General features: G+C 32.1%; 7 protein-coding genes and 2 long non-coding RNA genes across 16 annotated transcripts; 3 read left to right on the forward strand and 6 right to left on the reverse strand.

Annotated features, from left to right (window-relative positions):
* Positions 1 to 285: 285 nt before the first annotated feature.
* Positions 286 to 11,643, reverse strand: LOC139485538 (zinc finger CCHC domain-containing protein 10-like). The gene is made up of 5 exons (XM_071270086.1): positions 11,476 to 11,643; positions 7,903 to 8,064; positions 7,399 to 7,455; positions 3,435 to 3,494; positions 286 to 2,653 (listed from the first exon to the last, which is right to left on the reverse strand). Exons 1-5 carry the CDS (start codon positions 11,514 to 11,516, stop codon positions 2,503 to 2,505), a joined length of 471 nt encoding a protein of 156 aa, XP_071126187.1. The 5' UTR covers positions 11,517 to 11,643; the 3' UTR covers positions 286 to 2,502.
* A 7,228-nt stretch (positions 11,644 to 18,871) lies between these two features.
* Positions 18,872 to 27,632, forward strand: LOC139485539 (heat shock 70 kDa protein 12A-like). 2 transcript variants are annotated; one of them, XM_071270087.1, is made up of 7 exons: positions 18,872 to 18,981; positions 19,317 to 19,568; positions 19,975 to 20,009; positions 21,662 to 21,978; positions 23,604 to 23,822; positions 24,766 to 24,901; positions 26,352 to 27,632. In XM_071270087.1, the coding sequence occupies exons 3-7, from the start codon at positions 19,991 to 19,993 to the stop codon at positions 27,455 to 27,457; spliced, it is 1,797 nt and encodes a 598-aa protein (XP_071126188.1). In that variant the 5' UTR covers positions 18,872 to 18,981; positions 19,317 to 19,568; positions 19,975 to 19,990; the 3' UTR covers positions 27,458 to 27,632. The 2 variants fall into 2 exon arrangements, with proteins under 2 accessions (XP_071126188.1, XP_071126189.1); XM_071270088.1 differs by having other exon boundaries at positions 18,930 to 18,981; positions 19,453 to 19,568.
* Positions 27,633 to 33,830: 6,198 nt separating this feature from the next.
* LOC139485541 (uncharacterized) lies at positions 33,831 to 36,679 on the reverse strand. Its single transcript, XM_071270089.1, has 4 exons — positions 36,580 to 36,679; positions 35,802 to 35,880; positions 35,201 to 35,269; positions 33,831 to 34,297 (listed from the first exon to the last, which is right to left on the reverse strand). The coding sequence occupies exons 2-4, from the start codon at positions 35,848 to 35,850 to the stop codon at positions 33,924 to 33,926; spliced, it is 492 nt and encodes a 163-aa protein (XP_071126190.1). The 5' UTR covers positions 35,851 to 35,880; positions 36,580 to 36,679; the 3' UTR covers positions 33,831 to 33,923.
* A 7,079-nt stretch (positions 36,680 to 43,758) lies between these two features.
* LOC139485542 (heat shock 70 kDa protein 12A-like) lies at positions 43,759 to 50,097 on the forward strand. Its single transcript, XM_071270090.1, has 5 exons — positions 43,759 to 43,893; positions 45,298 to 46,639; positions 47,479 to 47,697; positions 48,233 to 48,368; positions 48,936 to 50,097. Exons 2-5 carry the CDS (start codon positions 45,470 to 45,472, stop codon positions 50,015 to 50,017), a joined length of 2,607 nt encoding a protein of 868 aa, XP_071126191.1. The 5' UTR covers positions 43,759 to 43,893; positions 45,298 to 45,469; the 3' UTR covers positions 50,018 to 50,097.
* An 8,047-nt stretch (positions 50,098 to 58,144) lies between these two features.
* On the reverse strand, positions 58,145 to 105,007 carry LOC139485543 (inverted formin-2-like). 2 transcript variants are annotated; one of them, XM_071270091.1, is made up of 17 exons: positions 104,866 to 105,007; positions 102,417 to 102,804; positions 101,850 to 101,965; positions 99,467 to 99,626; positions 79,216 to 79,289; positions 74,872 to 74,973; positions 74,320 to 74,402; positions 72,748 to 73,211; positions 71,986 to 72,104; positions 69,590 to 69,760; positions 69,104 to 69,361; positions 67,324 to 67,502; positions 66,870 to 66,990; positions 64,389 to 64,553; positions 62,148 to 62,256; positions 60,411 to 60,671; positions 58,145 to 59,414 (listed from the first exon to the last, which is right to left on the reverse strand). In XM_071270091.1, the coding sequence occupies exons 2-17, from the start codon at positions 102,784 to 102,786 to the stop codon at positions 58,285 to 58,287; spliced, it is 3,882 nt and encodes a 1,293-aa protein (XP_071126192.1). In that variant the 5' UTR covers positions 102,787 to 102,804; positions 104,866 to 105,007; the 3' UTR covers positions 58,145 to 58,284. The 2 variants fall into 2 exon arrangements, with proteins under 2 accessions (XP_071126192.1, XP_071126193.1); XM_071270092.1 differs by having other exon boundaries at positions 58,145 to 59,411; positions 104,866 to 104,988.
* A 2,974-nt stretch (positions 105,008 to 107,981) lies between these two features.
* Positions 107,982 to 152,148, forward strand: LOC139485544 (tripartite motif-containing protein 2-like). 6 transcript variants are annotated; one of them, XM_071270094.1, is made up of 3 exons: positions 107,982 to 108,146; positions 144,346 to 146,550; positions 149,501 to 152,148. In XM_071270094.1, the coding sequence occupies exons 1-3, from the start codon at positions 108,090 to 108,092 to the stop codon at positions 149,651 to 149,653; spliced, it is 2,415 nt and encodes an 804-aa protein (XP_071126195.1). In that variant the 5' UTR covers positions 107,982 to 108,089; the 3' UTR covers positions 149,654 to 152,148. The 6 variants fall into 6 exon arrangements, with proteins under 6 accessions (XP_071126195.1, XP_071126197.1, XP_071126199.1 ...); XM_071270096.1 differs by lacking the exon at positions 107,982 to 108,146 and adding an exon at positions 110,296 to 110,448; XM_071270098.1 differs by lacking the exon at positions 107,982 to 108,146 and adding an exon at positions 116,964 to 117,211.
* A 7,019-nt stretch (positions 152,149 to 159,167) lies between these two features.
* LOC139485545 (inverted formin-2-like) lies at positions 159,168 to 185,752 on the reverse strand. The gene is made up of 15 exons (XM_071270100.1): positions 184,996 to 185,752; positions 183,806 to 184,837; positions 179,815 to 179,930; positions 179,192 to 179,351; positions 174,273 to 174,454; positions 173,663 to 173,742; positions 172,538 to 173,121; positions 171,932 to 172,095; positions 170,827 to 170,991; positions 165,153 to 165,410; positions 163,099 to 163,280; positions 161,504 to 161,627; positions 160,794 to 160,958; positions 160,073 to 160,154; positions 159,168 to 159,742 (listed from the first exon to the last, which is right to left on the reverse strand). The coding sequence occupies exons 2-15, from the start codon at positions 184,257 to 184,259 to the stop codon at positions 159,582 to 159,584; spliced, it is 2,877 nt and encodes a 958-aa protein (XP_071126201.1). The 5' UTR covers positions 184,260 to 184,837; positions 184,996 to 185,752; the 3' UTR covers positions 159,168 to 159,581.
* A 35,597-nt stretch (positions 185,753 to 221,349) lies between these two features.
* LOC139487002 (uncharacterized) lies at positions 221,350 to 222,665 on the reverse strand. The gene is made up of 3 exons (XR_011655711.1): positions 222,592 to 222,665; positions 222,124 to 222,180; positions 221,350 to 221,445 (listed from the first exon to the last, which is right to left on the reverse strand). It is a non-coding gene; the product is annotated as an uncharacterized lncRNA (long non-coding RNA).
* A 46,015-nt stretch (positions 222,666 to 268,680) lies between these two features.
* On the reverse strand, positions 268,681 to 276,597 carry LOC139485547 (uncharacterized). Its single transcript, XR_011655340.1, has 3 exons — positions 276,359 to 276,597; positions 274,754 to 274,861; positions 268,681 to 268,839 (listed from the first exon to the last, which is right to left on the reverse strand). It is a non-coding gene; the product is annotated as an uncharacterized lncRNA (long non-coding RNA).
* Positions 276,598 to 288,358: the final 11,761 nt, after the last annotated feature.

Raw genomic sequence — 288,358 nt, forward strand, 5'->3', positions numbered from 1 at the left:
TGTGTTTGAGTTTTTGATTTAGCCATTCCATTACTTTTCTGTTTTAGTTTTTATAGACAGTTGTTATCCAATTGTTAGGTGTGTTTGAGTTTTTGATTTTGCCATTCCATTACTTTTCTGTTTTGGTTTTTATAGACAGTTGTTATCCATTTGTTAGGTGTGTTTGAGTTTTTGATTTTGCCATTCCATTACTTTTCTGTTTTGGTTTTTCCTAGGAGTTCTGTATTTTTGTTGTTTAATTTTTTTGTGTATATGATCATATAAAATAAAATTCTTAACTAAATACATATTAAAAACTCTTTAATAGCCTATTATCACAATTTATGAACTCTGTTGTTTACAATTGATTACCAGTAACAAACTTATTCTATTAATGCTCATGTTTTTCAAATTAAAACTTATCTATCTGAGCAGTTAAAGTTTATGGTATGTATTATCCTAATCATATCATATAAAATTCTGTATAATAAAAAGTAAAATATTACACATTAATCTCCCGAAGCCAAGGAAAATGAATGTTTTATTCTACTGCTTAAGCTCTGTATAATATATGAACTTCAAATATTAGTTTGCATACCAGCATTTTTTCTTATCCGCTTGTTTTTATTACTAAACACGACATACATATTGATAAACAGTATGGATAAACATTAATTATTTAATTATAGTCTTTTTACTTTAACGTCTGAAATAAATTTGAACATGATAATGATATTTGCTAAAGCTACTTACAAAATAAGAAGTTCAAGGTTTTATGTAAATAAACCGTGCGTAGCGTCGCATAATTAAGTCATGACAGTTCAGAGGGAAATATAATACTCAGAGGTGAATATGAAGTTTTGTTCCACGTCACGTGTGAAAGTTACAACCAATCAAATGTTGATTTCACTAACAAAATCAACATGGAGTGGAATAAAATAAAATATTCAAGTATTAAATCAAATCACTAAGTAAACATGATTTTGGTTGTTATCCACAGAGAATAAGAAAAAAATGTTGTTATATCTTGACGTGTTATTATGTTTCAACTGTACAGAAGTTGCTTAAACATAGAAATTATTAACTCAAATATAAAACAATTGTATTAAAAACCTGTTTTCATTTCATATCTTTTGTTTATTATGTTAAAAGTACATCTTCAAGACCAATCAATTCTCTAAATTTAGAAATTATTGTTATGTTTTTTGCTAATTCCTTAAATGTGACAATTACAGCTCCAACAATAAATCTGGCATTCAGAACTTCAGTAATGATTTTCATTCATAAAACTTTTGCAATCACATGAATAAGTTTTAGCATTTTTACCAAAGGTTAAGGATTTGCGATAATAAATATACACAATAATTTCTAAATTTAAAACACGGAAAAAATCATACAGAAAAAATGATTAAAACAATTTCAAGTGAAATAATCCAACTAAAAACATGTTTTTTTTTCACTTTGTATTTAAACAAAGCTTCAATATATCCGTGAAAAGAACAAACTAAGAAACTAATTAGTGATCAATTGATCATCAAAACAAAACAAACTGAGGAATAAGATGAATGTAAAAAAAAGAACCTTAATCCCAATTTGTTGTTTTTGTTAAAGAGCTTTCAGTTTTGGTCATACCTTAAAAATTTGACCGTTTCTGGACACTTATATTTATTAAATTCCCACAAATCATTGTCATGATTTAACTACTGGTAGTTTGACATGTTTAAATGGTTACACAAATGAAATCAATTGTTTCAGAATTCTGGTTTCTATTCAGAATTAATACATGGGCATTCTATGACAAATCTATGTTAAATGCTAAAACAATGCCAAATTATCTACTAGATGATGCAGTAACTGCTTTAAAAAAAGTTTTCTTGTCAAATTTGTTTTCTTTTTCTAAAACTTAAATCTCAACTGACTACGAAAAAAAATTGTAATGAGATGGAAGACAAAATACAACAAAATATATAGCTGCCTTGATGAAAGGAAATTGGTTTGCCAGATCTTTTCTATGTATTTCAAACAAAGATAAGAATAAAACATTGACCAACAATCTTCAGAGCTAAAAAAAATAGGAAAGGAAAATGAAGTTTGCATTAGAAAGGTGCATTAATGAATAGCCAAAATCATATAATGTGAAGTTTTCATTAGAAAGGTGCATTAATGAATAGCCAAAATCATATAATGTGAAGTTTTCATTAGAAAGGTGCATTAATGAATAGTCAAAATCATATAATGTGAAGTTTTCAATAGAAAGGTGCATTAATGAATAGCCAAAATCATATAATGTGAAGTTTTCATTAGAAAGGTGCATTAATGAATAGCCAAAATCATATAATGTGAAGTTTTTTTCAGTAGTTTCTGTAGAAAAATAAAGATTACTCTAAAATTTTGTATAGAAACCATAAGGTACATGTATGTAAACCTGAATATTTTTATACAAAAGCTGTCTCAATTCTAGGCATCCAAATTTGCATACTAAGAGCTAGAATGTTATTTATTTATCTTTTGTTTATCATAAATTCAGCTTGATTTTCTCCTCTTCTTCTTTTTGCTGTGTTTCTTGACACTTTCATCACTACTAGAATCTGATGAAGACGATGAAGATGACGATGATGATGAACTGTCTGAATCACTGTCTGAGGATGAGGAAGAACTAGTATCACTGTCTGAACTGTAAAATACAAGTGAAATAGAAATAAATAAATGGGGAAAGTGTCAGATGCTGCCCTGCCATTTTTTAGGCATAACATAATGATAGTAAAAGTAATACTACCCAAAATGGTACTTGATCTGAGTGTTGTTATAATAAGTTAATATAAAGCATTGTGTATCTGATTCATAACATTTGGTTCAGGAAAACTTTAGTTAGAGAATGAAAACAAAATTTCACATTTTTCCATTTGTAAAGGGGGTAATTTTAGAAAGATAAAAGTGTTGTCACCAAAATCCATACTTGATCTGTGTATTGTGGTAATACATGTAAGCAGAATTCAGAACGTACAGACAGACAAGGGTCAAATTCCACAATGTATACATGTTATGAAATAATTGTTAAGTATAAATGTATATTACATTTAATTTGTGTATATATGTGCTGTTCCCAAAAAGTATAATCTTTCAGTATTTAAGGTGGTACCTAACACTTTCACTAAAATTAATTTGGCTCGTTTAATTTTATTTAAATTTTGACAAAGTATTTACTTTGACCCTTTAACAAAAATATAAAAATTTCAAAAATTTTGAACCAACCGTTTTGTCAGAAAAAATACACTGGTTATATAGCAGTTTGACAAACACCAATTTTGATCATTAAGAAGCTTAATATTCCCAATACAACACAACGTAATTAAAACGTTTAGCTGACTTTACAGAGTTATCTCCCTGTAGTGTTAGGTACCACCTTAAATCAATCTAATGCAAAATTTCCTTCTTTTATCCACAAATCAAATTACCTTGAGCTTGATGAGGATGATGAAGAAGATGACGAAGACTCAGAACTTGTACTACTTGACCTGAAATTAATAAGTAAATATAAATATAGACATGAAAACTAGTGTCATAGATATAAGAAGATGTTGTATGAGTCCCAATGAGACAACTCTCCATCCAAGTCATGATTTGTAGAAGTAAACCATTATAGGTCAAAGTATTGTCTTTAACATGAGGCCTTTGCTCACACAGAACAGTAAGCTATAATGCCACTTGTCTTGTATCTAAAATTGGAAATGGTACAGCTTGAAAATATTTATTTCTGTTTTTACCAATCCCAAAATTAAGTTTTACTTCATTTTTTTCATTTTTAAACCTTGTTAACAGCCCTACAAAAAATGAAGACCACAACTGAAAACAGGTCACCTATTATATTATTATAGTTGCATCCCTCACTCACCCATCAAAGGAGTAGGGGCATTAAGGCCTGGTTTTGGCCCAAGAAAATAAAATGTTTGATAACTTTTTCAAATTGGAACATAATCTTTAGAAATGCATAGGGTCAAGAAATATAAATGAAAAACATTAAGATTCTTATGTGATGACGTCAGAATTACGTCATAATATATACTGTTTTCACAAAAACGATGAAAATTCAGAATTTATGCAGTTTTCTATCTTTATTTCTGTTGTGGAAACATCGTGCGCAGCCAAGAAACAACAAAATAATTTAACTGAAGCTTTATCATTACTATTGACAAAATCTCACCAAATATAAAGTTGTTTCTTGGGTGCGCACATACTTTTCCAATCGAAAATATACTTAACAATTTGATGAAAAACAAGGAAAATCACAAAATTTTACAAAATATGCAAATTAAGGCATGATTTGTTGCCATGGTAACTTGTTTAATGTCCAAAATTATTTTGTTTTTCTGAATACCTTCTACCTGAGATACTTTTCAGTAATTTTAAAATATGTATGATAACTTTTAAATTTGCAGTAATTTTTGGGCCAAATAAGGGCCTTATTGCCCCTACTCCTTTGAGTTGCTGGTTTTATTTTCAACACAGCTTTAAGATTCCTAAATTTTTATTGTATGTCAAACTGCCATAGATTTACCAAAAAAGTTCATCCTTTCTCCATTTCGAACAATTGAAAAGGATGAATGTTGTAATAATTCAATTTTGGATGTAACACGTCATTGATTGGCTAAAAGTGTTTTGTCTATCCCCTCATATATAATTTTGTTATGTGATTGTGATGTCATCAAAAATTTTTCATGATTAGACTCCTTAAAAAAAGAATTTAGAATAAAATTAAAAACCAATTGTTCAGAGAATAATTGAAAGTCTTTCCACATCAAAGAAATTTTGATAAAAAGATAGTTTCTTCATACTAATGCGATAACTAATGGTTTAATTATATTTTGAGTGGTGTAAGGAGGATAATATGCTACTTCCAGTGAAATGAATGTCACTTCCAGTCTCATATGAAAGCTTCTTTCACACTGAATCCAAAAATATATAGTTTCTTTATACTTTTGTATGTAGAACGGGAGATAATTGGCCACTTCCGGTTTGTTGGAAGTCATTTTCAGTCTTTAGTAATCAGTTTATGTATTTATATGACAAAATATATGGATTATGAGTAATTTTATATGAAAAAATTGCAAAAAAGGCTACTTCCGGTTTTCCCAAGGTCACTTCTTGTATTCAATTTTCAAGGTCATTTGTCACTTAACCTTTTGTACAAGGTCAAATGCCTTTATAATGAACTTAGTTGAAGTTATAATCAAATAACCTCTTATGAAAACATTTCAGGGGCACCAACTCCTATAAGATGCCATTAAATTGTATCAGACTGAATGTAGCATATGTTCATAACAATAAAGCAGACATTTAACACTTGTTCTATTATATCAATCTTTCAAAGTGTCAGAGAAAATGCAAAAACAAGCAAAAGTAAAAATTGAGAACTTGACCTTGACCTTTGACCTTGACCTCATTTTCTTAGTTATGACCTAGGGGACTGAAAAAAAAATATTCCAGGGTTATACGGTTAACTGTTTATGAGATAAAAAAACAGACCGACAAATTTATTTTGTAAAGGTAGATAACTCCTATAAAAGTTCATCGAATCACTTCGATCCAAATTCATCAAAAATTTCTGAGAATGTAACAAACAATTTCTTAAAAAATTTTTGTCAATATCTTTTTTTGTTACGAAGGAGATGCACTCACTTGATAAACAGTGAATAGAGAGATAACTCTTACAAAGAAAATGGTTCGGCTTAGCAGGGTGAAATTTAAAAGCGCATAAACTATATGATACAATACTAGAAATATCTAAGGCCACACCAATTAAATTTCTTGTTCTACGGATTTTTGGACTCCAAAATTTGGGGCGAGCGAGCGATTTGAAAATTTTAATAAAAAAATATTTAATTTGCAAATTTTTGAGGCGAAGCTTGAAAAGTAAAGGCGAGCGATTATAATATTTTTTTGTAAACATAAAATAGTAGATTTTGACAATATTAAAGCTTGATTTATCACTTGTACTTTGACATTTCTTTAATTTCTGAAGTATTTTTTCCCTGTTCACCAAGAAATAATTAAATCTGGGTTATGTATGTGTGACTGACAATAAGACAATTCTCCTTCCAAGTCATAATCAGTTTGGGGACAACCCCTTAATGTTATAAATATCCCTTTTACATGTTTTATGAGGGATCAATATCAGTTATAATATATTTGTTTGTACAAAAGGCTCATATTTTCTCAAAGAACTATATATCTATCTGGTATTAAATGGTCAAAACATGTCCAAGAATTTTGTAATATTCCTGGACTTTAACCATGTTAACACATTTACTTTAACAGTTTAATATTATTCAAAATAAGTGGACCCCTCTTTTAGAAAAAGTTGTTTAAAATATGATGTAACTCTCCTCTTTTTGAGTACAAAATTCTAAGTTTTTTTTATAGAGGAACTATACAAATCCTTGGTATTTCTATTTTCTTTTCTACATCAGTAAAATGACCCCTTGTCTGAGGGAGGATTGTTCTCAACCTGACAGGTCAAAGTACGGCCTTTTACACAGGGCTTTGATACAGACCGAACAGCAGGCTATAAAGGACCCCAAAATTATTAGCGTACACAATTCGAAGAGGAAAACCAACGATCTAATTTATATATCATGTATATCCAAACGGGAAAATACCAATGAACAACATCAACAAACGATAACTGCTGAACGACAGGCCCCTGAATCAATCAGGACAGGTGCATTAACATGCAGCGGCTATGGATAGTTTTGTTTCGCCAGCATACAATATAATTGCAGTTGAAGGCAAATCCTTCAGAAGTTCTTTGTACTTTATTCTAAAAACGAACATTTTTTAATAGGGAATATAAGTAAGGGGGAAAGTAACCAATTTTTTGTTCTTTTTATAATATTTACAAAAAAAAACGGTGCGGGAAATGGACATGATTACATTTCCAGATGCGGGAAGCGGGAATATAAAAAAAATAAAAAAATTCTGTTTTGAAAAAAATAGGTGCGGGCGGGTCCGTCGAACAAGGAATCAAATTGGTGTGGCCTAAGCGACAGATTGCGAAACAAAAAATTCAGAAGTTGGCAGAAAAAAAAAAAAATAATAACAACAATAATCAGAAGAAATACAATTAGTCTTTCCACAGAAAAGTGAAAAGACTTATAGGGAATGCCTAATATTTTTTTTCTGTCTATTCAAAAATATAGTTAACACTTTTAAATATAAACCTGCTAGGAAAGTTTTTCAGTTTTCACATCATTTTTTATGTTATTTCTTCATAGACAGAATTTTTTTATAGTTATTTCTTAAATTTTAAATATGCCATAAAGTTATAGTGAAGATAAGTAAAGATTCATTAGATGAATGGTCATTGCCAAACAGTCTCTTATTCATATATAAATCATTCAATGTACATGTACATACATGTACCTTTTCTTTTTCTTTTTTCTTTGTTTCTTTTCTGGATTTTGTTTCATCAATTCTTTCCTACAATTATCAAAAGGGATCAAGATATCAAATGAGGTTAATAATTGCTTAAGGAAACAATAAAAGTGTACTTGTAGTTCAAATATTTCAAGCGATTTCAAATTATAAACAATAAATTAAATGATTTGAAAATTTTCAACAAAAACATGATTACTTTTCTCACCCAGTCATTTCAGTCTGAGATGAATATGTATTTCTACAATTCTACATACCGGTATATATCATGAAATTATAATTACAATCTTTCAATATAACAATAAATTTATGCATACTGATATTTATTCCTAATTATATACATTGTATAAACAGAGAAACAGTTCAATTGTTGTTTTTTTTTTAATGAAAAACAAATAAAAACTGGCATGAGGCTCAAATTTGCAATATCAAAATTAATAGCTGACAGTATTTTACAGGTACGTATATGTATATACAAGTACTGATACTTACAATTTCATCTCTTTTTCCAATTCTTCATCTTTTTTCATTTTTTTAATCATTTCTTTTGTTCTGGATGGACGGTGTACATACTTTCTTTTCCCAGTACATTCAAATGTAAAATGGCCCTTCTCTAAACATTTTTGACATTTATATTCATCTGCACTGGGTTGGCTGTAAATGTAAATAAAGTATAAAAGAATAAATCTGCTTAAACATTGTTTAAAGAAAGACACTGAAAAACAATTACAAAAAAAAAATAAAAAAAAAATAAACACATTGATAATTATAAATTATATTTTGATTATATTTTGTTATTTCCAAATTTTCTTGAAATTTAAAACTTGGATAGAAAAAAATCTATAAACTGTTAAATATTCAAATATCTGTCTTTTATTATTATTAAAGATTGGATTTATAACTTGATTAGGTGTGCAAGGTCAGCTCTTCAGAATTCCAGCTAGGGAAAGGCGATTACATTAGTATGAGTGTTGACAACATACTAAAACACAGAATTGAATGTTGGTATACCATGTATACTAAACATTGTTTTTTTTTTGGTTATTATTTTTCAAATATATTTCTTTTTTCTAATAATTTAATTATATATACATGTATGTAGACTTATTGAAAACTAAAGTTTACAATGTACCAGGGCTGCCAAAATGCATTAGACTCACGCATGTTCATGCTTTTTTGGTGCCATTTTCCATTGATCTATTGTTTTTTCTCTTTGATTTTTTCAATTTTGGCCAAATCTCACACATTTGCTTCATGGAATGTTGGCAGAACTGATGTACATTTAATAGGCACTTGTCTAAATCTAAAGAAAATACCCATATTAAATTGTCCCTGTACTTCATACAGAAACAGTGGCTGATCCAAAAGACGGGGGAGCAGCCATTTTAAAAGGCAGTGGCTATTTGACCGGCACCGGCTAAATAGCAAATTTGCTATTTGACCGGCACCGGCAAAATAGCAAATTTGCTATTTAGCCGGCACTGAATAAAACTTCATTGATGTAATAAGTAGAAAATAAAAAAGCTTAATAATAATTTAAAATCATTTTATCACAATATCAAGCATTAAAAATACAGTACAATAAAAAATAATAATATTGAAGATGTGTAAAATCTATGGTTTAAATATCCTGCCATGCTATAAAAATAGTGTTATGTAAAACTACACCGTACATCTTAAAAAAGACAATATTAAAAGTTGTTTGCTACGAATTTCAAAAGGACACATGATTTAACATTTGCAATTGTTACAAAACCAATTCTTTGCCTTTGGAAGTTGTTTTAATCTAGCACAAGATAAATGTTGCCACTCCAAACAGGAACTTCACATTACACTGGCTTCCTTTGAATCTGCATCATGTGTGCATATGTTGCATATGTAGGTAGGGTTCTTTTTCTTCTCTTTATAAACGCTCTTAATAGCTTCTCATGCATCTTTTCGACAATAATTAAATCAATGTTTACAACAACCTGTTTGCCAATTACCGATTTGATTCTATTAAGACACACTTTTTAAGACTTTTGTTTGTTTGTTTCTCTGTCCTATATTTTCTCCTATTTATCTGTTTATTTATTGTAACCCTGTCGTGTAATGTTGTCATATTAATGTTATAATTAACCACGTAATTAACACTGTCATTAAAGCGGGAGGTTTGGCATGCCACAAAACCAGGTTCAACCCACCATTTTTTCATAAAATGCCCTGATTTCTTTGGAACTTTTCTTATGAAATGGCACACAATTGCTTTTTCGGGTACTCTTTTTTTGAAGACCGATGACAGTTTGGGTCAAACCTTTTGGCCTTCCACGTTTCTTCATATTTGGTGGAAGTAATATATGCGAAACACACGATCCACAAAGTTCAACTGGAATCCAATAGGTGTTCTTCTTGTTGAGCAGTATCTCGTTCTTCTTCTTGCGAAACTAGTTTTCGTGATTTTTCGAATATATGAACATTATCAATGAACATTATCAGTATCATTTTCCTTATTGTCTGTTACATTTATATCATCATCATGTAACAGAATTTGTGTCTCCCTGTGTTTTGTGCTTTGAGAAATTTTTCTCACTCTTTTTGGTGTACATACATGTATGATAGAGCACACTGATGACTGGCAGTGGCGGATCCAGAAATTTTCATAATTAAGTGGGGCCCACTGACTGACCTAAGAGGGGGCCCGCTCCAGTCACGCTTCAATGATTCCCTATATAAGCAACACATTTTTTTCCCAAAAAGGGGGGGAGGCCTGCCCCCCCCCCCCCTAAATCTGCCTCTGACTGGTATCATCAAATAATCTATGTGATGTCCTGACTGTGTTAATCTTCCAACGATCTGACACTGCTTCAACAAACAAATTTTCGTGATTAACTTCTCTTAGTTTGAGTATATGCCTACACGGGAGAAGCACACTTTGATGAAAGATACAAGAGTAACTTTTTGAATTGACCCTCATTTGGCCTTGGCTTGTTGTAGCTGTCCATATAATCTCTCTTTCTGCTCCAGTTTTACTTCAGACCTGAGTGAAAACTGTTTCAGGATATATGCCCAAGCATATGGTGTCACCAACTCTTGATATCTATATTCAGGTGAATCATTCCGGAGAATGCTGAAACAGTCCTCTTTTGAAATATACCACTTGTCTTGAGGTCTCGTTCTGTTCGCAAAGAATTTAAGGCGATCAGAAAGTGTTCAGCAAAATCTGGTAATGTGGAGTAGTGATGTGTAGTACAGATTTTTTATAAATATTTTTAAGTAAAAAATATATTTAGTAATGTTACATACAAATGTGTTTTCATGCTTTTAATTAATATTATAAAGTTATAAATTATTTATTTATGAACATCTTCAATAATTTTTTTTATTGTACTATATTTTTAATGCTTGATATTATGATAAAATGATTTTAAATTATTATTAATCTTTTTTATTCTCTATTAATCACATCAATGAACAGTTTTATTCAGTGCCGGCTAAATAGCAAATTTGCTATTTTGCCGGTGCCGGTCAAATAGCAAATTTGCTATTTAGCCGGTGCCGGTCAAATAGCCACTGCTATTTTAAAAATGAAGGAAATTAAAGGAGGGTCCCCAACCAAGAATAAAGGGGGGATTTCAACCATAGTTCTACAAATATAAATCCAAATGCATTTACATGTAGGGTTTAAAAAAACAGAGTTACAACCACTGTACCACCTGGATCGGCCACTTGGGGGACCTGGAGTTGGAATCCTACTTTTTTTTATGATCAATGGTTCAAAATGGGACAAATGGTTTTAACTCCTTTTTAAAAATGGCTGGATCTGCCCTTGAGATATACAAATTTTGGCAACTAGTTTAGAACAAGGATTTGTAAATATTTTACATACCTTGTTCAGGACAGAAGTAACAACAATTATTTCGTGTTGACTGTTGTAACTTTCATAAGGTAATCATTTAGTTGTAAGCAGTACCCTGACCGTAACATACATTTATGTTTGTATATATGATTTTTCAGTAAATTTTGTTGTGTAAAAACAACCATTTTTGTCCATTTGTTATTATTATTAAACTCAATAGTTTTAAATACCTTTTACGAAATGACGGTGGTCGAAACGTGAAAGAAGTCATTCTGTTACTGCAGTATGAAATTGTTATCTAGCCTTGTAACTCAAACACTTTTACTCTCAGTATCTGGTTAAAAAAAGAAAAAATACGTTTCCCCAACTACTACGGGGAGATAACTCAAAATATAAAGGAAATTTTGAGTCGGACGCGGATAACAGAATTACGGAATTACAAAGTTTCCGCTCACTGCGGAAAGGAACTCATGCGACGAAAGGGAGGATAACATATGGTTTCAAATAATTGTATGTGATTTGATTTTTAAAAATCTGTTGGCCCGAGAACACAGCTATTTCGTAGGGTATTTCTTTTAGACATCTAAACATGCTAAATGGAAATTAAAAAAAAATCCCACCTTCGCTCTCTTAATAATACTTTTACAGTTTTCGTTATAGATTTGTCTTTTTTTTTTAAATAAACAGAACCACATATAAATTACTCCATATTAATATGATACATAAAACGATACCAATAGTCACCAGAATTTCGCTACTCTCAAATAAATATAGATTATGAATATAGTATTATCGTCTTTGGAAAAAAAAAGTTTACGAGAGGCGAACAATACTTATAGATTATCGTTGGTCATCTCAACGAGATTGATTTTCTCGCTTGAGCTGGTACAGCGAAAGTGAGAAAAGCAATCGAGTTGAGATGACCAATGATAATCTGTTTATCGCTATTTTACCTATGAGTACGTTGTCAATTTCATGTCAATTTCGTTAGCAACGCCACGTGGCCTCCTTAGTTTCTAGCGATAATTTTTCCATCTCAAGCGAGAAGCATGATATGAAAATTATCACAAAAAAAGATCAAAAGAAAAATGCACAAAATAGCGATAATAAAGGGATATTTAACCTCACAAGTTGAAAACAGAACCGTCCCTCAGTTTAGATTTCTATGTTGTGCTTGTGTTCTATAGTTTTTCTGTTGGTCTTTTTCTTTATATAGCCATGGCGAAGTCTGTTTATTTCTGATCTATGAGTTTGAATGTCCCTTGTATCTTTCGTCAGTTTTTTACAATTCCATTGCAAAGTCGAAAAACGATCAAAAACAAATAAGACCCCGTTTACAATGACAAAAAGATCTATCTTTACTAAGATCCTTGGTCCAGTGTAAACGGGTAAGATCGATCCTCAATCGAACTTAAGGTAGCACAATACAAGGATTTTTCATCCACAATCAGACATCTTTAAACTGATATAATTCCACTCATCTTTCTTTAAATTTTCTAAATGAGGTACCAAAAGAAAGAACAAGGATTAATCTTTCAAATTGTGATAATTTCATTATGACATAATTATTACATAATTAATTGTTATGTAATTAGTTGCCATTCTGTGATGTTCAAACTTGAATGAAATTAGCTTCTTTGTTCTTCATAGCATCGGGCTAAAAAAAAATATAGATTCTTGCACAACACAGTTTGACCTCCAAAACTGTGTCTGAGATTTTTCCTCTTGTATTTCATTCTCTCATAAATCTTCAATGAAGCTTGCAACATCAATTCATTAGAGACCGCTAAATTCAATTGGGTATAAAATTTGTTCTATTGATGTTTTTGGAAATCTGAGACACAGTTTTGGAGGTCAAGCTGTGTTGTACAAGAATCTATAAAATATTTTGGATGCTATTATGACCGGACTATTTGGACAGTGCAAAGAAATTAGTTTTTAAACAACATTTTAGTATTTCAATTGTTAAATGTATATTTAGGTTTTGTATTTATTTTATTAATCTATACTTTGTCGTAAATTCAGGCATAAGTGTTTTACACGGATGATGTGTCATAATCTTGGACAAAGATCTTAAATGCATTTACTCTATTTATTTCATTATTTATTCTCTATGACAGTTTAGACTATAATTCACAAATACGTGTCGGACATTAATTACTCTTTTAATCTATTGTTATTTCTAATTTGCCATCTGTTAATCTGTTTAATCCTTTAATTGCTTGTGCTTATATATATTGTTATTGTTTGTATGTGACATTACATTTAGTTTGGAGTTTGTTGTTCGGTCTTGCCGGACTGCTGAAATAAAAGTTTTAGGAGCGGAATATTCCTTCTTGATTTACATTTAGTCGAATAGCTATTTTACCCGGCTATATCTGGTGTTAGGACGTACGGGCAACGCATCTTTCGGATACCTTGTTCTACCTGTGAAGCTGATCCCCCAGCAAACAGAAAAATGGATACGCAGAGAAACAGAAATTTCGGCCGAGACTGGAGATACCAGATGCCTGATCATGGAACTACCTGTCAGACAAGAAATTTTCAACATATGGACAACTGCCTATGTAAGTTTTGTGGAAAGACTGTAAACAATCAATTTCATTTTAGACAATGTATAGCAAAAACGTCATTTTGCTATAAGTGCAGAAGTTTTGGACATTACGCCAGAATGTGTAGTTTTAACAGACAACCGGACGTGAAAGTTGTCAAAGTTAAATCTAAATCAAAGTTACGCCGCGACGCAGAAAGGATGAGAATTTTCAAAGAAAATAAAGCTATGTCAATTTTTCCATGTGCCGAACTGAATACAATAGAACTCCTGGATTTCTTCCCAACTTTAGACTATAACAAGGAATATATAGACAACGTTAGACTCAGGTACGACCGAGTGCATTCAGAGAGAGTCAAATTTGAAATCAAAAGTGTTCATTACGAAAAGAAATTCAAAGAGCTGAAACAAGAGCATAACAGTGTAATTCGCAATTTAGAAAAATTTCAAAAACAAGGTGCAGATGATAAAAAAGAAATAGAAAAATTACAGGAACGCAATACGGATCTTAAAGCAGTTCATTCTCGGATATACGATCAAAGATGTAAAGCCATCGACCAGCAATATCAATTACAGCGCGACAAAGAACGTATGTTGAATCGCATTACAACACTAGAAGACGAACTGGACAATATTCGGGAAAATACAAGACAAGATAACCATTCAAATCAAAACTATCGATACAGAGGACGTCACAATCACAGAAGAAACTTTCGGAACAATTTCAGATGAATATGATATTAAGACCCGGGTCGTGTCTTCAGGGGCCGCGGGAATATATGACCGGACTATTTGGACAGTGCAAAGAAATTAGTTTTTAAACAACATTTTAGTATTTCAATTGTTAAATGTATATTTAGGTTTTGTATTTATTTTATTAATCTATACTTTGTCGTAAATTCAGGCATAAGTGTTTTACACGGATGATGTGTCATAATCTTGGACAAAGATCTTAAATGCATTTACTCTATTTATTTCATTATTTATTCTCTGTGACAGTTTAGACTATAATTCACAAATACGTGTCGGACATTAATTACTCTTTTAATCTATTGTTATTTCTAATTTGTCATCTGTTATTCTGTTTAATCCTTTAATTGCTTGTGCTCATATATATTGTTATTGTTTGTATGTGACATTACATTTAGTTTGGAGTTTGTTGTTCGGTCTTGCCGGACTGCTGAAATAAAAGTTTTAGGAGCGGAATATTCCTTCTTGATTTACATTTAGTCGAATAGCCATTTTACCCGGCTATACTATGAAGAACAAAGACGCTAAATTCTTTCAAGCGTGGACATCACAATTTAGCGACTAATTACATAATAATTAATTATGTAATAATTATGTCATAATGAAATTATCACAATTTGAAAGATTAATCTTTCTTCTTTCTTTTGGTACCTCATTTATAAAATATAGAGAAAGATGAAATGAATTGCATCAGTTTAAAGTTGTCTGATTGGGAGTGAAAAAATCTTTGTATTGTGCTACCTTAAAAAGGAATTTTTATTTGAATCGGTCTTTTTTTTGGTAGATCGATCGGGATCGATCTTTTTTCCAGGTGAATGTGATATTTAGATATAATTACATTAGATGTATGTTTCATTATAATACGTTATAATACGTTATTATGATTGGCTAAGTGCACATCACATGTTATTCCTTGAGCAATTGCATTACACTATAAAACTTATCATTCATGATAACACGTGGTCCCACAATAAAGTGCACAGGTAAATTAAATCAAAAATTGATAAAATTCGTGTTTTCATAATCCTAACTAAAAAATGTAATTATAAGTATTGAATGCGTTTTTTGTAACTTCATAGGGTTGTAAAAGCGTTGACCGTGCGCACATTTTTAGAATGAAGCGCTTCCTTGTTCATACAAAATGTACTTCGGTCAACGCTTTTACACCCCAATGAAGTTACAAAAAAAAGCATTCAATTCTTAAATAAAATTATCATAATGATTTTAATTCAATAATCTGACAGTGATTTACAGATACGATATTTTCAAAACTCGCAGGATGCGTTCCGGGGGACACGTAGAAATACCGCGCGTCCGTCCGTGTGACTGATCTTATTAACGCGCTCACGTGTACAATAATTATTCTTGCCAGATCTAAAAAAAAACTAAACTTTTAGTTTATATCAGATATATGTGGGACATTTTCGAAAATCTGTGCCGATCAAATATTTTTAAAAAGATGTATTCCCGTCTGAAATATTATTTACATGGACAATTATATTGAAAGTTCTCTTATGGAAGATTTTCGTCAAATTTGTATCAAAGATTTTCAAGCAAGGTCTTTAATAAGTTTCAAAATCAGTGCTGTACGTTTTTATAAAAGAGTTACCTTGGAGATATTGATTGTATTTGAAAATGCGTTGTATTTGCTTAATCATTCATTTTTCTTACGGCGAAAAATAATTTAAACCTAAACATTTAACACAGAATGATTCTTGTATTACAGCGTAGAGAAAAAAAAATTTAGTTGAGAAAAAAAACCAGATAACATTTTGTCATGCCTATGCTGTTTCCAGTGACATGTTTTTGATTTCATTAATATTACACTAGGTCTAGTTTAGTGCAATAACATGTTATAAACCAAAATTACGGCAGAACAACATCATCACTTCATTGAAGGGAGTAGTTATTTTACAGCAGCACAAAAATGAAGAAATGTCTCTATCCTTTTCAAAAATGAAAATAATAAGTAAACTCATATATTTCCTCATATAGATAGGCTTAAAATCAACAGTATGTATCGTCGGTACTTTGTCGCAAACGAATTAAAAAAAATGCAAAAGCGCGCGATTTTTCAGTTGACGTCGGCCGACGCAAAATAGTCCAATTTTCCGCGTAGGACTACTCAGCGCCACCGAATAACAATTGGCCAAAAAGCCACATCCGGTTGTCCTACTGGTCACGTCTATCCTGTTACTATGGTCACAGTAACATAACAGGATAGACAAAAGTAGATAGAAACGTCTTAAAAAAAGTTGTAATAACATAAAGTTGAACACATAATAAAATGTTTCGTTTTATTAAAAGGTTTTACTTTATAACTTGATCTCAGCTTCACTGATGAGTCTTGTGTAGACGAAACGCGCATCTGGCGTATTAAATTATAATCATGGTACCTTTGATAACTATTTACACCACTGAGTCGATGGCATAATGTCACTGCTGCTGGATGTTTCGTCCCCGAGGGTATCACCAGCTCATAGGAATACATAACCTTAAACGTATTTGGCACAACTTTTTGTAATTTAGGGTCCTCAATGCTCTTTAACGTTGTACTTATTTGACTTTATAACTATTTTGATCTGAGCATCACTGATGAGTCTTGTGTAGACGAAACGCGCGTCTGGCGTATTAAATTATAATCCTGGTATACCTTTGATAACTATTTACGTCTTGATCTTCGCAATTTAACATTCGTCGATGCAGTTTGCTATCGGTAAAATGATAAACAAAAAGGTTACAGGATATAACTAGAATGGAGATTTGGAAAGTTGTTCGAAAATCGGAGAGTTGGCATCATTTATCATTCACGTACGTTCCTGTTACCAATAATATAAAAGACAAAATTGAAGAAAGGGCATTACGTGATGTGGGTTTTATTAGAAAGAGACAACAAGTGTTGAACAATATGAATTGCCATCTTAGACTCGCATTTCTAATTGTTATTTCTATAACCATTGAAAACAAATTTTTATTGACATTTTTTAGTACAGTATGGAAAATTAACAAATAATCATTTCACAGAATGAATGTATATAGAAGTTTCTACTCTTGGAGACCATCTAATTGACTACGAAAAAAACAAGCATATTATTTTATCTAAACCTCTTCTAAATTACCCGAAATTTCTTTTGAGCATGGTAACAGGAGAGTCAAAATATTGAAAAATATCAACAAATGTTTCAATATACCGGTATTCGTGTATGACATTATCAATATTGGATCTTTTTATACGTTCAGTTGTAAGTACACTCAGTTGGTTTTGAATTGCCGCAGACGAGTACTTTTTGAATTCGTGAATTTAAATCCATCAGGCAGTTTCAAAATTTGACAATTTCAAATGACCAATGAAATGCTGCACAGACGATTCATATCAAGTATACTATATTAATTGGTATTCGGAAAGTTAAGTTTATAAACTGATGGTTGATAATATTTGATTTTGTTAGTTTTTATGGACCTCCTACTTTTGATTTTATCACGAAGTTTGGTATTTTTATACTTTTTTACTTATATGATCATATATATGAGTCAAGCCATAACAGATGAAAAAAGAGAGGTAGACGATCCAGTCTAAATAATAAAGGTTTATAAATTTAGAAAAAGTTCTATGTTCTCTGGCCTTTTTTAGTCTTGTATTATTTTTACTTTTAGTAAAATATTATTTTTATATTTTTAATGATAAAAAAATCAACCAAAACTATGACAAAATGCAATTATTGTATTTTTTGTTTCAGCATTTTACATATATTTCCCTGTTTTCTAATAATTCCTTTGTTCTCTACTTTGTTATGTTTTTCACTGGGACGCCAAGAAATGTTATGTTTACAAACTTCACTTCCTTCATCTGTCTGCATTCTTTTGTTTTCCCGTTTGCAGATAAAATTAAACAACGTTTTGAAAACCCGGTTGTTTTAAAGCAGATGACAAAATACGTTGAACCGGTACCATATAGTGACTATAATTTTATATAATATCAAAATCAGTGCCTGAAAAAAACAATCATAATAAGTCTTTGAAATTAATACTAGAAAAATTGTCGGCCGAGTATTCATCTTTTGATGCACAATAGCAAATTACCAGGCAGTATCATTACTATTTTTTTATCTCCAAAAAAATGTAACTTTATTCTTAGCTAGACTTTGAATTTAGTTATTACATATAGGTAATACTATTTCAAAACGCAATAAAGAAACAAACTTCAATTCAATCCAATATATTAGCATACTATCATACCCAAATCATATTGGCTATAAAGTTGTAATTTAATAGATACGATTATTTTATTTAAATATACGTCTTTGGTTTTGTCAATGTGCCGTGATAAAATGGTTTAAATGTATATTATTGATCACTTTATACTGCTTGGTGACGTGTCCTCTTAAAAGATGTGTATATTATCTACTTACCTATTTACTTCCTCTTTTCTTACATTGTAAGTATATTTTTTAGTCCAATTCCGTTTATTTATCTGTCCTCAAATTTAGATAACAGCAGTTGTAATTAATTTTAGGTATGTTATATTTTACTTTTTGTCTGTACAAATCCTGCAAAAAATGGCCAATTAGTTTAAAAGTTATTTGAAAATCTGATATATATTATCGATATCAAGTAATTTTTACCTCAATTTCAATATATGAATCTTTGAATGGATGTTCCTCCATTTAATAAATTCACAAGATTTGAGCCACTTAGTTCTGCAGATTTGTCGGAAAGTTTACAGCCAGGCATTAATAGAATGATTATTTACATAAAATGATTTACAGCAAGCATGAGACACCTATCCAACAGAGACAGAATGACAAAGATGTTAGTATGTATTGGTTGCTGGAAGAAACACTTGTCTATCGATTGGAATATGTAATTCTGATGATTTGTTATTACACAGGAACATAAATTATTATAGGTGTGGCATTGACAAAACACGATACAAAGACAGCAACTTTAAAAACTGAAGGGAATGTGTCAAGGTGATACTTCATTGAATTAGGCTTTCAAAAAGAAAGACTGAACTTTACAGTGGTGAGTTATTGTGAGTTAGGCAGTTTAGATGAATTTGGCTTTTAATAATGTTTTTATTTTGTATATAGCTCTACAAAAGTTTCTGATCTCATACATGCTTGGCTTTCTAATATTTGGCTTTGAGTGTTCATAGACGCATGACAATTATGAAGTGTTGTTTTCATTGTTTTGCAATTGTTTTCATGGTTGCAGTTATTGTACAGATTGATGCATATGAGTAGTAATGTTAGTTCACTTTTCTATATAGTTAGGCTGTTATATGGATCTTATGAATCTGCAACTCTTTTCACAAATCTGTGTAACTTTTAAACTATTATTGATAATATAAAGAGTCTCTAGTGTATGTTTTGCCTGTTGTAATCTTAAATTTTTTTTCCAATTGAACGTTTTTCTCTCTCTATTTCAGGGAGTAGAAGAGGAAAATGTCAAAATCCTTAAAAAGTAATTACAATGACAATGACATTTAAATGATTAAGTTAAAAGTGAAAACAAAACAAGCTGTTTAATGTGAAACACACTGTTCAAACACTCAACAGATAAGTTATGATTTTCATGCAATTTATTATAGTGTTAATACTGTAAACCAACTTATTTTCAAGGATATTTTTTTCGCATTATGCCCTATACACTAGTAACACTGTTCGTTGAGATTTGATATCACGATTTTAAAATTTTAAAGATATCAGTGTTTTATACATTCGTTACAATTTATTTTTGCGTAATATTTTTACTCACGAAAGTCGCGAAAACAAATCGCTCCTGAAGTTAGTTGGTTTACAGGAATTTTCATTAATACTTTACAAAATATATAAAAGAAGTTACATCAAAAAAGCTATTTGACAATCGAGCACAACCACCAGCAATCGACACAATGGTCGACTCCTCCGAGACCACTCATTTGGTTAATTTAGACTATATGTCATTAATGTAAAACACACATACAAAACAGGCACATTTAATCTACGAAAAAGGGTGACCGTTACACTTAAATAAGTAAATAAAATACGACATGTTAGTTTGGAAAGCAACGTCAAAATGGCCTTGCACCAACATGAAGCTATCCACAGCTGTTTGTCAAATACTACAATTCAGGAAAAAAACCAAAAAAACCAAACGGAAACAACACCCTTAACAGATTTCAAAGCAAGGTTTGGCTAACCACAAAACCAGGTTAAACCCACCATTTTTTTTCTTAAAATGTCTTGTACCTAGTCAGGATAGTTGCCATTGTTAGATTATAGTTCGTTTCTGTGTGTGTTGCATTGTAGTGCTGTATTTCTGTTGTGTCGTGGTTCTCCTCTTATATTTGATGTGTTTCCCTCAGTTTTAGTTTGTAACCCGGATTTGTTTTCTTCTAAATCGATTGATGAATTTAGAACAGTGGTATACTACTGTTGCCTATATTCATGAAGTCTCATCCTATAATCCATTTTAAAATGGCAGTATTTAAACCCTAGAAAGAAAAAGAACAATGTAACCTAAGCTGACTTGTTTGTAGATCACGCATGTAGGTAAATTCAAGCTCGAGCACAGATGTTTTTGGGGTTGAGCATTGAGGATGAGAGTTAATTCATCAAAACATTTCGGGTGCACCGACATTTATAAAGTTTCAACTTCATAAATCATAACACCAATACAGTAAAATGCCTTCAGTCCAATATTTCTCAAGGCAGTTGTACCCTTAGTTTAAGTTCAATTTAACAATTCCCCAACTGAATGGCAACACTTTGGAGAAGGATATTTCTCTCGAATTTTATCTCGTTACAGGTCCATTAAAGATAGATTTACGAATATTGAATATTTATAAACTACTGTAATCGTTGCCTTTTATAACATATTTTTAATGTGTATGTCTACAGCTTTACCTATCCTGCTTCCCGGTACTACGTTCCAGGTAATAGCTTTTAGCATACTCTCTCACGAGATATATTGGTATATGTGTAACATACTTAATATTGCGATAGGGAACCAGTCTAAGCTTTACCTAACTCGTATATTTTCATAATCATTTTGCTATTTAGAAATTTTAAACATAAACAGACTGACTATGATGATGATATGCTAATCAGGATAATTAATGTTCTATTGTACAGCACCAGGAAGTAAATCTATAGAAAAAAATGATTTTAAGTTAGTTGCAGCCATCGATTTTGGAACAACATTTTCAGGGTATGCTTTTTCATCAAAAGATGACTACAAGAGCAATCCCCTTCTTGTATATGCTATGGTGTGGCCAAATGAAGTTTACCAGTCATCGAAAACATCGACCACTATTTTGTTAGATGCAGACAAAAAGTTTCACTCTTTTGGATTCGAAGCTGAGACGGATTATGCTAATTTAGCACAGGATGACAAACACCGTGACTGGTATTACTTTCGTAGATTTAAAATGGTCCTCTTCGAGAATATGGTAAGAGCAATCGAGTCTTTATTCCACAAACATTTATTAGGAAATAACTTTTTATCTGATTATGAATGTATTTTTTCTAAAAAAAAACAACAAATAAAACTCTTAGAAAGTGACTTAGCTATAAATTATGCAATTTCATACATCGAACGAATGAACATGATTGAATTTGCACCTTTCCTTATTGTTGAAAAATCTGAAATAAGAGTATAATTATAATAAACCAACAGATTTGTTATTTACTTACAAAAAGTATAAATCATGTTTTAAGCATTTACTTTTCTACATAAATATTTCTAAAAATTAAAAAAGTGAAGCCGACCTAATCAAATTTTGAATACAACACTTTCTTAAAAGTTCCTATGTAAAATAAAAAAAATTAAGGATGTACTTAGGTGAGGTTTTGGAATTTGTGTTAGATGTTCGGAATCCTTGTTTTTTACCATATGATACAAGATAAAATATTTTGCCCCATAGCACCCATTTATCTTTTTATATAAGACTTAATAGCTCATGAAAGGTCATTTGCCAAAATTTAAGCAAATTCTTGATTTATTTTCTTTTGATTTGAGACCCAAATAATATCAATGCAAATATAAGGTAAAAGTCCGAGTCAGCCTTTTCCCGCCACATTTCAAAAATCAAATATCTCGAAAAGGAGCTCCATGACCTATCAATATTTTTTAGCTTATTTTGTTTCTTAACTAATGCTCCTCCGATTAAAAATATCAATTTTAAATTCTTGATTGTTTTTTAATTCCACCTAAGGACATCCTTAAAGCGAAAAGGTAGGAAGTCTTTTTCGAGTAGTTTAAATAAGATATTATGATAATTAAAGTATACAGTATACTTTATTCTTCTTGAAGTTTTAAATAATACTCGGTACAAGCTGCGTTTGGACTGCAAAAAGGGATTCGCGACGTAGACGTAGACGTTTGATTCGCTTTCCTATAGACGCAAAAGTGCGGCTATGTATCAGTTGATGCATCAGTAATTTTCCGTTTGATTTTACTATTCTTGAATTTTATTTTATAACTTATTTTACTTAGAGTTCACGAGGCATAGTCATTTTATTACTTGCGAAATGAAGTGGAACTATAATGAAGTAAATGACTGAATATTCTCTCAATGGAAGATCGTTGCAAACTATGCGTTTGTCAAACGATTTCGATTATCTGCAGAATGACTTTGTATTTTAAATTTAATGACATGTCATTAATGTTTACTGAGTTTTAGAATTTTCCTTTGAGTTCGGAATTTTTTATTTTTTTTAACTTTTGACTTATTTAAAATAAAATAAAGAAAACAGTGGTTTGCCGATGTTCGAATATCACAAATCGATTAAGAAGATAAATCAAGGTTACAAACACACACTCCAAAAGAGCGAGAACGAATCGATACGGGTCTTCTGTTGTTCACACATCATCGTCATTGGAATCCACAATTCTCAATTACGACAGAAATCTAATCGGTTAAATTGCAGGTTATACAAATATTCTGGTATATACAGATCTAAAACTTCGAAAATTATGACAGGTGTTACTAGTATTTGGACTGGACAACACCGTACTTTATATCATTTTTGATATATTTTCTACAAATACTAGCAAATTGTTACTCTATTATAGAATATAGATATGGATATGATGTTAAAAGATGAAACTGGCAAAGAAATGCTAGCATTAGACGTGTTTTCTGCTGCTATTAGTTATCTAAAAACCAATTTGTTAGACATGTGTAAAAGGCAACACTATTTATACAATGGAGATCAAATACGATGGATTCTTACTGTTCCAGCATTATGGAATGATCGAGCTAAACTGTTTATGAGACAGGCAGCTAACCAGGTTAGATTCTGTTTTTCCGAAAAATTTCGGTAATGACTAAATAAACTGTCCATTCCTAGCTTAAGATATTTCAGTTTTACACGAGAAACTCTACAATAAAAATTACGCCTAAAGGGATGACTTTTTGTTCCCTATTGTATATTTTACATTTTTGAAAGGCGATGTTCCTTTGTCAATTTCTTATGGTGTTTATGTACCACAACTTTTTCTCTATGCTCGTGTTAGTTGAGAAATTTTATATTTCAATTACTGTAGTCTTTGTATAACTAATAATCATGTCAGGGATTTTGTTACCCAAAATTCTTAAAATCTTTGCTGAATTTTTCCATAGTTAAAAATATTTGGTCCGAAAATTTATAAACGATATATTACAATAAAATTAAACAGATTAGGATGTGTGTCTTCAAACCAGTAAAGCCGGCGACATTCTGTCTATGCCTGTTTTAAGTAATGAGCCTATTATTGAGTTGTGGTTATCAGTTGCTATATTCCCCATTTGTTTTCTTTCATAACGTTGTTAATAAATCAGGCCATTAGTTTCTCATTAGAAATGTTTGACATTCGTCCTATGCGGTATGGGTTTTGCTTATGATTGAAGGCCTACTGTGACCTTTAGAGTTAGTTTCTGTGTCATTTTGTTTCTTGTGGAGGGTTGTATTATAAGTAACTAACCCACATCTTCTGATTGTTATACAAACAATAAACTACGCATGAACATTTTATTTTCGACTTCGAAAGGTCATGGTCATTTTCATAAATAGATCATGATAATTTACTTAAAACATATGATTCATAAGATGTAAACTGACTGAAAGTAATTATCAGAAGTCATCTCTAGTCTTAGTTTGAGTGAAGATGTTTGGTTTTAACAGGGTAACCTCTATGGTCAACCTTTAAAGAAGTATATACCTTATAAATAAAGCCATCGATTTACATTTTACAGGCAGGAATATCACAAGGTCAACTAGTAGTTGCACTGGAACCTGAGGCGGCATCTCTTTACTGTATTGAATGGATGAAAAGAGAAACCTCATTTGACTTAGAAAAGGGAGAAAAGGTACTTGTTCTTGATGCTGGAGGTAAGTTAACTTGTATAAATAATAAATTGTTAACACATAGTAAATAGTTATCAAAGGTAACAGGATTATAATTTAGTACGCCAGACGCGCGTTTCGTCTACACAAGACTCATCAGTGACGCTCATATCAAAATATTTATAAAGCCAAACAATTACAAAGTTGAAGAGCATTGAGGATCCAAAATTCCAAAAAGTTGTGCCAAATACGGCTAAGGAAATCTATGCCTGGAATAAGTAAAGTCTCGCCTATTTATTTTTTTATAAATGTAAATGTTGAATTTGAAATAGCATTTTTGTTACATGTAAGTTATGCAAATATTCAAAGGCAATGACCATATGATTGAAGGTACAGGACTAAACAATCTCAAAAGGCATGAGATGTGCCATTATAATACAACTACATACCAAGTTCCATTTACTTTTCATGAATCGTTCCCTTTTAACAAACCTGAACACAAACGTTAACGTGTAAAAAATGTCAAAGTTTCTAAGTCAATGAACAGCAACGATTGGGTGGGGTTATTTAATCTCATAGGAAATTAAATTTACAAATGCCCAAAACGTTGCATACCAAATATCATTGACTTACCATTAATAGTTACCAACTGACATAACCACAAACTAATACATGTAAAGAAAGCAAAAGTGTCAATAGACCATTAGTGAAGGGAAATAGCTAAATATTCTGCGTTTAAATGAGATGTGCCAATGTTTATACAACTTCTAACCAATTATCATTGACCAACCACTAGCGATTCCCCTTAAAATGACATAATCACATGAAAACTAAGTAATGTTTTTGGTGTCATAACATATGACCATAAGATATATGCCAATCCTTAAACAACTGTATACAAAATAGCATTGACCTGCCACTAGTGGTTCATTTATACACCAAAGCTTATCACAAATTAATACATTGTAAACACCGCAGTCGGCGTACTTTGACCAGAATACTTTTATCTCGTTTTTTGACTAGTAAGTTGAAAACAAACTGACAACGCAATGGCAAAAGTAAGTACAAATAGACACGCAACAGTATACAAAACACACTATGGAACACTTGAGACTGAGCAACACAAACCCAATCAAAACAAAAAACAGTGCAAAAAAAAAATCATCAAAAAAAAAAGAAGAAAATCTGACCTAGCATCGACTTGAGCGGAATTTTTTGCAAAAATATTTTGGATAGACTTAATAAGATGAGTACGTTTGATTGATGTTATTCTTACTTTGAAAATCTGACTTACAATTTTCTTGAAGGGTTAGGATCGGGCCTGAAAACAAGGTAAAGTTAAATGATAAGTCATTGTCTACAAAAACAGGATACCTTCATCTTACCTTCTATGAGTTTTAATATAATCGTGAAAAAGACATAAGACAATTAATAATATTGTTTTTAAATGTATCAATTCAAAGAATCTATTTCAACCAAGTTTGACACTTTTCAGGAGGTACTGTTGATATTGCTATTCATCAAATCAAAGAAAATGGTCGGATACAAGAACTTCACAGAGCTAACGGAGGTGACTGGGGTGGTACTAAGGTAGACCAAGAATTTAAACAACTCCTCATTGATATTGTTGGAAATCAAGTTTATGAAGAACTCAAGTCAAAACATCATAATGATTACATGGATTTGTTTAGAGTTTTTGAAGTAGCTAAACGCAAGGATTTTTCTGTTGCAGCCACTGGAAAAGTTCCAATTCGTCTTCCAAGTATAGTTAATGAGCTTTGTAAGCAAATAAATAAGAAAGATATAAATGAAATAGTTTCTACAAACAATACATTTATAAACCACATACAACTTAGTCGGGATAAACTGTTAATTGACATTTCTATATTTAAAAAACTGTTTGAAAAGACCATAAATGAAATAAAAAGACACTTACAAGAATTATACCAGAAGAAGGATATCAATGATATCAGAACAATATTCATGGTCGGAGGTTTCTCATATTGTCATCTGTTATACGACTGTATTCAAAAGGAGTTTCCATCTGTGCGCGTTAAAGTTCCAATGGAGCCAGCTATAGCAGTAATCAAGGGTTCGGTTATATACGGACACAAACCAGAAATATTTTCATCAAGAATAAGTGTGTACACCTACGGTATAGAGACTACCGAACCATTTGACAGAAAAGAACATCCTGCGAGCAAGAAAATGACAGAAGCCATCGACGGAAAATATCATTGTGATAAGATCTTTTGTATTCATGTAAAAGAAGGTGAAACTATCACTCTAGGAAGCTCTGTACGTAAAACATATAAAACGATTGACCCAAATCAAATGGGCATGGATTTTAAAGTATATGCCACAAAGAAAAAAAGTCCAAAGTTTACAGATGAGCCTGGATGCTTCTACGTTGGAAAGCTGAAAGTAGATCTTTCTGGAATTGCACCAGGAAAGAATAAAACAAGAGAGATTGAAGTTGAACTAATTTATGGCGGTACCGAATTAGACGCAGTTGCAAGAGACACAAAAGCTGGGAGGGAATTTAGAGGACATTTTGTTCTTGGATCAAGAACACGAAAGGTTTCTCATAAAAAGGAATGAAAAAACTGTAGGTGTATTTCATTATTTAGCTGACGGTCAAATAGCTTAAAAAGCTTTTAATCTTGCCAACATACTTCAATTATATTTATATTTAAATCAAATACTATTATCAAGAAGTTAATACCATTTAATACAATGACAATATTTGGCTATTGGTAATAAACTTAGGTATTTATAGTACTTTTTCTCTAATGCAGTAAAATGCAGAGACGCAATGTGCAAACTGTAATCAGTTTGTAATTGGTAATTCAAGAATTGAAATATTTAAACAATGCAAAGTACAAATATCTCAGTTTCAGAAACTTACTGCGTTTGATATCTCACATCTGTGTCATTTTATACTCATGCTGAGTAAGCCATTAGTAATATAAGTGGCAGTAGAACACAAAACAACACCTTTATATTTCACTTTCTAAATAATATAATAATTTTCTGTGTTATTGGCATAACTGTTAACATTCCAAGTTCGCTGATAAACATTTTTTTTCAGATATCAAAACTATCATTAGATTCGGCCTTTATCTTTTTTTTTAGTTCCCTTTGTTTCTGCTCTTTCTAATGGGTTTCTGTTTTTTTCTCTCTGTGCAGTTTATTTGCTGTATTGGTATGTTCTCCACATCACTGTTATCTATAACACGTTGTTTATTTGACACGTATACAAATCTCATCAAGGATTGTGTACGACGGACGCGTGTTTTGTCTGCATAAGAACCAAAAGTGACGCTCAAATTAAAACAGTTCAAAGTTTAAATAAAATACAAAGAAAAAGAGTAATAAAACCTGAAAATTCCAAAAAAACTCCAGTAAAACAGGACTTAGTCAATCCATTCTTGGGGTAGAAAAACATGTTTATTAACAGTAAATTTACAGGAAACAACTAACGTATCAATTATTTTACATGTCAACACAACATCATGACTATTGGATTGGTGATGCCCTTGGTGACGAAACGTTATCAAAAACTATCTTGATCAGCCCAATGTCTGACATAGAAGTTGCTGTGCTCAAATTTCCTGTATTGTCTTAATCGACAAATAAATACACAAAAGAATTTGACCATCATTGCAGAAACGTTATGTAAACTATTATGAGCTAATGCATGTCTATGATGTGAGATGAAAAATTGTCTTACAATTTTTGAAGCCATTTCTTTCAAGATAAATTAATTACAACTAAGTATTTGATTTTAAGCCGCCATGGCTGAACATAGAATATATGGGTAAAATGTAGATTTTGGCTTATAACTCGAAACCAAAGCATTTAGAACAAATCTGACATTGGTAAAATTGTTTATCATGTCAAAATCTATCTGCCCTGAAATTTTCAGATGAATAGGAAGACTGGTTGTTGGGTTGGCGCCTCGAATTGGTGATTTTAAGGAAATTTAGCCGTTTTTGGTTATTACCTTGAATATTATTATAGACAGAGATAAACTTAAAACAGCAATAATATTCAGCAAAGTAAGATCTACAAATAATATAAAAAGGAAAATGTGGTATGATTGCCAATGAGACAACTGTCCACAAGAGACCAAAATGACACAGACATTAACAACAATAGGTCACAGTACGGCCTTCAACAATGAGCAAACAAGTCAACATGAGCAAAATGGTCAATTGACCATTTAAGGATTTATTGCCCTTTATAGTCAATTTCAAATTTTTTCATAAATTTTGTAAATTTTGGTTAATTTTTACAAAATGTTTTTCTCTCTAACTACTGGGCAAAGTGCATTATAGATCGATATATTGTTAACAGCAAGAGTGTTCAGTAAAGTAATATCTACAAACACATCACCATCACCAAAACACAATTTTGTTATGAATCCATCTGTGTCTTTTGTTTAATATGCACATAGACCAAGGTGAGTTACACAGGCTCTTTAGAGCCTATAGTTTCATTAATGTATGGTATTGTTTTTCAACAAATAATATTGTATTGAAAAAAAGCTTAAAATGTACTAGATGATTTAAGATATCAAGAATATCACACATGAGATTTTTTTAAATATAAAAATTAAAATCACAAAAATTCTGAGCACCAATGAAAATTCAAAACGGAAAGGCTTTTTGACATTTAATATTCCATTATATCTCTTCAACTTTGCAACTTCGACACTGTGAGTAAATTAAATACCGGGAAATTTTACCGTACCTTTTTGTCTAGTGTAATACCATAAAAACTTTTAAATCTATAAACTTAGTTCAAGTGGACAAATACAAAAGTTATATAGGTTAAACAATATAGGTTGAAACTTATACCATTCAACATGTACACAAAACAGTTATTAAAACAAACATGTAAGTGTATCCTAACAAACCATAATTATACACAAATCACAACCCTAAGCTAAAAATATCTCATAAAGTCCATAATTATAAATTTAGTGTATATTGAAATTTGAACTGTTACAAATATTATTTATAGAGATAATTTAAATAATATTGTGCTTTTATATTTACAAAATATGTAATTCTCTCAATGAACTATTGTGTATTAAGCTCAATGTAATAAAATATTGTTCGCTATGCCCGTGTCTGTTGTGACCTTTTTGATTTTAACGAACGTAATCTATGTGTTATACTTGTAAATTATTACGCCAGGGATTTCGTTACCAGAAATTACTTAAATAAAATTGAGAATGGAAATGGGGAATGTGTCAAAGAGACAACAACCCGACCATAGAAAAAACAACAGCAGAAGGTCACTAACAGGTCTTCAATGTAGCGAGACATTCCCGCACCCGGAGGCGTCCTTTAGCTGGCCCCTAAACAAATATATACTAGTTCAGTGATAATGAACGCCATACTTATTTCCGAATTGTACACAAGAAACTAAAATTAAATAAATACAAGACTATCAAAGGCCAGAGGCTCCTGACTTGGGACAGGCGCAAAAATGTGGCGGGGTTAAACATGTTTATGAGATCTCAACCCTCACCCTATACCTCTAGCCAATGTAGAAAAGTAAATGCATAACAAAACGCACATTTAAAATTCAATTCAAGAGAAGTCCGAGTCTGATGTCAGAAGATGTAACCAAAGAAAATAAACAAAATGACAATAATACATAAATAACAACAGACTACTAGCAGTTAACTGACATGCCAGCTCCAGACTTCAATTAAACTGATTGAAAGATTATGATTTCATCATATGAATATCAGGCACAATCCTTCCCGTTAGTAAAGCCTTTACTAAATTTTTCCATAGATATAAAGATTTGGTTTTAAAGTTTGGTTGTACCTTAGAAAACTTATGTCAAACGGGATAGCACATTTTCCATTTTACGTAAATCATGTTAACAGTACCCGGAAATTTAAAACCATCCTTGTAAACTTGTCGATCCCTTAAATAAACTTATTCTAAAAGGTTACACATTCAACACTGTAATAAGATCATTGAATATTGTTTTTATTGGTATAAAGAACAATTTTGTTATCAGTAAATTAATAGCAAACTAAATATTACTATTATGTTATATACATATACACATTCATGGATCTACAATCTGTCGATACCTGTATCTAGGCATTGCACAAGGTCATGTTTTTCTCCGACTGTTTGTTACGCCTTTACTAAATCCATTGGATGTTGGATGTGTACGGATTGATAATGAAGTCTTGGATGCATGATTTTTTTAGTTGTTAGTGGCTTTGAACTAGCTGTCAGTTAACTGCAAGTACTCTCAGATCTGTACCCAGTGTCGTTTGGTTGTTGGGTCGACAAGTAACCGGTCACGTCCACTTGTATTTTTGTCCAGCTGATGAGTTCATCCTTTTTCAACTGATTTTTATTATACTTTCTTATGTTGTACTGTTATAACCCTATCCCAGCTTTCGTGAGGGTTAGTATCCCGCTCACAAGTTTAATAACCCGCCATATTCTGTATGTATGTGCCTGTCTCAAGTCAGGAGCCTGTCATTCAGTGATTGTCGTTTGTTTATGTTTTACATATTTGTTTTTTGGTAATTTGTTGTACATAAATAAGGTCTTTAATTTGCTCGTTTAAATTGCTTTACTTTGTCATCTCGGAGCCTTTTATAGATGACTATGCGGTATGGGTTTTGCTCATTGTTGAAGACGGTATAGTGACATATAGTTTCTTTGATTTTTGGTCTCTGATGGAGAGTTGTCACATGGAAATGTGCAATATTGTTTTCAATAAAAACAATTTTTACTATAACGTCAGATTCGATATTCGGAAGAAAGACAACTCTTTTCTTCGAGAAACGAATGAGAAAAACAAAAGAAAATTACTCATAACTTTTCTTGTAAGGTCGGTGACATATGCTGTTTTTGTTTTCACATGTCACGTTTCTTCCTGAAATTTTAATAAAGAAATCACTAGTAGATATTTATAAATGCTGGAAACATTTTTCATTCTTATATTTTATTTTTGGCGGGAATAAAATTAAATCATGTTCTAAGATCAAAATATTAAGAGTCATAAACTCTTGAATCTGTATTTAATAGGCACAAATATTCTGTTTAACATGAAACAATAATTACTCTGTATGCTTGTAGGTTTAATATAATGGGAAAAACAAGTCAATATCATGTAAATATTCGGGAAAACTGAATTTGCTATAGTAACAAAACTAAGTAGGTGACCCCGCATTCTTTCCATCATGCTTTGTTACTAAAATTATCGTATTGCACAATATTTTGTGGTATAATCTGTTTCAGTAATATTTTTTAAGCAATCTGAAAAGTCAATCCCTAGATTCGAATGATCTTTATGTCATCATCAGACATGGTCGCCTTTTTAGCTCACCTGACCCGAAGGGCCAAGTGATATTTTCTCGTCACTTGGTGTCCGTCGTCCGTCGTCGTCCGTCGTTAGCTTTTACAAAAATCTTCTTCTCTGAAACTACTGGGCCAAATTAAACCAAACTTGGCCACAATCATCATTTGGGTATAAAGTTCAAAAATGTGTGGCGTGACCCGGCCAACCAAACAAGATGGCCGCCATGGCTAAAAATAGAACATAGGGGTAAAATGTAGATTTTGACTTATAACTCTGAAATCAAAGCCATTAGAGCAAATCTGACATGGGTTAGAATTGTTTATCAGGTAAAGATATATCTGCCTTGAAATTTTCAGAAGAATCGGACAATCGGTTGTTGGATTGATGTCCCTGAATTGGCAATTTTAAGGAAATTATACCGTTTGTTTGGCTATTATCTTCAATATTATTTTAGATAGAGGTAAACTGTAAACGGCAATAATGTTCAGCAAATTAAGATCTACGAATAAGTTTAAATGACTTAAATGGTCAGTTGACCCCTTAAGGTGTAATGACCCTTCATAGTCATTTTTTACCAATTTTTCGTAATTTTTTCTTATCTTTTACAAATATCTTCTCCTCTAAAACTACTGGTCCAAATTTAACCATACTTGGCCATTATCATCATTAAGGTATCTAGTTTAAATAAAAAATGTGTGCGGTGACCCTGCCAACCAACAAAGATTGCCGCCATAGCTAAAAATAGAACATAGGGGCGAAATGTAGATTTCGGCTTATAACTCTGAAACCAAAGCATTAAGAGTAATTCAGACTGGCGTTAAATTGTTTTGCAAGTCAAGATCTATCTGCCCTGAAATTTTCAGATGAATCCAACAACTGCAGGTTTTGGTTACTATCTTGAATATTATTATAAATAGAGATAAACTGTAAACAGCAAAAATTTTTAGCAAAGGAAGATCCACAAATAAGTCAACAAGATCAAAAAGGTCAGTTGACCTCTTTAGGAGTTATTGCCCTTTTTTAATAATTTTGTAAAGTTTGTAAATTTTTGTAAATTTTTGTAAATTTTGTAAATTTTTGTAAATTTTGTAAATTTTTGTTAATTTTAACAAAATATTTTTCTCTGTAACTAACGGGCCAAGTTCATTATAAATTGAGATAATTTTAAGAAGCAAGAATGATCAGTAAAGTAAGATCTACAAACACATCACCATCACCAAAACACAATTTTGTCATGAATCCGTCTGTGTCCTTTGTTTAATATGCAAATAGACCAAGTTGAGCGACACAGGCTCTTAAGAGCCTTTAGTTACTTGTCATGATAATAGGATATTCAGAAGAAAGGTAGGAAAAATTGACATTACCAAATTTTGACCAAGAAAGCAGTGAGAGAAAACGAACTACACGTTGATTAATTGAAAATAATCAACATGCCAGGATAAAGATCAATCGTGTAAGAATTAGAAAAATGTATTTATCGCAAAGTTGAAGTTATGATATAATACATAACAATTAACTAATAATACCTTCATGGAATACAGTTTTTTGTTTTTGGTATATAGTCTAAACTACACTATGAATGTGTTTGTTAGCTTACTACTCAATAAAACACTGTAACACTATAAAAATTGTAAACTTTATTTAATAGCATTCGCTGCTTAATTTTAATGGGCCCATTGTATGTTTTAGGCTGATATAATGAATTATCATCTTATATTTAGGCTATCCTACATGCGCTGAAAGTGTTATAAACATCAAACAGGTCCGATCCGCTTTTCATTTGTACAGAAATCTGGTCGTTCTCTGCCAAAGCAACGTTGATAGTTTGCGATGCCATGTTAAAAGTTTTATCAGTGAATAGCCACACCAAAATATCTGTTCCCTTCATTAGAGTAAGATGAGCGGGTGCATATCCAGACATCATGGTAACAGATATTGAGTAAGTACCAGCTTCATTAGCTGGAACAGTAAAAACACCCGCCTCCTTCTCATATGCAAGAGATGTGGGATCGGTAATGTTCTTGCTGTATTTCACTGTATTTCCTACACCCACTGTTGTGATACCTGGTTGTAAAGACACCGACAATCCAGCTGAAATAAAGATTAAAAAAAAAAAGATTTTAAAACAATCATTTGACATTGAATAATGTATAAAAAGGACATCTATGAGAGGGCGGAAGAGCAGATTTTTCTTCGAAATAAGCTTGTCAACCGAGGCGAGTCAAGATTGAAAACGTTTTCGACGGGTGAAAATTTGCTATATCATCCGTTACAATAATAAGAAATGTAAAAAAAGTAACGAGATGTATGTTATTTATGTAAACAGTCTATGAATAACCTCATAGCCAGAGATAGATTTAAAACAACTATTGAATTAACTCTCGTCAGGCAATTTTCATTATATAGAATTTGAGCGTGTTACATATTTTAAACATCTTACATAATCAAATTTGTGTGTGTTATATTTTTAGATATTTTACATTATTATTTTCTAATCGTGAAAATAAACCAAAAAAAGAGTATGATATTGACAATGAAGTGACATGATAGTTTACTTCTAGTGATTGCTGTGTGATGTAATGAATGACATCTGAATTGTTTTGTAACATTTCACGTATTTATAACTAAGTTTGTGTGTAAATGTTTCTCTGTAGCAAATGCCAATCAGAAAATAGGTGCACTAGCATTTGTGGATCATTTACGGTGGTAACCAACACCTTGACTAAAATAAATTTGGCTCGTTTAATTTTCATAAAATTTTGACAAAATATTAACACTGATCCTTTGAAAAAGAACCAAAACAATTGAACCAATCGCTTTCTCAGAAAAAAATGGTTGGATACATAGCCTGATAACAAACGCTAGTTTTGATAATTGAGAATCTTAATATTTCCTTAACAATACAACGTGATTAAAACGTTTAGCTGATTTTACAGAGTTGTCTCCCTGTAGTATTAGGTACCACATTAAATTATGTACGAGTTGTAAACAAACCATTAACTTCCTCATTCTCTTCTTCTGCGGCGGAAGAGGAGAGACCTTGGCCTTGAATACTTCCCAATCCTAGAAAAAGTACTATCAGTATTTAGTATGGCTTATTTAATAATTAGTAATAAACAAAAATAAGTATTATTTCAAAGTCTTTTTAAATCTTCATAGATTATATAATAGTGTTTCTCAATCAGTTGAATTTCTATATATATCACTTGATCACATTTTCATTTTACTATAAATAAAATATAAATTTGAATGATGTACATGATATATAATAACTTATCAAATATTGTATTCCATATGCATAACTAATGGGTCATAATGTTGGATTTTTAGTATTTGTAATCGGATTTTTAGATATTTATATGACAAACTATAACTTTTTCATTGTTCACAGGTTCATCGGACACCGCAATATATTTTGTGATGCCAAAATTAATTTTTGCCGTATTTGGCACAACTTTTTGGAATTTTGGATCCTCTATGGTCTTCAACATTGTATTTTTTGGCTTTATAACTATTTTGATATGAGCGTCACTGATGAGTCTTATGTAAATTTTGGTAATTTAAAATTGTAAAAATTGTAAAAATTGTCCAGTACTTGCAAGATACATCCACACAAACAAGACCCATGTTAGAATAGGTGTCATTATAATTGCTTTGGAAGTTGATCAGCGTATCTGCCAGAAAGAAAATGACTCAAATAATATGTGTATGACTCTAATATAAATAAATGTCATAAGGAAAATCAATGTACACGCATATTATTTAACATGCATTAATCTTATTCAGTAAAAAAATATAATTAAAATATCGAACTCAAAAAACTCCCGATTATATCAAACAAAGGAACAAACCTAAACGACATTTCAACTATTCGACTTTAGGCGATCCAAATGAAGTTAAATCAAGAACAGTTAATGAAGCATGGCGTTTTTCTTTGTTACAATAAAATCATTTAGAACACTATCACGAAATACAAATATCGGTATTAAGAAAACAATTCACATTACTTGGGGCCATGAGGTTTTTTTTAATAATATTTGATTACACATTTCCAATTCTAACATATCTTATGACTGCTTCTATGATCACTATTGCGGTCTGTTGACAGAAGATGTTGTTCATTCATATTGCTGTCTTATTTCGATACAAATATGTACAGCGTAAATGCATAAGAGTTTTCTACGGTTTAGTAGGTTTAATATACTTGCATTCCAAACCAATTTTAATGTTAAAAAAGGAAAGAGCAAAAAAGTGAAAAAAATTAGCTATTTGCAGCAAGACACAAAATTTCGACTGCTTTGAATCGAGTTATCATATTATCCTTATAATTTCAACTTAAATGAAGGAAATACCTTGCAAAAACAAACACTTACCTTTCTCAATAATGTATGAAAAGCGCTGTGTGCTCTAAAACTCTGAATTGAACTTTTTGCCAATCAAATGAGTGTGGATTTATGTTGAAGGGGACACCAGCTTATATACCCTAAATCATTGTCATGCATATTCATTTTTCACACACATCAAACGAATAAAAATAAAAAACAGGCTGCAAATGTATGCATTTTAAAAAAGGTTAATGCATAGGAAGCAATTTAAGATTTTTATCTGTAAAATTTCTTTACTTCTAAAACAAGTGAAAAGCATTTGTTTACATCAAAGAAATAATCATGATTCAACGAATTCGAAAATGCATAAATGATCATTAAAATGTAGAAACTTAAAGTCTATGCCGGATATTCAAGTATAGAAAGGAAAAAAAAAATTGTTGATATCTCAATTTGCACTCTATGGTAATGTTTTCTCATTTGAATTGGCCATATTCTAAGACAAATATCATATTGAGTGTTATACCTGGTTTTTCAACTATTTCTTCTTTTGAAAAAGACATCATCAAATAACCTCGATCAGTGGAATCTTTTTCAAAGGGTAATGATACAAATCCTGGTATCTATGATGAGTTTATATACATCCACTGAGATGCCACAGCTGGTGGAGTGTTTACTCTCCGATAGTATCGCCAGTTCAGTAGTCAGTACTTTTGTGATGACATGATTTCATTGATATGGTTATAATTATAATTTACTGTTTGCAAAACTTTGAATTTTTACAATACTAAGGCTTATCTTTCCAAGGAATAGATAACCTTAGCTGTATTTTGTAAAACTTTTAATGAATTTGTGGTCCTCAATGCTCTTCAACTTTGTACTAAATTTTGCTTTCTTAACTATGTTTGATTCGAGCGTCACCGATGGGTTTGTTGTAGACGAAACGCGCGTCAAGCGTAAATACAAACTTATAATCCTGTAGCCCTTTTCAGAAAAAAAAATCTTACGTGTAAAGTGTATCGTTAGTCTAAAATATCCCTTAACAATTCAACTAAATATTTTTATCGTAAGATTAATTTTACAATTAAGATTTTTTGTGAAAAGGGCTACTGGTATCTATGATGAGTTAATTTAAAATCATTTATCAATAATGGCTGATTCATACGATACAAAATACACTTTGTCTATCCGAAGCGTCCACCAGCAGTGGCATCGACCCAGTGGTATAAATAGTTATCAAAGGTACCAGGATTATAATTTAGTACGCCAGACGCGCGTTTCGTCTACACAAGACTCATTAGTGACGCTCATATCTCGCTTTAACTTTTGATAGGTCATGGAGCTCTTTTTTGATATATTTGATTTTTAAGATATGGCGGGAAAATGTTGACTCAGACTTTAACCTTATATTTGCATTAATATAATTTTGGTTCCAAATAAAAAGAATAGAAATCAAGAATCTGCTTCAATTTTTGGGAATGAATTGTTATGAGCTACTTCGTCTTATATAAAAAGATAATGGGACTTCTGACACAAATTCCAAAACCTCAACTACCCAGAAAATATTGGTACGTTGGCACAACGTTGGCCACACGTATCTTCATGCATTGGCATAACGTATCTACATGCATTGGCCCGAGGTATCTACATGCATTGGCCCGAAGTATCTACATGCATTAGCCCAACGTTCTTTTTAAAACCTTGGCCAAATGTATAAGTACAATGTGGCCCTATGTTGGCCCAACGTAAAAGCTAAACGTTGGCACAGTGTTGTAATGTTTTAAACAATACAATCACCCAACGTTGGCCCAATGATGAAATATTACTTGCCGATGTTGAACAAAAGTTGGGCCAACGTAGTAATACAAACTGTTAACAAACATTGACACTCTGTTGGTTCAATATGTAAACTTTTGGATACAAGAGGGGCGAAATATACCAGAGGGAAAGTCTAACTCATAGATAGAAAATAAACTGACAACGACATGGCTAAAAATAAAAAAAAACAAACAGACAGACAAATAACAGTTCAGAAGACACAACATAGGAAACCAAAGATTAAGCAACACGAACCCCACAAACAACTGGGGGTGATCTCAGGTGCTCCGGAAGGGTAAGCAGATCCCACTCCAAATGTGGCATCCGTCGTGTTGTTTTCAGGCAAAAACTACAATAATTCCTGGTTCTTACATCAGTTAAAATAGCGAAAGTATTACCTTACTATTTACAAATGGGATAAATGAATTATTATGAATAGACTTTATAATTTTCATTTTAGATCTTATTTAGCAACGTATAGATACAAAACCGATCTTTTTTTAATTTTGCTGGTTGTTTAGCTACTAAGAAATTATATTTAATCATACCTTTATATTTACATATTTTTGGAAATACATGTAACATGGATATGTTGATTGACTTAATTCATTTAAATATAGGTAAAATTCAGAAGTACAATTTCTGGAGAGAGACTGATTTGTTGTTGGTTACTGAAACCTTCATTGGCAAATATTTTATGCATGTTCAGGATGCTGGAGAGAAAGTGGCAAAATACAAAATGTTCGGGTAGCATATAAAACATAACATGATATAGTGGATCTGTAAAACCAAATAATTACAACATTTGAAAAAAGTACCAGGATTATAAAATATACAGTTTGAGTTGCAATATCCAGGCTCTGTATAAATGCATTGAAAAATCATTTCATACAGCTATTTTTATTTATTCTGTATTCCAACAAGGTTTTTATTCAAAAGAGTGTTCCTTTTGTTTCTGGCTCCGTCTTATGTTAAATCCTTTATCCATTTTAGCATATCTTCATTAAAGTTATTTCACTGCCTCTGTAATAAAGTGATGAATCAACGAGTACTCAATGTACTTATACATGTATTTAGAATAATTCAATCCTCCTAAAAATAAACAAAAAGACAAAAACATACATTGTTTCCGTGTCCTGGTACATTACAATAGTTAGACAAAAGGCATATTGCATGCTTTACCATAATGTTTTTAAGAAAATAAAGAAAATTAGTTGAAAAGAATAAGTCATATAAAAAAACACTAGCATAACCGGTAGTATTAAACATTTTATGCATATATATCTGTGAAATTCGAATCCGATGTAGTATGAAGGATGCCTATTATGTTAACTTTTTCTTAAAGTTATTGACTCTGGACTATCAAATGGTATAGCTATGTATTATTCCTTTTGCACTCTGATTTATTTTGTCTATTGTAGTACTCAAAAACCTGAACTATAAATTTATATTAAAATGTAAATTTGTATATTAAAAAGAAAAGCTACTTTTAGTAATTTAGAAAATAAACTTTATAGTCTTTTTCTTTTATAAATATCGTTATGTGTGGTATAGTATTTTTTTACACCCCCTCCTATTTTTTTATATTTCAAACCTCAGCTTTTTGTGACTGATGAATGTTTTGCCGTCGACAAAAAACTAAATTCGGTCGAGTCGGTATAATTATTTATAAATTGCGACATTCTTACAATGCATTTAATAAGATTAAGAATTAAATACACTATTTGATATATCTAAACACTGTTACACATGTGCAAGTGTGTATATGATCAGCGTTCACAAATATATAGTATATGCTTGCATTCGATTTAGAAATAATAAAACTAACACATAGACAATAGTAGTGTGTTGACTGTACATATCAACGATATAAGGATAAGGCTTAGAAACGGGGAAATGCGAGGCTCTGTGAGCTAATTCAGGGCGTAACTAGCCTCTTTTAATAGTGAGGCAAAATATATTCGCCGAGCGTAGCGAGGAAATTCTGGCAAGGGGTCTGGGGGCCCCAGAAGCTTTGATAAAAATAACGAAAAATCGTGCATTCTGAGCGTTTCACGGACTCTTTCTTACATTGAAACGCACCTAATATTTAGCTTTATTTCAACAATATTCTGGTCTCAAAGCAAAAACATAGATTCATTTTAATTTAAGATTTTTAGGTTTTAGGGACAACATAAAAAGACCGATATTTAGGATAAGGCAAAAATCGTAATTCTCAATATCATTTATACCGGATCTGTCTGTCTGTAAAATTGTATTGTGCTTAGACTTTGGTGGTTTTGTTTTACTAGATTTAAAGATAGTGACAGTGCAGTATATATACTTTAAGTACTAGTACTGCTTAAGTCGACACTAGGGACCATATTGACCTTGTTTTACGGTATTAATGATTCTTTCATTGTTAAAGACCCTCCAGTAACTATCAAGATGAAGAACAAGAATAAAAACCTTGACCATCGATCATTTGTATTGTTTCTATGCATTGACTTTGTGTGCGAATTATTAGGTCCCATGCACGTTTACTCCATATTCCTTTATTTTCTGTTAAAGGGTCTGAACACGACTTAATGCAAGTTTAACCCTACAATGTAAAAGGTCATATGGCAATACATTGTTTTTGTTTTGTCAAATGATTTGATACCGGGAAATTGGTGGTCTTACTTTAATTTAAGCCATGTCAGCTACTAGAATCTAGTTCAATTCTCCATGCAGAAACGACAATTGTTTGCTGTGTCCAGTAGCAACGTTCATTCTTAAAATATTTTCTCGCACAATGTCTGGACATCGGTGGACATGCAACATTGCAAACCACACGTTTACACATGAAAATCAACACTCAGATTCTAGTCATAAAGTAGCACAATAAATGAACAAAAGACAAACCCAGGACACAGAAGTACAAACAATAGATCATCAACTCTGAAAACTAAAAGTAAAATTATAAATTTCCCCGTTTCTGGCCGAATCATTATATCGTTGATATGTCAATTCAACACACTGTTATTAGCTTTATACTGCTATTCAGCTAAAAAAAAAAACAACAACATTTTCAATCGTTGTATATTGTGTCATTGTTATTTATTTGATTTTAATATCGGGAAAAATCCCCCTTCAAAAAGACCTCACATTAGGCGAAGAAATATTCAACACGATGAAATGTACATAAACTGTTGTAACTAATCGACGATGAATGATTCCGTTTGATTATGAATTAAAATATCAACAATAAGCATAAAACATTATGATAGGTTGTAAACAAAAAATATTAACAATTAAAATAAGTTTTACCAACAATTGTAAAAGAGATAAGTTTGAGTCGTTCCGCGCTTAGTTGTATACATTGGAAACACGGACAGGTTGGAGCGGTCGTCATGAATATTTAGATATAGTTACGGACTACTATTTAAATATTCATGAGGAATATCGCAGTATAAATTCATTTAATTTTCTTTTTAGTAGTAATCATTATACAACATTTCCGAAACATTACGTACCAAGGTACATTTTAAGATTCTTTTCCATTAACTTCAGTAATGGTAATAAAGGAAACCGATATAGATTTCATAAATAGATTATTAAGATATTGGTAATTTACAATTCGTTTGATGATACTAATGTTCAATAGACAATTTGTTTAGTGTTACTAATGTTCAGAGACAAATAATGCATGGCTATATAGGATTGAAATGATTTAAACAAAATCTAGAAAATATTTTGCCTGGAAATTATAAACATCAAGACCAAACTTATAAAATGATAGAAATTTTATGTTTTAATTTTGATCAACATCCCTCAATTTAAAAAACAATGTAGTTGTCATTCATAATCGCATATACATATGTATATATCAGAATTTTTAAAGTTACAACTTACATGGTACTTTCTTTCTCTTTGAACCTCACATATGGTATGTTTTTTCATTTTCTATTTTCTTCGTTCCACTACTTTCTTACATATACAAAACAGGAAAAAACCACAAAAGTGACCATCCCATTAAATTCAGATTTCCTATAAACTTTATTACCATAGCAACTACTTTGAAATTTGTCTATTATATGGTCAATCTGATCAGAATGTGCTTGATTGATAAACATACTGGCTGTATCAAATATCAATCCGTATGTAATTGCTAAATTATTATATTTCACAAAGTTAAATGAAAATGATGATTGCAATAAATTTAAACTTTTAACCAGGCAATCTATGTTTACGATACACAATTTTAGTACAGCAATGATATTCTAGTATAAATTTTACTTGGCTTATATTAATAGTATAATGTTGGATCAACGTTGGCCCAGCATTGGCCCAACATAGAGTTGTAAATGTAATTTCAGTTAATGAACACTTTCGGTACAACATTAAATTTTCATAAAGCATGCAACAATCAGAATTATCCGCCTCCAAAGTGAAACAAAGCGTAAAATATTTCATAACAATTTTTAGTAACAAAATTTTATATCGGCCCTATGTTGCTACCAATATAACGCCAACGTTGACCCAATCATTTATAGCCAACATAAGATAATAGTATGGATTAACAACAACAGGCCAACGTTGGGTCAATGTTCTGCAGTCAACATCAACGTGCGACCAAAGGACCGACAATTTGCCAACGTTGGGCCAATGTCAACGTGCGACCTACGGACCGATAATTTGCCAACGTTGGGCCAATGTTGTACAGCCAACATCAACGGTCGACCAACGGATCGACGATTTGCCATCGTTGGGCCAATATCAACGTGCGATCAACGGACCGTCAATTTGCCAACGTTTGGCCAATGTTGTACAGCCAACATCAACGGTCGACCAACGGATCGACGATTTGCCATCGTTGGGCCAATATCAACGTGCGATCAACGGACCGTCAATTTGCCAACGTTGGGCCAATGTTGTACAGCCAACATCAACGGTCGACCAACGGATCGACAATTTGCCAACGTTCGCCCACTGTTAGTCTGTTGACCGGGTAAGTACATCCCTATAGGTCTTACAATTATTGAATTATTAAATGCAAAACTACAAAAACCGTCAGAACGTCATGTCATTACTATTTTTAGATTTAAGATTTTTCAGGGATCCGATGAAAGCCTTTATTGCACCTTCTATTTTGCAACATTGTTTAGATATACCTTTCAACATTCATGTTTATTGGCGAATAACAATTTGCTTTTTCATGTTTATACTTGTATGTGAAATTGCTGAAAATAATTAGAAAATATATAACTAAGACTTTTTGGCATTCAATATTCTTTTAGATATCTTCCAAGCTTCGTTACTGTAAGTAAATTGAATACAGGGAAATTTGACCATACCCCTATTGTCTAGTGTAACACCATAAATAATTTTAAAACAATAAACTAAGTACAAGTGAACAAACACAAAAGTCACGTCTAATTTAACAATACCGGTCGAAACGAATACCAGTCAACATGTACACAAAACAGTTTTAATCAAAATATATAAGTGTATTGTAACACAATCGACAATTATATTTATCATTTAAATTTAGGAGTAACAGTTGAAAGATCGGATCTTCTAGAGGTATTAATATTTACGGATAAATAAAGCCATAATAGGTTTGATAATATAAGATAATTCATATCAGATTTGTTATTAGTAATTTAAAAGATAAATTAAATATATACGAGATCAGAATAATCATAAGTGTTAATTTAGTTCTTTTATAAAACATCACCATTTATTTGGAGGTATAAACTTATAAGGAGATAGAATGGTCAGCCACATTATGTTTATATTCTAATAAGTATTGAGTGGTGCAATGTTCCCTGAGGTGTGAACGATTTATTCAGTCATGTCATCCATTTGTTCCTATATATATTAGACATGATAGTTTTTTACAAAAAAAAATCATGTACCTTTGTATATCAATTTAGAATTTAGAATTAAAAGTATTACAAACCATAAAAATTGAAACTAATACCAGTCAACACGTACATTAACAGATATAGACAAAACATTTAAGTGTATTCTTACACATTCGACAATACTACTATTCCTTTTAAATTTTTTAATTAAAAGTAACAATTAATAGGAAGACCGGGTTCATTGGTGGTATTTACATTTACGTATAAACACAATCATTATAGATTTGATCATTTATAATTAATCTACATCAAAATTTATAATTATAATAAAATAATAAACCATCACCATCTAACTAGGGGAATAGAACTTGAAATGAGGCGACAGAAACAGCAGCTATATTATTGTTCTAGCCATAGCAGTGTTGTGTGGTATTCGGAATGATCAAGTGTAAACGATTTATTCGGTCATGACGTTAAGATTGTCCAATGTATTTGACATGATGCGCTTTTTTTCTAAAAGTATTCAGATATATCAATTAAAATTTTAATCGTATTTAATGTAAAGAAGGATCATATACCGAGTGGTACACGTTTGTTTGACACTTATTTTCTATGCTCTAATTAAGAGAAAACGTTTACATAATAGTGTAGTTCATTTCGTTAAAACAACATAATAGAAAAATTAAACAAATTAATGGTTTGAAAATCTGAACTCCAGAAATTTGCCGCTATTATCATTGAAGGCGAACTCCCTTATGTTTGTATAAAAATACAAAAACATTCTAAATAATCTGAAATAATACAATGTAAATTGGACTGGAATTGTCTTTCTTGTAATTCATTTGTACAGTTGAATTTCTATGTTATGCGAAATATATTTGTTCGTGTCAATTATTCACTGGCAAAGCACAGGCAGTTTCAAGATGAATTGAAAGGTTACAAATTGACACTCAAATATGATATATAGAGACAGCTTCTAATGCAGACGTTTTAGAAATAAACATTAAAATCCAACCGACAGCAACAAATTCGTATGAAGGTATACGTAAATTCGATAGTATCAAAGCAGGTATTTCAAAACAAATAAAAGAAATAAAATATAAAATGCTTTTTATTCCAGAATTCAAAGAAATCTAACCTGCGTCTATTTCTTCGATAGCAGAAACGCCTTTGTTACATCAGATTGAAAAGAAAGTTTAATGTGGGAAATCTTTCTTTGTTCGGTGTTGTGGAACTGGAACACTCTTACTGACAGAATCCTTAACAACAAAATATACAAACCCTAACTTAAAATGCAAACTATGCTACCAAGACGGACAGAAGCGATATATGGCAGTCAATTAGCAGATCAAAAGAAGAAATCAGTGAGGATAAGTGACGATACAACGGTTCGTAAATTAAATTACAGAACTATTCAAAGATCCCTTTTGCGTTCAAAAACAACGTATGCAAAACGTAAACACGAAGGCAACCTTTTTAATTCGCCCGAAATACAAAACAATAAGAAATGTTTACTTCCAAACACAGTAGATAATAAAAATAGTAAATCACTTGACTTTAAATCGTTCGTAGATGAAAAGATTAAAAATAGAACTAAAAACGAAACAATAGGGACAGACAACAGGAAGGATGTCTTATTAAAATCAAAAACGAAAGAGGCAAACAACGAACAGCAGTCCAAACCCGTGGAACATAAAGATAACAAAGAAAAGGTCGACTTCAAAAAGATTGGTGCAGAATACATTCAGTCTGCAATGAAGAAAAAAGAAGATTTTGAATTGAGTAAACGGTCGTTAATACCATCAAAGGCAGATGTAAGATGCATTGATGAGAAATTAAGTCCACTTAAATCCGAAACTGACTCTGAAACTATAAACCCAGTTACGTTACCAACCAAATTATTACATCGATCTTCCCTTCCCAAGAGAGAAATTAAGAAAGACAACGTTACTGTATCAAATAAATTAGAATTAACCGTTAGTAAAAATAGTATGAAACAAGATTCTGAAGGCAACAAAAGTACAATAAAAATGTCTGAAAACACTAAACAAAAGGATAAACCGGAAGCACAACGGAAACCGACAAATCTTCCGGATAATCAAAGAAAAACTTTAAAGGAAATGAAAGAAGAGAAAATAGTAGAGGACGTGACAAATACGGAAACCAATAGTTTTCTTATGGTTGCTGCTATAGATTTCGGTACTTCTTACTCGGGTTATGCGTTTTCTTCATTTAAAGAACACAAAAGGAATCCGATGTTGATAACCGCAAAATTATGGTCTAGTTCTCAGTTCAAAGCGGTGAAAACGTCCACTTCGATTCTATTTGATGATAAGAGACGATTTCACTCATTTGGATTTGAAGCTGAAGAAAAATATCTGCGACTTTTAGAGGACGAAGATAGTAATGTGGACGAATGGTTTTATTTCAGTCGATTTAAGATGATACTGTATCAAAACATGGTAAGAAAAGTTATCGATAATCTCAGTTTTTAAATACAATCTGTTCACATGTCACGTGATTCATTGGCTGTTAAGTTTTTACAGTTATTACAGCCTTTAATGCTAACACAGTTAGGATCCTAAAGAGGACGATGGAACAAAATGATAAATGAAAGAAAACCAAGTCTTATAAAGACAAGAGGGCAAAAAGACAAATATTATTTAATGTCTGTAAAATAATGCATTGAATGTTAAAGACCGAAATACAAACCAGGGATTATCTCAACTGTCTGGAAGGATCGGCACATTCTGCTCCACATTTGGCATCAGTCGTGTTGCTCATGTACATCTCGGTGAACTTTTTAACAATACATATCTAATTTAGAGATTCAAAATCACTGTAAAAACGTAAAAATTAAGATATCACAATATTGCACACAAAACGGGTTTAAAAATTGTCTGTATTCATGAAGGAAGGTGGTTGCAATAAGACGCATGATTTCGATTAAAGTTTTTCTAATTACTTTCACCCAGTAAACCCGAGATTTAATGTATGAAACAAAATAAATAATTAGACCTCTTTAAGATTTAATTTCGGTGTTAAGAGTTTGGTACTTTTAGAACGAGTTGCTTTCGACTTAAAAAGTCTCATCCAATTGACGGTTGACTAAAAATTATACACTCCAATATGGCATAGGTTCTATTGGTGAAGATGAAAATTAAGCTTCTTTCTAAAAGTTGTATGTGTTTTCCACAGCTACCTATCAGCTTTTGAAATAAATGAAGTTTTGTTTTATTCCTTCTTTTTATTACTCATATGACAATTAGACATGTTCATGAATTGTCTTGTATGTTTTCAGAACATAAATACCAATACCAAATTGAAAGACAATCAAGGGAAACGAATGTCAGCATTGAAAGTTTTCTCTGCTGCGATTGGTTACATGAAGGCAGATTTACTTGCAATGTGTTATGCGAAAGATTCTTCCATTGGCCAGGAACAAATCCGTTGGGTACTCACCGTTCCAGCTCTATGGAATGATAATGCTAAAACTTTCATGAGAGAAGCTGCTAATAGAGTATGTTTTTTGCATTTGTTTATCTAAATTTATACTTTGATTTGTTTTACTGAACCGTTGGATAGTTAAAGGAGAAGTCTATTAGCAGTTTTAAATTATATTCTGTTTTTTCAATGATTAGAAATATATTCGCAAGTAAAAAGAAGTTATAAAATCATCCATCCCTGATAAAATATCTCAACTTTGGTTTTTAATTTTTTTTACATTTAAGTACATTCCGATCCAGAATGAATTAATTTGAACTAGATAAGCAACGCAAAGTTCTTTTTTTTTTCTAGAAAATGGTTTTTGTATTAGGTTCTGTCATTTCATTTTTAATATGCATGCTAATTCTTAAATAATTTTACAACCATCTGTAGGAAGTTGTAATTCGATTGCATGTTCACAATGACAAAACAAGAGAAGGTAGAGATTCAATCAAAACCTGGTACCACACATTGCGGATTAAAAATTATAATGCTAAAGATTTCGAAAAAGTCATTGAAAAATAAGTATAAAAATGAATAAACGTTTTATAAGTCGTTTGTTTTCAAAGGCTGGTATACCAAACAACAGTCTGGTAATGGCTTTGGAACCGGAAGCTGCCTCACTATACTGTATAGAATGGATGAAGAGAAGTGATGCCACTGAACTTGAGCGAGGAGAAAAATTCATCGTCCTAGATGCTGGCGGTAAATGTGTTTACTACTAGTATATGTTCAAATAAGAGACAATATTTTATGAGATGTTTTGTTTTAGTAGCTTACCATTTTAAACGAATACACATACGCGCTGAGAAGTATGATTCCAAATGAGACAACTATCTACCATAGACGAAAAATTAACAAAGGTTGGTCACCGTACGGTCTTTAACAATGACCAAAGCTACAGCAGTTCAATAACACAATAAAACACTGGCATCTTTATTATAAAATACAACCTTAATAGAAAAATATTGACATCCAAATGTGAGGCTCCGAATCGACTAGAACCAAAATTTCAATTTAACAGCAACAAAAAAAGACCTTACATTGTAAACGCATATGTTAATGCCTTACAGAAAATCCACTGGAAACCTCATAATGAGCAAATATTCTATAACCTTAATTTCACTAGAGGAAATAATGTGACTTATCATTATTTCATGACATGTTTATCTTTTTGCATCTGATGGGAGTACACAAATATAGAATTTTAATTGCAAGCTGTTCTCATGTGGAAAAAAAACACATATAAATGACATTTCTTGTTGCTTTTAGGTGGAACGGTTGACATTGCAGTTCATCAGATCCAGGAAAATGGAAGAATAAAAGAATTGAACAAGGCGAGCGGCGGAGACTGGGGTGGAATCAAGGTCGATCAAGAGTTCGATAAACTTTTAAAGGATATTGTCGGCAGAGATCTTTTGAGTGAGATTAAAAAACAGTATATGTCAGATTATATGGATATATTTCATTCATTCGAACGAGCTAAGAGGAGAGACTTTTCTATAGTCGGTCATGGTAAGGTTCAGCTTACTTTTCCGAATATCATTAATCGATTATGCTTGAAAACTAGAGAAAAAGATGTGAACGAGCTGATATCCGAAAACTTAAAGTTCAAAAATAATATTCGATTAATTAAAGACAAACTAGAAATAGATCTTGCATTATTCAAATCACTCTTTGCTGGTGCTATTTACGACATTGTAAATCATCTATCAATTCTTTTTCGGCAGAGTCAAGTAACAGATTTGACAACCATGTTCATGGTTGGGGGATATTCCGAATGTTATCTATTGCAGGAAGCAATTCGATTTAAGTTTAGTTCGCTTAGAGTTTTAATACCACCAAATTCGGTGTTATCCGTACTAAAAGGGGCAGTTCTATATGGGCATTCGCCGCGAACGTTTCAGTCCAGGATAAGTACTTTTACTTATGGTATAGAAACAACAGAACCATTTAGGAAAGGATATCCTGTTGACAAAAAGATATTTATAAATGGGAAATCCCACTGTGATAAGATATTCTGCATCCATGTTAAAGATGGTGAACACGTAAATCTTGGGAAATCAGTGAGCAAAGCATATAAAACCATTGACCCAGATCAGACACATATGGAGTTTATTGTGTATGCTTCCATTAAAAGAACACCAAAGTTCACGGACGAAGACGGGTGTTTTCAACTAGGATCTTTGACCGTTGATGTCAGTAAAATGTCATGTAATAAATATGGGGAAAAGCAGATACGACTTGAACTAATCTATGGAGGAACTGAGTTGGAAGCGATAGCTACGGACACAACAACAGGAAAAACATCCAGAGAACATTTTACTTTAGCACGAGCAGGTCATCGTTGTTAAAAAATCTTTTTTTTTTAAACATGCCTTTTGATAATTTCATTGATTTTTTCTTAATTGATATAAAAATTTCTTCCAAAATACCCAAAGAGTTTCCTATGAAAATGTAATTCGCTTGATCATTAAAAGACAAAATCAAAAGTGGTTATTTAATGTCATTTTAATTCGTGTATTTTTTCAATAACATGTTTGAACTATTTTTGTCTGTATTAAAAATATCAAATGTACAAATGAATTGTTCAACTAAAATTACTCTAGTAAAAAAACCCGAAAGAAACATCAGAAACTAAGATGTATACATAACCGGAAAACTTTAAGAAGTAATCGATGAGCTCTTTTATATCAGAAAAACAAACTGGCGGGTAAATTTTTTTTTCAGCACCAAAGAAAGTACACAAATAAACTGTTAACAAGAGATAATAAAATTGACGGTACTAATTTTCTTGTACAAGATGTGCATTTCGACAATTCATGTCTCTTCAGTGATGCTCGTGGCCAAAATATTTGAAATCCAAAGCTTATATAAAAGATGAAGAGCTATAATCCAAAACGTCCAAAAAGTATAGCCAAATCCGTGAAAGGAATCAGAGCTTTGCATGAGGGAGGTTCATTCCTTAATTTATAATAATTTCTAATATTTTGTAACAGGAAATTTTAATAACACAAAAAATCCGTATTTTCATGCCAGTACCGAAGTACTGGCTACTGGGCTGGTGATACCCTCGGGGACTAATAGTCCACCAGCAGAGGCATCGACCCAGTGGTAGTAATAAAATTGACGGTACTAATTTTCTTGCACCAGATGCGCATTTCGACAATTCATGTCTCTTCAGAGATAAGTCAACCTCATTTTGAGATTTTTATAATGCAAGTGTTGAAGTTAAAATAGTTATGATGCAAATATTCAAAGTCAGTGAACTGCATACCAAATATCATATGCATTGACTTAGCACTAGTGGTTCCCCATAAACTGACCTTATCACAAAGTAATACATTGTTGACGCCGCCGCCGACGGGAACATCATACATATGTCTCGCTTTTTGAATCGGTCAGAGCGTAACAAACCTACATTTAAAACTGAAAAATAACGTTTTGTCTTGGACATGCCTCAAAATAATATATATGTATACACCAAAAAATCAGGTACATAACAAAAGTGTACATACTGAAATGGTTAACTTGTCTTATTGAATAAGATTGATAATGGAAATGGGGAACGTGTCAAAGAGACAACAACCCGGCCATACAGCAAACTACAGCCGAAGGCCACCAATGGGTCTCCAATGTAGCGAGAAACTCCCGCACCCGGAGGCGTCCTTCAGCTGTCCACTAAAACAAATATGTATACTAGTTCATTGATAATGGACGTCATACTAAACTCCGAATAATACACAAGAAACTAAAACTTAAAATCATACAAGACTTACAAAGGCTAGAGGCTCCTGACTTGGGACAGGCGTAAAATTGCGGCGGGGTTAAACATGTTTTTGAGATCTCAACCCTCAGTTGAAGTTTACTTGATATCAACTTAAAAATTTGATAACATTGTTTTGTCACAAGTATAAAACGGATATTAGTGAAGTCTTTTTACAGTGTTAGACAAACATGTTTACCTCACATGCATTCTCTATTTATAACGGAATCAAAACAACTGACCTTATTGTGAAACATAACGTCCACCAAGAAACCATGAAAATGAAGTCAGTCATGCAAACCATGTCTGTCGGCTGAATACATAATGCAATTATTGCATATTACACCAAATGCATATAGGCTTGTGTGCATTTTTAAAAACTGATTTTACTTATGGGTGTCTTCATCCTATGGTTATGATTGCCCCTAGGTTTCGTTTTGTATGTTTTAACAATATTTTAGATCAATATCAAATATCAGCACATCATTTTTAATGTTTTTGCACATCTTATAATGAATTTAGATTTTTGTTTAATGTACAGTTGGAAATAATACATGCATATTATTACAAGAATGTGCTTCAGTAGTATGAAAATGAACGATGTTTATACTTGACATTATAGTTCACAAGGTAACAGTTTGTGGGAATATGTTATCCAACTGAAAACAAAATATTTTGATTCCAAGACATGGTTTTCGCTCTTACTCCTGAATGTGTACAAATCCCGTTCTATGAACAGCTGTTGAGATCTTAGCCTTTGACAACATCACTACCAGTTGTTTTCACATTGTGGGGCATTAACAGACCAAGTATTGTTGATACAAAGAATTCACCATTTATCAAGCTTAATACAATTATTTTACTTTTGTTATTTCTCTTGAATTGGGATTTTTAGTCAAATATACACCTACCAATAGAGGTTCTTATTAATCTTCCCTTGTATAGTGTTCTCCCCAGGGCCTTTTAGCATCATGGTAATGTAATACTTTCTGAATTGGTTTTCTAATAAATTATGTTATAGATGTGATGCTATAATTTTTTAAGGGAGATTTTATATTGATATGTCTACTTATAATTTCAATCGCAATCAAATTAACATCCCAAATTATCGTTATTAAAATTTTGTAATATGGGCATATCACAAGGTTGTGTTGTTTTACATCGATCAAGCTGTTTCCCTATGAACTATATTTAATTACACCAACTTAATAAGAAAGTTTAAGATTGATTGATTAATTGGTGTTGGCTTTATGCCTCATTAGCGCACTTCTGTTGTAACTTCTTACTTTGATACACATTGCTTTTTTAACTGGGATATAACTTAAATTTAAATTTAAACCATTAAGCTTACCATGGTTAAACTGAACAACTTTTGTCTTGATGCTGGCATAGCTGGTTGACCTTTTTTTTTTTATATAAAAGAGGGGCGGAAGATACCATAGGGACATTCAAATTCATAGATTGAAAACAAACTGACAATGCCACGGCTAAAAAAGACAAACAGACAAATAATAGTACACAAGGCACAACATAGAAAACTAAAGACTTAAGCAACACGAACCCCACCAAAAACAAGGAGTGATCACATCTTAGAGGTTAAGTACTAAAGGTTGGGCATAAAAAGAGTTAAGTCATCTAAGCAACACAAATTTCTTTATTTATTATGTATCATGATTCTATAGCAATGAGATGAAAGTAGAATTTTAATTAAAAATATGAATATTAGAAACATGACTAAATTGAAATCAGTCTTCACACTTTTTCTTCTAAATTATGTTTGAAACAATAATCAAATCAATATTTAAGCCAGTAAACTTGTACAAAAAGTTATAAAGAAATAACTTAGTATTACAGAGAGATCCATGTTCTCTCTACTTTACCAGTAAGCTTTGGAAAATTGTATTCAAAACAATTTCACATTTTACATTTGCATATAATTTAAAGATGTTTTCTTTTTGCAAGTCAAACTGAGCGATTGATAGTTTATACTTATAAAGAATTCATTCTTAAAATAACAATTATTAAATCAGCCTTTCAAAATTAATGTTTTTTGTCTAGAAATTTTTCAACCCTTAATTTTTTAACATACATGTATGTACTGAAGTATATATCTTATTTATTTTCACATAGCTTTAAAATTTGAGCACATGAATTATTTCAAAGATCCTTATAACTTAAGAATAAATAAGTTCATTCCAAATCCGAATATGAAAAAATAAAAAAAATATCTAAAAGCATAAAGGCAAGAAAAGGCAAAGCTTATTGCAGATAAAATCCATTCCTTATCCCGTCAATGAAAGCTCTATTTTGATTGGAAGAAACATCTAATCAACCCCCAATCAAAATTTATCTGGTCAGTATGACCTTTAAGTATAAATTTTAGTAATATTCATAATAAACATATGTGACATAATTTGACAAATCTCAGCTTTTCAATAATATAAACATGTGATATGATTTGACAAATTACAGCTTTTCAATAATTGATTTAAAAAAAAATCATTTTAGAAAAAGAATCATTTAAGTCAATGAAGATTGATAAAGTATTGATTTCTGTGTGTAATGGATAAAAATATGATATGACAGGAATAGCATTTAATTCATTTAAAGATCACAACCAAAACTTTCAAAAGTTCATTATAAAACTTGTGAAACTTATAAGTAATTCATTTCATTGCTTGTGTTATCAAAATTTTACGATTTATTTAATCTATTGTATAGTATCACAAGTACATGAAGTATGAAATATGTTTAATAAAACACATATATTGTTATACACATAATTTATTAACTTCAAAAATGTTTTAACAAGATAAAGGGTTGCTTTTACAATACAACTACTAGATTGTCTTATCATAAAATGCAAAAAATACATATGCACTATTGTATCATTATAGGAAAATAACATTCTTTTTTATTGGATTTCAAAGCAGGAAAAAACAAGGCTCACTGTCAGAGTACAAAAACATTATATATAAACCTACAATGTATCAGGTTTCTTAATTCTGCAATTTAAAATTTATGCTTAAAAGAATATTTTTTTTTACATGTTTAACCTCCCACACCATTGAATTTGTATTGTAATGAAATCCACATTGTTTCCAATGTGGACTGAGAAAAGCACCTCAAAGTAAGCTGTAACAAAGTGTTTTAAATGCAATAGTGTGCTTTCAGACAGTAGAAGGATACCAGAAATTACATACATTTACTATACATATATTGCTTTGGTTTATCTCTACACCTGTATTGGTATGTTTAAATTTTTAATTGCAGGATACATGCAAGTATCCTGCCTTTTGCCACAATGAAAAGTGGGTAGGTGAGATTAAAAAAATGATTTATGTCTTTTCAACAAAATCTTCAAAAATCACGTTTTCTCAAGAGTCCAACAAGAGTTTACATTTACACACCTGATAATTATGTGCAATGGAATCTTTGAAATTTCCAATGAAATAATTTTTTTGGTTCCCATTTTGGACAATTTAACCAAAAATTTGACTCATCAATCAGTTGAAAAAGGATTTAATTTCAAATACATAAAAACACCATTCTTTCAATGTATTTGGAGGCAATGAAAAGTATTAGTGTCTTTGGTCAAAAGTAGGATCAGAAGGGAGGTAGGTAACAGATACATATTTTTGCAAGTCTAGCTTGCATCTAGTGCATATTTCAAAACAAACATTGTAAAAACATGAACACAGCTGGAAGTATCTCAACTCAAATATTGTAAATTCAGAAATTATTGCAAAAAAATTAGACAGAGTTATATTTGCGATCATCTAAAATCGTATTTTGGAATTTGTATATGAATTAAACCAGATTTTACTCAATATTGCAAAAATTAAAATAGCATTTCAGTCTAAAATGACAAAATCACAATAATAAATGCATGCAATAGTTTCTGAATTTACAGTACTGTGGATCCAATTATTTTTATGGATACCCGTTTTTCAAAGATAGAAGAAAAATTGTATCTTTTTTGTGATTTGTTATTTCATGGATTTGCATTTTTTTTAAGACTGGATAAAGTTCTATTAAAAATTGGTCATATCTCTTATAATTAAAATTTTATTTCACCTTCACTTAAAATTGGTTACAAATGAAACAAAAATGAATCCACAGTATTCTTATTAGAGTTAACTTATAAATACAGGCTATATTTTTCAAAATCTTTTTTTTAACATTCTTGATGATAAAAAATAATCACCTCATGTTAGAACATCTGATAAACAGGAATAAACTTATAAATATATAATACTGTATTACACTTAATTGTTATGTCTAATAACTGAATAATAATACATCATACTCTTTACAGAATTCACAAATTAATTCACAATTCATTTTGTTTGCAATATACAACTGCAATATACTACATCTTATAAAGTTTTATTTTAACAAAACAACATAAAAGATTTCTGAAAGACATTCATTAGTCTTGTCATTTCAAAGCTCTGTTTATTTAATATTACTTAAAAAAAAATGACTATAGACAATATATGGCAATTAATTTGATCTAGGAACACTACCAACAAATATGGTCTACATATGTAGTAAAAATCCTATTTAAATCTTTTAATAAACTTCATTAGGTTTGTTCCTCATTTTAACTGGTGTAGAAACCATGAGCCAATCTAATAATAACTTCAAGCAATGATTAAGATTTGTATATCACTAAGACCAGACCAAATTTGAAATTTTAAAATGCATTTTAGAACAAATGGAAAGCAACATTCACTGAGGAAAATTATGACGATAAAGATAGCAATACACACAATTTCTATCAATAAATGAATGAAGTTTATGCCCTTGAAGTCATAGTCATGGCAGGGGTCAAGGCGGGAGAGGTCCACTAGAAGGTAAATGATTAAATTAAAAAATTATTTATAAAATGATTCGTAGGCACATGCATGCTCAGTTTTGCTGACTGACCAACTGTATTTTTTTCCTTCAACAAGTTTAAACACACACACATTTTTTGGTGTGACCTTAGCTTTAAATTTGGTATTTATACTGTCAATGAAAGGGTAGATTATAACTGTACAAAGGGTATAATATTTGCTAAACAATCCAATGGACAATGAACAATGAAAGTAAAAAATATTGGAAATAACTCAGTCTATTTAACCTGATGAGCTTAAACATGCATTTAAAAAAAAAACATAACTAAATTTCTATCACAGCCTACAAAAAATCTATTGCACACAAATCGCAACCCTAAGCAAAATCCCATAGTTATACACAAATCACAACCCTATGCAAAAAATATGATCAATAAGTCCATAATTATACACAAATCACAACCCTATGCAAAAATATGATCATAAAGTCCATAAATATAAATAAGTGTATAATGAAATATAAACTGTTACAAATATTGTTTAGAGACATTGTTCTTTTATATTTACAAAATATGTAATCCTCACAATAAACTGTTTAGTATATTAAACTCAATGTAATTCAATATAAATAACTCTATATAATTTTTTAAATACACTCAAAAAAAAAAAAAAAGGCACAAAGGTTATACTAAAAAGTAATATACCAAGAAAACTTTAAATATGAACAACACATTTTTTGATGTTTTTCCCATTCTGTGTAATCAAGATGTTTATCTTTATAATTTAATAACATGATATACACGTATCAAATTTTGTATAACAATTCTTTTAGATGCAATGTCAACACAACAGTTTCATCTAATAAATATTCACTTGATTGTACGTACAATTTTGCTTCAATGTTTCAGGTATAACATTTGGTTGTAACTGTTACAAAAATTTATTATATACAAATAATGCTACCTAAGCTCAACTTTTGATTCTGCTCAATAGACTTAAAAAATTGCACTAATTAAAAAATGTTTAAACAGGAAAATCACAGCCTATAAACACAACCGCAAAGTTTCACTACCTAAATAAAATTGTCTTCGACATTATATGACTAATCTATCCTTTACAAGGACTTACCATAACCTAAATCTTTCCCTAAAGCAAAGCACAGACCCAAATAGAAATAAATGCCATCTACAGCCAGGCCCCTAGCCAGGAATTACCAAAGGGAGGTTATTTGGACTCACGAACTCAAATTTAACAGTCACAATTTGAACGGAATGTTGACTTAAACAGTGCTTATTTGTTTTCGAAGCGGGTTCGTCCTACCCCCCGAAACCCCCTTTGGCTACGGGTATGACAGCAGCAGACATTCACTTGAACATAGCATGATATATAGATCTAGGCATTACAGAAGGTTCCTCACCAGGTGCATGTACATAGAAAATTGAGCTTTGTTATAAATGAAATAAGCATCAAATTTGCATAAATCTAACACTATCAAAATCCATTCAAATGGCTTTTTTTGTGACCCACTCCCTTCCTTTATTAATTTTATGTTTAATCAAAACAATTAGTCATAAGGCAATAGAAGCAACAAAGTCTTAACATGCATGATAGAATCCACAGAATTAGTCAAAAGGACAAATATTTAAAAGTAAACATTAATTTAAAGCAGACTCATTGGACAAATATTCAAAAGTGATCATTAATTTCAAGCAAACTCATTGGATAAATTTTAATATTCACAGAGGTTTTACATCTATGACATATATGAATCACAAGTGTGCTTTAAGTAACATATAATCATGAGTAATTTTAACATGTGCCCTATGAAACAAAGCAAAATTGATAATAACAATTGTAACAGATGATTACTTTAGACATATTACAGACAATAAACTATGTACAAATTTAAAGCACCAATTTAGCCAATACTTATTACAAGCATTTACAGCAATATCTTGAAGTAAATGTAATATAAAGCACTTGTTTCAAATCGTGAATACAAATATTCATTTCTCTACACTTCAGTATGCCTGACATCCTCTTTGCTTAGTTTTCTTAGCATCCTCAAATCTTCTTTGCTCAACTTTCCTGTCTGCCAAACCTCTTCCCTGCTTGAATTAAGATGCTGACGTAAATCCTCTTTACTGAGTTTAGCTGTCAGTCGTAAATCTTCTCTACTAAGTTTGGCAGCCAATCGTAGATCTTCCTTACTAAGTTTTTCTATACGTAAATTTTCCTTGCTTTGTTTTGCCGATTTTCCTTTCTCCCCTTTCAGCTTCTTGAATTCCCTATTACTTTTCCGTTCCTGACTCCTATACAGCTGCATTCGATCAGACTGTAAAATATTTTCTTTGTTTTCTTTAGTGAGACTCTTTCTGCGCATAAAACGTCCAAACATTTGAGATTTTGTTTTTTCGTCCTTTGCTGGGTCAGTGTTTTTTGGTTTCAGGACAGCTCTGGATATCTTACTGAAGAAATTTGTGACCGACAATCTCTTCTCTGGTCGTTTAGGTTTATCTGACCACGTCTCTCGTACATTTTCCGTGAAAGGGAGTTTAACGATTGGTCCTTCCTGTAAGGATAAGTGTTTCTCATCTTGTCTCTGGTTTTCTACATAAAGCTTGATATCATCTCTGTCAACAAACTTTCCATGATTTTCCAAATTAAGAGTAGACAGAGCACACATACTTTCTGGTTCAGCAAGGGGTGCAATCTGTTCCTCCATGATAAAATCATGGTTTTTCATCTCCTCATATTTCATCCATTTCTCTGTGACAAGGATTGAATCTGTGAGATCGCTACGACTACGATTATGAGATTGTTTATGTTTACTTGTCTGACGTTTTAACTGTTCAAGTCTTATTTTACTTACGACTTCATTAGCTTCAGTAAATTCTTTATCTGACACATTCAGTTTTGATGTATTAGTCTCATTCAACATGGCCACAGCAGCACTCTTGAATGGTGGTGCCCCATCAGAAATATTTGCCACTTCCAGATGGCATGGTCTTTGTGCATGTGCCATTTCTTGCTTTAACTGCTGCAATTTGTTTGTCATATCTCTGTCTGTCTTAGTATATGGTTCATTTATCAACACAGCCTCTTCTTTCTCCAGTCTTGGTTCATCTAGAAGAATCTCAGCTGCTGGAATAAAATATTATACACTGTAGATGGTATTATTTGTGGATAAGTTAAGTTTCAGGGGTATTAGTATATTTTTTTTGTGGATTGAGGGAAAATGGCATTTTAGTAGTTATTTGATTTCTTGGTTTTGAAAAAAGTTGTATAAAAGTCTCATGAGAACCTTTGAACAATAAATAAGGGGTTCAGCATGAATTGTATGAAGTAAATTACTTTCCTTTTGAAATTTCTAATTGTTCAAGATATTTCTTCCAAAGATCAATTAGTTTAATTTTGTTTTGATCCAAATAATCTAGAGTGCATGTATAGTACTTTGTGGACTCTTGTTATTCTTTTGTTTTTCTTAGATTTATGATGTTTGATTGCCCATTTGGTATCTGCTGCCCATTTTTGCATTTCATCATTAATGTACCAATTGAAAATCATATATGTTCTATATGTTTGCATTTCATATAATTGAAGGACTTTAATGTTTTTAGAATGTTGGAAGTTACGTATCTCATCATTTTAACCATCTTTATAGCCCCTGAACACACGTTTACTTTCGTTACATCACATTCAAGGCCGATTGAACATGACACTGGAAGTGCTTTCTTTAGGTTTCAGGAGAAATTTTGAACTGTGTGTTAGCAAATTTTTTTGAAATAGTCTCTGTGTTGACATTAAAAAGACACTCAATTTCATTTGTATGTGGCTGCACACAAATGAGGTCTTTGAGGGACTAGAGATTAAATGAAAATTTTCAAACCTTATTTAACAAAACACTTAAGTTATATTTTGGTAGTGTTTTAGAGGGTACTGTTTATTTTTTCCATTAGTATAATTTTGAGTCAAAGCAACATTTTCAATTCTTGAGGTGACTAAGAATTGAAGTTTAAAGATTGTTCATTGAAGCATTATCCTATACAAATAAGTTTTTGTAAAGTTTGGTATAAAATAACATGATAAATACTCTTCCTATCTTCATTGATCTTGAAAATATAACATGAATGACCATACCTGAACTGGATCTCGGTCGGATGCCTACTAACTCTGTAGGCGATAAGATGTCTTCCTCTGAGTTGTAGGTACCAACATGCTGTCTCAATACATATGGACTTTCTACAAAACTGATGTTACTAAACTCAAAGGGGTCCAGCTCTATTGTATCAGGGGTATGGACTTCGGATTTGATAACAGGACGGAAGTTTCCACGATGTAAATCATCTAATATTTTTTCCAAAACTTTATTTCTATCTTCTAATATGGAAGAACTTGCTCCTGAAAAAAAAAGGATATTGATTTAACAGATTCAACTCATGTAATGTAACCTCATTTGTACAGACATCATTTATTTTTTTGTTTCATAACCTTAATATGCATCTTACACAAAGCCATTCATGTGGTGAATGTAAGTTAACATGTCGAATTTTTATGTAAATTAACATGTCAAATGTTTATGTAAGTTATAAAATCGAGAATGGACATGGGGAATGTGTCAAAGAGACAACAACCCGACCATAGAGCAGACAACAGTTGAACTCCACCAATGGGTCTTCAATGCAGCAAGAAACTCACACACCCAGAGTCAGGAGTTTCTTGCTGCATTATATTTTCAACATGACAAGGATTGAATCTGTGAGATCGCTACGACTACGATTATGAGATTGTTTATGTTTATGCAAGTTTAAAACATGTCAAATTTTTACGTAAGTTTTTTGTATAAATTTCATTGATAATACAAACAATGGTGTATATGCTGACACAACATCAATCCTAAACCATTCAAACTTTTTTACCTGCTTAGATCTGAATATCTTAAGCTACCCATGCCTTAGGCAAATGGAAGATCAAACTCAAAAGATTACTTTTGTTTCTGTGTAAATGGTAAGACTAAAAGTGGTAATACATACGTGTAGATGATAAAAACTGAGTGCACACAAAATCATTCAAGAAAACTATTATTAATAATGCCTGATGCACCTCAAATTCTGTGCATCCATCATCAAAATCTGTCAAACTGGTTCAAACTCAGAAAAGAAAGTAATTCTTAGTGAACTATATATCCTCTACATTAAAATTGAGAATGGAAATGGGGAATGTGTCAAAGAGACAACAACCCGACCAAAGAGTAGACAACAGCCAAACTACATTAGTATCTATTTGAAATCTTGACTCAAGAAAAAGAAGAAGCCATCTTTGTCAGTTATTGGTTCGAAGTCACAATTCTTCAAAGTGATTCACATATAAACTTTGCACTAACATCTGTTCTCTTATGCTTCAGCTTCTTTCTAGGGGACCAAAATTCCTGTTATCAGTGTTTTATTCTATATGTTCTGTTTAATAATGTAAGCCAACTATATCGTGAATATAACATGTATAAATAGAGGTGATATTCAAAATTTGGGTCTTTATGAATTTGTTTTTGAATTGGCAATGTGTTGTTTAAAAACAAGAATGTGTCCACAGATGCCCTACTAGCACTATCGTTTTCTATGTTCAGTGGACTGTGAAATTGGGGTTAAAAATCTAAGTTGGCATTACAAGATCATATCATAGGGAACAGGTGTACTAAGATTCAAGTTGATTGGACTTCAACTTCATCAAAACTACAATGACCAAAAACTTCAACCTGAAGCGGGAGAGATGGACGAACTGACGTACAGACCAGAAAACATAACGCCCCTCTACTATAGTAGGTGGGACATAAAAATACTTGAAATGTTATGACAGTAGCTTTGAGCATTTTTGTCTTACCTGCATCTTTTCCAAATTCTAATGCCATTAATCTGTTTTTGAAGGTACATTTAAGTTGTTCATTCTTCTTCCTTGCTAAGTGTGACTGCTTCTGAAAGCTTGCATTGTCCTAAACATAGACAAATGAATAATGACTGATTTATAATTGGAAAGAAGGAATTTTGATGCATTAATACATTATCATGATTATCTTACTTACGACCAACCTTAAGACAGACCAGCGATATGTTCCCCATCAACTGTAGACAGGGCATAAATATTCCTTCACACCTTGAAGGTGATCTCATGGATAAATATATGTATAAACATTAGTATACACCTCAAGCACAGGGGGAACTTTTTATGGACTTGTGATTTATGACTTTTTCTGCACATTTTCATGACCTTATAATATTAAATCAGTTTGACATGACAATAATAACAAAAGAAAGCTATATTTTATATACCCATCCATAATATGCACAACTAGAGGCTCTAAAGAGCCTGTGTCGCTCACCTTGGTCTATGTGAATATTAAACAATGGAAACAGATGGATTCATGACAAAATTGTGTTTTGGTGATGGTGATGTGTTTGTAGATCTTACTATACTAAACATTCTTGCTGCTTACTATTATCTCTATCTATAATAATATTCAAGATAATAACCAAAAACAGCAAAATTTCCTTAAAATTATCAATTCAGGGGCAGCAACCCAACAACGGGTTGTTCGATTCATCTGAAAATTTCAGGGCAGATAGATCTTGACCTGATAATCAATTTTATCCCTGTCAGATTTGCTCTTAATGCTTTGGTTTTTGAGTTATAAGCCAAAAACCCCATTTTACCCCTATGTTCTATTTTTAGCCATGGCGGCCATTTTGGTTGGTTGGCCGGTTCACGCCACACATTTTTTAAACTAGATACCCCAATGATGATTGTGGCCAAGTTTGGATTAATTTGTCCCAGTAGTTTCAGAGGAGAAGATTTTTGTGAAAGATAACTAAGATTTACGAAAAATGGTTAAAAATGGACTAAAAAGGGCAATAACTCCTAAAGGGGTCAACTGACCATTTCGGTCACGTTGACTTATTTGTAGATCTTACTTTGCTGAACATTATTGCTGTTTACAGTTTATCTCTATCTATAATAATATTCAAGATAATAACCAAAAACAGCAAAATTTCCTTAAAATTATCAATTCAGGGGCAGCAACCCAACAACGGGTTGTCCGATTCATCTGAAAATTTCAGGGCAGATAGATCTTGACCTGATAAACAATTTTACCTGATGTCAGATTTGCTCTAAATGCTTTGGTTTTTGAGTTATAAGCCAAAAACTGCATTTTACCCCTATGTTCTATTTTTAGCCATGGCGGCCATCTTGGTTGGTTGGCCGGGTCACGCCACACATTTTTTAAACTAGATACCCCAATGATGATTGTAGCCAAGTTTGGATTAATTTGTCCCAGTAGTTTCAGAGGAGAAGATTTTTGTGAAAGATAACTAAGATTTACGAAAAATGGTTAAAAATGGACTAAAAAGGGCAATAACTCCTAAAGGGGTCAACTGACCATTTCGGTCACGTTGACTTATTTGTAAATCTTACTTTGCTGAACATTATTGCTGTTTACAGTTTATCTCTATCTATAATAATATTCAAGATAATAACCAAAAACAGCAAAATTTCCTTAAAATTATCAATTCAGGGGCAGCAACCCAACAACGGGTTGTCCGATTCATCTGAAAATTTCAGGGCAGATAGATCTTGACCTGATAAACAATTTTACCCCATTCAGATTTGCTCTAAATGCTTTGGTTTCAGAGATATGAGCCAAAATCTACATTTTACCCCTATGTTCTATTTTTAGCCGTGGCGGCCATCTTGGTTGGTTGGCGGGGTCACGCCACACATTTTTAAAACTAGATACCCCAATGATGATTTTGGTCAAGTTTGGTTGAATTTGGCCCAGTAGTTTCAGAGGAGAAGATTTTTGTAAAAGTTAACGACGACGGACGACGGACGCAAAGTGATGGGAATAGCTCACTTGGCCCTTCGGGCCAGGTGAGCTAAAAAACACAATACATAACAAAACTATAATAATTTCCTAGAACTGTACTCTATTATATGATCTTTTTCAATCAACTTATATTTGGTCATTTACCATATAATTTTCCATATCATAATTTTGCAATTAATCATTTTATAATTCTATAAATATCAATGAGTCCTTGGTCCTTGTTAATTTTAATGAATACCTACCATTTGACATTTTCTGATTTGTTTACAGAATTTCTGTAAGACTTTGAAAGTGTTTTCAAGGTCAAAGTTTGTAAAATCTTCACAGAAATAAGCGGCAACTTTTTCTGATAGGCTCCTTAACTGTAGTGTTGTAGCTTGTATGATGATCAGTTCTGCTCTCACAGTCTAAAGGGAAAAATCAATCATGAAATGGTAATTGGTTTAAAGATTGCTGTCGTGAAACATTACATTTATTACTAGGAAAAGATGAGTTTAAATATCGCTGACTCTATCGCTGACTCAGACAGCAACTCCCATCTACTTCATATGAACTTTAGTGGATAGTTGTCTCATTGTCAACCATACCACATCTCCATTTTTTCTTAAAGGTCAACATCCAATTGAAATGATTTCTTCAAACATCTTCTCTGAATCATATAAAAGCTTTTGCCAAAGTTTCATAAAACTCGATGAAGATTTGATAAAGTTATTAATGTATTACAAACTTTAATCCCAGACTTTATACTTTTTAACAGTAAATAACTAACTGAGTCCATTTATCAGTGAAAAACAGAAAGATGAAAAACAAGCATACCTGCCAACTTTTGAAAGTGCCATGGTTTTAGTGCGCGACAACAATTTCAAAGGTTATAATTCTTTGCGACGTATTTTGCGCATGCTGTTTTATGGTCTAGAAAAAGTGTCATATTTGTAAGATGAGCTTTCAAGCCTTTTTATTAAGTTTATTTGCATGATTCTAGTTATTATATCAGTAGAAAAGATAAACATGTAGCTATAAGCCCAGGATTTATTTTCATGTGTAAGGATATATATCATGATTGTTGACTTTTCCAATTTAAAATTATGCACAAAGAAGGACCTTTATCAGGTTGGGAACAACACCTAGGGTAACCCCTCAATGTAAGGACATTAAAACCCACTTTTTAAGTACAAATAAGCACATATTCATACTATTTGAAGAAATCTTTTCCCAAAGAACTATACATCTTATGATCTATCTGGTATTATATGGTCAACACATGTACAAGAATTTTGAAGTGTTCTTGGACTTTAATTTCTTTATTTTTCATTATAATTGGACCCCTCATTTAGAAAAGTTGTACCCAAATATAAATTATAATGAATTTTTCCATTTTTAAGTTAAAAAGTCTAAATTTTTCAATTTTTTTTTTTTACAATAGTTAAATGACCTCTTGTCTTAGGGACAGTCACACATTTAAGGGAAACCCCTCATGTGGGGGTTGTTCCAAACCTGTTTGTTTGGTCCTTGTGAAAAATAAAAGAATAGTACATTGTACTTTAAATGATTTGTGGTAATTTAATTGAATACATAAATAACAGATGTTACATCAAGTGTAATGTCAATAAATTAGTGAATAAACTACTATTGATTATCTTTATGGTAGTACTGCATCATTGAATTTTGTAAATAAGCCATGCTTTAGTTCTTAATCTGTGTAAGAACCTCATTGAAGGTGAAAAAAATCACCTGCCATGTTCACGGTTTTACAATTTTTCTGTTTCTCTGACACAGAGGAATACAACACAAGTTCAAAATCTAGCATGTTAGAATAATCTTGAGAGAAAATGTTTTTGATTGGCTTATTAATTTGATCACGAGAAACACAGAATTTGATTTGCTGAACACGATTGTCTTCCCTTGGACACAGTTCAAAATTGGGAACAAATCGTGTAGATTTTCACAAAATCTTGTTTTAGATGTTTTTTCAGGATCACGATTGTGCAATCGTGACAAAGGGTCAAAATTGTGTAGTACACACCTAAATCGTGAAAGGTATGAACAAGTGAAATTGCAAGCTACTGCTCAAGGATCATATCCACTCCAAAATATTTCGGCAAACAGGAAGTTGTTGAGTGATGAATCTAAAAACACATCACACAGTATAGCTGACTTATATACATGATATAAACCGTGAAACAAACTTCTGGAAATCCTTGTACTGTAGTTCCTGAGAAAAATGTGACAAAAATTTTCAACTTGGGTACTCATGTGAAAAATGATGAAAGTGTTTGGTAAACAGGAAGTTGTCAAGTGATGAATCTGAAAACACATCACAGGGTACAGCTGACTTATATTAACTCTTAAACTAAATTTCAGCTATCTTTATAGTGCAGTTCCTGAGAAAGATGCGATGAAACATATTCCTGGGACGGATGGACTGACTGACAGAGGTCAAATAGTATACCCCCACTTTTTTTAAGTGAGTGTATATAATAATTATTTTCCAAATTTTGCTCAACAGGATTCTGTCCAAAATTTCATAAAATCCATGAAGGTTTTACAAAGTTATCATGGTAATTAATGTGTATCAAACTTTCACCCATGACTGTATTCAATGTTAATTTTAAAGTACACAAAAGTAAAAAAGTAAAATGATTTCCTTGAAAAATTTCAGACATAAAGGGCATAAAGGAAAACGAAATAGCCAAGTGCTCAACTTTTAGCATTACAAATATTACCTCTATAAATGTGTTGAACTTGTCCTTCAGTTTATGATCAGCCAATTGAAGATGTTGTATAAATCTACACATCTGTTTACTGAAACTATTTATATCTCTCCTTAAATCATTCAGTGATGTGCTGAAAAAAAACCAACCAACAAAATATTTAGTTTAAAACTATGATAAGAAGTAATCGTAAGACATAGAACACTAAATCATCAAGTGTTTGTGAGCACTGACGGATAAGGATTACATACATGTTAAAGTCAGAACAAAGAAAAAGATATTATATTGTATTAAGCATTGGAAGGCAATACAATGAATAGGAATCCATAGTTGTATTTCATTTGAAAATAAAATCTTTCGATTGATGATACTATACTTTCAAAAGTTGTTTATTGCCATTATATTGTTCTACAGTTCAACAGATTTTTCAAACTCATCTTGGATGTGTAAGTATATATTATCATACCTAGCAACCTTATCCAACGACTGGAAGTCTTGGAGAAACTTTAATAATGTGTTGTCAAGATCCTGTGCCATCTTGATCATGTAGTGGAGAAATGAATGGTTAGCTGTCAATGATTTCACCTCTACCATTCTGTCAAGGCTAGATAACTTAAATCCCGCTGCTTCTCCCTGTACATAGTCCTACAATATAGATTAAAATTGTGAGATTACTCACAAAAGAAACCCCTCATTACAATACAATAGTATTTATCATGTTTATTGAAATTAGAAAGTTTTCATCAATATCAACCTAGCCTTCGATTCTTAAATGTTACATGAACAACAACAACAACAACAACAATACTTTATTTTAAGAGGGTTACACAGTTAGCTATATTACTAATCTTCACTGAGGCCCTCATCATGAGAAATCAAACAAAATGCAAACATATACATTAGTATAAAAAGTAAAGTACTGTATGATAATAATGTTCAATACAACTTATACAGAAAAATGAAAGATGGGTGACAAGGGTGATAATTATATACACTACCTTCCCCAACACACACCTTAATAAAAAAAATGTGTGTTATATGACTTATTATCCACATAACTGGATTATCTAAAGATTATATTGTCAACAATAAAAGCACTTTAAGATTATTTTATTGCAAGTTATTCTGAACTATATCTATTTATATACACATGGAAAAAAGTATTGCAACGCCTTGATTTTTTAAAATTTGAAAAATCAGCCTCTTTTTTTTTATGGAATATAATAAAATATGTGTATAATATTATTGAAACATAGTTCACGATAACATTGGCATTGAAACGAACAAAAAATGTTTAAAAAAAAAATGATTTATATAACCACAATTTCAATAACAAAATGAAGTGTTTTTTGTACAAAAAAACGCATTTGACAAGTTTCACTGTAGTCGAACTTTACAATGTCAGACATTTCAAAATTAATCTTCAAAGCCGGGCTACGATCAGGCCAAGGAAGATGAACCAAATTCCATTTGAACATTGGATCTTCCTCCACGATGCTAATTTCCAACTTTGGCGAGCTCTGCACTACATTGGATACGGAAAACTGTAAGTCTGCTCGTTAGCAAAGGTCTCCGAAATGGTATTATCGCACTGTAACCAGTAGCGATGAGTTGATCTCGAACAGTTCTTGTTAAAAGGCTCTTGTATGGCCACCACTCTCATTTTAGGATTGTCTTGTATGCAATGGGTTTCCTTCTGACCAACCTTCATTATGCTTGATTTTCTCTAGCAAATGGAATAGGGGGTCTTCATTATCTCAGAAGGTCTTTTACAGCGTTTATTGCCTGATTTTTATTCTCAAAACGACTTCAGTGGCATGGTGATGACCAACAATGCGTGCAGTTGTTACAGCGACAGCCCTGCTTCTCTTATGCTGATAATCTGCCATCTTGCTGCAGTTAAGAGTTGTCAAGGACCCATTATAAGGTGTCAATCACATAATTTTAAAAACTTGGTTATTTAAAGTGCTGAAAACAATGAGGATCAAAACATCTTTTTTGCTGTTTACGGGTACAGTAGCTGCATGTGCAGATAAAAACTTATCGAGTCGATATTTATTGATTAAACTCAGGTGATACTTAAATAATGTTTAACTAGTTCTATTTTACTAAATTATATCACAAAAAAATAATGAGTGTTTTTTTTAATTCAATTTCAATTTGGTGTTGCAATACTTTTTTCCAGGTGTATATATTAAATTTACTTTATAACAACGTAAGTGTGTGAATTTTAAGGACAATCTTACATGATTCAGAAAGTTCCCAGCATTCAACAGGAAGTGGAAGAATTCCTTGAGATGTGTATTCTCAAGTATAAGTTTACTGACATCCACCATCATATTAAGTGATCCCTTCAGTCTATTCATACTTTTGTTGTATTCTGCCATCATTAAATGACCTTCAATCAGAATCTCAAAGTCAGGGATATCTGCTAACATGAGAATGAACTGTTCTGCCATTCCCAACTCCAGACGACGTCCTTCATAACTCAATAACATACCTATCTGTAAAAGGTAATAAAATTTGCAATTATCAGAGAATTTGCAAATTACAGACTTTTAAATTCATTTAGTTATGTCATTGTTATAAAACAGGAACATATTATATAAACATTATCTAAACAAATATCGAAGTGAAAGTTACTTGCCCAAATAGGAAATGATGTAAAATTGACTACAGATTTTTTAATTTCAACTAATTTGAAGATATCTGATATATTAAAAGCTTTTTACCTCCTCTCTCTCAGGTAATACTTTAACCAGGTACTGTAGCGTAGGTAACGATATGTCACAGCTATCCTCATTCTCTAGCTCTAACCCTTGTATCAACTCCTCTGGTCCTATCTCCATACGACTCAGGAACAAATTGATATTTCTTCTACTTTTTGAGTTCAATAGAACTATCTGAAAATTACATATACATGATATACAGCTGTTTTTAATAAATTAATCACATATTTACATTAACAAATTTTTTTAATGTCTAACACTTGTATAATTTTGGTTTCTGGTCTTACTTGCAGTTTTCCATGAAATTTAAAGATTTTGTAAAATATCAATGCAGAATTACCTGAAAACATTGCATATCAGATTTCTAATATATACATAGCACTTGCACTGTATAGTACTGTATAGTTTCATGGTCTAACCATAATTGTACTTGTACTGCAGTTTTCTGTTTAACCATAATTGTATATGTACTGTATATATTTCTGTTTTAACTATACTAGTTAATATTGATTCACTTATAGGGTCTTTGCATCGGAACTAAACACATTTATTAAACAAGAGTGCACACGCTGAAATGTCTCGCCTTCTTTACTAATATTATGCTGATAGTCGTAAGTATAAAGCTTTATTAAAAACTGTCACATAAACTTATTAACCAAGATAACTAAACAAAGACCAATGAACCATGAAAATGAGGTCAAGGTCAGATGAACCATGCCAGACAGACATGTACAGCTAACAATGCTTCCATACAACAAATATAGTTGACCTATTTCTTATAGTTTAAGAAAAATAGACCAAAACACAAAAAACTTAACACTGAGCAATGAACTGTGAAAATGAGGTTGAGGTCAAATAAAACCTGCGTGACTGACATAAAGATCATAAAATATTTCCATTCACCAAATATAGTTGACCTATGACATATAGTATTAGATAGAAAGATCAAAACTCAAAAACTTAACTTTGACCACTCAACCATGAAAATGAGGTCAAGGTCAGATGACATCTGCCCGCTAGACATGTACATCTTACAATCATTCCATACAACAAATATTGTAGATCTATTGTGTAAAGTATGAAAAAAAGAGACCAATACACAAAAACTTAACTATAACCACTGAACCATGAAAATAAGGTCAAGGTCAGATGACACCTGCCAGTTGGACATGGACACCTTACAGTCCTTCCATACACCGAATATACTAGTCCTATTGCTTATAGTATCTGAGATATGGACTTGACCACCAAAACTTAACCTTGTTCACTGATCCATAAAATGAGGTCGAGGTCAAGTGAAAACTGTCTGACAGGCATGAGGACCTTGCAAGGTACGCACATACCAAATATAATTACCCTATTACTTATAATAAGAGAGAATTCAACATTACAAAAAATCTGAACTTTTTGTTCAAGTGGTCAATGAACCATGAAAATGAGGTCAAGGACATGTGACATGTGACTGACGGAAACTTCGTAACATGAGGCATCTATATACAAAGTATGGAGCATCCAGGTCTTCCACCTTCTAAAATATAAAGCTTTTAAAAAGTTAGCTAACGCCGCCGCCGCCGTAGCCCCCCCCCCCCCCCCCCCCCCCCCCCGCCGGATCACTATCCCTATGTCAAGCTTTCTGCAACAAAAGTTGCAGGCTCGACAAAAACCAGTTGTTGGCATGACACAGGTTATGTTCTTCTCATATATGTTATGATGGTATGATACTAAACCCCTAACAGGAAGGATTGTGCCCGATATTTATATGATGAAATCATAATCTTTCAATCAGTTTAATTGAAGTCTGGAGCTGGCATGTCAGTTAACTGCTAGTAGTCTGTTGTTATTTATGCATTATTATCATTTTGTTTATTTTCTTTGGTTACATCTTCTGACATCAGACTCGGACTTCTCTTGAATTGAATTTTAAATGTGCGTATTGTTATGCATTTACTTTTCTACATTGGCTAGAGGTATAGGGGGAGGGTTGAGATCTCATAAACATGTTTAAACCCCCGCCGCATTTTTGCGCCTGTCCCAAGTCAGGAGCCTCTGGCCTTTGTTAGTCTTGTATTTTTTTAATTTTAGTTTCTTGTGTACAATTCGGAAATTAGTATGGCGTTCATTATCACTGAACTAGTATATATTTGTTTAGGGGCCAGCTGAAGGACGCCTCCGGGTGCAGGAATGTCTCACTATATTGAAGACCTGTTAGTGACCTTCTGCTGTTGTTTTTTCTATGGTCGGGTTGTTGTCTCTTTGACACATTCCCCATTTCCATTCTCAATTTTAGTTCTTGTTTTCAGCTTTAGAATACCTCAACTGAGAAATTGTCTGAATGCAATTAACAAACACAATTTTTTGGGAATAAATACATTTTACATGTCTTAAAACATTTTTCTTACTTCACTTTGTTCCTGTACTATATTCTCTGAGGATTGAAACAATCTCTCTAATTGGTTGTAATCTGGTAATATTCTTCTAGAAACAGCAGATGATAACCAAATACACTCTCCAAATCTATCTAAAATAAGAAAAATACAAATTTTATGATTTTTGTCTATACAAAACTTTGTTTTTCTTTGTTGACATATTTGTTTGTTTTTATAGTGATTAAAACTGTAACACAATGTGATTTTGAAATTTTGTAATTCCACATCCTGTAAATGAATTATCACCAGAAAGGAATGTTCATAATAATAATTATTTGAATAGTTCTTTTCTGTAAAGCAATAGCTATAGAGTTTGCACACTTTATGTGTTACCATTTATAATAATAAACCATGGTTGTTGCATATATTTTTTATACAATGAGTCTAGCTCAAATTTTACTTTTGGACACAGGTTTTTATTCATTATTGAAAGTGTTCTTAAAACTTTTAAAACAGAAGACTATTATGAATATTAACAGTTTTGAAGCTGACTTTTTGTTATGTTAATAAAAGATCTAATACCTTCTTATTATTATTCTAACAACTCCTTAGCACATGTGATCTGTTGTATTGTACAGTATTTTTTAAGATTCCTATACAATACCATTTTCAATTAGTATTATTACAGAGGGAATAAAGCATTTTCACACACTGTGACACAGGATAATAGCTAATTCAAGTGATTTTCATGAAAAGTTTAATTATCTTCCTGGTGAAATAATTAGTTGTACCTACCCACAGACTCATCTGGAAGTTTAACCCATTGACAACTTTTCATCTTTTTCTTTGGTTTTGGTACATTTCTCTTCTGTATTCTGTACCTCCTTTGGAGAGCTGACTTATTTGTGGGTGTGTCTGCACTTATGTCCTTGACATCAAGAAAGAGATTATCATATTGTGATTGGTCCATATATTCCATCATTTCTGCTACTTTTGTTAATTCATTAGAAATAGTATCCTTGTTATGTGTTAGTTCCACCCCAGTATCATTATCCGTGAGACATATAGATTTAGATTTCTGAGTAGATAAGGCTGTCCGTGCCTGGAAGTTTTTAATGTATTGAATACTTTTGTGTAGAGATTCAGGCAGTGTATCTAGAACAGTGTCTGGTGCATCACATGTATTGGTGCTGACATGAACATCACAGGAGTGGACAGTCTGATGGACAAGGTTATCAATAGTCTTCCATATTTTGGACCTTTAAAAAAATAATAATTGTATACAGAAATAAACATGTTTCTGGGCTACAAATTAAGGCATATGTAAATAAAATAAAGCACAGAACAGCATAAATGATATAGATTTTATTAAAGGATTTCACTATTTTTTCAACGTATCATAAAAATTTCAGTATCAAAAACAAAGCAAGTTTTTTTTTTTAGTAAAAGATTTTTTCTTCAATAATAACAAGAAAATTCTGCTTCAAATAAAGGGATGATCCCAACATCAGTCCAGCTAATTCTGTAAGTATTAAGCAGACTGCATTACAGAAGTTGAAATGATTTCCTAGATAGAGGGTTGCTGCTCACAAGGAAGCTATTAAACCAAAAGTTCCAAATGGTGAAGTTGAAATCATCCCTTCGTAAATTTTATGGATGCCATCACCATGATCACGAGTTGGTTGACCGTTATGGAATATCTGTTTTACAGACAGATGATATCTGATATGTTTCTTATGTCGTGACTACAATCATGTTCCCTTTTTCCTGGATAAGACTATTAAATTGTTTGTAATAATATGAGCAACATGACGGGTGCCACATGTGAAGGATTTGCTTACTCTTCTGGAACACCTGAGATCACCCTCAGTATTTGGTGGGGTTCGTACTTTAGTTTTCTATGTTGTGTTTTTTTGGTACTATTACTTGTATGTTTGTCTTTTTTTTTGGTCATGGCATTGGCAGTTTATTTGTGATCTATGAGTTTGACTGTTCCTCTGGTATCCTTTACCCCTCTTTTACAGATACTAAACTATAATGTATATATGCCAAATTATTTATTGTGTTAAGACCTTTGAAGCCAACTTTGCAATGGTTTATTTTCAGCAGTTTTCTTCCTTCATTGATGTGTTCATATACATTTGGCATACTCAAATTATTTTTCAACTCATCAAACAAACTTTAATATTAAAATTGATTGCAATTAGTTAAAATGGAGTTTACACACAATGTATGTTAAAATACACAAAATGATTAGGCAATAACTCTACATGATAATGAGTGAAAACTTCTTGATAAACAACACAACATGGAATATGCTTCCAGTTTATTAACATTGTTTAAGTTATTTGAATCTAATATACGTACGCATTCTTGCTGTAAACTGTTTCTATTGACAACAGATCTTGTAAAATGTTCACAAATGATACCATCTTAGATGTTCCAAATATCTGTAAATATAAGTTGTCTCATATCAAGTTATGAAAAGGACTCTCATTAGTGTAACAGCTGACCAATAAAAATGTATATAAAAAACATTTTAAGGACATGTCATTTAAAACTTTTGAAGATTCAGGCATGTTCTTAATTATTCAAAATAAATATAAATCCTAAATTATATCAACAAATTAAAAAAAATAATAACTTCCTAAAATGGACAGTGCTGTCTTAAAATTCTGAAATCTTGTGTCTATTAATTCATGTTCAGCCATGTCTGTACAGCATTGACTGTATCTATGCTTGGTTCCTGAATATATTACTTTATGTAGACTTTACAGCATTGAGCAGATCTTCAAAAGTTTTGGAGGATGTTATGTGGTAATCAAGTTTCATTGTACAATCATTGACAATATCAACCAAATCTTTATGAATTAATACCTTTTAGTCTATCATGTCTATATTTATAGTTTCCTGACATACCTTACTCTGAATATCATCTATCAGATCTTCAGGACTGTTAAAGTCTATATTAGTTTCCTGATTGAGAATTTCTTCATCTTCATGTTTCTTGTCATGGAATACCTGCAATACATTTCTAAAATTGCTTATACAGTGTTCCAGCTAGGATTTCAAAAGGGCAGGGTGCCAGTCCTAAAAAGGGCATTTAACGTGTGATATGATAATATGAAAAGGGCATGTTTTTAATAAAGATATTACCCTGCTACTAAGACCCTCTTTAACTTTTCCCATAACTCAAAATACCTAAACATATATATTCTTAATCAAGAAGTATGTAGACATATTTTAGAATGTGTAAAATGGTTTACTCAATGCTAGGAAAAAATCAGATTGAGTTATCTCTCTTTATTCGGTGTGCTCCTTCTTTGGAGGATTATACACGTAGAAGATGTAAATATGATCAACAATATGGCGGACCTTTTTGTTGTTTTCGTATAAAAAATGAGGGCAGTCAATGACAAATACGTCTAAATTTGCTATTTATTTCACGGAACAAGTAAAACAATGTCTGCCACGAGTTGTTTGTGGTTTTCAACTTTCTGTCATTACGTTTTCTCCATGAAACTACGGTAAACAATGCAAATTGTGACCAAGTTGTCGTATGCACATTACTTGCCGACTGACTGATTCTATTTGAATGAATTTATGTTGATGATCATTAATGAACCATCCGATAAACGGATTACCTATAACAACTGATTAAGACACCAGCTGTAACCATTGATTAGCTTGGGTTCGTAAACAGTCATAATCTTTTCGCCAGGTAAAATTTAGTAATTAGCGGATCATATCAATACAAACAAAATAATATACAATCTATCTTCAAAAAAGGCTGGAAACTGTAAAAAGGCCACAGGGCGGCACTCGGGAAAGTGCCGGCGCCGCGCCCTCTGAAAACGGCCTAGCTGGAACTCTGTTATAAGAGTGGTTTAACTACAAAAATATAACCTTTTCACAAATTATTATTTTATGAGAGGTCTTTCATCATGTTCATATATTCTTCAGAATTGCAACCTGATTGTAAGATTTTGTAGGTAAACATAAATTTAAACTATGCTTACATAGTGGTTTGTTGCTGTTTAACATATTTGTTTTTCGTTCATAATTTAAAAAATAAATTAGGCCATCAGGTTTTCTTGTTTGAATTGTTTTACATGTCATTACAGGGCCTTTTATAGCTGAATATGCCATATGGGCTTTGTTCATTGTTAAAGGCTATAGTATGAGTTGTTATTTTCTGTTGGTAGGTCAGAATTCTATTTTTTTTTTGGACATTGTAAACGAAATTCGGAAAATTATCATGGTTTTTCCAAGTCTGGGTCCGTAATTAGTTTCAACAAGAGTGCACACGCTGAAATGTCTCGCCTTCTATACTAATCATTGATATTATGTTGAAAGTCCTAAGTATAAAGCTAAGCTTTATTACAACTGTCACATAAACTTAACATTAACCAAGATAACTAAACAAAGACCAATGAACCTTGAAAAAGAGGTCCAGGTCAGATGAACCATGCCAGGCAGACAGGTACAGCTAACAATGCTTCTATACAACATATATAGTTGACACATTACTTACAGTTTAAGAAAAATAGACCAAAACACAAAAACTTAACACTCTGCAATGAACAGTGAAAATGAGGTCACGGTTAAATAAAACCTGCTCGACTGACATAAAGATCATAAAATATTTCCATACACCAAATATAGTTGACCTATGGCATATAGCATTAGATAAAAAGACCAAAACTCAAAAACTTAACTTTGACCACTGAACCATGAAAATGAGGTCAAGGTCACATGACATCTGCCCGCTAGACTTGTACACTTAACAATCATTCCATACAACAAATATAGTAGACCTATTGCATGTGGTATGAGAAAAACAGACCAAAACACAAAAACTTAACTATAACCACTGAACCATGAAAATGAGGTCAAGGTCAGATGACACCTGCCAGTTGGACATGTACACCTTACAGTCCTTCCATACACCGAATATACTAGTCCTATTGCTTATAGTATCTGAGATATGGACTTGACCACCAAAACTTAACCTTGTTCACTGATCCATGAAATGAGGTCGAGGTCAAGTGAAAACTGTCTGACAGACATGAGGACCTTGCAAGGTACGCACATATCAAATATAGTTATCCTATTACTTATAATAAGAGAGAATTCAACATTACAAAAATTTTGAACTTTTTTTTCAAGTGGTCACTGAACCATGAAAATGAGGTCAAGGACATTGGACATGTGACTGACGGAAACTTCGTAACATGAAGCATCTATAAACAAAGTATGAAGCATCCAGGTCTTCCACCTTCTAAAATATAAAGCTTTTAAGAAGTGAGCTAACGCCGCCGCCGGATCACTATCCCTATGTCGAGCTTTCTGCAACAAAAGTTGCAGGCTCGACAAAAACCAGAAGTTGGCCATTTGCAATGTTTTTGAAGCACCTGCTGTGCAAATTTCTTGGATTTTAACCTATTTGGAATACCTTTTGACATTAATAAAATGTTTTACTTGCTTTCTGTGCCAGTAGAAGCAAGTTACATAAATGAGTATGTCGATGCTATCTTAGGCTTAAATTAAAATATTGTTTGTTTGTAGTTTACCGATCGACCCTTGAAAATCCTCCCGACTGTGAAAATTTTATTGCTTTAAATTTGAAGAAATTTTTTTTAATACTTCTATTGACGCGATCCGGAACTGTGGGTCCTTTCCGGAAATGATTTAAAATCTGGGTCAATTACGCATTTCAAGTTCGGTTTCAATTTTAAGACAAATAACAAACATAAAAGTTTATTAGTAAACTGTTTATACAGATTCAGGCACATGTAATGATGTATGATGATATCATTGACGATGATGCAGCGGATATTCATAACTGACACGATAACCATTCGGTCTCAAACAAATCGGGTACAGAATCTGTGGAGCCTGACTTTATGGAACCAATTTCAGTGGTTAAATAATTCGACAGCAGCTTGAAGTATGGCATATTTTCTACAAATCGTTGTGAAGACGACAAAGATGAAACCACTCCTCCGTGACTTTTAAATCTTCATGGATATCTGTAAACACGCCTATACGGAGGAAGGGCTCATTTGAAATGTAATGGATATAGATCATGGCAAATCAATAAGAAGCAACCCTAACTACACAAAGATGTAGAGAAAATGAATGGTTAGCTTGAAAAATAAATATACTCTCTCTATATTAAATCTATCTTCCATTGCAATGAGTATGCTCCTTTAGGATAAGGGGGCTGCCCCACTCATCGCAATTATTCTCTTTCTTACAATATTAAATATACCCAAATTGTGTGGCCTGTGTGAATTCAATTAAAACATGTCCTTAGGAGCTAAGCTGCCAATTTTTTTTATGCATTAAAAACATTTCAGTACAGACCATTTACTTTTAATGGGGTGCTATGGGTTTCACTCCAAAACTTTAGATTTCTTTGGTTTTCATTAAAGCCTGGCAAAAATATAACCTTATCACATATAATTAAATATTGTTAGAAATATGAAAACTGTCGAATGTCTTAATACTTTTTTTCCAAGTTGCCTTTTTTTCAATTGAGGAAGATTCAATGGTTATTTTTTTTTTTTTTTATTAAAAATACACTCTTTAATACATTGTCTTATAAATCTTTTTAATATCTACATTTTTCTGATGAAAATACTCTACTCATGAAAACATTCTATTCAAGAAGCATACATGTCTGAATATATTTCTTTAAAACAGTTCTAGTCAGAATGGCATTCCTTGTTTATAAGTGTTCCAGTATTTAATAATTATACCATATTTTATGTCATAAATTGGATAATGACACTATGTTAAAGTTTCAGTTTTGGTTAAATTTTTTTTTATCTGAAAATGCCTGTTCATTTGATGTTGGTTTTCAGCATGTCCAGTGTTTGTTGTTTTACAATGGTTTTTTTTCACAAGAAACTTGGTTTAGTGTAACTGCTTGTTTAAACTGTATTTTGGCTGATAAAATAAAATATTTTTCCTACCTACCGACCCTTCAGTCTGAAGGTACAGTCGGAAAACTGCAAACAAACATATTTTTAAGGTTGGCCTTATGGCCCTGAATCTGTCACAAAAATAGAAAATTCATAATAGCATTAAACTAATTGCTTTAAAAACCAATGGTAGAAAGATCCAATTTAGAAATAAGTTTCATATTATAAAGAGGTTTAAAATCGTTTTCCTTTGACCATGTGTGTCCTTAGTCAAAATTAATTTGTTTTTTGTTTACATAGCCATATAGCTGTCAGCATAACTGTGCTGTCTTACCTCAAGCTGTAAATGTAGATCATCATCTGCTTCTTCCTTCCTCAGGAAAGTAAGAATGTCCAATAGATGTAAACCTAAACAAATAAAATGTGTACAAGTAATTATCATTTTTGGTTTAGATTGACTGTCAACATAGGGGTATCAACAAAAGAATGTAAATGCACAACCAGTTTGACCATGAGAAGGTGTTCATAGTCATATGTTAAAACATAAAAGTGTTTCACGAGAATACAGTTGCTTTATTTATTTTTTTAAATTTGTTGTTTTTTGTTTTCATTTGCCCATGTATCAGTCAGGGGTACTACTTGTACAAGTTATTTTTAATTACTTGAAGAAGTAATATTAATATACTTATATAAGTAAATTTGTAGGATACTTATTCAAGTGAATTTTATTTACTTATATAGGTAAAATCAAAGAGCTGAAAGCTCTGAAGAAAAATGACGCCACTGTCTCTAATATTGGGATAGTTTTTATGCAAGTCTTGATTTTCACATACCGTAATTAGTTTAACAATGCAACATGTCTCGTAAGCATATAATTGATATTCGTATATGAGTGTGTGTGAAGTGAAGGTGCCAACTGGCTGGGTTTTTTTTTAAGACAAATGAATAGGTCAAGACTACCTGAATTGTACAAATAAATACTGTAGAAAGGCTTCTATATTTCTCACTGGTACATAGGCTGAATCCGGGTCCGTTCGTGCCCATTCACGTTTGCGCCAACTCATGTTCGCCCCCTTTCACTTTCACACCCTACATGTTCGCAACTAATCTTAATTGGTTTTGTGTTTAATAACTCTGTAAGCAAGTGTTTTCTTATAAGTATAATTGTTGTCATTGTCTCAAAATAAAGTGAGACAGCATTTTTTTTTTGTGTTGAATAAATCTTAATCATGTTTTGGATAGCGTATTGTTAAAGATAATAATAATCCTTTCTAAATAAAGTGGTATTTTGTCAACGTTTTATTTAGCGTTGAATAACTCTTAATCATGTTTTGGTTATTGTATTGCTATACTTTGTTTCATTGACCTCTTTCATAATGAAGTGAGATTCTGACTAATTTTTTTTCTGTGTGTTGAATTAATTTTATCATGTTTTGGTTATAATAGTGGATTGCTATATTTTGGTTCCTATATTTTATTGTTTCGTTGTTTCAGATCAAAGGGCTTTAAAACAATTATCTTTTGTGTTTTTCCTTTAAAATCTTCAATGTTTTACTCATACCAAGCTATAAATACATTCAGTATTTACACCAAAGCAATTTAAAACAACAATCATGATTTTCCAATTATTCAACTTGAATTTGAAATAAAATTGGGCGCGAATGAGTAGAGTGCGAACGGACCTTGGGTGTGAACTTGTGAGGTGCGAAAGTGTATTGGGCGCAAACAGACCTGATACCACATAGTCTGAACCCCCTTCTCCCACAAAATATGAAGTAAATTAAAAACAAATTGTTCAGAGAACAATTGAAGTCTTTCCACTAGAAAAGATCTATTTTTATATTGAAATATGAAAAATCAGTTTAAAATGTTAGTTCCAATGGCTTTATGACGTCCTATTAACCTATGACCTTGACCTCAATTTCAAGGTCACAAACCATGGACCTTGAATCAAAATATCCTAGGTCTTTAATATGTTTGGTTAATGAGTACTACCACTTGACGCGTAATTTTAAATGTAAGATGGACAAAAACTCCCTTTTATTGTATGCGCAGCCTTTCAACCAAAATATACAAGTAAGGACATGTCGCAACTAATAATTTATGAAAAATTATTTGTCAAAATGTCATACAGTATTTGAAAAGAAGTGAAAATAAGCCAAAATCAAAATTTATAATATGACCTTGACCTTTGACATTGACCTCATTTTCATTTTTAGTACCAATGACCTCATGAAGACCCTAGGTCTCTATCAGTTATGGTTTATCAGTTGAAAATGCATATCGCTTGAATCAAATGAAAAAGGGGGAATAACTCTCATATGGAGTCCCCATAGAGCTAGGGTTCAAACGAATATTCTTATCCTAAATATGTAACAAGCAATTTGGTAAAATAAAATCTTTTACGGTTACGAAGGAGAGGTGGCCACAAGAAAAACAGTGTTTGGGGAGATAACTCTTACAACGTAATGTATTTTGTTATAATTAAATTTGATATATATGTTTCATTATAATACTTTATTCTGATTGGCTAACTGCACATCACATGTTATTCCTCAAGCAATTGCATCACTCAATAAAACTTTTCATTCATGATAACACGTGGTCCCACAATAAAGTGCACAGATGAATTGAATAAAAAAGTTATAAAATTCGTATTTTCATGATCCTAGCTAAAAAAAGTAATTATAAGTATTGAATGTTTCTTTTTGTAACCTCATAGGGTTGCAAAAGCGTTGACCGTGTGCACATTTCTAGAATGAAGCGCTTACGCTTACGCGCTTCATACAAAAAGTACTTCGGTCAACGCTTTTACACCTCAATGAATTTACAAAAAAAAAGCATTCAATACTTAAATGCAGTTGTAAATTTTTAAAGCAAAAAGAGTTAATACTAACTTTCACTTTTTTGGATGTTCATGTACATTTTGTATGTATTTATTTTTCTCAACTACATGAATTTTTTGGTGTATTTTTAATGATATATATGAGTAGTCCAAATAATTATTACGTCTGGCAAGGCTTTTTAAATTTTATTCTGGGACACCTTCCTATGACCACAAGGCTATGTTAATTTTTTTCTGGGACGCCTTCTTACGAACGTCTTAGGAAGGCGTCCCAGAAAAAAATAAAATAGCCTTGTCAGACGTCATTATTATTTGGACTAATACATGAGATATTGGATATTTTTATGCATTATTTAACCAGTTGAGTCTTTTACAGGATTGTTTGTTTAATGCTGTTTAAACATTACTGAAAAAAACACCTTAAATTTGCTAATTATTTGGCATGAAAGTTTGATTTATTGAAAGGGACTCATAGTTTTCCATTTAATTTTAATAATTGTCTAATGGTTAAAACAATAGCTTCGTTGTTTACTTTTATACACAACAACATATTCACTTTGGTTTCGTTGTTTACCTAATATTCACTATGTACTTGGTAACAGTTATTAATTAATTGAATAGAAAATATTATAATAAATATTATTGGAAGCCGAATTGACGTCAAATAGGTGCCGATTTGACTAGATGCCAATTTAACCAGGTGCCGACTTGACTTGTACGTTTCAATTCCTCTGCGATCGTTTGCGGTATTTTCTTGAGAAAACCTATTTTCCATCATCAAAGAGAAGAAGAAACTGCTTGAAATGATTCCCGAACGCTTCGTGATTGTTAAAATAAGTTTAATTCACTCAAAAAACAATTTTAAAACTTGCGATGTTTAAACAGGAAGTTTCAAAAGCACGTGTAAAAGAAGAAATTAACCGGTGAGAGTGGAAATCCGTACATAACATATATCACTATAGTACGACTTTCAAAGCAAAACAGTTTCATCCTTTTGTAAAACAGTCTTTAATATACCTATCACATTAATGTTTGAAGGGTCTTAAGCTTATTCAAACCATATAAGTCGGTATGAAACACCAAAACGGAATGATAATAACCGATTACGTTTTGTAGTTTACAAAATTCTGGACTGGTTCCTGTCAAACTACAACACTTTGTTCGACTGTAGTGGAATACAAACAGAAACCAGTTAGTTTGTAAACTGGTTCCTGGCTGATTACTACACAATGCTCATGCATATTAATGATAACACAAGCACATTCCAGTTTGTATTGAAATTAGTAAATACGAAACCAAGCGCGGTAGGCAGAGAAATCAGGTCGGCAGTTATGGAACAATGACTGCGTCATTTTCCAAAAAATTATTTGCTGAGTTATGTCCCTTAGACATTAAGATTTTTTTACTTGTATAAGTAAAAGTCATTCTATCTTCTTTTATTGAATTCTTAGGATTTCTTTGCTCTAATATAATTTTTTAAGTTATCTGCCGTTTGCAGATGTCTTTACTAATCATTTAAGTTTACAATGTAATTACATGGACAATGAAAATCCCATTTGTCTGTTATCTTCAGAACACTGCTCATTTACAAGCCCCTAAGGGGCAATTTTTGAAGGCCTTGTGCAAATACTTAAGATCTTTGCACAATCAGTTTCTTTGTTGAATTAATGATGAAACATTGAACTCTTATTAAAAAGATATGGGCTAGCCTGGAAATAATAATTAAAGCCCTGATTTTACATCTCAAAACTTGAGAATTTTTGTAGGATTGTAAGAAAAATTTACTTATACAAGTAAATTTTTGAGAAAATTAAAGGGAGATTATTCAAACATTATTTATTTACTTTTATGTGTATATTTTTTTTTACTTCTTCAAGTAAATGAAAATAACTTGTACAAGTAGTACCCCTGACTGTGTATGTATTAGCCTGTGTAACAATCAATGAATTGTGATCTTAATTGCACACTTAAATTGTGTTCATTGCATTTCAATGTGTTCCTTATTTGGGCTATTGGTACTTTACGGAACGGAACGGAACGGAACGGAACGGAAAGGAATTTCATTTAAGGTATCCAAAGGGGGCATTTATCAAAATTTCGAAAAATCTTTAAAACAAAACAAACTTTAAAATTTCTGTGTTTTACGGTTTTCCATATACAAATAACACAAATGTATACTTAATCTCATCTTCACAGGTGAAATGTGTAATAATGTATAACATCGGAAAATATTCTGTAGATGAATATGTCGGATTGTCCTGATAAATTATCATGAAATTAACGCATTTGCAAGTCATGCATTATTATATCTAGACTGACCTCACGTCGTCCTTGATTAGAGACAGTGATCAAAATGAATCTGATTTAAACTTTTTAATTTATTTTTCCGTTCCGTTCCGCAAAGTACCAATTGCTCTGAGGAATTGGTATTTAACGGAAAAAACGGAAACAGACATCTTTAATGTATTTAAAGCAGTATGATAAAAAAAAAATTGTCTGACACCTCTTTTTGCATGAGTGGTATGTGTTTTAGATAGCATTTTCGACTTGATCAATAATAAAAAATTTAACACAAAGGCAGGTTACACAAAAAGTCTTTCTCCTTCCATCGGTAATTATATTTTAAAAAAGAAGCCTTCAACAGCCCGTTCCGACGATGATTAGAGACAGTGATCAAGTTGAATCTGATGTAAACTTTTTAATTTATTTTTCCGTTCCGTTCCGTTCCGCAAAGTACCAATTGCTCTGAGGAATTGGTATTTAACGGAAAAAACGGAAACAGACATCTTTAATGTATTTAAAGCAGTATGATAAAAAAAAAAATTGTCTGACACCTCTTTTTGCATGAGTGGTATGTGTTTTAGATAGCATTTTCGACTTGATCAATAATAAAAAATTTAACACAAAGGCAGGTTACACAAAAAGTCTTTCTCCTTCCATCGGTAATTATATTTTAAAAAAGGGGCCTTCAACAGCCCGTTCCGACGATGATTAGAGACAGTGATCAAGTTGAATCTGATGTAAACTTTTTAATTTATTTTTCCGTTCCGTTCCGTTCCGCAAAGTACCAATTGCTCTGAGGAATTGGTATTTAACGGAAAAAACGGAAACAGACATCTTTAATGTAATTAAAGCAGTATGATAAAAAAAAATTGTCTGACACCTCTTTTTGCATGAGTGGTATGTGTTTTAGATAGCATTATCGACTTGATCAATAATAAAAAATTTAACTCAAAGGCAGGTTTCACAAAAAGTCTTTCTCCTTCCATCGGTAATTATATTTTAAAAAAGGGGCCTTCAACAGCCCATTCCGACGATGATTAGAGACAGTGATCCAGTTGAATCTGATGTAAACTTTTTAATTTATTTTTCCGTTCCGTTCCGTTCCGCAAAGTACCAATTGCTCTGAGGAATTGGTATTTAACGGAAAAAACGGAAACAGACATTTTTAATGTAATTAAAGCAGTATGATAAAAAAAAATTGTCTGACACCTCTTTTTGCATGAGTGGTATGTGTTTTAGATAGCATTTTCGACTTGATCAATAATAAAAAATTTAACACAAAGGCAGGTTACACAAAAAGTCTTTCTCCTTCCATCGGTAATTATATTTTAAAAAAGAGGCCTTCAACAGCCCGTTCCGACGATGATTAGAGACAGTGATCAAGTTGAATCTGATGTAAACTTTTTAATTTATTTTTCCGTTCCGTTCCGTTCCGCAAAGTACCAATTGCTCTGAGGAATTGGTATTTAACGGAAAAAACGGAAACAGACATCTTTAATGTAATTAAAGCAGTATGATAAAAAAAAATTGTCTGACACCTCTTTTTGCATGAGTGGTATGTGTTTTAGATAGCATTATCGACTTGATCAATAATAAAAAATTTAACACAAAGGCAGGTTTCACAAAAAGTCTTTCTCCTTCCATCGGTAATTATATTTTAAAAAAGGGGCCTTCAACAGCCCGTTCCGACGATGATTAGAGACAGTGATCCAGTTGAATCTGATTTAAACTTTTTAATTTATTTTTCCGTTCCGTTCCGTTCCGCAAAGTACCAATTGCTCTGAGGAATTGGTATTTAACGGAAAAAACGGAAACAGACATTTTTAATGTAATTAAAGCAGTATGATAAAAAAAAATTGTCTGACACCTCTTTTTGCATGAGTGGTATGTGTTTTAGATAGCATTTTCGACTTGATCAATAATAAAAAATTTAACACAAAGGCAGGTTACACAAAAAGTCTTTCTCCTTCCATCGGTAATTATATTTTAAAAAAGAGGCCTTCAACAGCCCGTTCCGACGATGATTAGAGACAGTGATCAAGTTGAATCTGATGTAAACTTTTTAATTTATTTTTCCGTTCCGTTCCGTTCCGCAAAGTACCAATTGCTCTGAGGAATTGGTATTTAACGGAAAAAACGGAAACAGACATCTTTAATGTAATTAAAGCAGTATGATAAAAAAAAATTGTCTGACACCTCCTTTTGCATGAGTGGTATGTGTTTTAGATAGCATTATCGACTTGATCAATAATAAAAAATTTAACACAAAGGCAGGTTACACAAAAAGTCTTTCTCCTTCCATCGGTAATTATATTTTAAAAAAGGGGCCTTCAACAGCCCGTTCCGACGATGATTAGAGACAGTTGGTGGATCAAGTTGAATCTGATGTTAACTTTTTAATTTATTTTTCCGTTCCAATCCGTTCCGCAAAGTACCAATTGCTATGAGGAATTGGTATTTAACGGAAAAAACGGAAACAGACATCTTTAATGTAATTAAAGCAGTATGATAAAAAAAAAATTGTCTGACACCTCTTTTTGCATGAGTGGTATGTGTTTTAAATAGCATTTTCGACTTGATCAATAATAAAAAATTTAACACAAAGGCAGGTTACACAAAAAGTCTTTCTCCTTCCATCGGTAATTATATTTTAAAAAAGAGGCCTTCAACAGCCCGTTCCGACGATGATTAGAGACAGTGATCAAGTTGAATCTGATGTAAACTTTTTAATTTATTTTTCCGTTCCGTTCCGTTCCGCAAAGTACCAATTGCTCTGAGGAATTGGTATTTAACGGAAAAAACGGAAACAGACATCTTTAATGTAATTAAAGCAGTATGATAAAAAAAAATTGTCTGACACCTCTTTTTGCATGAGTGGTATGTGTTTTAGATAGCATTATCGACTTGATCAATAATAAAAAATTTAACACAAAGGCAGGTTACACAAAAAGTCTTTCTCCTTCCATCGGTAATTATATTTTAAAAAAGGGGCCTTCAACAGCCCGTTCCGACGATGATTAGAGACAGTGATCAAGTTGAATCTGATGTAAACTTTTTAATTTATTTTTCCGTTCCGTTCCGTTCCGCAAAGTACCAATTGCTCTGAGGAATTGGTATTTAACGGAAAAAACGGAAACAGACATCTTTAATGTAATTAAAGCAGTATGATAAAAAAAATTGTCTGACACCTCTTTTTGCATGAGTGGTATGTGTTTTAGATAGCATTTTCGACTTGATCAATAATAAAAAATTTAACACAAAGGCAGGTTACACAAAAAGTCTTTCTCCTTCCATCGGTAATTATATTTTAAAAAAGAGGCCTTCAACAGCCCGTTCCGACGATGATTAGAGACAGTGATCAAGTTGAATCTGATGTAAACTTTTTAATTTATTTTTCCGTTCCGTTCCGTTCCGCAAAGTACCAATTGCTCTGAGGAATTGGTATTTAACGGAAAAAACGGAAACAGACATCTTTAATGTAATTAAAGCAGTATGATAAAAAAAAATTGTCTGACACCTCCTTTTGCATGAGTGGTATGTGTTTTAGATAGCATTATCGACTTGATCAATAATAAAAAATTTAACACAAAGGCAGGTTACACAAAAAGTCTTTCTCCTTCCATCGGTAATTATATTTTAAAAAAGGGGCCTTCAACAGCCCGTTCCGACGATGATTAGAGACAGTGATCCAGTTGAATCTGATGTAAACTTTTTAATTTATTTTTCCGTTCCGTTCCGTTCCGCAAAGTACCAATTGCTCTGAGGAATTGGTATTTAACGGAAAAAACGGAAACAGACATCTTTAATGTAATTAAAACAGTATGATAAAAAAAAAATTGTCTGACACCTCTTTTTGCATGAGTGGTATGTGTTTTAGATAGCATTTTCGACTTGATCAATAATAAAAAATTTAACACAAAGGCAGGTTACACAAAAAGTCTTTCTCCTTCCATCGGTAATTATATTTTAAAAAAGAGGCCTTCAACAGCCCGTCCCGACGATGATTAGAGACAGTGATCAAGTTAAATCTGATAAAAACTTTTTAAGTTTTTTAGATGAAAATAACAAATCTTCCAACAAAATGACTAAAATGTATAAAACCAATGCATGAATATCGCCCAGCAAACATCCATGTAATCTATATTTATTGTAGCATGCTAACATAAGAAATCAGAGCTATTTAAAACGTTTCTCTTGTTAAAATGTTTCTTAGGAGAGGATCTGTTTTTGCCAAACTTTTAACAATTATTTAAAGAGTGCTCAACTAAATAGAAATTTGTATAGTGAAAAAGTCTTCTCTATAATGATAACAATTATCTTTGCTGTTTCTGAACACCTCAAATATATGTACACAACTCTTAACATGGGCGATCTAATATTAAACAGAATTTTAATTTAACTAAACAAGTTGTACTATTACACCATTGCTCTTGAGGGGATAGAGCGCTCACGGCGACTTGAACAGCGCCTCATTATATAGATCAAGATCCGAAATCGGCAGCTTTGAATTATGCGTGTTATATTTGTTTATTGCTTTTTTTTCTAGAAACCGGAAACGCTGTTTTTCTCGCTTTTTATTGGTTTACATTTAGTAGTGAGTGCAAGTAAAGGGGTCTCTTATAACTTACTATATTGGATGTGATTTGTTCATTGTTGAATGCCATTAGGCATACGATGTTTTATTGGGGTATACATCTTTATTAGTTCGTCTTTTGATAAAAGTTGTCTCATTTGTAATCATACCCTGTAATAACAACCACAGTTGAGTTGCACGTTTTATTTTTAATAAGGGCAGTTACAAGGATGGGGAAGGTAACGAAGTCACCTATGCATAAGTATTAACTACATGATAACAGCAAACTACATGATAACAATTGATTGATATTACATCTCTCTTTCTCTCGCAAATGAAACTAATTGAAGAATTTTAAAAGTCTCTAATCGCACTCACAAATTGAATTAAATTGAATTGTCAATATATGAAAATTTCGGATTTCGGAACTAGCAACTTTAAAGTCTATTCTAATGAAAACTAAAAAAAAAAAATGAAACTCGCTCATAAAGTTCTACGCTAATATGAGAAAACTTAAAAGTCTAATTCACAAAATTTTACAAATCAAGCTTCTCTGGTTTCTTGACAAGCCTTCCTGATTTAGTCATTGTCACATCTGAGCGCATCACTTCCTCGTCGCTTTCTTTACTTACATCTAGCTTATTGTCATTTGCTTCTTTCGGGGCGGTCTCGATTCTATTAGGTAGATTGTCTAATTCGAAATTGTCACTTGTTGTCTCACGGTTAATGTCCTTGGAGGCTGTTTCGGTAGAAGTACGCAAGTGTTTACGATTTCTCCTGTACAAGCGATTGTTTTCTGAATCGGACCTTTGCACAATATAAGATCTCGGTTTGTCGCTGTGCTTGACAGTAGTTCCTGGTTTCCATTCCTTCGAGCCGGGTAAAGGTGTCATACGCACGGCACATTTATCATTTATTGTTGGTAATTCTTTCACTCCTCTGCGTTTGTCATAATAAAACTTTTGCTTTTCTTTCTCGCGGTCAAAGTGTCTTTTTACATTCATTGAGTTGTTCATATTAGGCTTCAACACTTCTTTTGACGTAGGCAGAGTATTTCTCGGTCGTCTACCCATTAGAAGTTGGGAAGGCGACAAGTCAATTCCTTCTAATGGTGTAGTACGGTAATCTAATAGGCTCAAATGTTTGTCATCAGATTTTCTCCAGAGATTTTTAACGGTTTGTATTGATCTTTCGGCTTCACCATTTGCACTTTGAAAATGTGGACTCGATGTTTGGTGGTCAATTCCGAGTTCCTTACTGAACTTCTTAAACTCGGACGAACTAAACTGTGGTCCATTATCTGAACGTAATGTAGTTGGTATTCCATGTGTTGCAAATATGGATTTTAGCGCTTCAACTATAGCTGTAGTATTGGTTGAATTCAACGGTAACACATCAATGTACTTAGAATAATAATCCACGGTAAGTAAGACGCCTCCGGGTGCGGGAATTTCTCGCTACATTGAAGACCTGTTGGTGACCCTCTGCTGTTGTTTTTTATTTGGTCGGGTTGTTGTCTCTTTGACACATTCCCCATATCCATTCTCAATTTTATGTAAGCTTTACTCTGAAAGTCAAACAAGTCACATCCAACTAACATATACGGTTGATCCGGGGTCGGAGTAGGTTTAAGCGGTTCAGCTGGCTGCTGATTTTGATATGACGCGCAAAGCGCACAATTTTCAATATATCGCTCAACTTCTGTATTCATACGTGGCCAGTACATTACTTCTCGAGCACGTTTCTTGCATTTTGTCATGCCAAGATGAGATTTGTGTATGAGTTTTAACATGTTGTCACGCAAACTGGGCGGAATCACAATTTTAAGTCCCTTGTAAATAATTCCATCAAGAACAGATAACTGATCACGAGAATCCCAGTACTCTCGGACTTCAAACGGAGTTTCGACTTTAAGATCTGGCCATCCTTTAAGAATTATTTCATTAAGTTCAAACAATTCGGATTTCGTTGCATCCTGTATTTCGGAATATTTGTCCTTGCTGACTGATATCATGCAAATCATGTCCTGGACGATATCTCCTTCTTCAGTATTGTTTTCTACGGACAAAAATGCTCTCGATAAAGCGTCGGATATTTTCATGTCTTTTCCTTTCCGATAACACACTTGAATGTCGTACCATTGTAATTTTAACATCATTTTCTGTATACGAAGCGGTGCTGCTAATAATGGCTTTTTAAAAATTTGTTCTAGCGGTTTATGGTCGTTATGTATGATAGTTTTCTTCCCAAAAATATAACAATGAAACTTCTTCGTACTGAACACTATGGAGAGCATCTCCTTCTCAATCTGTGCATAACGTTTTTCAGACTCAGATAAGGAACGAGATGCATAAGCAATAACACGGCCTTCTTGCATTAAAACGGCGCCTAGCCCTTCTTGACTAGCATCACACTTGATTTCAACAGGTTTCTTAACATCGAAAAATGCAAGAACTGGCGTTGTACTTCACAAACGCTTCAATTCATGAAAGCTCTTTTCCTGTTCGTATTCCCATATGAATAAAACATCAAATTTCAATAGTGTCCTCAACGGAGCATCCACTTGACTGAGATTTGGTATAAACTTTGAAAGGTACTGAACAAGTCCTAAGAATCTACGAACACCTTCCTTGTTTTGTGGAGCAGGCATTTCGACTACAGCCTGGATTTTAGCAGGATCCGGTAGGAGTCCTTTGTCGGTGATAACATGGCCCATGTACGCAACTTTAGCTTTTCTCACAAAGCATTTATCAAAATTTAAACGTAAGTTATGTTTAGTAGCACGTTCAACCACTTGTTTCAGAATTTTGTCATGTTCTTCCATGTTTCGGCCTGCAATAAGAATGTCATCTATAATAGCGGTAGCTCCTATAATGCCTTCGAGCATCTGATCCATAATACGCTGGTATATTTCTGGTGCGGACTTGATTCCGAAAGGTAAGCGTAACCATCTATATCGGCCAATCGGAGTATTGAAAGTTGTCAAATATGAAGACGGTTCTTCTAGTTTAATTTGTAGGAATCCAGACTTAGCATCTAGTACCGAAAATACTTTAGCATCTGGTATCAACGGTATTACGTCTTCAATTGTCTTTAACGGATAGTTTTCACGTTGAATCACTTCGTTCAGATCTTTCGGGTCGATACAAATTCTGACTTTGTCCTTTCTAAGTGCGACTACCATGGAACTGACCCACTCTGTCGGTTCTTCAACTTTTGTTATGTAACCGTTTTCTTCCATGTTTCTAAGTTCAGTTATCGCTTTTTCCTTAATAGCGGCAGGAATTCGTCTCGGTGCATGCACTACACCCTTTGCATTTTCAGCTACTGTGAGTCGATATTCACCTGGTAATGTTCCAGATGTTTTTATCAGTTCTGGAAAGTCATGTGACAATTCATTTGGCTTAGCAATTTCCTCTATAGTGTCAATTGTGTCTATTCTTTTCACGAGATTCAAACTCTCTGCAAAGTCGCCACTGATAATATTGTCCTGTTCCATATCGACAATTTCAAAAGTTTCATAAATTTCACGATCCTTGAATATAACCGGAAGTCTTATTTTACCGATCTGTTGAATCTTGTGTCCTGTGTACGATTTCAGAATTTTCTTTGAATCGGTAATTTCAAACATTTTACTCTTTAATTCTAATTTATTGAGTGATTTCTTGGAAATTATACTACACTTTGCACCGGTGTCAATTCTGACCGGAAGTGCCTTGTCACCGATGTGAACGTCTACAATCCATCTATCTTCTGAGTTTCGCCAAGTCTCAGTTTTTACGGTTGATATGTATAATAATTCATCTCCACTATCTTGACTATCACAACTGTTCTGATCTACTTCTTGAATCATGTTGATTTTTCTAAGTCTCTTTCTACAAACTTTTAACCAATGATCAGGCTTTTTGCAGTATTTACATGTTGTGCCTTTTACTGGACATCTGTTGTTTCCATGCGTTGTTCCACAATTTCCACATTTTGACTGATGATCATGATGATAGGTATCTTGTCTTCTTTTATCTTGTTTATTGTTATTTTGAGTGTTTACAGGCGGTCTACGGTATTGTTGTTTTGTACCTTTGTGATCTTTCTTTTTGTCGTAAGAGTGTTCACTGACACGTAGAATTTCTTCGCCACGAATCATTTTGAGTTAGTTTTTGTGATAGTTCAAATTGTTGCCCAATCTCAATAGCTTTTGCTATAGTCAAATCTGAGCCTTTGTCAAGCATTCTCTCTTGAACTTTTGAATGTTTAACGCCACTGATTATTAGATCTATCAAGATATCTTCGGTGTTTCCATAGTCACAGTCCATCAATAATAATCTGAGGTCTTTAACAAAATTATCAAAGTTCTCACCTTCAGTTTGTTTCCTTTGACATGCTTTAAATCTGGCTACACGTTTATTTGTCCTAGGGCGGATGTATGTTTCCAGTTTTCCTAGAATTATGTCGGGGTTGTCTTGCTCATTTTCTTGCCATACAAAAGTTTTGTAGACTTCACGTCCTTGTTGTCCAATCCATAGTCCTAACCAACCTGCGCGGTCAGCAGGCTCTGCCTTAACTAGGGGACCCTTGAATGTAAACTCAACATGTTGTTTGAATCTTTGAAATTCTTGGTACACGTCTGGTGCACCCCAATTTAAGGTAGATGGGGTGTCTAAATTATAATCCATAGAATCTTTTAATAATTTGCCAAAATGTAGTTCATATCCTGCTTGTTTAAAAACATTAATAAAAAGAATGGGTCACCAGACTTATTTTCACACTATAGGGTGTGCAAAATTGTCAAGATTTTGTATAGATTATGCATGGAAAACCCATTTTTCCGCCATAAAACACAAACAATACCATAGAATTTTGAGATAAAATATGAGAAGATAGCTCCTATATTATGCTTTCAGATAAGAAAAAGAAAAAATGGGGTCACCGGACTCGTTTTCTTGATACATGTAAAAATGGGTAAATTCCTAACACATTCTATTGTAAAAGTAACACTATCTGAATTATCTGCCCTTGCATTTGAGTTGCCTCCCCTTATTTGACAAAGTTGGAAAAAATATAATCAAACATAGGAATTCTTATATTTGTAAAATACAATAAAAAATATGATCAAACATTGCATTTTCTATATTATAATGAAAATTCTTACACATAAATTACCTACTCCTATAAAAATTTGCACATTTCATCAAAGATCTAGACCTTGTTTTCTAGTATTTCAAAATCCAAAATGGAGGAAGACACCCTATCTACCTTAATGATGGGTGTTCGAACTGAAACTCGGTTGCCATACTTGTTACTGATCAATGTCACCTGTTGTACACAAATTGTGCAATAATATTCTCTAAAATATCTTCCGGACGTTACTGCTGACAGGATTAATTGAATTGTTACTTAAATTCCGGCGTGTAATACGTCAAAACATCTGACACCATGTAATAACAACCATAGTTGATTTGCACGTTTTATTTTTAATAAGGGCAGTTACAAGGATGGGGAAGGTAACGAAGTCACCTATGCATAAGTATTAACTACATGATATAGCATATTAATCTATTGCAATAAAAAATCATAATATCTAATAAAATTTGTAGATTTAGCTAACAAAGTCCTTATATTTGTATAAAGTAACATTCGTTTATAGTGGAACATTGTTTTAACGTTGAATAAGCTACAATTAAAAATTGCTTGCTGGTCACTCTCTGTGATTACCATTATATTACGCTGGTTCATTTCCCAATCAATCTGTCACCAAGGGAAGATAAATAAATCGATTTTCGTTCATAGTCTTTTTCAAAAATGATGAACGGTTCTTTATATTAGTTTCATTTGCGAGAGAAAGAGAGATGTAATATCATTCAATTGTTATCATGTAGTTTGCTGTTATCATAACAGCAAACTACATGATAACAATTGAATGATATTACATACCCATTATGTCTGCTATGTTTATATAGACTACACTGCATTGGCTCTGCGATTCCAGTTTCCTTCTGTCGTCGTCAGGCAAGTATAATATTACATGAACATTCCTTCTGTCATCGTTGATTGAATTTATTTCCAAAAGAAGAATCATGAAATTTATAGTAGGATAAACAAAGAAGATTAACACATAAATTTTTATTTATATTCAAACCAAATTAAATCAAAATTCAAATCCCGTGTCTACTCTTAAAAAGTTTGCGTACAAGGATCTGACAACACTCCGTTTTACTTTCTGTCCTGGTAGTTTTTACATCAGCTAATAAAAATTTAAGCTTTCAAATTTTAAAAGTGTGTATTAATCCGACAAATTAAGAGAACCTCAAAAGATCTTTAAACAGAAAGTAAAATTGAGCGTTTTCAGATCCTTATAAGCAACGTATCGACACATTTTATATGATCTTTAGGGACAGACCATTTAACTTGCAGAGGGGGAGGCATGCGCGCATTTTATTTTTATTTTTGGGAAGTGGCGCGACAAATTATTTTTTTTCAAATTTAACATTATTTTTTATGGTAAATATCCTCTGTCAAATTTTTTTTTCTCCCTTTGCTGGCCAAATTATTTATTTTCTCTATTCAGAATCAACATATTTATTTACGAAAAAAAACCATTAAATCAATTTTCAATAAGGCTCTCTATAGACACAATATTAACAACATGAATAAACATAATCTACTACTACGGGTTTTTTTTAACGACCTTGACAAAAGCCCTTGCACGGTTGATATAAACCAAATCAATCTAGCAATACACAATGATGAATAATAGTATAAATATTAAATTACATAAACAAATACATGAACAAAACGGATTACATGATAGTGTTTTGAGTTTTATTGTTAAAATATATAATGATTTGTAAGTATACTTGAATGACGATACATTTTTTTGATTTCTTTGGATAGTGAATTCCACACCTTTTGACCACTAAAAGAAAAGCTTGGTTTGTATAATTCTGTATTTGATTTTGGAACAATACAATTATCTGAAAATGAGAGTCGAGTACTGTATGATTGTTTGCTATTTGTATTGACAAGTATTGGGGTACCAATCCATTGTTTTATTCATACATTAATAAGGACTTGTGGTATAATATTCTATTACATGTATTTACTGGAATTATTCCAGATTCTTTAAAAAGTTCAACAGATGGTTTTTGAAAATCGTGTTCATTTAAAATAATTCTAGCTTCCCTTTTTTGTAATTTAAGCAAACTGTCGATTAAAAATGTGTTACAGTTGCCCCATATTGAACAACAGTAGTCAAAATTTGGAAGAATGTATGCATTATAAAATAAAATTCTTGCATTATGATTTAAATATTTCTTGATCCTTTTTAGTAGAGCTAAAGGAAGAATTTACCTTAAAGTTTTTAATAACATATTTGATATGATCAGACCAAGACAGAGTTGCGTCCACAAAAATACCAAGGACTTGTTCACGCTGACTTTCATTAATATATTGATTATTAATGAAGATATTAAAAGGTTCATTACACATAACAGAAAGTTTGTGTTTTGAACATAAACACATTTTCTTTGTTTTGGATACATTGATTAACATTTTGTTTTCATCACACCAATGAGAAATATTTTCTAACACAGTATTTAGTGTCTGGCTATACAACTTTTGTTTTTACCAGTAACAGAAATAGTACTATCATCAGCCAAAAGATCACTGTTATGATTTGGATTACACAAAGGCAAAAAATTAATGAATAATAAGAATAATATGGGACCTTAAACGAACCCTTGAGGTACACCTGTTTTTACTTTTAATACACCTGAAAAAGTATTTGAAATGTATACAACCTGCTGTCTATCAGTTAGATATGAAGTAAGCCAGTGCAGTGAAGAATAAGAAAATCTGTATTTTTGTAATTTCTGGAGAAGCAGTTTATGATGAAGAACATCAGAAGCTTTACAAAGATCCAGAAATACTGCTCCTACTAATTCGCCTTCATCAATTGCTTTTAACCATTTATCTAACAAAGTTGTCATGGCAGTTTGACAGGAATGGTTCGAACGAAAACCTGATTGCAGGACATACAACAGATTATATGTGTCCGTATAGTTCATTAAATAATTGTTTACGTGTCTCTCAAGTATTTTAGATACTAATTGTAAAAATGCAATTGGTCTGTAATTAAATACATCATTTTTTAACATTTATTTTCAAAAACTGGAAGACTTTATAGCTAGTTTGAATAATGATGGATAAACTGATTTTTTAATGCTTGAATTAAAAATTTGACATAAGGGAACTGAAATAAGATGAGAAGTAATTTTTAAAAACTTTGCACTGATATTATCAAGACTGCTTTTATTACATTACAGATGCCTGTTTCCGTTCGATTCCGTTAAATACCAATTCCTCAGAGCAATTGGTACTTTGCGGAACGGAACGGAACGGAAAAATAAATTAAAAAGTTTAAATCAGATTCAACTGGATCACTGTCTCTAATCATCGTCGGAACGGGCTGTTGAAGGCCCCTTTTTTAAAATATAATTACCGATGGAAGGAGAAAGACTTTTTGTGTAACCTGCCTTTGTGTTAAATTTTTTATTATTGATCAAGTCGAAAATGCTATCTAAAACACATACCACTCATGCAAAAAGAGGTGTCAGACAATTTTTTTTTATCATACTGCTTTAATTACATTACAGATGTCTGTTTCCGTTTTTTCCGTGAAATACCAATTCCTCAGAGCAATTGGTACTTTGCGGAACGGAACGGAACGGAAAAATAAATTAAAAAGTTTACATCAGATTCAACTTGATCACTGTCTCTTATCATCGTCGGAACGGGCTGTTGAAGGCCTCTTTTTTAAAATATAATTACCGATGGAAGGAGAAAGACTTTTTGTGTAACCTGCCTTTGTGTTAAATTTTTTATTATTGATCAAGTCGAAAATGCTATCTAAAACACATACCACTCATGCAAAAAGAGGTGTCAGACAATTTTTTTTATCATACTGCTTTAATTACATTAAAGATGTCTGTTTCCGTTTTTTCCGTTAAATACCAATTCCTCAGAGCAATTGGTACTTTGCGGAACAGAACGGAACGGAAAAATAAATTAAAAAGTTTACATCAGATTCAACTTGATCACTGTCTCTAATCATCGTCGGAACGGGCTGTTGAAGGCCCCTTTTTTTAAATATAATTACCGATGGAAGGAGAAAGACTTTTTGTGTAACCTGCCTTTGTGTTAAATTTTTTATTATTGATCAAGTCGATAATGCTATCTAAAACACATACCACTCATGCAAAAAGAGGTGTCAGACAATTTTTTTTTATCATACTGCTTTAATTACATTAAAGATGTCTGTTTCCGTTTTTTCCGTTAAATACCAATTCCTCAGAGCAATTGGTACTTTGCGGAACGGAACGGAACGGAAAAATAAATTAAAAAGTTTACATCAGATTCAACTTGATCACTGTCTCTAATCATCGTCGGAACGGGCTGTTGAAGGCCTCTTTTTTAAAATATAATTACCGATGGAAGGAGAAAGACTTTTTGTGTAACCTGCCTTTGTGTTAAATTTTTTATTATTGATCAAGTCGAAAATGCTATTTAAAACACATACCACTCATGCAAAAAGAGGTGTCAGACAATTTTTTTTTTATCATACTGCTTTAATTACATTAAAGATGTCTGTTTCCGTTTTTTCCGTTAAATACCAATTCCTCAGAGCAATTGGTACTTTGCGGAACGGAACGGAACGGAAAAATAAATTAAAAAGTTAACATCAGATTCAACTTAATCCACCAACTGTCTCTAATCATCGTCGGAACGGGCTGTTGAAGGCCCCTTTTTTAAAATATAATTACCGATGGAAGGAGAAAGACTTTTTGTGTAACCTGCCTTTGTGTTAAATTTTTTATTATTGATCAAGTCGAAAATGCTATCTAAAACACATACCACTCATGCAAAAGGAGGTGTCAGACAAATTTTTTTTATCATACTGCTTTAATTACATTAAAGATGTCTGTTTCCGTTTTTTCCGTTAAATACCAATTCCTCAGAGCAATTGGTACTTTGCGGAACGGAACGGAACGGAAAAATAAATTAAAAAGTTTACATCAGATTCAACTTGATCACTGTCTCTAATCATCGTCGGAACGGGCTGTTGAAGGCCTCTTTTTTAAAATATAATTACCGATGGAAGGAGAAAGACTTTTTGTGTAACCTGCCTTTGTGTTAAATTTTTTATTATTGATCAAGTCGAAAATGCTATCTAAAACACATACCACTCATGCAAAAAGAGGTGTCAGACAATTTTTTTTTATCATACTGCTTTAATTACATTAAAGATGTCTGTTTCCGTTTTTTCCGTTAAATACCAATTCCTCAGAGCAATTGGTAGTTTGCGGAACGGAACGGAACGGAACGGAAAAATAAATTAAAAAGTTTAAATCAGATTCATTTTGATCACTGTCTCTAATCAAGGACGACGTGAGGTCAGTCTAGATATCATAATGCATGACTTGCAAATGCGTTAATTTCATGATATTTTATCAGGACAATCCGACATATTCATCTACAGAATATTTTCCGATGTTATACATTATTACACATTTCACCTGTGAAGATGAGATTAAGTATACATTTGTGTTATTTGTATATGGAAAACCGTAAAACACAGAAATTTTAAAGTTTGTTTTGTTTTAATGATTTTTCGAAATTTTGATAAATGCCCCCTTTGGATACCTTAAATGAAATTCCTTTCCGTTCCGTTCCGTTCCGTTCCGTTCCGTAAAGTACCAATAGCCCCTTATTTGTAGTTGAATCATTTTGTTACATTTTCAAGGTTTGACACAACCTATCTTTATTGAAAATTCATGTAAAGCCTACTTGTCAGTAATAACATTTTTTCATTGCACTACAAAAATTTACCAATGAATTCATTTCTTATTCTATTTCTTTCTACAGTGTCCGGTGTTGTGTTTATTATACAGTTAATCAGGGTCATCAAAGCTGTTTTATGCTGCACTGTCTCAGCTGTCTTCAAATCATTGATTATGACACTGAATCTGTTTGTCTGATCTGTTTCTTTCTGTAAACCACAAATAAAACATATATATATTTTTGTTCAATTTCATTTTTTTTTCAAAATTATGTGAAAGTTTCATGATGTTCATGGTGTTCTCACCAACTTTTTCAAAATGTCAGGTTCCACACTAGAAGCATGCAAAAGACATCAGGCACTCTCACATCTCAAAGTTCTACTTTGCTATATATTTCTAAAAGTTCACATCATAATGAATATATATGTATAATGAACATGAACATGATTTTTTTTGTCATTTCAGGTCCTTTTATAGCTTTTTATCTGAAAATATTATATTATATAATATGGGTTTTGCTCATTACTGAAGGTCATAATTTAACCAATAATTACTTCTTTGTCCTTTGGTCTATGGTGAATATTGGCAATCATACCACATACATTATTTTCATGTGTGTATTATGTATATAAATTTATGTAACCACAGCTTCATGATTAACTAGCTTAAATGGAAATTTATCCTGATATGGGATTTACAAATGGACATATATACTTTTACAAATTGTGACTTGGGTGGAGAATTGTCCCATTGGCACTCATACCACATCTTCTTATATTTATATATAAGACAGAAAAATGAAATCGCTTTTAAATAGGGCATCATGAAACTTTTTCATTGAAATACAGCTATTTCTAACTCAATGCATCCTATAATGCTGGCAAGTGGTCAGTGATTTAGCTAGCGCTCGTCACTTTCGTATTTTACGAAAAGGTTTTCGAAATGACGAAAATATTTCATATCAATTTCGTCACTTAAATTTGGAAAGTGTAAAAGTATTTACACATCAAATTACTAGAATTCTACCTGTCTTTATGATTCTGACAAGTTTATGGCCCTCAGGTAATTAACGTTTACCAAAGGTGTTAAAAGTTGTGATGACAAGTAATCCGCTTATCGCCAATCAGATGGGTCACTAATCCCTTAATTATCATTATAAAACCTCATAAATGACCATCATAATAATCTATTTAAGTTAAATCAGTCAGTCAGCATTTCATTTTAATCATTTCTCACAGTTCAGTCGTATTTTCGTCATTTGAACAAGATTGATAAACTTCCAGGACATTTCAACTTTATTTAAATTTCAATATTTCCCTTAGGATTATAATTTGCAGTTTGCTTGTTGTAGTTTCGTCATTTTAACGTATTTTCGTCATACTTTATATAAATATATTCATCAAAAACTTTCGACAACTTCGATTAAAAAGAATGAACTTTATTCAAAACCGTAAATATTTTCACTTACTAACAGGTGCTTCCTGTTCAATGCATTGCGCATGCGTAAAAGTTCGTAGATGAATCCGGTTTTATTCTAAAATTATTATTCAATTGTCACTTCCCGTTTTCATTTCATTTCGTTTAAAAATCGAAAGTAAACGTGATCTACAGTCTACAGTCATTAGAATTGTCCCATTAAGTATAGATGCAGATCCTTCTATCCAATATTAAAGAAATTGATTCCAAATAGATATTAAAACGTATTTTCAAGGATATAAATGATTGTGAAGTGAAAAAGTCGTTACAAGTTCATTTGTGCAGTGGTTAAAAATAAAGGCACCCAACTTTTGTTGATAAGGGGTGTGCCCTGAAAATAACTGAAGTGAAGTTTTGGCCATATTACCAGATCCCTGTTCTTATCTTCATATCTTAGCATCACATCAGTCTATTCATTCAATATTGCAAATAACTGCCTACATTAGCAATCCTAAAGTCTTCAAAGATCCTAGACTAGTCCTTGAAGGACTTGGACATATATGTATAGCTAGTTTGATAAACATCCTAGATCCCTTGCTTTATAAAAAAAATAAGGCTGATTTTTATCACGCGCAAAAGTGACTAAAGCCCTCAAAATCCTAGCTAAAACCCTGCAAGTGGTACATAAAAATCAGGGTCTTTTTTTTTTTGCTTCTCCTTTAGAAAATTAAATATTCTCGTCAAAATTTTCATTACTCAATTATTTTTTTTAAATTTAAGGCAGTGTTTCCCCATTATATTTGACTGCTAATAACAACGTTATATTTCAAAGTATGTGATTAAAATCTATATTGAATAGTTATCATCAGTTTATTAGAGATGAAAAGGGCAAATTAAGCAAAATATTTTGGTTTGATATTAAATGTTAAATATTTGCCAACCTACAGGACCTACATTGACCTAGCTGTTATCCTACTTCAGTAGGAAATATACATTTGATCCTTTATAATTCTAACCTTAAAATAATTGAGTGCATTAAGAACACTCTGGTATCCCAGATTATTGTACACACATATAGCTGATAACATCTCTATCACATGCTTTCTTGGTAATGTGTTCCCAATGTTCAGGGCTGCAATACAAAATAGTTTGAAATTTATTTAGTTGAGGTAATTCTAATCATTTATTAATAGCATTGCACAATTGGCAATTTTTTTAACATGTTTTTACAGAAAGAATTTTACTTTAATATCTGATTCTTACATGTTCTATATTTTTCATGAAACTTACTGCACAACTGTTCAAGACAAGAAGCTGCATACTTTGCAGTGCAAAGCATACCCTAATGGAATTTAAAATTATCAGAAAATAAAAAGTATGTTTCAGACAGATCTAAAAATGGATGCCAATAATGAAGTCTGTCAACAATATCATGATTATCATGATGTTTTAGTAGAAGTTAGAAACAGCAAAAGTATTAAATGAATGTTATCTTACAGCAAATAGGTGTATACCTTATTCAATTTTAATTTCATCATGTTTTTACATGTTATAGCTCAGACCCAAATTAGAAATGTATTTACCTAAAGATAATTTTGGTGTGTACATATCATGTCTAACCATGAAGTCAAGTCCTGTGTTGGTATTTAATATAGCCCTGACACAAGCCAGACAATCTAGCTGATGAATGGCATCAGAGAAACTTGTGAATCCTTTAGCCGTCATTTGAATCAGTGAGTCCAACAAACTCTCTAATCCATCTAGTTCTAGGAATTCATGTAGCCAGGCGTCGCTACAGGTCTCTAGACATGTCCTCAAGGCATAGAACATCTGAACTGACGGTGAACTGTGAGAGAGGGAGATACATTTTTCTGGGGAAGCTTTCTTCATCTGCACTTCTAATTCTGTCAATGAGGCATCTTTCATGTCGGTTGCATGGACTTGAACTGCCATTTTGTTTATTTTTCTCCTCTAAAAATAAATTAAGACTAGTATAATTTCCCAATCTGCTGTCAATAAATACAAATGTACATTATGGCCATGGAATTAATGAATGATCATTTGATAATGGGATTCCTATGGTCAAACTTTCTTTTTTGTTTTTATTTTGTTTCAAACCTTAATCAGTTTGTCATTTTCTTTCAGCCATAGTTCATGCATGTGTTGTATCGTCTTTCTGTTTTAAAAATCTTTATTGCATCTTTAACATACACAGCCATCACAAAAACATTCTTAAAACCCTATTTCAAAAATGTATGCAGTTCATGGTGAAAGAAAGTCTAAAAACAACTTAGTGTGCAATAAGCATGATAAGTTCCGTTTAGTTAAACATTCTTTGAGCAGTACACTCTATTTTGTCAACCAAAAAAGAAAAAAGAAGGTCCATCATTCATGTGCTTATTTTATTAATTTTCTACCTTATAGCAGATAACATTTATTTTCATTTTTCAAATTTATACTTGAGATCCAGTTTTTTTTATATCTAATTTCAGTGTGTAATATTATCAGTCTTCACGCCGAGTGGCAGCCCTGGCAGCCCAGGCTGGTAAAATTGCTCTCGGGCCTGTAAAAATCAGATCTTCAGGCCAACAGAATCTAACTAAAAATTTTCAAAACTTGAGCTGTGGGCCTGTAGATTTAGCAGTTCAGCGTGAAGACTGTAAATATATATATAATTATTCTTCCAGATCCTATTTATGGAATTAAGCTAAAGGAAGAGATTTTTGCTGATCGCATCAATTTGAAAAAAAATAATGGGAAAAAAATGAGGATTAGTCAGATGACCAGAAACAAGCCTACATTGTATCTGCTTTTGGCTTAAACCTGCTAACATAAAAGTACAGAACAACTACATCATGTACATCGTTTCAAAACAAAAACAATTCAGAACTGTTGTTAAGGCATGTTTATAATGTACATGGTGTATTATCATTGATTATGATTATAATCCCGGGCTTAAAAACATGAAATCCCGAAATCCTGGGCTTAAAAACACGAAATCCTGAGGTCCTGAAATTCGAAAAAAGGTCCTATCCCCCCTCATTGTTGGTTTTATGCTGTTTAATCTTTTCTGAAAAACACCTCAATTGCTAATTATTTTGCATGAAAGTTTGAATTAATGAAAGGGACTCAAATTTTTCCGTTTTATTTTTCTAATTGTCTCATTGTCAAACAACAACTTGGGACAGGGTAAGGGCTTCTTTGCTTCTTGTGAAGTTTTTGAAGAAAAAAACATCAATAACTACCGTTGTATACTGTTGAGTTAAAACAACAAACATATTAACTATATACTTGATAAAAGTGATTAATTAATTGAAAAGAAAACTTATCAAAAAATCAGTCATAGAATGTTCGGAAAACTTTAGATAATTAACTGACGTATTCAAACGATGCTTTTTAAAATCGTATGTCATGCATGATTCAACCCCAAAAATAGATCATGAATTTATCCTTTTTTAAGAATTATTTATATATATTATATCTAATATTATTGGATGCCGAATTGACTTTAAATAGGTGCCGATTTGACTAGATGCCAATTTAAGCAGGTGCCTATTTGACTTTTTCTATGGGTGGCGATTTGAACAGGTGCTGATTTGAATTGTACCCAATACTATGTGTAAATGTACAGCAAAATGTTCAAAGTAAAATTTTAAACCGTTGTTATCTAATTTGATCTGATTGATTACGACAGGTATTCAAAATAAATTGTTTTATGACTACTATTGACAGATGATTATCAGAACTAATTACTAAAGTAATAAAAATGAAGGATGACAATTAAACATACATAATTCATACGGTCGTGTACAAAATGTATATGATCAGAAAAAAATAATAAAGATGAGAGTTGTCAAATATTGAAACCAAAATATTTTAATCAAGACAGAGTATATCCAACCTTCTGCAACTAAATTTTGTCAGTTCAAAATATTTGTGACCTTGGTTTCTATACTTCACATCTTTTTCATTCTTCATTGTAATACTTTTGGTTGGCAGCTTTCAACATGTGTATTTGTCATATAACCTTACCTTTTTGTATGATTGTTGCAGAACTTGCACGTCTGCACACCTTTGTAAGACAATTTAAAGGCGGCGAGACGATCTAACAATCGTATCAGTGATGACTCATTTTGTCAGCAAACCTATGTTGACATTTTTATTTTTTTGAAATACGCGGTAATTAACCCACTGACGGTAGTTGCAAAATAAACTTGTTTGAAAATGAAAAGTAGAATTATAACTTAAAGATCTGTTTGATACATTATTGTGGGATGCACGTTACTCTTTATTTCTCATTTAGCCTACTTTCTTTTATTTTGTATTTAATTATATATAATTTCATCAAACGTTGAGGTATTTTGCGACATAAACAAATACACGTGGTTTTTGTGTTACATTCACATTATCAGCTGATTATCATAAACAGATATAAAAGAGAGAGGATGTAACTGTTCCTTATTAACTTTTGAAATGATTCCTCTCTTGCTTTTCCAATGCATATGAAAAAAATTATATACCATCCCCTTTCCACCAAAAATTTATAGCCAAAAATTAGGCATTCCAGATTATTAGTGAGGCAAAAAACGAAATTCAAAACAGCCCAATAGATCTTTGGACCAAACTTGCACCAGCAAAGAAAGAGACATGTACAGTAGATAAAATAGTAGACTATTTAAATTTTAGAGTTCAAGAATTTCACTTAGCCCTGAACTTGCACAAGAATCCATACCTGCCAACTTTTCAAAATGCCCATGGGGGTTTTGCATGCAAGATGGATCTTATAGTCCTAAAAAACTTTTAAGGGGGCCTTCAAATGTATATTAATGTTGTTTTTTTTTTTTGCTTCTTCATACTTTTTAAAGACTGTAGCCATTAAAAATTGTTTTGTTTAATCATGTTATAATTGAAGACAAAATTGCTCTTTTATATTTCACTTACCGGTAGTAGCTTCCCCCGCAAAATAGTGACAGTTAGCAGGTATGAGAGTCTCAATCATGCGCTTAATCAAAGAAATCTTTCGCATAAAATGTAAATGAATGTGACATTACTCAGAGAACCTATAGTACCAAGATTAAAAAAGCTCGCACAACTTTAATAGGCCAGTAGTATCTAAATAATAAGATCAGGATCACTGGAACTCTTCTCCACACCTTGGACAGTGGTGTGCATACTGTATACAAACAGCACAAATAAATTAATAAGAAATAACTGCAAAGTTAAGTTGGGAAAGGGACCCGGATAATAATCATCAGAATGGTATTATGCAAAAAAAACCAACTAATAATATAACAAAAATTGCAAGGTAGGAATGTTAGACTATAAAAACAAATCTATGTTTTCTTCTTTTTATTTAAAGAGGATGATGATGGAGAAACTGAAAAAAACAAAAATATGAATACCCCATAAAGTTGAAGCCTACTTAATTATGCGTTATTGAAAAAAAAAAACTTCTTGCTGGGAAAAAGAAAAGTTACATTTTTACAAACAATCATGACAATAAAAAGAAAAATATCATGAATTTAGATTGTTTAATAACTGAGAGAAAAAAAAACACGAGGAAACAAAAACACAAAGGGAATAAGAACAGTCCATGCAGATATTGCTGAGGACTAATATGATTTAAAAAGTGTAAAAATCAATATATTTATTATTTTTTTATAGATTTTTTAATGCAACATGATCATGATGATGCTAATGGTGCTGTTTTTAATGTCTGCTGTATCTAAAAATACTGATGTAGATGAAGAAAAATCTTAATAAGTATGTTGACTTGCTGTGGTAAGGTACTACATGTACTGAAATTTGAATATAGGTCTTTCAATCCATATATATATATATATTTACCCGATTGATATACATGTAATTGAGTATGTTCAGTTAGCAATGGTTAGGAGTGTCAGGAGCAAAACATCAATTTTAAATCATTAATATACATATAAAGGGTAAGTCTGAACAAAATATGATGTGACATAAATACATCAATGAGTCAGCAACTGAACTTCACAACAAAACAAAACAAAACAAAACAAAAGTAATCAAATGATTTAGAGGTCAACACACAGCCCATGATAACAATTGACAAATAGTAGATGTGTGAAAATAATTTCCATACCAGGATGTGAATTGCGCATACGATACAGTTACAGGGAAGGTAATGACGTTGCTAACGTAAAATGTTATTTTTGCGACGTCAAACTATGACATATCGGGAAAAGATGCATTTTTCGACTGATTTTTATCATTTAAACTGATTTAATTTGAAAACGAGTGCATGGACCCCTATTTTTTAAAACAGCAATTTGTTTCGTTTTGCAAGGAGATTGTGTTACCCAAATTTTATAAAACTGTAAATAGCACAATTTTTTTAATTTTGATAAACATACAGCAAAAAATGACGTTTTTTCCTCTATTCATGAACATTTGATAAATATAGAGTTATTTCGGAAATAAAAATTGCATAATTTTAATTTTAATGATACTTATAAAATACAGAAATTACCGATTATTTAACAAAAAACAATTCGTGTTTATCTTTTAAAACAAAAAAGTTGTGTCTTTCTTTCGAAAAAGAAAATACGGACACAAATCTGAATTTTGAGCAAATATACAAAATTTTGACCTCATTTTACTCAAAAAGTAGCACAGGAAGGTATATTTTTTATTACATATTTGATTTAATCAGGTAAAAAATATCCTATATGCAAATTTTCGTCATCTTGTAAATACAGGTTCAAAACTGTATCGTATGCCCTTAAGTTGAACATTCAGTGGTGATCAGCCAGATAATTATAAGACGAAACTGAGTAACTGATTGTGAAAAATATTAATAAATTGTGTTTACTTTTTGGGTTTGTTGAAAAGTTATAATGAGTCAGTTTATTTTGAAATGAATCATAGTAGCTGATCGTAAAAATACTTCATAACTCTTATCCACAAAAGGAGTACAGTGAAAGCAAAGAAGATGTGCTAGTGTAATAAACAACTAGTCAACAACCCAACAACTCATGAATATTTAGAGGTTCATGTAGTTGGAGATGAATGTATATATCTATATTTTGTTTTATTTGTTTCTTAAAAGAACTATTAATTATTTTTAGATGCATAATAGCATGAATAGTGAAATTTAATTCTTTTCATTTTAGAATATATTTATTCATTATATTTATTTTCCAAAAATATCATGGCTGCCTACAGAAGTCATTGTGTGTGTTAAAATGAAGAAAAAAGAACAAAAGTGAGTTTCTGAAGCTACCATGGTAAAAACACCCAGATGTAGGATGATACATATACTACACAAAACAAATGATCAGGTAAGTGGAATTGTGTATTCATTTACATTAAAAAAAAACAGCCTAATTTTACACCCGAAAAAAATAATTTATGTGGTGCCTGAATATGGGAACATTCAAGTTTGTTTGTTTCTCTGTATATTTATGAAGATTTGAAGTACTTATATTTGTGTCAAAAATGTTTGGAAATTTTGTGATAAAAATACAAGAGTTATTTCCCTTCAATAGAAGATGATAATAGCTTAAACATTGTTTTATGAATAAAACCCTCAGTTATTATAATAATTTTGATAGTTTATATGTTTTGTGATTAAAAGGAGCAAGACTTCTTTTCTTATATAAAGTAATATATATATATATATATGAAAGATTGAATAATTTTGACAATTAAAAAAAACAGCATAACAAATGCAAAAATTCAGAATTGTTTGAATTTTTGTGGAGAAAAGTACAAGACTTATCTCCCTTAAAATAAAGAATTAGACAAAGATGTTGGTTATTAATGTTGTATAAATAGTTGCAGAAACAGAATCCTGTGAAAAATATTTTTTTTATTTCAATTTTTTTTCATTTTTATCTCAAAATGTACAGTTTTATAGTTAAGCGCAATATTTGTTACAAGTTTTGAAATCAGACCATTTAAGTACATTGAAGATTGAAACTGAAAAAAAAATATTGCCTGGATTGTTCAATTATGAAACATCCTAATACAATCTAGGTGGAACCAGGTTTTGATATTGTACTGAATATATTTTTTTTTAATTTAATAGTGTTCAGTAATGAATTCTCCTCATCTCCTAGATAATGGGTTTTGTTATTGTATAAAACGTAATTTTTCTTATTTCTAATTAGCTTTTTTTTTAAATTTATTTGAAACTTCCTTGATTTGAATTCCCCATATAAATTGGATCACTAGATTGGGCTTATACATTTGTATTAGAAGTTTATGATTATCATAGCATGTATTATTTGAGTCTCCTATTGTGTAGGAATGAAAACGATATTGGGTGGAAGTACGTAAGACAGATATTTTATAAAATGCTAGATAATAATCAATACTCCAAAAGGAACAGTACTATATTTCTGTTTTTAGTGCAATAATATTGATTTTGTGCTCTTAGACCAGACAAGTTACATAAGAAAATGGAATCCATTATTAAAATTTCTATATCATGTTTGAGCAAACAATTTTACAAGTTAAGGAAACAAATAAGGGTATTTCCTGAATATGCAAGCTGGGTTCATGCATAACAAAAGTCAGTAGTCCAACATATCTTCTTTGTAGCCCAGAATAAGCATTGTAAATTAAAAGACTGGCAGCACTCTTGACTTCAACAGAGAAAAGTTTTGGACACAATGATGATTTCTGGATGTTATATAGCTGACTGCGGCATAGACTTTGCTCATTGTAGAAGACCATACAGTGACATACAGCTGCTAATTTCTGTGTCCTTTGGTCCCTATGTGGAGAGTTGTCTAATTGGCAATCAAACCACATCTTTTTTGAATTATATTTGTTTTTCGTTAAAAAAAAATTATAACTAGTCTTAGTTTTCTGAATTGATTTGTTTCTTATTTTTCGTGCCGGGGCTCTTTATACTTGACTATTCATTATGTGTATTTCTCATTATTAAAGGTTATATGGTTGCCTTTTACAATTGCTTCTATCTTCTATATTTAAACTTTGGTGGATAGTTGTCTCGTTGGCAATCATACTACAATTCCTTATTTTTATTCTAACTGTAACAAACTTGTTTTATTGACTGTCTGACATATTATTTCTGTGTTTTCCACTGTTAGCGTGTCCATTAAAATTAAGTTGCTTCTTTAAATAGAGTAACACTTTTACTTATGGTGTTGGCTGAAGCCTGATAATAATTTATATTATTTTGTTCATTTAATTGTTTTTAATAATTATTTTCATCATGTATGACCCAACACTAATGTCTGGCCATAATTGATATAAATGATGAATTTAATTATTTACGCTAAAATTGTTGACTTAGACAATTTATCCCACCCAAGAGTATATCTATAATCAATAAAATAAAAAGGGAATAATTCCATAGAACATTGCAGAATTAGTCTCTTTATGACGATTTTACTCTTAAACAGTCAAGTTAGAAATCAATAGTTGTATATGAATCACAGAGTACAATTATAATATAACGTTAGAACATTGATTTTTTTCTGCATTGGATCTCTTAGTATGATTCCATCTATGGGAGGGAAGTGTCTTATAGTAATTGATCAGAATAGGTTTTGTGTCTGGGCTAGGTTTAATGTAGGATAGGTCAACCATCTACCATATTAATGAAGAATTGTAAGTACCTCTAATTGGTCTTGCTTCTTGATTTTACTTTTGTTTTGTTTTTTATAGCATGGATGTTGTTAATCATATAAAAATTTCAGTTTGATATTGACTGGTAAATATTGACCATTGTTGATACAGAATGAACCTTATGGTTAACACCAGATGGCTTTTTCCTGGTTGAAGTATTTTGTTGAGCTGCTGTTCCTTAGAATTATGCACTAAAAAAATCTCCAGGATTCATAATTTAAATTTTCTGGCATCTTTTCTTTCTGATAATCTTGACATTTGATTGATTATAAGTTCAGTGCTCCTCATCCTTTAAGGAAACTGTGCTATACATACAAGTCCTTTGCTGGCAAAGCCTCAAGGAATTAAAGAATTTGTCATCTTTCTATTTGTCTGTCTGTCTGCCATGGACCAGTCTGTCGATCCAACTTTTACAATTTCTTTCAAAGTTATAACTTTATATGTTTATGGAGTTACAGTAAATATCTGTTTAAGTCCCCCCTTTTTTTGAGGAATTGTATCTTTGAAACTGAAAAAAAATACATTTTTAACTGTTCCTACATCATGTACATGGATAGTAAGGTTGACTTGATTTATTTATTATCATGTAGGTCATATTACAGATCATGCTGAATTTTGGTCTTGTTTATCATTTCAATACAAAACAGCCCATCAACCTTAAAATATAACTAACAGTAGACCAAGAAAAATCCAATTGCACAAGTCTGTTATCTATTTTTATCTATATTTATGTTTATATTGCTTATATGCGCACCAGCAGTCTTCGGAGGTCAACTGGATAGATAATAAGATGCAGGCGGCTAGACTAAAATACACATGAAACCATGATACAGATAACGAGTCCATGCCTTGTAAATTGTTTATTTTAGACTTTTCATAATTTTAGTGTGTTATTGATTAGATATGATAATTTGACAGCCAATGCCCCTTTAAAAGGTTAAAAATGAGTTAACAAACTTTTCATATTTAGAAAAAAATGTTTTTATTTAATTTATCACTATTTGACTTATCATTTAAATAATACATTGGAAAATGTAATTTTTCACCCTATCTGTTGTTATATGATTAAAGCTTTTTGTTTTAGAGATTAGCCTCAATTCATTTATTTCATCATATTTCATTATGTTTAAAACTCGTTATTATATCAGGTGTTTTCTACCTGTTATAGGACACACCTTGTTGATCAAAGAATTACACAGAAGTGGTAATTTTATTAGATAAGACTATATTACTAGAAAATTGACCGAACACATCCAAATCTCCATTACTAAACATTATATCATTTTAATCATCAATATTTAAATAACCGTGAGGATTTTTATAAAGTTCCCACAATTCTCCACCGTGGCTATGAATGAAACTCTAAAATACGGTTAAATTATTAATTATAAGCAGCTTAAATTCTATCTGTATTATACAATTTTTGTATATAGTAGTTTTCACTATAAAAGAATTTATATAGATTTACTGGATCACCTTCTGTTTGGTGTAACTGACTATTTGACATAGTCCAATCATCCAAATGTATATGTAATTTTATATTGAAAAGTCTAACTTTTGACATAAATTCAATTTCAATAGGGAATCAATTTAAATAAACTAGAAAACCTCAATTGTAGGTTTTGTTGTCATGCCATTTTATAATTTATTGAGGTGATATTGACTTTGTATTTGTATATTGAGTTGTTTTTGTTATGTAATGTCTTATCTAATGCGTTTTTAAGTTTTGTGATATTGAATAGATAAGATGGGAAATTGATACCTTTTTAAAATTGGTAACCAATTACGTTAGAGGAAATTCGGTTCTTTGATATTGTGATAAAAGTACATTTGCATTTTGGTGCAATTTCGGTCATGGTGACCGAGTTTGACTTGAGTGCACACAGATTGACATTTGTTCACTAAAGAGGGCATATATCAAAGGAAAAGATGTACATTTAAATACTTGTATATGAAAAGTTCATACAATTTTTGCATGCATATATAGGACTAAACATTATTCATGATGAATAGAATATTTTTTTAGTCTTTTTGTGTGGTACTGGTATTGCTCATGATCAGGATAAGACAAAAAATAGATAAATGATAAGGGTTGAAAGCTTAATTTATATTAAAGGTAAAGAGAAAAAACTGGATTAAGATTAAAATTATTGATGGTTTGACCCTTTTAGTTTCTTCAGAAATGATAATTGTCAGCTTCCAGCTTCCGTTATTATGCCTTATTTTAATTCTGACAGATAATTTTACTTCCTGCAATGTATGGATATAATAAATCTGAATATGAAATTTAATTTACAAGTCTAAAAAGGTGTGAGTCAAAATAAAATACTGTTCATAACAGATTTCATATGAATATAGGGCAAATCGCACATTTCATATTATTGATCAATTGTATGTCTCTCCTAAAGTCTGGCTAAAAGATATAAAGTTCAAATTTATAGCATACATAATCATACCTTATATGAAATTGAGGAGATGTGGTATGATTGCCTATGAGACAACTACTAGTAGCTACCAGATTTAAAATAATTTGGTAGTTAGCAGTTATATGGTAGCAGAGCTTTTTCATTTGTCCTTAGATCCTAATGATAGTGTGTATTAAAGTAAATAGGGTTTTCCAATTGTTCATACTTTTAAAGTCTTCAACTTCTTTGAAACAATTAAGTCTGTGAAATTTAGTGAAACTGTCAAAGCTAAAGTAAGGGAGGGGAGAGGGGTTTGGGCATTTCAAAACATAAACTGTTGCCATTTATCAAAAAATTAAACATTTTGATATGGAGCTGGAATTAATGATTTATCAATGATGCTCATAAAACTTTGCTCAGTGCTCGGAGCACAAAAATCATGCTTGAAACATGAAATCCAGCAATTTGATTGGTTGATTTTGGGATATGAGTACAAAAAAATGACTCGAAAGTTTTATGACTTCAGTTTTATTATAGGTATACTCAAGAAGTTAGTAACTCTGAATATAAGAGGAATTTCATATACCAACAGAAAAAGGTGGTCTTAATTATTACTGCCAATTTTTGACCTCTAACTATAGCAAAAAGGTGAAATGTTAATGTCACTACCAAAATTATGATCTAATTTTTATGCCCCACCTACAATAGTAGAGAGGCATTATGTTTTCTGGTCTATGCGTCCGTTCGTTCGTTCGTCCTTCTGTCCTTCCATCCGTTTGTCCCGCTTCAGGTTAGAGTTTTTGGTCAAGGTAGTTTTTGATGAAGTTGAAGTCCAATCAACCTGAAACTCAGTACACATGTGCCCTATGATATGATCTTTCTAATTTTAATGCCAAATTAGTGTTTTGACCCCAATTACACGGTTCACTGAACATAGAAAATGATAGTGCAAATTTCAGATTAAAGTTTTTGGTCAATGTAGTTTTTGATGAAGTTGAAGTCCAATCAACTTGAAACTTAGTATACATGTTCCCTGTGATATGATCTTTCTAATTTATATGCCAAATTAGAGTTTTTACCCTAATTTCACATTCCACTAAACACAGAAAATGATAGTGCGAGTGGGGCATCCGTGTACAATGGTGTACTATGGACACATTCTTGTTTTATAATATTTTCATAACATGCTACTTGCTTGAGATAGAAAATTATCACTAGAAACTAAGAGCACACATACTGTTATCTATGTAAACATCAGTGACATCATGGGCCAAATAGTCTTTAAAAAAAAGGATGTTTCTTGGCCACATCTCTTCTCGTGGCTGTTTGGGCCCTGCACTTAGTATGCATCTGAGAAACACCCTTTAGTTTCTATCACTAGAAACTAAGAGCACACATGCTGTTATCAATGTAAACATAAATGACATCATGGGCCAAATAGCCTCCAAAAAAAGGATGTTTCTTGGCCACATCTCTTCTTGTGGCTGTTTATGCCCTGCCCTGAGTATCGTATCGTATCTGAGAAACACCCTTTAGTTTGAAACACCATCAATAATCTATAAGTCTCCTCAATCATCTTAAAGCTGACAGGACTTGAAGTTGATGTAAAACTAGGATTATAACTTTATAATCTTTTCTACAAAGTACCATAAAACTATCGTCATAACCTTGGTTAATTGTCCTGATTTCACAATGTAGTTGTGAAAAATATAATTTATTTTGCAGTTTTGATTTGTTAGGTATTAAATTGAATAATTTAAACAAATAAGGAACATATAATTGATTTCCATGTTATCATGATCATATTTGTGTTTATTGTCAGGCTTAGATAGGTCTGTATTTGAAGATCAACAATGACAGCATATCAAGTACACCTTGTAAGAAATAATTTAATTCTTCAGGTGTGGAACTGTCATAATTTGTAACACTTAATAAATTATAATACACAATTGAATTCGTTTCAGATATGAAATTCAAGTGTTTACAAGTGGCACTCATTGGTATTTTAACATTATATCAATTCTGAAGTTGTTCAATATCATGTCAAGGTCACACTTCATCATTCAGGGGGACATTATTATATCTTTTGATCTTTTATCAAACACTGAAGTAATGTCTTAACATAATTCTTTTTCTGTCAGTTGAAAGCAAAGAATTACTGTATGAATTGTATTTCATTCTTTTCTTTCTTTTGAAAGATTTGGATTTGAAATTTTCGGAAGTTAGAATTTGAATGTAATTGTTTATGAAATAACTCTTCCTTTCATGAATATACTTTACTCAATTTATGAGTGTACCACCATGCTTGAATATACCTCCATAACTGATAAGCAAATTTTTTATTTGTCATTTATAAATATGAAATACTGGTATACAGTTTCATTATCACATTATATTAAATAATCTATTCTAACTGCATTATTGATGACCTTGCATTTTAAGTTTTTAGAACCCTGTAAAGATAATATAGTATTCAGCATGTAAGATTTTATTTTTTCTGTTCCCATTGATAAATGAATTTTATTTTTGATGTTTTGATGTTTTATGAAAGTATATTGAAGTATATCTGTCAAAATTATGGTTTATTATACATGTATATGAATTAAAGGGAAAATGTGTTAATTCCTAAGTAAGAAAGCAACCCAACAGCAATATGTAAAACAAATTTAGACATGTTGAGGTCAGTAAAGGTATTCAGTGATGGTCATTCAAATACCATTTTTAAACATCTAGCTGAATTTAGACAAATTAATGATGAATAGAGTTTTTGAAGACTGCAGCTCTGACGTAAGCCCCAAATTAAGACATTTTTTTTACAGGAAATGTTTGAACATTTTGACAGGTATCAATTTTTGGATAAAAAAATTAATGCTTATACAATATTTGTTTTGCAGTGAATAATATTATTACAAATTGCATAAATCCATCATAAAAATTTGCAAAGGAATTGATATAAATCTATAATATTTCACCAAAACACATACATTCCAAATAGTTTAAACACTTTTTTGTATATTGTTGAATATTCATGGACTTTTTATTCAGTCATTCAGAAGATTTATCATATTAACTAACAAGACCACATTTCAAACTAAAAGGATGAAAATGACATTTCCTGAATTTTTATCGAGTTCTATAAAAGATCGAGTTTCACATCTTTGGAAGATATGACTCATGAACATGTGGTGCAATATTCTAAGTTATATGGTTCACTACTGACCCCCTATGGATTCATAGAGGGTTAGTAAAATTCATAGGGGGTGAGGCCGGAGGCCGAATCCCCTATGGATTTTATTCACCCTCTATGGTTCATAGGGGGTCAGTAGTTATCAGTATAAGGAATTTATCGCACGCTTAAGTTTTCTGCTGCGTTTTGTTGAAAAATAAACAATGGAACACAACAATATTAATAGATGACGTCACCATTAACACATCATGACCCCCTATGAAATTTACTAACTCCCTTTGGTCTCATAGGGGTCACCACGTGACGGCGTTAAAACAATCACAACGATATAATTTACCTGCGGTGCGATAAGGGCTTATAGTCTCTATATAACAACAGCAGCAACACAGGAGGGTGCAATTTAGAAAATAAAAACTAAATACATGTAATAACCATCTCTCCAATACAAAATCATACTCCCTTCAAAATGAATAACAACAATAATGAGCTGTTTCTGGCAGATTTAGTAATTTTAAGCCTGCATTTTGACATGTGTCTAGTGTACATCAATACATGTACCAGCTTTTCTCCCAGTTATAAATTATTAGAACTTTTTTAGTAGAAAACATTCTAAGAAAAAAAGGGGGAGGGGTAAAATATTATTTTAACATGCTTAGTGCATGTAGTGTCTCTATAATAGAATAATTAGTCTGTCATAGTTACAGTTATAAGTAAATCATATTAAAAAGTTACATAACCCCCACTATAAATGCAAAATCATAACCTATCATAACCAGGGTCATGATCTGAAATACAACATCAATTATTTGAAACTGCATATAATCATTCTATATTATGCATTGTCTTGAATCTGATAAATAGAATCTGTGCTGCATCATCTATAGATTTTATACTTAGTTTCTTCTGTCTACCTTTAATAACTTAAGACTTATTGTTATATGTGAGGTGCACCAGGTGTTTTATAAGATAAGGACATAGTTATTGATTGATTATACTGGTATCATATGGTTAATTACAATTATAACTTACATTGAAAATCTTAATAACATGGGATGTGTGCAAGACACACTTTTTTTCTTAACAACTAAAGTGGGCCTCTTGATGACAATTGATTGATAGACTTCAGGATGAGCTGGACATCAAAACTGATATTGTAAGTTTAAAGAAACATTTTTTTTTAATCGATTCAGACTTTAAAAAAATATTAGTCGCTATATTGAAATAGTTTTTTTAACCTGAATATTCTTTGTCGCCATTGATCGATCATTGATCTGCAAAAAACTAATCAGTCTCAATTTAAATTCTGATTACTTGATGATTACCCCCGTTAAATAATATGTTTAAGGTTACAACTAAACATGACAAATGATCACAATTTCATCAATAAATCAACAACTTTAAGATGTATAGTTTGATCAAATCAAAAGGTATTCAAAAACCAAATGTGCATAAAAATGTATTTTTTCAGAATTTTCTGTAATGACCATGGTTACAGTGAGATGATATGTATCCTCATGTAAACAGAAATAATAAGACTACACAATCTGCTTAAATGGTATATGTTTTGTGATACAGTGTTCTACTTCTGTTTATTGTCGTTGTTTTTTTTTTATAAAGACGGGCGGGGTTTAAGAAGTTCGCTTATTTAAGACCAGTCCATCTATAGACAGTAGTTTTGGGATAAACTCATCAATGATGTCCAGTTGTTCGTCCCATATCATACACTCAGTTCTTTTGTATATGGATTTGATGACACTGATAGGTGATTAGAATTCAATAATAATTATAACGGCAATCATCCTTATCACACACATCTTCAAATAGATGCTCTTAAGCAAGTTAAAACATAAGCTTCGCCCGATCAGTTGAAATAACATTACTAATATAAGGGTAAGGATGATAGGTCCTTCATTTCTGTATTCTAAATTTTTCTGTATTCTTGATATTTTAGTACCTCATTTTTCTTTCTTTATTTTTCTGTCCATTATTCTCTTTTAGTCTATTCTGTAAACCCCCATATATCCACACCCTCATACATCCTAATGTCTACATGAGAATTCATAGCGAAAATCTTCAAGTTACGAAGACAAATTGAAAATATAAGTGGCGTCTGATAGAAATTAACTTTATGCAAGTGCACATGTACATGTAGATGAATAAGACTTTTATCAATTTTAGTGCTTTCTAATATGAAATTAAAGATGAATTCTGGCCTGTTTTGTAGGGTTCTTTTTACACCTCAATTTTCAACGGTTGAAGAATTTGCATATGGTCAATTTTTATCCTTTACAGTTAATATGAAGATCATTTGTTTTGAACATTTAAAATATGAATATACCCTTTGCACTTCACAGTGAATATTCTAATTGTCAAAGATCTAGTATTGAGTAGGAGTAAGCTGTCACTATGTCTAGGAATGATGCATTATATTTTGTTAAACATGTAATTTTATTCTGTATCATTTATTTGTCTGACAGACTTAATGTCTAGTACAAAGCTGTAGTGTGTTAAGTCTTGTCTGTAGAATTAGTGTAGGTCTTGGACTTAGAGTTTCATCTTGAGATAATAATTTTGTGACAAATCCTTCATGCTTGGTGTTTAGTCGTGCAACAGAATAGGTCTTAGATGAATCTAGGATACCTTAAGTTACCTGCAGAGTAAACAGGATTTGAAGCTGAGATACCAGGATACCTTGAATTGGAGTACTTTATCCTTAGACAGAGTTATTAAAGATATGGGATAATCTAGTCTTAGATCATACCACATCTTCCTAGATCTATTAGATGCATGATTTTTTTTTTAGTTGTTAATGGCTTTAAACTAGCTGTCAGTAACTGTGTGTACTCTCAGATCTGTACTTAGTGTCTTTTTGTTGTTGGGATGTACAAGTACTGGGCCACGTCCACTTGTATTTGTAGTATATTGTATTTTTATCCATCTGATGAATTAAGCCCTTTTGAACTGATTTTTATAGTTCATTCTAATGTTGTTCTGTTAGAACACTGTCCCATGTTAGGAAGGATGGTTGGGATCCTGCTCGCTAACATGTTTAACCACGCCACATTCTGTTTTTATGTCCTAAGTCAGGAGCCTGTAATTCAGTGGTTGTGGTTTGTATATGTGTTACATATTTGTTTTTCGTTCATTTTTATACGACCATTCAAAAATTTTTGGTCGTATATTGGTATGACGTTGTCGTCGTCGTCGTCCGAATACTTTTAGTTTTCGCACTCTAACTTAAGTAAAAGTGAATAGAAATCTATGAAATTTTAACACAAGGCTTAGGACCACAAAAGGAAGGGTGGGATTGATTTTGGGAGTTTTGGTCCTTACATTTTAGGAATTGGGGGCCAAAAAGGGCCCAAATAAGCATTTTCTTGGTTTTCGCACTATAACTTTAGTTTAAGTAAATAGAAATCTATGAAATTTTTACACAAGGTTTATGACCACAAAAGGAAGGCTGGGATTGATTTTGGGAGTTTTAGTTCAAACAGTTTAGGAATTAGGGGCCAAAAAAGGGCCCAAATAAGCATTATTCTTGGTTTTCGCACAATAACTTTAGTATAAGTTTATAGAAATCAATGAAATTTTGACACAAGGTGTATGACCACAAAAGGAAGGTTGGGATTGTTTTTGGGAGTTGAGGTCTGAACAGTTTAGGAATTAGGGGCCAAAAAGGGGCCCAAGTAAGCATTATTCTTGGTTTTCGCACCATAACTTTAGTATAAGTGAATAGAAATCTATGAAATTTAAACACAAGGTTCATGACCACTAAAGGAAAGTTGGGTTTGATTTTGGGAGTTTTGGTCCAAACAGTTTAGGAATAAGGGGCCCAAAGGGTCCAAAATTGAACTTTGTTTGATTTTTTTTCCATCAAAAATTGAATAATTGGGGTTCTTTGATATGCCGAATCTAACTGTGTATGTAGATTCTTAACTTTTAGTCCCGTTTTCAAATTGGTCTACATTAAATACCAAAGGGTCCAAAATTAAACTTAGTTTGATTTTAACAAAAATTGAATCCTTGGGGTGCTTTGATATGCTGAATCTAAAAATGTACTTAGATTTTTGATTATTGGCCCAGTTTTCAAGTTGGTCCAAATAGGGGTCCAAAATTAAACTTTGTTTGATTTCATCAAAAATTGAATAATTTGGGTTCTTTGATATGCCAAATCTAACTGTGTATGTAGATTCTTAATTTTTAGTCCCGTTTTCAAATTGGTCTACATTAAGGTCCAAAGGGTCCAAAATTAAACTAAGTTTGATTTTAACAAAAATTGAATTCTTGGGCTTTTTTGATATGCTGAATCTAAATTTAAACATGTACTTACATTTTTGATTATGGGCCCAGTTTTCAAGTCGGTTCAAATCAGGATCCAAAATTATTATAGTAAGTATTGTGCAATAGCAAGAAATTTTCAATTGCACAGTATTCAGCAATAGCAAGAAATCTTCAATTGCACAGTATTGTGCAATAGCAAGAAATTTTCAATTGCTCAGTATTGCACAATAGCAAGAAATCTTCAATTGCACAGTATTGTGCAATAGCAAATATTTTCAATTGCACAGTATTGCGCAATAGCAAGAAATATCTTATTTCACAATATTGTGCAATAGCAAGAAATTTTCAATTGATTGGAGTTATCTTTCTTTGTCCAGAATAGTAGTTGAATCAACTTAAATCATTGTTTTATACAATATACAATGTATATTCACTTTTACTACCAACTAATAAATTAAAACAATCTTTACCATTCAGTGATAACAAGCACCTTTTGTTACATTTTAATATTTTATGATATATTTAAATGAGTAGTTATTGTTGCAAACTTCATTAGAAATTTGAATTGAGATCAGTTTTGGAAAAAGGGAAAGGGGGATGTGAAAAAAAAAATGGGGGGGGGGGGTAAATTTTTCTCATTTCAGATTTCATCAATAAAAAGAAAAGGAGTAGGTTCAGTAAGACCCCTTTTTGGCCCCAAAATATTGCAGTTTTAGAAAATTGTGAAAATGTAATCTTTAAGCTATATTTTGGAAAGTAAAATGGTTCTGCTACATAAGTATGCGCTGTATTAGACAATACAATGCACAAATATCTCGTTCTAGCATCATTAAATCATGCTAAATTACTGAAATCTTCAAAATTTTGGCATTTTGGTTAATTTTTAGACGGTTTCTGTCTAAAATGAAAGTGGCCGCATTCGTGTTTATTCATAATATTGAAATGTAAGTTGTATTTGATGAAAATACAAAACATATATGAAGGTTGAGGATGAACACCTCTGCGGCCACTTTCATTTTTGACAAAAACCATCTGAAAAGTGACGTTTTTTGGCATATTTGATAGATTTTTCATATTTAAGCTTGAATCAGAGCGTTTTAATGACTAAATCAGTTAAAATCTTTCACATACACTAATTGAATCAATTGAAATAGATACTGAAGTGTTTAAAAAGTGTCCAAAAACTTTCGTTAGATGAACTTGAAATTTGAGGCCAAAATCGGCCCTTACCGGATCTACTCCTTTCTTCAAACATTTTTTTGAAAGGATTAATATTCAACAGCATAGTGAATTGCTCAAAGGCAAAAAAATATTTTAAGTTCATTAGAGTAAGACCACATTCATTCTGTGTCCGAAACCTATGCTGTGTCAACTATTTAATCACAATCCAAATTTAGAGCTGAATCCAGCTTGAATGTTGTGTCCATACTTGCCCCAACCATTGAGGGTTCAACCTCTGCGGTCGTATAAAGCTGCGCCCTGCGGAGCATCTGGTTTGTACATAAATTAAGAGGTTAGTTTTCTCGTTTGGATTGTTTTACATAATCATTTGGGGCCATTAATAGCTGACTATGCAGTATGGGCTTTGCTCATTGTTGAAGGTGGTATGGTAACCTATAGTTTTTAATTTCTGTGTCATTTTGGTCTCTTGTGGAGAGATGTCTCATTGGCAATCATACCACATCTTCTTTTTATAATCTAAACAGAACAATTTATTACAAGGAAAAAACTGACAATGACTGAAGTTAGATCTAAGGTGGTTTTTTTAACCTGTATGTGTTGATGCTAGTCTTGAGATAAAGTTCAATCTGAGAGTCTGCAAGTAGATTCTGAGTGAGTTTGAACAGTTTTTATTATTGAAAAATAATAATAATTATATTGTACAATTTTACATAAGAGTCAAATATTCTGAGGTATTAGGATAAAATATATGTGGTAAGAAAAAGTCTTGTTGTCTTGAATATAATTTAAAGGTAGTTAATTTATCTATCTTATACCATCAAAGAAAGGTCTCTGGAGTTTAATCTTGATTGAGGTAGAAGTTTGCACTGATTGTGTATGTTGCCTGGATGCTGAATTTAGATGTGCATGCACTGATCAAAGGAAAATTTTTTAAAATTTAATTTGCCTTAAAATACAAATTGAGATGAAGTTTCATATCTTCTTTTTCTGACTGTCATTCTTTCTTGGAAATTCTGCACCTTTTTTGCTGACAGTTGAACATTACAATTTAAGGATTTCATGTGTTATTGTTAAAAAAAATTTTTGTTGTTGTTACATAATGCATCAGTGTATGGAAACAGATTGCCAGGGAAATAATGTAATACATTATGTAGTCATACAATTTATAGTTTTCACGGTAAATGTTCAAAAGAAAAAGAGTGACTCACAATCAACTTAATATTTTTTTCATATTGATTTTTAGATTTTTTTTAATGACACAGTCATAGTTTCCCATTGTCACATCAACATCCATTTAAGACACCTGAATTACAATCTCACAATCGGTAGAAATAATCATAAATGATGCAGCTTAATTTTTCCTAGAAATATTATTGATTTTTTGGCCTTGTTTGTATGTTGTAAGCTTTGGTAATCTAGTTAGAATATCTGATGAAGTTGTGAACTGTGTTTCATTGACATTTCACATTTTTTGCAATGAGACTCCATGTGAATTGATGGTTGTAGAATTATTGACTGGAATTGTATTGGCTATTGATTTCGCTATTCCATGACGTCTGGGATTCCAAAATGGCAGAAAGTCATTTTAATCTGATCAGGTGATGTAATGTTATGTTTTTTTGTTGTGTTATGCAAAATTTTGAGATTTATTATCGCACAATCATAATGTTTTGAATTAAACATGCCATTTATATATACAATAATTTGTTGCATTGCTCCTATACATTAGGTTTTGTCATGTATGTGTAGGGAATTTGTGTCATTAATTAATGCACAAGATCATTGATGTTTTGACATTGCTTATGTCTTATATGCTGTGCTGAGTATATATAACCTGTGTCTTAGGTGCATGTGATTTCTTCTGTATGTCACTATGCTTCTTCATGTTTCTCTTTTTAACTGCATGTTTATTTAAATTGGTGTGCAGTCCACCTGATTTTTATGGCTCTACTCCTTAAATATATCTCAAGGTTTCATCATTTAACATAGAACTTAATGTGCCCTGTGGTTTATTTATTTCTGTATTTGATTATGATGTTGACAGGTAAAATTTGACAGACTTATGTTGTATTGACTTGTTACACCACTGTCTCAGGTTAGGGGAGGTTTTGTTCCTTAAAACAAGTTAAAATCATTGGCATATGTGAATGTCAAAAATCAGGAGCCTCTAGCTGTTTGGTTGTTATTTTTTCTGTTTCTCATTTTTTTTCGTTTAGTGTTTTTGCATTATGAGTTTGTTTTGTTGTCCCAGGTTAGGGGGAGGATTTGGATCCAAGTTCATCCAACACACTAGTTAAACCCTGCCACACTAGATGTGCATGTCCCAAGTCAGGAGCCTGTAATTCAGTGGTTGTAGTTTGTTGCTGTGTAACATATTTGTTTTTGTTCATTATTTTGTACATAAATAAGTCCTATAGTTTTTACTCTAATTGTTTTACATTTGTCATTTATGGCCTTTTATGGATGACCAGAGGATATAGGATTTGCTCATAGTTGAAGGCCGTACAGGGATCTTTAGTTCTTGACTTATATGTCATTTGGTCTCTGGTGGAAGGTTGTCTCATTGGCAATTATACCACATCTTCTTATTTTTAAAACTAAAAACTTGATGTACCCTGTTTTATAGTTGCTCCTCCTATATTTGACTTTGATTTTGTCATGTATATTTTGTCACTATTTGTCAAACTTCTTAGCCCCTTTTACTCTTTAATTTGTTGATATTATCCTGCATCTGTGTGCTTCAATGTTCAGATCTAGCATTGTCAACTTCTAGCAAATAATTCTCCTCAACCTCTTGAAATTTTAGTGAGGTCAGTTTGTGATCCATGTTGAGGGTCACACTGAGTTTGAGATGAATAAAGACCCAAATTTAATGTCAGTTCTTATGTGCATTAATGCAAGTTAAAAAATTTCTATAAATGAATTAGGATAGACAAACCTAGTTTTGTGACACATTAAACTGAGGAACGGAAATTTTACTTTGAATCAACCAAAAGTAAAATGTATTTAGATATGAAACTATGTGACCCTTTTTATATACATTTTCTGATTACATAAGTGATACTTGGCAGCAATGTTTGTGTATATCTGATATACATTGAACTTATTTTACCCTTCATCACATGCAGGGGTGAATAGTATGACAGATATCATATCTTAAGATGACATTCTCCACAGGAAATAACATGCCTAGTGATAAGGGGAGATAACTCAGATAAAATGTATCCCCTGTAAAGTGTGAATATATATGTCAATTATGTGATTAGATATTTGGGATAGTTTGATAAACTGTGACAAAAGAAGATGTATTAAATATTAAGGGTATCCCAACTGCATGGAGAAATGTACTGAAATTAAAATATGACTCGATCTTTTATTCAAATCATGTTCTTTTTAAATTTTAAAATAAAATTTACATATTTTTTTTTAAACTGGAAATAAATTCACATTTATTCCTTGAAGAAAAACCTGGAATAGATTTTGAATTCTAATTAGAACAGGCTATTATTTGAACTTGGAATTATATTTAATTATGGAATTTGCAAAATTTCTTGTGTTTAAAATTTTTTGATAAATTCCATGTTTATTCTGCATTATAATGTTTTGAGGGGTGCATAACACTTTCAACACGGTGAATTTTGTATAGATAGTGTTGAGCGCGGCACAGTACATCATTATACAGAAAAAACATGGAGTTCATTAAAAATTTCCAGCACAAGAAATTAGTCAAATTCCATAATTAAAAATAATTCCAAGTTTAGATAATAGCCTGTTTTAGCTAGATTTATACATTTTGTGTTTTACCGTTAATTGATTTACAATTTCTATATGGAATAGTCTGAGTCACTTTTGTATCATTATTATAATTAACAAATTACAAGAAATGTTTACCATTAAATTTCCACAGCTTTCAAAACCTCCACTCCATTTTCAAGGTTCAAAGAAAAAAAAATTGGGTATTTACAATACAAAGGTAACATTTTTGAGGCACAGGCCATGGTTTGCCCTTTTTCAACACAGGTTTTAATTCTTGTGTTTTCCACCTAAATGATTTTTGGCAGTGTTTTGTGTAACTGGTAGAAATGTTTCAATTGGTTTATGGGTTAACAATGGCAATGTTGTTTTGAATGTTTTATTTTCATATTTCCTCTGAATTAAGGTTTCAAATCAATACTTTTAAGTCAATACATTATGCAGATACATATTGTTTTCAATAAATATTTTTGCACTTCTTTCCAATTAATAATCTTTTAATGAATATTCATCAGTATAAATGAAAATAAACATGTTTGCTCCATGTTTACATGCATAATTAATATTAAATATAAAATTATGAAGAAATTGATGGATTATGATAAATGCACATTTATGGGATGATTTAAAAGAGATAAATCTTGATTGACTGCCAATAAAGACCAAATTTAGCTATTTGAAACACTATTAATGACCTTAAAGTTAAATAAATGTAAATTATGTTTTTTCATATAAATTACAAGTCTGTTTTAATAAATGTTTTTGTCCGTATATGAGTCTAATTTCTGCAATATTTGAAAGTGCAGACATAAACATGATGTTGTTATCGCTCACATGACCAAATCATATGATCTGTCAGATTATAATTTGTTTTAAAGTTCTGACGTCATACTCGTCTTCAATTTTTTTTTTATCAGTAGGAAAACCACATAGGAATATGTAATTTTTATTAAACTTGCACTGAAACAAGTAAAATAAGTACTTAGTACTGCTTTACTATGGTACAATGTGACATTGATAGTAATCATGTGATTCTTTGGTTGTTTTTTTTTTTCCTTTTAAAATTTATGTTTTCAATTATTAAACATTTACTACAATGTTACTATAATGTAGTACTACCGTTAACCAAACAATAAATCTTTGTTAGACTTTGAGGTTAGACCTATTTATTTTCTTTAAAAAAATGTTCCAGATGATATATGTACCTACAGCATGGGACATATAAATATATGCTCTCTATATATGAATAATTATTAAGGAAATGTGGGGTTTGAATTTGTGTGTCAATAAGATAATGAAATTAAACCAGCCTAACACATATTGAAATTAGAAAAAAAATAATTCAAGAGGTCAACATATTGTCTAAAAAAGAACACAGTTTTCTTCACATACACTGACAAAGTTTTTGAAATATTGGAAACATGGCTCCATAATTGTTTGTATGTGCCTTTATACCAATTTTCCTTTTCAAATAAAGAAGAACAAATTCAACCATGTTAAATTACTTGCAAACATTCCCCTGTAGTCAATTTTATTTTAAAACAAAAAACGCAGGGGTGGATTTTTTAAAAACACCTTTATTACATGACCCTGAAACTTTGTCCCTGAACTTATCTCCTCCAGAAAAATCAGATGTTATCAATCAAATTAACTATTACACCAAAATGCACTCAACTATTGTATTTACATTGAACTTGAATGTATGGGTACATGTAGAAGCTTAAGTGCCCAAGGCCTTGGTTCTCGAATCCAAACATTATATGTAAGACAAGTGTATATTAGAATAAGGAAATGCGATTTTATTGCCAATGAGACAACGTTCCATCAGAGACATAACAAAGTACAGTGTAACTTGTCTAATCCAACACACTGGGGGACCAGAAAAATATCGGTGTCAGAGACTCAGAATACTCGGTTTTTTGTCTGAAAAGATAAGCATATTTTTGGACCATGAAAATGTGTTGGTTAAAGCAGGATGTTCCAATTGTTGGATTAGGCAGGTTACACTGTAGATGTAAGCAACTATAGGTCACTGTATGCATATTTATAGAGATTTGTTTAATCTTTAGAAAAGGTTACTTCAAGTACTATTTAGGACAAGTATCCATTGAAAATACATACTGAACAAAGGATATTCATGATACTTCAAACTTTTACAGGGGTTAATGTATTGATAAGCCCCAAGTTGAAATTCATTTTATCTGGATGACCATTTTTGGTTATCTTTGTTGAAAAAAAACCTTGCCTTTGCAATTACAACCTTTTTTTTTTTGCCTACAAATTTAATATGTAAGTATAGTACAATCAATTGGGGAAAGAAAAGAGCTTTGATTATTGGAAATGAAAATTCACATAATTTGATGCATGCAAGTTAAAATGTTGTGTACAGAACAGTTTACAGCTCAATCATGTTTGTAACTCAGTAAGACATAAACTGTACTTGTTATTCAGTGATTATCATTGGTTAATGACATATATTATTTCTGTCATGTTTGTTTTTCAAATGTATTGAATTGTAATAAACTCAACTAAGGTATTTGTTTTCCCATTCGAACTATTTCCCATTTTCATATATGGGTCTTTTATGGCTGACTAAAAAGTAAGTTTTTGTTTTTGTTTTTGTTTATTTTTGAAGGCCTTACAATTCATTTAATTACTTACATCCGCATCATTATAAGTATTTGTCTCATTTGCAAACATACCACATCTGTATATTTTTTGATAATTTCTAGTGTGTCTTGAAGTTCAATAGTGATTTCTGATGATTTCTTATGTTTCTATCATAATTCCCGAATACTGGAATTTGTTAACTGCTTTCACAATTATATTGATGCTGTTTTCAAAGATGTGCAAGACACTCTTATCCTATAACATTAACAGTACTAATTTCATTGTAACAGATTGATACTCACGGGTTGTTGTTGGATTACACAGCCTGATATAACAATGATATATCTCTATTTCAAGAGTTCGACTCGTAACTAGGAAGAAAAAGAAGAACACAAATTTCCCCAAAAAATATTTGCTGATTCCATAATTTCCATGAACTTGAACCCTTGACCTATTTTAGTCTATATGTACTTTGACACTAGATATCACTACTCAGACCAGTTGTATAGACAGGTGCCTGTGGTTTGATTCAATAAATTAGCTAGGATTGTCAAAAAATCAATTGAGTTTGAACTTTTAATACAGTCCAAGGATTTATTACCATATACATTAACAGCATTCATTTTTCTAGCTCTGAAAAATATATGAATTGTAATTCTCTTCTAAGCTCTGAAAAATATACTAATTTTCGCAACATTTTTACTTTACAAATTCTTATGTACTGTATACATTTGAGTTCTGTTATAGCATGCTGAAGAAAGTGTTAAATTATGAGAAATGTCTGAAATAAATTTAAAAATCTATTTTTCACATATAAGAGATCAAATGATTTTTTTTGTACTTCTTTTCTTTTACTTGAAATATTACTGCAATATTTACATTTACCAGATTGCCTTTTATTGCTCCTTATGTGGTATGGATTTTACTCATTTGTTGATTGCTGTACAGTGACCTATAGTTGTTAATTTCTGTGTCATTTGGTCTTATATATATGGAGAGTTGTCTTATTGTAATCATACCACATCTTATTTTTATATTTCCACTTCATAACTGATATTGGTCTTCCCACAGTATTTGATTTGAGCGCCACTGGTGATCCTAAAGTACACAAAACCCAAGCGCCTTGCTTATTAAATTATAAGCCCTGAATCTTTGAGGATTTTTTTACTGATCGAAAAAAACAGGCCTAAACTAATAAGATTAATCGCAGTAAAGTCCACATAGGAAATACAGTACAAGATAAAAGAGGACTATGTTGTAATTTATTGCGCTGATTTGTGACATGTAATACTAACATCTTATTTGGGAAAGAACACACCCTGCATTTAATGCACCAAGTATGTAAGATGTATGCATGCTAGGTGTGACCTCTAGTGACCTATTTATAATATATGACTCTGCACTTGATCATTTTCTCCAATTGACATGTCTTTCTATTTGAAATGGAAATCATTAATTGCGTTAAAACCATGTCGTAAGTAACTGTTAAACACAATTTTAAGATTTTGTTTCAAATCTATCTATGTAATTTAGAAATTCTATTCTGCCTATCATGCTTAAAGTTAGTATTTAAAAAAAGTTTAAATCGCAAGACTGGCAGTCATGTCAATTTTCATTTTTTTGTAAAATTCGTAACTTCCGATGCTTATCACAGCAGAAAGCCATTACATCACATGCAACAATTTAATGAGGGGCGTAAAGGGGGGTATCTGCTCCGAAGAACATGAAACAAAATAGCCATTTCACGATGAACGAACAATTAAAAGTTTCTTGCACGTTGATGTTTTTACCTATTTCACGATACACAGTGAATAACAAACCTTTTTCACGGCTGCATGTGAAATAAAAATTGGGAAAACATGTTGCAGGAAAAGAACCCTTTACCACCCTCTTGAATGTAAAATGAAGATGTATCTTAGATGTCCTGGATCACAGGTGTTAGTTGTAGGTAAAATTCACACCTGGATTTACCAGAAAAGACACTTTATTTCTCTAATTCTGCACTTCTACTTCTTCATATATCACTTAATATTTTATCCATTTAAAAAAATTTACATATTTAATTTAATTACAATTAGATAGCTTGTCAGATCTTTTAACTTTTTAATGCATATACTGTGGTTGACAAGTGTGTAGAACATATAAAAGTTTGGTCTGGTAAATAGTATGTACTTTAGCAACAGGTTCATAGTGACAGAAAACATTTACCTGCTACTTAAGGGTAAGTAAGTCAGTGTACTGAACCAGAGTAAACACAGGAGGATACAGGTACTTGTTTTGAGGATTTTTGAGTTTTGGGGATATAAATAACATATGAATGCATCATTTTGAAAAATTGATAATGAGGATTCATTAATTTTTGTGGGTCTCAGTTTTCTTTGATTGAGAAACTGACTAACTTGCATTTTCTTGGATATTTTGTGGTTTTACCCATCTCTGCATACAAGTTAAAAGCCTTTAAAAAGTTAGTAATTTGCTGAACATTTGAATTTGTGGTTCACTTGTACTCACAAAACCTACGAAAATTGGTATCCAACGAATAATGATGAAGCCACAGTAAGGGATAGATACATTTGGAAATTAAAAAAAATAATGCAATTATCCATTAATTATTTACTAAGTTTAACTATAAATCTATGCACAACGAAGTCATTGAATATCCCCCGTCTTATTTTTAAAATGACTTAAATTTATGTACATCTTCGCAAATGTAGGATAGCTATCTAGCATAAAATCTCTTGAGAGTATCTACAATGTAAGATAAGGCATTACGTTTTTTTGTTGGTTCCTCATATCAAACCTTACAAAAAACTAAGTCAAGTTAACATAATTTTGAAAGAATTATGGAACGAGAGAATTTAGGTTTCAGGTGTTGACAGTTTTTTGTATGACATATGAAAAAAAGAAGATGTGGTATGATTGCCAATGAGACAGTACTCTCCACAAGAGACCAAATGACATAGAAATTTCTATTGTAATGTCAAATTTCCTTAATTAAAGTTATGTCCCTTGCTGTTAAATCAGAAGACTGCAATACCATAACCTGTATTTTGGAAATGTTAATGTGTTTTTGATTAGAAATTTTTTGATATTCATTGAGAATGGAAATTTTGTGGCCTCTATAAATGGTTTCATTTTTTGCTTGAATATACCAAGGACGTGTCCTTGAATATACAAAGTATTTTGTATGTTTTTATGTTCAAACAGAATTATTATTAGATTTTTTTTACTATTTCCATTTGTTTTTCAACAAAACCATAACAATATAGATGTCAATATGTTACATGTTCTTTATTATTTGAGGAAAATTAATCAATACATCTTATTCAGTGATATTCACCATTTCTGACAGAAAAATAGATTAAAAGAGTAATTCAATTATCATAAAAAAAATCTATACAAATCATCATCAAGCCTGATTTATAAAACAATATTTAATATTTTCTTTCGCAGATTAATACAGTTGTTCTATTGAATAAGTTATGATTATTTTATTGACAAAAACCACAGTAAGACATTTACCTGTTAAAGGTACCGTTTACCTATATATACAACAGGTGATTGATAAGTCGTAGTATCGTGTTTAACCACTAGTGGGGATAGACTATTACTATATATGACTTAGGATGTGGTATACAGAATCAGTTTAATTTATTTATTTATGGATAAATAGGATAGTGTAATATATATTGTTAAATGAGAAAAATGGATATTGAAACGTGGAAATCACAAATTTTCGATGAAATTGAACAGGTATAGATTTTTTTAATTTATGTTATAAAATATGCAGAGCAGTTTAGAAAATATTTGTAAAAATACTTTGAGTTAGTAAATTTTAACAATTTTTTTTCAATACATGTATTGTAATTTATTATTTGGAACTATTATTGGATTACCTATAATTTTGAATGTCGTATTTAGTCTAAAAATTTGAATTCAATTTGTTGATTTGAATGCTAAGATGTTATTTAGCAAGTTACATCATTCCAGAAAAATTTTACTCTAATATGGCATTTAAAAACCAATTGATTTATTGTTGCTTGTTTAATGTCCAGTGGCAACTATTTCAAGCATAAATGGGGCTCTTGTATTGTTAAAGATAATGTTGAAACATTTATTGTGGCAAAATTACAACAGGGTATCATTTAAGTCAGGGTATGATTTCCTCCTCTTTTTTTTTTTTTTTATTTAGTTGGTATTTCTTTGACCTATAAGCAGTACTTTAGTCATTGTATTTAAAAAAAATATTGCTTTTAATTCATTTTTAATGAAAAATATTGGTCACTTGTTTTGTATCTCTATTTATAGTGATTTTTTTACTTTCATTTGCTCATCCTTTTATGATAGCACTATTTTGTACACAAGAAACATTTAGATCTGTCTTATTTACTACAATCTTAATTTGTACAAAGCTTATAATTTGTTTGATTGTCATATAATTTATCTAAGAACTTTTTTTCTGATAATTCTTTCTTTGAAGAACTTAAATAGTTTATTTTTGTGGTAAGTTTTTGTATACATAGTAATATATGTATTTGTTTGCTAGATAAATTTTAATTGAGATTATAATGATTGATAAGTACAAATGTACATATAGTTTTACATGTAGATTATGTAATCCATAGATAATACAATTAATGGCTATAGCAATCTGATTTTTTTCAAGTCGGTTTTTGGAATGGCTATAAAAAATATTATATTTTTCATAGAATAGTTGGTAGTTTCAGATAAGTTGCAGAAGAAAGGAAAAGGCTTGTTTTAAGATTCTACAAGATAGTTTTTGCTTGGGTTGTATTTTCTGTCTCAATGTCTTATTAATGTATTTAACCACTGATCTAAACAGTAATGTTTAAAATGTTTGAATGGTTCAAGAAACATATGTTGAAAAAGCTGCTGAAACAGTCATCACAAGAAGGATTATATAAAAAAAAAAAAATAGGGCAAACAAATACTGTTGGGTTGCTGTCTATATGATGTTTACCCTACATTTCCTTTTATTTATACTCGTTGAAAATTAAACTTTTCGAGGTATTTCAATTTTTATAAAAATTAACTTCTACTCATGATTTTATTTACCAATGGAATGATAAAGTAATTCAAAAACAATTAAATTTTATTTTATGTTCAAATTACGGTAAAGTTTATGATTTCTTTATCTGTATTAAACTATCAGAGCGTATACCTTTAATCATGAACAGAGGTAAAATCAACCAGTATGGACATTACGGTCAACAATTGACACGAGAGTCTCCTAATTAGGTATGCTAAGGACATGGTCAAAGATAGAAATCTAGTTTATTGGTCAGTGGACAAGATATATCAGTTATGTACTAATTGATCTTACTTGTTTGGGCAAACACGGAAGACTGGTTTGGAGATCTGAAATAGGTCATCATTTTATATTACAATTATCTTCATCCAATGTAAAGTGTCATTCAACCTATCCGCAACAATTGTAACTGACTCAGAAGTTCAGAAGTAGTTTAGAAACTGTAGTATAATAAACTCATTTTATGTGGACTAACAGAATTTTACTTATATATTAAATTACTGTGAATGACTGAATACGTAAAGTAATATATTTTCCTTAACTGTTAATTTATTTTTGTTATTTATTTAACGATTACACTACTGTTGTGAGCCTAAGGGTGCCAGAAAGAACTGGTATTTAACAATTACACTACTGTTGTGAGCCTAAGGGTGCCAGAAAGAACTGGTAATGATATTTGGTATCAGCTTACTAGAAATGTAACATTTGTAAGTCAGAGTAGTCTAGATTTAATTACAACATTAACTGATTTGAATTAACCTATAAACCCACTGCCTTAAACATTAGATTTTTGTTTGGTTTCAAAATAATTTAAATGCAGATTTTTATATATAAAAAAAAAATCTATCTAGGATACTGTTTGAAGTTATACACCTAATCTATGTTTTACTAAAAAAAAAAAAAATTATGGCTAGCTTTATCTTTTTTATTTAGATATTATGACATAATGTGTTAAAACAATAACAGTCTTTTGTATCTGTCAGTTATAACTATTATAGACCTGAGGTAAGAGTATTGACCTCATCCTATGACCTCATTGAATATTGATAAATTGGGTCCATGAATACTGATAAGAAAGACTCTGTTTCATTGACTATGCCCTCATCTCTTGTTTTTCATATTGTTGTATGTTGATGATGCACTTAAGGAGGATAATTTTCTTGAAATATGCAGTTGGTTCATGTTAATTAAGTCATGTGAAAAAAAAATCAATTAATGTACTTATTTTGCTACTTGAAACATATTTAAAAAAAGATTGAGCCATGAAAAGTACATTTTTGTATGGTACTACAAAATTGTGTTATTTATTTATCGTGGGTTACACAGTGATGACATTTTCATTAGAGGTTACATGTTTATAAGACAACAATTAGGTTGTTTATTATGCAAATATAATACATCAAAGTAAAAGTTATTTTAGGAAACTATTACATTATTGTAAGGAGACAACCCCATGAAATAGTCCTTTCTTTGCTAAACGGTGGTAGAACGCTTTCAGTTTTATCTTAATTAATAAAATAAAAAATGTTTTCCAGACAGCTAGGTGCATATTTTTTTTTATATGTTGAACAAAAGATTTACTTTTTTAATAAATAAAAAAACAATTTGTTTTGTTTGGAATTATAATTTTTTTATGAAATTATTTACTGCATTTGATTTTTCCATTATTTTTTGTAATTCATGTACTTGTAAATGAAAGTCACAACATGTTTTATCGAACACAATCATTAGCCCTAGGCCAAGAACTGTCAAAATTTTAATTGAATTTACAAGCTACCCTAAAGATAACAGTATTGCATTACCTTAATTGAAAGTAATTTTATCACCTTCATTTGAAAACTTTGACGTTTTTAAAGGGTGTGTTAAATTAAAGCATTGAATGAAAATCGTGTATCGTATCTATCAACTTCTTATATCCGGAGTCGGAACCACGAAAATCACATTATATTTTTTAATTTGATGAATTAAATGTTTCCACCTGTACAGGTTGTCATGAATTTATCTTGTACCTCAGGCATAGGAAAAGATCCAATATTTGTATACACCCAAACAATCTCGATATTAACCTTCATATTCGTCAAAATGTAAACGAAAACAGGGTTGATAAGTGCATAAATATGTTTTGTTGATGGAAGTAAGAGTTGATGAATATCAACATAATAGTTTAACCACAATTTTAGATTTGATGGATTATAAATTGTCCTATAGGAAGTTCTTTAACAACTCATTTATTTTAAAAGTGCAGAACTTTGCCGTAAGACATCATGTTGATGTTGTCTTTTCATGATATGTTATGATTGTAAATGGCATTATGTTTTCTGGTCTGTAAGTTCGTCGGTCTCAGATGCAGATCTAGGATTTTGTAAAACCAAAGTTTAGAGTGCCATTTGTAAAACGTCTATGCATTTATCATACCGGTATATGTAACTGCATAAAAGGAAGACTATGCCCCCTGTCTAAATCTGCCTCTGCATTGGTCAGTCAGTATAGTGACCATCACTAAATTTGTCTTGTATTAGATTAAAGTTTTGGTTTAAGGTAGTTTTGTACAGATGTTTAAAATGAAGTGAAGGTCTAGTTATTTAGTATTTATGCCTAATTAACATTTGGACCACCATTACACAGTTCATTATACATTAAAATGTGATAGTGTGTTTTCAACCTCCTATTACTATATTTCGTCTAAGATAGACAAGAATTATCAGACTGCTTAGTCTTGGGACAAATGGTTAAAACTTATGAAGAATTTCCACTCATAAAATCTTCAAAATTACTACAAACAGTCATGTATCATTTACATACCGCTTTCTTTCATCAAATAAAATAGGTGAATTTAGGCTGAGAAAACTCTTTTTAAGGTGAAGCCCTTAAAACTAAATAACCCTTTTTTTTTCTCATCACTTGGCTTCCGTCGTCTGTCGTCGTCGTCGTTAACATTTTACATTTTGAACTTCTTCTAGAGAACCACTGAATGGAATGAAACCAAACATGGCATGAATGTTCCTTATGAGGTGGTGACCAAGTGTTGTTACTTTGTAGCCGATCCATCATCCAAGATGGCCGCCAGCAGGGGACTTAGTTTAACATAGGACCCTACGAGAAATGCATACAAATGACTTCTTTTAAAGAACCGTTGAATGAAATGAAACCAAACATGGCATGAATATTCCTTATGAGGTGCTGACCAAGTCTTGTTACTTTGTAGCTGATCCATTATCCAAGATGGCCCTCAGTGGGGGACTTAGTTTAACATAGGACCCTTTGGGAAATGCATACAAATGACTTCTTTTTGAGAACCACTGAATGGAATGAAATCAAACATAGCAATAATGTTTCTTATGAGATGCTGACGAAGTGTTGTTACTTTGTAGCCGATCCATCGTCCAAGATGGCCGCCAGCAGGGGTTTAGTTTAACATAGGACCCTAGGGGAAATGCATACAAAAGTCATCTTTTAGAGAACCACTGAATGGAATGAAACCCTACATAGCATGAATGTTCCTTATGAGGTGCTGACCAAGTTTTGTAACTTTGTAGCCAAATTTTATCTTTTTTTTTTATATGATTTCAAAAACCCAAGTAGAGTCAGGTGAGCGATACAGGCTCTTGAGAGCCTCTAGTTTAAATTACTAAATCAGTTTGAAATTTATGTCGATAGGGAATGAACCAGTGGTTATGTCCTTGGTAAAATGACTAGACTAATGTAATATTGTCTAACACGAAAACACAACTTTTGAAAAGGAGGCTACTTTTGCAACCTTGTGAAGTGTAAAACAAGTCAATATCAAAATTAAAAACTGTTCTTTTACCTACAGGTTAATATAATATATAAAGACAGTTTCGAAAAGCTATTAAACGAACATGCAATAAAAATTTGAAGCAATTTGATCAGACATGTCTGACGACTTTAGGTGACATCCTTATTATGTAGTATATGATATAGTAATTATAAATTCAATAGATATGAAAGACAATATTGTACAAACATCAAACTTCAAAGGCTTTATTTGTACAGATTTGTTCTTTGAAATGATGTGCAAATAACAGTTAATGTTTTAACATATGCATTACATGGGGGTGGTTTATCATGTAAAGTCTAAAGGTCTTGGAAACTTCTTACTTTACTGAACAACTAAAAGTTAGATTTATAGGAGGAAGTGATACCTTTTATGCACCTGTTTGTTAGTGGGGAATGTTTTGGTTCTCCTGTGTTGGTCTGTAAACATTTTGTACAATAAGTCCTCACTAAGACTGATTTTTGACTGAAATTATAACTATGATATTAGGAATGATTTCAGAAAATACCCTTTCCGTATTACAAATGTCTTGGGTTTCATTTTGGAGTTATGTGGCTTTAACATGTTTAATAGATCTATTTAAGAACCAGATTGTGGACTTTTTTATGCCTGCTCCATCTACGATAGTAGAGGGGCATTATGTTTTCTGGTCTGTGCGTCTGTTGGTTTGTCCGTTCATCCGTGCATCCATTCGTCCCGCTTCAGGTTAAAGTTTTTGGTCAAGGTAGTTTTTGATTAAGTTGCAGTCCAATCAACTTGAAACTTAGTACACATGTTCCCTATGATATGATCTTTCTAATGTTAATGCCAAATTAAAGTATTGACCCCAATTTCACGGTCCACTGAACATGTAAAATGATAGTGCGAGTGGGGCATCCGTGTACTATGGACACTTCTTGTTATAGTTTATAATGAAGTTAAAAATCAAGGCCATAATTTGCCTGGTCCTTCTAGTATGTTGTATGATGGAATGAGTATAAAGTCCAAAGCTTGCTGTGATCTAGCTACTACGGGACCACTGGGGAGGTCTTTTTGCAGAGACAATGACATGATAACATAGAAAATCAATGCAATTTGGTCAGATATATTTTTGGCAGGGCTTACAAAAATAATCTTTCAGTTTAATCAAAATAATGTTATTAATATAAATAAAACCAAAATAATTATCGGTGAAATAAAATTATGAAAAGATTTGATGCAATCTGCAGACTATGCTATAATATATCATAAATGTAACTTTCAATATTACATGCTTGTGTGTATATATGTGTGTGTTCTCTGGTGTTGAAATGGGTAAAATTTCTCAAACATGATTATTGATTGTTATTGCAAATATATTTATGAATGAAAATGGCAGTTTTAATAGTAAAATTTGATAGATTAATTTGACATTCATGTATTAATGGTGGTCTATTAGCATAATCAATTTCTAAGGTATTCCGTGTGATTTGAAATTTATATCGTAATTGAACTAAACAGGATTGAAAATTGATCGATTGAATAAAAATTGAGAAATTGTGCCTGTTACAATGTGTCTTTTATTAATCTCTCTAAAATTTATGTCAGAATTTGTAAGATTTATGGACTAGAAAAATAGTCATAATGCTCATTAATTACAAAATTATATAAGGATAAAAACTGAACTCACAGTAATTCAGATAGATAAAATTTCAACAGAAATTGAATTTTCATTGATCTTTTATTATTCCATTGTGTGTTTTAATTTTTTTAACTTGTGCATTATCACATTTCTAAATAAATGATTAATTGAAAGTTGTAATTAAGTATCTTTTTTCAATTATGCCTATAGAAAATAAGAAATCATACAGAATCTCTATATCTTTACAGTGATTGTGATGTTAAAGTTTTATTAAAACAAAAATGTGCTCCATATACTGGTAATGTAATTTGGTGTGCTGATAATTTAAAGTGATTTTCTGTAAAAAAATTTCATCTAAGTCTGCTGAATACGGCAAAAGGTTAGTGGAATAAAAGCCAAATTTAGACCTCTTGATACACGGGGAACAACCTAACTTTTATATTAAAGCTAATAGTAATGAAAGTCAGACTGTTGAAGTTATTTTGACCTGCTGTATAACATATATAGATTTTATACAAAAAAATCTTCTATAAAAGAGGCCCTTTTATTTTGTGATGTAGGATTTGTATTGTTAAAGCCATGAAGTGTTTCCTTTCAAAAAGCCATTTAAACGACTAAATAAATAAGATAAGTATTAAATAAATTATTAACAGCAATGTCGATTTTAATTTATCTATTTTGTTTAGATTTGACAATATCGAATATGACCTGTACAAATATTAGTCCAGTGATTTGGGTCCTTTTAGGAGATTAATTTTATTTACTTAAAAACGAAACAACTACTAAGTTTGAATGGGTGAAAAGTTCATTAACATTTCTCGATTGTAAGAATGTCAGTATTATAAAATCATATATAATAAGCTTTAAAGTAATTAAAATGTATAAAATCGTACTATTGTGGTTTACAGAAAGGAATCTATTCTTTCGGAAGTGATCTATTAATGTCAACATTTATTATTTAATGGGTAACTGACCTGTTCATCAAAAATAAGAAAAGAAAAATGATAATATTCAACTTATTTTTGCACTTTAAATAGACAAAATATTTTTTTAATACAGATAATATCTCCAGGCTATTATGATATTGAAGTAATTAGAGCTATAATTTATATGAGCAAAGAATATTTTATTAATTTTCTTTTGACAGTTTTGACAGTGCCACTTTCTATGACAACATAAAATACCTAAAATTCAAGGTGTCCATTGAAAACTTTTATTCTGCCCAATAGGCAAGAAATAGGCAAGAAATAACTATTGCAGTACACTAGAATTCATTAGCTGTTGATTCCTGAACTTTTATTCTGCCCAATAGGCAAGAAATAACTATTGCAGTACACTAGAATTCATTAGCTGTTGATTCCTGAACTTTTATTCTGCCCAATAGGCAAGAAATAACTATTGCAGTACACTAGAATTCATTAGCTGTTGATTCCTGAACTTTTATTCTGCCCAACAGGCAAGAAATAACTATTGCAATACACTAGAATTCATTAGCTGTTGATTCCTGAACTTTTATTCTGTCCAATAGGCAAGAAATAATGATTGCAATACACTAGAATTCATTAGCTGTTGATTCCTGAACTTTTATTCTGCCCAATAGGCAAGAAATAACTATTGCAGTACACTAGATTTCATTAGCTGTTGATTCCTGAACTTTTATTCTGCCCAATAGGCAAGAAATAACTATTGCAGTACACTAGAATTCATTAGCTGTTGATTCCTGAACTTTTATTCTGCCCAATAGGCAATAAATAACTATTGCAGTACACTAGAATTCATTGTCTGTTGACTCATGTCTGATTGAATGCTTTATATTTTCAAAATGTTTTTTTTCCTTTGAGTCAAATTTGTTATATTATTTAAATCATTTGAAATGACTCAAATCATTTAAAATTGTCAAGTTTCAAAAGTATAACTCGAATGATGCAACCTGATTTTTAATACTGTCGTAGTCATCATAACAATTGAAAGAGACCAAAAGGATAAACGAATAAAAGAACCCATGAGACTTATAACTATCTGAGGCTTTTTCAACAGATGTTGGGACTTTATTCTTTTGGTGGGTAAATTGAAATTCAATATTTCATTACATAATATATTCTCTAGATGTTTATATTTATTTTATTAAAACACCCCAAAAAAGCAGTTAATATTTTGTATTGTAGCTGTAAGAGTATCAATGGTTTATAATCAGGCATGCTTAAAATTCGTGTTAGACAAGATATCACCTGACAATACAAGTAGATTACCTTTCTTCACATCTCCAGGTGTTATCTTATATCACAAGTACATTAACAATTAACATGATTAAAGGGGATTTTTATGAGGCTACGCTAAGTCCGTTGCATGTTTTATCGATGGAAAACTATCAGTATTACTGCTTCCAGAACTATAGTCTATTTGATTTAAATGTTTGGTTTTTACATAAACCTAAATGACTTTAATTTTGCATCTAAAGGAGATGTTGGGTATAAAATTGAAAATTGGGAATGTGGCAAAGAGAATGAAACCTGACCAAAGAGTAGAAAACAACCAAAGCCCAGCAAAGGCCTGACTAATGGATCTTCAACACTGCGTGAAAATGCAGCAACTGGAGGCACTCTTCAGCTGGCCTCTGAACTTAATTTTAGGACTTTCAGGAAGAGTAGTTTTTACTAATGGGATTATCCTCTTGAAATAAAGATTATTTATTAATTAATTTTAACAAAATTGTGTATTAGTTCAGTAAAAAGGGACGTCATACTAAACTTCAAAACATATAAATGAACTACAATTAAAAAAAAATATACAACACTTACAAAGGCCAGAGCCTCCTCAAACCATTCAAACTATGAGCCTAAAATCATAAAATACTAAAACTCTATATAGAATTTCACATACAGTATTTAGCAGTGGACAGATCTCTAAATAATATCTCAAGCTCTAAATTGCTTTGAGCTTTAAAAGTCTTCATGTGAATAATGTAACAAAAGTTATTATGCTTCTAAAAATTGCATTAAGCTCTGAATCCTTCAAATCTTCCAATCAAAAATTTGTGATAGAGGGACTAGAATAAAGTTCAATATGATCGGAGTAAATTTTCAATCATGATATTACACCATACACTAATTTGAAGTAGTATTTTATCGATATGAAATAATCTCTTGGGACTGTTGGTGTCAAATCACCATTTTTTTGTGGTCATAGTCATATTGGTAAAGTACTATGTTTCAAGTATTGACAATATGTAAAAGTGCAATTTGTAAAGTAGACCGTCTAGACCCTTCCATTTACTTATACTGACATAAAGTCTTTTACAACAAAGTAATTTTGGCAAAATGGTAGTGTTTGTGATAGTAATATATATTTACAAGTTGTAAAAAATGGTCTCTTCATTAAATGTGATCATCAATCGTAACGTGAATATTATTAGATTTATGGCATGTTTGAAAGTACTTTAGCAACCATTTTTTAATAGGTTTTAGTTCCGTGTATTATAAGAACGCCATATTATTAATTCCGACATGCAGTCTTATGATAAGACATGTAAGAAATTAGCATAACAAAAGTGTCAGCCCGTTTTGATGGTATTATACTCTTAACTTTAATTTGTCAAATAAAATGGATCTGTTCTATGATGTTTATACTGCACTTAGAACTGAACAACCAAATTAGATATAGACATCAGAAAAAAATTGAAACAACTAATGGATGATCCGTTGCTAGGATTTTGAAAATTTATAAGTAATTTACAATTTTTATGTATTACTACGTTTTAAGGTGTCACAGCCTTTGAAATTGATGAAAGTTGGTTTAAAGGCATTGACAACTTATAATACAAATCAATGTTGGTTTGTGTGGGTCTTCATTTTGGAAGTGAAAGATCTGGATTAAAGCTTAAGATAACAAATAATGTCATATTATTATGGCAGCGTACTTATTATAACTCATACAATGAAAGTTAAGTTTACATATTAAATTAGGTTGAAATTTGTCAATCAACTGCTATTACCGAAATAGGGTACCAGTATGCAATGTTATTCTGATATGAAGTTTTCTACTTAAAGAAGGATTAATGGCTTGCAGGAGACCTAGTGCAGGGGACCAATTCCAATTTTAAATAAATAGTCCAGAGTTATTGTCAGTTTTTATCAACCTTTCAAAATCTTAAGATTTACAGAAGCACAAATATTTGAAGAATAAAAACCTTCTTGTTCAAAGTAATTTTTACATTATTTGCTCCTTGTAAAATTTAATTGCACAGTTTGCAAATTTTAATTATATACTTAAAAAGTTTGATTAAAAAGATATTTGATAAGGATTGATTATTTTGTTTGACATTTTTGAACTATATAAGGGTTACAATGAATTGCTGTGCGTTTTCTCACAGCAGGGTTGTTTTGAATTTCTATTTAGTTATATCGTTTTATCTAAACTCATTGAGATTAATTGAAATATTTTGAGTTTTGAGAATAACAGTTTTCAGTTATTAATTGTTTATGGGATTTGTAACAATACCAATTTTAAAAGGAAAATATTTATATATGCTCTATTTTTTAAGCAGCATATAATTAAATTTCGTACAGGAATTGTTACAGTGAGATGTTTCAGACAATTATTCATTTCCCAATTTTACGTAGGTGCATTAAGAATTGAGACAGGAAAACCTTCAATCTAGTTTATGAGGGTGTGTAATATGCATCATATTGCTCTATTAACATGCAATATTTCGGTACTTAAAGTTTTCTTTTCAGAATTCTAAAATTCAATTTTAATTGTTGCTCAAGAAGAAAAGTTTTTATAAAGTCAAAACAAGTCCCAAGGTCTTGTTTATAGAAACAAAAATGTACTAGTTTACCCAGTCATAAAATTATTGTATTTTACAATTGAAAAAAAAGAATTGATCAATTAAATATTTTATGTCTAAAATGACATGATATTTTAATTGGTGTACTCCATTGAACTTGTTGTATTTGTGTATTAGAGAATTAATGGTTGAAATTTATTGTAAATTTTTATTTATTGACACAAAGGGAAGACATTTATGTTATATTTTTAAATTTGTTGTTGATAGATAAAAAAAGGGCTGAAAAGATATAATAATTGATACTATGATATTAGTGGGCCATTACACATATAATTAGTCTACGTTTGAGACTGTCAGTGATGGATAACTGTGTAATACACGTCAGATATTGATGTACAAAAATGATGATGAATTGATATTAATAACCGCCTGTAAATTAATTCTAGTAATTAGACTTATTTATATTGATGCACAATAAATATTTCATCACACAGACTTTGGTAAATTCTTAATTATATATGTAAAGTATATGATAAATAGCAGTGTCAGACTGACGAGAGATTTATAGATATGTATATGTCTCAATATTTTCAAGGTAAAGGAATTATTTCTTAAGATATCACATTCCAATGGTAATTTCATCATCTTTTCTAGTGATGAAAAATATGGAAATGTTTTTTAAAGGCCCATGCCACTAGGTGACAAGGGCATTAAGTGTTACCCATGTTTGTCCGTACGTCCCAAGATTGGTTTTCATTCTCTAACTTAAGTTTGCCTCAACCAAAGGTTATAAAACTTATACCCAACGCATATTTTCACAAAACACAGATCACATACGAAATTGGAAGGTGTCACTTTTACTGTTCTTGAGTTATGCCCCTTTATAAATGGAAAATTTTATAAATCTGTCGTTTCAGTTCTCTAACTTGTGTTTACCTCAACCAAATGTTATAATACACAATGCTTATTACCACAAAACACAGATCAAGTTGGAAATTGGGTGGCGTTACTATTAAAAATTGTGCATTGACTCATGTATATAAACAAGCAGGGGTATCTTTGGTCTTTGCATTCATTACTTATTGTATTGAAGGAAGTAATTAATCTGTAGCCAGTCTAAATATAACAAGATGATTTATACTTTATTCTCAAAATTAATGAATTGTTTGATTATCAGGGCAGTAAAATGAAGTTGTACATTTTCAATGAAATCTTTTTTTTATTTGCAGGTCACCTTCAAAAGAAGGGACATTTTCATCATGGCTGACAACATTCCTGTCATTCGGCAGATAGACAGACAACTGTTGAATTGTGGGATTTGTCTGGAGCGATATAAAAGTCCAAAAGTTTTACCGTGTTTGCACACTTTCTGTGCCACCTGTTTATCAGACTATATTCCATCTGAAAGTCTTTCGGTTACATGTCCAATCTGCAGACAGCAGTCAATTTTACCACTAGAGGGAGTTTGTGCATTACAAACAAACTTTTTCATTACAAATCTAATGGAGGTTGTGGATCAACCAAATATTTGTAGAACCTGCAGTGGACAGCCAGCACGTCCAGTGTCAAAATGTATGGACTGTAATGAATACCTGTGTGATAATTGTACCATGACTCATCAAGCTTTAGAACAAACACAAGAACATAATATTGTCTCGTTACAAGATATATCTGGTTGTAGTGACAGTTTGGAAGAAGAAACACTGGTTTGTCCAAGTCATGATGGGAACCAGTTACATTTTTATTGTTGTGCATGTGAAACAGCTATGTGTGAAGACTGTACTGCTGTTGAACACATGGGGCACAAAATGATCCCATTGGAGGACGCAATACAAGAACATAAAATATTACTTCAAAGTTTAATACTTGGTGCTCGAGAACAAGTACCGTGTTTAGAAAGTTCTATTACCATGGTGTCCGAAGTGGCTGAATCTCTACAAAATAATAGCAAAGCAGCAGAAGATAAAATCAATCAAACTTTCAATGATCTAGTCAATGTTATTAGTGAACGGAAGACTGCACTTATTGCTGAACTGCAAACAATTTACGATCACAAATATCAAATATTGCAAAGACAGAAGGATACTTTAGAAAACATTCTGACCAGAATCAACAATTGCTGTGATTTCACTGAGGAGAAACTGAAAGGAGGAAATGAAACTGAAATCCTCTTAATGAAAACCGAAATGTCAGAAAAATTGCAGGAGTTAGGTTCAATAAAATTACAATATCAACCAGAAGAAAATACATGTCTAGTCTATGATTCATCAAATTTGTCTAATCTACACAGAAGTATTGAAAAAGTTGGCTGTATTCAAAGTAATAGTGCAATAGCTTTCGAAACCACAGCAACAGGTGAAGGTCTAAAACTTTGTTACATAGGACGACCTTCTGTTGTTACGGTTACCACAAAAGATAGGAAAGGGGAACTAGTCAAATTGGGTTATGGAACATTAACTGCAGAAGTTAAAAATGAAACAGAAGAAAAAGTCATTCCAACAGTCATGGATAATCACAATGGGACTTATGAATTGTCCTATTCATTGTCAAAAGAAGGTACATACAAATTAGAGGTCAAATTGTATGATCAACATGTTAAGGGGTCGCCATTTAAGGTCAAATGTATTCCTGGAGGAGAAGAACTAGATCATTTTGGGGGCTCATCCAAAATTCCAAGGACAGTCAATGTCAAACAGAAAGGAACAAAAAGGCCATCAAGTTCAAGGTCACATGGGTCAAACAGACGTAGCAATCCAATTGAAGATGACTTGCTAATGAGGGTAGGCACTAAAGGGAGAAATAAAGGAGAATTCACCAATCCACAAGGTGTATGGGCTGTAAATGGAAAAGTGTTAGTTGCCGATAGTAACAATCAAACTGTTTCAGTGTTCAATACAGCTGGTGAATGCAAGTTACGATTCGGTGCACCAGGCAGAATTGCTGGAAAATTACAGAGGCCAACTGGAGTGTCTACAACTGTCAATGGGAACTATTTAGTAGCAGATTATGATAATAAATGGATCAGTGTGTTCTCCCCAGATGGAAAGTACATTAACAAAATTGGCACTGGAAAACTTTTGGGACCAAAAGGTGTTGCTGTTGACAAAAATGGTCACATTATTGTAGTAGACAACAAGGGAAGTTGTGTTTTCATTTTTCAATCAAATGGAAAACTTTTGTCAAAATTTGGTTCTCGTGGTAACCGTGATTGGCAATTTGCTGGACCTCATTTCGTAGCAATTAATTCTAACAATGACATTATTGTCTCAGATTTTCACAATCACTGTGTTAAAGTATTTAATAGTGAAGGGAATTTCCTATTTAGTTTCGGATCAAATGGTGAAGGGAATGGACAGTTTAATGCTCCAACAGGGGTAGCTGTGGACCAACTAGGAAATATCCTTGTAGCAGATTGGGGGAACTCAAGAATACAGGTAAATTACTTAAAAACATGCTTCAGTGGGAACTCAAGAATACAGGTAAATTACGTAAACATGCTTTACATGCTTTAGGGGGAACTTCACAATATACAGGTGAATTAGTTAATATAGAAATATGGAGATGAAATATGATTGCCAATGAGACCACTATCCACCAGAGTTCAAATGATGTGGATGCAAGCAATTATGGTCACCATATGGCCTGCAATGTTTTACATTGTCATTTTGGGGCCTTCTATAGCTGACTATGCGGTATGGGCTTTGCTCATTGTTGAAGGGCGTACAGTGACCTATAGTTGTTAATGTCTGTGTCATTTTGGTCTCTTGTGGAGAGTTGTCTCATTGGCAATCATACCACTTTTTTTTTTATATGAAATTACAAACAGGTCTAAAGATGAAATTATGTACCTTGTGAGTGACGAAAACTTGATACTTTAAAGAACGTTTTGAATTTGTGTTCTTTAAGGATGGATTTTATTTCTCTTAAATATACATAAACCTAAGCATGTGAATATGAGAAAATGTAACCTATTTAGGCTTTGTGTTTTGTACTTTTCCCATTTTAACAGATTATAATTCAATAAATATATCCTTGATTAGATTGTGATATACCATTTCCTGTTTGTTATTGCCTTGTGACATTGTCAAATGAAATCAGGCAGAAACATGGTCATGTCAAACTTTCATTGGCAAAAAAATTCATATATCCTGAAAGGAGATCTAACTTTAACTAATGCTAACCATAAAAATAAACAAAATGTATGATTGCCAATGAGACAACTATCCACAAGAGACCAACTGACACAGAAATTAACAACTTTAGATCACTATATGGCTTTCAACAATGTCAGAGTAAAACCCATACTGCATGGTCAGCTCTAAAAGGCCTTAAAATGACAATGAATCTATAGGCTATTTGCCAGTTCCTGTCAATTGACCCTGTTATTAGAGATCCCTTTTTAGTTGTCTCCCTTATGAGGGACATTAAATTTTATTTACAATGGGGAGCTAGCAGAAAGAGCAAATTTACCTGTGCGTAATGTGAGTAATCTTTAAGGTTTTCAAATCTTTTAGTTGCATTAATTTGTTGTTAAGGTAAATACCTTTGACATCAGAAATTGTTTTTTGTGAAAAATTAGTTGAACCGCAGACACACCACTTTCAATTTGCTATGCTTTGCATTAGCAAAAGCCAATTTTGTCCAGTATGGAACCCGTCTACGAGTTACAAAGGGAAGTAATTCATTTAAAAAGTGTATAATATCAGAATCAAATCGGTAATTGGCAAATGGACTATTGGAGAAACAAATGATATTAAAGTAGCAGTAAAATTCTGGGATCAGAAGAATTTCTTACCAAGGAAAAATTTCTGATGCGTCCCTATACCCGAAATTGCTTAACAAATTTTAACATCACATTTAGTTTTCATTTCTTATACAAAATGTAGTTTGCCTATACCATGCAATGTAAATTTACTTAACAAATTATTTTGTATGCAGAATAATTCTCTCTCATACATGTCATAAGCAGATCTACATATACATGATATACATGAACAAATATTGTGATTTTCATTTATTTAAACACCTCACTTTTTGATTTGTTTTTGTAAAACCACCTTGAAGGTATTGGTCTTATTTAGCCTTGAAAAATGTTTAATATCAGTGTTGTTGTAATTTAAGATGACAGTTCTTCGAATTGTTCATGCTATATCTCTTGTAAATGCATTAAAGACAGAATTAATTTGACAGCATTGTACACTTTGACATTGAGATTCCATAAGACATTAGAAGACACGGAAACTACATGTACATGACTGTGAAGGTTCAAGGATCATTCACACAAACAGGATTAAAATTATCATTTATTTTGAAACATTTTATATTGACCTTGTTAGATCGGCATTGAACAGTTTATCTTTTAACGATTTCAAAGAAATATTAACCTGTAAATTGTGATTGACCAAGGGGTCATTTACACCTGCCTTGAAGTAAAGCTATTCAAACTAACATCATTTGGTAAAAATCGACATTTATGGTCTTGTACAACATTGTGTGTCAAACAGAAGTTAAACTTTTAATATCTATAAAGATAAGAAGATGTGGTAAGATTGCAAATGAAACAACTCTTCAGAAGAGACCAAATGACACAAAAATTAACATTTATAGCTATAGGTCACTGACTCACTGTACAGCCTTAGCAGAGAAAGAAGACATTGCTGCTGTAATATACAAACCTGTGAATTTACTATGACTGAGCTTTTGGTGAATTGACAAAAAATGTTTTATTATCTATAAATATACACAATCTACACTAAAAATGGGATAACCTTAAATTGGGGATGAATTCAAAAGTGAAATATATATATATGAAAATGAATAAATAAACAAAATCCTGATTGATGAAATTGTAAAAATAGTTACTGTGGATTCATTATATTCGTGGATATTTAAATTCATGGTTTGGCAAAGTCTTCATACATTCCTTCAGAAAATTCGTAATTTGTTGAACATTTAAAATCGTGGTTCCCAATATTAATGAATCCACAGTTACTTTCAGAGCTAATCTTTATGTTTAAAGAAGTGGTACGATCTTCTGCTTCAAGTTGAACACTTTGGTATTTGCGTTCTCTACTACTTTTTACTTTGCCAATCTTTTGCTTGCCATCCATTAGTTGCGTCTATGTCTCACACAAATATACCAACACGGCCCTTGGTGACATGTCAGTTTTCTAGTTCACACTAAATTTAAACATTTTGTTCAATACAAACACAAAAATATTATTATACAAACAGATGTCTCACTTCATCATAAATTTTATTGATTTTATGTACAAAAATGTCTTTATAAGATGTTACCAAGAATTCTAAGAATTTATCAACAACATAAATTGTTTTTATCTTGTGTTAAAATCTTATAATATAAATTTGGTCTTTTATTTACAGGTTTTTGATAGCAATGGTTCATTCCTGACTTTCGTTAATACATCAGCGGACCCATTATATGGACCCCAGGGACTGACGGTTACACCAGAGGGCCTTGTTGTTGTTGGTGACTCTGGTAACCATTGTTACAAGGTGTACAAATATCTTCAGTAGTACTTTTAAAACAGACATGTGAAGAACTACAAGTAAACCACCTTTACAGAATCAAAAGGACTATGGGTTATTTCGTTGTTCTTACTCTGTATGAGAACAAATACATGCCATTGGTTGAGTTTCGATTGTTTCTAATATTTTAACCAATCACAATATTTCAGTGTAATTTTTTGAAAATATTACCCATAGAATAAAATTCTGAAAAGGTGAACTGTGAAATCATTGTAATGAATTTTTCAACATTTATATCCTTATCAGTGGAAATCTCACCAGAAGGACAGAAGATCTTTCTTAAGATATTTTTGTTAAGTGAATGTATTAGAGTTAACAAATATCCTTTGAACTAAGACACTTTTGGTATTGTACTATGAATTGGCTGCAATCATTGATTCTATGAAAATGTAAAAACCATAATTACATAACATGTTTATTGCTTCAGTATCTTTTTAAACGGGTTGAGCTAGACACCATTTGTAAGTCAAATTGTCACTATGAATGTACAAGTATAATTTTGACAGTTTACTTTAAATACCATGGTTTGACTGCTTTTAACTTGCAAAATTGTAACATAGCTATACTGAGCTCCTGTGATTAATTGAAAATACATTTATTAATAGAATAAATGTGGTCTTAAATTAAACATTTTTTTTTTAATTATGGCAAAGATAACATGGTCTTGCATGTCATTTAGGGTCAAAATGATCTTAAAAAATAACTTGTTTGATCATATCATTAAATCTTGATGTCTAAATGCAGTCAAATTCAAAATTTGCAACAAAGGCAATTTCTACTCTTTTTAACATTCAAAGGGAAGTAACTTTTATCATTTAACATAACTGAATTTCTATTAGATAACTTTCTAGTATCCTATGAGTTTTTCATTAATTTTGAAGCATTTTTCATCATTTATATATATATGATGAAATTATTAAATTTTGAAAGCCTTTGAATTCTAGTTACAAAAAAGACATAAATAAGACGGTAAATAATATTGAGGCCAATTTTGCAGTTAGGGGATAAGACGGTAAATAAGATTGAGTGGATAAGACGGTAAATAAGATTGAGACCAATTTTGCAGTTAGAGGATACTATAATATCTAGAATACAGGGGTGTTTTCATTTTAGATAAAAGATTAACTTTTTGAATCATTTCATATCTCATGTAAATAAAATTTGAAGTTAATGTATATATGCTTATTTATTGTATTTCTTTTGTAAAGAATAACAATGTAATTAAATACATTTTTACATGTTGATGTTGTGATGAATTGTACAAAGATCTTCCTTACCTTTATGATAGACAGAATGCATGTACTTCTCCTTAGTGTGTCTTTCTAAAGAGAACTAACTGTTAGTGAATGATTGCTTTTACACTTTGTGCCTTTGATATATTAGTGCTAAAAGATCTTTTATTGTTTGGTTTATATTTTGTACTTTGTTTTTACTTACAAGTAGTGCAGTTACCAATTATTCTCTCTTTATTATGTCTGTTTAAAAAACAAATGAAGTTAATTCCATGATACAACCTAAATGTTTAAGGTACTTATCATTTATTTTTAGATAAAAACACTTTTTTACCCATTTTTATAACAGCACACAGTTTTTCTTTTTGGCAATTATTATGTATATGAAAAGGAATGTTTTAATATTGAAGTTTCCAACCTATGAACAAATAAGGTGTCAACATTTTCATGGAACCCTTTTACCACAATTTTTTCCTGAATACCCCTTATATACAAGAACATTTTATTTGTTTGGTAGATGCAATGCATATGTATTATCTCTGGCTGTCATATGCAGATTTCATCAGATTTAGTCATACATTTGTATTAATTGTAACAGCCATGAATGTCAAACTTCTACTCTCTAATTAATATTTTCTTGGAATGCACATATATCAGTCACAAAAAAGCATCATCTATATCAAACACATGCAACAAGATATTTCATTGTGTGTTGTAAATATTTAATATGACAAGGAAGTTTATTGTTTTCTGTGACAAAATATGAATATTACAGCTTGCATCTTTAAAACAATCATATTGCTCGCTGCATCAATCATGTTAATATATAAATGTCATAACTCTAATGTGTGATTTGTTCTTTGTGGATCAACCAACGAGAGAGTATACCAGTGATTTAACAGTATTCCATAAATGTACAACTTAACTTATACTACATGTTGTTTTGATCTTTCTGCTAGGTGATCTTTAATTAATGTGCGCCTATCAATTTTTGGACACAATATAAGCCAATGCAAAACATTATATCCATTCCAAATAATCCCATGTTTGTGATTTATGTAAATTATTTACTGCAGAACTAAGGTTGTTTGCATAAACTTATAAAACATACATTCCTCCATTGTTTTTTTTTTAATTTATTTATGTTGTATGTTGCTAATTTATTGAAGAATATGTTTATTTATAATTTTTATTATTATGTTTTCAATTTGTGTTGCATTGTTATGAATAATAAATGTGATCCAGCTTTTATTCGAGTTACTTATTAGTCTCTTATTATAAATGACTTTAAGAAGATTGGAGGTAAACATTTATGAGATAGCAACAGAACACCTTAAAAATTTCAGGAAAGACATCAAGATGTTAACCTGTTATTTGTTGGTGGTATATCCATAAGTAATAAAAAGTAAAATCACAAAGATACTGAACTCTTGAGGAAAATTCAAAAAGGAAATTCCCTAATCAAATGCCAAAATCAAAAGCTCAAACCCATAAAACGAATGGATAACAACTGTCATATTCCTGACTTCGTACAGGCATTTTCTTATGTAGAATATGGTGGATTGAACCTGGTTTTATAGCTTGCTAAACCTTTCACTTGTATGACAGTCACATCAAATTCCATTATATTGACAACAATGTGTGAACAAATAGGTAAAATCATCAAAAATACCAGACAACGTTGTGTAATCATAATAATCACTATAAAAACAAACAAATGTAACAAAGAAGCACAAAAAGGCATACATCAAATTTAACAACCTCATTCATTGCTTTTTTATTATAGGAATTAATTTAATTATGTAAAATCAGTCCATAAATATTGAAAGATTTTTGAGTACTAGGACCGAATCCTAAAAAGGTTGTGAATATAAATAAAATAGAGACTCTTAAAGATCTGCAAATAGTACCATATTTCATAAATTGCAAAAACCACACTGACAAAAGAAACAAATCTATGTTACTATTTCATTACCCATTGTTTATGATTATTTAAACTCTTAAAAAGGTAAAAGGTTCAAAAGGACAGCCTAATATTTTTTATTTTGGTTTTTGGTCTTATGTAGACGAAATACGCTTCTGGCGTATCAAATTATAATACTGATACCTTTGATAATTATTTACATATCACCCTTCTATCATATTTCAAGTAATTAACTACTGAAATCAACAACGCTTAACATAGTGAAAAAGAAAGTAAATGTTGTATCAATTCATGTCACAAAATCATTTTTGGCTCATGATATAACAAAACAAGAGGCTCTCAAGAGCCTGAATCGCTCACCTGAATTTTTTTGGTTTAATCTCTCATCAATGATTATTTTGGCTTTTCAATTTATTTAAATGTTCTTTGAATCGTCCTATTTTCTTCAAAAGCAAAAAAAAATCATTTTCTCCTATGTTCTATTTTAGCCATAGGAGCTATGTTTCTTGACATACAAGGAAATGAAATATAAAATTTATACTAGATACTCTGAAACTCTGAAACTCATTTAGCATAAGTTTTGCTGAAATTGATACAGCAGTTTCATAAGAGAAGATTTTTTAAAGTAAGTCAACATGGTGAACAAATTGTGAAAAAAGTCTTTAAAGGGCAATAACTCCTAAAGAGGTCAATTGACAATTTTGGTCAAATTGACTTATTTGTAGATCTTACTTTGCTGATCATATTTGCTGTTTACAGTTTATCTTTATCTATAATAATATTCAAGATAATGAATAAAAAATTGCAAAATTTCCTTAAAATTACCAATTAAGTGGCAGCAACCCAACAATTGGATGTTTGATTCATCTGAAAATTTCAGGGCTGATAGATATTGACCTAATGAACATTTTTACTCCATGTCAGATTTGCTCTTAATGCTTTCGTTTTTGAGATATAAGCCAAAAACTGCATTTGACCCCTATGTTCTATTTTAAGTAACGGCGGCCATGTTTTTTGACGGATCAAAAATCAAAGCACACACTTTGTGCAGGATAATCTAAGGAACAACCATGCTAAGTTTTAACCAAATCCATTCAGTAGTTTCAGAGGAGAAGATTTTTTAAAGTTAGCAAATATGATGAACAAATTGTGAAAAATTGTCATTAAAGGACAATAACCCCTTAAGGGGTCAATTGACAATTTTGGTCAAATTAACTTATTTGTAGATCTTACTTTGCTGATCTTTTTTGCTGTTTACAGTTTATCTTTATCTATAATAATATTCAAGATAATGACCAAAAACTGCAAAATTTCCTTAAAATTACCAATTAAGTGGCAGCAACCCAACAATGGTTTGTTTGATTCATCTGAAAATTTCAGGGCTGATAGATCTTGACCTAATGAACATTTTTACTCCATGTCAGATTTGCTCTAAATGCTTTCGTTTTTGAGATATAAGCCAAAAACTGCCCTTGACCCCTATGTTCTATTTTAAGTAACGGCGGCCATGTTTTTTGACGGATCAAAAATCAAAGCACACACTTTGTGCAGGATAATCTAAGGAACAATCATGCTAAGTTTTAACCAAATCCATTCAGTAGTTTCAGAGGAGAAGATTTTTTAAAGTTAGCAAATATGATGAACAAATTGTGAAAAATTGTCATTAAAGGACAATAACCCCTTAAGGGGTCAATTGACAATTTTGGTCATATTAACTTATTTGTAGATCTTACTTTGCTGATCTTTTTTGCTGTTTACAGTTTATCTTTATCTATAATAATATTCAAGATAATGACCAAAAACTGCAAAATTTCCTTAAAATTACCAATTAAGTGGCAGCAACCCAACAATGGTTTGTTTGATTCATCTGAAAATTTCAGGGCTGATAGATCTTGACCTAATGAACATTTTTACCCCATGTCAGATTTGCTCTAAATGCTTTCGTTTTTGAGATATAAGCCAAAAACTGCATTTGACCCCTATGTTCTATTTTAAGTAACGGCGGCCATGTTTTTTGACGTATCAAAAATTGAAGCGCACATTTTGTGCAGGATATACTAAGGAACAATCATGTTAAGTTTTAACCAAATCCATTCAGTAGTTTCAGAGGAGAAGATGTTTGAAAAATTGTTAACGACGACAGACGACGACGACGACGACGACGACGACGACGTCGACGACGACGGACGCCAAGTGATGAGAAAAGCTCACATGGCCTTTTAGGCCAGGTGAGCTAAAAAGAAAGTACCAGTTACAACGGTTTTGTTGCTGATATACAATTCAAAGATACTACTGGTGAGTCTTTTGTTGACGCAAAAACTGGGTCTGGTGTACAAAATCATAAGCCTGATATCATGATCATATACTAGACCTGAGGCAAGTAATTGCCATGTGAAAATGATATGTTATAATGAAAGTAAAATCATTTCTAGTTCTCTTTTTTTAATTTTTTGATTAAAATTATATTGTTCAACAATACATTTGTAGAGTGTTGAGGTTGTTTATATACCATTGAACACGTATTTTGGGTATATGTGAAGACAATAAAAGTAAACTTTTAGAGGTATAATCTTTAACATAATGGAGGCAAAAAACATGTTTAGGATGGAAACATCATGAAGGCTAAACATGTTTAGGATGGAAACATAATGGAGGCTAAACATGTTTAGGATGGAAACATCATGAAGGCTAAACATGTTTAGGATTGAAACATAATGGAGGCTAAACATGTTTAGGATGGAAACATAATGGAGGCTAAACATGTTTAGGATGGAAACATCATGAAGGCTAAACATGTTTAGGATTGAAACATAATGGAGGCTAAACATGTTTAGGATGGAAACATCATGAAGGCTAAACATGTTTAGGATTGTAACATAATGGAGGCTAAACATGTTTAGGATTGAAACATAATGGAGGCTAAACATGTTTAGGATGGAAACATCATGAAGGCTAAACATGTTTAGGATTGAAACATAATGGAGGCAAAAAACATGTTTAGGATGGAAACATCATGAAGGCTAAACATGTTTAGGATGGAAACATAATGAAGGCTAAACATTTTTAGGATGGAAACATAATGGAGGCTAAACATGTTTAGGATTGAAACATAATGGAGGCTAAACATGTTTAGGATTGAAACATAATGAAGGCTAAACATGTTTAGGATTGAAACATAATGGAGGCTAAACATGTTTAGGATGGAAACATAATGGAGGCTAAACATGTTTAGGATGGAAACATAATGGAGGCAAAAACATGTTTAGGATGGAAACATCATGAAGGCTAAACATGTTTAGGATTGTAACATCATGAAGGCTAAACATGTTTAGGATGGAAACATAATGGAGGCTAAACATGTTTAGGATTGAAACATAATGGAGGCTAAACATGTTTAGGATGGAAACATAATGGAGGGTAAACATGTTTAGAATGTAAACATAATGAAGGCTAATCATGGAGCTTAACACATGTTTAAGATGGGAACAAGATGAAGGTTAAACATGTTTAGAATGGGAACATGATGGGGGCTAAACATGTTTAGAATTGGAATATGATGTAGGTTAAACATGTTAAGGAAAGAAACAAATAGAGAATGATAAAATTGAGAATGGAAATGGGGAATGTGCCAAAGAGACAACAACCCGACCATAGAAAAAAAAACCAGCAGAAGGTCACCATCAGGTCTTCAATGTAGCGAGAAATTCCCGCACCCGGAGGCGTCCTTCAACTGGCCCCTAAACAAATATATACTAGTTCAGTGATAATGAACGCCATACTAATTTCCAAATTGTACACAAGAAACTAAAATTAAAATAATACAAGACTAACAACGGCCAGAGGCTCCTGACTTGGGACAGGCGCAAAAATGCGGCGGGGTTAAACATGTTTGTGAGATCTCATTCCTCCCCCTATACCTCTAGCCAATGTAGAAAAGTAAAAGTCCATATAACAATACGCACATTAAAATGCAGTTCAAGAGAAGTCCGAGTCTGATGTCAGAAGATGTAACCAAAGAAAATAAACAAAATGACAATAATACATAAATAACAACAGACTACTAGTAGTTAACTGACATGCCAGCTCCAGACTTCAATTAAACTGACTGAAAGATTATGATTTCATCATATGAACATCAGGCACAATCCTTCCCGTTATGGGTTTAGTATCATACCATCATACCATATATGAGAAGAACATAACCCGTGTCATGCCAACAACTGGTTTTTGAATAAATGTGTTTAGTTCCGATGCAAAGACCCTATAAGTGAATCAATGAACATGTTCTAGAGGATTAAACATGGTCAACACAATGGTAAATGACAATTGGTACATTTACAGCGCTTAATTTAGAGCTTCCTTGTTAGTTGCGCAGCTATTAAACGTTCGGATTGGATTTGGTCTTGAACATCTATCAACTGCTGGATATATTTTCCATCAGAAGAAAATCAATAGAAATTTTACACAGAAAAATACCAAAAGTACAGTATAGACTTTAAATGAACAATGCACGTGATCTCTCCTCTCATCATTTACGAATGTCACATATCTTCTATTTTTTCTTTCATGATCGTTTCATGAAACGAAATTTGACAAAGGAAGACACATGTAGGTTATACTTCTGATTACTTGTTAGGATTTTACACATTACATTCCAATAAAATAAGTAGTAACAAACCGGCAAACTGTAGATATTACCCCTCAAAATATGTAATGGTGTCTAATTAAGAAAATGTTTAAAACCGGTAAAGAAAAGTGACATTTTGTTTTTTGTTGTTGAAATAGCTATTTGTTTTATAGTAATTAAGTTTATAACACAATGTTGACTACTATGCCTATTTGTGACATTTTTACCTTTTATGCCTGTTCTGTTTGTGTGCTCACACATTGTTGTCGATATAACGGAATAGCATGTGACTGTCATTCAAGTGAGTGGTTTGGCTAGCTATAACATAAGATTTAACCAACCATTTTCTACATAAAAACATGTACCTAGTCAGGAATGTGACAGTTGTTATCCATTCGTTTGATGTGTTTGAGATTTTGATTCTATCATTTGATTAAGGACTTTTCGTTTTGAATTTTTGTTGTAGTTCAGTTTTTGGTTGTTTTGTTTGGTTTTTTTTTTTTTTTTGGTACTGTCATCATCAAATAAACACAACGCGTTAACAAGTAAATGCGTCCAAACCCCGTTTCTGGATTAGCATTCATTAGGAACGCTTTAAGCCGAATATTTGAAAGCCAAGGATGTATAAGAACCGAACAATTGGAGAGCTATATGACTGATAAAAACATAAAATTGTCAAAATCCATTTCAAGGTTATATATAAAATTAAATATCAGCAAAACTAAACGAAATATTTTACAGCATATAAATTACTGAAAGACATACTTATATAAATAGTCTGATCTTTTACTTTATTGTATTGTATTGTATTTAAAGAAACAGTATTTTTACCCTGTCCCAAATTTTATAAATCAACTACTAGTAAGAAGACATATTCAGAAACATTCGGAAACGCCCAAAATCCAAAAGTATCCAGCCTTCTTGTGACAGTAGGGTTAGCGCATCCTACATGCAAATCATAATTCGATCAAAATGTATCAACCAGGAATAGGACACAATCGATAAAAGCTCCAGATTATATAACTGTTTTTGTATATAGAGATCTAAGACTGCGAAAAGCAATACAAACAATGACAACACCCGCCGTCTTTACCACATTGGATTTTCCTTCGGTTATAAGTTAGTAACTCGGATATGTTTTCTCTTAATCGATTTATGACTTTTGAACAGCTAGAGGTATACTACTGTTGCCTTTATTTCTGCTCTTATTTTAGATCATATATTCCATATTTGGTGTGACGGGATTGTTTTGTAAACAGAGTTAGCCTTTTCATCGTATTTTTTTTTATACTAAATTTGTATAACTTTCAAAATAAAATTTTGAAGAATACAATACCATTTCGCAAATCGATGTTCAAACTACTGTGTACGACTTTAATTAGTCATGCATATTTTTGTGGCCATCTGTCAGCATGTTATTCATCAACACATCAAATGATGAAACTGGTATCAATGTTCGATGCACACGTTTAAGACTAGGTAAATGTGTTTCTCTAAAGCTGATAGACTAGGATAAGGCACTGTAATAATCCACCAATCATTGATGGCAACCGTAGAAAAATGCAAAAGTGTGCATGTTTTTGTAACTGCTGCTCGTTATGTAAACGATTCGCGCGTATTACGTTTTAAATTATAAGACTGGCATGTTTTATGATTTTTTTAACACATAACGGCATGATCATTTTAAAGTAAAACAATTGAATCAACGGTAAAATAACATTGAAATTATTGCAGATTTATTTCATTTCTATCATTGAACAGATTTTAATCGTAATGCATAAAAAACATAAGGTGTTCGACTCTCAGATAACAATATATATACTGTACAGACAATTGAAACAATGTTGGTTAGAAATATCCGATCGTTACGATAATATAAATAAATATTACATTCAAATATAAACAAGCACTTAATCAGGTTGAAATGCATGACATATACACAATATTCACAATGAAATTTTCTTCAGCAATGATTCAGATGTAACTGAAAAAAATATTTGGCAAGAAAATTTATTTGAACACTGTCCAGTTATAAAATACTGTAGTTAAAAATTGCATATCACAGAATATTATTAATTATCATTTGGTTAAATGAAATGACGCAATAGTTTCTGTATCTACCATGATATGTAACTACAAATGACTAACTTCCCGACGTATATTTAATTTGAGCGGAACAGGCTCCTTCTTTCTTAAGGATAGACGACGAAGGACTTTTCCTTGTTTTATTTCACTAACAATGCTATCAACAATCTTCTTGTCCTCAGATTTACTGGGATGTAAAAAGTTACCACCTGAAATAGAAAAACATGTGTTATTTCAAACCAAAGTAAAGTCACATTCAACATAGTGTGTTTTACCGAAACGTATACGATGTGTGTGTGTGTCTAAACACATTGGATATCGAAACACTCAGTATGGCTCATTTAAAAGCTATAGACTCGATTTAAGAGATTTGAATATCGGTAAACTACGGTTGTCTTAACTAACTGCATCATATCGTATTTCACAGAAGAGCCTGAGAACTAGAGTATTTACCACTATACGTTAGGCAGCCAAAAATCAATCGATCATTAGTGAAAATGCATTGCTACACTGTTCTTTATTATAGTAAATTTACTTACTTCTCCTTTTGCTATATATTTCTTCCTGAGCTTTCCGTCTTTTCTCTGCTGTTTCCTGTTGTTCTTTCTGTGTTGTCAGTTCCTTCAAGCAATACATTACAATAATAGATAATCAACATACTTTACATTTTAATACTATTGTTTTCAATAATTGCTTATTTATTGCTTATTTTTTTACTCGTAAAAAAATATTTTTAAAGACAGGTACGAAAAATATAATACTAGAAGAAAATGATTAACAACGGTTGAAAGTAAGATAACACAATGTCAATTAATATAAATGCAGTATAGCAAAATCTGTTACATAAGGATGAAGTCAAATGATGTTTTATGTAAGGTGTTCATAGCATTTTTAAAAAAACATCCTATGATGGATTGGTTTTTGAATAAATGGATCCATATCATTAAACTTGAAATAGAGGAGTATACAGATATAGTTAAGTATGCTTCATTTCATAATTTACATATAGAATTTTGCAATGAAGTTCTCTCACCAATATAAAATAAAAAGTAAAATAACAAAAATACAGAACTCCGAGGAAAATTCAAAACGGAAAATTCCCTAATCAAATGGCAAAATCAAATGATAAAACTCATCAAACGAATGGAAAACAACTGTCATATTCCTGACTTGGTACAGGCATTCTAAAATGTAGAAAAGGGTGGATCGAATGCTTAAACTAAAATAGACGTTAATGATTAAAAAAAAATAGGATCTTACTTGTTGGCAAGTCTTGATATTTTCAGTGAATTCTTTGAATGTTTCCAAAAATTCATCCAAACTAAATGATCTTTCATTTTCACAGAAGTGTTCAGCCATCTTAGTAGATAATGCCTTTACACGACTAATTCCCTCTTCCACGTCTTCCAAATCATTCATAGCTTCCTATTAGTAGAAAAAGACGTTACCCTAGTTTGCATATTGCGAGGTTTTTTTAAAGAAAAAATGGAAAAAATAATAGCAAGGTCATTTAAACTTTTTACTTATCATATTTATTGCGTTAAATATATTTCAGAAAAAAAACAAGAAATGTTCAAAATTTTACTAATCGTGTTGCGAATAAACAATCATATCATTCTGTATAAGAGAGACAACTGCTACATTAATCTGTGTTATAGGAATAAACTTAATACAATGCCTCATTTATGAAGCCTTTTAAAGTAGTATTTCTTGTTAACCTTTCCGGAGCACCAGATTCAATCTTGAATTTTGGTGCTCAATCTCAATTTTTTCTTTATTTAGTGCTTTTGTGGTCCTTTTTTTTCTTTTTCGTTTACGTATTTTGCCAAGGCGTTTTCAGTTTTTCGTCGACTTACGAATTTTCAACGTTCCCTTGACATCTTCTGTCTGTTTTAAAATATATTCGGTGTCTTGAATATAAATCAACGAAAGATTTTTTTTGTAGATAAATGAAAAATATCAAAACTTACAGCCATAAAATCAGCAAACTGTCCTTTGACTTCCTCATCTTCTACCTTATCTACTTTACTCTTTATGTTTTGGACGTGCTTTTTAAGGTTGTTAAATTCTGCTACGGTTTGTGCCAATGTAAATCTAAAATTTTCAAGGTACAAAATAAGTTATTTGAGATTAACGTCAATGAGACAGTAGCACTGAAATCAAAACATCTGCAGTAATATAAGTTGTCTGCGTTCATATCCGTAGATATGGATATTTTAGCACCCTGAAGTATACAAGTTCACCCTGAGGCGTAGCCAAAGGGTGTATATGGTACTGAAGAGTATTGAAATATGTATATCTGCGGATATTAACTTAGATAACGATTTTACCTGGTCTTAGTCCATATCTGGCAATTTATTTAAGAAATTCGATCACAAAGTGTAACGTGAAAGCAACGGATTTTTTTTTCGTTTTCTTGAAATCTTTTATTGAAATTTGGGAATTTGACATATTTTAACGGGGTGTAGGGTACTACCTGTGGTAGAACCCTACAGGAAGTCAAATATAAGACGTTTTTAATCCGGAGACAAAAACTGGAATGGGTCGAATTTGGCGCTTAATGTTGTGAGAGTTACATCATAGACGGCGTGACGCCAACGTGGGTCATTTGCATAGCTAGGTCAGTAGTCCAATTCCTTGACAATGTGGCAGCCAAGTGATGCATTTACTAAAATGAGTGCAAATGAAATAGATAGTTACAGACATCATGTATAACCTACAGATTCTATATTTCACATTGCACATCCATGGAAATAAGAAACAAGCGCGTGAAGACACCCCCCAACCCCCGGGTTATGGTTAGCAATGTCCGGATATATGGGTTAGCAACACCTAGGGGTATGGGTTTTGAAACGACGTGTGTTACTAAATCAAAATACTAGAAATGTACTAAGCCGGGGATAATATTCTGTATTCTGTATTTTGTATATGAAATATAATATATTATATATTATCATAGCGATACTAGTTTAAAATGTACTTGTTTATGGCAACAACAATAATGTTTTTGATGATCTTTCCCTCGCTGTCATCAACAGCCCGTTAGTTGGCATTTATGTGTTGACATGAAATATCATTTATATGGTTATATGTATAAACATACTGTTAACACAACTTTATTCAGAAAAATAAAGATGTTATTTCCCCACAAATGGATCACCTTATCTGAGGTTCTTTTTGTCCTCAATACTCTTCAATGGTGAGTCTTTTTTATACGAAACGTGCGTATGGCGTACATAATGATAATCCGGGTATCTTAAACGATTTTTATCAAAAATTAGACCACACGTTTCGGAAGAATCTAGGTTGAAAAACACTATTGTGTTTTCCAACAAATAACGCATAATTTTCGTAATTGATAATCGACACGTTACGTTCCGCCGCAGATGAACAGTGTGTGTGGCCATTGTTTTGTTTAACATGAACTTTCGCTTTATTTTGTTTTTGAGTTTTTCTTTGACTCGATTTTGTTTTCAATGAATTTTTAACTTTTTTAAAAGTCCGGTTTTATGGACTCTTATCGATTTATGTTTGTACTTTTCAAATTGATATGATCGAAATTTACCTGGCAGCTTTCTGGAGAAGGTCAAGTAAATCATCAACAAAACCTAAAGTATCCTTATTTTTTCTCTCAGTTTCTTCAACAAGATGATGTAGTAATGTCATTCTAGGTACATTAGATTTTGTATTTACAAGCTTTTTCAGTGAGCTTATTCTAAATCCTATTGCATTTCCACAATTATTTTTCTACAATATAAATGACAAAACATCTCAAAACTACGAATTAGAAAGATGAAAATACAAATATCGAAATATTATCAGCTAATTTCAATATCTCAACTAATGCTTTTAGAAAAAAATGGTTTTGAAACTCTTCGTATGCAAATGTGTATGAATTGTGATAAATGTTGAAATATAGAGACAAGTTGTTTTCCATTCGTTTGTTGTATTAAAGCTCCTGAATTTGCATTTTGAAAAAGGAGTTTCCGAGTTGAATTTCGCTTGAAGATCGGAATTTTTTGTTGTTTTGACCTTTTCATGACTTAGTCGACAATCACAAATCTGTCTTTTCTTCAATATTGACATTCCCAAATAGAACTCGTTTAGAGATTTTTATCTGCAATAAAAAAAAAACTAGTGGCACAGGATCTACTTGCCGATCTTGACCATCTGAGTTCACCGCCGATTATTTGTGGGATTCGTGTTGTTCAATCGTATGTTTTTATGAGGTGATGTTTTTGTTGGATGAATAATTGCAACTTTGGTTATGGGGTTGTTTGTTTTGTTGAAATTATCTACTTTGTTATCTCCTTGTAATCTTCTCCTTCTGTTTTCTAAAAAAAAACTTGTTTTTTTAACCCAATATATTTGTCGTCTCGTTATACTTTGCTTGGAATGCATTATCCATTTTATAACATCACTTAAAAACACGTGTGTCCGTCTTTCCAAACTAACTAATAAAATGTTTATCTAGCTATAAAATTAAGTTTAGTCCACCATTTTCTACACGAGGAAGTGCATGTGCCAAGTTAGGAATGTGACAGTTGTTTTTCATTCATTTAATGTGTTTGAGATTTTAAAGTTGACATTTGACAAGGGACTTCCAGTTTTGAGTTGTCCTTGACGTTTGGTATTTTTGCTATTTTAATTCTGATGAAAATACTATCAAACAAACTAAACTTATTTAATTTAAACTGCATTCAGTGATACACAAAATAGTGAGACTTTTCGATACATGATCAACGTTTGACAGAATATGTAAAATTACATAATATTATATCTTATTTATACATGTTTGCACATTGTTACTGGAGGCTCAGGTATATTTGATAAAAAAGACTTCCACACAACCCTTTTGATGAATCATTTGTGTCACTGATGAGTCTTATGTAGACGAAACGCGCTTCTGGCGTACTAAATTATAATCCTGATACCTTTGATAACTATTAACAGCGAAAAACGAATGAATGTAATAAAATCCTCTACGTTACTTATTCTAGTCGATGGTCATGCCATTCCCTCGGTTTGTTTATCCTGATTCAATAATTTTGTAGATTATAGATACGGATTCTATATTTTTGAAATACCAGAAGATCATCTACTATCTAGGGATTAACTATTTAAGCAATCGATTAAATATTTTCCCCTGAAAGTGTGATAGATTTCAATGGTTAGATTTTTTTACTAACATGATTTTAAAAATCAAAGTTTCTTGCTTTAGAAACGACACTAATAGATTCCCTTTTTATCACCTCTTATGTATCAATTGACCTTCGTCTTCCCTTAAGATTTATCATAATCTGATTGATACAAAACATAAGGTGCATTAAACATTGAATCAAATAATCGTAGGAATTTTCTAGACATTAAACTATGACATCTCTATCAGGCTTTTTCGATGTAAACACATGAGGCTAAGGCATATTTTGGGAATGAAAATTAAAATGAAAATAACATTTAAGTACGTGCGTCCAAAGCACTTTGTGTATTTATATTCATAATAAAACCCAAATGTTTTATAGCTAAGGATGTGTAACACCGAACACGCTTGAAGATAAATATGAGACTATTCATTTTGTTCCGAGAGTAACAATTCAATTGGCCATTCGGTAAACTCACCTTGTTTATAAAGTTTCCTGCATGAAGTATATAACGAAAAAATGATTTGATCGAATGATTGTCATAAAGCTTTCTACAAACTTGATTCAGAATTTGAATATTTGGTCTAATTGATCCAATCAAAGAATTAAATTCTCCTTTCAAAATTATTGCTTCAATCCGTAATTCATATTCTGAAAGTTTAATTAATTCCATGAAAAACTTTTCAGCATCACCAAGTCTCTCTTTGTCTCCTTCAAACTGTGTAAAGGTGTCTACCTATAAGAAATATTGCAATTTAGATAATTAAATTAAATTTAATTGATAAAGACATTCGCGTATTAAAATCAGAAAAGATGTGTAAAGTATATTACTTTACTATTGTTGGACGGCAGTCAGACTTACAGTGAACTGATATCGGTCCTAATCGTTGACATATTTTTTTCATTACACATATTTAATGTTTATCTGTTATATATAATATGTTATATTTGTTATTCTCGTGGGACTTTGTCTATGTGTGTTACATTTTAGTGTTATGTCGTTGTTCTCCTCTTATATTTAATGCGTTTCCCTCGGTTTTAGTTTGTTATCCCGATTTTGTTTTTTGTCCATGGATTTATGAGTTTTGAACAGCGGTATACTACTGTTGCCTTTATTTATCTCCTATAGTCCAGTCGATTTGTGCAGATTTTTGACAAAATTGCTCAGATTGTGGTAAAAGCATGAAATATGTCATGGACAACATTTTAAGCTATGGACCCACTCTGAAAGTCGAAATTTGCGGAAGAGGCGGCCATTTTAAAATGGCGGCCGTTTGATCTCTATAGATTAATAAAAACAATTATGAAAATAATATGAGAGAAGATATTGACATGAAACCTGGGTAACAGAATAACAGTGCTGATTCCAATTGTCTTGTTGAACAAAGTTTTTTGAAATATTACCCATATTGAATGGCGGCCATTTTGAAAATCTTTGTTTTTTTTAAGCCAAAAAAGGTAGTCATTATTCGATGAAAATTAAAAAAAAAACCAATGTCGAAGATATATACAAATGTATTTGTTTGAGCTATATAAACAGGACGAAAAGCGAGCATATGAACCCCTCCCCCCGAGTTATTCTTCTGTTTCGTTGAGGGTACAAATTACTTTATATTTTCCGACAATGTACATGTCTCTAATGTTCAAAAGTAATCGACATAGTTAAAACGCGACCACGAAGAAGATCATAAAATGAGCTGTTACTCTAAAAGCAATATTCGTGCCACCGCTTGTTCAACATAGAATAACAGGATAATTTTATTTTACAAGTATAAAAAAAGCAAGAAAATATTTTTATACCTGTCATTTATAATAGTTGGCTGATTACAGGATAATTCGCTTTGTTGATATTGTTCATTTGAAACAACTTTCAAAAACCTTGATTGCAGACATAATGAATTTCATATCATACAAGTAATTAATGTTCTCAATTGACGTTAACAATATCTAACAAAAATGAAATGTACATGATTTGTCAAACCTCACGCTGTCTATCATGTTCTATCACATTGTCCTCCACATTTACATAGAGTAGTACAACTTAATACTGCCTTTACACATTTGCATTTCCTTAGTAACCGTGCTCACTTTGACTTATCAGTTAAGCGCTTGCTGCAGGAAGTTATTATAAAGTCATATGGTATATTCATCACAGATGACAAGGACTGTCATCTGAGGACTTCATATGTATTGATTTTTTGGTAGCCATTTTGAATGATGGCTATTTTGAAAACATGAATCCAATATAACATTATTCGTTAATCTTATTTATTCACACTGTTTGCATTCACACTTTTTTTACTAATATGCATTGGATATTTATAAAATGGTCAGATAAGGCATGCACATGTTTACAAAATAAAGATATCAGTATAAGAATTTCTAACTGTTACTTACACGTTTGCCCAAGTAACTTTTTAAAACAGAAATTACGTATATATGATATAATTTATGACCGAACGTTGTTGTTGGAAAAGATCAAAATTGTAGATTTATAAAACACTGGAGCTAGATATCAGAAGAACATAATGGGCGTTTAGACTAGAAGGAATGTGTGAAACGGCAAGAGAGGACATGTGAGGGTTTGCATGCAATGCCAAGCAGATCCAAACAGAACAGACATAGACATTTGAGCTGGCAATCACTCTTTTTGATGCAGACATACAACGATGTTGGTTCTTGAATTGGTTTTCCTTTAGCTCAGTTTGAAACAGATAAATGAGGGTTATGGAACTGCAGAAGCACTCCAGACCGCACAAATCCTGTCAAACAAATTTTCAGACCTCAAAATATTTCATCAGTAAAAGGGAAAACATACTTCTGATGTTGAAGATAAATTGCCAGTTGAAAGAAAACAAGAAGTAACTAGACACTGTTAAGTAATACTGAATCAACACAAACAATGACTGCAATGCATTTTTTTCTGTGGTGATGTATCTGAAGATCTCCATGATACTTCGAAATTTAAAAATCGACAAAAATGGGACATGACTGTGCGCCTGTACTACAAGACATATTTCCTTAGCCAAAGTTAGAGCTGGAGATGTCAAATTACCAGTATCCTGCTTGATGATTGATAAAACTTGACAACATAGCAAATAGGCAGAATAAAAGACACAGAAAGAAAGCCAGGAATCTTTTATCCTTGGAGTTGTGCTTGCCAAAATAATAAAATAGATTGACGGCACACGGTCTGGCAGAAGTATTGTACCAATCTCTAAGCTTGCAGATCACGCTAAATTGTACAATAAACGCCTGGAACAACTTGTAGTTATCATGAAAGGAAGGACTGATACAACGCATCTAACAAAATAGGAATGTAGCTAACAAAGGATATCTGCAAGCATACAAGCAAGATAAATTAGTTCTCTTGATTTTCAACAAAGGTATTCTTGAAGCTCTGAAACAGACCTGATAATTAAAGGGTATCACCATAGCCATAGCAGGCAAACTATATATGCTTGATACTTAGAAAAGCTTTACAGGGACACTCAACAACAGCTTTTAACACGAATCAGTTCACCAGACATAAGTTTCCTTAGTATGAATGATACAGGATGGCTAAACATCGAGACACAATCCAGTAATATCGATGAGTGGAAGACAACACTCACCATTTCTCAGCTATAATAGATCAATTGTGCAACTCGTCATCGATAGGATACAACTGCAACTTTTCAGTCCTCCGATAGAGAGTAAGATGTCTAAAAGATTGTGGAATGGATTCATTTTGAAAGCCTACAATGAATGTCCCTGTAAACCTTTCTATAGTAGCAAGCCGAACTCTTCAAACTATTCTAGTGACTTTGACTATGAAGAGGCCTTCCCCATCACGATGTTAACAATTTGTAAAAGACATGGCCTGTTTCAGAACTTCCCTAACATAGTCATTGAGAATCCAGAGAAAGACGCAACCTTTTATGTGTGCTTGCATATCATCTATGATAGCTATTATTTAATTTTTCATAAATGTTGTATTAATCATTCCTTCCATGACAACTAATACTCACTAAGGACGTTTACTGTACCATTTATCCATATCATCAATTTCAAATATTAAAACAATATCTGTTCCAGACTGTGAGCCGTCACAGTTTTCTATTATTTTGGCAAGCCCCGTTGCAATGGATAACAGATTCTTGACTTTCTTTCTGTATCTCGAATTCTGTCTAATTGCCTTGTCGTGCAGTTTTCACAAACATTTAGCATGAGATCGGCTCCTGAAATATTGTAGATCTTGTAATCTTCAGCACTGAGTCTGGCTAAAAGAACAATGGTTAGTAGGTCAAGTGACAGTCACATACTCTAATGTCGATCACAATTGTTGATGCTTCATGATGATAGTCAGATACCTCATCACAAAGAAAGAAAGAAATATCTGCAATCATTGTTCTTGTTGATTCATCACAACTGTGGCTGGTTATTCTACTGGTTTTTTTTTCAATCTGTGACTCATTGTGTTTTTTCCTGACTATATATATTAAGATTTGCCTTGACAGGATTAGTACCTTTTGTCTTGTGATTCTCCCATTGCATGGCCTTCATCAAGAAATACGTAAATTCTTTTAATTGCAGTTTAGCATGTAGGGTTTAGGTACTTTTTTACCATAAAAAAAAATGTGTATATAAAATATGAGCACTGTATGTTGAACAGGAAAAATACGTAGGTATCAAAATCACTAGAGCTGAAAAAATCTAATAAATAGATAGACTGGAAAGAATTCCGTAACGGGAAGAGAGGACACGTGATGATTTACAATGCCAAACAAATACAAAAAGAGCAGACATAGCCATTTGAGCTGGTAATCAGTCATTTTTTGTAAGCATACAACATTTACATTTATTTGTTAACATATGCATACCTTATTTGAGCACTTAGTGAATATATCTTATATGAAAAGCAACAGTCATAAATAAATGATTAGCAAAACTAGTTGTAAATGCATATAAAACTTAGTATTAATTCAAAAAAACAATTTAGGATAGCGAATAATAATATATTGCAAATTTACGTTTCCAAAATGGCCACCATTCAAGATGGCCACTAAATACTTCAATAGTCCTCAGTTTATATTCTTTGTCATAAGAAATACGAAAGTTTATCAAAATTAGTTTAGTAACATATTTTTCATATTTTTTCTAAAAAAAATTATTGATTTTTTGGACATGATTTCAAAATGGCCGCCCAGAACCGCCATTTTGCTTTTCTGAATTGGGTCCATAGCTATAAATGTTAGTTATGACCTCAACTAACACTCTGCAAAGTTTGATGCTTTTACCACAATCTGAGCAATTGTTTCACATTTCGACTGGAGTTTCCCCATGCAGTTTTACTTGCCTGTTCCGAAATATGTAATAAACAATTTTTGTTTTAATCAGTATGCTCTAAAATATGTAAAAAAATTATGAAACGCCGTTTTCGGAAAAAAATGTGTCCTTAAGTTTATAAAAATACAAAGACTGATCTCGATTTTATTTTAATCAAAAAGTGTTAAATACTAGATTTAATAATACTGGTGCCTTTGTTTTCAATTGCACACTTTGAAAAGAATTGTTATACAATAAATTTCAAATGTAGATCATATTTAAAAGATACGATGGTAGATTTTATAACGAAAACTTTGACATTGTTGCAACAACCCTCACGTCCACTTTTTATAGATTGTGTCATCACAGAATATGTACTATCAAAGCGCAAATTGATGGATACCTCCAGATAATAAGGATCAGTTTTCCCTTCCAGGGCACATTTAGTCATCCCCACGTTTTGGTGAGTTTGTGTTGCTCAATTATTTAATTTGTATGCTGCGTTTTGTCGACTATGTTGTCTTTCCATCTTTTTTCCCATCGTTGACTGTTTCATTTGGACATATGATTTTCAATGTTCACTTTGTAAAAAATCTTGCTACAGCAATCCTAATAAAGAACATACTTTTGTGTTCAATAAAATGGTCTTTGTTCCTTTTACTCGTAATGTACCGTTAGCAGAACTCACACTGAATATAATGCATTATTCCTCTTAAATTCTTATCTATTTCCATAGTTTGGTGAAATTTGCTTAGGTCAATATGAGTTTCGATATTTCATAATCTAAAATCGAAATAGCATCACAATTTTTTAAACACTTCATGATAAAAATAATTTCGCCTTACCTCATCACATGAAGGAAGAAGTTTGTTCAAACTTTTAAGTTTTTCTACACCAACTGATCTCGGATCTCCTTCTTTTATTAATTGTATTATCACATCTGGGGGTTTACGGAACTGTTTTAGGAATATATTCGCATTCATGCTTTTCTTTGCATCTAGTAAGGAAATCTATAAGACGAAACATACATGTTTAATGCAAACTTGACAGCTCTTCTTGACAATATCTATATAAGAGTGAGATTGTACAGAAAAAAAAACCTATCAAACAGATTTCAAATTACGTTGATGTACGCAATATAGACCACCAAACGGCATTCACCACCGAGTAATACTCATACGGTATAGTCAGCTTTAAAAAAAACCACAACAATTCAATATGAAACATCGATGTTGCAATAAAGTTACCGACAACTTGCAGGTATGGGTACTGCATGTGCGCTTATAATAGCAGGCTTGTTCCTGATTGCTACAAATCACAGTTCCTGACCAAATTCAGTAAAGATCCGTCTTAACGCCATCTAATTTAAAGGTTATATGAAACTTACGATTACCTTGATAATGTTTTTGCTTACATTAATCCAGAAATTGCTTATTCTACGGATGTTGTTTACCCAATGAACTGCCTTGAAGCATATCTTATATAAACCGCAATAATAACTATGTGAAATAAACGTCCATGTCGATCTTCCGATTTGTGAAATTTTGTTATGCAGTCAACTAATATTTTTTCTCCTCAAAATGTTTAACTTTAATATTAAAAAAAAAAACTTGTTAGAAATTTTATTTCACTGTACACATGAAATCCTGATGTAACAACAACATATCAGCAATACTGTAGACTGATTGGCTGTTAACGTATAATGTTTGCAGTTTTCGAAGCAATTATCTTTACTACTAACAGAACGCAAACTGCTTAAATTAAAAAAAACCCAACCATTTAGAATAATTAACGTATGTCAAACGATATGTATTAAAGGTGATTGGAATATATGCAATCTATCATTGATATTTTGTATTATACTTATGAAGGCATGATGCTAAATTGCTTTTTGGAATTTTTTATCCAGCACGAATCCGGGTAAAAGTGTTCGTATTATCAATATTATACCATTTGTGAAGTGGAATGCTTTCTTGCTAATTGTGCTTGATTGTTTTCTGGTTTCAATAGAACAGCTGGCGCCGTTTGCTTTTGTGAAAACCATTCCTCTAACTTCCGATATTCTACGTCTACCTTGTCCTCCATACCAAGGACATCTGCCCAGACGCTGGTTTCTGTGAATATAATTAGAAGTTGTTATTTAAACTGAATGATATATATGAACTATTCATTAGTGACAATACATCAAGCCGATAAATGATATGTATACATGTATTATGACCAAAGATTAGCAAGTTCTATTGGTCTTGGCATGTCACGAAAAGTTATTTTCATGAAGTAATGGTAATTGTTGAAATATGTTAATAAGATGTATCTAAAAAGACTAAAAGATAACAGTAATAATAATTTTAAATTAAACAATCTAATAGGATAGTTCACTCTTCTTTAGAATTGTAAACAACAATTTTTTTTATCTTCTTTCTGTACTATAAATTAACCGCATCTCAAATTAGAATTATCTTATGAGAACTGTAAAGGTTTTTGCTACAACGAAACATTTTCAAAGATCAATTTTAGTTATATTGTTGGTTTGAAAGGTATCGTATCCATATTTACTTTTAAAAGAGGCAGGAGGTAGTTTGTTCCAGTTGAAGATCTTCATTTTACAATGTGGATCCGGTGTTGTGATTGCTGGCGGAGGAGGGCTTGGAGGCTTCAGTGCCCCTGGTGCACCAGGCGGAGGTGGAGGTCCTCCCATTCCTGGAGGCGGCGGCGGTGCAGGAACTCCACCAGGCGGAGGTGGAGGAGCAGGAATACCACCAGGCGGTGGTGGTGGAGCAGGAACACCACCAGGTGGAGGAGGAATACCGCCAGGTGGTGGTGGCGGGGGAGGAGGCGGTGGCACAACAATTGGTCCTGAGGTCATAGGCATTGCAGCAGTAGAACCCTTATATTCTTTAGTTGGTAAATCCGCTGTTGCTTGTGAATATGCTGATGAAACGGCTTGTATTGCTTCTGTTGCGAGTTTGTTTCTATTAGCCACTGACATTCGCATGCGAGGAAGGTCGTCATCGGTTTGAACTTCTTTATCCTCTCGTCGGAGTGTTTTTATTGATAAGCCTCTTTTAAGGTGAGATTCTGAAGAATCTAAACTTATTGCTTGTTGCGTAAGTTTTTCTACCAAAGTCCATGTGGCTTCACTACATTAAAAAATAAAAACGTTAAATATTGTACAATGGAAGATGTTATTGAAATAAAATTCAATTTAACTATAAACGTTTTATCATAATGCATGTAGCACTGAGAGTAGCAATTATTTTGTGTTTGTATTGCCTAACAAAAACAAGGCATCAATTACAAAATTGATAGTTTAAAACAGTCCGCACAAGTGACTAAATATACTGGTTCTGCAGACACGTCACCGAAAACCATAGTTTCCCAAGCAAACATATTCCGAATAACAGTCTCAGAACTAAAACACCTTTGATTACATATGTTTTACCACAGCTAGAGAATATGAAAGAACAGAGGTTCTAATCCCCCAAACACATTACAACGCATTGCGCGGGGTGGGGGGAGGGGGTTACTAGTTATCATAAATTTTTTATGTCAAGCGATTTCTTTGCGATCTTAAAAATAAGTTTAACCTGCATTGTATGTTTTATACTTTGACGTAATAAAATTAACATGTCTAATATATGGCTAAAGATTATATCATATAAACTATATTTAAAATATTACCTGTTACTATGATGTGGGTCAATTTGAAACAAACTATACAGTATACTCAACAATGAGTAAGACAGGGGTGTATGGGAAACCTGCAATAAAATCATGATAGATACTAAGTGTAACTGTGATAAAGATCAATTTAAAACAGACTATACAGTATACTCAACAATGAGTGAGACAGGGGTGTATGGGAAACCTGTAATAAAGTCAATGAGGGTGTTTTAAAACTTATGTTCTAAAGTTTTTCGACTTTCTTTAAATTTCTAAAAGAAAACAAATGTTTCTTGCATCCTCTATTGTTTATCTTTTTCAACTACAACAAAAATTAGGCGAAAGATACCAAAGTGACATCCGAACGCATAAGTCGAAAAGAAACTAAGAATGCACTAAACGTTCAATATCTTTACTTCATGCTGAATAGTCTAGAAGTTATTTCGTCTATTTCGAGCAAATTATCTAATATTTATGGCTTGAATCGAATTGAAAATATACTCATAATAAAACATAAATCCCAGACATTTTAAAATAAAATCTCTATATGTTATGCAGAGTTATTTTCTTAAATCAATATAACCCAACAATTAAGAAATATTAACTCAAATAATTTACACTTTTTTACCTTTTTGTCAATAGCATCAAAAAGTGCTTTAGGATCCTGAATGTTAACTAAACTTTGTTCTCTAAGATCTTCCAGAGCCTCATTGTCAGCTGCTAATTCCTCTTCAAATACGTCACACTGCACGGTTAAATTTGGATCAACATCTTGTCGTAACAGTATCAAAATATCAAGAATTCCTAGTGCTGTAAAATATAATTCATAAAATTATTGTCAAAATTAATAAATGGAAACGGGGAATGTGTCAAAGAGACAACAACTCGACTAATGGCCACCAATGGGTATTCAACACATCAAGAAAATCCAGCACACTAAAGTTGTATCTTTTACATTATAAATGTTACATTATAAATATAGTTATAATGATTACATTATAAATATAGTTATAATGTTTAATTATAAATATAGTTATAATGTTTACATTATAAATATAGTTATAATGTTTACATTATAAATATAGTTATAATGTTTACATTATAAATATAGTTATAATGTTTACATTATAGATACAGTTATAATGAGGGGTTTGCTCATCAAGATTTGATCGAACCTGATTAGTTTATTGTTCCAAGAGAAGGCATCAGCGTGTACTGCGTGGCCGTGTGTGTGTTTCCCATTGAAACAGGAAGATGGAGAAATGTACCACGAAATGAGAGAATTTGTCCACTTTGTAAAGCTGGTCTTGGGGATGTGTACCACTATATATGTATATGTACCAATTGTGAAGTTAAAGATTTAAGGTGGAAGTTGATACTTCCATATTATTTATAATATCCAAATGTTAAAAAAGTACTGGGCATGCTTAAATATTGTAATAATAATGTGTTGTCTAAGCTGTCAATTTTTATTCAAAAGGTAGAAAAGATGCTTGTCTGATTTAAAATTGCAATAAACAAAGTTTTATTTCTGAAGATGTATAATTTAAAAATGTATACTGTATGTATTATGAAATATGATGTGATTAGTATTGTGTATAATATGCTCCTGTTACGCAGTCTTCTGCGGCTGAGTTTTCTTTAATAAACTATGAAACTATGGAACTATGTTTGTTTGAGTATTTGATTATGGTTTTCAGTCTGTATACATTCGTTAATACATAAATGTCATCTCGAATATAATATAATTAAAGGAAGATATTTGTTTTCGTTCATGTAACTATGATCAACTATTGATAGAATTTCTAAACAGAAAAACAATGGAACTATTTTATCATAAACACTTCACTGAGGACAATTGTATTTTCTGTAAAAGTAAAACGTTTTCACAAAAAAACAAAAACAAAAGGAAATTCAAGACTATACATGATATTAAGGTGGTACCTAACACTACAGGGAGATAACTCTGTAAAGTCAGCTAAACGTTTTAATTACGTTGTGTTGTAAAAGGAATATCAAGCTACTGGTGTTTGACAAATTGCTATAGGATATAACCAGTGTAATTTTTCTGACAAAACGGTTGGTTCAAAATTTTTTAAATTTTTATATTTTTGTTATTTACTTTGACAAAATTTTATGAAAATTAAACGAGCCAAATTAATTTAAGTGAAAGTGTTGGGTACCACCTTAAAAGATAGACGTAAATATCAAAATTCAATTATAGATTTTCAGATCATTTTTATTCGATAGTCGCAAATGTACGTACACGTGCTCTGTTGAAATCGCCATGCAATTAGTGCAATAGTCAAAAAGAATACTGCTAATTTAATGGAACATATTTGCTTAGTATGTTCATTATTTCAGATGTTAACAATGTTTATTTTGAACTGAAAACAGCTGTTTACAAGAAGATGAACAGATGTTGAACATTTATTTTGTATGAAATGAAAAGTGGACACTTGTAGACATGTAGAAAGTTTCATTCGTCAAACAAATTAAATCATAACAACACGCATTTTGCACATTAAATCTTCTCCATTGTGTAAGAGAAAGAAAGACGTGGAATTCTGTTTTCTTCAGCTCAGTAATGTTAACATATTAATTATTCATATTATTGAATTGCAACAAGTATATATGTATTGCCTTTAAAACCCAAGGGATAAGTTAAAAAAAAAAAGGGGGGGGGGGGTGATGCCTAACATTTAAAATATTCGTTTATGAAATTATTATAAAGTTACATTATGGGACTACAAAGTGAAGATAGAAAGCGAAATAATACGCGTTGCTCAAGCAATTGAGTGAATTAAAACTTTCATTGTGATCCGAATGTCACTTCATAATCATAAAACGTAATATTTACAATATTTATAACATAATATGTCAAATAAGGCTTGGATAATAAAAATGTACCTTCAGTTATACAAGTACTTATCTCATTACATACAGTAATACATGAAATGAAAATTTACAAGTGCTTATAAATAAATGTTTGTATGAAATGTTATAAAATACGGTATCCATAATATGAAAAAAGAAGATATTAAAGTTAATACGTCAATGACAAAGCAACCCAACGACAACAACAGCACAGCAAATAGATGTCAAGACAGTAAGTCCTTCAAAAAAGTTCATTGACTACACACTATTTCAGATTGTAAACCATCTCGAGTTTTGACAAGTAAAATAGACAAAACAAATAAAAATAAAACAATAACATGTAACTAACAATAAAAACATACTTAGTTCAGACTTTGTCTGTCCCAAATCAGGAGCCTGTAATTCAGTGGTTGTCGTTTGTTTATGCGTTACATATTTGTTTCTCGTTATTTTTATTTTTGTTATATATAAATAAGGCTGTTAGTTTTCTCGTTTGAATTGTTTTACATTGTCATATCGGGGACTTTTATAGCTGACTATGCGGTATGGTCGTACGGTGACCTATAGTTGTACATGTCTCTGTCATTTTGGTCTCTTGCGGACAGTTGTCTCATTGGCAATCATACCACATCTTCTTTTTTTCTATTTGCTCACATAAAGGATGGATTCGCTTTTAGCGCCTTAGTCCCAACGTTTTCGTGTCTTTCAGTAGAATAGCAAAGTGTTCTTGCATAAAGAAAATTGCACAATAAAAATCAATAAAAGTTAAGATCGTATCAAAGAATAGAGGCAGTTTAGATATGAAAACTCTGATATCGGTGGCTGTACTTCCGACTACATTCCACACAACAAGCGTTCATACAAAAGCAACTAAATACACAACTTCGTACGATTGTACAATTCTCGAAGAACATTTTTACAGAACAGATGCGGTAAAATGGTACAACATTGAGACTCTCAATGCGAGCTTTTTAAGCCAAAAAGAATAAAGATTTGAAGGGCAACTGGTAATTTTGGATAATAGTGTCAACACATTCTGAAAGTATGAATAAAAGAAGATATGGGTCATGATATTTTAACAAAACAGCAACAAAACGTCAAAAATAACACAAAAAAAACGGCTCAGTGTTTTCTGCTCTTTGGTTGGATTGTTGTCTCTTTGGCACATTCCCCATTTCCATTCTCTATATTATCTAGAGCGCAATATATATATATAGTCTTCAAAAGAAGACAGATATTTATACAGTATTTCAAACTCTGAATCGTGCAGATTCTTTAAAAACAAGCAGAAACATTAAAATATGACATCAACCCCAAATGCTTCAAATAACAATAAATCATTAAGAGGTGACACATAAGACAACACCAGACAAAATGTGTTTGCTTTAAAAGTATTATTGGCTATGAAATGGTCTACCTATTCATTAGTACCAATCGAATCATACTTCAGTAATAAAACCTAATATATTTCTTATTCAATTTAACAAGACTTTGAACAAATGCATGATATATGTTTTTTGATAAATATGCGTTTACGTTCATTTAATTAAAATTCAGACTTTACTACACACACGTGAATTACGGACCAACTGTGAAATGTCTATACTTTTGAACACAATCATAACTTATCTAGATTCTAGACACTTTGTCGTGGCATTGTATATTTCTGTCTTTTTAAGGAGAACTTGCGTTCAATTAGTTAGAAATTTCATATAAATATATGAATATGTCTAGTCAGGTTACATCCTGATAATTGGACATGTTACATCACACAGTAGTTATATTAAATAGTATAGGATACGGAAACATGTGAAATTATAATGAATGCATGTGGCGTAAATGTCAAACATTGACTTGTATAAGTAAACCACAGTGTAATTGATTACTGTATGTTATTCTGCACATGCCTCATAGTAAGTGGTCCTTATTTATAATTACAAGGATGGATTTACAGAATAGAGAACAATGGACCAAAATTTAAGAATACTGATAAGGCCAAATAAAAATATATGTGTGGTTCCAGTAACCCTACCGTCCCTACTTTTTCGGCTTAAAAATAGCCTACCCTAAAGATTTTATTGTCATTTTTCATTAAGCACTGTTAAAGTCAGAATGTTGCTCCCATAGACTCAATGTAAAAAAAAAACCCACATAAAATAAAAAAAAATCCCTACCTACCTACCCTAACTTTTTTTCAGATGTAACTGGAACCACAAATACTTTTTTATTTGGCCTTAATGGGTTGCTACGACATAGAAAAAAAACCGCTAAAAAATAACAAATATAGAAATAAGTCATACAACCCTCATTTCTTTGCGTATCATTGTCCTTTCATTTATTTATTGTAAGGAATCTGGGATATGAACAATTTAATTATTAGTTGTTTGTTAGGTAAATATGAAACGATATGGACACGCGAACGACGAACCAACGAACGATCGGATGCAGATGCGGATCAAGGAGTTCGAAATGAAGACGGCCAAGTAGGCAACATTAGAGGTATCGGTAGCAAGTAGAACGTGTAGAAAAATAGCACTTAACAATATATGGAGCTGCCTGAGCTCCACCTTAAAAAAAGCCTCAGGTCAATTATTGGACATTCAAGTCAACTTTGCTCAATGAAAATCATAAAATCGGACATAAAGTATAAAAAAATAAAACTACACGTACATACAAAATCACATCGTACACGATGTCGGTCATGAAGTTCTTCGTTTGATACCACAATAGAATTGACCAAAGCCATCAGTGTTGTCCTGTACGCTGTCAGATCGGCAGCACGAAGTTCCTTAATCAGAAGACTGAATTTATATGGCAGCTTTCTCCAGATCTAAAAAAAATAAATTACAGAACTTCAATAAATTTATTCATTTGGCAGTCACAACTACCAATACTTAAATGATTTGTTAGGTTTTATTGTAAGATTATCTATTTGTATATAAAAAAAGTATACTGAATTGCATATCAATATCTCACAGTAGTATTCACTCCGGATACTCCTGGCCAGTCCGGTTTCCCCGCCAATAAAAAATGTCAGTTATCTCATTGAAGACACTGAAATGTCTTTATGGTCCAAAAAAGAATATATAATAATTTGGTAAGCGCAACCCCACCCGAATTCACTTTCGAACGGCATAGCTCAACTATTAAAAGATTGGCATATTGAAATATTTCGCGTATATGCACATTTTTCAGTTATGACAATAGCCCAAAAATTATCTTTGATCTTTTCAAATACTAAATTAACATAAGGAATACAATAAGAAATATAAAAACGTGGTTATTAATATTACCCTGTATTGCTCCATGGCATCTAATGTCAGATAGAAACCTTCTTTAGAGTAAACACACAGAGCTGACAAAAGTTCAAACATTTGCATTTTTACCATTACGTTGTTTGTGTCGAGGGCTGAAATTATAAAACATTAAGTTTAGTAATCATTTGCATTTATTTTCCATCTATGAGTTAAACTGTCCGTCTGGTATCTTTCGTCCCTCTTTTGAATTTTGACCATTACATTGTATGTGTCTAGAGCTGAACTTACAAAATTTTACATTGGGTTGATTAATCAATTTAAAATTGAACTAAAATTATTAGCTTTTCGTCCCTAGGGGACCTGAGGAGATAGAAATATGCTAACTCTAGGTCTTCTTCCGATCGGTAGACTAATAAAAACTTACCAAGGAGGTGCGTCCGTTAAGTTATTAGAGAGTTAAAATTCGCATACACGTCCTGTCGTAATGGAGACGTTTTAGGTGGCACGGTAGTATTTCCTGGCCCATAAGGGATAATGATAGCCTTTTTAGAATTTTCACCACTTTCTAACACTGCAAAAAATTCTACATTCACAGTTAACTGAAGTTTTTTCATTTTACTATTCAGAAATGAATTTGAATACGTATCATGACCGTTTACTTTTTTTGCTATTTTTAAAAACCTAAGGCCACTAGTACTTTTAGGTCTTTTATGGTGCAGTGAATACAAAATTTTAAAAAATTCTCAAAAATTCATTTTCATATGTATGTAAAATTATTTCATATTTTTCTACACCTGATTCATCCCTCAGTTTGAGAAAGTATGTTCAGTTGATACTGTATTTTTTGTCCAATCACACTGTTTAGATACATTAACCTAAGTAGGGTACACAAAAGAGCAACCTAAATTCTGGCATGCAAATACTACCGTGCCACCTTTACTAATGCTTCGAGAAGGGAGAGTACAAAGAGCCATTTAAATATCTCTCTGAGTGCTCTGCATGTGGCCTAACGCAAGGCTTAATTTCTATACTTATATATCCAATTTACTCTTTTTCAATAACAACCCCTATTACAGGATCTGACTATTATATGTATTGCTTGTTTGATCTCGTCTGAACGTTCATGAAATATTTGCCACTGGACGTTATGCAACAAAAAATCAATACATCAATCAATTAGGTTTTGTAGAACAGTTAAACATATTTGCATAGATATGTTGTTTGCCCTTTCGTCTGATAACATTTGATAAATAAATTACGACGTGAATTTGATAAAATTGTTGCATTTAAATCAATCAGATGTTAAGGTTCTTCTAAGTTAATGTGATTTCACAATTTATATGCCAATTATTCTTAAAAGTCAAATTACTACGAAAGATTTGCAAAAACACAATTTTATACAAAATTCTTGGTATAATGATAGACAAAGAAAAGACATGAATTGCAAGGTAAAATAAATCATGTAAGGATGCACACGTGCATAACACAAGGTAATACACAATGTAAAACCTGAGAAACAATTTATTTCTCACTGTCTGACATCTTATCCATCATGATCTTGCGATGTTCTCTTTGTTAATAAAAGTACTGTCAGTTACACTTTTGCATGTACTAGCACTTATTATGTAACGAAATATACAAAATAAATGTAACAACATACAAGCGAATAACGCATTTAATTATTTAGTGATTAAAACGCAGTAAGAATATGATTTTACATGTTTTGATATTTTTTATTTTGTTTGCGTAAATCCGGCTACATCTGTTATGAAAAATTGTCTATCTTTTTCTTTTGATACGGTTTAGTTTAAACATATTTATTTATAATGGATTGGGAAACAAGTTATTACAACTTAAAATAATCCCTTTCCACTTTGTTGGTGTGAGTGCTGCCTCGTAGCGAAAATATTTAAGATGCATTATTTGAAGAAAAAAATTCCCAAACTTTACTGAAATATGAGAACATAAAATGTTCATCGAATTAAAAAAAAGTAATAATAATAACTGAATAGTAGATCGGGATAGGGCAGCTCCCCTTTTGAATGTCAGACTTAAACACTAAATGTCATATACGCGATCCTTACAAGATTTTTTTTGGATAGAAAGATGATAAATGGTGGTATTATTGGTATCTCTATTTTGTCAACTTTTGTTTTGTCTACCTTTGCCACAGATGTTTTAAATATCAATAAAAGTAGCAACCTTGAAAACATTGTGTTTTTGATTTATTATGACCACAACTTAACAATCTTATTTACCAGGAATGATTTATTATAGCGATATACGCGTTTAAAGCATTAAAATAAATGTCACCGAACTCAATAAAATTATTTTTACATTCAGTCATGAACTTAGAACTCTCTCTAAATAGAGTCTCGCAACGTAATCCGTTATATGTACACTATTGATAAGCTAGTCGAAAAAACATCATAGTTATGGTTTATTGAACCAGGCTTATTCTTCGCTAGGTTGATGCATCTTATTGTTCGCTGCAGTGGTTTATTGTTCGCTAGCTTGCATTGAGTGTGGTGTTTATTTATTATCAAAATTTGTTTTTGCTTTAAAATAGCTTTCTTAAACAGAAAATGGTCGATGCTATGTATATTTGTCTTTTTATATGCTTTTGTCTTTTCGTCACGAGTGTTGTTTTTTGTGCCAACCTAATGGGTCAAGTACTTTCCAACTGTATTTTACACATTAATACAGTTTGATCTTCTGTTTTACTGACACACCACTGCCCAAGGAAAGGGGAGAGTCAAAGCGGTCACAAACATAATATACTCGAAACTCGCGTACGTGTGCCTGTCTCAAGGAAGAAGATTGTTCTTAATTGCTGTGTCGGACATGTCGATTTGTTTTCTTTCTGTCTATTGTTTCAGTATAAATTGGACTTTTTGTTTAATTTACTCTTTGCATTGTTAACATTTTGTCATTGTTAAAATACTTTCATATCTGAATATACGGTGCTAGACTTATACTTATTGCTGAAGACCGTACGTTGATCCTTAATTGTTTATAATTCCCTCGCAAATTTGTCTGGTGACAAGTTGTCTCATCGGTAATCATACCACACACAATTCCATAACTTGTATATCATATGATCACTATCTATAAGAGAAGACTGATCAGAAATAGACTTTAATAATGTTACTTGGTTAATGTACATGATGTATGTACTTTCCTTTATATTGAGACTGATTACAGTACTCAATGAGATCGAAGATAAGCCAGAGTGCACATTTACAGACAAGGACTGCAGTGGCGGATCCAGGGAGGTGGGGGGGGGGGGGGGGGGGGGGGCGGGGTTCCGGGGATTGGAACCCCCTTTTTTTGGCCGATCAATGCATTTGAATGGGAGCGTATAGTTGGAACCCCCCCCCCCCTCCTTTTTAAAATGGCTGGATCCGCCACTGGACTGGTACATTGTAGTCTGTTAATATCAAAATAAAGATACTTCATAACAATTGTAATTAGAACATGTAGAAGTTCACCACTTAACTTCATCATCACTTGAACTATTATATCTATTATTAGTGTACAAAGAAAACTTTCCATAATGATTCCCGCAAAAAGTGACCATAATGACTTAAGAATGTCATGCAAAGAATAAGTTGAGGAAGAAATAAAAGCTCGTGATTTAATTATAATTCAATTGTTTTAGTTAATTATGTCAAAAGCGATTGATCTTCGTCATCACTTGTAACAAGGGTAACTATAATTAGTGAATACAATTTACAGAAAACATTCTTTCATGATTTTGGACAAATGTGACTTGCATCGTAATTTTTAGAACGTTCTCAAGGCTATCAGGCTAAGAATAAGTTGAGGAAGAAATACAAACTCGTGATTTAATTATAATTTATTTGCTTTAGTTATTCATGTCAAAATCAATTCGCCCCTCGAAATTTATTTAAAGATATCTGTATATATGTAACCATTATGGGTATAGTTCTGGTTTAATTGACTAAACGAAATTTACATCGTTTAAAAATAAAAACTTCATTGTTCCTTTATACGTAAAACATACCTGAAGCAAATCTCCGCCCAAAAATGTTGTCTTTTCTTTCCTTTATTTTCAATAAACAATCTACACCACTTTGTGAGTTGACCACCTCTCGAATACACATTATACATTCTAACTTCAGAACCATATCCGACAGATGATGGGTTTTATAAGCCCCTAAGTTTTTAAGGCATTGGAATAGCATCCCTAGGCCGTCAAACTGTAGAAATTCTGTCATCCAGTCAACATCGTTGGATTTAATACATTTCCTTAATTTTACCAAATTTTGAAGATTTGGATTTTTCAGCCACATAAGAAAATTAACAGCATCCATTTTAATTTCGTCGTCATCTTCGAAACTATCGATATCTTTACCAACCATAAATCCATCGGATCTATGTCTCTGAGCCCGTTTTTGTTTTCTTTTGTTTGCAAAACGACTGTTTTTCTCCTCTTTTGATTGCTCTCTCATACTCATCTTCAACGTCTGTGTAATAACTACTCCTTTATTAAATCAGAGCACAAATTCCTCCAGAAATGTTATCACAATCTAAATATACCATGTATATCATTCAAAACATAAAATATCAATATCTATATCTTCAGTAATCCGATAAAAGTTTTCTTGTTTATCTATATATTTCAACACGGTTCTTTGTAAAATTTTGAAGATTGTGTACACACTCCTGTTTACTGATAAAAACGCACTTCAAATGTTACACAGTAGTGCATCATATGCGTTTGTTGTTATTCATGCACGTGCTTCAAATTCCATCACAATGATAATTTGTTCACCCACAGACAACCATTAATCTTTAGTTCAATTATAATATTTTTCTTGGTTTAATGCCCAATCTATTCTTTCACCAAGCAATCTTCGCATACATATATATCAAAAAAGTTTTATCATTTTACAACTTTCCAGTGATACACAAATATCCGACAGAACATGTATATAGGTGGAATGCAACGTAAACTTTTCTATAGACTATACGAATATTATCCCTGGGAACAGAATATCTAACGGTCAATATGTATGTTCCTGATTATCCTAACCTTGAGCATGTTGAGGTTGGTTTACACTCGATATAATGACCAGTATTCTTAAGCGTCAACTATAAATTTTTCCAGTGATACAAAATATCCAGCAGTACATGTATATAGGTTGAACATAACGTAAACTTTTCTATAGACTGTACGAATATTTTCCTAACCTTGAGGTTGGTTTGCACTCGATACAATGACCAGTATTATTAAGCGTCAACTATAACTTTTTCCAGTGATACAAAATATCCAGCAGTACATGTATATAGGTTGAACATAACGTAAACTTTTCTATAGACTGTACGAATATTTTCCTAACCTTGAGGTTGGTTTACACTCAATACAATGACCAGTATTATTAAGCGTAAACTATATAACTTCCTTCATTTCACGCCTTACTTAGCTTCATTAACATTCATATCTTTACATATTTACATTGATGAATTTCTAATGATGTAGTTGTACTATATCCATTAAAATAGATTTTCCCAGTGTACACTTTTCACCTGTGTCTTTACATGAACTTACATGCATATAATTTACACCGTTACTTACTTCAATATGTATTAATGTACATATTTCACAGGAAAATCATTAGTATCAAAAATTTTTAAAATGAAAATCACTGAAGCAAAGTATGTTCAAATCAGTGACTCGAAAAACGTTTCAACAAAAAGAACGAGGACGTATATAGATGTAAACATATAAATTTTGATCTTAGTACAGTAAAGTTTTACTATTTGTATGATTGAAATATTGATCGTTACTTTTTATAAATTTCAGTCCCAGGTAACAAATCTTATCAAACAAGGAAGCTCCTAGCTTGACAAGTTTTACTATTATATGCTTTTATTTTACTACACCGTAACTAATGAAAGAGGTAAAATGAATACAAAGTTAGAATAACAAACCTTTAAACATTGAATCAAATTGTCTTCAAATTCAATCTAATAGTGTATGTTTATGCACCTGCGACTAACTACTATGGCTACCAGGACATACATTATGTACAGTCTCGGTATGCAGCTTTGTCCTTGTCTGTCGTTTTGTTTTACTAAATACATGTATTAATAAAGATGTCTCGATTGTATTTTCATTGTGCATGTATGTACTGTGCTGTTTTATATTCACCTTATAGATATAAGAAGATGTGGTATGAGTGCAAATGAGACAACTCTCCATCTAAGTCACAATTTATTTAATTAAACCATTATAGGTCAAAGTGTTTTAATAGTGTGTATGTGGGATTTATTAATTACACATTCATATAAAAATATAGACAAGCCAATATTTTATTTGAGTCTCACCTCTTATAACACATTTACGTAATGTTACATTTTCACATATAAAACAAGAGCCACCTAAAACGAGTTATGGGAGACTATAAAATGGTATATACATTTACATATATAAACGAGTCTAAATTCAAACCTATGATTGCGTTGAATAAAAACCGCAATTTTTATACGTGTGCATGTAAAACAAATTTCGTTGTAGAAGGGTCTAAATACAGCACAAACAACATTTTCCAAAAGACCAAAAAAGTGAAAAAGTATATTTAAACAAAACGCATTTGACTAACAGGTTGAACAACTGATGTTCTTTAACCCTGCTGACTGCCATTGGCGATTGCCAAATAAAATTGATCACAATATGTAACAAAATGGATCTTAATATAAATTTAATACTAAACAGAAAACAATTAACTTGTGGCCACGATGTTATGCCACAAACATAAAGTGTTGATATTTTTTTTGTACACCAGATCCGGATTTCGACAATGAATTTCTCTTCAGTGATGTTAGGGATCGAAACGGTATTTGGAAGGCATTTACATAGCTGATCTGTAACAATAACATCTCCATGCCTTATATATCATGTACTGTAGTACGACGGTAGATTAAAACTGACGAGGAAAGGTAACACACGACCACCGACAGCTTTACTTTTGTGAAGCCCAGGTGGTCGTGTGGTCTAGCGGGACGGCTACAGTGCAGGCGATTAGGTGTCACGATATCTCAGTAGCATGGGTTCGAATCCCGGCGAGGGAAGAACAAAAGATTTGCGAAAGCAAATTTACAGATCTAACATTGTTGGGTTGATGTTTAGACGAGTTGTATATATATATACACATAAAATATAAAACATATTAGAAGTATACAAATTTTAAGAATATAATAAACATTTTCTTTTCAGTAAAATATCATAGCAGATTTTGGCAAACTGAAAGTAAACTTTTTTATCACTAAATAAAAATACAAATTTATCGTCATCTGAAATACTATTTAAAATCATGACCAAAAAAAAAAATGAGCATGACTACACAACACAGCATGAAAATCTGCATATAGTGGACATTTCAAAAATCTTTTAAATAAATGGATTAAAAATTGATTATAGGAAAATATAACTGTAAAAATAATTTTCTACGCAAATAAAATTTATGTTTACATTTGCAAAAAGAATACTGGATATTGGTATCATTCATAATTTCAATAAATGTTCTGTTTGTATTCAAATCTTGAAAGTCTTCAATAAGTTTTGAGCATTCATTAAAAGATTGTATCGAAGATCGTTATACAATAAACATTTCATTAGAAAGTGCTTTTCTGTTTTAATGCTGTTTGTATCGCACAGCACACATATTCTGTGTTCAATGGGAATAGGCGTATCTTCCCGTGTCACACGCAAGTGGAAGTGAACCAGAGCGAAATAGAGCTGTTGTGCGTCGCTTAGTTTTTAAAATGTTCAGACGGACATATTGTTCGGTTTTCACACTTTGTTTGTATTGCCTATAAATTCGTAATTTGTTTCCATTTTGTGAGTTATGTCTATTATTAAAAACTTCCTCGCGCCATTCCGTGTTATCTAAAACAGTTATGTTTTCCCTAATTGCACGCATAACAATTTTTGTAGATATATATAAATTGTACACAAGATCTCTCACATTTAGCAAATCAACAGTTTTGTGCACTTGGATAGCCCAGCCTTTTCTATACCTTGAAGTCCATTTTAGTATTTTATTACAGTTTCTAACTTGATCAGAGCGTAATAGTCTACACAAAAGCCTAGAGTAGTCAATTTGCTGTTTTGTACAGCACAACGTCCAGCCCATATCGCCGCGACGCTTTTAACGTTCGTTTTCCAACAGACAAAATGAATTTACAGGCCCTGTTCTGAATTGTCGATATGGCACTAAACGATTAAGTACCCCAACTACCACTGCCGTAGAGAAGAACTGGTTCTACAATTGATGTATGCAGTTTAGTGCAAACCTTATATGTCCTTCAACCTAACCTCCACGCCTTTGTCATTAATACTCCGAGGGCACGACTAGCCACTTTTGATAGTTCCGTTACATTTTTTTTAAATGTCAAGTACTCGTCCACCCAGAAACCTAAGTGTTTAGGATTCACAGTAATAAAGGTTATTGCCTGAACAATTAAAAATCTGATCTGACCTTGCAATCGATTGATTTCAGATTTTAGTTTTGTTAATGTTAATTGAAAGTTTCCATGTAGCGCACCAGTCCGACACCACATCTAGCATTCGTTTTAAACTATTTTCGTCGGGTGCGATGTCGTCAGCATATAATAAAATACTTGAATGAAAATCATCAATCTTCACTGTACAGTTTAACGCATTAATTCGGTCCGCTAAGGTAGCAATAAACAGTTAGGAAAAAATGTTAAAATTTGCCCTTATAAATTTTACCATTCCCTTTTCATTGCTTTCTTGCAATATCAAGCTTACTGTATGTAATCATAATCTTCCATACATTTTATATCCAGTATATAAAATGGTAAAATATAATTTCTGTTGGGTGTATCCATGGCAACAATCTGCATTTATTTGTTATAAAATATTGCAAGAAAGGGAAAAAGATGTCACATATTTCCACAAAATTTGGCTAAAAGTAGAATTTCAATCGCTTGAAGTAATACTTTTTCTGAAACTGTGTACATATATCATTCAGTAAATCCAATGAAAATCATATGTCTTTCATCTGATTTTTCTGTAAAAATTGCGTCAAAAACTTCGTGTAGAAAAAACGTGTTTGTAAACGTTACATTAATTTCTGGACCGATTGCCGGTCTACCTTCGAAAATACATATTGTCAAACAGAAAACAGCCCATAAAACATGTAAAAAATAATCTTGATGCTCTTATAAACCATCTTTGAAGGCTAAATTAGCACTCAGCTGTCTAAAAATGAATTTTATTACACAATAACTTTCCTATTTGAAAAATCAAGGCCAAAATGCGAAACTAAACTCCTAACTGTGTATTGCTACCTAAGAAAAACAATGTCGGTGACAGGATATATCCCTGTTTTACTCCGACTCCATTGTTGAACCAATCGGTAAGGTCATTATTTACACGAACGGTACAATTAACATCATCATACAGTGACTGAATTGCAAATAAAAACTTTCCCCTAACTCCTGCACGTTGCAGTTTCAAAAATTTTATACCATAAAAGCTATGCTCAACCGTATCGAAGGCTTTTTTCATGTCAACGAAACATGTAAACGTGGATTTTCTTGATATTTTACGACAATTTATGATTGAGTAAAGCGAATGTATATGCTCCTCACAGCTTCTGCCACGTCGAAATCCATTTTGTTGAACGATAATTTAAAATATTACAATAAATTTTACAAGGCAACGAAATCAAAGTTATTCCCCTGTAGTTGAGCGGGTTTCTATTGTCATCAGATCCGTGTTTAAAAATCGGGTTTATAATACCACTTTTCCACTGAATTGGAACTTTGCCGAGATTGAAACAGCCCATAATAATTTGGTGTAACAAGTCAATAGGTGTGTCATTCTTTAATACTTCTGCTGGGATGTCATCAACAATTGCCATTGGAATACAAAGTTTACGCTCGTTGGCAATGCCCAATTTACCAATAGATTTCCAAAAATCACTCTGATTGGTTTCACACAATTTATTTTCAAGCATATAGCGTTGATTGGCTTGACATTTCCTGTTAAATTTTCAGTTAAGATGGTGAAATTTTTTTTTCTTTCGGAACAGTATTCTTTTTTTTATATTTTAGCTTTAATGATATTGGTCCAGCGTAACGTAACCACTTTTCTTCAGTTTCAAAAACTTTACTCCATTGCCGAGCTAGACTATCATTCCAATAAGGTTTAAAACGTGACTTCATCCGTTTGGCCCCACTTTACTTTTATAAACAGGTAACTAGTTGTCCTTTTCACATTAATTAAAGATTGGAATTCGTTGTAGGCATTTTGAAAATCACTTGATACTTCAATATAATTTTCTGTTTTCTGAATAGCTTCCAATACTTTATGAAATATATCCTCATTTAGCAAGAAATCATTTGGCATAGATGACACATTATGCTTATATCTAGAATTATTCTAATCCATATTCATTTCTAAATTAATAGATAAATTCACATCACAATATAACACTGAGTGATCCGGAATACTATCAGGAATGTGAGAAACATTTTTAATTATTTCTGACATTTGAACTATTTTGAAATCTTCAATATTTTCCATATTTTCGTAAGGAACACATACATATATAGACAATAATAATGCATTGACTTGACATATCAACGATATATAAGGATGAGGATTAGAAACGGGGAAATGCGGGGCTCTCTTATCTGGCAAATAACATATTGCAACACAAAAGCATAGTTTTGCTAGCTTAGCTGAAAACTCCAACCATGATACTTCCTCTTCCTCCTCATCTCAAATATTTATATCAAACATATCCGCTATATTGTTTTTCACAAATGCCCCTACTCCTGCTGAGCCGCGGTTGGCACGTTTATGCAATGCAAATCCTATTATTTCCATAAAACTAAAACCATCAACGTGCAGACGTTCATTTCCACGTCAAAAATGTTTAACACATTCCAATTATATCACAGTAGTTTTAAACTTTTCCCAGGGAAATTTTGTAGACCATCCCCTGCAGTTCCATACCCCAAGCCGCACTGCATCCTATGTGCACCTGGCTAAGAGTCGACTTCCTGCAAATTTACAGTCTTTGTCTTTTCCTATTTCTTACAAAACTGTCCGCATCGCATTTTTGAAGTTCCTTGTTTATAACAGCATATCATTTTCTATATACACTTTCTCCAATTGTCTATTGCTTTTAAGTTTCGATTTGTTTTTTATGACTTCCTTTTTGTTTTCTGTGTTGCTCGTTTCGACTACCACTAAACCAGGGTAAAATCCCTACTTTATTATTCTATTTTAAAAATTGAAGCCAAATAGTATCATGACCAATTTTCAACAGAACTTGTTTATGTTATCCATGCGCACCGTCATTTTACACCAAATGTATGAAATTTTGGAGGTCTTTTTGAATAATTCTCTAGAAAATATTTCAATAAGATCCAAAATTTAGATTGTAAATATACATACGGCAGTTATTCATAGGTAAATGAAAAAAAATTATATTGTACCCTTACATCCAATCACAGCGCTCAAACGTTGACTTCCTTCACCTGCCTTGGGTACACAAAAGTACCGTTTTCCCTAAACATAATTCAATTGGTAGCACTTACATGACATATCATTCGGACACCTGTCTATTGTTGAAGAGTTCAGTTAAACAGACAATCTAATACCACATAGACAGCGAATGTCATACCAATTCAGTTTTGTGTTGTTTAGCTACTGTTTGATTGACGCATGCCTTGTATCTTCTTCTATTCATATTTATGTTTAACGTGTCTTAAAAATGTCTCCCTTAAAAAAAGAAACAAAACAGAAAACATAAAAAAAACACATAAAATGAAATAAAATCGTTTTTGACACATTATAAGAAGCGAAACAAGCCTTTTTCATTCAGAATTCAGAGGTCAGCTAATTGGATTTAAAAACCTTATTGAGTACACAATTTGCAAAATTTCCTCAAGAGAAACTACCGCCTACCACAGTCAAGTACTGCTGGGAACATAACCACCTACAGGCCAGAATCAAATATATACATTTTGTACGTTTGTTGAGGAAACGTAATGCGATTAATTCTTCAAGTTATCTTTTCCAATATCTCTCCCAGTACGAGTACAAGAGAAAAAGGGGAGGGTGGGTTGAGATCGAAACATTTATTTTTATCCCTTTTCAAATTCCTGTTCCACATCCTAGTCGGTGTATGTCGTATATCGTATAGTTATGTTTGGGTTTTGAGAAATGAGAGTTAAAAGCAGATCTCTGAATGTTTCTGTTAAATTTATATGTATCTTTCATCGAATCAAAGCAATTTAAAGCGAGGCATACATTGTGTGGTCACCTGGTCATTTGTCGAGAGCTATATGTCTCTATCTAGATGTTTGTTTTTATTGTTTCTGTCTTTAGGCTTCTGGTGACGTATAACCCACATCTGGTTCTCCTCACTTAATTTTTCGTGTACACAGCTGACTTTATCAAATAAAAACAGTTTACAGGCCACTTTCAACAGCACTGTCGATTATAAGAGATCATGTCCAACATACAACCGAATGAACAAAATGTAGATAGTGTACGTCTGACAAAAGTTTTAATAGTTTAACAAGTATACAAGTCTGTTATGACAGACAAAAAAAAAGGAGTTGAACAAATACAGTCTTTCATAGAAGGTCACATATTGGTTTTTGCTGTTGGTTTGAATGCAAGTATTGCTGTCTTTACATTGATTTCAAAATTCCATTCGATTTCGATTTGCAATTTATGCTCAGTTTTAGTTATTATATTGACGTGTATTTGTGTAGCAGTTCAGTGTTTCTATTGTTTCGCTGTTTTACTCTTATATATGATGTTTTTCTCTCGGTTTTTGTTTGTTATATGGATTTGTTTCAGTTAAATTGATTTATGACTTTTGAACAGCGCGGTATACTATTATTGCCTTTAATTGTTGTTTAAAGTGACATTCCTCGCATATAGGTTGCACTTTATAAATACAGCTGTTTCTCAAATCATGACTCTTTTGGGGAGATATATAATATTCATAGATATGTTTATTTGTTAACGTACTGGTTAATATTTATGATCACTGTGTTTCATCTCGTAGAGACATCGCTTGGGAATGTAACCAGTATAGAAAACATGGTAGCGCCTAAATTTTCATTTTTAGGAAGTCCAAAACTGAAGGTAAGGGTAGTATAGAATTTTAGTATAAGTTGAAACTAAGAAATTCAGGGCTTATAAATGTTAAAAATATGTCTCACAGTCCTATATTTTGACCTTTGAATAAAATAGTAACGCATATAAACTTTCCGTTCTGGGATATTATTTTTCACAAAACTTCATAGTAAAAGTGTCACAGTTTTAGTCGCAAAGGGAGTTCTTATGAGAAATTGCATTGTCTATATTTACAGAATTGCAACCTGTAGTAGCATAACTCAGATCTAATTTGATAACCATGCACAAATCAGTAATACAGGGGTAAACAAATCGTCATTTAAGGTCAATCACTCTTATCATCATAAAGAATGTTCTTACTTTTTAGATTTTCACTTGCTGATAATTTTTGTCACTCAATGTGTCATTCTATCTATTTTAGTTTTTCCAGATAACAGATATGCATATGTAAAAACTTTATGCAGATTCGACTGACGTATTGCAGATGATATTTTATTGACCCTTTTGCTCTTAAAAGCGTTTATCTATTAACATGAATTTAAGATGATAGACAAAAAAAGAAAGACAAAAATAGAAAAAAAATTACATCGGATAACATCGTCATAACAGAGTACTCAATCGTATTTCAAGTAGACTAATGATTTGGTCTGCGGCTAATTTGTAGACCAATTTCTTTTTGTCTGTTATAATAATTGCTTTTATCATATCATAAACGCAAAAAAAAAAAAAAAAAAAAAAATTACAATGACTCTGAAAGAGGAGACATCTAACGATTTCGCACAAATTCATATGGCGAAAATTTGAAACTCATACATGATTTTTCTAAGGCTCTTTTGTTGATGAAACAATTCATTCAATCCATACCAACACGTTAATGATTACAAAAATGTTGGACCTCCATATTGCCGTGACTAAGCAATGAAAATCTGAATAAGATCATACGAATATTGCAGGCAGGAATACGTTAAAGTAGATATGTTTAAATTGTAATCCATAGCATTTTTAAAATTATTTGCCAAAATGTAGTTTATATGATGCTTTAAAAAAAAATAATAAAAAGAATGGATCACGGAGCTTACGTTCGTGCTACAGATTGTTCCAAACTGACAGATTTTGTATAGATTATGCATGGAAAACTCAATTTTCTGCCATAAAACGAAAACTGCACAATAAAATTTTGAGATAAAATATGACAAGATAGCTTTAATAGTATGCTTTCAGATAAGAAAAAGAAATATGAAGTCACCAGACCTGTTTTCTTGCTGCATAATAAAATAGAGAAATTCCTAACACATTCTATTGTAAAAGTACATTTATCTGAGTTATCTGCCCTTACATTTGAGGTGCCTCCCCTTATATTGGAAAGTTTGAAAAAAAAAAAAAATCAAACAAAAGTGTCTGGTTTTTTTTGTAGAAAAAAACCCCATAAATATGATAAAGCATCTATACTCTATATTGAAATGAAAATTCTTACATATGGATTAACATCTGCTCTCAAAATTTGCACATTCTATCAAAGATCTAGACCGATGTTTTCTGGTATTCTAAAATCTAAGATGGAGGAAGACAGCCTATCTACCTTAAGGGCATACGATATAATTAATGACGTTGCTAACATAAAATGTTATTTTTGCGACGTTAAACTGTGACATATTGGGAAAACATGCATTTTTCGAATGATTTTTATCATTCAAACTGATTAAACTTTTAAACTAGTTCATGGAACCGTCTTTTTTTAAATGACATTCAGTTTGATTATGTATGAAGATTATTTGTATCAATTTTCATGATAAACTCAGTAATGCATTTTTGTTAAATTTGATAAAAAAACAGCAAAGAATGAGGTTTTTTTTACATTCATGAACATTTGATAAATTTTAGTTATTTAAAAAAAGATCATAAATTTATTAGATACTTATATATTAGAGAAATTATAAATAATTTAGCTTGTGTTTGTTTATCTGTTAAAGCAAAAACACTGCTTTTTTGTCGGAAGGAAAAATACGTCCACAAATCCGAATTTTGAACAAATATCTGAAATCTCCACCTCATTTTACTTAAAATGTAGCACATGAAGGTATATATTTTTTAACATATTTGATCTAAGCATGTAAAAAATACCCTACATGCAAATTTTCATCAGAATTTCAATACGGGATCAAAACTGTATCGTATGCCCTTAACGTGCTGTTTTCAGATAATTTAATAATCCGGAATGTCCAATAACCTCAGTAGGAAGTATAGTAAGCATGACGTAGGTCTATGAGGATCAATCATGAACGTGTATTGCATTTTTAAAGTCCGTCAGTATAAGTTAACTTTAAAATAATGTACAATTCGTCATTTAAGGGCTATAACACCTGTAATAAGTCCTCGTACTGTTTTGACGTAAATAAACAATAGGTAGACCTCCGAGTTACTAAAACAGATCTTTTATTGCTCCCGTTTTCTGATATAGCGCGATCAGAAACCGGAAGCGTTTTTTTTAGATAGGTAAACCTCAAAAATAAAATGTTCTGGTTTATCATATTTTTTTCTGTTTGTACGGGTTTTCAAATCTTGCATTTTACTTCTTTGTTCTACTTTCAGACATATCGACCATCCTAGTTGTCAGGTGATGTCATGGGATACATTTTTATATTAGATGCCCAAATGATGATTGTGGCAAGGTTTGGTTGAATTTTGCAAAATGGTTTCAGATGAGATAATGATGACAAACGATTACACTGTCTCTTCGTGCTACGTGAACTAAAAAGATACGACGAACCAATTATTTATATTCATAGAAAAAACTTAATGAATGAATATACAAAAATAAAAATAAAAACAAAACAAGATTTACCTTTTTTCTTCTTGTAAGACAAGTTTTGTTTCCATACTTTTATACTATGAAGAACAAACTGCAACTTATTACGAAAATAATTTGTTTAACATGTTTAAGCAATTTTGAATTTCTCTAGCTTATCGGCATTTGAACAAGAACCTTCCTTGATTTTTTCATTTGGAACCAAAGGTAATGAATACAAATTTCGAACAGCAGTATACTTTTCTTGCCTTAATTTATGTTACAAATGAAATATGAAAAAGAAAAAACACTCATGACTTAAAAGAGGGACGAAAGATACCAGAGTAACAGTCAAACTCATCAATCGAAAATAAACTGACAACACCATTGCCAAAAATGAAAAAAGACAAACAGACAAACAATAGTACACATGACAGAACATAGAAAACTAAAGAACAAGTAATACGATTAATTTTCTATATATTCTCGTTTCGTTTTTGCAAGCCGAGGTATACATGCATTTTCATATGTGTCGATTTTTCAACTAAAAAAAATAAAATCTGTCAAACAAAAAGAAATTCATGCACTTAGTTTGCTCGTATAGTATTTTCAAAGGTAGTTTCTACACCAAATATAAGATAAGATTAAAATGTCTCACAGTGGAATTATTGGTGACAAAAAGAGGCTAATAGCAATACAAATTCATGCAGTAAATATGCAGAGTTGCTTAACCTCTTTGAATTATAAAAAAAAACTGTTTTGAAAATGCACACAACAAATTGCAGATGAAAAATATGGTGTTCCTCAACCATGTTTCAATGTTTTTTTGTTGTTTCTAAAAACAAACACCATGGTTGTTTAAAATGCTATCGACATTCATGGATAGCATTTTTGGTTTTGGCACAACATAATAATGTCATATGATTATGTAAGCATTCATACTGTATACCACAAAGTTATACGGATCTCTGTCACTTCGATCAAAAGACAGAACGGCGGTCTTTACAAACGATAATACCGTCATATACATTCCAACGAAAAAAAAAAACAACAATAAAACAAACATATCTGATTTTTTCGGATTATGTTAAAACGACAATAGTATATCCAGTATCCTGTACCAAGTCAGGAATATGACAGTTGTTATTCTTTCGTTTGATGTGTTTGAACGTTTGATTTTGCCATTTGATTTGGGACTTTCCTTTTTGGATTTCCTCGGAGTTCAGTATTTTTTTTTGTTTTTACTTTTTAGACATGTCAATCCTATTAGATTAAGTACAATTAGCGGTATAAATAGTCTATAAACCTGATTTTCTCTTAGTTTGTTTTTGCTGCTAAAAATCCTACAAGCACTACACAATTAAGTACTATCGATTTTAAACCAATCCCACAATTCATTTTAGCAAATGTATAGTTTAGAGAAGTATTCACCAAAGGCGCATCACTTGTTACATTCATAATACAGCTTAATTAGTCGATTGAATTATTCACACTAGTATTCTATATTTTTTCTGGTCTAAAAGATATTTCTGATTATGAAATTATCGGTAATCTATGGTTCATGCATCAACATACCATGTATACTTTAAACCTCCTTAGGTAAGGTTATAATTTCTTAACATCTGCTTTTAATTTTCTAAGTTACCATTAGTCTTCATGACTTAAAATTAATTACAGGTAATATGGTTTTATTAGCACTATTTAATCTGAATTCAAACCATATCAATTGCGATACTGCTATGATTATGATTATCATTATCCTTATATTCGAGTTTGAAATCAAATTATAAGGATATGCGAATAAGGATAGGAAACAATTTAGTTATTTACTACAAGAGAAATAATTAATGAACTAGAAATGTAATATAAGATACCTATATATGATCATAATTTACGGTATTATTATTTTAAGAAAGTCAATCATAAGGCGTTGTCAATTTATTTTCGACTTATGAATTTCGCTCTCGTATCTTTCGCCTCTATTAGAAGTGTAAATTGAACAATAGTTAAGTTTCAAATAGAGAGTAATGTACATATCATACCAATAAGGTAAACATAGAGTTAACAAAGTTTACGGCTTGTAATTAGTAGTTAATCAATGAAAGTGTTGATCCGTGTACAAATATCGTCACAAAAGGGTTCACCGCAATGCATTTTGATTTTGTTCTTGTTTAGAAATATGATCTGGTCCACAACTTGATTTTGTTCTTGTTTAAGAATATGATCCAGAACTAAATATGAAAGACGTTTGGACTTTAAGACTTAAGATTTTAATTAGTATTATGAAAAGAATTTTCAACGGAACTAAAGTGAGGGAAATGTGAGGAAAAATATCTTAAGATTTATAAAAGGCAAACGAGTATCCGAGTAGTAAAATTGTACTAGAGTACTTGGCCTTCCGTCTGAGTACTCGTTGCCATCCCTACTAATGTTTCTTTAATTAACGCTCTCGACCAATTTTGTCAATGTACCGGAACTATAAACAGTTGTCATATGCATGTAAGTGGGAATTTAAACCAGCTAGACATTAACGTGATGTCAGTCTATTCATTTACCGTGGAATATTTTTCTAGAATCAATGCTCCCTGAATCTGCCGCTGAAACGAGTTCACCGAATTATAATTCATTTGTTTGCCTAATTTTATTAAGTTTGAATTAGCTAATTTACTGATTTATGTTCACTAATGGTTTTATTTAAAAACCTACCATTCTTTTTTGTAATTTTTATATGCAATCACTGGGAATCGAACCCCTAATTGACATTTTATTCCTGTGACTGACATCCACACATCCACAGAACCTCTCGTTTATCAATGATTTGTAATTTAGATGTCTATTTTATACCATCTTTTCAGCAAGTTTACTGTTTTCTGTTTGATATTGAATTAATATTTAAGATCCATTAAATTACATCTGGTGATCTATTTAATTTGCAATCATCAAGGCAGTCAGCAGGTTTTAACAACATCTGTTGTTAGACCTGTTAGTTAAATGCGTTTCGTTAAAATATACTTTTTCGCTTGCTATTTTGGTGTTTTGGAAAATATTGATGAATCTGTATTTAGATCCCCCTATCAAGAAATTTGTTTTGCATGCACACGTTTAAAAATTGTGGTTTTATTCAACAACATCATAGGTTTGAACGTTGTCTTCAACTTGTTTATATTTTTCCGACGTAGTCGGTATAGTTTCGGTTTGTGCCCTTTGAACTTAAGGACGCTTAACTATGGCAACAGAATACGCATGCTCAAAAATCCTTTCTGTGATTGGACAAAATGCTGTCAGGGTGGGTGATTTGGTTGTGTTTGAGAAAGCGTCTCGTTAACTATATAGTGATGGAAAGCAAGTGAAAAACTATAAATATTTGAACTAGATCTTACAAAGATTTATATTTTTATTAAAATAGTTGTTTCTTCAATAGCTCTTTGTATCCGTGACAGCTGTTTATTTGGGACAATTATATAATTTTTAATGTAAACTTTTTTGTACGAACGTACATGACTTTTAGAACGCACCTACGCATGTGAGATTTCCGCGGGGTTTTGGTGAATGTAAACAGAAAGAAACGAGGACCGAGAATACTGAACACAAACAGAGAAAACGTTATTTAAATGATATCTTTGTACTTCTGAAGGTTATCGAAATGATAGTTTTAAACATATACTCAAATTTAAATACGTCGGATATCTTTTTTAAAGATAGTTCTTGTTTCGTTTGGGCTTGTATTATATTTCCCCTCCGGTTTATATAATCCGTTCATCCTATCTCGACTCTTTACAATTCAAGAGTCTATCTTAAATTTTGTAAATTATATGGCCTTCCAAATACCGTTTTGATTCCTAACATCACTGAAGAGACATTAGTTGTCGAAATCCAGATATGGTGTACTAATTTTTGCACCTCATGATTGTGGTATAATATTATGCTGCAAGTTTATTGTTTTCTATTTGGTATTAAATTAATATCAAAATCCATTTTGATACATCTTGTGATCAATTTATTTGGCAATCATCAATGGCAGTCTTTTGGAAAATGTTGTTTTGCTGTATTGAGACCCCTCTACGATAAAATTTGTTTTACATGCACACGTATTAAAACTGTGACTTTTATCCAACGCAATACTAGGTCTGAAAGTTGTTTTCAATGTATAGTTGTATTATATACATAAATAAACATAGAATGCACATCGGACACACATGTCTTGTACCATTATGTATACAAAATAGGCAATCGTTTACTTGTTATTTAAATCAGTAGGCGTCAGGTTAACATGGTATCAATAATTTTGAAGATTCAAGTTAAAGGGAGAGTCAGTTTAGAATCGAATATACGCAAAAAAATATAGATAAAACACAGCGGGTACAAAGAAGAGCAGCTCGCTATATTTTCAACGACTTCAGTAACGAATCGAATGTCACAAGCATGATAAGCAAGCTAAAGTGGATACCTCTGTTCGAACGAAGAGTGAACATCAGATTATGCCTATTATACAAAACTGTCAATGAACCAGAAGAATTCCAACAGATACTTTATTGATTCCATTAAACAGAACATCTATACACTACAATACCATGGCATACACCATCTTCAGCCCCAGACATGACTACTACAAATTTGTTCGTCACAAGAACAGTAGCAGTCTGTAATAAATTACCGGAATCAACACTATTGAAGCTTTCAAGACACTGGTTACCTAGGTAATGGAATGTTTTATCCTGCACCAACTGTACAGCATGCACCGTATTTTTTTTTATCTTTGATATTTTATTGTGTATAGTCATTACCAGCACCTACGTAACGCACAAGTATTGAGTACTCATTATTGAGTTTAACTACTTTTTCTAAGAAGAGAAGCAGATTTCCTTTATTCTTTCTGATTTCTCTTTTATTTTTTTTTAGTTTCGTTATTCTTATTGTGTTTGTTATTGTGAATAGTTTTGTAATAATAGCTGGGTTTTTCGTTTATTTTTAGATTATTATTGGCTAATTCAGGTATTTGGAAAAAAATCATTACTTTCAATTTTTCTATTTTTGTTTTATATTTACCTATGCGAGTAATATTCTGTTAAGCAGTTCCTCAATAATTTTATATAGTTCGTTTGATAAATTATTTATAAGGGATCTGTTTCTGTATTCCTTGCCTAGCAGGATTTTTCATCTTTAAACCTTATAAGAACTTAAAAACACCGTATTATTGTTACATTTTCCCTTTTGTACATGTATCTCGAACTGAATTGCAAGGTCATCCCAGAATTGGAGAACATTTAAGGACACACGTCATCTTGGGCACAACTCGTGGCTAACCACAGAGTGAGTTACATTTATAACATTGTATTTGATGTCTTCAAACCGTTCGTCACACATTTTAATATTTTATCCGTGATATTCTGGAATTTTTACCTTTAAAATTGCAGGTTGATTTCGCAATAGTCGGTTATACTTAGTGGTCAGTACATTGTGTTGCGCCAATAATTAGTGTTTTTGCTAGAATTTTGGGTAAAATACGTTTTTTTTATATACTTCGATATGTCTTACTTTGTAAATTAAGGATAATATGCAGATGCATGAACTAGCGTACGTTTTGTACGTTTTGTTTGGGGCAAACTGAAGCACGCCTTTAGGTGCGGGAGTTTATCGCTGCATTGAAGACTATTTGGTGGCCTAATGCTGTTTTCTGCTCTTTAACCGAGTTGTTGTCTCTTTGACATATTCCCCATTTCCATTCTCAATTCTAGATGCATAAATATTTAAAGACGAACGAACATGTTATGTTGTATTTCTATTTACCTTTACTAATTAAGATAAATTAATTGTGGACTTTTATTTATAAATGCATCGTTGAACATGATAACATGGTTATTTATATTCACGCACAATACCTTTTAATCTAAAAGGCTTTAATTTTAAAAAGAAATCAACAATAATTAAGCCCTATGGATTCGTGGTTTCTTTTTCAAGAATCTACGCATATGCATTGTATCTATGTTACACAACCCATTTATTTTTTCATAAAATGTCTGCACCAAATCCGGAATATGACAGTTACTTTTGATTTGTTCCATTGGTTGATCTAGTAGGTATCCAGTAATTTCGTACCAAATATAACCATTTCGTACAATGAATTTGCCATTTCGTACTATAAATATATATAAACAATTTCGTACCATAAGAAACTATTTCGTAGCATAAGGGACCATTTCATGCGATAAGGAAAAAAAGATTCACCGTTTCATACCATATGGAAAATTGGCTTTACCGTTTGGTACCATATAGACAAATGCTTTACCGTTTCGTACCATGAGTTAAAAATGCTGTATCCTTTCGTACCATATGAATTTTTTTATTACTATATCATACTCGGTACTACATGAAAAATATTCAAGTTGATATCGGAATATTAGTATGGCACTTATTTTATGACAATTTGGGTTTAAAAGGCAATTTCTCTTATACTTATTCAGTTCGTTTCAATACATTTTTTTTATGTTACACATATATCGTGTGTAGTGACGAAATGTTTGTGTTTTTATATTAGATTTGAGATCTTTTCTCATCTCCATCAAGAAATTGTTGAATGTGCATTCTACCAAATGGTTAACAATTAAACATAGGTAACTTACCTTCAATACATATGAAAATAATATACAAAGGTACGAATGGTAAACACTATAATCTTCCATATGGGAAGAAATGGTAAACATCATTATATTCCATGTGGTACGAAATGGTATACATTATAACCTTCGATATGGTACGAAATGGTTATGGTACGAATGGAACGTCACAGATGCTTTATGATAACGATAATTATATCACAAGTAATAGCTTTTCTAAAAAGCTTGCCGTATTTCAGCTGATTATATTGAGATCAGTGGTTTGTGAGTAGTTTATTTTTATTGGAATATTGCACTTCAAGCAATATGAAAACATAGCGCTTTTTTTCTACTAATTTGTCATTTTTGTTGTATTATTGGTGGACCCGTGTTAAAATGGAAGGAGGCTTAATAAAATTGAGAATGGAAATGGGGAATGATATTATAATAAAATGTATTCTGTGTCTATAATCAACTTGATAAAAATAGCATATAACCTACACATACTTTTGAGGATTACTACTTGACAAAATGGACAACAACAGAAGGCAGTGGCGGATCCAGAGGGGGACGTAAAGTGTGTACGCCCCATCCCCCCCTTTTGCTCGTTTTTTTTTAAATGATTAATCATACGCGACAATGTGAACTTTGCCATTTCCTGTGTACTCTATTATTTAATTTTTATCCGACAATTCTTTACTTATAGAGATATTTTTCGCTGGAATTTACTGATTGTCAAAGTCATGTGATTCGCTATGGTGGAGTTGACCAGTGTTTCGAAAAACGTCGCTCAGTCATTTTGAAATTCAAATTACAGTAACACATTGCTTAAGTTGAGGATTACAATCATGACACCTTCAAAGCGACATAGGATTGAGCAAGAACGTATTGACTTCTATTTCACTATTCCACCAAACAGAAAGTAATACTCTATAGACTATAACACTCTCATGAAAAAAGTTCCATGGCAATATTATTTACCTTCGAAAACATGTTTAACCCCAAACACCATTGTCATGATTGATATGGACTATATAAAATTGCTGTTTGGTGTGAACAAAGCTTTGCGTTGAAGACCAAACTACAACCTTTAATAGTTTACTTTTATAAATTGTGACTTGGATAGACAGTTGTCTTTGGTGCTTACATGTATATGAGATCCAGTAATATCTATCTACAAGATTGAGAACACATTTTTTTGTAATAAATTTGAAACATATTTAATTCTGTAATATCTGATAATATGTATCAGTTATTTGGGATTTTTCATTTGATGTGTACTCTCTGGTAATGTCAGTATCAGCATGATCAGTTGATTGGTTGTGATAAGAAAAATGGGGCAGTTTGCAATTGTCATGTGCAGGTACACCACATGTGGATCTTCTTTCCCCTCTCATTTATAAAATTGTGCATGATATTTATCACAGAAACGCACTAGTATTTTGGTGAATGAAACACTTGTCATATTAAATTAAAGTCAGAGGTGGAGTTGGAGGGTTTTTCGGGGGGCCTGGGCCACCCCTTTTTTAGGAAAAATTTTGTTGTTTTTATAGGGAATCACTGAAGCATGACTGGAGTTGGCCCCTTCTTAGGCAGTCAGTGGGCTCCCGCTTCTGAAAATTTCTGGATCCACCACTGAAAGTTTGAGTAAAGTTAGATAAGGATTTATGACAAATTATGTTGAAATTTGCACAGATAATGAATGAAAAATCTAGTAAATTAAAAAATAGGCACAGTCACTATTATTAAAAGTTTTCCTTGCTTATTTACAAGGACATATCATATCCTCCATGCTATTCCGATCTGAGTTTTTATTCATACATGTACATACATGTAGTCTTGTGCTGTTCCAAGTAGTCTTCTTTTTTCTGTTTCTTGTATTTGTTTTACCTGTTCAGTCACTGTAAAGTGTTACAATTCATATTTAAACGCAACACATAAATAGTGACCAAAAAGGTATGGCTACATGTATCACATGAGAGAAGCTAGAAAAAAGTCTAATGTATACATTTTAAACATTTTTGTGGGACCATGAAAATGTGGTATATAGATAGATATGCATAGATAGACCATAGAACAAATAAGCAAACAATTCAAAGGAGATGTACATGTAAGATGAATTATGAAAAAAAAGAGCCATGGTGACCCAGGTAGCCTTTCTGTAAATCAGCTATATTAAACATATTTCTGGGCCGGGTTGAAAAATAAATGAAAATGACTTTAAAAAAAGCTAATAGAAATACACCAAATTTGGGAGACATCTATTTAAATATTTGAAATAATAAGAAAGTTGACAAGAACTAAGCTTTTTCAGATAATATACAGACTATTGCAGTCAGCCTATAATAGACTCTTTGCCTCCTGAAATGTTTGCTTATACTCTGTTCTTTCCTATGATGAACACTGAGCGTATAGGTATTATGACCAGATAAATGTTGTGTTACATGTACATGTACATGTATCTACATGTACCCAAATAAGTAAAATATAAAAATTCTTGACTTCTAAAACCAGTGATTGATCTCCTGATTTATATCTCATCACTCTATGCAGATGCTGTGTGGAAAAAAAATTGACTTACCAGTATGTTTCTATCCATTGAGTTGATTTATTATTAATTATTTTGCTTTGGATACACCTTATTGCTACAATATGTATATGTCTGCCATTACAAACTGTACATGCATGTACATCACATATATTCCATGTAAAATTTGTTTTAATACAAAATATATGATGCCACAATGGAAAAGTAATTGTTGTATGACGTTAATGGTTAAAATGGGACAGATTCTCAGGTCAGCTGGGACAATAAGGGGGGGGGGGGGGGCTGAGGGAGGGGGCGACTTCTCCAGTCATGCTTCAGTGATTTCCTACATAATCAACCAAATAGTAATGTTCATCACGAAAAAATATACTAAGTGTAAGACCTGATGATGTGAATAAATTGAAATCAGACATATCAAATGAAGTTTTCAGTGCTTTTGATATATCAATGGGCAATCTGATGAGTTAAGCCTTTTTTGACTGATTTTTATAGCTTATTCTTATGTTGTACTGTTATACATGTACCACTGTCCAAGGTGAGGGGGAGGATCGGAATCCCGCTAACATGTTTTACCCCGCCACATTATTTATGTATGTTTCTGTCCCAAGTCAGGAGCCTGTAATTCAGTGGTTGTCGTTTGTTTATGTGTTACATATTTGTTTTTCCTTCATTTTTGTATATAAATAAGGCCTTGGTTTTCTGGTTTGAATTGTTACACATGTCATATCAGGGCCTTTTATAGCTGACTGTGTTGTATAGACTTTGATCATTGTTGAAGGCTGTACGGTGACCTATAATGTCTGTGTCATTTTGGTCTAGTTGTCTCATTGGCAATCATACCACATCTTCCTTTTTATAATGACTGCTGATCACCACTGTGTCCATACTGGGACTATTATGGTCCAACAACCAGTGGCGGATCCAGAAATTTTCCTGACAACTCCAAAGAATAAATCATCATGTACGAGTACATCAAAGATCATCAAACTGTCTACCCCACATGCAAACATCTTTTTGGGAGTTCACTGTGTTGCAAGTTTTTTGGGTTCGAAGGATCGTATAAAATGATTGCCTTGGGGGTTATTGTCAAATATAGAGCTGTGCATTGTAAAAAGCTAAATTATATAATTTGCAACAGCTGACACTATAGTATCCTATAGTGCACTGAAACCCTTGCCAATAACAATATCGTGATGCTTGGTGTAGGCTTCTTTGCACATAAGAAACCATATTGCTCACATTGTAATTTTCGTATTCTTCTAATCAGTATCGTCGGGTTTGTTTATTTACACCAGAAATAAATGAAGCGATGAAAGTGCTGGAAACGAAATTACATCTTCGGTAAATTCCGTGATTTTAATATTTTGTAATCAATATGTTAAAGCAATGAAAAATAAATGGTTATTATTTTTATACATAGAGCATACGTTTTGTGTATTAACTATTTAAAATCTAAGCTTTACACGATTTATACGAAGAAATCTAACACAAAAGTATCTCAATCATTTAACCGTTTTAATACGCAGTTTAAAGTGTAAATTATACACATTACTGTTCTATTTTTAGAGAATAGCAATAATACATAAATGTATAGTTTCTTACCAAAATAGCAACATAATTTCAAGATTAAATCATCATATTGTCACATGATTATATAATCTGTACCAAATTGACAGTTTGTGGTGAGTTATCATCATAACTAATCACTATAGCAAATGAACACTTTATCATAATATGTACCTATAACCTAGTATCATGATTTCGATCCGACCCCACTTACGGACGCGTTGAACATATAATGCATGCCACTCATTAATAGCCAATCAGACGTTAAAATGACATTCATTTCCCCAATAATCATTCCGGAAACAGCCACGAAGCAGCCATTAGAAAGTATTTATAACCAATGAAATAACAGAAATACCGTTAACAAATTTACCCGAACCTGACGTTTAGCCTCTGACTAATCAGACCGCATGGTGATACGGTAATTAAGGGATAAGATATATATGTATATGTGTTTTTAAAAAAAGTTTGCATGTTCTGAAGTTTTTTTTGGTTATACGACATTGTATGAATGAAAGTGTTAAATAAAGTTGTGGTGTGATAGCAAATTGTCAGAAAAGAAACAAAAGACACAGAAATTAACAACTATAGGTCCCCATACGACATTCAACAATAAGCAAAGCTCATACCACACAATCAGCTATGAACGGCCCTGAAATGACCAATGTAAAACAATTCAAACAAAAAACATATATGTCAACATATGTACACATATGCACATCAACAAACTGACAGTGGACAGGTATATTACACACAGAAAAGGCAGCATACCAACTGGTACAGTGTTGCAACAGCACAACATAAGAACGAACTATTAAAACCAGTTGTAAACAGCCCAACTCATCCAAAAGATACAAATACAAATACATCTAACAAAAAGACAGAGTGGACGTGGCCGGGTACATGTACATCCCGACAACACAAGTACAGATATGAGAGAGTACTCGCAGTTACTGAGCTAGTTCAAAACCACTAACAACTAATAAAATTATCCTGCATCTATGAATAAATGATCAATAACTACATATCCAGCATCCAACATAGATTTAGTGTGAAGATGTCATAAACAGTCAGAAAAAAACATGACATAGTGCAATGCCAAGATACAGGTATCGACAGAATGTAGATCCAAGAATGGGCATACAGTCCTTGGATGGTGTAAAATTCCCACTAACACCATACACCACTACACCATACACCATACACCATTACACCATACACCTTGTACCATTACACCATACACGTTACACATTTGCACCATACACCGTAAACATTACACCATACACCATTCCCAATTATATCTAAACGATCCGAAATTACCCATAATGCAATTAAATTTCAAATATTAAGATTATTATTATTGTTTATGTTTACAATACGAAAATATAAAACAAAAAGAACTTTGTTTGCAACCAATGAAATGTCGTACACCATCATTCACACCATTCCCGATCACACGTTACACAATCACACCATTCCTCAAACACCATTACACCATTCCCCTTACACCATACACCATAGCACCATACACCTTACACCATTGCACCATATGCCATACACCATTACACCATACACGTTTTTCGGGGGAAGTTTACACCATCCAAGGGTTGTATGTATATATAACGATAATAATAAGTTAGCTTTTAATTTACTGATAAAAAAAAATCAATATTCATACCAATAAATACAAAATTAAAAGATCTAATTACAGTGATGAAAATGTAACCTTTAAGAATATTTAGTTAATTTAAAGAATCGATAATGTTTACCAGGATAGTTTCTAAATTTGAGTGCAGTGAACAACATCTTAAAAATTAGGATGTGCTGTCCCCTTTTAAATACACTGTATTTATTTCACAGATTCAACAAAACTTTAAAATCAAATATTTATCTATGGAAGAAATTATTAAAGGTTTTAAGTAATTTGTGGAAATGAAATCCCTAGCTTAACAATTTACCAATGATACATAGATTACGTTTGTTTAAATACATTAAAAAAACACGCCACAACAGACAGGGGCATATCGAACTAGTTGGAAATCAAAACACCGTAAGATCGTGCCAAAGGAATGTCAACATCTGAAAAAAGGTAAATTAACAATAGAGAACGAAGACTCTTCCTTTTTGTCGTAAATCTTAGTCTGGAGTTTCCATCGTAAAACCCAAATATCTAAATCTCCAAATAAGGACGTTATGACCGTTTTAATTTGATTTATTTACATTAAGTCCCTTACAAAATAAGTCTGCTATTACAGGGGCGCAATATGAAAACCTACAACCTGTAGATAAACTGTGTTGATAAAACGTGCGTAAATGTTATCAAGGAGAAAATTAACAGCTTCAATAATCTAATCACACTTTCAGTAAGTATTTCTAGCTTATTAACCTTTTTGATTTATATTAAAAGACTTTAAATGAGTTACAGCAATTATATTTGCATTTAAATTTTCCAAATGACCATTTGATTAAATAGGAAACTTTTGTTTGATAAGATTGTGTGGAAGTAGTGTAAAGTTAAAAATCAAAAGGGTCATGATTTATATAGTATATTAAGAGTAGAAAAGTCAAAATAGTCAACAAAATCAAAAGGACAATCAGAAGCACGTAATTCATCTAAAACATCCAAAGAATTGTCTACACTCCAAAAATAGCTAATTCCACTATTTTCATATGTTTTATTACAAAAGTTGATGATAAGTTCTTTGAAAGTAGTTATGAACTTAAAAGCACTGATATATTAGTTGTAAAACACTTAGATCTTACTAGAGGTCGAGCTTAAAGTTTTAACGATAGTTTACAGGTTTTTTGTGTAGTGTATATTACCAATACATATATAGTTATAAACCTTAAAATGTTCAGTGCAACCAACAATCAATCAATCAAATGTCCAGAAGAAGTCTTAAGCTGTGATGTGGTTAGAATATGACTTTTGTGTTTGTTTACTATATGAATCTCTGTGGAGCATACGGATTTGAAGGTCGATGAATTTAAAATTTCATTCTTAAGAACATCCGTGTGATATTTACGGCATACCACCACCACATGTATATTGTTGACTGTTACAAACGGAAATTTTTAGAAGTTCTTGCAGTTTATTTCTTATTCTGGAAATAGGTGTATTTTGTACTCTGTAATTTAGTTCCTAATTATTTTCAAAATTGGATATTTGATTATCTACAACATTCATACATTTATTTAAATAAGAATCAAGAGATTTTTTATCATATTTTTTCAGTTTAAACCAATTTTTTACAAAACGAGGAATTCATGCCCACTTTTTGTACGCTCGCCCTTTGTTTATTAAATGAAATATCATGTACATTTCAAAACAAAAGTTTCGAAAACAAAAAATAAGAAAAGAAATTAACAACAACGAAAAACAAGAAAAAAGGGTATGCAAATTGGGAGCATCATAGTGAGTGAGTTGCAACATTAGGTTAATAAAATTACGTAACAAATGACTGAATTGATGACTGGAGTAGATAAGGTTAAGAATTTACCAGTTTGTTTGATGACAGTTCATAGGTGGCATTGGTAACTCAGGAAATAGATGGGTCTCGGGGACAAAAGACTTCCAATTGTGTTTCGTAGCCAGTTAATAAGTATATCATATTTACAACGAAGGTCAACTACAATTAAAATTCAAATCTCTGAGAAGATTTTGAATGAATTTATTTTCCATAATAAAACTCAATAGAAGGCTAAAATAACTGTCATCTTGATAGAGCATTAGTATAGCAAAATATATAAGAAGGAACTTCGTGTTGCTAAGTATGTTCTATGTTGTGTATTGTGTACTATAGTTTGTTTGTTTGTTTTTTTATTTCATTGGCAGTTTATTTTCGATCTTTAAGTTTTAATGTTTTTCTGGTATATTTTGCCCCTCTTCCCTTAAGTTTACTCTGAAATTATATTTATTTTAACATTTTATTATCCTTGACAACTATGCTGAAAACCTTGTCATAAAGTTGTGTTATGCATGATGTCTCTTTTACTTTATTGCATGTCATATAGTCAGCTGTAAACAAACCCACGCAACGAGAATATGAAATGAGACACAATTCAGTTCAAAAAGTAACTTAATTTAAAATTAAAAACAAATACATTCAACGTAAAAAAAAAGATATAACCGTTTTCATAGATCTTGCTATGGTTTTGAACTGGAATCCTTTGAGAATAAGTTTATTGAAGGATCAAAAAGTTTGCATGGACCGTATTTAAATGTTTGTGCTTTTAACATATCAACGTATAAACTAGTAATTTTATATTCCATTCCTTATATGACCTGCCATGATGCGGTCATCGACTTATGAATTTGATTATTTCATTGGGTATCTTTTACCTGTATTCTATAGGTATAAACAAACTATAAACCTAATCTTTGTATACATGAGTTAAGAACATTTTTCATTAATAAGTGTTAATTCGCACTCAATTATTTATGAATTATTAATATTTTACGTCCTTTGACAACGCAAATGTGACAACTGGGGGCGGATTACATATCTTTGTCCCTAGTAAAGTAATCTGCAAAATTCTTGTAAAAAGAATTGATAAAATCGTAGATGAAAAGCTTAATAGGGATGAATCAAACTGAAGACGAGTGACCGAATTTTACCACTGGTGTTTAAGCAACCAACAATCTATCAATCTCTTTTGAAACCGAATTAAAAAAACACATGCATTTCTAAATATGAAGTAGTCGAAGTTAAAATTCCGGTTACGCGTACAAACGTGTCGCATAATAAAAATAAAACTTGAACATATTGTGAACGACTTTTAACATTGGCATATTGATCGTACATTTTGTTTTAAACGTTCGCATGCTGCTGATCATACTTCAGATTTCATAAAATCAACGCAGATTTTTAAATTTTGTTTTTATTCAAACAGAATGATTTTTTGAAAATTATGATAAGACAATTTTACATACAGTCAATTGTAAATTCGTCTCCAGATAATTTCATTTTATAGTTATTGGCAAATATTAAGATGGCACTATAAATCTAAATAACCTACACTTATATTCAAGTATATAGTATTGACTTTGACACAACAACAAATAAAACAGATAAAAATATCATTCGTATATAAACTCATCATAGATACCAGGACTAAATTTAGTAAATGTACGTTTTAGTTAATAGTCTAAAATTGTATCTGTTATCAGTCTATCAAATGCAAGATTTAACAAAGGATTGAAAAATATCTTGATTTTGATAAAAAATAAGATACTAAGGGATGCTATAAAAAAACAATATAAGTCGATTAAAGACAAACAACACTATAGGCAAGAGAAAAAGATGGAAGACAAATAATAGTCGCACATGCTAATACACAGAAAACGTATCATTACAGTTTATCCGTCTTGACTAATGTTAAGCTTGTAACCACTCTTATCAACACGACAGGTGCTACATGTGTAGAAGGCTCTGCCTACCCTTCCGCAGCACCTGAGATTTTCATGGTTCTTAGAAGGATTCGTGTAGCTCAATATTTAGTTTTACAGGTTTCATTTTATAAACTGTTGTTTGTACTTGGTCTTTTTTAATTTTTGTCCTATGTCCTTTTCACTTTATTGGTATGATTCGATCAGGACTTCTTAATTTCAATAACTTTTAAATTCAAAATTAACAGGTTGTTTCTTTTTATTATGGTTAACCCCATAACGGGTGATAGTGAATTTAATTTATTATCAAAATTATATATCTTAACTTGTACAATTATTATTCAAAGAAAGCAAACTACTAAAATGTATGTCTCATTCTATTAAAGACATTTGTATGACAAGTAAATAGACATATCCGGAATATTTCAAAGGTACATGTAATTGTCCTACGGAATTGCCAAACGGGAAAACGGCTTCCAGTTATTGGTCAAGAGATAAACAACAAGTGGTTCATAAGTGTTTCTCGTTTCTCGTTTTTTATTGAGGTTAAACAGTCCTTGGATGGTGTAAAATCCCCACTAACACCATACACCACTACACCACTACACCATACACCATTACACTAACACCTTGTACCATTACACCATACACGTTACACATTTGCACCATACACCTTAACATTACACCATACATCATTCCTTTGTTTGCAACCAATGAAATGTCGTACACCATCATTCACACCATTCCCGATCACACGTTACACAATCACACCATTCCTCAAACACCATTACACCATTCCCCTTACACCATACACCATAGCACCATACACCTTACACCATTGCACCATATGCCATACACCATTACACCATACACGTTTTTCGGGGAAGTTTACACCATCCAAGGGTTGTACATTTGTACCGTTGGTTTTCCCGTTTGAATGGTTTTACACTAGACATTTTTTAGGCTCTTAATAGTTTGCCGTTCAGTGGGAGCCATGGGTCCTAGCTGAACCCGTACTTTGACCTAAAGTGGTTTTTCTTTCACGAATTGTGACATCTTCTTATATCTATATAATACAAAATCAATGGAACACAATCATGTTTTTTTATTAAACAGTTTAAACAAGTTTTAAAATGTAGTTAATCAACGACAAGTACAGACAAGCTTATGACAAATAAGTGTAGAAATAAAGCAGACATTGAAAGCAAAATATCGCAACAGACAACTAAAGAGCAAAAGCAATACAAACCATACATCGGTTATCATAGTTTAACTTGGTGATCCACAAAGTTTTAAATACAGTTAACAACTATAGATCACTGTACGACCTTCAATTGTGGACAAAAATCACATCATCAGCTATGCAGAAGCCCACACATGACAAACTAAGACAATTCAAACGAGAAAACTACTAGCCTGTTCTATGTACTAAACAATGAACGAAAAAAAAAAGAAACTCGGTAACAAACGACAAGCACTTAATGCATGTTCCTGAATTGGGACGACAGGCACAAACAAATTATTTCAGGGTTAAACTAGATTACTGGTGACATACCCTCTCCCTAAACTGGATCAATTTTGAAACAGTATAAAAATCAGTTAAAAAGGGCTTAACACATCAAATCGACACAAAGCAGAAAAAACATGTATTAAAAACTCAGACTGGACAAGACAGATTACTTATACATCCCAATAACAAAAAAGACATCAAGTACAGATCTGAGAGAAGACTAAATAAAGGCAAAAGTAGTATTCCGCTGTTCGAAATTCATAACTCGATTGAGAAAAAAAAAAGAGTCCGGGTAACAAACTTAAACTGAGTGAAACACATCAAATATAAGAGATCTACGACACAACAGAAACACAACACTAAAATATAACACACAGAGAAACGAACTATAATATAACATAGGCCACTTTCTGACTTAGTACAGGACATTGTAAGAAAGAAAAAAATCCTGTGTTCAACCTGGTTTTGCGGCTAGCCAAACCTCGCGCTTTTATGGCAATGTTAAATATAACATTCAAATGACAACATTACATAACAGGACTACAGCGCAAATAAATGCAAGAATATTCAGGACAAAGAAATACACAAATAAACAGTACAACAGGATATTTCGACATGCTTATAAAAGGTACCGGATTTATAACTTAATACACCAAACGTGCGTTTCGTTTACATAAAAACGCACGAGTGACGCTCAGATCAAAATAGTAATGAAAGTAAATCAAGTCCAAAGATGAAGATTATTGGTGAGTCGAAATTATAAAAAGTGATGCAAAATACGACCTAGGTTATCTATGTCTGGGATAAGAAAACCCTTAGTATTTAGAATAATTCTTACTTTTGCAAACAGTTAATTTATTGAAATGACCATATAATTGATGTTCATGTCAACACCGAAATGGAGACTTACCAAGGAATAAAAACAAACACGTAAAACAAAAACCGAAAGCACATAAAACAGTACAAAATAATCCTGCATTGTCACGTGCACCTACAGAAGAACGCTACACTACAAAGTAACGTTACAGGCAAAAATTACTTCACGATAATTTTTGAAAACTTTGATATAGTTCAAAATCAGTTTTGTATTTAAATAAACTCGTCCGAGCTCACCCATGAGCATAAATGTTAGACCCGCTGTTTCTGTCGTGTTTGGGGGAAAATCCCTGAGTCTGGCTTCACCAGTGGTCGACTCAATACATTTCAGTAAAAATTTCAGTAACGATTACAACAATCAAATATCTATACACTATACAGTGTAATAAAATCAACGGTGTCAATTGTATTATAATCTATTATTCAGGGATGTGCCGAAAAATGTAAAATTTATACATTTGTATATTAAGCAAAACCACAAACTACAATTATTTACGCTATGTGAAGGTCTTAGGAGGCCAGATATTCCATTCATAACTATTCAACTAATTAACCTTCTGCAATTAAGTCATTCCATTTTTATCACAAATCTCCCCCTAACATTATCTGCAGGTGATTGCTGTGTAATACAAACATGAGGTTAACATAGCACGTGTACAGAATCAGTTCCCTCCTTTACAATCAACATGGTGAGACGCTTAAAACGAACTATTAAAAACAAAAAAGAACGACATAAACTTGTAGAAAATAGCATCAATAAAACGATTAAATTCCATACCAAGTTAGGAAAAAATGCCAAATTATTTGTGAAAAATTTATCGGGACATAATTTATTACCTTATTATCTGCAAAAGGTGTAAATTCATAATTAACACTTCGACCAAAAACCATACGAAACGTTATAAAGGACTTCGACCAATTCTCAAGAAAACTTAGATGTCGGAATCTCTTCAATGATGGTAGAATTTACAAGAGACACCCTTTTTACATAAATACGGGATACATGTATAAACCGTCCAGCAATTGAAAATTACATATTCTCAACAAAATAGAACTTAGAAGAAGGAAAATAAACAAACACACCAGAAATGTATCTGCCGAGGAATTGTCGGCTATCGAAAATCTAAAGAAAAATAGTAACATTATAATACGTAAAACAGACAAAAGCTCAACACCATGTATTCCTGACAAAGACAACTATTTACGTGAAGGGTTAAGACAATTACATAATTTATTCCCCTTTAAAAGTGTCCTGTACCAAGTCAGGAAGATGGCAATTGTTATAATATTGTTCGTTTCTGTGTGTGTTGCATTTTAACGTTGAGTCGTTTGTGTTTTCTCTTATTTTTGAGATAAGACGTGGCACGGTACTTGTCTATCCCAAATTCATGTATTTGGTTTTGATGTTATATTTGTTATTCTCGTGGTGTTTTGTCTGTTGCTTGGTCCGTTTCTGTGTGTGTTGCGTTTCGGTGTTGTGTCGTTGTTCTCCTCTTATATTTAATGCGTTTCCCTCGGTTTTAGTTTGTTACCCCGATTTTGTTTTTTGTCCATGGATTTATGAGTTTTGAACAGCGGTATACTACTGTTGCCTTTATTTACGTTACGAATAAATTGTTGAATCCAAAGTAAAGGAGGTGGCTGAAACGATAATCAGTATTATCAGAGACCTACATAATGATTATTATATTGACAATATAACATTCAAATATTTGAAAGAAACACTTGTTTTACATTTAATGAAATACTAAAAGCCACCAACGGGGCACTGACCAATATTAATCCAAGCGAGTATGAAATCAAAGTTCAACTAAAGGACAGTATACTTCGCCTATTAAGGCTTATTTTAGAGAACAATGAATTTATTTTTAACAATAAACTTTACTCTGAAACCTTAGGCGTGCCGATGAGCGGATCAGCATCCGCTGAATTAGCAGACCTTACAACGTTTGTTATTCTTGAAAACAATTTCCAACGCTATCAACACAGAAACAAAATGATAATGACTTCCAGATTTAGAAATGACGGTTGGATTATATATTCCGGACCTATAGAGGAAATACACGAACTATATATCATAGCTAAACTGCGCACCCGCACTTGAAGTTCACCTACGAATTTTCCCGTAATGAAACAATATTCTTAGACACTGTCATAAACAAAAGAGAAAGATTCTTTAACAAAGGCATTCTAGACATTAAAACCCATATCACACCAACTGAAATATTTCAATATCTACATAGATACAGCTCACACCCAAAAAGTGTTTTCAAATGATTTATCAAGGGTGAAGTATTGAAATACATCAGAAATACAAGCAGCAGAACTGAACTCAAAATACAATTGGAAGTTTTTAAAACACGTCTCCTCATAGGAGGATATAAAATATCTGAAATCAACGATTTTTTTTTATCAAGCACAAAATACAGAAAAAGAAAACTTGCTTAAATAACGCTCAACGAAACGGGAAGAACCACTAGTTATGTTAACAAAATTCAATCCATCTATACAGAAACTAAAAAATATAATAATAAAACACTGGAACCTTACTTCACTAAACCCTAAATGTGTGAACATATTTAAACATCAGTCTAATATAGTTTATAAAAGACATAAAAGTTACAAGAACTATTATCAAAGCATTAGCGGGTATAGTCCGCATGACCTTTAACAAAACAATATGATACTGAGCTCGCCAAAAAAATCATAATCAACTACTATATATGTTATCCAAAGACAACCGGTGTATGGTCCAATATAATATATACGAAATAAAACAAAAAAAGAATAAATAACACGCAAATATACAACTTGTTGAGTCGAAACTAATGGAGCCGGACTCGGAGATTTCCCCCAGATACGACAGAAACACCGGGCCTAACATTTATGCTTATGGGTGATCTATGATGCGTTTATTTAAATAAATTGTTTAATGTATTCTCCTTTTTCAAATAAGAATTATTTCAATATTAGTGCATTATTCAAAATAATCGAAATACTATATACGGATAAATATTTATTAATTTACTGCAAATATAATTGAAAAGAATTATTTCACATATTTTGCTTTGTTGAAAAAATGTCACAGAATATGTTTGTTCCCTGGTTAAGGGTAATGAGATAAAGGTAAATTTCCTAGTTAAGAGTAGTTCCTGGATATGTGTAAGACATACGTAAGTTGCCCAAAACTAAAATCTTATAAATGAACTGGGTGATCTTTATTTTTAAATACGAATAGAGTATAAGAAAAATTAGAACCACAACACATTTAACAATATCCGATCAGGATAACAAATTCAACATCATAACATGCATATTTAAGTAAAAGTCTGTAAAAAAAAGTCATATAAGTGATGTCATGAACGAGGAAAGGGATACGTGATGTAATTTTAAGGCAAGAGGAACACATTTTTCACTATCTGTGACACAGACATTTTGAATTATAAAATGTTTAAACTGTACCATATTAATTTCAAAATGTCTTCTCTTTACTTTTCCCTTATGTTCAATAAAACACAATCCCCAGAATTGTCTATAAAAAAATATCTATATTCCATATGCAGCTACGATTTTTAAATATTTGAATTTTACATTTATTTTCACTTTTCATCGTTGACTGAATACTGTTTGATAATAGTTACTTTTTTAGCTTTGTATATTATTGTGTTTGCATGCAGTTCACCTGGATCTGTCGAATTTGATTCTGTTGATACGGAAGAAGTCGGACTTATATTTGCATAATCTGATTCTGTAGATTCATGTTCTGTTCCTTTCTCTTTTGTTTCTGCATTCCTCAAGACAACATTTTCATAGTTTTGTTGAATATCGGGAGGAGAATTATATTCATTTGACCCTAATTCATTCTGTCGAGGACCATTAGCTTTTCTTTGCTTGGAATATTTTTCTGTTTTTGATTGGTTACACGAAGTCTGATTCATGTCTTCGTATACATCACTTTGGGATGTCATTTCTAAACCCCTGGTCACGTCATCTTTCTTTTTTAACGGATTCACACCTTCTTTCCTCTTGTACTTGTTTGCCTCTCTCTCTGTCCTCTGTGTTTTTCTTTTCCCACCTGAACGCTTAGATGTCTCAAAAACACCTTTTGTATCCGATTTCATTGGTTTACCAGATTTGCCAACTGTTGGTGCATTTTGGTGTAATTTCTTCTTACGAGTCTGAAATAGATAGTACAAATAAAGCAAAAGCAAGCAGTTCAGAAAAAAAAATCCACAATTTCCTGTAATAAGGCAACATTTATACAGTATTTGGAGCTTCATATGTTACTCTATTCATATTTGTACATGTTCCCGACCATACGAGTATTGTACAATACGTGTATGAATATTTCATATCGATGGAAGTAGTACATACATTCTACTGTTTAACTAGAAATGACAGTGTTAAGTGATCATTGTAACCATAGAAGGGGGGATTCATTTTATCGAATAAAACTTTCATTGGAATATTTTCATCATAAAAGAGAGGCGAAGGTAACAAAGGCAAATTCAAAATCATATGTCTAAAAACTGACAATATCATGAAAAACACCCGAAAGACAACCCTTCCAATAATCAAACGGGTATGATCTCAGGTTCTCCGGAAGGGTATGTGTGGCACCCGTCCTCTTTATTTACTTCCTTTAAGTTTATGAATAAAATTAAGAAATTTAGTATGAAGTTTATACAAGTAATTACGGAAGCCGATAAGGGTAATTCGAAAAAAAATAATTTATGTCGAAATTACGGCATAGCATGTCGTAATAACGACATTCTTATGTCATGATAACAACGTTGTTATATATTACATGTAAAAGGAATAGTATGGTTGACAATATACCAAATACCACAATATGTTATCATAATGCCTCCATTAATCAGCATAGCTCCGCATAGTAAACTGTAAAAGGACTTGAAATGAAAAATGCTTAACAATTTGATCCAAACGAGAAAACTAAACGGCTTTATAAATGTACAAAAAAATAAATGAAAAACAAATATATAACACAGCAACAAACGAAACTTTTTTCGATTCGAGCGTCACTGATGATTCTTTTGTAGACGAAACGCGCGTCTGGCGTATATATAAAATGTAGTCCTGGTATTTATGATGAGTTTATTGTGAGGGGCAAAGTTTGTAGCATAAACAAATTTATCTTCTTTTTTAGAATAATGAACACTGAATGCTATCAAGCTTACTAGTAAAGTTATTTATTCGCAAACAATAGAACTTTTTTTTATATAGTCAAGTTAAATACCCGATTGAACATGGGAATGGTTCATGCTCCCTTAATCCTCTAGCTATGTTTGACATGTACAGATTCGTGTAACTAAGAGCCTTGGACCTCTGTACCTTCATTTATACAGAATTGAATTTTAATTTCCCACTGTTGCTCGATGCAAATTATAACTGCCTTGCTACTGTTGTTTTTCAAGAAGATTCTTAAAGCGTCCTCCACATTGAAGACTTTATTAAAATTTTGGACCCCAAGTTCTTAAACCCAAAATACCTGGGCAAATTTTCTTACAAACTTTAATTCCCATTATAAAAGGAGCATCCATTCTCTAAGAATATTCCAATTTGGCCTGATGGTTCTTAAGGAGAAGATTTCCAATGCATTTTCCATTGGAGCCTAATGTTAAACTTTGGACCCCTAATACTTGAACCTAATGGATCCCCTGATTTTCATCTATCATCTAAAGAAGTTGTGCCTCGTACTCAAAGTGGTATGCAACCTTTTAAGTAAAATGATAGATTAAACCTTGTTAAATGGCTAGCCAAACCTGCCTTTTTACGACAACACTACTTAACAGAACTATAACACAAACACTAGCAAGAGCATTAATTTCAGAGAAACACGCAAACAAATAATATAATATTCGAAAAAAAACATATAAACTACAGTACAACAACGAACATTTTCATCAACGACAACCCCTAAGAATAAAAAAAACCGTGACGCGCTTAATACCTAACATGGAATCTTTGACATTTTACAATCATATTCACAATACTATATAAATAGACCTCATAGGTGAAATAGCAAATTTGTGTCTCGCCTGCGACGAAATTCATCAATAGCGAAACACTGGTATTGATTTTTCGCCGACGGCGGCTAAACTTTTATCAACATTTTGTGATATTTTGTAATCTTAAATAAAAGTTTAACTAAAAACGACGACGGACGAAAAGCAATAGCAATACCCCACATGTAAAAATGTTCTATTATTTGAAGACACAGTAAATGACTGACCATTAAAATACCCAAGTCTTGTACGCATTTTCATTTATATATACTTGTGTCTCCATTCTCAAAAAAATATCTTTTATAATTTTGACAAAATGGTTTTTTTTTTTTTTTTACAAAAACGGTGTACTATATGTTCAAGTATTCGTTTAACATTTAAATTAATATTCTAGACATATCATCTTAAACTTTTAAGAAATTACCTTATCTTTATTGGTATGGTTTGTTTCCATTGCAGAATTATCTGGTTTTATCTCGTTAATGTTAACTTCATCATTAGACGCATGCCTCTAAAATCGTTTAAAAGCTCTATTACGACAAATCTGTATTTCAAAAATAACAACAGTGTTGTCTTTAAGAAAGGAAATGATCAGAAAAGGTGAAAGGTATAAAGCAAGCACAACACAATTACGCAAGCAAAGATTGTCGATGACTTCATAAAAATGACAAAAGTATTTAGACATGTTTATCATAAGGATTACGAACACATCTTGTGTGTGAAACTTGAACATGCATAGTTGTACAACATATCAACAAATATTCTCCCCGTCTTTATCTTTTAGAATAGTCTATATATGAATATAAAAAGGTAGCAGGCGGATGGTCATGCCATAATAACCCACATATTTATATATTTTAAGGAACAAATGATTCCAGCAGCCGGGACATTGTCTTTGCCTGAGAAGCACATCTTATAATTAACGTTATCTTAAATTTAATTTATAAAAAAAGGATAAAGAAAATTCTTTAGTTTCCTCATCGTAATGTTGATTAAAAAAAGGCAGATAATATTTGATAATCTGTTAAAATACGTCACTTTCTTATATAAGGCGCAAAGCGAATTAGAGCTTAGTTTAGTATACTGTCAAATAATGGTAACATCTTCAGAAGGAATTACCTGGTCATGATGATTAAGTTTGGTATCTGTTGGAGGTATCTCTGCTACTCTATGATCTTCATTAATGTAACCAAATTTAGTCTCATCAATTTGTTTCTGAAAATTTAAAACATCTGGGGTCATTTCAAAAAGTAAAATCACTAAAATACTGAACTCCGAGGAAAATTCAAAACGGAAAGTCCCTAATCAAATGGTAAAATCAAATAATAAAAACACATCAAATGTATTGACAACAACTTTCATATTCCTGACTTGGTACAGGCATTTTCAAATTTAAAACAAATGGTGGATTGAACCTGGTTTTATAGCGCTAAACCTCTCGCTTGTAAACATTGATCAGAAAATAATTCAAAGGTTTATCTTTACTATAACACTTTTAGTAATTAGTATTAGTTTTGGTGTAAAAGTAACATAAATTGAAAATGTCAATGACAAGTTGTTCTGTCTGTCACTTTGAAACAGTTTCACCTCAAAGATACGCTTCAGATATCAAACGAAATTATCGGAATGAATCTTTTTTTTTTTTAAAGAAAAAAGCATTAGTTCAAAAAGTGGATATACTGATTATATGGAGATTACTCATATTTGTTACTGTTGAAGTGAACTTTGTACGTTGTCTTTAACAAACACCGAGTAGATGAGGACAATATCTGGCTCTAGTATCACACTGTACAACAAACATATCAAACAGATAAAGATGCCAATAAGTTAAATGCATCAAAGTTCTTTTAAAAAATATTTGTTTTAATATACAAATGTAATATTAATTCTTACCAAAAGCGTTTTTTTGTCGATATAGTCATATGAAACACTGTTCGTTGTCCCTGAATTCTGTTTGAAAATAAAAATATCAGCTACAATTATTATACTTATACCTGAACTCAGTGACTTACATTATGTTTTCAAGGAATGAGATAGGTAATGTTTGATTTTGATTGTATTTACCTTTTAGAGGCGTTACTAATACTCAAAATAAAATGTCCATAGATCAAAAGTGTTCAACAATTCAGAAAGTCCGATTTACTTTTTTATCATTATAAAACATATTTCATCTAAAAAAAATTCTAAAACATAATTTAAGACTAATATTGTTTTTTTAAACTCTTGAATGTGTACAACATGTTATGATTACTTTCACTATTTGTATGACTTGTTTATCCTTTTTTCGTAATGTTTTCATGAAAACCACATGTTCTATCTTGGTCTATGAATGTTTATGGAAGTTCTGTGCAAATTACCAACCTGTGTTACAGCGTAGTCGTACCCGTGGCCCTGTTCTTCGCATACTGTGTTTGTCTTCAAAGATTGGATTCCCTATAATTTGACAAAAAAAAAAGGATATTGCCAATTATCATTGAATTATTTCACTCAAATGGTTAAATTTGAAAACTGATTTGACTGGTTTGAGTTAGAATATTTAGAAGCTTGAATGATATAATGAAACAATTTTCAATGATTTGAAATAACATAAGAAGACTAAAGTCTTATAAATCACTAAACAAGTCAGGAAATAACAGCTGTTATCCATTCATTTAATGTGCTTCAGCTTTTGATTTTACCGTTTGGATAGGGACTTTTCTTTTTGAATTAGCTGGGAGTTCAGTAACTTTAAGAGTTAACTTTTTTTGCTGGTAATTGTGATCCTTTTCATTTTAACGCAAACATTTGTGCTATAACGCAATCATTTGCTTTTTGACGCAAACTTTTTTTCCCAAATAACACAAACATTTGCTACATAACGCAAACCTTTGCCTTACAACGCAAACATTTGCAAAATAAAGCAAACTTTTGCGAAATAACGCAAACATTTCAGTTATAACGCATACCTTTGCGTAATAACGCAAATGTCATTTTCGTTATAACGCATGTATCTTGATTACAATTTTCATTTAGTTTTGTATAAATATCCGTCTGTCATTAAATTTCGGTTGTGATTTAGTTAATAAAAAAAAACATAAATAGAAAACATAAATAGAAGGCAAACTCATAATGATAAATATACATTAGAATAAGACAATACTTGCAGTGCAATTATTTACAAATACATTATGGTTTTGGTATCAGACAATTATATAATTTAACAAGAGAATAGATATGGTATAGTCATATTGTAATTGAAGGGTAAACATTTTAAGAAGATTAGAGCAAAAATAATGACGTAAAATTGTGCAAATCAGTATTAAATAGACACAATGATCGTTCTACTGTCAAATGAATTATAAGAAATATTTTATTTAATATTGATTAAAGGAATCATTTTAATTTTAATCTCAAAATATGATACTGATTCTTTAATAAAATGTCATGGAATTTTCATTTCAATCTAGTTATTTTACTTTAAGATGCCTGGGTAGCAATTTGAATGGAGAGAATGGAGAGAATATAATTATAGTAATTAAACATCTACATTTTATTCATTTATTGTAAAAGGGTAGCTTGTTTGGATCTAACCAACCTTACACAATATTCAAACCAAAGCTTACTTTACGTATATTTATATTTGGCTATAACTGTATTAACAGGGTTGACTCTTTATTTTCTTCAATATAACTTCATTTGTTTCAATCTTCTTTGAAATATATATACATGTTTTATCAGGTATATCAATTTCTGAAGCCCTTCATAGCTATGTGTGAGTCAAGGCTCCGTGTTGAAGACCGTAAGTTGACCTTTTATGGTCTACTTTTACAGATTATATTGTATTAACTCTCAAACTCTTGAATGTGTACAAAATATTATGATTATTTTCACTTTTTGTATGACTTGTTTTTACTTTGAAATCCTTTTTTCGTAATGTTTTCATGAAAACCACATGTTCTATCTTGGTCTATGAACGTTTATGGAAGTTCTGTGCAAATTACCAACCTGTGTTACAGCGTAGTCGTACCCGTGGCCCTGTTCTTCGCATACTGTGTTTGCCTTCAAAGGTTGGATTCCCTATAATTTGACAAAAGAAAGGATATTACCAATTATCATTGAATTGTTACACTCAAATGGTTAAATTTGAAAACTGATTTGACTGGTTTGAGTTAGAATATTTAGAAGCTTGAATTATATAATGAAACAATTTTCAATGATTTGAAATAACATAAGAGGACCAAAGTCTTATAAATCACTATACAATCAGGAATATGAAAGCTGTTATCCATTCGTTTGATATGCTTGAGCTTTTGATTTTGCCGTTTGATTAGGGACTTTCATTTTAGTATTTTGCTGGGAGTTCAGTAACTTAAGAGTTTTACTTTTTGCTGGTGACTGTGATCCTTTTACGTTTTAACGCAAACAATTGTGTTATAACGCAAACATTTGCTTTATAACGCAAACCTTTTCTTTTATAACGCAATTAAACCTTTTCTTTTATAACGCAAACCTTTGCGCCTTTGCGTAATAACGCAAAAACTTTGCGTTACAACGCAAACATATACAAAATAAAGCAAATATTTGCGAAATAACGCGAACCTTTGAGTTATTACGCAAACCCTGGCGTATTAACGCAAAAGTCATTTTCGTTATAACGCATGCATCTTGATTACAATTTTCATTAAGTTGTGTATATATATTTATCTGTCATTAAATTTCAGTTGTGATTTAGTTAATAAAAGGATCATAAATGCAAGGCAAAATCATTATGATAAATATGCATTAGAATAAGATAATACTTGCAGTGCCATTATACACAATTAAATAATGGGTTTGGTATCAGAAAAATTATATAATTGAACAAGAAAATCGATATGGTATAGGCATATTTTAAGAAGATAAGAGCAAAAATAATGACGTAAAATTGTGCAATTCGGTGTCGAATAGACAAATGTTTCGGGTTCAATTACAAGTTTAAGTCAATTAAAAGTAGCGTTCTAGTTACAATTATAATAATGAATTCGACATAAACTTTGAATTTTAGGCGCCTTTTCGGGTAGATTTTGAGTAAGAGTCGAATATGAGCTTCGTTTAGATCAAGATTTCGAGTTAAAATTGGAGTTAACTCATTTGAGATCGTCACGGTATTTGATTTTTTCCATTGAAGATCAAGGGCTTTTACTCGGACTTCCGAAAAGGGAATTGAGGAGTATTTGTACAAAACATAAACAATGTTACATTGTACAAAACACAACATATAAATTGAAATAAAGTTGGATGTAGAATGATTGCCATTGAGATTACTATCCACTAAAGTTTAAATGCCACATCAATGGACGTAATCAATCATATATAACCGTACAGCTTTCAACGCACCGTAAAGTAAAAATAGCTACAAAGGCCAACACGAAAAAATGTGAACAAATTCAAATTTAAAACAAAACAATCTACGGAAAACAAATATGACATACATGAAACAATGACAACTGTTGAACCACAGGTTCTTCAAGTGGCTTGGGCAGGCACATGCAGACAGTGCAAGTGGCGGAGTTAAATTTGTATGAACAGCCCAACATAAGAAAATGTTAAAAAACGTTTTAATTGGATTAAATCAATTGATCGATAATAATGGGTCATATGAATCCATTTGGGTGATCTCGCTTGCTCAAGAAGGTTAAGCATATTCTGCTCAACTTGTCGTAGACGTAGTGTTGGTGGTGAAAGTATAAACTCGTGATTTGGTTTTATTTGGTAGTTCGCGTTGGTGGAAAAGAGGACGTGATGGTAGTACGAAAACTGTAAAATATCCGTCATCACTTGTGAAACAGATATTCAAAATTGTTGTTTTAATTAGTGCGATATATATATATGACTATATACGCTTACAAAACTAGAGAACTCATATTTTATAGAATTGATGTTTGTCGCTTATTCTAGTCCCCCCCCCTCCCCAATTTCTCTGTAACTTTAGTGTTCGTTGATTTACAGCGCCTCATTACCGACAGTAAAGTACATATGTGATATCGGTTTTGCTCATTGTTGAAGACTGCATACAGTCAAATATAGTTGTTTAAAACTTCTACGTCAGGTGGTAAATATTTGGTTGAGAGTTGTCTCATTGGCAATCATACCACATATTTTATTTCTATATACGTTTTTTTTGCATTAAATATTGTCGAATTAGACTGTTTTGGTATGATACATTTGAACTCAATGGATTAGTATAAAAATTGTATAGGAGTTATTCTTCAAGATCAATATAAAGCAGCTACAGAAAAAAACATTTCTTCTTTAATTTTGTATTTACCGATAAATGTACAAATAAATGTACAGTCAACATTACAATTTTACACTGACTGCAGTAATATCAGGCGAGACGAGAATTCCGTGGAATCTTTCACGAATTATTATAATACAGCTGCCGTTAGAAAACTAAGTAAAAAAAATCCGACAGAACCAAATGGGTTAAAGATATCCCCCGTATGACCGAAAAACTGTAAATTGATTAGTACTTTTTTTTCTGATTTGTTGAACTTGAACTTAATGGATAGCGTAACCCATGCAAAAAACATTTAACAAACGACATAGTGAAATCGTATTAAAAATAAAACTAGTTTTTCCGAAATGGTCGCGTAATTTTAACTCCACCACGTAATGTGATAACCACCTCAAAGAATGAAAGGACCACATCAAAAACTGAAACAAACACATCATGTAGTGTCAAATCGTCAAATTTTAAAACTTTATTACGTTATTTTAAAACCATATAAAGAATTGGCAAATCATCATTAAGAAACAACAAAACCACATTGCCTAATGAAACAATCACATTAAATAATGGTGAAACCACATCGACTAATGACAAAGCCACATTGATTAATGTCAAAACCATATCAAATAATGATAAAACTATACCAAGTCAATACGAACTCCATATCGTGAAATATCGAAATATCATTAAGTAATGACTATGTCATATTGAGTTATCTTACCTCCTATACACTTCTAGGAATGTGATTGGTTAAAAGCGCCCTCGTGGAGACCGTATTTATTTGATATAAGGTTAGTAGGGAGGAGGAGCGTATCTCATACACGGTAAGTAGTGGCGTTTACGTCCCTTTATATTCCATATAAGGTAGAAGGGAGGCGGGGCTTATTTTATACAGGTTAGAAATGGTGTTACGTCCCTTTGTAAAAACAAAACTGTACTGAGAAAAAAACCGTAAAGGTTTCAACAGACGAAGAAATTGATGATTCAGATTGAAATAAATTCATCAAACACATTTAAACCTAACAAGTTGTTATTGTTGGTACCTGTTTTTGTAAGATCAATGAACATAGTTCCTTAATGGTAACAGTATTGAAGACTTGCTCATTTTTATAGGTCTAAATTTCACACGGCAAGATAGTCAGTAAGATAATGGGGATTCGCGCTTCGCTCTCACCTCATATGAAATTTACTGACACCATAAATACAGTTTTGCATTTCTTAATATAGTTACCAAGGTAACATATCTTTAATAGTAAGTCAGCAAATGGCTCAATAAACAAAGCCTCTTCAAAACGGGTATTCAAAGAATGTCAAGGTATGATAAAATCAAAACTGAAATAAAACAAAAAAACAATTATGATTCTGTTTCCATTTTGTTTTTAAATTAATGCCTCAGTTGTTGTTGTTCATTGACATTTACTGCTTTGCATTACTCACCGTTGTTTCTGTGAATCCTTGGCTATGTGTGTTGCTTTCTGTTTCTTCCTGTTAAGATATGATGCATTATCATTTTATAGTAAATATAATGTCTCATTCGCTGGATCGAAAAAAGAAATGTTGATTTATAAAAATAATTCTATTTCAAAGACATGAAATTCTTGACACATTTTACAGTCATTGAATAATGCACAGGATCTTTTCAAACCAACTGCTGTTTATTGTTATACAAACTGACACATCAACATCAAGAATTACAAAAGGTTTTCGTTTAATAAAATATTTTTTATAGTTTATAAAATACCATAAGAAATGTGACAAGGGCTGCTGTACATCCCATTTAAACTCATGATTTTTAGATTTGAATTAAGTTATTTAGTCAATTACTTGACAATTTTGAAAAATTTACTAGGCTGTTTTATCAAAATTATTTTTATAGAATTTCTTTTTTTCGTTGACAATACGTTATTCTTGAATGTTTTGTATTCTGTAAAATGTTCTGTTCAACTAAAAAACATGGAAGGTAATAAAGTGATTTTAATCCTTATTAACTAATGTAATTCTGTCACACTCTGTAAAATGAAAAAAAAAAAGAGCTATCTAAACTAAAGCAGGAATATTATTTAAGGTAGCCAGCGAGTCTTAATCAAACTCCATATAGATTTTTTTTTGAATTTGTCAAAATGAAGATTTTATAATGCCTTTTTTTAATATAATAAAAAGAATGGGTCCCCGGATTTTTATTTAGTCCAGGTTGTGCAAACTTGTCAGACATTTTTTTTATTATGCATTGAAAATTCATTTTCGTGTGATAGAAAGAAAACTAAACCCGAGAATTCAAAGATAAAATGTGAGATGATAGTTCTTATAACATGCTTTTAGATAACAAAAAAATCGAATCGCCGAGCCTGTTTTCTTGCTGCGTGTTAACTTCTTTTTATAAAATGATCTTATCTTATTACATGCTTTTAGATAACAAAAAAATCGAATCGCCGAGCCTGTTTTCTTGCTGCGTGTTAACTTCTTTTTATAAAATGATCTTATCTAAGTTTGGCTTATTTAGCAAAATTAATAGAAAAATAAATCAAACAAAAATATTGTTTTTTCCAGAAATTACAGCCATAAATATGATAATGCACAAAATTTTCTAAATCAACATTAAAATTCTTACACGTGAGTTACATACTACTCTCTAAATTTTCACATTTCAATGAAAGAATCTAGACAAACTAGTATCTGCTTCTTCAGAAGCCAAGATTGCGGATACACGGGCCACCCTTAATCAACTTGTATTGTAGGAGTGTTCAGTCTTTAATATTTTTGCTAACCTGGCCCAAACGGGGCCAAGTGAGCTTTTCTCATCACTTAGCGTCCGTTGCCCTCATTTGTTGTCGTGTGTCCTCGTCCGTTAAATTTTACAAAAATCTTCTCCTACAAAAAGAAACAAATCAAACCAAATTTGGCCTTCATTCATAGGGTAACCAGTTTACAAGTAAAACCGAAGTACCTGATTATGGCCGCCATGGCTTAAAATAGAACATTGGGGTTAAATGCAGTTTTTGGCATATAGCTCTGAAACTAAAGAATTTATAGCAAATGTTCACCAGGTGAAGATTTGTCTGCCCTGAATTTTTAAACCGCATCAGACATCTAGTTGTTGGGTTTCTGCCCCTAAATTGGTAATTTTAAGGATGTTTTTGGAATTGTGGATCCTCAATGTACTTCAAATTTGTACTTGTTTGCCTCTATAACTATTTTGATTTGAGAGTCACTGATGAGTCTTTTGTAGACGAAACGCGCGTCTGGCGTATTAAATTATAATCCTGGTATTTTTGATAATTATTTACACCACTGGATCGATGCCACTCCTGGTGGACGTTTCGTCCCCTAGGGATTTGGGACAATTTTAGAGAATTTTGGGTCCTAAATGCTTTAAACTTTGTACTTGTTTGGCTTTCTATCTATTTAGATTAAAGCGTCACTGGTCAGTCTTATTTAGACGAAACGCGCGTATGACGTATTAAATTATAATCCTGGTACCTTTGATAACTATTCGCAGTTTTTGTTATCATCTTGAATATTATAATGGATAGAGATAAACTGTTAACAGCAAAATTGTTCAGCAAAGTAAGATCTACAAAAACATTAACATGATTATGATGTTCAATTGACTCCTATAGGAGTATATTGCCCTTTATAGTCAATGTTTTACAATTTTTTCACATATTTTTGTAATTTTTTACAAAAAAACTTCCACTCTGAAACTTCTGGGCCAAATTTATCAAAACTGGCATCAATAATCCCTATGATATCTTGCTTTAAAATGTATCTGATAACCCTGTCCATGAGCTATGATTGTCGCCAATGCTAAAAAAAAGAACATGGGGTAAAATGCAGTTTTTGGCTTATATCTCTGAAACTTAAGAATTTACTGAAAACTTGACTGAAATAAAATGTTCATCAGGACAACATCTACTGCCCTGATTTTATAGAGTCATCAGACAATCTTTTGCAGTTTTTGATTCTTATCTTGAGTATTATAATAGATATAGATATACTCTTTAGGAAAGTAAGATACACAATTTAGTCAACATGACCAAAGTGATCAATGGATCACTTTAGAAGATATTACCCTCATAGTAAATTTTAACAATTTTTTGTGAATTTTGTAATCTTTTACAAAATCTTCTTCTCTAAAACTAAAGAGACAATATTAACTAAACATGATCAAAATCATCATTATGGTATTCAGTTAAAAAATGTGTCAGATGACCACGCCTAACAACCAACAGGGCTGACATGCTAAAAAATAGAACACAAGGGTAAAATGAAAGTTTTGTCTATTATTTTTTGAACCGTTATAAATAGAAAAATTTGAAAGCGACAAACAGGTTCAGAATAATGAGTTCTACCAATTGTCCATATATGTTTTCTAACTTTTGCAATTATGTTCTTGGTATTCGGAAATAATTCTACCTTACAATGTTGGTTCTTTTAGTGTAGTTTTGAACTAAATTATGTCCCTGTAGATTCGTTAAAAATCGTCATTTTACCGTTGACTAAATGGTGTAACTAGCGAACTAAGTAATACTTTGCCATTCGATTGAGAATACTGAAATGTACAGCTGACAAAAATACAAATATTTACCGTTGTTGGATCCTTTACGTAACGTCTTGCAGAACTGTCGTAGTTAATATATAGACTGTTGGTCCTATCATTTACTTCAGCATTATCTGTTATTTTATGATACTTCTAAAGATAAAATTTCAACAATATTTCTAAGCATATGCATTAATATAAAAACATTAAATACAGTTATGATATTTTTAAAAAGCACTATCCTTTACAAAATAAAATAGTACACAAATGATTGCATTGGAAACATCATTTCTTTTTTTTCAATTATATAACATTTTGTGGATAAAAGAAAGAAAACTGATTCAGTATTAAATAAATATGATTATTTTTTTTAATTTATCTAAACACAAAACCATATGTCTATAACTATAATTTCTTCAAAAGCAACATTTTCAATTACCTAAAATGTGTTGTTACTACAAAATACTACACACTTTCAATAATTTTTTTTACCAGATTTGAGCATCATAATAAGCAAATATTGAATACACATAAAGTACATATACAATAGAAAACAGGATACACTTATTGACTGCATATGAGGTTTATAGCAAGTTTTTTGTCGCTGACATTACAGTTAGAGCTCGAGTTTTAAGAACACTAATTGATATTCCTTTATAAACATTCATTATTCGTTTAATCATACATAACAAAGCTGTATTTACTAAACTTATTACCGTGAAAAACAAAATAGTCGCATATCTGTATATTTATATATCTGAGAATGAATTATCTTTTTACTGGTGTCTTAACAATAAATAGTAACGTTCAGTCTATTTTACATTATCATTCGGCGAAGCCAAGGCTCTTTTAGATGCATCGCACGACTTAATCTGTTTATTATTTAGACATTCGTCGTATTAGATTTCTCAGGTATATGCATTTTCAAAGGTGTAGTTATGAAGGCTTAATTAATTTCAGAGACTACATGAAGTATATTTTTCAATATGTTGACCTTGTTGAGACTCAGGGATAATCAACAAATTTTCAAAGTTTCTAAACTTTAGACTTTTGCATACTTTCGTCTTCAAAAATTAAAACTTGTATTATGTACAACATAACAGGAATATAAAAGCCGGCATTTTCTTAATACTGAATTGGGGTAATTACTTTGTACATTAAACAAAGTAGTCATTATGTTTGTCTATTTCCGCAGAAAAACTAATATGGCAAATTCCTGACTATTCATGTATATCAAGTAATGTTCAATAATGACTTGTGTGTACCTTTAAACTAATGTGTACAAAAACAGAAGCATTTATACAAATATAGCTATTGTCATAGACACGGAAGTATAGTGACAGACATGCAAGCGTTACGTACATTCAAGTTATACGACTGCAATATGCAGATACAATTACCTTCCAGTAGTTGCTAATATGTAAGGCTTAAAATAGAATAAGAAATTATTTCAATATGTTTAAAGGTGACTTTGTTTTGTCAACACATTGTTGTCAATATAATGGAGTTTTAACCAGGTTTAACCCACCTTCTTTCTACATAAGAGAATGCCTGTACCAAGTCAGGAATATGACAGTTATCATCCATTTGGTTAAAGTGTTTGCAATTAGGGACTTTCCCTTTTGAATTTTTCTCGGCGTTCGGCGTTTTTTGTGGTTTTACTTTATTTGCAAATGGGGCTACTTTAGTTTGTCTTTGGTTTTGAAAATTTTGATGCGATTGGGGTTTTTAATTTTCTAGGTTTCTAATAAAGCTTTGAGCTAGATAAAAACTGTCTAAATAAGTATTTAGCATTTCCACATTGTAATCAGGTAAAGATTCCTTATTACAAAAAAAAATCATTTACAGATAAACTTAATCCCTCAGGAATAGTGAAGAAAGCATATTTATCTGCTTAAAGAGAATGCTGTTCTTATGATTAGCATGTACATATATACTAGCATTATGTTCATCTAAGTATAAATGCAAAAGAAATAAAATGTTAAACCTCAGCAACATCTTCTTCTATGGCGTCCTTAGTTTTTTCTCCAACTTTAACATCTGCCATCTGACAAAAAGAATATCTCATAAGGTTAATAACAGAATAGTTCTCACAATTTTTAAGTGTTTGTCGGGTCAATTCGCCTTTCTATATATTTACAAAACCTCTATTAATTCATCATTTTATCTGAAAAAATCCTCTTTCTGCATGACTGCAAAAAGGTGTTGATACCATTTTTATAAGAATGCTTTTAGAAACTCATATTTCATATTATCATTAAATATTTATTACCTTGTAAATCATCATATAGCTTTTCAATAAGAAAATAAACCTTTAATATACATTTGTTAAGGCGATATTGGAACAAAAGGCAAATAGTTTGTGTCATCTAGAAATAACCGTACTATTCTTGATTAAAAACTACTATTACTAGAGAATTTTACTGTAACAAGAGAAACTTTCTGACCAATCACTGAGGTTATTTGAATTCAAATGTAGAATAAATCATTAAATCATAAATGACTTACCTTAAGCTCAGATAGGTTAATATTGTCTGCAGTACATTGTGAAGGATCCGCAAAACATTTTGTAAATATCTTGCGTCGAATAAGGAAACATATTCCTAAAACACCTATCAATATTACTAGTAACACGGTGCTAATAACTCCAAAAGCGATCAATGCTATTGATCCATTTGTTTGAGAGTTGCCAGACGGCGCTGCTGTCTGTGTAGAAAGTGTACTATTAGGCACTTTCATGACTGGAAAATAGTGTCCTCTGAAAAAAAAACATTAATATTTTAGTTTTATAAAGGGTTCAAATCTTAATAAACCATGAAAGCCAAAATTATTTTGATTCTAATAGAAACATTTTTTGTGGTCATTCTGTTTTCCTAATTTCATGCATGTGATAGTTTTAAATGTAATTTATTAAGTAAAGAAGATGGCCAAGTTAGACCCTATTTTTGCCGGAAAATGTAGCAGTTTTACAAAATTGTTAAAATGTAAACTTTAAGCTATTTTTTTTAGGGAAGAATACTTATGTAACATGAATATGGGCTGTGTTTTGACAATACAATGGACATGTATGGTGTACTAGTAATATTAAGTCATGCTTAATTACTGAAATCTTCGAAAACTTAGCATTTTGGTTAATTTTTAGATGGTTCTTCTGTATGTTCTGTCTGAAATGTAAGTTGCCACATTTGTGTCAATCTTAATATTCAAATGTAAGTTGTATTTGATGATAAAACATAACATATATAAAGGTTGAAAATAGTTATCCAAGGGGTTCAGGATTATAATAAACACGGATGCGGCCACTTTCATTTTTGACAAATACCATTTGAAAAGTGATACATTATGGCATATTTGACAGATTTTTCATATTTATATATAAGATCGAGTTTGAGCGTTTTTACTGACCAAATCAGTTCAAATCTTCCACATACGCTAATTGTATCGGCTACAGTAGACACTTAAGTGTTCAAAAAGGGATCAAAATCTTTAATCAGATGAACCTGAACTTTGAGGCCAAAGTCGGCCCTTACCGGACCTACTTCTTTGATTTAGGTAACTTAAAATTTATATTTTAGTCTCAATAGTAGCTAAATTCTGCATTCTATGTTTTTTTGCAGTTAAGAATATCATTCTACCGCAGGTCAGGTCGCCTAGCATTCTAAATATTTAAAATATAACTGTGGAGAGTGAATATTTTAGTTTTATAAAGGGTTCAAATCTTAATAAACCATGAAAGCCAAAATTATTTTGATTCTAATAGAAACATTTTTTGTGGTCATTCTGTTTTCCTAATTTCATGCATGTGATAGTTTTAAATGTAATTTATTAAGTAAAGAAGATGGCCAAGTTAGACCCTATTTTTGCCGGAAAATGTAGCAGTTTTACAAAATTGTTAAAATGTAAACTTTAAGCTATTTTTTTTAGGGAAGAATACTTATGTAACATGAATATGGGCTGTGTTTTGACAATACAATGGACATGTATGGTGTACTAGTAATATTAAGTCATGCTTAATTACTGAAATCTTCGAAAACTTAGCATTTTGGTTAATTTTTAGATGGTTCTTCTGTATGTTCTGTCTGAAATGTAAGTTGCCACATTTGTGTCAATCTTAATATTCAAATGTAAGTTGTATTTGATGATAAAACATAACATATATAAAGGTTGAAAATAGTTATCCAAGGGGTTCAGGATTATAATAAACACGGATGCGGCCACTTTCATTTTTGACAAATACCATTTGAAAAGTGATACATTATGGCATATTTGACAGATTTTTCATATTTATATATAAGATCGAGTTTGAGCGTTTTTACTGACCAAATCAGTTCAAATCTTCCACATACGCTAATTGTATCGGCTACAGTAGACACTTAAGTGTTCAAAAAGGGATCAAAATCTTTAATCAGATGAACCTGAACTTTGAGGCCAAAGTCGGCCCTTACCGGACCTACTTCTTTGATTTAGGTAACTTAAAATTTATATTTTAGTCTCAATAGTAGCTAAATTCTGCATTCTATGTTTTTTTGCAGTTAAGAATATCATTCTACCGCAGGTCAGGTCGCCTAGCATTCTAAATATTTAAAATATAACTGTGGAGAGTGAATATTTTAGTTTTATAAAGGGTTCAAATCTTAATAAACCATGAAAGCCAAAATTATTTTGATTCTAATAGAAACATTTTTTGTGGTCATTCTGTTTTCCTAATTTCATGCATGTGATAGTTTTAAATGTAATTTATTAAGTAAAGAAGATGGCCAAGTTAGACCCTATTTTTGCCGGAAAATGTAGCAGTTTTACAAAATTGTTAAAATGTAAACTTTAAGCTATTTTTTTTAGGGAAGAATACTTATGTAACATGAATATGGGCTGTGTTTTGACAATACAATGGACATGTATGGTGTACTAGTAATATTAAGTCATGCTTAATTACTGAAATCTTCGAAAACTTAGCATTTTGGTTAATTTTTAGATGGTTCTTCTGTATGTTCTGTCTGAAATGTAAGTTGCCACATTTGTGTCAATCTTAATATTCAAATGTAAGTTGTATTTGATGATAAAACATAACATATATAAAGGTTGAAAATAGTTATCCAAGGGGTTCAGGATTATAATAAACACGGATGCGGCCACTTTCATTTTTGACAAATACCATTTGAAAAGTGATACATTATGGCATATTTGACAGATTTTTCATATTTATATATAAGATCGAGTTTGAGCGTTTTTACTGACCAAATCAGTTCAAATCTTCCACATACGCTAATTGTATCGGCTACAGTAGACACTGAAGTGTTCAAAAAGGGATCAAAATCTTTAATCAGATGAACCTGAACTTTGAGGCCAAAGTCGGCCCTTACCGGACCTACTTCTTTGATTTAGGTAACTTAAAATTTATATTTTAGTCTCAATAGTAGCTAAATTCTGCATTCTATGTTTTTTTGCAGTTAAGAATATCATTCTACCGCAGGTCAGGTCGCCTAGCATTCTAAATATTTAAAATATAACTGTGGAGAGTGGAGACATATCGTATTAAAAAAAAGTTTGTTTGCAAAATGGATTTCTGTAATGATATGTAGACAAAGTTAATCTTTCTTTTCCCATTGTCTACAAATATAATGTGTCTTTCTATTTAACGTCGTCGGGCACGATCGCTTAATTTCTTGACGTCACACTATGAAGATTAGAGGAAAGCAAGAAGATTTGAAGTCTTAAATGAATGTTGACATTTGAAAAACTAAGCTCGAACGAACCAAATATTGATAAAAGAGAAAGCATCAACAGGTAAGGTAAATAATAAAGCGGCTACGAATTAGATAAATATGTTTATTGAGTAAATAACATGTATATTAACATGGACTTAAAGATATAATCAACATTTCTGTGGTCTGTACATAAAGCATTAAAAGACTATAATCTTGACGCGATGATGATAGAGGTCAATTTGAATCTAGTTGCATTGACTATTCTCAGAAATATTATGTATTGTGCAACATCTGCTGGGGGCTTTATAAGGAACCATGCTGTCATCCTACATTGTAAAGAATAATTTCATTTTAATCAATCCTTCTTTTTTTGAATGATTCAACTTATATCTGTCCAACACACCTAAGAAATAACAAAACCGGCGCTATTCATTATCACTGAACTAGTATATATTTGTTTAGGGGCCAGTTGAAGGACGCCTCCGGGTGCGGGAATTTCTCGCTACATTGAAGACCTGTTAGTGACCTTCTGCTGTTGTTTTTTTCTATGATCGGGTTGTTTTCTCTTTGGCACATTCCCCATTTCCATTCTCAATTTTATTCAATTCTCAGTAATTATCAGTTTCACTTATTGATGAGTAAATTTGGTTACTGTTGTTAGGACGGGCATTTGAAAATCTACCATATGTTTTCTTCAAATTAATTTGCTACGAATGCAAATGACATGTTTCCTGATTTCATTAAATTTATTTTTCTTTTCAATATTAATCAAATTATATTTCCTTTTGCCCTCTTTTTGTCTTAGTTGTTTTGTGTGATTGAAAAGTAGAACTATGCAAGGTTCATTTGATTCTCATAATCATTCATATAAATGGTATTCTGTATTCAAAATAGAAATGGGTATACGATTGAATTTGATGCGACTGTCATACAGTGAGAGTTCAGCGCTATAAAACCAAGTTCTATACACCCTTTTTTACATAAGAAAAAAGCCTGTACCAAATCAGGAATATCACAGTTGTTGTCCATTGGTTTGATGTGTTATTTGCTTTTGATTTTGTCATTTAATTAGTGACTTTCCATTTTGAATTTTCCTCGGAGTTCAGTATTTTTGTGATTTAACTTTTATCTAAATTGAATAAACATGAGCAGTTTATAGAATCTTCTAAATTGTACCTAAAAAAAGGCATCATTAATATACATATGATAATATTAGATAAATGAGGACTTTATAGTGGAAACATAATTTATTTCAAGATTTATGTATTTTCGTTTAAAATTGCCATGCAGTAAGTTTTATTGCAAAATGGTATAACAAACATAACAAAATATCATTAGAAATGTCCCATTCAGTAATTTATCACTGCAAATATCCCCTTTAATAAAGTAAATTGATAAACAAAGCAAAAACAACTTCAGTGAAAGTGTCGTTTCGTCACTTGGAATTTTGAATATATAAATATAGATCACGGGTGTTTTCTCATTTTATTTTAAAGTCATATGAAATGAGTTTCTGTGGTAATAATAGTAAGGAAGTATTGTATCAGTGCATACACTACACTGCAATAACTTCCCATTACAAGGTGTTGTTTTTCACATTCCATACTTCTTTATTTATATAACCAGGAAGATTTGGACAATTGGGACTTAGAAATAAATCAAGTTCAGACAATATATTTTAAGTGCTAAAGTGACAATTTGTTAATCCGTCTATCTAACCTTTTATATTTCTTTGTGTTTAATTAATTCTATTGTTAAATATATGTTTGTCGTGATGGAAATCACTCTGACCATGACAAGTTAATCCGTTGGACACTAATCCTTTTCTATAGTAACTGTTTTTTATATATGCTTGTGTATGTTATTTTGAAGTCAGTTTAGGTCTTAGGTCTGGTACTGTCCGGACCTTGGTAATAAAGTTTAAAGTATTGATATTCCGTCTTTGAATAACTATAACACGGAAAACTCCCGGTTATATTTACTGCTTTTTTAAATACAAAAATCCCATTCATTTAAAATAACTATTTATCTTTTTTGTTAAAACTAAAGGTATATATGAACTCCAACACTCTTATTCATGTTGACCCTTTCAAAACGGATTAGAAATATATGGTGCTTTATCGAGAACGTATTTGTATGAATCGAAGTTACACGGGAACAGAATTCGTTGATCATAATAGTATAGATTCGACATATTGAATTATTGAACAAATATTTTGACGTCAGGTACATGTCTTATTTGTGTTACAATTTTAGAATGCTTTGGAATTAAAATAAAGATAAATACTCAAAAGTAAAATGATAAAAATTATCAACGATACCAGCCTTTTGTTTTTGAATGCAAGATCGTTATTCCTCTACACTTGGTACAAAAATGTAAAAGACAAAATGAAGTAATAGGATTTTTTTCACATATAAAATTATCCGTTTTTAACACGAGTAATAATATGATTCACGTATTAGTTGTAACTGGTTCTGAACTAGCTTTCAGTAACTAAGAATACTCTAATACAAGTTCATTGTTTGAAATGTCTTTTTTATGTAACGTCATACCAATCTACTGCGCTAAGCTATATTAACATAACTGATTTATACAGTTAATTCTTAAGGGTGGATTGTTATAAACATGGTTAATCGCGCCTCATTTTAACATGCATATCCCAGGTCTAGAGTCTGTAATTAAGTGGTTTTGTTTTAAACAGGGCCGTTAGAAATTTTGTATGAATTGTTTTATGCTTTATCGTATCATGGCTTTCATGGTTGACAAATTGGTATAGTTTGTTTTTTATTGCTGGAGGCTACCTATAATTACATTCTCGTCATTTGACCTCATGTGAAAAGTTGCAATAATAACACATCTCCTTGTTTTTTTTCCGAAAACAAACCGCGTTACTCATAAATAAAACTTCCGTGTAATAAATATTTAAATATAAAAGTGTATATTTTACAATATATTACTATAACTCGTCCTAATAACTGAAAATACTGAACCGTATTTCGACAACTGGTGTCTTTTTAGTGAATGACGAGGCCAATATTTAAAAATCCAAAACATAATAAACACGTTGTATGGCTGATCAAAAGAAAAAAATATGCTATCACAACAATGCATGATGATTGTTTTAACATAAAACATGGATTGAAATTGTATACCCCAGACGCATCGATCTTTCGTTTAAAAATCGATGTCATCATAAAAAAGTAAAAAGGGCAAACTAAGGTATGAGGCTATTGAATTGTTTTATATTATCATTTCGGGGCCTTTTAAAGCTGACTATGCGGTATGGACTTTGCTCATTGTTGAAGGCCGTACGGTTACCTACAGTTGCTAATTTCTGTGTCATTTTGGTCTCTTGTGGACAGTTGTCTCATTGGCAATATTATCACATCTTCTTTTTTTTTTATATATTAAAAGCATTTGAAACTGATATAGTTACCATGGGTTACCAAGCGTTAGTAGTTACTATCCTATATTTTAACAACCGTTGGTTATATTGATGATTAAGATACTTCCTTGAAGCTTTAACACAAATGTGTGTTTTTCTTTATTGTTTTGATGTGGCATTGTTATGCAAGAGTGACATCCTGGTATATATTATGAGTTTAATCCCTTTGTATTATGTTTCAATTCCAAAATGTCTGTCGAATCAATGTGTTTATTGTCTCCCTTGTACAGGTTCATAATTTTATCTTTATAAAAAAAAGAAGATGTGGTATGATTGCCAATGATACAAATGTCCACAAGAGACCAAAATGACACAGACATTAACAATTATAGGTCACCGTACGGCCTTCAACAATGAGCAGAGCCCATACCGCATAGTCAGCTATAAAAGGCCCCGATAAGTCAATGTAAAACAATTCAAACGAGAAAACTAACGGCCTTATCTATATATATAAAAAATGAACGAAAAACAAATATATAACACACAAACAAACGACAACCACTGAATTACAGGCTCCTGACTTGGGACAGACACATACTTCAATAATGTGGCGGGGTTAAACATGTTAGTGGGATCCCAACTCTCCCCCTAACCTGGGACAGTGGTATAACAGTACAACATAAGTACGAACTATAAAAATCAGTTGAAAATATATTAATAGTTATTTGATTTAATTTTAAGTCACTACAAAAATTATTGATTAAAACATTTAGTATTCATTATGTTTGGGTAAAACTACTATGTATATCTATAATTTTATTTATTTGTTTTGAAAGATTTACGATTAATGTATACCAATTTAAATACCTACATAATTTTATAAAATTAGTAAGTATCATTTTAAAGTTGCTTATGTTGATGGAACAATTTAATGTCAATGTACAGTATTTGTCTATTTTACTTTTAAAGCCGAATCGCATTGTGTAATGCGGGGTTCACACATTGCCGATTATTGCTCCCGTTTGAGATCAGACAGCGATACGACACGAAATGTAAAAAAAGTCGGAATACTATCCTTAATTATCAGGAATGTCCTATCATTGTCTGAACGCAGTCGTTTAAGTTCGTAACTTCGTAAGTTTCTACGGGTCGGGAATGGTCCGAATAGTTCGGCGAAGCACCCCGTCAGTTATGTGCGTCCCGTAACATTCGGGGAAACTCAGCCGATTTTGTGTAGTCGGATTATAATCGTGCCTATGTCGTGACAGATTCTGCTGTATCGGATCAAAATCCTAACGATGTTCTGTGTATTCCGGACGGTGTCCTGTGGAACGGGAATGATCTGGAGAAATTTTTCATTGCTATTTTTCTGCCGATTGAGTTCAGATTTCATCCAGATCTTGTCGATTGCCAACCGTTGTTGCCGAAACCGTTCCGGAACAGTCCCGTTATTAATACGAAATTCGTCAATAATACCCACGTCATAGTCCCGACAATTACAGAATACACTACGACTGAGACAAGACAAGCCGTTTGCAATGCGATAGAGCGGACCGTGATAGGATTACGTCCCGACAGAACCCGATCATCACGAGTATGCCGACAAATTTCGAACGGATAACTTCCGTCAGTGTCGGTTCACTGTCTGGTCACTGTCTTATCTCTGTCGGATTACATTCGGTAGAATCGGGACGCAGTCGTGACAGATTCGGTCGAATTTTACCAGGAGAAAGATACAAATTGGATTAAAATCGGATTGAGAACGGGATTATCGGGATAAATTCGCTTGGAAACGGTTGAATATCGACGCTTCCTGAACACTATCTGATTGTTGTCGTGATTAAATTATTTGTTTTACAAATTTTAATTAAAGTTTGAATTTGCATTCACGATTCACAGGAACTTGATCAGACTTTTGACAAATTTTAATCGGGAATGGTCTTGTCAAGGACGGCAGTAAAAATCGTGAATATGTGATCCAAGCTTAAGACAGTTTATAAATAGTATGCTGTCTACTTTTAATTTGAGGTAAATCGAGGTGAATAGCACACGTTTCATTTGACATCTGTAGTCATTCTGTTATCAAATATTCAAAATGTTACGTTGTTGTCTGCATCATCTAATCTATAAAGTTTGTATATGGAATATATAAGTCAGGAGCCAAATGAACTGAAAAATGATTTGAATACTTTTTGAAAAAGACTTTTATATGAAAATCGAATTATGTTATTTCTAATTTGATAAATTTTTTTTACAAAGTAACCATTAATCTCAAAGAAGGACCTGTAACAATTTTAAAGTGGAGCTTAATCAACGATAAAATAATTTTCCACTACAAATAAATGTTACTTTATTCAATTATAAGGACTACATTAGCAAAACAAAGCAGATATATAAAGTTTTCTTTAGTTATGAACAGAAATAGCATTTCTATTCTGCAATTTAGATATATCATGAATATATATATATATGACTTACCGGAACTTTCAAAAATATCAAAATGACATTTCTTATAATATTAACTGCTTTTATACTTCTTTTTTACAAAGTTAAACAATAGCTTGGGATTTTGAGATATATATTTAGAAAAAAAAAAGGATTTTTTGCACAATGCTTCCTTTTAATAAATAAAAAAGAAAAAAGAAAACTGCGTTGAAAATTATAACGAACTCAATGAAGGTCATTCATATCGTTGGTTGACACTTCTTGACAAAAATGATAAAGGTAAAATTATTTGGTTAAAAAAAAGTGAATGTGATCTGTCTCCAGAATTTTGGTAAAACTTTGCTACTCCTTCTTCTTTCGCAAATCCTTTCTGTTTAGGTGCACTTAGATGAGACCGATAAAATATAATTAAAACGGCCTACAACTTTGGACCGTTCAATCTAATCTGAAGATCGAAAACAATTGCATTTACATCTTTTTGCTGTTGAAATGTTACTGATTGAATTCTTAAACATTTCTATAGAAAGCTCATAAAATAGGCGATAAATAGTTCTGAAGTGAGTTGTTTTTCCTAAAATAAAGGTTAATGTTGTTGATACAATTGTTTTTCGATTTCAATTGATATGAGATAATCATATGGTCATCAATTGCTTTTTTTAAGTGTATTCTAGTGAACTGAACACTACAGGGAGATAACTCTGTACAATCAGCTAAACGTTTTAATCACGTCGAAATATTAAGCTTTCTGAGAAAGAAATTGGTTCATTTGTTTTGAAATTTTTATAGTTTTTTCAAAGGGTCTAAGTTACTATTTAGTCAAAATTATAGGATAATTAAACGAGCTATATTAATGTTAGTCAATGTGTAGGGTACAACCTTAAAGCCCGGTCACAACAGATCGTACGATTTTTTGTCGTGGAAGATCTATAAAATAGTTGTCATGGCACTGTCGTACAAAATGTCAAAATAATATTTCGAGTGGTCATATCAGCTACGACATGCCCACGATGGTTCCACGATCACTGGTATTAAAGAGATAATAGTAACTGCAATTACGATTATCCCAATATGGCGACGGTAGATATAGGTAAAATCTTTACACTCATTTTTCTTAAATGTAACATGCTTTTGTCAATAGTTACTCAGCTGCAAGGTTTATCTATACCATTACATCATATTTGAATCGTAACGGTGCACTGGAATCGTCTGAGCGCTTTGAAAATTGCCGTTGAAAAATTCGGTATGATAATCGTAACTCTATGGTATTTTTCTTCTTTGATAATCGTAATTTTCTTAATCGGATAATAGTAACTGAAACATAATAAATGTGTCTTTCAGCATTTCAATGGTATTTTGTGTGTTAAAAATGCAAATGTCAAGTTCAACGATGACATAAACGCATATAAAAATAAATGAAGAAACTTACAGGTTAATATCTAGGACAAATTTACCTATATATATATATATATATATATATATATATATGTTACAGTGAATTTGTATAATCAGTGATTATGTAGAATCCCTGAAATTTTTAGGGAATATGTAGAATCACTGGCCAGTTTAGGGATTATATATAATCACTAAAATGTTCAGTGATAATGTATAATCACTAGAAAAAACGTCAGGGATTATACATAATAACTGAAATGAAGAAAATGAATAAAAGTCAAATAATTTGTGCTATAAAATCATATTAAAACAGCATTACACTGTACAAACATATATTGTGAAATGTTAAACACAAAATATCAAAATGATAACTCTAGTTTGTTATATATGTAAGGCACAATATATTAAGATGTTAAACACAATATATTAAAATAATCATTTATAATATGCTTCACATCTGTTTTTACCACAATATCCACATATTAGAAAACATTTTCCTTCACATATCAGTCAGATTTTATGACCCGCCTAAGAGAAATAAAGTGTTCAGTAAAAACATCTGTAGGTACCCCAAGGAATTTGTAACCTCGAACTGGTTCCAGCAAGATTTTATTTTTTTTGGCCAGGCGATATCCTTTTTCAGACTTTTGGTGAATAATTACCACTATGTCTTTTTGGAATTCCCTTTCCTTTTTTACCCTGTGGAATTGCTATGAGAATATTACACCAAATTTCAGCTTCCTCTAAAATTTTGTTCTAATTGTCAATCCTTAGTTTTTCTATAGATTTAGATGCGTATTTTCTCTCTGTTTGAATTTCTTGTTCATTAAAAAAAAAAAAAAAACAGATGTTCAATAATCTTCTTCACCATTTGTTTTACATGTACCACAAATAACATGCTCTGTGGATTTACAAATAGAACATGAATATCCATTTGACGCTGGCTTTTAACTTGATAAACAAACATCACATATAAAGTTGTCGCTATAAAGGGAATCCTGATATTATTAATTTTGAAGTCTTCAACTTTATCTCAAACCCCTGTGTTGGTTATATCTTTAAGATCATCCTCTGTGTTTAAAAGCAAAGTTATTTCTTGTGGCAATGGATATGAAAGTAAAATTGATAATTTGTCTATATATGTGTATGGTTTTTTTTTATCAAACAAAGGATCCTTAAATTATTCATAAACTCTGAAATAATATTAGGGAATTTGTAGAATAATTATTAAAATGTTCAGTGATTATGTAAAATCACTGGTAATTTTCAGGGATTATATATAATTACTAATGATTTTAGTGATTCTACATATTCCCTGAAAAATCAGGGATTCTACATAATCCCTGATTATACAAATTCACTGTAACATATATACAGTCATGGGACTAAAGTGAGTTCCCAGTAAAAAAAAGTCCTATCATTTCAACTTGTATATCTATTTATAACTAACAACAATATGCATAACCTTTTATTTTAAACATATTTTACTTGCAAAAGTAGCAAAAGGGATTGGACACAAGTTATAACAACATTAGAGACGTCCTCTCCCAATATAAATATAAACACAAAGTACATTAGATAATGGCGAGAGAAAAAAACACAACATAGTAGTAATGCATGTAATACATACTTCAAACACAAATTAGAAATAAAAAGAAAAACGAAAAAAAAAATACAATATAATAAGGAATAATAATGAAACAACTAGACTGAAGTGAAAGGTTGTAAAGTAGAAATTTAGAATGTTAATTGACTGCTTTAAATCTTTGTGTTATTCTGATATAAGATTGTACGGACTCAAAATGTCTTTGTTTTGCTGAAAAGAAAGGTCACCGTCATCAGCTAAAAGAAGCTCAATGGATATAGCATAACTTTCTAATTTTGAAAACAGTATTTCTCTGGCTTCGTTGTGAAGAGCGCACTGTAAAAAATAGTATATACTATCCTCAACAGGGTGGCCACAGCTGCATGCGGGACTGGGTTTAATATTAACACGATGTAAATCTGAATTTAAAGAACTGCACATATTTCTCAAACGTGTATGAATGATATTAATTTTCTATCCCCACAACTAAAATAGGAAGGTGGCTGTATCAATTTGGACTTCATCTTTCGTTTAAAAATATTTATGTTTTGGACGTACGTATGTCGGGGGGAAGGCTATTCCATTCAAAAGTAGTGGATGGGAAAAAGGATTTTCTAGTTATGTCTAGTCTATAACCGGGTACTACATAATTATTACTGTTTCGCAAATCGTAGTTAGATACTTGACCAACAAGCGGGGGCATTAAATCACAGAGATAATCAGGGGCAGTCTCATTATGTATAGAATAGAACATATTGAGCATTCTGGATTTTCTTCTGTTCACAAGCAATTGCCAGCCAGTTTCAAAATATATAGCTTCCCGACTAGCAAACACGGGCAACCCAGTTACTAACCTCCCTGCTTCTAACTGAACATGTTCTAAATTGTCGCCTATTGTTGAGTACAACCATCCCATAACTCACATGCATATTCCATAACGGGTCTTATAAAAGTTAAATATATACGAGCAAGATAATTTCTATTCAATACATATTTCAATTTTTTAAGAACATTTAATCTCGTGCTTGCACACTTTAAAATATTTTCTATATGTGTATGGATTTTATCATTGGAATCAAAAGTAATCCCTAAGTGTTTATGACAGGAGACAAATTCTACTAATTGGTTTTGAAATTTTATTTCAATATCATCTGGGGAAGTATGGCAGGAGAATATCATAGCCTTTGTCTTATTAGGGTTAAAGTTAATAAGCCAATCTTTAGACCATACTGAAATTTGTTCTAAATCGCTGTTTAAGACATCCTCTATAGTGTAAGGGTTATTGCTGGAATAAGAAAGAGATGTATCATCAGCAAACAATCGAGTTAGACTTGTCAAATTATCAGCTATGTCATTTACATAAATAAGAAGTAGTAGGGGACCTAATACAGAGCCTTGCGGAACTCCTGCATTAGTATTATCAAAAGGCGAATAGGCATTTGAAACGAAAACGCTTTGTTTTCTATTTGAAATATAACTTTCAAACCATTTATACAGATTTCCATCAATACCATACGCTTTTAGTTTTATTAAGAGGCCACTATGCCATACCCTATCAAAAGCTTTCGAGGTATCACATAATATAAGAGATGTTATACAGCGATCATCAAGTGACATGCATATCCTATAATAAATTTCTATTAGCTGGTGAATCTTTTGATATATACATGTACCTGTTAAAGATACTGAAAATGAAGCAGCTGTCGAGACAGCTATTGTGGTAAGTAGATATTTTGATTTTTTTCAAAGTTTCAATGTTGTGTGCGCGTTCAAGTCCGTTTTTATTTGTTTTTTTAGGGGGGAGGGGGAGGGGGATTAGCTATATCCCATATCCCAAAAGTGCAATCCTTTCAATTCATTGCTCAAAATGAAAGTCATGTATACCACATTTTCATATGTCATATATATGTTTTGCCTCCAATATCACGTTTAAATTATATTAAAATTCTGCGCGAAATGAACAAAAGTATCCGTCAATAACTTTATAACTGCATTATCGGATTTAACAGTTGATACCTTTATCGGTAGATATTAGTGTTCATATTTCCCTTTTCCTTATAATTCAATAAATATAGCCGTCCATTTTTTCCCCTTTGATTCCCTTTTTTCTATTTTATACTGATATAATATATGATTTTAAAAATTTACTTCAAATGTTTTGATCAAATACCCATGTATTTTAGGACGTTTCTTTAAACAGTGTGTATGGTAAAGGATCTAAAATAGTTACAGTTTATTGTTACTATTGTTTATTGTTACTTTTGTTTATTGTTACTTTTGTTTGTAGTTACTTTTGTTTTTTGTTTTTTTTAGCCTTACCTATAGTCTTAATACGAAGCACTTGACGGACTGAAAAAAACACACACAAATATGTATATTGATAAATTACATCAGAAGGCATAACATGTACATCATCACAGTCGGAACTTGTTTAATTACAAAGATTTTTATAGATTTTACAACAAATATTTTGTGCTTCAGAAAAATACATGACAATTAGGTTAGGCTAATTTTTGTTTTCATTTAATAGAAAATAACTTATTGTATGGCAAGTATGCAAATACAAAAATGTTCCTTGTTTAGTACCTTCAATATTTGTCTCTACAATATCTTCCATGCATATGTATGCATCATACTTTTCATATACCGAGTATTTATGAATTTTTTAATTAGTTTGTTTCTAATATTGCGGAATATGCGTTATTTTATTCTCCACTTTGCAGTCATTCTTTGAATAAGTATTCCTTGTAAGACAATTTAAAGCCACATCAACTTCAATTCTTCATTTTCGGGCTTTTGGCCAAGCTATAAGAGAACACAAATCCATGTTTGTCAAAGAACTCCACGTTACTTAATTTCATAATACACATAAAATCCCAACCTTTCTCTATTCTTATATAGCATTAACTGTTTAAAGGATATCATATTGTTATAATTCAAAATTAAATTTGTGTTGTTTATAGTTATTTTCTGAGATATCGAAATTTCAGTGACAGTCATGAAGTAGCTAAAATGCCAAAAAAATATGGTATGATTAACAACGAGACAACTTTCCACAAGAGACCAACATGACTCAGATATTAACAAAAATAGGTCACCGTACGGCCTTCAACAATGAGCAAAGACCATACGGCATAGACAGCTATAAAAGGCTCCGAAATGACAATGTAAAACACTTTAGACGAGAAAACTAACGGCACTATTTATTAAAAAAACTAAATTTTATGATATACTAGTATGTAGATATTAGTCCAGCAGATAGGTGCAATATATGAAGGAATTGTGCACTTCGTGTTAAAAGCACCAAATTTTGCTCAAACATACTTCTATCTATACTCTTCAATTTTAGATATGGAGGCAAGCTGGAAATATAGTTAACTTTCGGTAAAATCCAAAATGGCGGATGCATGTTTAAATTTCAACTTTTCTTAATTCTCTTTCAATGTTTTTAGTTTGAACTAAAAGAACTGATGTTTTAATTGATCTGCATCGTATTATATGGGTTTCAGTGTTGCTGAAGCAGCAATTTGGATGAGTTTGGTTAACTTCCGGTCGAAATTTCATGTCAAAATTCAAGAAAAATGTTAACTTTTAATTTGCAAAAAGTTAGAAGAATGGTGTAATAGAATCAGGTATTTATTTCTTTGGAGATCATTAAAATTCAATTGATACGGTGAACACTACTGTTTCATTATTACATTTGAATGAAGATAGACATACACTTCGATAAATCAAGAGTCTAAATAACAATTGAAAACTTTGGCTACCAGCTGTGAGATTTGAATAACCATTAATCAGTTATCAAATGCATGTCCGCCATTTTGATGATAAAACCTGAAGTGGATAAAATCAAGCTTGCCTCCATATCTTATTTTGTTTAGAATGGTTCAAACTATGTTTTTACCATATTTTATGCTTTTAAAACATAGTGTACAATTGTTCACCTATCTGCTGGGTAACCATTAATCAGTTATCAAATGCATGTCCGCCATTTTGATGATAAAACCGGAAGTGGATCAAATCAACCTTGCCTTCATATCTAATTTTGTCTAGAATGGTCAAAGCTATGCTTCTACCAAATTTTATGCTTTTAACACAAAGTGCACAATTATTCACCTATCTGCTGGACTATATGTCAAAATATGCAAGGGTGCATATCAAACGATAAACAATGTTTGCTGTCAAATGTTCGTTTTTTGTTTATATTTTCTCGCATGCTCTATTTTTAAATGTGACGTGTTAACTTATTTCACTGAAAAAGGTATGCATGGTGAATTATGTACTCAAGTTTGGTCCAGTGTTATTATTTTCAAACTTTGAATCAATATTTAAGAAGGTGGAAAAAACATACATGTATCACATATTTATTGCGGTCATATTTTATCTTTTTCTGTTATTTCTATTTAAAAAAAATGTCTAGTAATTTTCAATGGATTATTGAAAGGCAATACGACAGAAACCCAAATGAATCTAACCGTTTAATGCAAATTCTGAAATCTTTTGAGATAAAAGAACTTACAAAGATTCATATACATGATCTTCCTGAACATATTTTGTGTGTTTTCATTGGCCTTCTTAATTACGAAAAATGATATGTTATCGTTAATACATTCATGCCAGTTTTGCTGCAAACTTTGACTGAGGTGAAAATTAGAATATTTCTATATCTCGCTCAAAGGGTGGTTTTCCATACAATGGATGTGCTTGATTTTGATAAGCACATACCAGAAACATATTTTTTTCTAAGGACACATCGCCACCAGATTCAGATCATGATGGTGACAGCAATTAAAGCTAGGTTCACACTGCCTTTCAGATCAACTCGATCAAGCCCGATCAAGACAAATTATGTGATCGGGAGACTGGTCTGAATCAATCGACAAGAATGTTCGGTAGGCACTTAAAGTTAACCATCGAGGGACGTTAACTACCGAGGGTAGTAATGAATATTCATCTTTACCGGATGATTGACAGCGATGTAAATAAAAACATGAGAGTGATTACCGTGTGTCAACGTCATATCAAATTAATTCAATTTAATTGTTAGAAATACTGTTTTCTGCTGAAAATTAAAAAATAAATAAAATTGAATGGAATGGAATGGAATTGAGCTATGTACAATACAGTAAATATTAGCAATTAGAATTAGACGGTAGACAAGCATATTTTGCCTATTGATTCTTTTTTGCATGCCTATTTGGTTATGTTATAATGCACTAATTGTTTTGATACTGTTTAATGTTTAAATAAGACCCATATGTGAACCATTTATGCACTTTTAATATAAAGATCAGATTCACACAGGATCATGCAGTTCGAGCTAACTATTTTATGTACGAGAGCTATTACTAATGTAACGGTGATGCTGAGATAATCTCCCTTTGCTAGAATATGGGATGACGCAAAATGAACTATATCACTGTGCAAGAACGGAATAGCAAAGTGAATATATAAATCAAACTGTATTGGGATGATTTGGTAAACGTTTATCCAACTTACTGGATATTTTATGAAAGATTTTGCCATTTGTATAGAGGAATTATACCTTTTCAAATAAACTTGGGAGAATAATACACTAATTATAGAATCTTTCGCAACTTAAGGTAGCACAATACAAAGATTTTTTTACTTCCAATCACTAACCTTTAAAATGCTGTAACTTTCTTATAAATGAATAAAAAATAATAAAAGAGGTATTTATAGATAGATAAAAGATTAATCTTTTAAATTAATGCAATATTTTTATTATGCAATCATTATGTAATCAATTATTATGTAATTAGTGGCAAAATCTGGGTAAGTTCATTTAACTGAATTTAGCTCTATCATCTCTTTAACTATACAGAAAATGTTAACGAAATCTTAATCAACACATCATGGGCTTCAAAAGGGTGTCTCAGATTGTCTCTATGGTATTCCATTCTCTCAAAAATCTCTAATTAGTGTAAACATCCTAACCACATAAAAGAAGATAATGTTTTATTAGGTGTAAAATTTGTTCTGTACCTTCTATCTGAAATCTGAGACACCCTTTTGTAGATAATGGCTATAGAAACAACATATAATAAAATCAACCCTCTAGGGATACCTATGCAGAAGCTAATTTCATTTGAAAGCGGAAATTTGGTGAAAAATATTTTAGACACAGTTAACATTATAATTGGTTACATAATTGTTGCATGATACTAACATTGCATTAATTTGAAAGATTAATCTGTTAGCTATCCAAAACTACCACTTTTATAAATTTTCAAGCATTATTAAGAAAGTTACAGCATTTTAAAACTTGGGAGTTGGAGTTATAAAATCTTTGTATTGTGCTACCTTAAACGAACTAATCTTGTCAATTATACATCAAATTCATAGTATATAAAGATAAAAAAAAAACCCATCAAATTCATAGTCTTTGAATGTAAATTTGTTGCGTGCAATTGTTAAATATTTAGTGCGATGAGTGACATTATAGCCTGAAATGAGATTTTGATTACAACGATTAAGAAAAAATCCTGATTAATTCAAACGCAATCCTTCAAAATGCGAGTCTTAATTATTGTCGCAATAATAAAAACCTCGCATTAATTTCTGAATTTACAGACATCTGTACCGTCAGCGTACTGTGATCTGTTAAAGGTTTTTTTTAATAGTTAATTCCGGTGTCACTTTGTCTCTTTTAGAGAGTTGTCTCATTTGGCAATCATGCTATATCTTCTTTTTTTATATAATAAAACAAAAACCTGAACGACTTTACATTATAAATTAAAATGCATCCTAGTCGTGATAGAGACAGCGTCAAATGAACAAATAGACTAGATGAAACTGAACGAAAAAAAGAAAGAAAACACCAATTTGATCTGATAAGGGTGAATTCTATTCTTTATTAATTCAAACTCGAGTTTGGTTTGGAACCGTATCTATTGCGATTATTACCCAAGGACAGATATTACATATCTAAACTTCGATGCTCGAATTTGAAGTTACCTATTGAGACGGGTAGATGGGCGGGGATCGCGAGGGAAAATAGAATATGTACATTATGTAATGAAGGAATAGGGGATGAGTTTCATATATTGTTTACCTGTAAAAATGCTGATGTTTCTGCTCTTAGATCAAAGTTTGTACCAAATTACTATGTAATGAATCCAAGCAAGAAGAAATTCACTGGCTTGTTGTCTATATGTAACGTACAAGTTCAAAGGAAATTATCAATTTTCGTGAAGAAAATCATAAAATACTTAATCTAATTATACCAATTGTCTTTTAAAATATACTATGTATTTGTGTTTCGTTTGTCCCGCCTGTCTCGCTATGTATTATCTTAATATGGTTGTATATATTATTGTCCTCTTGTACACAAGTATGTGTCTGAGGTTATGAATAAAATCTTGAAATCTTGATACGAGAAAAGATTATATTTGCTTCGGCTTTTTCCATGTGCGCCAATCTGCACTTAATTAGCGCCTATTTTTTTATTTCTTTGCGCCAAATTTATTTTCTTCATTTGCACAAATTAACAGGTAAACACAAGTCATGAGGCATATAAGATGTATAGAATTTATTTATATAATAACAAACATATTCCTTCTGGCCTTTTGCCACCTGCCACTTGCTCACACGTGACGAGGAGGAGGAGGGGGATTGAAAGCAGGATAAGTTTATTGCAAGTGTACATCACACTTGAAGTAGCACTTTATAAAATAAGATTGTAACAGTTTGACATAAAAAGCACATTTGCATATGCACAAATCTTTTTTAACTGAGTATTGTCATGCAACACTTCTGTTGAACTGCAACCTTGTGATATCTTCCCTACAATAAAGCATCCCCTTTTTTATCAAAATTTTTATAAGTTAAAGCCTGTTTTTTTCTTTATGGCATCGGTTCCATATATGAAAGTAAATGTTCGGGTACCAGAAGTGTGATTAAATGATGATACCCATGAGCTCAACATGTGTCTATACACACATTTATCTATATTGTAGCTTGTGTTCATTGAATTGCTGCGTTTGGTTAAACAAGTTTAATTTTATCATCTAAATTTATCAGACCTAACCTTTCGAATCAATTTGGCGCAAATAAAAAAATGTCAATGTGCGCAAATGAAAAAAAATATGCTTTTTCAAAATTGGCGTAATTGTCATACGTACATTCACCGATCACATATTACTGGTTAGATTAAAAAATAATATATTATTTAGATTAAGAAGTACTTTAAGAAATTGATTGATTGTTGTTTGCCATCAGTACAGCCGCAAATATTTCAGACAAGTTCAGGGAGAAAACTAAATAATGAATACAATAGGGAATGTTACTGGTCAAATAAATGTCATCAGTCAATCAGAGTGAAGTATAGATACGAAACTTTGGACTGTCGATTGAAAATAGTTTGTTTTGATAACAACCGCCGGTAGGTATAGACAAATACGGTTGATAGACGGTATATAGGAGCAGTAAATTCTATGTTAACCACCGACAGTAGGTATATATAAAGAAATACTATTGAAAGACGGTATATAAAGGAGCACTATATTTTACGTTAACCACCGACGGGAGCCTCTGGCCTTTGTTAGTCTTGTATTATTTTAATTTTAGTTTCTTGTGTACAATTTGGAAATTAGTATGGCGTTCATTATCACTGGACTAGTATATATTTGTTTAGGGGCCAGCTGAAGGACGCCTCCGGGTGCGGGAATTTCTCGCTACATTGAAGACCTGTTGGTGACCCTCTGCTGTTGTTTTTTATTTGGGCGGGTTGTTGTCTCTTTGACACATTCCCCATTTCCATTCTCAATTTTATTATAAAGAAATACTGTTAATAGACGGTATATAGGAGCACTATATTGTATGTTAACCACCGGCGGTAGGTAAATTCAGATACTTTTGACAGACGGTGTATATGAGCACTATATACGGACCATATAATAAGTTATATTGACCATCGACGGTAGGTATAAATGAAAACTGTTGATAGACGGTTTATAGGAGCACTTTATTGTATGTTAACCACCGACAGTATGTATAGACACATAATTTTAATAGACAGCACTATATTTTACGTCAACCACCGACGGTAGGTATGGACAAATACTTTTGATATACGGTATATAGGAGTACTGTATTGCTTGTTAACCACCGATGGTAGGTATAAACAGGTACTGTTGATATACGGTATATAGGAGTACTATATGTCATGTTAACCACCGACGGTAGGTATAGACTAAATACTGTTGATAGACAGTATATAGGAGGACTATATTGCATGTTAACCACCGACGATAGGTATAGACAAATACTGTTGATATACGGTATATAGGTGCACTGTATTGCATGTTAACCACCGACGGTGGGTATAGAAACAGGTCAGAAACATAGTGTTGATAGACGGTATATAGGAGCACTATATTGCATATTAATCACCTATGGTAGGTTTAGAAAAATACTGATAATAGACGGTATATAGGTGCACTGTATTATATGTTAACCACCGACGGTAGGTAGAGAAAAATAGTATTGATAGACGGTATATAGGAGAACTGTAATGCTTGTTAACCACCGATGGTAGGTATAGACAGGTACTGTTGATATACGGTATATAGGAGTACTGTATGGCATGTTAACCACCGACGGTAGGTACAGACAAATACTGTTGATAGACGATATATAGGAGTACTGTATGGCATGTTAACCACCGACGGTAGGTATAGACAAATACTGTTGATAGACAGTATATAGGAGGACTATATTGCATGTTAACCACCGACGGTAGGTATAGACAAATACTGTTGATAGACGGTATATAGGAGCACTATATTGTATGTTAACTACCAACAGTAGGTATAGACTAAAACTTTTGATAGACGGTATATAGCAGCACTTTATTGTATGTTAACCACCGACGGTAGGTATAGACAAATACTGTTGATAGACGGTATATACACATGTAGGAGCACTATATTGTATGTTAACTACCGACAGTAGGTATAGACAAATACTGTTGATAGACGGTATATAGGAGCACTATATTGTATGTTAACTACCAACAGTAGGTAAAGACTAAAACTCTAGATAGACGGTATATGTAATAGCACTATATCGTATGTTAATCACCGACGGTAGGTATAGACAAATACTGGTGATAGACGATATATAGGAGTACTATATTGTATGTTAACTACCGACAGTAGGTATAGACAAATACTGTTGATAGACGGTATATAGGAGCACTATATTGTATGTTAACCACCGACGGTAGGTATAGACAAATACTGCTGATAGACGGTATATAGGAGCACTATATTGTATGTTAACCACCGACGGTAGGTATAGACAAATACTGTTGATAGACAGTATAAAGGTGCACTATATTGTATGTTACCTTCCGACAGTAGGTATAGACAAATACTGTTGATAGACGGTATATAGGAACAAAATATTGTATGTTAACTACCGACACTATGTATAGACAAATACTGGTGATAGACTGTATATAGGAGCACTATATTGTATGTTAACTACCGACAGTAGGTATAGACTAAAACTCTTGATAGACGGTATATAGGAGCACTATATTGTATGTTAACCACCGACGGTAGGTATAGACAAATACTGTTGATAGACGGTATATAGGAGCACTATATTGTATGTTAACTACCGACAGTAGGTATAGACAAATACTGGTGATAGACGGTATATAGGAGCACTATATTGCATGTTAACTACCGACGGTAGGTATAGACAAATACTGATGATAGACGGTATATAGGAGCACTATATTGTACGTTAACTACCGACAGTAGGTACAGACAAATACTGTTGATAGACGGTATATAGGAGCACTATATTGTATGTTAACTACCTACAGTAAGTATAGACAAATACTATTGATAGACGGTATATAGGAGCACTATATTGTATGTTAACTACAGACAGTAGGTATAGACACATACTGTTGATAGACGGTATATAGGAGCACTATATTGTATGTTAACTACCGACAGTAGGTATAGACAAATACTGTTGATAGACGTTATATAGGAGCACTATATTGTATGTTAACCACCGACAGTAGGTATAGACAAATACTGTTGATAGACGTTATATAGGAGCACTATATTGTATGTTAACCACCGACGGTAGGTATAGACAAATACTGTTGATATACGGTGAATAGGAGTACTGTATTGCATGTTAACCACCGACAGTAGGTATAGATAAATACTGTTGGTAGACGGTATATAGGAGCACTATATCGCATGTTAACTACCGACGGAAGGTTTAGAAACAAAAATAATAATAGACGGTATATAGGAGCATTTTATTGCATGTTAATCACCGACGGTAGGTATAGATAAATTCTGTTGATAGACGGTATATAGGAGCACTATATTGCATGTTAATCACCGACGGTAGGTATAGACAACTGTCAATAGACTGTGTAATGGAGCAATGTATTGTATGTTAACCACCGACGGTAGGTACAGACAAATACTGTTGATATACGGTGTATAGGAGCACTATACTTACTGTGTGTTAACTACCGACAGTAGGTATAGACAAATACTGTTGATAGACGGTATATAGGAGCACTATATTGTATGTTAACTACCAACAGTAGGTATAGACTAAAACTCGTGATAGACGGTATATATAAAAGCACTATATCGTATGTTAATCATCGACGGTAGGTATAGACAAATACTGTTGATAGACGGTATATAGGAGCACTATATTGTATGTTAACTACCGACAGTAGGTATAGACAAATACTGGTGATAGACGGTATATAGGAGCACTATATTGTATGTTAACTACCGACAGTAAGAATAGACAAATACTGTTGATAGACTGTATATATGAGCACTATATTATATGTTAACTACCGACGGTAGGTATAGACAAATACTGGTGATAGACGGTATATAGGAGCACTATATTGTACGTTAACTACCGACAGTAGGTATAGACAAATACTGTTGATAGACGGTATATAGGAGCACTATATTGTATGTTAACTACCTACAGTAAGTATAGACAAATACTATTGATAGACGGTATATAGGAGCACTATAGTGTATGTGAACTACAGACAGTAGGTATAGACACATACTGTTGATAGACGGTATATAGGAGCACTATATTGTATGTTAACTACCGACAGTAGGTATAGACAAATACTGTTGATAGACGTTATATAGGAGCACTATATTGTATGTTAACCACCGACGGTAGGTATAGACAAATACTGTTGATATACGGTGAATAGGAGTACTGTATTGCATGTTAACCACCGACAGTAGGTATAGATAAATACTGTTTATAGACGGTATATAGGAGCACTATATCGCATGTTAACTACCGACGGAAGGTTTAGAAACAAAAATAATAATAGACGGTATATAGGAGCATTTTATTGCATGTTAATCACCGACGGTAGGTATAGATAAATTCTGTTGATAGACGGTATATAGGAGCACTATATTGCATGTTAATCACCGACGGTAGTTATAGACAACTGTCAATAGACTGTGTAATGGAGCACTGTATTGTATGTTAACCACCGACGGTAGGTACAGACAAATACTGTTGATATACGGTGTATAGGAGCACTATACTGTATGTTAACTATCGACAGAAGGTATAGACAAATACTGTTGATAGACGGTATATAGGAGCACTATATTGTATGTTAACCACTGACGGTTGGTATAGACAAATACTGTTGATAAACGGTAAATAGGAGTACTGTATTGCATGTTAACCACCGACGGTAGGTATAGATAAATACTGTTGGTAGACGATATATAGGAGCACTGTATTGTTATTGGATGCTGTCTTTGATATTAATTTTACGTTTATCGTTTCAGCATTAATCGGGCTGTTAGTTTTCGTTTTTCGTCACATCTAGTCAGGAATGGGTTTTAATAGCATTTTACATGAATACATACGTGTAACTCATGGCTGATTCACATTCGTTTGTCTTTGGTGGATAAGTTTCCCATTGGCAATATTACCACATATCTTCTGAATTTTCATTGCATCATCTAAACATGTAAAATTCGTATATAGAAAATATATACGTATAGATAATACATATATTATATAAAAAAGTAGATGTTGTATGATTGTCAATGAGACAACAGTAGTGTTTGTGGGACAGAATGACCCCCATTAAGGTGGACGTCGGACGCTGACGCCATATTCGAAAGTTGGCGCAGACGCCGACGCCATATTTGGGCCTTAAAGCGGACGCCATAGGCGACCCTGAAATCAAGACGCAAACTTCGGGTTGGACCATGTTACTCGGACATCGAGACGCCGACGCCATATTTGGGCTTAAATCGTGGACGCTATATCTTAATGTTTGACCAGGCTACCCTCCAGGGTGAATACTTTTAGTGACCCTAGAAAGAGTTTTTCAAGACTTGAGACCTGCTATACATCCATGTAGGTGTTTTAAGATTTTTTTTTCTTTTCTTCTGTTTTTTTTCTTTCTTTTTTCATTATTTTTTTTTTGTATCATTATTTTTCATTTAACCAAATAGAGCTACGAGTTTACTGTCATTCTGAATCGTGTCAGTGGATGAAAAGTTGTTGATAATGTCCTTCATCTCGAGTCCCGACATCTCAATTTGACGTAATAAATGCAATACAGGCCACATGTATCTGAATCATCGGGTTGGATTTGATTGCAAACCACACAGTATTTCGGTCCATTGACGATGAGTACATGTCTGAAATAGCGTTGGTACTTTTCCGGTAATCGTCCTAAGGAGTCGAAAAATTCTGATGGACCCGATGCGGGGAAATGAAATGCAACCCAATGTCTCCCCTTTTGATCACAGTTGTCTGTATTGACCACAAACCTTCTACGCCTGTCGCTCACATATCTAGGCAAGTCTTCTGCATAGCAAACGGTCACGGGCAATCCACTCAAAGCATCCTCTACATCTTTCCCGGTCATCGTTAAGGGCAATGCCGTTTTGATTCCCACAACCTTGCTGACGTTGGGCTTCTCATCCACGTAGGTGAGCAAACACTAAGTACTCCGCAATCCTGACAGGCGATGAGATCTTTCCGTGTTTCAGCATCCTCTGACGAAATATGTGTTGTCTCGTCGGCAATATCTTCGTCTGATGAGACCGACCTGCAAGACCTCTGTGTGCAATCTGGAGGCTTCTGGGGTTCTAGCTTTTAGGTCAACAAGAAAGTACCCGAAAGGTGTCCTCTTTGCCTCTTCAAATTTCCGGAGAAAGAAGTCCCCTCGAGAAGGATACATCTGTCGGCCAAGAGTCACGATGGGCTGTCGATCAATGGGGTTATTAAAGAGAATGAGATAATGACAGTTTCGTCTCTGGGTGGGGTCTTTGCCAAAGTATAAATTCTGATTAAAAACGACGACCGATAAATTCCTATGGTGACACCCTTCCGTAAACAAATCATTTATTCTGGAGTCTTTGTCCGATGTTGACATGAGGTCATCTAATAGGATCATGTTTCGAATGTTGGGATCGAAAAAATCGTCCCTTTCGAGATCAAAAGGAATTCCACGAATGAATTCAACGCGTGGAAGCACTGCATGTTCGTTGTAGTTCCTCGTAAAGAGGTTGCCACCTTTTATACAACCAAACGATCCTGTCTGGACTAGGACTTCACAGTTTTTTTATGTGTTGAAACAAATAAAATAAAATAAGTTTTATCGCAGGAGGTTGGACCGGACACAATCATGGTGAAAGGGTGTCTAAACACGAAAGCCTTCTGCTGCTGCTTTTGCTGCTGCTGCTGTTACTGCTTTTGCTGCTGCTGGGTAACACCTGGGTGGTATAGTGGCTCATCGGAAGAATGCTTACTTCTTATATGTCTTTGAAGATCGTGCGGCCACACATACACTTTACAGCAAATATTGCAATTAAACATACTCGTAATTTCCTAAATGACAGTGAGTAGTTTCCTCTTATAGATTTACTTCACTTCCTTCGAAAATATAGCAAGAGAAATACATGGTCATCTTTTAGACGACATATTTGAAGATGATCGTATCTCAAAACAAATTCGATGTGATACAATTCATTCCTGGTTACCGTGAAATAGACTGGTTTCCCAAACGTCACGTCCGTGATATCTTCATTTAATCGTATCGACTGGAGAATATGGAGAGATTTTCCCTAACGTACGACTGGTGCACGAAATCGGAACAGAAGTACATACGTCTCGTTTAGGCTTCTAATTCCGATATGAACGACACCTTCAATGCACATTCCCACGATCCATCCAACGTATAGCGTTTTGCAAGGCGCACTTTGAAATTGCCACGTACGTTATTTTCAAACGATGGATGAAAGCGAGTTTACCCTATTAATAAATAAACAAAACTCTTCCATAGTGTTACTTCCAGTGAAACCTTTAGTATCTCTCTTACAGCTTTGTTATACTCAAAGCCGTATTTAAGGAAATAAACGGAAATAGTAATTGATTGTTTAACGTCCAGTGGCAAATAATTCATGAATGTTTAGAACACGTTAACCATAAATACAATAGGTATAGGTCTTGTAAAAGAGGCCACCCCGCGGGATAAAGGGTATATTGGATAGTAACATAAATTTTGCCTTGCAATAGGCTAAAATGTGTTGTGTATAAGTACAGTAGACTAATTTATCTTCTATACGGTTGAAATAATTTTTATAGTCAATACAATTTTTTGTGTTTCTGTATAATCAATGAATCCTCCTGATCATCTTTCTTCCTTAAGCATTTAGTAATCTTCATCATAATTTTATGTTAAGGACTATATAGACATAAAACTTGTTTGATTGGACCGTATGCTAAGAGCCGGCCACCTACAGAGCCAGAATCATCTCATTTATACCGGTTCAAACCGGTTCTTGTTTCTCTGCACGGACATAATTCTTGCACGTGCACAAACAAACAAAAAATGCTACTGCAATTATATACTGTAACAGTCGTATTTGTTTGTATTCCTTTATAATTTTTTTATAGTTTAACATCCCATAATTCTTAATAAGCAGCCGTATATTTCTCTATTCGATATATTTTACCAGTCCCTATTTCACTATTCTTTATATTTATTTTGGTCATATTTCTTTATTCTTTATTTTTCTCGCCCATATCATTCTTTATTTATTTTTTCGTCCATTATTCTCTATTCTGTAAACCCAATCCAAACTCCTTGTATATAAATATTGATTGATTAAATATATTATCCGTGTATTTTTGAAGATAAAAACCAACTACGACCGTGGAATTTTCAAATATATAGTTAAGATTATGTTAAATGAGAAACAATTTTAAATGCCCAGACGTGGTTTTAGTTAATCATTTGGGTTGAAATCCTAATCATATGATAGTAATTGTATGTGGTTGAAATGAGTTGGAATGCAATACTACTCAATGTTTACGGTTGTCATGCTTATCTAAAAGATAAAGATAATTATTTAATGTCACAGACTATATTTTTATAATTGGTGTCCGTTAATTAGAACCAAATAAAAAAGTGTACACCTGTAAACATGTTATTGAAAGAAAGTGTATAAAGATACTTATTTTTAATCACCAGATGTGCTTTATCTCTTAATCTAATTATTTGAGATGTCATGTTAAACAGGACCATAGGATATTAATTAAGTGGTTCAAATAAGTCGGAAAGCTACGGACGCCCATAGGACCTCCCACAAATATAATTTGAATTCGAAATCACGAATCTAAATCGTTATTACGAATTTTATAATTCGTTATAACAGCTTAAATTTGTGAGAACGAATTGTTGGAAATCGTTATATCAGATTTTGTAATTCGTTACGAATTATTACGAATTAAATTCGTTATCACAATTTTTTGTAATGTGTGATACCGAATTAAAATCGTTATAACGAATTGTATAAATGGTTATTACGGATTAAATTCGTGATAACGAATTTGTGGAATTTGTTATCACATTCTTTTTTAATGTAATTTGTGTTTCCAGATTAAAAACATTTTCACCTAAATTTGAACTACCTCACCTGGCACACAGGGTTAAGTTAGCTTTTTTCTCTTTACTGAAACCTTTTGGTCAAAGTTAAACAAACTTGACCACGAGCAATTTAGTTTTAACGATTTCTATTTTAAAAATTAGCAAAATTGATTGGACACTTAATTTGGTTGTTTGTTGGTTTTGTTTTGTTTTTGTAAATTAGCGCTGAATGGGCACAAGTTCAGAACGGTAAAAGTGACGTCACCCAATTTCAAACTTGATCATCAGACTCAGTGTTTTGTGTTAATAAACATTGTGTATTAATTCAATAACATTTGGTTGAGGCAAACTAAATGTAGAGAGCGGAAATTACAGAATAAACACTACGTCTTTGACCATTTGTAAAGGGGCATAACTCACGAACTATAAAAGAGACGCCCTTCAATTTCAAATTTTATCTGTGTGTTTTAGTAATTGGCATAGTGTATAAGTTGAATTTATAACATTTGGTTGAGGCAAACGGAAACCATTTCTGGGAACGTACCCAACAAACGGACTGGACTGACGGACAAGGGCTAGACTAAACTTCTCCCACGCCTAGCGGTGGGGGCATAAAAAATGTGTTTGATACCCATAATTCGTGACAGTAACATTTGTATTCCTTTTTCTTAATTTAAAGTCTTCTTAGACAGGCGATTTCCTTCGTGTGTATCGCCAATTAATATATTTTACACAGAAGCAAAGAATTAGTTTCGGCAACATGGTTAATCGAAGTGTAAAACCTAAGATTTTCATCCCTAGGTTTACATTTCGATAAACCATGTTGGCGAAACTATTTCCGTTGCATCTGTGTAAAATGTATCCAGGTACACACACTAATGATATTCACCGCTTAAAAAAACTTTGGTAGAAAATAAAAAATAAAAATATTTCGGTCAAGAAATCTGAGAATTAGACATATTTTCCCCCGGAGAGTTTCGGTGTGTAAACTGGGTCACTGGCTAATAAACCCACCCGTTTACACGACAAAAATTTCTAGGTATAGTGTAAAATGCGTTAAAACTAAATTGATTGCGGTCAAGTTTGTTTCACTTTGTCAAAAAGGTTTTAATGAAGAAGATTTTTGTAAAAGTAGTAAACAGCGGTGCAGAGTGAGGAAGAAAGCTCTCTTTATTCTGTGTGCCATGTGAGCTAAAAATCTGTGATAATGAATTTTAATCTGAAATTACCAATTACAATACAAACTGTGGTAACGAATTCCACAAATTCGTTATCACAAATTTAATCAGTTTAAACAAATTCTACAATTCGCTATAACGATAAAATCGTTATAACGAATTTATCGTTATCACAAATTACAAAAAAAATGTGATAAGGAATTTAATTCTTAATAACGAATTACAAGATCTGTTATAACGATTTTCACCAATTCATTATCACAAATTTAATCTGTTAAAACGAATTATAAAATTCGAGATAACAATTTAAATTCGTGATTTCGAATTCAAATAATTTTATATTTTCGGGAGGTCCTAAATGGGCTTCCGTAGAAAGCAATACTACTGAATGTTTCACGATTGTCATGTTAATAAGATAAGAAATCCAAAAATTAAAAAGATAAAGACAAATATTTTATGTATTGATATCAAACATTTTAATCCAATTCTCTTTACACGGGAATAGTTCCGCCTACTGCATTGAGTGACAGTTTTTCTGATTAATATAAATAGTATATCTTGGAGAATTCTTACAGTTGTTATAAACATGTATAAGCAGTTAATTATTTAAGAGGTAGAAGATTCTTTTCAGAATTATCACAGACTTATTACCTAGGGGTTGGGTAAGCGTTTATCAAAGACAAATTCTCGTCCATTTTCGAGAATATACCGTCCACTTTTAAGGGTATGACGTCACTTTAAAGGGTAGTCTGATGCAACATTAAGGTATAGCGTCCAAGTTTAAAGCCCAAATATGGCGTCGGTGTCTCGATGTCCGAATCATACGGTCCAACCTCAAATTCGCGTCCCGATTTCATGGTCGACCATGGCGTCCGCGTTATGGCCCAAATATGGCGTCGGCGTTCACACCCAGGTCCAAATATAGCGTCAGCGTCCGACGTCCACCTTTATGGGTTCATTCTGTCCCACAAACACTACTGACAACTCTCCACAAGAGACCAAAATGGCACAGAAATTAACAACTATAGGTCACCGTACGGCCTTCAACAATGAGCACAGCCCATACCGCATAGTCACCTATAACAAGTCCCGAAATGACAATGTGAAACAATTTAAACGAAAAAACTAACGACCTAATTTATATACAAAAAATGAACGAAAAACAAATATGTAACATATAAACAAACGACAACCACTGAATTACAGTCTCCTAACTTGGGACAGGCACACACATACAGAATGTGGCGGAGTTAAACATGTTAGCGGGATCCCAAACCTCCAAAAACCTGGGACTTTGGTGTAACAGTACAACATAAGAACGAACTATAAAAATCAGTTGAAAGAGGCTTACTCATCAGATGGAAAAAAATACAAATATATAAGATCCATACAATACATACAGACCATATATCGAAACCAATATATACTAAGCATTCAGCCAATCAAACAAAATGCATCTTAGAACCAAAGATCATTTTCACACTGTATATGGGTTAGAGATCTTAAAACAGAGTTTTTTTGGACACTGTATATGGGTCAGAGATACAGTTTGTATACAGACTGTATCTAAAAATATGACCCATAGATAAAGCATACAGAAAATGCATACAGACTATATAAGAGCCACAGGCAGTGCACACACTTTATCTTGCAGTAACAGGCAAAACATACAGACTTTTATTTCAACTTGGAACAACTTACAATGCATACATACTGTGTCTCTGATCCATAGACAGTGTTAACCGACTAAATCTAAGATATACCGACAATAGAAGTATCTTAGACTCATAGTCAAAGCATATAAACAATGTATAAAGACTAAGAACGACGTACAATACATAAACTTAATTTAATTTACAACAAAGAAAATGCAAACAGACTGTATCTGGGAAGCACAGACAATGCATTGACTGTGTGTAATCAAAGAACCTTTGTGAGCACGCTCACATACTTCACAGCCCGACATTGTCACTAAGCAAACAAAATTTCAAGAGATTATTTAGTTTAAACACGCATGAAATTCTGTTGTGTAATTTCAGAAGATATGCAGAAGTATATTTAGGCCGAAATTCTAAGTTCAGAAGGCATAGTTCCTAATTCCTAACAAGAGTACACACGTTGAAATTTCTCGCCTTATTTATGTTGATAGACCTAAATATAAAGTTTTACTACAATTATCACATAAACTTATTAATAACATGACCAAAGAAAATGAGATCAAGGTCATATGACCAAAATGAGGAATACATTTACACCTTACAATCATTCAATACAAATCAGGTCGAGGTCAGATGACACTTGGCACAAAAACTAAACACTGAACAATGAACCTCGAAAATGAGGTCAAGGTCAAATGAGACTTGCGAGGCTGACATCATAAGATATTTCCAGACACCAAATAAAGTTGACCTATTGCATATAGTATTAGAAAAAACGAACAAAACTCAAAAGCTTAACTTTGACCATTGAACCAAGGAAATGAGGTCAAGATCAGATGACACCTGTCAGTTGGACATGTACACCTTACAATCCTTCCATACACCAAATATACAAGACATATTTCATATAATATCTGAGATATAGACTTGACCACCAAAAAGTTAACCCTTTTCATTGATCCATGAAATGATGGCGAGGTCAAGTGAAAACTGTCTGATGGGCATGCTGACCAAGGTACGGAAATACTAAACATAGTTACCCATAATATGAGAGAAATTACAAAAACTTTTAACTTTTTTTCAAGTAGTCACTGAACCATGAAAATGAGTTCAAGGACAATGGACATGTGACAGACGGAAACTTCCAATTTTAAGGCATCTGTATTTAAAGTATGGAGCATCCAGGTCGTTCGCCGTCTAAAATATAAAGCTTTTAAGAAGTGAACTAACGCTGTCGCCGCCGCCGCCGGATCACCATTCCTATGTCGAGCTTTCTGCGACAAAAGTCGCAGGCTCGACAAAAACAAGAATGTGTCCATCGTACACCGTTCCCCACTTGCCCTATCATTTTCTTTGTTCAGTGGACCGTGAAATAGGGGGAAAAACCTTCTTTGGCATTAAGCTTAAAAAAACATATTATTGGAAACATATGTACTAAGTTTCAAGTTTATTGGACCTGACCTTCAACAAAAACTAATGCCCATTTACTATCGTAGGTGGGGCATAAAAATTTTAATCATGATTTTCTGCCAATATGCACATTTACATAGCATGTCCTAGCTATCTAAAAAATTCATGAAACTCTGTTGTGGTCTTTAGACAGATTTTATGACAAACTGTTGTAGGAGTATATAGGAAATCAATGAATTGATAATTTCGTAATTTCCTCATTATCTACAAAGATTTATAAAACTCTGTTATGTGGTTTCAGAGGAGTTGCAATAACGAGAACGGGACTGACAGACCGATGGATCAAAAACATTGTACCATAAAGAACTTTGTTTGGTTTGGTATAATAAAGGGTCTGCTAAATAATGTAAGGCTGAGATAAATTAGTCATTTGGTCACACCAGTTTTTTGGCGAGGTTCGTTTTGTTCAGTCTGTGATGTTCTTTGTTGTGTTTTGCACCCAAACTTGTCTCTGATTGTTTCGTGATTATTGAAGATGTAAATCATACTATAAAATTGAGTATGGAAATGGGGAATGTGTCAAGGAGACAACAACCCGACCATAGAGTAGACAACAGCCGAAGGCCACCGATAGATCTTCAATGTAGCGAGAAACTCCCGCACACGGAGGTGTCCGTAAGCTGGCCCCTAAACAAATATGTATACTAGTTCAGTGATAATGGACGTCATACTAAGCTCCGATGTCAGAATATGAAACAAAAGCAAATAAACAAAATGACAATAATACATAAATAACAACAGACTACTAGCAGTTATTGACATGCCAGAACCAGACCTTAATTAAACTGATTGAAAGATTATGTCTTCATCATATGAATATCAGGCACAATCCCTCCTGTTAGGGGTTTAGTATTATACCGTCATGAAATATACAACCCTCTTATTTACAATATCATTTGATCAACACCTATTTACAAGGGTCTATTTGATATGATTTTTCTCATTGTTGAAGGCTGTATGGTTGCATATAACTGCTTACATCCACTTTATTTGAACTTGAGTGGATACATGTAGGCGTCTCATTGGCAATCATACCACATCTCCGTATTTTTACAGTATTGTATCAATACTGTTACCTAATAACAGGACAAAACAAGACAGCAATTTGACAAAACTAAAGACATACATACTTGATTTTACTTCTCTAAAGATATAAACAAAATTTTCATAGTTCGTATCTGAACATGTACACAGCCATGGGAATTTTAAGGGACTATATTTCAGTGTGCATATATTTAGTAGCTAATCTGGCTACTTCTTGTTTATCAGACCGGTAACTTAGAAAAGAATTCTGACAATATATCCAATCTTTTCAAAAACCAAAGACTAACGTCACTAGGAGCAGCAGTTGGTTGTCATAGATACTCTAGATAGAAAGATAATCTGCCACTTTTATAAAAGGGACTACACATAGTTTTTGAAAGGGTATAATCGGTTTGTGCCGAAATTACTTTCTTTAGTCCAGAAACTCATTTGTGCTAAATGGTAATCTCCACCCACATTTAGGACTGGCAGTTATTTGTAGTTTTTATCAACAGCTTGCACTTTTTCTAAATTATATTTGCTTCTTTTAAGACTGACCAAAACTGTTTTTTTTACCATTGTTGTTTGATTAAGGTAATGTATATCAAACAGCTGTTGGAAATATTTTGGACAACCCTCTTATTTACAATATCATTTGATCAACACCTAGTGGTTTTTGGTGGTATCTCGCATAACATTAATAAAGTCTTTTTTAAAAGGCAACTTGAAATTATTGGTCCCATATTTATGTGCTATAGCAAATGTATGGGCTGCTGATCTGCATATATGATAGCAATATATTCTTATGTTTTCAATGACCCCTTATTTCTTCACTCCACTTTATAAGATAGAAATAAATGTTATTCCATATTTTATTGGTTTTTTCAAAGGTATCATAATTTAGACATAAAGACAAAACTAAGCACAGTGAAAAAAGTCTACTCTGTCCTGTAAAGTTTGAGATGTTTTTGTTGTTCAATCTTTGTCACTTGTATGGAAACACTAAATCTTGATAACCTACAACAGAAATATTATCACTTTTATTTCAATTCAATTGTTGCAGTTATCATGCATGTAATAGAGAAAATGATAAATTAGACCAGATCTCCACATTAATAATATCAAAACTAGAGGCTTCAATGAGCCTGTGTCACTCACATGATACTTTTATTTACAATTGATGCATGATACAGAAATTGTCCATACCAACCGTCAGTGTTTACCATACAATGCAGTACTTCTATACACTGTCTGTATACAGTATTTGTCGGATTTTGTCCATACCTATCGTCGATGTTTGACATAAAATACAATACTCCTATATACCGTATATCAACAGTATTTGTCTATACCTACCGTCGGTGGTTAACATACAATACAGTGCTCCCATAAACCGTCTATCAACAGTATTTGTCTATACCTACTGTCGGTAGTTAACATACAATATAGTGCTCCTATATACTGTCTATCAACAGTATTTGTCTATACCTACCGTCGGTAGTTAACATACAATATAGTGCTCCTATATACCATCTATCAACAGTATTTGTCTATACCTACCGTCGGTAGTTAACATACAACATAGTGCTACTATATACCGTCTATCACCAGTATTTGTCAATACCTACTGTCAGTAGTTAACATACAATATAGTGCTCCTATATACCGTCTATCGCCAGTATTTGTCTATACCTACCGTCGGTGATTAACATACGATATAGTGCTATTACATATACCGTCTATCAAGAGTTTTAGTCTTTACCTACTGTTGATAGTTAACATACAATATAGTGCTCCTATATACCGTCTATCAACAGTATTTGTCTATACCTACCGTCGGTGGTTAACATACAATATAGTGCTCCTATATACCGTCTATCAACAGTATTTGTCTATACCTACCGTCGGTGGTTAACACAATATAGTGCTCCTATATACCGTCTATCAACAGTATTTGTCTATACCTACCGTCGGTAGTTAACATACAATATAGTGCTCCTATATACCGTCTATCACCAGTATTTGTCTATACCTACTGTCGGTAGTTAACATACAATATAGTGCTCCTATATACCGTCTATCGCCAGTATTTGTCTATACCTACCGTCGGTGATTAACATACGATATAGTGCTATTACATATACCGTCTATCAAGAGTTTTAGTCTTTACCTACTGTTGGTAGTTAACATACAATATAGTGCTCCTATATACCGTCCATCAACAGTATTTGTCTATACCTACTGTCGGTGGTTAACATACAATATAGTGCTCCTATATACCGTCTATCAACAGTATTTGTCTATACCTACTGTCGGTGGTTAACATACAATATAGTGCTCCTATATACCGTCTATCAAGAGTTTTAGTCTATACCTACTGTTGGTAGTTAACATACAATATAGTGCTCCTATATACCGTCTATCAACAGTATTTGTCTATACCTACCGTCGGTGGTTAACATGCAATATAGTCCTCCTATATACTGTCTATCAACAGTATTTGTCTATACCTACCGTTGGTGGTTAACATGCCATACAGTACTCCTATATATCGTCAATCAACAGTATTTGTCTGTACCTACCGTCGGTGGTTAACATGCCATACAGTACTCCTATATACCGTATATCAACAGTACCTGTCTATACCTACCATCGGTGGTTAACAAGCATTACAGTACTCCTATATACCGTCTATCAATACTATTTTTCTCTACCTACCGTCGGTGGTTAACATATAATACAGTGCACCTATATACCGTCTATTATCAGTATTTTTCTAAACCTACCATAGGTGGTTAATATGCAATATAGTGCTCCTATATACCGTCTATCAACAGTATTTGTCTATACCTACCGTCGGTGGTTAACATACAATATAGTGCTCCTATATACCGTCTATCGCCAGTATTTGTCTATACCTACCGTCGGTGATTAACATACGATATAGTGCTATTACATATACCGTCTATCAACAGTATTTGTCTATACCTACCGTCGGTGGTTAACATACAACATAGTGCTCCCATATACCGTCTATCAACAGTATTTGTCTATACCTACTGTCGGTAGTTAACATACAATATAGTGCTTCTATATACCGTCTATCAACAGTATTTGTCTATACCTACCGTCGGTGGTTAACATACAATATAGTGCTCCTACAATGTATATACCGTCTATCAACAGTATTTGTCTATACCTACCGTCGGTGGTTAACATACAACATAGTGCTCCATATACTGTCTATCAACAGTATTTGTCTATACCTACTGTCGGTAGTTAACATACAATATAGTGCTCCTAAAAACCGTCTATCAACAGTATTAGTCTATACCTACTGTCGGTAGTTAACATACAATATAGTGCTCCTATATACCGTCTAACAACAGTATTTGTCTATACCTACCGTCAGTGGTTAACATACAATATAGTGCTCCTATATACCGTCCATCAACAGTATTTGTCTATACCTACCGTCGATAGTTAACATACAATATAGTGCTCCTATATACCGTCTATCAACAGTATTTGTCTATACCTACTGTCGGTAGTTAACATACAATATAGTGCTCCTATATACTGTTTATCAACAGTATTTGTCTATACCTACCGTCGCTGGTTTACATACAATATAGTGATCTTTGATACCGTCTATCAACAGTATCTGTCTATACCTACTGTCGGTAGTTGCTCCTATATGCCGTCTATCAACAGTATTTGTCTATACCTACCGTCGGTAGTTAACATACAATATAGTGCTCCTATATACCGTCTATCAACAGTATTTGTCTATACCTACCGTCGGTGGTTAACATACAATATAGTGCTCCTATATACCGTCTATCAACAGAATTTGTCTATACCTACCGTCGGTGGTTAACATACAATATAGTGCTCCCATTAACCGTCTATCAACAGTATTTGTCTATACCTACTGTCGGTAGTTAACATACAATATAGTGCTCCTATATACCATCTATCAACAGTATATGTCTATACCTACCGTCGGTGGTTAACATACAATATAGTGCTCCTATATACCGTCTATCAACAGTATTTGTCTATACCTACCGTCGGTAGTTAACATATAGTATAGTGCTCCCATATACCGTCTATCAACAGTATTTGTCTATACCTACCGTCGGTAGTTAACATACAATATAGTGCTCCTATATACCATCTATCAACAGTATATGTCTATACCTACCGTCGGTGGTTAACATACAATATAGTGCTCCAATATACCGTCTATCAACAGTATTTGTCTATACCTACCGTCGGTAGTTAACATACAATATAGTGCTCCTATATACCGTCTATCAACAGTATTTGTCTATACCTACCGTCGGTAGTTAACATATAGTATAGTGCTCCCATATACCGTCTATCAACAGTATTTGTCTATACCTACCGTCGGTAGTTAACATACAATATAGTGCTCCTATATACCATCTATCAACAGTATTTGTCTATACCTACCGTCGATGGTTAACATACAATATAGTGCTCCTATATACAGTCTATCAACAGTATTTGTCTATACCTACTGTCGGTAGTTAACATACAATATAGTGCTCCTATATACCGTTTATCAACAGTATATGTCTATACCTAGCGTCGCTGGTTAACATACAATATAGTGCTCTTTGATACCGTCTATCAACAGTATTTGTCTATACCTACTGTCGGTAGTGGCTCCTATATACCGTCTATCACCAGTATTTGTCTATACCTACCGTCGGTGATTAACATAAGATATAGTGCTCCTATATACCATCTATCAACAGTATTTGGCTATACCTACCGTCAGTGGTTAACATACAATATAGTGCTCCTATATATCGTCTATCAACAGTAGTTGTCTATACCTACTGTCGGTAGTTAACATACAATATAGTGCTCCTATATACCATCTATCAACAGTATATATCTATACCTACCGTCGGTGGTTAACATACAATATAGTGCTCCAATATACAGCTATCAACAGTATTTGTCTATACCTACCATCGGTAGTTAACATACAATATAGTGCTCCTATATACCGTCTATCAACAGTATTTGTCTATACCTACCGTCGGTAGTTAACATATAATATAGTGCTCCCATATACCGTCTATCAAAAGTATTTGTCTATACCTACCGTCGGTAGTTAACATACAATATAGTGCTCCTATATACCATCTATCAACAGTATTTGTCTATACCTACCGTCGATGGTTAACATACAATATAGTGCTCCTATATACAGTCTATCAACAGTATTTGTCTATACCTACTGTCGGTAGTTAACATACAATATAGTGCTCCTATATACCGTTGATCAACAGTATTTGTCTATACCTACCGTCGCTGGTTAACATACAATATAGTGCTCTTTGATACCGTCTATCAACAGTATTTGTCTATACCTACTGTCGGTTGTGGCTCCTATATACCGTCTATCACCAGTATTTGTCTATACCTACCGTCGGTGGTTAACATAAAATATAGTGCTCCTATATACCGTCTATCAACAGTATTTGGCTATACCTACTGTCAATGGTTAACATACAATATAGTGCTCCTATATATCGTCTATCAACAGTATTTGTCTATACCTACCGTCGGTAGTTAACATACAATATAGTGCTCCTATATACCGTCTATCAACAGTATTTGTCTATACCTACCGTCGGTGGTTAACATACAATTTAGTGCTCCTATATACCGTCTATCACCAGTATTTGTCTATACCTACCGTCGGTGGTTAACATGGAATATAGTGCTCCTATATACCGTCTATCAACAGTATTTGTTTATACATACTGGCGGAGGTTAACATAGAATATAGTGCTCCTATATACCAAGAGGGATAACGGATCTGCATCTAGAATTTATCATGCTGCCCTTTTTTTGGATTTTTAAAATTCTTGTTATCCCTCAATTTTTACATTCATCCCAAATAATACAACAGTAGTCAATTAGGAGCAGAACACCCATTGTATTATGTTTTCTTGCAGTTATATAAAAAAAAATGTATTTAAGAAAGATGGTATATTCTGGATGATATATTAGCACAACCTTGGTCAATTTGATTTCTCCAGTTACTTAGTGGGCTGTCAATTTTGAAACTAATATTTTTTCACATGAAGAATTTTGTAATACATGCACTTTAATTTATTATCAAGTTTGGTTGAAAAGTCTGAATAGTTTCTGCTTTGTTCCAGTAATCAAACATTTTGTTTCATTTGCATCTATGAACATGTTATTCATTTTACACCACTCTTCAACCCTGTATAAATCTTCTTGAACATCATCATTTATATTTTCTAGATGTTTCCCCCTGATTTATGAATAGTGGTGTCATCAGCATATACAACGATATAGGTCTGTTTCACAATTTTTAATGCATAAGGGAAGGTCATTTATAAATAGCACAAACAATAGAGGACAAGGTATAGAACATTGGGGAACACCAAATTTTACATGTTGTTGTTCAGAGTTAACATTACAAATGTATACCTTTTGTTATTCAGGTACGACTTAAAAAAACTAACAGTAGTCTCACTAAATCCATACATGTCGAGCTTTAAACAAAGAAAATCATATTCTACCAAATCAAAAGCTTTTTTTTAAATCTTAATAAAATTGCTAGGTTTAAATTACCATCTTTCATTTCTTGCAACCATGTGTCAATGATATTAAATAAATGTCAAGCTCAATCCAGTATATATTCCAAGTTGTGGACAAATGATAATGCTATTAAAAATACCAAATCATAACCAGTGCTTTTCTCTTTTTCTATTTACAGTATATGACTAGGTAATAATGATTACTTTTTTCAACTATTTTCATACTTTTTTGTTTCCTCTGCTTTTGTATCAAGGGCATAATTGTTTATGGCAAACTAAGCATCTGCATAATCAAACTATTCCTAACTATACTCTACCTCAAATTCTGGAAATTGCAAATTTTTTGTCATAGCAGTCTTATGGTAGCTGAACTATTTCTATTCTTTGTAAATCTGGATTAATAAGTCTTTTGTCACATTCTGGGGCTATAGAAAAAAACCATTACAGAATTATCAAAATTATGTGTGTATAATGTTTGTGTACAGTCATTCAACTAAAAAAGGACAAAAATTATTTTTTTGTGTATAAATAAATAATTGTGATTTTAATGTCTTAATATTATAAAAAAAACTTCAAAAGATTAAATTTAAATTATAATCTAAACATGAAAGAGCACATATAAATCAACCTTTTACTCAGATTTATATCTAAAACCAGTTATAACTAGCTATAATATCTTTGACTTCACAAATATCATCATCTAATTTTACAAATCAGTATTTATTTGGTGGCACTTCCTGCACACTAAGTATGTTATGCCTTAGGTTTAATTTTGATGCAATCACATTTCAGAAGGTACATGTCTTGAACTGTTTTAATGAATAAATTACAGTTTTAAACTCAGTTTAGGCTGACCTGAGGTCAATAGTCTTAAACAATGTCATCAAACTATCAGTTTTACATTTTGATATTGTGACATTTATGGGAAAGAGCATATGAGTTAGTCATATTGGTCAATACAATGGAAAGTTTATAGCTGAGACTACTATAACACTATGTGTTATACTAGTAGTCTCAGTTTATAACTATGTTAATGTCAATTATATATTGGTTTTCCCGTTTGAATGGTTTTACACTAGTAATTTTGGGGCCCTTTATAGCTTGTTGTTCGGTGTGAGCTAAGGCTCCGTGTTGAAGGCCGTACTTTAACCTATAATGGTTTACTTTTTAAATTGTTATTTGTATGGAGAGTTGTCTCATTGGCACTCACACCACATCTTCCTATATCTATGACATAATAATGAGGGGGGATAGGACCTTTATCGAGACTCCGGGATCGGGTGTTTTTAAGGTCGGGATTTCGGGATTGACCCTTTTGGGATCCGGGAATCCTTTTTTTCGGATTTCGGGACGTCGGGATTTACTTTATTTAAATTCGGGACCTCGGGATTTCGTTTTTTTAAGTCCGGGATTTCGGGATCAGGACCCCTCCTATCCCCCCTCAATAATTAAATCATTTAAAAAACTATTCCAAAGATTTCTCTCAAATCATGTTTACATTTTTTAGAGAAGAGTCTGTCTGAAATATATTCAGGGGTAGTCCAAATAATTATGACTTCTTAAAAAGCTATATTATGGGGAAAAAGGGGGGGGGGGTCTATTATGTTTTTTTTTTCATACAGGAGGGTCAAACCAAAAAAAAAAAACCAACAAAACAAAATAAAATAATAGCCTGTCAAGACGTCCTTATATCATAAAAATTTGGTCTAATTTTGGGATAATACATTTAACTTCCTTTGATGTCGGGGAGGGGATAAGTTTTGACGATTAATTATTCTTGAAACTAACAATAATTATTTCTTATTGTTACTTTGTTAAGCGAGCGAGATGTGTGGTTCTCGAGTTATTTAAAAAAAGGGGGGGGGGGGTGTTACTATATCAAATTTACCCAGTTTGGAGACAATAAATATTTAAAATCTAACCATAAACTCCAATGTTTCTGCTTTTTTTTAGCAGAACAAACACGATGGCATTCTCGTCTCTGTTGTAATCATTAGTTAACTCATTTCTTCTTCCAGGTTATTTCTTAATCAATTATGATTATCAGCTGTCTATCTATTTACCATGTTTATGTTAAACTGGTCCGTAATTCCATCGTAGTGTATCGATAACTGAACACAACAAGGATCCAGTTTATTAAACGTATATAATATACAAGGTTCCTGAGTAAGTAACCGTAACTATCACCGTGCTTTGTGCGCATGCGCAAGAAACACCAACAACAAGGATAAAACAGGGTATACAGTTCCGTAATTTCGTATATTTTTCTTATCTTCATACTAAAGAGCTCCAAAAGTAGGCGTGCTTAGGTGCACTGGGCGGGTCTAAAAACCGACTCTCGGTGGTTAACGTCTCTCGATGGTTAACTTTAAGTGCCTACCAGAATGTTCGGGATAGTCTACCTTGCTCGCCATCGATCTGACTTTCTACCCGAGAGTTTTTGACATGTCAATAACATTCGAGTAAGGATCGAGAAGCAAGTCACTCGAGAAGAGATCGAGAATTCGTCGAGTACCGATCGAATTGATCAGGAGAGGATCGTGTAGAGATCAAGTTTGGTCGGAATACAAAAAAAATACCAATCAGTACTCGATCATTTCGACCTTTGCTCGACTAATGTCCGATTATTTCCAGATTAACTCGACCAATACCTGATCTCTTACTGATCACTGCGACTTGTATAGTTATATTATTCCAGACCACCTCGATCAATATCCGATCCCTTCGCGACGACATTAGACCACTCTTCGATCTCTACTCGGCCATACACGAGAACACATGACTATTACACGATTCTCTAAAAGTGCGTGCAGATCTAAATAACTCTCATAACTTTGCTTCCACAAAAATATGTTTGCCACATTATTTTTAACTGTACAAAAATTCCGCCATGAACAGTTCTTGTCTTTACTTTTACAAGAAAGGTAACATTTTAAAAGAGAGAAAAAAAAGACACCAAAGGAACAATCAAACTCAGAGTTAAAAAACAAACCGACACAGCCATAGCGAAAAACAGTTACACACGAGAAGACAAACTGCAGTCCACATAGCATAGAATACTGAAAACTTAGCAACACGTAACCCAACAAAACCTGGATATCAGATGTTCCGGAAGGGAGGAAAATCCTGCAATTTTGGCATCGGCGGATTTTTCAAATATTAAAGTTATTGTGCAATAATATTTATTGTTAGTCTTCTGATGACTAGTTATCTTTCAAAGTTGGTTTATAAGAACATCAAGATTATATTTTACCTGTTTTATGGGCTATTTTCTGTTTTGTCTGTCCGTATTGCCCTTTTGTCTAGAAATGTTTGTAGCATAAAAAAGAATATGTGGTACAATTGCCAATAAGACAGCTCTGCGCAGAACAACAAATGACACAGAAATTGTCAATAACAGCTATAGGTCACATTACAGTCATTTGTTTTCTCATTCGAACTGTTAAATGTCATTTCAAACAAAAAAAAAAAAAAAACAAAAAAAAAAAAAAAAAAACAGTAACGACATAAACTGTTCATCAAGCGCAAGTTTTGATCATTTGTTTCTAACATACTTTTGCAAGTTTGCATAAACTTTGACAAACTAAATACTCGCTACAAATGCGTCTACAGTTTGTTGTTCGTCCTTTGTTAGTTTAACGATTCATTTCTTTCTAACTTTAACATTAAATAAATTATATAAACGTGTTCTTGCCTGTCATAACTCAAAACATTGTCTAAAATTACTCAAAATTTCAATCCCCTCTAAACAAACCATGCATTTGTTTCTATCTCTCTGAGCTCTTACCACCTTGCCCACAAATCCAACTGCTTTATTACTATGTAGATATTTTAAATGTATGATTTTACTCGGACCTTCTACTGAATACCCTATTATAAAGGGTTATGTTTGGACGTACGTGCGTAAGGACGGACAAGGGTAACACTTAAATGCCCACTCCGAAGCGGCAGGGAATAAACAATAGGACGTTTTTATACTAAAAATGTGCATACCCGACCAATTCCCGATTATCCCTACAAACCATATACGATCAGCTCGATCGGTTCTGGTCGAGATTAGGCTGAGATCGTGAATATTTGATTTGATCTTACTAATCGAGTAAAGATCGTGTAAAGATCGTGAATTGATCGGAATTAACAAATAAGTATTCGTTTTGTTGTCGTGATGGAGTCATTAAGGAGTCGTGAATGTTCGGGTTAAGGTCATGTACAGTCGGATGGCGGTCGGGTAGAAGTCGTAAATAGGCCCGGTCAAGAATTTGGTTGAGTTTGGTCGTAGACATTTGGACAATCGGGATCATCGAGTTGATCTGATTGGCAGTGTCAACTACCTTTGCACCAATTATTGAATATTTTGTGTCATTATCTAATTTACTGTATCATGTTCTCAAAATAAAAGACATATTGTTATATACAAAGAGTATGAAATTAAAAAAAACACATTTATGTGCATGGGTACCAAAGAGTTTACCTAAAGATTCAATGTTAAACATTCCCATGTTTCAATGGCAACTGAAGTAATTTCGGATGTTTCTTATACCAATTGTACGGAAACTGCGGCATATTTGAAAGTCTATATATACAAACTAAGGTTCAACTTCTTACAATCCTATATAATTTAACCCCGCCCATATTAGTGCAGCGGCGAAATCTGAAAAGACGCTTAGTTAAGGAGTTTAATGCACCCAAAGAACACACACCTGCATTTTTTTTTAAATGAAAGAATACATGTTAAACTTATATTTTAAACATGCCGTAAGAAAATCGTATGGTCGAATTTCCGTAAAAATGGCTTTTTAGAGCGTTATGTAGTGTATAAAAAAAATCACTGATACACTAAAATGTTAATTATTATTACGAATCACAATATTACGGCTATTTTTTAAATTGATAATGTAAGAATATATCAATGACGATAAAAATAGTCAATAATTGTTTTAAAAATATTTACCATTAACATTTTAAAAACAGTTTTACTTCAGTAGTTGTGATTAACACGATTTTCACCGGTTTCCGTTAATAACAGGATAATTATAAAACACTTCATTTGTGTTTATTTGGCATAAATATACACTTCGATATTTACTTTATACAAAACCACTTTCGTTTGTAACATTTCTTATTCGATTTACAAGAATTTTTAAATTTGAATAGAACACATCAATCTGTTACACATTTATTTAATTCCGGAATTACGGTCCGGGACATTTATTTTTGTTTAATCCTCACTCCGTTCAGTTCTATCACTGTACAAGCCAAATGTCGATTAGCATTTCACATTGAAATTGTTTCATTAATATCAGTTTTAGGGTTTATATTTGTCTTTACACTAGTTTTATATTTGCTTTGTTGTTGATTTCATTGTTTTGTTTTGTTATTTTTAATACCCAGAGTGGTAATATATTGGTTTTTTATCATTGTTTACATTGTGTTAAGTAATCGCTTAAAAATTATTCCGGATCTGTTGTGAAAATTTTCCGGATAATATCACAGTTCGGTAGTCCTTTAAAACTTACCCCAACAAGTGCAAAGAGAGGGAAGTCTTCCTTAAATTGGCAGGAATGCATAATTTGTCAGATTAAAAGCCCGGAAAAATTATATATTTTCACTGACAAGGGCAAAGTTAGTTTTATTGAAGCTACTAAACGACGGAAAGATGAGATCTATTTGAAGATTGTAGAAGAGTTGTCTTCTATTAATCAATTTTTTTCGGAAAATATTGATGTTAAATACCATAGATCTTGTTGTAAATCTTACACCAGTAAGCAGAATCTATCTTGTTATAAACAAGATTTTATGGAAACGGAGGAGAATATAGGTGGTGCTTGCATGTTTTCACCTGCTGCAAGGACATCTAGAATCACAACTCGATCAGAGTGGTATTCCTGTATTTTTTGTAAGAACAAAACTTACAAAAAAGATGCTAAATTGCACAAAGTGGAATCGGAAGACAGAATTAAGAATATACTTGAGGCAGCTAGATTTAATTCGGATCATGAAATTGAGTCAACGGTTTTACATGAAAATTTTACTGAAAATGCCCTTTATCATTCGGCCTGTATAACTAAATATCTACTGAAAACACCCCAAAAAGTAAAAGCATAATCTTCTGACCACGATACTGCATTTGTGAAGTTGGTATCAGAAATTATTCCAGACCTGATGGTAAAGCATAAGGCTTTTATGATGTCCAACTTGCTTGAGAAATTTCGTTTCTTGCTTCCACAGGACTATGCCGACAAATACACAACATATAAATTGCAAAATAGGTAAATGAATTATTACGGCGATTCAATTGTCATACAACCACAACAAGGCCAGGGTAAATCAAACTGTGTACCATTCAACAAGCCAAAAGAGCGTCCTGAGCCTCTCCGTCGTGAGAATGCATATAGTGATATACAATCTTGTTCAGAAAGATGTGAAGCTTCTTTAGACTCCGTTTGGGTTTTGCTGCGACTTCTGTTCAGAGAAGTAATGAAATTTCCAATGGAACTTCCAGAACAAATTAAACAAGCAATCCCCTTCTGGACTGGGTTTAATGGCCTAGTCTCAGAATCACTTCCTTGTCGGACACTTGTTACATATGCACCAGTCGTTGACTCGAAGCCAAGCGATATGTCAACCGTTTATACAACAATGAAGAAATGTATGGACATGTCAAAAGAAGTAGGACAGGGCTTTGCAATACAGACGTTTGCTCAATAACTTTACGCAGTATCACAGCAAGTGAAATGGTTAATGCCGGAAGTTTTTCAATCCCATATTTTGAGGCTTGGTGGATTTCACACACTTTCTTGCTTTATAGCTTGTATTGGCAAATTGTGGGCAGATGGAGGTCTTCGGGATCTTATGGTTGATTCTGGTGTTTATGCCGGATGCACTGTTGAACAGATGCTCTTAGGGAAACAGTTTAACCGTTCAGTTCGAGGTTTAACACTCGTATATGAAGCATTACGATCGTTATGGTTTGCTTCGTTTTTCAAATGGTGTGAGGAAAATGATGGTATTGATGCAATACCAAAGGATGTATGGGTGATGCTGTCCAAATGTCAAGCAAAGTTTTCAGATGAATCGGAATCTTACAAAGATGAATTTAACGAGTTAACGACTATGTATACCACCCATGTATTACCATTAACAGTTAGATTTAGGAACTGGGGATATCTCGAGTCCCCGACATTTGAGTACTGGGATATGTTCCTGAACGCGGTTGAAGTAATGCTCCAAAACATTCGTGCAGAACGGGAGGGTTTGTGGTCATTGCATTTACATACTATTACTGATATGCTGCCATACTTCTTCATAACCAACAGAACAAATTACTCCAGATGGACCCCGGTTTATATTCTTGATACTAGTATGCTTGATATCCCTCATAAAGTCCAATCAGCATTTGATTCTGGTGAATTTGCAATTCATCAAAAAAAGGGAACTTTTAACGGCATTTGGAGTGGCATGGCCACCGAAAAAACCATTATAAAAGACTCTAAAGGGCATGGGGGGATTGTTGGATTAACCCGCAAAAAATCTGCTTTGATTAGATGGACATTAACGAAACATGTTCTCGGTCATTTCAGTTCAGAAATACGTGATAGAGCTGGTTTGTCCATAGAGAGTGATTTATCTCACGAGGAAATGAAACCAGCAGCAATGACACGAGATAACCAACAGGTTAGTGATTTGTTAGATCATATCATCAACAAAATGACAGATCCTTTTGATGTTACCTTACATCCAGTTCCTCTCATAAAGATTTCAACTGGGATGCACGCATCTGAAGAAGTTCAAGATTCTTTATTGAATTCTATTAATGAGGGCACACAAAGGGTTAAATCCTTTGTTGATGGTTCTTTGTCGAATGGGCAGTCTCGAAGTGTCTATAACCCGATATCAAGATCTAAACTAAAGTCTTTCGAGGATATGACGAAAAAAACTAAACTAAAGTGTCGTCCTGGTGACACAGTTAATGTGCATATCAACCCAGAGTTAGTTTTTAGGCGTGCCTTGGCTTTGGCAAATTGTCGAGAGGATGTAACAGTTGAAAAAGTTCTGTCCTATCCAATTGGCCCAATCCCAACATCCATGTTCCATGACGATGGTACAATGCGCAAGACTTGCAAGGCAGATTTAGCTCACATACTGGAACAGGATGTAGTAGTCTGTCAAATCCTTCCAATATTCGATATATCCCGAACCACCCATATAAGAGATGGCATGGCATTATTGCAATCTATCAATGCAAAAAGGTTTAAAACATTTGGTAATTGGCTTTAGATTTTGTCCGCAATCAGGTTGCTTGCGTTCAATATGCTTCAGTGGTTGCTGACATTTGTGATAGATATGACATTCAAAATTCCATTAAAAGCTCTGAACGGGAACGTCGATCAAAGTCATTTTGCAATCCAAAAGTGTTTCAAGTAATCGAAGAAAGAATCATTCCAGACTGGAAAAAAATTCTTAGTTCAGGTGAAAACAAGCAGTCACTTATAAAGTTTCTTGGTGAATTCACTTTGCAATATATGAAAGAAAATAGTTGTCTCATGTATGGACAAAAACTGTATCTTGCTGGATCATTTCCCAATCCAGAAATAGTGAAAATAATAAGTCCCAAAGGTATATCAGATTGCAGTGAATTGTCAAGTACACAAGAAGAGGCAGATACACGTATTATTCTGCATGCATTGAATGCTGACAAACTGTACAGGGAAAACGATGTAAACGGTCGCATTTTTGTAAAGTCTCCGGATACGGACGTGCTAGTACTTTTAATACATTATTTCCCACAGATGACTCATATATCTGAATTGAGGATTCAAACAGGAATGATCACTAGCATTAAGGATTGTCGGCGTTACATTCCTGTTCATGAGCTGTGTGGGTCGTTAAATTCAGTTCTGTGTAAAATCCTACCAGCTGCACACGCTATTACAGGATGTGATACTACATCGTCTTTATTTGGCATAGGCAAGAAATCCATGCTAAAGGCACTAAAAGAAACGCCTGTTCATTTCAATGACTTGTCCCAGATATCTTTATTAGATATAGAAGATTCGGTAGCCTTCAGTCGAAAACTCGTAACTAGACTTTATGATCCTAAGGGAAAGTCCAAACGCTGCCATAATAATCTGAACAGTTTCCGGGTGAAATTAGCCACATGTAAAGATTCTAGCTTGGTCCGACTCCCTCCTTGTGAAGCATCTTTCAAACAGCACGTCCTTAGGTCTTCTTTCCAAACCAAAATCTGGATGACTGCACATATCGCCAAGTCTGCTATTGGATCGCCTCTACAGTTTGGTTGGAAAGAAGGAAAGTGTGGTCTTGAACCTGTCTTGTTTGAAGGTCAAATGTCATCTGACTTCCTTCAAGATTTGGTGTGCACATGCAAAGGAAAATCAGTTTGCAGTAAAAGTTGTGTGTGCTTTGAACAGAATTTGTCCTGTACTGAACTGTGTCAATGTCAAGCATCAGACCTTTGTAAAAACATCAATACACACCTGGCAGATATAGATGATGATGATGATGATGATGATGCTTGATTACCTGACCTATCTACGTCTTAATAATGCTAATTCATATATAAACTTGTTTTGCTTTTAGTTTTTGTCCACCTTTTCTGTTGATTTAATATACATTTCGTTTACTTTGACACTTAAGCTATTTCCGTTTATTATGATAGGACGATCGGGCATTCCTAATGTTAAAAAACGTCAAAAAAACGTTGATATGATGCTAACATATTTTATAAACCTTATATGAATACATTTTGATTGTACAACAAAAATATTAATGACAGCTTTTGTCTGCAAAAAAAAAATGTCAAAAATTTACTGAAATAACCATCATGACCATTGAAACTGAAATCAATGAAATTAACTTTTATCCCCCTTTACCTGACTTTAAACTTTTGTTTAGTAGCAAGTCGTCTTCAGACTTCATTTGTTATGGAAAAAAAATATTACTAAAGTTCAAGGTCATCCTTGTATGGAATTTAAATGAAGTCATAAATAAACAAAATGTATCATTTAACGAAAAACGTCAATTTTAACGTTAAAAAAGACGTATTTAGAAAAAAAAATGGTATGCCTAACAGGCTCCATATATGTTGAATGAAATATTGTCCCCTGGTTGTTTAATATGTTTTATGTTCCTAAGTTTAGCCCAAAATAGACAGTAAAGACAACATTTTTTAATATTCAATTGTTGACCTTTGACCTCAATTATGCAAAATTACGACCACTTTTCATGCTTACGGCATCATTAATATTAAAGTCAACAATTTTATCTTTTCAGTGATATATAATTTAGCCGTGTGTTCGGTGGGTGCATTAAAAAAAATATTTTTGATTCTACCGCTGGTCTATATTGACATAATTAAAACTGATCTAACAAATACGCATGCTCATCATGGTCGTGCATAGGAAAATGCCATGTTTCATAACAGGCGTTAAATTGTTGCATTTGCAATGTGTCGCGAGGTGTACTTGTTCCTAAAAACGTATTTTGTGTAATTCGTTTATTTGTATTGATATAGCTAATTTTAAAAGGCATTTTCCATTTATAGTGCGTCTTTTTTTGTTGTACTGCTGTATCAGGTTAAAGGTTAAAAACCTGACAGTAAAAGAGTTTCATCTCATTATTTCATCATAAGTGAAAGCTCCAGCTGGTTATAATTGAACAAAACTTCTCCGAATCTGCGTCATATAATGCCATTGTTCACCTCTTATTTTATTATATGGTACACCGTACACACACCATTGTTTGTGTTTCCAATACAAAAACATGGTACCATGCAGCCGCAACGGTATAATGTTTGACCTCTGACATCTACTTGTAGATATAGTATTAGAATCTAGGCAGTTGCTATACATTTCTCGTCTAATTAATAACCATATTGTACTTAGAATACTTAACTGGAGGGTGGTTATTTAAAAAAGTGCTTGAAAGTGATGTCTGAGGTGACAAACTACAACTATTTTTAAAAAATCTCCCCTATTGGTCTTTTCGGCTTATGCTTTTATACCGATTAGTACATGTTTTATTCAAAAGTTCATGTATAACAAGCATACCCACACCTTTCTTTTTTTACTACAGGTATATTGACAGACATGACGACTTTTTGGAATAGAGATTTTTGCTTACCCGCTATAAACGCATCACGAGATGAACTAATTGCATATTAGAGAATTTTACGTTTCGAACGAAACTTACGTACGTAAACGCAAGTGACTTAGGCTTACAATTATACGGACTTATAAGACATAAATTATTTTGTGGTTGTCTCCCTTCGCCGGTTTCAGCATGTCAAATTTCAGTCGGATAATATTCTTTTAATTCTAAACAACATTCATGTACGAAGCAAGGACCATTCGATATTGGGGAGGGGGTCGTGCTGTGAATTTAAAAAGAAGATATTTCTGCCCATTAGATAATTTTCAAAACCAAATTTCCGAATCAATATCTCTCCCCCTCCCCCGAAAAATTAAATGATCGATTAACAAAATCAAAAATGGCTGCAAAACATGTTGTTTGGAATATAGAAAAAAATCACGCAGGCAAGCAATGACAAAATAGGCTCAATCTAAATTTCTTTAAAAATGTTAAAAATAAAACAAATTTATCCATGTACTCCCTCCCCTAAAAATAAAAGGGTTGCTTCCTTATCAAAAACATGGACATGCATTTAGCTGAACGAAAGTAAAATGTGTACAAAAGTAAGAATATAACACATTTACAGAAAAAAAGGTTTACCACAAATTTTGTTGGTATTCTCTGTCTTTGAAAGTCAATATTTTCCGTTCTTTTTTATCCGTCTTCCGTTTACTCGGGACTGAGGGAATTATCGACCTCACTATACAAAATTTATAGGTCTGCTTCGAACTGTGCAGAAAGCTGTTCAACTATCTGACTATACCTCATAATGTCAGGTCATGTTAGATAAACGATACTGTAGTTCCATCGGGAAATCGGAGGAGTAAATCGGTTTATATGTTACAGTTCATAAGTTGACAAAGTAACAGGCCGACAGGTTGACACTAGAAAGGTTGACAGGTAGACTCTAAAAAGGTCCACAATGTTGACAAGTGTTAAGGTCGACAAGTTGACAGGTCGGCATGTTTAAAATTCGATAAATGCATAGGTTGACAGGTTGACAAGCGTAAAGGTTAAACGTCGTGTGAAGTTGAGTTATGTGTTTTGACTTGGGCTGGATTTATAAATGATCCTGACGAAGAACAAGATGTTGAAGTTCCTCCGGTTGCAGAATAAAGTCATGCAAGATTTGTTTAAATTTCGTTCTTAAAAGATAAAATTGTCAATATTTAAAAACCTTTTTTGTCCATTTTTCAAATTACCTCCTTAATTACGTTGTTAATTAAGTAAGGACGGGTCCTTTTCCTTCTTTTTTTATACCAACTCGTGTAGGTTATACACAACAGCAAGGACTGTGATCTGAAAATTGAACTGTATAAACTGAAAAATCTAAACTTTTCAGTTCGATTTGGTCGTTTCAGTCTGATTATTAATAATTAGTGGCAAGTTTTACGTCGTCACTACGAAAATGCATCAAGTTTGATTTAGAATAAAAAAGTTAAATAACTTCAAACTTTGTCTCATGATTATATGACTTGAAACACAATAATTGTTAGATACATCGAGAAAAATATATACTGAACATTAATGATATGCATATGACTCAGAAAATAAAATAAACTTAAAGCCTAAAAATGGCAAAGGTCAGGGTCATGGAATTCTGCGCAACAATTTCAGTTGAACAGAATAAAGTCAAATATCGTATGTCATACTAGGTAGTTTGCCTACATGCAGACCATCCAAGCTTACTATGTATAACAGATACAAAGTTACAAATAATTTACTCAGTAGCTGTACCAGGGGTGCGGGTCTGTGATTGGATATTTTTTTCTTCGGAAAATTAGAAAGATTACAGAAAAAGAGACAACAACTGGTTTTTTTTCCTTTTTATTCTGGAACCCCTTTTTTGAAATTTCTGGATCCGCCCCTTTTACTTATCTACCGCCATAGAACCACGATTTTGTTATATATCCAAGTTTCTTGTATGATCATGAAGCAGATTTATGAAAAAGAAGATGTGGTATGATTGTAAATGAGACAACTCTCCACAAAAGACCCAAATGACACAGAAATTAACAACTATAGATCACTAAATATGTAGCCTTCAAAAATAAACAAAGCCCATACCGCATAGTCAGCTATAAAAGGCCCCGAAATGAAAATGTAAAGCAACCCAAACACGAAAACTTACGGTCTTATTTATATAATAAAAAATGAACGAAAAACAAATATGAAACACATAAACAACCACTGAATTACAGGCTCCTGGCTAAGAACAGGCACCGTACGCGTACATACATACATAATGCGGCGGGGTTAAACAATTTAAGTTAGCGGGATCCCAACCCTCCCCTAACCTGGGACAGTGGTATAACAGTACAACTTAAGAACGAACTTTAAAAATCACTTGAAAAAATATAAAATCATCAGATGGACAAAAATGCAAGTGGGTGTGGCCGGGTACTTGTACATCCCAACAACAAAAAGACACTAAGAACAGATCTAAGAGTACAGATGGCGAGTTCAAGGCTACTAATTATATAATAGTTCTTGAAAAACTGGACATTATCGTGATTTATGGACTGCCCACAGGACAGTGGTATTGACTAAGATAGTGATAATGACTGAGCCGAAGGCGAGGTCATTATCGCTGTCACAGTCAATACCACTGTCCTACGGGCAGTCCATGTATCACGATAAAGACCAGTTTTCCAAGAACAATTATGTTTATTTCATTGAGAAACCTTGTTTTGGAAAATTCTCATCAATTCAAAATGCCAAAAGCGAACTCGAGTAGTTGTTCGATTTCTATGGCAAAGAGTGAAGACCAG

Source organism: Mytilus edulis, chromosome 8, assembly GCF_963676685.1.
Source record: "Mytilus edulis chromosome 8, xbMytEdul2.2, whole genome shotgun sequence".
Taxonomy (NCBI): domain Eukaryota; kingdom Metazoa; phylum Mollusca; class Bivalvia; order Mytilida; family Mytilidae; genus Mytilus; species Mytilus edulis.

Coding starts and splice junctions, on each gene's coding strand:
- LOC139485538 (XM_071270086.1), bottom strand. CDS start 11,516: ATGACTTCTTTCACGTTTCGACCACCGTCATTTCGTAAAAG. Junction 3,495..7,398: donor AGAAAAAAGAAAAAGAAAAG/GTACATGTATGT, acceptor TATTAATTTCAG/GTCAAGTAGTACAAGTTCTG. Junction 2,654..3,434: donor TCATCCTCATCAAGCTCAAG/GTAATTTGATTT, acceptor TGTATTTTACAG/TTCAGACAGTGATACTAGTT.
- LOC139485539 (XM_071270087.1), top strand. Junction 21,979..23,603: donor TGGTCCTCTTCGAGAATATG/GTAAGAGCAATC, acceptor ACTCTATTATAG/AATATAGATATGGATATGAT. Junction 23,823..24,765: donor TGAGACAGGCAGCTAACCAG/GTTAGATTCTGT, acceptor TACATTTTACAG/GCAGGAATATCACAAGGTCA.
- LOC139485541 (XM_071270089.1), bottom strand. CDS start 35,850: ATGACACCTATTCTAACATGGGTCTTGTTTGTGTGGATGTATCTTGCA. Junction 35,270..35,801: donor TGTGTGGATGTATCTTGCAA/GTACTGGACAAT, acceptor TACTTTTTCTAG/GATTGGGAAGTATTCAAGGC. Junction 34,298..35,200: donor AGAGAATGAGGAAGTTAATG/GTTTGTTTACAA, acceptor TCTTTATTTCAG/CTGGATTGTCGGTGTCTTTA.
- LOC139485542 (XM_071270090.1), top strand. CDS start 45,470: ATGCAAACTATGCTACCAAGACGGACAGAAGCGATATATGGCAGTCAA. Junction 47,698..48,232: donor TGAGAGAAGCTGCTAATAGA/GTATGTTTTTTG, acceptor TTGTTTTCAAAG/GCTGGTATACCAAACAACAG. Junction 48,369..48,935: donor CATCGTCCTAGATGCTGGCG/GTAAATGTGTTT, acceptor TGTTGCTTTTAG/GTGGAACGGTTGACATTGCA.
- LOC139485543 (XM_071270091.1), bottom strand. CDS start 102,786: ATGGCAGTTCAAGTCCATGCAACCGACATGAAAGATGCCTCATTGACA. Junction 74,974..79,215: donor ATCTACATTTACAGCTTGAG/GTAAGACAGCAC, acceptor AATGTATTGCAG/GTATTCCATGACAAGAAACA. Junction 62,257..64,388: donor AAATCAGAAAATGTCAAATG/GTAGGTATTCAT, acceptor GTCTATGTTTAG/GACAATGCAAGCTTTCAGAA.
- LOC139485544 (XM_071270094.1), top strand. CDS start 108,090: ATGGTAAAAACACCCAGATGTAGGATGATACATATACTACACAAAACA. Junction 108,147..144,345: donor TACACAAAACAAATGATCAG/GTAAGTGGAATT, acceptor TTTTATTTGCAG/GTCACCTTCAAAAGAAGGGA. Junction 146,551..149,500: donor GGGGGAACTCAAGAATACAG/GTAAATTACTTA, acceptor TTTTATTTACAG/GTTTTTGATAGCAATGGTTC.
- LOC139485545 (XM_071270100.1), bottom strand. CDS start 184,259: ATGAGTATGAGAGAGCAATCAAAAGAGGAGAAAAACAGTCGTTTTGCA. Junction 172,096..172,537: donor ACCTCCTGCCTCTTTTAAAA/GTAAATATGGAT, acceptor TTATATTCACAG/AAACCAGCGTCTGGGCAGAT. Junction 160,959..161,503: donor AGTTTGCTGATTTTATGGCT/GTAAGTTTTGAT, acceptor TTCTACTAATAG/GAAGCTATGAATGATTTGGA.